Source organism: Cottoperca gobio, chromosome 3 (assembly GCF_900634415.1).
Source record: "Cottoperca gobio chromosome 3, fCotGob3.1, whole genome shotgun sequence".
NCBI classification, from domain to species: domain Eukaryota; kingdom Metazoa; phylum Chordata; class Actinopteri; order Perciformes; family Bovichtidae; genus Cottoperca; species Cottoperca gobio.
Window position 1 is genome coordinate 22,702,751 of NC_041357.1, and position 288,358 is coordinate 22,991,108.

A 288,358-nucleotide genomic window follows, 5' to 3' on the forward strand; every position below is an offset into this window, starting at 1 on the left:
CATCACATCCATAGTTAGTTTTCCCAGTCCTCATACTGTAAATATTGCACAGTGCAATTGCTACATGGCAAACTAGTGTAGCACAAAATAAAAAAGCAAAATTAAACAAAAATAAACAAAAGCCACAAAATAAAATCTACAGGTATTAAAACAGTAACAGTTCTGATTTCATAATCAAGTCTATCTGACGAGCAATCTAAATAGATGATTCTATAACTTGCAGTGTGAATTAACTCTGAAATTGATACAGATGACCAGAAAAGTAAGAGCTTGAGTAAAACAAACCTCATCAAATCAAAGAGTAACACAGTAGTACATTTAGACTTATACAGACCCTGAATTAAAATCTCTAAAAGGATTTGTTGTCTGATATCAAAGTCATACCTTTTTACAAATGACTTGTTTTATCAGTTAAATGTTACACGAATCCTCAAAAAAGAAAAGTTAAACCCAAGGTGTCAATCGTGTGGAAAATAAAACAGTTCTCTCCTCTTGCATCCATTCTTTTCCTAACAAGTATGGGAGAGTTTATGCAGGCGCATTGCTGGTGAATACCTTTGGAGGAATCAAAACACAGATTACATTTCACATGCTTATTACTGGGGAACTATTTCAAGCACTAATCTGCCAAGTTCATGCCTCGTCGTCATAAGCTTTCTTTCCCAAAGTGATACTCGAGTATGATCAGTAAAGCGTACAGGTAAGAAAACAAGCTATCAAAATACATACGACCACATCGATGTCAGTGTTTAAAATGTGGAGTATTACACTCATGACTGACTGTGCAGAGAAACCACAATAACCACCTGGACAGAGCAGTTTCCACACAGAATAAACATCCAGATTGAGACTGGATATAAAGTGCGGCTCCTCGGATTTTAACAGGCCAGTGTTGTCAACTGTGCTCCGGTTACTCCCGCTCTACCTTAACTTGCACGATGGACAAGCTGCTCTGAGCAGACTGCTTGGAGGCATACAAAGTGAAGCAACTTAGGTGTACATGCGAGCTAACGTTAAGCATGGAGATTATCTAAGAACACTTGGTGGCGCAATGACCGCACAATGTAAAGTATTGCATCTGCTGTTCAGCCAGAGTGACTATCCAAAGATGGTTGAGTGTCATATCATTCAAAGCGTATGTGTGTGTGTGTGTGTGTTTTATTGTGAGTGTGGTGTGTTATCACAGAGAGGCTTTGGTGGCGGCTATCTGAAACAAGAGCCCCACCATGTACATGTCCTCCGTCGTGTCTACAAGCTGATCAGAGGACGTGGATTGTGGTCGTTTTGTTTTATTCCTGGTCGTGTGACCATTAAAAGACTACTCTATATGGTAACGGACTGTTAGTGGATTCTATGCCTTCCTCCTCAAATAAGAGGAGAGGAATCACCATCTTGAATTCTCACTTTCTGAAGCTCAAGGCACATACACAGTGCTGCTCACACTGTCTCAATTTCGGTAAGGAACACATAACAATGGCCACAGTTTTGCGTTGACAAAACATCATTTTGATATGAGACACTCGTAAAGGGGAAAGCGATCCGAACACAAGGCAGTTTAGAATAACAAACTGTGAAACTGATATTCTAGCCATGTATAACATTGAAAAGGTTGCAATAAATATTTGTTCAAAACAATTTAACAGTAAAACCAGTTGTAAAACATTATTTCGGAACAGAAACATTGGGCTAAATTTATTGGACACAGTCTAATCACCCCAAACCCTTACACACCTTACTACTGCATGAGTGCTAAGTGGCGAGTGTGTTTGTTCGTGGACACATTACGTTTTGCTTTTTCAATGAACATAATGGATTTCTTTTCATACAGTGCTCCTGTAACACAACAAAAGGAGTACTGGTAGTATACCGTGTATATGCACAATGAAAAAGTTAAATCAATCCTGCAAGCTACAGCTTTAAATGTGTACAAAACGTCAATATGAAAACATACAAAAAATTAAGTTACATTGATACATCATTTATATGCAGTGATGAGCCCAAAAGGTTAATAAGGATAAAATACTGATGCAAAAAACACACACCCCGAGAAACAACAAATGCAACTAATGTTCATCATCAGCAATACAGTAGTTACAATGACACTCCAAATATGAACGCAAAAACACAAAAATCAAAACCACCTCTATTTCAGATAATTAGGGACCTATACAAAAAATAGCAACGCTAGGTTTAAACTCAGAGAAATCACCTAATTTCACAGCTATCGAAGTGGCAATCATCATATAGCAGCTTACCTATGATACATTCAAGAAAGAAATGATACGACTTATTAATTGCCCAACAAGCAAGACAAAACCTCGGCCGTTTTTTTTTTGTTTTTAAATACAATTTTTGTTTTAATTTAACCCCATTCTACGACTACAATATAACTGAGGTTTATGCAAACAGAATAGCTACCTTGCTCAGGAAATGAATTACAGTCTTTGGTGCTGCACAAGCAACTTCATTTGAAAATAAAAGACCAAAATAATTACACACATAACTAACAGATAAAATGCACACACAGCATATCTACATATATATCGACTGGTGCTCCCATCGATAGATATATATATATCTATATATCTATATAGATATATATATCTATATATATATATATATATATCGAGATAGAGCGAGAGAGAGAGCGAGAGAGAGAGAGCGAGAGAGAGAGAGGGAGAGAGAGAGAGAGAGAGCAGAGCGAGAGAGAGAGAGAGAGCGAGATATCGATGTAGAGAGATCTCGAGAGAGCGAGATAGAGCGAGAGATATATCTATATATCTATATATATATATCTATATATATATATCTATATATCTATATATATATATATCTATATATATATCTATATATATATATATCTATATATATATATATCTATATATATATATATCTATATATATATATCTATATATATCTATATATCTACTATATATATCTATCTATCTATCTATATATAGATATATATATCTATATCTATATCTATATCTATATCTATATCTATATATGTATATGCATATGTATATATCCTCCCTGACGGAATGTATAAAATAAGCAGTCGACACAGATAAGCCTTAAGCCTTTAACAAATGGTATAATGTAAAGGGGAAAAGTTAACTTTGTCACACATGCATAAATGAGCGAATTGCACACAATTAACTCACACCTTATCAAGCATCTGTACTAAATAGTCTAGCTCTATAATATATGTCCATATATGTGTGTATATCGAATACTGCATGGTTTGCTCGGGCTTAGAAAACTCCATACCGTGAATTCATTTGCATTTTCTTCCTTACCTAATCAAAGCCATGCCCACCACACTTCTAAACATCTAAGAAACAAAGTGAAAACACTCAAAATGAAAATACGAAGACGAAAAAGAAAACGAATCGACGACTATTTCAGATTGTATTGCAGTTTCATCAAACAGTACAAATACTGTTTGTAATAATAGTTTCACTAAATAGAAAGTGATTATCAAATATTAAGCTATACTCAGTACTTGCACTTTGTACACTAGTTCATTCGGGGAAAAGGGAGAACAAAAGAGATTTTTAATGAAACAGTAAGTATTCGCAACAGCAAAGCATGCTGTTCTTCTTGAAAGAACAGTAAAAAAAAAAAACTCACTACACACTGACTCCAAAAGATAAGCACCGCTATCCGCGATACATCACTTCCATGCAGGCTATGCATGGACATATACACGTGTGCATATGCATACTCACACATAGGATGCATCGACCGATTGGAATTTCAAGTGCTGCAGTCCAGTACATTAATATTCATGTATATAGTCATATATAAGTAGTAACATTAACAACCTCAAATATGTAAGGCACTATGGCTGGGGACAGTTATACAATGCAGCGAGTCTTGTGACACAAACAATAAGAGCAACGTCTATGTTTCTTTCCGTTTACATTTTTTGCTCATGCAAGACCACATGCAGCGTGAGGAACAACCCTATATAAAATCGGTTAATTGACTTGACATTGCTAACACCAAAAGACACCGAAAAGGTACAAATACTTCAAACGCAGTACAACATACACTGTGGACAACGTGTGCATCTGTCAATCTAGAGCTAGAGACTGGGATGGCTTTACAAATATGGATGTGTCTTGCACACGTAAGAAGGCAATATAGAAAAATAGCTGGGATCAGGGGTGCAAAGTCTAACTATTCAACACCACCCCAATTATTTTACCTGTTTTGAGGAGTATTCGTAGAAGATCCAATGCAAAGATATATATCAAATGTGCAAAACACATTAAGTGTGAGTTTAACTACTCATTCGTTCTTTCATTCAATCATTCATACATTATTTCCTTCTTAATTGTTGCCCAAATCATCTCCACCATTGGAACTCTTTTATTTATTTTTTTTAAAGCTTGAAGTTCAATTACACCCAAGTCTACATGTTTCAAAAAATAGCTTGCTTTCTCTGTGGTTGTGCCATGGTTTCGGAAATGAAAACCATGTTGTTTGTGGTTTAAGATAAATTTCTCCCCTTCTCCGTTAGCCCTCGGGTGGTATAAAGGGTACCTGGGCAGCCACGCTCAGATGTAAGGGTACTGGTTTATTTTGGTGGGGCTGAGAGGGAAACTGGCGTAGGCGGGCGAGGCAATGTAGGAGTGCGGGGGAAAGAGGGGCTTGAATTGGCCCTGGGGGTGCAAGGTGGGGGAGGGCAGCAGCCGGGGGTTGATGCCCACTGTGACCTGATGCACGATGCCTGCCGGGTGAGAGATGCTGTAGGTGGGCTGGAGGATGGGGCGGGAGGCTACAGGGGAAGCCAGGAGGTGGGCCACGGGTGCAGCCGTGACCAGAGGACCAGACGGTTGGTAGGACAGTAAGGTGGGCTGGGTGTGCGGGTGGCCCCCAAGGTGGGGGTGGGGGCCCGTAGTGTGGTTTGGGCTGCTGTGGGACAGGGTGAATGTGTGCCCATGCATGGTGGGAGGGATATAGGCCTGTGGTCTCCGGTGGGCATAGTTGCCGTTCCATTCCTGATGGCAGGAACCGAAATGCTGCACCTGAGGGAGAGAATATCTGGCTGGTCAGAGTCACGGTCGACACAAAGTATTGTTTGTTTTCTTTATGAACCACTAGATGCTGCTGTGTCCACATTTTTACACATCAACGTTGCGTCTCTAATAAGTCATTAACCCTCACCTCGTCTTACTTTGTTTGTATAACATTACAGTCTTCTATTCATTCTCTTTGTCTTACTGGCAAATCATTAAATAAGCAGCCGTACTGTAAATACCCTCAGCCCTTAAACACAGTTGGAAATGTTCCCCCCCACCAACTGTGAGTAAGTTTGAGCAGAGCTGGTGGATTTGTTAAAGCTAATGTGGCGGCTGAATCAAGTTCCAGTTATCGTATTAAAGTGTTCTCTTGGCTGCTGCTCTGCTATAAAAAGAAAATAGTTGCAATTCAAAATATTAGCTTATTTTATCCTGTGAATGTACAGAGTGTAGTCACAACCACTTTGGAAATTGCACTTTCTGGTACAGTTTGCCAACTTCTTCACATTCCAGAAAAGGGGCAGCTGCAGGACACAATGACTTGAATAAAATTGAACTTCCCACAGCCAGTGGGACACCCTGTCGGAAGCATTACCGCCGCCAGCGATTACACCGCGATCGTGCGTAAGCGCCAATAACCCCCCCGCTCTGACCTGTTTTTGCATGAAGATTAAATATATTTTGCATCTTCAATAAAACACAAATTCTCTTTGGCCATACAAGTACGCATATACACATACGTATATTCTGCTCGATCGATGTTCCCAATGTCTCTCTGCAGCCAACAACCCTCAACAAATGAAACGTATAAAGCGGTGCATGTTTAAGTGCTCTTGTGTATATCTTGTTTGTGACTGAAATACATGTATACATATGACTGCTTGTGCTCACCTGCCCAAAGCCTATAGGCTGCTGTTGCTGGGGCTGGAATGCAGGGGTGATCTTCTGCGGCCTGTTGAGGAGGGGAGTGGTGTGGTGATGTTGTCGCCCAGGAATGCCTCGCCCTTTGGACTGGCATGAAGACTCCAAGACTGGAGGTAGGAGGTCAAGTAAAGAAGGTGGGACGAAGAAACACACAGAGAGATGGAGATGACATGTGTTAATTCAGACAATTTGGTGTCCCACTATCAATATCACAGTGTAAATAAGGGCAGGCAAGAGGCACAAAAAAAAAAAGCAACCATGGATTTGATCCAACTACAACTGCAGAAATGGCAACATTTGTGGCAGGAGGCTTTGAAGGCTTATCAGTGATTTCAGCTGTGTTTGATCACGTCCAAATCTTTAAACATAGTGGCAAATGTCCTCCGAATATGATCCAGACCATTATAAATAGATATGTTTGTGGGGGTCTGGGAGTCGGTAACTAAGCTTGTTCATAGAGCTTATAGTGGGGTCAGACCATCAGCTATAAATACACCTGGTAGCACTAAAATAGCAAACTGTGCCCTTTTATGTGGGGCTTTCATTTTAATAGATTGAGGGTTGGGGGGTGCCTTTGAAAAATGATATGACGCTGTATGATTCTCACTGAGGATTTACATTTGAACCCTTTACTTTAAAATAACTATAGAGAGGCTTTTAAATATATTCAGTTGCTGAGAAAGACAGAGATGTCCCACTGACCACAGCTGTTAATAAAGCCTACATATAGCATGCGTAACTCCACTTTAACATCAGAATGAACCATTCATTAAACATTTGTTTATGACAGCCAGAAAATGTCTTCATGACCTCTGCTTGACATCCATGTTTTGAATATTTATATTGGGGGACATTCATCATTGTGGGGCAATTACGCATGTGTTATGTATCTTTCAAAAGTGCACATCCACACAGATACAGGGGAGCTCAGAGTCAGTCTGAAGCCAGAGTAAGGAGTGATGACAGCAAACAAATATACACTCCAGAGATCAGAGCAGATACTTCAGGGCAGGTCACCCATAATCACCTGTGAGAACCTCTGTGGTCTACAAAGACAGCGTAATCCCAGGCCATGTGACCTGTGGAGCAGACAGCAGCAGTGATGACTGGATGTTTGAGCTTGCATGACCTACTCATGCACTTGCAAGTCTTCTGAGACTGGATAACACCATCAGAATGTACTCCAGACACAACGCTGAGTGTGCCAAAGAAAAGGTGTCCTGTCACATTCTTTAATTATGCGATAATTTAGGTTTAGAAATAACATTTGTCTAATACACGGGCCACACTGCCACTTCCGCCATTTCTTAACTAACCCTAACCCAAATTTATATGGATTGGCTCGATCATTTTTACCTTATCGATTTATCGCCACACCTTCAGTGTGGGAACATTTTGCGTTTGAGTTTTGTTGTAACCTATATAACTTAAAGATAAGATGTTGTTACTTCACACTTGTTGTTAACAAAAGGTCCCAACCATTAAGAAACTGGATTGACAGTATTGCCCGTTAAGGAATCAATGACTATTGATACCCCTGTGCCAAATGTTACATATATATATTTATTTATTTAAGTGCCATTTATGTTAACAGAGCCCGAAAAGTCCAAATGGATTCATTGTTCTGGTTCCGTCGTTTTATTTTATTTAGGTTTTATATATTTAGGATGTTTATATTTCATGTTGTATATTTTCACATTCCAATTCCAGTGTCTGAATATTTTTTAAGAATGAACGGGTTCATCGCTCTTTGAAAAGGTGTACTTTCATTATTATGCTATTGTATTATTATCATTATTATTATTATTATTATTATTATTATAGCAGTGGCATAAAATGGTCTTAAAATGACAGTAATATTGTTTATCGCAATTATTTGTGGGAGAGCAAATCATCCAACTAAAGTCATCATGACAGGGGTAAGTCAGAATTAAATAAGGAACATACTGAATGTATTTGTGTTATAATCCATCATATGTCCAGTTTTACCTGTGTGGCCATATGTTTCACTGACAGCAGGGTAGTTGTTGTTGCTGTTCTGCACTCTCATTGGAGGCACCACAACAGTACGAGCTGTTGGCTTGCTGGGCTCGGTCTCTGGGGCAACGCACGCCACACGGGGCTCGCAGTTCTGGTTGCTGTCGGCGATGAAGCGTCGCTGTGTGAAGGGACTGTTGCTATGGCCAGAGGCGTCTGAGGCAGGCGAGCTGTCCACTGTGTCACAACCGCTCTCCTGTTCGTCGTCTGACATACTGCAAGAGGGCAACGAGGAAGGGGGTTACGGGTATCTCGTTTGTTGCGGTTTAGCAACTAATGTAGAACCAGGAAGAACATTTGTAGGAGCTTTGTTTGAATGAGTTGCATTGACCGTACCTGTTGGGGTGTTTGCAGGGTGAGGTGCTGGACTGGGCTGAGGCTGAAGAGCTGGTGCTGAGCGTGCTGTCTGGACTGCTGAGGGAACACACTCTCTCCATACTGACGGTGCTCTGACACGCCTCACAGGCTGCACTGCCCTTACACCTGTGTGCAGAGAGACGACAAAATAAATAAGATACAACATTTTCATTACGAATTTAGTAAATATCGTTAGAAGGAACATGGCGGTCAGTACTCACTCCCCCATTGAGTGTCTTTGTGCGCTCTCCTCTTCGTCGCTGCTAATACTGATCACACTAACAGTCGGGCTACCAAGGTCAGAGATCACCATGGCCTGCCGCTGCTCCTGCGAAACCGAAAGCTCCTCACAGTCTGGCTCTACCTTGCAGCAGTTCTCATCATCCTCTTCCACCTGCACTGTTCTTTGCTCCTCTGCAGCAGTGTGTCCTTCCTCTGGGCATCTGGCTTCTACCTGCTGCACATTCTTTGCTGTATCGGCCATCTTTGGGGACTGGCATGCAAAATTTTGGACGTTCGTGTTTTGGGAGTAGTTGCTGCCCCTGTTTAAGAAAACAATCCACTTTCAGAAAGGAAGGAGCCCCTATTAGTTCATGTACATGTGTGTTTTAGTTGCAAAACTTACGTGATATACCTGTTTACACAGGGCTTTGCTCTCTTGTTGGCAGCTGGCTGTGGCCACACCACATGTGCAATGCCTATGTTGATTGGCTGGTGGGTGGACATGGTCATTTGGTTGGTTAAGAACGGCTGAGGGTGTGCAATCATGGAGCTGTAATGGTTACCATGGGGACGCACTTTCCTGTATTAAGGAAACAGAACATTGCAAAAGCCTTTAGCACCATCACCGACAAAATGGTCTCAGTCACTGGTCCCAAGGGACATGTATGACTCATCGAGTCATCATTAATATTCAGGGGAGCAAGCGCAGAGCAGTAGACATTTACCATGGGTGTACATAGCAACTTAACGTAATAAAGCACGAACACATATTGCTTTAGATAATACTACATATTGAAACTATATGGCACATATAAAGAAAGGATAAGGATAATGTATCAAGAAGATATTGTGCCCAACAAACACACAAATTGCTTACCCCCAGTCACCCAATCTTTGTGAGCCCCCCACAGTGTCAGATGCCAAAGTAGTTGGTGGTGGGGGCACTGATGTCACCTGCTGCCAAGTGGGCACCAAGATCTGCTGTGCGCGGTTGGACCAGGCCTGTTGAAGTTTACAGAAGCAGAGCGATTACATCTAGTCATTTTCAATGATGCTTTCATCCGCTTACACATCAAAGATACACTTATCAACTTTATTACACACACACACACAACACACACGCACACACGTCTATGTTCTAAATGACTCTAAATATAAATAATGAAGTTATCGGTCAACAAGTTTTCCTGATCAACACTTAATAATGAAGCCAAGCTGTCCCTTCATGTCAGTCTATGTTCCTCTATTGCCATCATTCCTATCCTTGCTACCCCCTCACCTGTGTGATGACTCCAGGTCTGATTTGTATGGGCTGGATAGGGGGTGCTTGAGTGACCAGAGGCACAGAAGCTTCCATTCGAACAGAGTAGCCTGCTGGTTTAACTGCGTTGGTGGGAATTCCTGCAGGGAGAATGGACAGGTAATATTTGACTTTAAGATATTTAGTCTAACCACCACAACGGATAATAAACAAGTGAAATAAAGATTTAAACATCCTACCTTGAATGGTTGGGGGACAAAGAATGAGTGCCTGCTGAAATGAATCGTTGCATCCAAACTGACCACCTCCGGCCTGCAGTGGTATCCCAGGGTGCATTACTGAAGTGGCCGATGGGGCTAATCCCTTCAAAAAGGAAAAAGTGATATCACTAGACTTTTCTGAGGTATTACAATGATCAACAATGGCATTAAAGAGCCAGTAGATGGCGACATCTCTGCCATGAATAGTCTGTATTTCAGCCAGACGCAGCACAGCCTGTCTTGCACTAAAAGAGTTTAATGGGTTCGTCAATCACCACTAGGTATAACCCTGGCTTTTCAGCCAAAAAACGGTGGCTGACTTGGCTCACCTCTGGTAGATTATACTGTAACCTCGAACACATGGCTGATCTACTCCAGAAAGAGTTCAGGGTACTGAATCAAAAGGAATCTGAGGCATACTTCTGCAACTCCCTGGAAATTGGAGTCTCCATGCTTTAATTAGGCAAATCTTGATGAATACTTTCATCTCATAAAAATACTGCTATTGATACGTTGATATCGCATGTGATTGGACACATTTTTATATGAAACTGATAAACCAATTAACCAGGCTCACAAGGTTCGATAAAAAGATTAGACAAGACGGATAACTAAAAGGTTGCCTGACAATGTTGAACGTTCTTCTTGAGACCGGCCTAAGGGCTAAACAAAGAACAGTTAAGCATGTGCCTCTGCTTCACTACTCAGGCGTCTCTCGTGTCTGGCTATAATCACATTTATAGAATAATGAGAACTAGGCCCATATTGTTCTGCTACAGCTCCTGCATATGACCCAACCCCCATACACATGATAGTAAACACAAAGCAGCCTTTCAGAGGATAATACTAAAAAGGCCTCCACATTTTCATGTTAAATTCTCCTGAAAAATAAATGCTTACCGTTTACTATACTGCTCCATGGAAACAGAAATTGTAGCTGAGCAGTTTTATTGTGCAAAGAATGTGACCAGTTGTTCTTTTTTTCTTTATTAAGATGCATTGCCAAAAAAAAAAGGGTCAGCTCCTGTTTTTCCTCAGCAACAACAGTGATGTGCACCGTTGCCATGACCTCAGAAACATGACGTGATTTTGTTGCCATGACAGCACTGCTCGGACGTAATAAGATTGGTGAGTCGGCACACACGTAAGCAATAAAGGCCAGGAAATTGTCTACATGATCAGTCTTCACAGCAGCAGATGAACAGAACAACACACTGCATGTCAATGACCCACACCATCTGTGATTATTCCATTACTCAGATATTGTGACGTTTGATTTAATTCCCAGATCAGGAAACAAGAAATACATAATATAATTCATATATATATATATATATATATATATATATATATATATATATACACACACACCAAGTTATTGGTGTTATGCTTCCCTGATTTATGATATTCCCTGATCAAAAGATTGCTGAGCGTGTGTGTAATAACACTCCACCACACATAGAAATAGCAGATCGTGATGGAAAAACATCCTAATAGACTTACTTGTGCGTGGACACCGGTGATCTTGCTGTATGGGTGGTTGACAGAGGCAGCAGCGGTTGTGGTCACAGGTCTGATGAAAGGACCTTTATTTCTGTTGGCCGCCTCGTATGCACTGGGACGAGTCCAGCAAACATCCATGATGTGGAAACATGACTTGACGCTACAGGCAGAGGAGTCACACAGAGAGTTAAAGTTGTGTATGAAGGTCAAAACGACAACATGTCTAAAAGATCAGAGACAAAGCGAACTCACTGGTTGCTATGGGGAAAGTCGAGCAGGTGTTGCATTGTCACAAAGGGGTGACTGAGAGCCTCGGCAGGGGAGGTCCTCTGTTCTGCATCGATCAACAACATCTTCTTCAGCAGGCCCACAAACTCCCGACGGTCCGCCTTCTCCACCAACAAGTCACTACCTTCCAGATTCATCACCAAGTTCACCTTGAACACAAACATTTTACTGTTAAAACTACTGGTCTGAATAAGTGTTCATCAACAGAATAACATACTAAAAAGGTAAAGTAAAAAGGAGTATGATGAAGCAAAGAATTTGTAATATGATACTGATTACTTAAGAATGATAAACAATTCGTCACGAACATGAATTCTCAAGAATCTCCTCTGACGTACGAAAATAACAGACCTGAAGAAGCATCGATGTTTGCTCGGGAAATTTCCACATGTGGTGTGTTTCTACAGAGAGTAGTGAGTGAAACCTGAACCTTCACTTCTATTTTATTTTGGGTTTAGCTGAAGGGAAGTCTTTTCTTTCTAAGTAATAAGATGTGTAATGTGTTCACACAGGTGTGGGTGTACTTCCTGTGGTAAAAAACCCAGTAGCCTTTTAACAGTTGAACTTCCTCTGAGGGTACATTGTGGTCTGAACAGCTGAACATACGTGCGCTATGTCATCCAAACAGCCGAAGATGTACTTCCTGGCCTCCTTTGATTTCATTCCCGTCTCCGTCTCGTGCTCATCTGTTGACTACAGAAAAAGAATATGTTGAGTGAATTCAGCAAAGCAGTTGCTGTGCTCAGTTGTGTTACGATTTTAATGGTTTCATGTTGCTATAAAAAGGGGCTCATTTAATGTTGTGCTCCCAAAATGCATTTCCTCATTGTGGAACCTTAAGCTGATTCAAAGTACGTGTGACTAGATGACTGTATTTTTATTTCAACGATAAGTCCTTCTGTGCATGTTTCGGTTTGCTTCCGGAAAGCTACAATTGCTTCTTTATTGAAAACTGCAGTCTTTGTTTGCCCAGAGGGGAGGAAGAAAATATCTGTAAACAGTTAGTGCTGACGTATGATTTTCACCATTAGCTTTCAGTGAAGCAAAACAAGGGCAGAGGTTAGTTGTTTTCATTAAGTGGCAATAAGCCAAGTTGCCATATTTTGCAGGTGTGCAAATACTCCTCACCTTTAGTCTCCATGCTGCATACGTTGAGTCAGACTCTCTGCAAAAGAACCGTGTCGTCTTTGTCCCCGTATTCAATAAATGTTCCCCTGGAAAACCTTGTGTCTGTGAAATGTAGCGGATCTGTTGGACATAAGGAGGAAAGCAAGGAAGAAAAAATAATATGAAGAGAAGAAGAAATAAATCTTATAGCTAAAGAAAAAAGATAATTCTTATTGGTTTATGTAATACCATGTTACATTAAATAATCAACATTATCACTTAAATGCTGTTTTTTTCCCCCCCCGTTATTGTAGATTTCTCCATCATCCACACTCTCTCTGAAACCAACCTGTCACCGGAGGACTTTATACTGACGCACTCTTTTATGTTCTGATCATTTACAAGGTAATTCATACTGACATCACACTATCAAGTCCCTCAGAGTTGAAGTTACTGTTGACGTGTACATAGTGGGGACAGCTGCAAAGACCTTGAAGATGGCACATTCCAGACAAAGGGCTAAACCCAAATGAGACCTATGTACCGAGCGCAGCTTGTGTTTATGATCTCTGAAAGGTGTCATGGTCTTTTCATGTTAACTTTGATAACAAGGTTCCTACAGTCTCAATGCCAAATGCTTTGCTGAGTAATGACGCTCGTCAGTCAGATGCTGTTGGGCGAGAGTGTCGCACACAGGTTTATGAGAGGAGACCAGTGAGAAGCCTGGCTGACGTCAATCACACCCAAGTGTAAAGGACAACAACCGTTACAGATTCAGCGCCGCTAAGAAAACAAGAGCCACGTATATGGGGAGAACGGTGAGGATCATGAAGGAGTCACTGCACCAATAGATTACGATAATCAGGTCTATCTCTCCCTTTCTCTTTGAACAACACAAATCTAGATGCAAGGCAGACAAACACGTCTTCACCTCTGTAGTAAACTAATATAAAGCTTCCACCTTGCTGCCTGCTAATTGTGAATGAGTGAGTTTGTCCCAGTGAATTCCATGACGCACCTCACATCTAAAAAGTGAATTACAGACTGAAAAATGTTTCTGTTGGAAGCCTATAACGTGTTGAACCTCAAGAGCATTTGGCTTATATCTGTTGCTGAAGTGCAAATACGGCAATGTGTCTGTGTGGGTGGAACCCATGTCCATGTTAGTTGGCTACAGAGGAGTTTATGATCGAGCAATGCATTCCGACAGCATACATGATGAATGTTATCTCATCTGCTAAGAGATTTGGATGGGAAGACTGAGATCCCCTCGCTTATCTCAACGCACACAAGTATCATAAAACACATTGTGTCACTGTCCATTTCTCCCTTTTGGATTTGCCCTTGCCTTTAGTAATTTTCCCAGTACATGCTAATTCGGTTACGTCAACCAAAATCTCTCTCTCTCATTTTCTGTCTTTCACATTCACTATTCATTACATAGTCAAGGATTACAGACGCAGCCAAATCCAGCAAACTTTACCCTGAAAGTACACCGACTAAATTCCCCTCCTTTCATGTCCATAATGTAGCTGTAGCTCAGAAACATCACATAAACAGAAACAAGAAAACAACACAGCCAGTGTGTGTGTGGGTGGTGGGTAGAAAATTCTTGTGACGGGAAAACCCTTATTTTTCCTGGAAGGCGTGTCTCTGCAGAGATCTCACAAACCAGTGAGATCACTGGTGCAAAGCTACAGCTGCACATAACAACTATCTAGCGAGCCTGGGCCTGCTGCAAAGCAGAGAGGAAGCACAGGCAGCATTTACTTTATGGCAGTCCAGATAACAATACACTCCATAAAAGATGCTTTTCAATGATATTGCTCAGTCACTGCAATAAATGAAATTGCATCTCAGCTTGGAATAATGTTCCCGCACCTTCTTACCTACCCGGGTGCACAATCACTTCCACAATTTTGACATTGGGTTATAGTAGTTTGTACCAGCTTACAAACAGGAACATTCCTTCTGGAGCCTTGACCTTTCCAACCCCCACTAACCTAAATCCTCTTTGCTTCCACTGACCCTGCCTACATCCTCTTATTCTTGCAGATCCTTTAGGTTGCCAGCTAGGCAGAGCCCCAAAGAAGAAAGAAAAAAAGCAAGCACACTTTGGTGATCAATAGTGTGCACTGACCCCAATGGTGGCACAACTTGTACTGTGCCTAGAAGGCAATCGACAGTGAGTGTAAAGAGAGTCTAAAGAAAGAACAACAAGACAACAATATGGGGAATGGAGTCACACCGGCTTTGAGGTCTTGAAAAGCGCTATATAAATTACATTTATTATTATCATACCCAAGACTACAGCACCCAGGGCTAATCATAGCCACGAGACACTGGCTGAGACGTGAGGTTTGTCACATCAAAGAGGTGAGCAGCTTTGTGCTGTACAAGTGAAGTGAAAGATGGTGTGACTGGGGGGATGAGGTAAGAAGAGGGGAGAGCAAGAGGGGAGGAAGGGAAGAGGCGGAGCCAGAGTTATAAATACAGTATGCTGTGTGGCATGGAACAAGACCCCTTGCTGAAAGATAAGAACAAGAAAAGGGGGAAGAAGGGGGTGGCAGCAACTCAGTCAGCTCCAGCCAGATCACCCCGTGGCCCCTGGATGACACCTCACACCAGCAGTCACCTGCAGAGCTGTTTACTGACTATTTGGCTATTTATTGTAGGCGATAAAAATGTACAAGCTTTCTATTTTGAATGTGTCTAACTTTCTATTTTAGAATGTGCGTGTGTTTGTGTGTGTGTGTGTGTGTGTATATATAGCACACATGGAGTGCCAGTTTATGAAAACCCATGTCTTCAACCTTTCAAACTCAATGATTGTTGATGTACTGTGGACTCCTAGAGTAAAGCTTGTAAGTAAAATCACAAAACTTCTGGTTTGAATGCAAGAAAACCAAGTTAATCTATTTATATCAAGTGAAGTGGGAGCCGCTATTTTTAGTTTATCGTGGACACTATTAACATCAAACATGTTTGAATAGAAAGGATGGTGGTTGGCTTCTGCTAAATCATCATCACCATCATCAACTTCTAAAAGTAATTCCTCGTCATCCGATATCACGTTTTTCTGTCACTGATAGAGCTGTGGGTGACTGTGAGAGAGGGGATGGGCAGACAAGTAAGAGTTTGTGTTCTTCTTCTATTTTCTAAGAATCTAAGTACTGTGCATGAATACTTTGCTTCATTATGAGACTAAAGCCTCCAGAAAACACCAGAAACCAAAGTAAAACGAATCGGCCCACATTGTATTAGCTTTCTTTTCATTGGACAATTCCATGACCAAATTGAGAACCCTGCACATGCCAGTGGGCCGCATGACAGAGAGAGACAGTGTTTCCTATGTGGGGTGGTTTGCACAGGGGTAAAAACAAGGAAGCTCTAGGATGTGCTTCCAACTTTACTACATAACCATTCTGCTAAAACGGGCCAGGGTGGTAGTTCAGTCATCCCAGAGAACATCTAGAGCTTAAAATTCACTGCAGGTATTTTAATCAGCAGGCAACAATAGACAGTAACATGAGAGGTGCAAGATCCAACAAGCTAGAATCTAATGCGACAAACTCTTGCTTTCTTTATAGATTATTCATGCCCTCTAATGCAATCCACCCTCTGTTTACACTAATTTACAAATAGTACGTTGTGATCTCTATCTGGTACATATTTCATTCTACGGGTTCATTCTCGATTGTTCTTTTTCTTTTTTATTTCATTATCTCTAACACTCCTTATCTATGCCAACTGTATCCGATCCACCCTCGTCAACCCCATTAGCTCCAAGCAGTCCCTTACTAAATAGAGGAGGCTCCCCTAAGAAAGAAAAGTAGCTTTGCGACATGCTGACTGGTTCCTGCAACAACAGATTCATCATATTTAGACTGGTGGTGCAGCGCTCATTCAAATCTCTTTCGGAGATGTTGAGTTATCTCTCCTGTCTGTCCTGTGGAGAGTGAAAAACGATGCCGGGCAATAAAAAATACTTTGGTATGACTGCAGTGTGCAGCGGGGCTGAGTGCTGTAATGTAGGGTGATGCATGGGACACAGCAGAATCTGACCAAGGCTCTGTTGGATAGGATTGTAGATAGGGCTCCAGGGTAGGGTAAAGCAGCTCACCATAAGCATCAGTCTAGTCCTGGGAAGACACTGTCAGGGCTCCACTGGGAGGGGCAGACACCCGACAGATCCTAATAGACATACCATCAATCACAATAATATGCCTTTCTGCTCACTGTCACAGACGCCAGCTGATACATTCCTCAGGGTATGTACGTCACCAGGGAAGCCGTAAATACTGCACTAATTTGTTACTGTAAGTCACTTGGTCTCTTTCTTCATTCAAACAATCCATCACAGTCCTTCTTTCCATGGGTAATTATGCAAAAAACTTTTTCCTTTCCCTTAACCTCAAAAGTTTCCTCTCCATGTTATCCTCATGCAGAACATCTCTTCAACACCCTTAAAACGACATAATGCCTAAATCTCACACAGATTAAAATAACAGATTTGTCTTTCTGTACACACTGTGACAATGTTGCATTCTTGTCCTAGCTTCAGGCCATCCGTCCTTAACTCTGCTGCTGAACGTTCCCGTCTGCCTTTTTAAGGCTTTGTCAGCTTCTCGTCGAAACTGAATCTTTGCAACACGTCTTTTGGGGGATTTAGACTATAGTGGCCATGGATCACGTATCTCGCAAACAAACCATGTCTGAGTCAGTAATCTGAAGGCAAGTTTGTAATAAAAAAACTGGATTGAACGCAAACTCTGAAACAAAAGACACTGAACCCCCTCCTCTGTGGGTTGCCTTGATTGGAAAGTGTAGGGGATGAATGAAAAAAAAGAGGGACAGAGAAGAGAATAGGAAAATAACAGGTTGGGTGGAATCAGAGGATGTAACGCTACTTACACAGCCATTTGGCCAGTGTAAGGATGGGGGCTGACCTATAGGGGAACAGGATTAAGAAAGGGTAAGATCTATAAATGGAGGGAAGGCCCACTGTGCCTGTGCCTGAGAAAACCAGTTTCCATCTGGAGATGGTAGAGAGAGGAGAGACTGAGTCATATAAGTAGGAGATGCTGGGATAAATTGCATACAGAAGAGAAAAGAGAGGATAGCTGGAGGCCAACAGGAGGGGATAGAAAAGTGGGAAATACCCCCAAAACAGTATGAGCCAAGAGCCAAGAGCCAAGAGCCAAGAGCCAAGAGCCAAGAGCAGGTAAAAATTGAGTGTTGTTGATAAGAAGGTTGTTTACCTGGTCGTACTCCAGGGCCCCAGGGTAGAGGGGCCAGCCCAGAAAAAGTTCAGCTATCACACAGCCGAGGGACCACATGTCTATGGCTTCACAAAACGGCAATCCCAAAATAATCTCCGGAGCCCTGTGGAACAGACAAAACACACAACTGTTAGTCTAAGGTCACACAATAAAAACAGGTATATATATTAGTACGCAAAATTAGCCCCATTTACCAGCCAAATGCTAGTAAAATATGCAAGTGGCCAAAAAACAATGCTAATCTACAGCGTGGCTGGTATTATATGAACATTCACTCTTCATTTGGCCAGTGGACAAAACTGTTAATTGTGAACCCTGCTAGTAGAGATTGTTCCTACAAAAGGTATTTAAATAAAAATGTATTTGTGCCATATTTACAAAAATTCAAGCAAATCTTTGAAACAAAACAAATTCATGAACCACCTCACAGATAAGTACATAAACCTCTGTGATATAGCAAATTGTTTATATTTTTTTGTTTTCACATGTAATGCATTTCAGTGTTTAATTTTTGCACTTAAGATGCTGAAAAACAAATAAAAACATTTCTGTATTTCACTACTGATGCATGTAATGCTTTGGCTTTGTAGGCTGGTGCTGATGTCTTGAGCACATTGAATAAACTTCCATTATTAGTAATGTCATGGAATTCCTGTTGCTGGCCAGTCAGTCGGGAATTTGTGGTACATGTGTAAGCCAGTGTTGTTCATGAGAGTCGCCTAGCCAATCGTCAGTCAGTGGGTTAGCAGGTCAGCCAGGCCGGGATCAGGGCTTTGACAGTATGTTGTCTCTGCTCTAGGCTAACTGGAAATAAGCAACACAGTCACTACCTCTTCCCCTAGGTGGTGACTCAACATTATTTCAAGTAACTCTATAAAACCACTGTAATACCATGTCACAGGGATGGCTAGTGGTGATGCACTCAAACTGACAGTACATACCTATCAGATAATGGGAAGAAATAACAATGCTGTGAATTGGCTAAAATGATGAGGGCTGTATGTCGAGTTGACTAGAAATAGTTTCTTCCATCCTTAATTGTATGCAACAACAGGGCTGGGGGTAACTCATTCAATATAATAATAACAAAAATACAAATATAATAAGATCATTTTTAATAGTAATTATGCACTTATTGCCTATATTGACGACAGCATTGCTCAGAATAACTCAGCCCTAAAATTGATTTAGAGTGAAACTTGAGTGACAGATATCATTTCACTTCACTTCCGTTCGGCATATACACAAACTATTTAACAACATGAAGAGAATCCAGAGGATTGAAATAATCTAAAGAACGACAAGGATGAGATTTCAAGACAATTAGCTCAAGTGACCCCTGATTGCTATTTCAGAAAGCTCGACATACCAACTAAAGCAAAGCTGCGCTTCCATACGGCACGTATCTAAAATCCATATCCAGCCGACAACTACTCAATGACGTCTTTGGAGCCATAGGGGACTCATTGGTCTGGGACATATGGATAGCAACAGCACATTTAAGACCAGCTAAAATAGGTTTTAGACTTATTTATCACATGATCCAAACAAATGCACGCAACAGCTGGTGCAGTAAGGCAACATAGCAGTAGAAAACCAACCAGGCAGTTATGCCAACCATTTCAGCCTCACAGGCATGTCCTATTTATAAGGAACAGGTTTTCCCTGGAGGAGTGAAGAGAGAAAAGCTACATATAAACACACTGATGCATTCATCACACAGGGATATACAGTAAGGCTGATCAGCACAACTTGAGCAGCACAACAAGGCATCATCAGGTTGGTCTAGTACAGGGGTCGGCAACCCGCGGCTCCGGAGCCGCATGCGGCTCTTTCATCCCTCTGATGCGGCTCCCTGTGGCTTTTGAAAATAATTAATGAGTATTTAATTAAAATGTATTTTATTTTAGTTTGTTCGTTTTTAAAATGTAATTCTCAATTTGAAGATTATGGTGATCTTGTAACATCTAAATAAAACGTGTTAAAAAATGTTATGTCGCTGTTACACTGTTACTATGCGTCACGTCAGGTGACGGCATACAGCCCTGATGTGCAGACGCTGTGCGCTGAGGTTCAGGAGCAGAAATCACATTAACCAAGTATGATAAATATTTTAATTGCCTATTATTTTGCATATATTCATATTTTTTCATTGTTCAGTGAAATAGTCCTTTTATTTTTCAGGTTGACAGCTGACTGCACGCGCCAGTAAAAGGATGATGGCACACAGAGAGAGGACGGCATTTTTGGTTTGCTGACGGTGGATAATTTAAGTTCAGCGTTTTTTTTTCATAAATACAAGAAGGACTCAAATAGACATTGAGTATTTTACTTGAAAGTAACCTTCAACCCAACGTCAACGTCTTTTTTTCGGAGCGCAAAATGTTTTGTTGCATGCAGAAATGTAATTTTGTTTTCTCTGCAGTCGTTCATTGATTTCATAAATGCAACACATTATAGTTTGTTTATACATAGCATAAAGGCAAAAAAAACGTTATATGCAGTGTTATTTCATTTTAAATGTCAAAAGGGTTTTGTGGCTCCCAGTGTTTTCTTTACTGTGGGAAACGGGTCCAAATGGCTCTTTGAGTGGTAAAGGTTGCCGACCCCTGGTCTAGTAGTTAGAGACTACTCTGTAACCAAAACCTGACAGTCTTGCCCCCTGCAACAGTCAATGCATTAATACATCAACAGCTTCTATTCAACTCCTGAGTTTGACAGTCTATAGGCTCCGTCAGATCAAGAAGACCAGATAAGAGCTTTTATACTGGCCTCAATAATCTGCTTTTATTAACAACCCTTCTCCATCTCTTGAATTCAAAATAAGCTATGCAAATAATAGTTATTATGAAAAAATAAACAACCGTTTTAAGATTGCTCTGCGCTGTTTTCAAATATATATATATGTTTTAAATATGCTTTTGATCTTTCCCTTAACTTTTCCTGTTGAATACACAAAAGCAGTCCAACATGTAAAATCGCGAAATCAATAGAGCCAAACAGAAAGTCTCCCTCTCTTTGTTTTTTTTTTTTGGGGGGGGGGGGGGGGGGGGGGGGGGGATGGTGAGTCCATGTTGCCATGGTTGCGCATCCTAATGAACACAACTCAAGCCCTCCTATTAAACAAAATCCATTTTCCATCATGAGGATATGAAGTACAAGCTGAGGGGCCGCTGAATGCTACAGGAGCAGAAGCCTCGTGACTGTTCACCAACACTTGAAAGAGCTCCGGATGAAACGGGCAGGTCCAACAAAAAATGAGCAAGGAGATGGACTAATATTCTGCCATGCATGGATAGACTCCCGCTGCATGTAACACTCAACAGGAGTAAGTGGGTATAGACAACAAATTAATAGGTGTTCCTGAAGATGCACAAACTCCCAGACACATGATAGCGTAATGCACATGTACTTGAGCACCTTTTAGATAACTTGTGTACTAACATAATGGAGGTCAAATTTAACACAGACAAAACTGCAATTATCGTATTCAATGGCCTGATGCCTCATAGCTGCAACTAAACGGGCAGCAATTCATCGAAAACCAACTTCATTTTTACGACCACACAAAACACTAGCCCAGCATGTAGTGAAGTAATGGCAAGTAATACATACAGTACGATTGTTGGATCTAAAATAAAAATACTGATGAGAAGGGTTTATTTATGACCATGATGGATGTTGCCTGTGCATGCTAATCATCAGGTTTATTCCATACCTCTCTCAAATGTATGATTTATTATGCAATATCTTGTGCATCAACACAACATAGATACTTTAGCCATCCATTAAATGCAGTGAATTAGTTTTTAATGCTTTATTATCAAATAAGTTTGAAAGATGAACATGTTTTTTCACAAGAAAAGAAAGGTGCACATCAGGTCTGTTGACTGATACTACTTTGCTTTTAAAAGGTTGGAAATGAATGACTGAGTGAGACAAGAGTTGTCTACAATATCACGAGGTTCAACGGTTTCCATACAGCCTCATGTGTCTGTGTGGCGCTTTCTGTGCCTGCTGGCAGTGTTGTCAGACTTTTAAAACATTCCCCGGTTCACAGCTCACATTTAGAGTTTTAACCTTTCTATCCCCGTCGGCCTATATCATAGACTTTTCAAAGATGCTCATCAAGTTGAAAATGTCTCATGAATAGGGCTACATTTTTAAACAACTTGTGCTTTTAAAGATTTTATTTAATAGAGAAAGGGTGACCCGACAACAAACTTTGCATTAGCTGCTGGCTTGTCTTTAATGGAAGCCATCACGATCAAACCCTAATGCACAATGCTGAGCGCAGCAGTAACAGCAGGCCTAGCATGGGCACGCCACAGTGCCAAGTATAACCCGCCCACACTGCAGGTATGATATTCAGCAACAATCGCAAAATAAAACCGACACAATGGTACGATTTGGTTGCCATTTCTTCTCCTCGCAGCCTGAAGCTTCCACTGTATTTTACTGCTCCATTGTGGCTAGGCTCTGGCCAATGAAAAATTCTTTCCCTGGTCAACAAGTTCATCGGTTTGCTGCTTCACCTCAAACAGCTGCTTCCCTTCTTCAATCCATCGCTTCTTTTCCTCCCTCCTTGTTTGCGCCTCAAATCCACAAAGGGGATGAGGCACAAGGCGATGTTATGTTAGTAGAACGAACGCAAACATGACGCATGGAGACATTCCAAAACAAACAAGTGTACATGTGTACTAAATTTTTGACCCAGAGGTTCGAGAAAAACTCCTCAAACATTGGAAATAAGTTGAGTCCTCTATCCTGATGTCCTATATGACGGCACAGATAGTTATTCATGTGTATTAAACCTAGGCTGCATTAGGAAGTCTTCACTAATTATAAATTCAATTGAACATTTGTTAACTTTGAGTTCATTTAGTTCCGAGTTCTATTGTGTTTCCAGCGGCTTTGCAACAACCAAAATAGGCTTACATGAGAAAAGAATACAGCAGCAAGTATGTCAATAGTCCTGTCCTCATAGTAAGGATGTCTTAACTCTGACCAAAGTTCCCTGATGGCTCTATTGGTGCCTGGCTTGCTGGCTAACATTTAATACAACACTTTTGAAGTTGTTGGAAAGTGTATTTTAATTTTTGACAGCAGCTAACTGTTCCCTTTGCTTATAGTATTTGGGTCAAGCTAGGCTAAATATACCACAGACATCTCCATACTGTTCTCCGTACTGCACAGACACAACATTTATATTAATCTTCTTTTCTTACTGTGAAACAGTTTGCAGAATCAAATCATTAAATTATAGCCCGTCAATGTTCCTTTGATATGCAGGTCAAGTGTTTTTTTTTTTCTTCAGTTGCATCTTATTTTTATCTTGACGGAAGAAAGAAAAAAAAGAACAATGCAGACAAGTCTTATTCGTTACAATAAGGGCCATGGCAGAGCAGAGAAATTACCTCCATGTCTATTTCTTATTCATGGCCATTATCTCACACTCCAAAAATAGTTCTCTGATCCTCCTGCTCTGTCCTCACAGGGAGGATCCAAGTGCAAAGTGGCATCCTACCAGCGCACACAGAGAACAGCAAATAAGGGTAGCTCGACATAGGGAGGCGGTCATTGTCATTCAGGGGTGTAACGCTACACAAAAGTCTTGGTTCGGTACATAGCCCAGTTTAGTCACGGCTCGATGAGAGTTCGGTACAGCGGAAAAAAGATCCCAAATGCATAAGAATACATTTATTTTGACAAGACAGTAGTGTAAGGGTCAATGACAGACACAATCCTCTTGCTGGGGACTGGGGTAGAATTCTTCCCACTGGCCCCTTTGGTATAATATATTCATACATTTCAACATTTCTGCATTAAACTGTACAAACACTGAACAATCACTTTCCCTAAGGACAACGTTCACAAATGGCTATAAAACTGAACAACATCTCTGATGCTCCGAAATTGTAATTGCAAAATGCATAGAAAACATAAAATACAAATTGTGAATTATGGAGGAGAGTTACAATTAGTTCCACTTGGCTATATTTAAACAAGCATTCAAAGCATCCAACATTTATCACCACATTGATCGGCACATGTATGCGATGCCATGGATGTCGCAGGGGGGTCTTCCAGCTGCGGTCCTTCATTTGTGCTCGTCATAGGGTAACCCACTAGGACGCCGATCCGCTTGTTGTGCTAACCTCAGCATATGTTGCTAATGGAATACAGCTAAAACTTTCCGGACAGAACTCGCGCTCGTCAACTTTGGTTCCACATTACGTGCATGAAACTACTTGCTGTGTCTTCTGCGTGAACCCCTGTACCATTGTGACAAACAATTACAGCCCTTTGGTCATTGCATGATCACGCAGGCCTTTCAGTAAGCTTGGTCAGATAAATAATCTAATTTGGGCTACACTGCAGTTGGCATAACCTCAGCCACAAAGACAAACTGACTCATGTTGACTGCATGATGGAAGAATGGAGCTTTACCAAGCGTCTCTTCCAGGAACTGTAATTCCACACTCTCAGGGCATTCTGCATTATTCAGTGGAACACAGAGGCAGTGCAGCAAAGGCAGGGGTAGTACTTGCACTCTGCTCTGCCTAGACCTTAGATTAAGGATACAAGGCTTTAGACACATTTTACATATGTTACCCATTCAATGCGCCGACATGGAGCCAGTGTTAAAGAAATACTTTATTTTCCAGTTCAGGTGGACTGATCCCACTTCTCTACGGTTTCGCTGTTTGAATCAAGTATCAAGAATTCAGCAGGCTCTGGACAAGATAGCAAGAAACCTTGCCTGATGCTAATTAAAATAATTTAGGCGCGATTCTTTCTAAACAAAACAGATAAAAACATTTGTTTTCTTGCACATCTATATGATAATTCCTTGACCGGTGTCATATAAATGATTTAAAAGTAGCATGTCCAGTTAAAGAGCAACTACTTATATTTGATGTGCATTCTTTTGTAATTTTATGAGAGGGAAATAAATTATTACAATGATGTTCAGACAAAGCTGGCAGACAACCCACCGCTTATTAATCAACTGAAATCTCTTTTAAGCCTAACATTTAGCAGAATGCATGGCTAAAGGAGCAAGTTATCAGCAATTTACAACCATGACAACAACATAACTTTGCTTGTTGTTAACAACACAACTTTGCTTGTTGTTGCCAACTGCATGGCCTTAGTCATGAAGGATCCCATTTTCAAGATGGAGTCTCACAAGTACCTCATGGGAATTACACCCCAAAGCCATTCATTGATGAAATACTTGACAAGGCTTTATGCAGTTTTCATTTCCTCTGTTATTATGTTTGAATGGTTTGTTTAACTAACAACTCAAACAAGGCATGCCAGAAAGGCTAGCATTTATTGTGAAGCAGTAGTATCTATACTGAACTGCATCCCTGTTGTATTATCATTAATGCAGGATTATTCAAACACTATTTGTACCATAACAAACAAAACAAAAGACCACAATCGCGTCCTCACCGAGTTGACTTTGCACACATTTGATGTAATGAAACAACAAATGTGCAGCTTTGCAGGAGGATAGGCAAAATGCAGATTTCTTAGCTGCTTAGAGTTTGATATATTTCTGTAAAACCTTAACACCATCATGAGAACTAACCTTGATGCATAATTTAGGTTCTTGCCAACTGACAGATTGCAAGCTACTTTGGCACGCTACTAAGGCCATATACCTGGAAACAAACACTCACTGCCCACTAACCCAAAGAAGTACACAGTTTATAAAAGGGGAGACGCTTGTGTGCCCACAAGTTCCCCCACACACACACACGTTTTACATACTGTCAGACCTTTTCAGAGAAAAGTGAATCCAGTAGTCCAAATATTTCATGTGTGGTTAGAAGAATTAACTACAGATTGTGGTTTACAGAGGAGGTACTGGTCCACGGTGGACAATCCAGTAGACCTTTCCATTACGTCTATGCTAAATTGTTGCATAGGAAAAGAAATATTAAGTGTAATAATGCAATACGATCTTAACTTTAAATTACTGGCCAACAAATATCTAATGCTGTGCACATTACCAAACAGACACAAATGGACATATGAAAATCAAAACAGCTGACGTTAGCGATGGTTGACCTTGAGTGAGTAAGTGAGAGTATTTCAAGCTGTCCCCATTTCATTCTGGCTGCCTATGTGCTTCACCATCTATAGAAGTCAAAGCCCACTGGCCGGCATCCCAGGAGCTATTTTAAGCAACCCTTCACTCTTAGCCTCGGCAACGCTGTTCCCTCACAGTATGCTATGCATACTCCTTTATGCACAGGGAGTACAAGCTACAGAGGAAACACAATTTTACAAAGCATTTTTTATCTAAGTGTTTAGTAATCAAAACAACTTAGTCGTGAATCTAATGAGAAATAAATCAAAAATATTCTGTAGCCTATAATGAATCTAAGGAAACTGCCCCTCTGCTTATAGCATATGACAAGTGTAATTGAACAATAGAACATCAAAACCATACATTACATATTTATGTACATTGGCATAAACAAAGCCTAATGAAAATGCCACATAACCCGTAAGTCATTTGGTATATAAGGATAATATGGTGTGGATCATTTGTTTTTCTACTTTAGGAAAAGATGTGTTGACATATAAGTCATTTGTTTTATCGAACCATCTTCCATCTGTGAATCAGAATACATCACCATGCAACACCTGCGTGAAACTGCTGGTCACCAAAGTTTGAGGTTGACAGAACTGACAAACAAACAGAGTTGAAGCAGCTGCACTGTTCACTTCCTCCCCGGCGAAATTACAGCAAAGCTCCATAGTTCTATTTTTAGCAATTTCCTGAAACAAAGTGCATAAAAAAAAGCAATATTCACAAAAATGATGAATCGATTGTGTGGGATGAAAGGAGAATGGAATAATTTAGTAACACTGACACCTATCTTTTCGCTGTTTCCATAAAATGATGGGCAAGAAAGCATTGTCTTTTCTCATTTAGTCAGTGAGAAAATATACGGTAAAAGTAACTCGAGAGACATCAAATCATCCATTTGCATCAATTTTCATCAACAGTATTTTTATTCCCTGCGGAGCACTCACTGGCTCAGTTTGCAAGCAGTGAGAATTATTCAAATGCCTTTCACTAAAAAACAGCTAGCACTGAACTGAAAGTAGCTCATAAATCCTGCTCACTTGTTCCCAGTCTCAGAAACCAAGAACTAAGACAAAAAAGCTCGAAGAATCAGTACCACGAAATCCATTGACTTAATCTCGCCATCTGAGTAGATCTCAGATATTCCAATCTGTAGATAACTGTGACAAGGAGACTTAAAATGGAGACATTCCTGATTTATTTAGCTTAGAACAGGGACAGCACCATGTTAAAGGTTACAGGTAAGGCAATTGTACCTGCAGTTAGGCATCTACTACATTATGACTATTTCTCTCTATTGATCAAATATAAGAGGCTCACGGTTTTCTGATCTTAATAAACACGTTTTGTTAGAGCAACCCGTCTACTCCTCCATTACACAGGTTCATTAAATGTCCAAGTCTAGATCTGAATTGATCTTTTAAACTTTTGTTTATTTTAAAAACGTCATGCGATTCAGGTAGGTACAGTTGTCTTTCTCTTGACTTGATGATCACATCACAGCTTATGGAAATTAGATACCGACTTGAGGGTGAGGCGCTTGCCATGTGGCAGAGCGTGGAACAAAGAGTGTGTGAGAGTCGAGGAGGGGGAAATTGATCAGGCAGAGCAAAACAACAAACTACATCAATCACTCCACAGCATCAAGCTGCTGCAGAGTCAACATTTTACCTATTATAGGATATCAGAGAAGAAGGCCCACTGGCATTGTAGAAAGAGAACAAGAGCTGCTTTCCTCTTATGGTATATGTTGCCTGCTAGTATGACCCTACAGTATGCCACCAGTGTGAATCATAGCATGTTTTTAGTGGGCATTGTTTCTCCAAACAGCGGTTCAGTAAACTCAAACATGCTTGTCTTTCTTGCCAGAAATCGTTATGATCCGTCTTTTGCACCATATATTTATTATTACTTAAGCATTTCATTTGTTTAGGCCACATTTTAAAAGAGTATTTAGGCAATACGCATTTTACTTGGATCCTTATATTATATTTCCAGAAACGAATCTATTAGCTTGTGCAAATAGAGGCAAATGGATGTGTATCTATAGACTTGCGCAAGTGACGACACTTGAGATGAGACATTACAGGGCCAATGTAAACATGTGCATTGGTTAAAAAGGAAGCATCAGACGGGAGACTGAAATGCAGCTGGCGTAGACAGGGTGTCATTATGACCATTGCTAGATTTGGTTGAATATGTCCCTTTTCCATGAGTTCAATCTAACATGTATTTCCACTGTGTTCTCACAGCAGTGGGTCTAGAAGAAGGACAGCACAATACAGGTATACTAACTGTATGGATAGCAGGCAAATACTGAATGTCTTAGGAAAGGTCCAAGAAAAGGTATAATGATTGAATCGCTACCTCAAATGAATAGAGTGTACACCAGCTGCCAACGTTTGAATTCAAATCATTGATTATTAGTCATGCCACTACTAGTTTCTAGGATTAACTATGTCAATCTCTGCCCAAAACCTTATGTAAATTGCTGGTTAGCTTCTGAGAAAAATGGCTTAAGCTTATACCTTCTTATCACCTCAGAGTCTCTATGCAAAACAGGGAAAGCTACAAACCAAACAGTGAGCATTGTCACTCCTGCATCTTACCCAACATTCAAAAACATTTCAGGCCTGTTTCCTTATCAAGATGAAGCACTCATATCATATTGCCAAAGGTAATTTGTCCTGCTGGTTTTCAAGTGCACATCCAAGACCAGAAAAAACAGGTGTCCTTCTAACATAAACATTAGGTACAGTATCTACTGCCATGTCATTCTGTAATTTCTCGCTCAACCTTTCTTGATTTAAGTTGACTGTTCATGTATTAATATCAGTCTTCAAATATTGGCCTATCCATTATTTTTCTATTATAACATAATCTGTGTAATTACTTTAAACTCCTAAGGTTTTCACCCTGAATGTAAATAACACCCCAAATGTCCACAAAGTCAATTAAACCTTTTTCTTTTTCTTATTATTTTTAAAAGACTGGCAGAACAGTTTTCTTTCCCAGGCAGTAGGAGCATGAACAGTAAGTCTGTAGTCTAGGCTAGTAAACTCTGCAGGGTCACATTTCTTCAGAGTCTGTGGTATGTGGCTCCTAAACAGGCAGGATGTTGTGCAGTATGGGAGACATTTCCTTGTTTTGCTAGAGGAAGGACATTTTTTAACCCGACTACGGAGGTCTGGACACCAACAGAGACTGAAATTATAATTGCACTGAACTCTTACTTGCTTTATGAAAGAACATCTTTCTTGCTTTTTGTACTCACCTATAGTACCGAGACTGGAGGTACGTGGAGCACACTGCTTTGGATACATGACTGGCAGATCCGAAGTCTATCACCTTCACCCTGTAGGGTTGCCTCACTGGGTCCACCAGCATTATGTTCTCCGGCTTGAGGTCTGCATGAATCAGACCCATGCTCTTTAGCTTTTTCAGAGCTGTAGCCACCTGCTGTAGTACAGGTCTGATCACTTTCAGGGGCAGTGGGCTGAACTTATTCTGCTTCAGGAAATCATACAGGTTCTGCTCAAGCATCTCAAACACCAGGCAGGTGTGACTGCGGTGCTGGAAGCATTCAAAGGCTCGCACCAGGTTGTGCTCATCTGCATTCTCCCCACTCAGACGTGCAAGGATGCCAACTTCAATTTGACCCTGCCGTGCATATGAAGGGTGGTTCTTCAGGATCTTCACAGCCACTACCTCACCCGTTCCTCTCTTCCAGCACTTTACAACCTGGCCAAATGTGCCACGTCCCAAGAAATCCAGCACTTCATAAGTATTCTTCATGGAACACAGGACTTCATGCTGTACTACCTGATAGTCCCCGTCCCCTCCTCCTGCTGCACCACCGCCCTGTTTGGAAGGGCCCCCTCCAGCCCCCACGGCCGCAGGCGCATTCATGGTTGCGTGCCCCACATTCGTCGTTTGCATCATGGCAGGCAACATTGACATTTCCTCCACAATCTGCATGGTGCTCCCTCGATTATCCAGCTCCTCACTTTTACGTTTCAGCCCACATCGCAGCGAGCTGTCGGCCGAGTTCAAACCTCCACAGTTCTCTTCTCTGTCACCCTCCTCCTCCTCCTCCCCACCTCCCTCACGTCCTCTGCTGCAGCCCTCTCCCCTTCCCCCTCCGCCTGCCCCTGTTGCTCCACTGCTGCTCCCACTTGCTGTGTCTGTCTGCTGCCGCTGCTGCTGCCGCCGCCGCTGCTGCTGCTCCTTGCCCTGCGAGTGGACAATCCCTGTGTCCTGTCGCTGCTGGGGCGCAGCTGGGCCTTGTCGTCGTCGTCCTCCTCCTCCTTCTCTTTTACCGGGCTGTTGTCTCTGTACACCACGCACCAGCACCGTCTGAACCGGGTACTTTTGTCCTCCACGCACCTTCACGCCCACCGCCAAGTCTCGGTTCACAAACGAGTGGGCTTGTTTGGTTGGGTGCACAATGCCAAGGGTTCTGCTGTTCAGATAAGTCCACGGGTGTGCCCTCTCATGGTAAATACAGTTGCTGGGCTCAACTTTGAGTTTCTTCACACTGCTAAAGGCACTTGTCTGGGTTTGATAAATGTGTGGTGGGTAGACCAAGACTTGTGAGGCCATACCTGCAGAGAAAGAGAAGAAAGCAACAGGTGATTAGTCTGGATCCTCAAACAACCATTTCAGCATGTTACATAAAATGGTGGCATATTTAATAAACCATAGGACAGGAAAACACATGCCCTGCAATGATTGGAGCATGTGTGAATAAAGTCTGTAAGTGTCCTGAGCATTCACGGCGTGCGAGTGGGCATGTTGATGACGTTTCTATCGTAGCTGGCGCAAAAAGCGGAAGAAAACAACATGCAAGAGTGAAGAAAAGGGGTCACTTAAACGAAAACGACAGAAAATGTCTAAATGAGAGACGACATTCAGGAGTTTCTGTCTGTAAGGGCTGACGAAACTGTCACACACATTGAAGGAACTGCAAGAGACATTGTTGTCTACGACCAAATGTACAAGTCATGTCGTGCCTTCAGCACGCTCTACCCAGTTGCCACCCCTCGCCTAAACCAAACGGAGAATTTCCAGTAAGTGAAAAGGCGTCTGCCACGGACAATCTCCTGTTGTGTGCTACATGTGTGAAAGGGAAACCGTTCATGAGAGAACAGCTAGTGTTTTCCTGTCTTGGGTGAGTTTAAATTACAATGAGTCCAAAACAACTGACAGACACCACTAATCCCATTTGGTTGTTTTAATTACTCCTACTTGATGACATCACAAATAGGACTGCCCCCATTAACTTCCGTGACCCCAGCCACACACGTCACATGGATTAGGGCAAGATAAAATGTTTTAGTGGAGTGCTTGAGAACACCTTTAACATTCTGCCCAATCCACTGTAATCCCACTAACACCTCCACACAGTGGATGACTAACTTCTCAAAGGTTTGCCTGACCTTTTCCTGCCGTTTCCATGCATCCTACTGCAGGTCTCTAGGCAACCAATAGAGAAAGAGAGAAAATAAGAGACAGACAAAGAGAGAAAAATAAAGTCACAAAGCATCATCAGGCCCACGTGTCCAATTACTTAAGACATGGTTTATTTGTGCTTCTTCCCCCATCATGTGTGTGTGTTTGAGGCAGGATTAGGCACTTCCTGCTTAAGGAGACAATCACTTCTTGATGAAATATTATAAAACTCAATTATGTGTAACAGAAAAAGAGCAAAACAGGCACAGTGACCTTATCAGACACTGTCTGTGTGCCACACTGGAGCCTAGGAGCTTCTTACATTCCAGGGCAAATTTCACTGAGATACAAACAGCTCGTCCCCAAGGGTTTCCATATTTTAATCAAACAGTACATTTTCAGAACCATGTTAACCTACCTATAAAAAATTTAACTTAAAGAGTGTGGTGTAAAAACAAGCTAGTACCACTATCATTAATAATGCCACATTTCTCCAGCTCATTCAAAAATATGTTTATAAAAATTGATCTGAAAAAACACCACCAGCGTCAGGTTTGGGCCATTAGTGCCCCTGTAGTCTCCAAAAATAAATACCCCTGATGGAAAATGCACTTGTGTTGTGATAACATCAATGCTGAGAGCCACCCCTTTGACTCTATTCTGAGCAGGAAGATAAGGTCAACTTATTCCCTGGATAGCTCTTTGCCCAAAAACACCCTGTGTTACGGTTTGGTGACACCGTTTCCCATTTTCTCTCTTGGAAACAATTTCTTAAATTATCTCAAATAAGGCCTCAAAGGGGAAACCATTTTGGTTGTGAATGAAAACAAAATTAGATGTGCTCCATGGGGAAATTAACATCGGCCACACCCTAAAGTAATTGTCCTGTCTAGCCTAAAAGCCCACCGCAATGACACAAGCATTTTCATTCTATAGCGCATACAGCTAATATGCTTAGTAATGGTGTTCACTAGACGGGATGTTAGCAGGTTTTAATTACCATGTACTGGCAGCTGCTTTTCATTGTGGAGTTTGTATGTTCTTCCTGTGACAGCCTGGGTTTCCAAAGTCTTTCAGGTTTGCTGAATTGGACGGTCTAAATTACCTGTTTGTGTGTAAGTCAATATCTTGCCCGTCTTTGTCCGAGTTGTGTGAAACTGTCTATTTTAGAGGCTAACAAATACTTATTTGTCAGCCCTAAAATTAGACAGTTACACACAACTCGCCCAGGCTGGGATTTCCTCAATTGTTGTTGGGGCAGTTGCTAACGTACCTACGTTTATGATGTGTTGCCTGTAATTTAAGAACCTAGCCTCGATTATTCATTATAGCCACTGTGGCTACAATTTGAGAATTTCCTTTGTTTTTTCAACAAAAATAAATAAGTAATAATATCGCAATCTACAACCAAGTATTTTTGACAGTTCCTCCACATAATTTTCATGACTTGAGATTAAATACTACATTTACACTCCATTCTCCAGGCACTGAGAATAAATAGAGAGGTTTATTGGCTGGTCTGGAGATGGAGCACATGCTGTCTGGTGCCAGAGTCCCTACACGGAGGGAGCCTGCACTTAAGACTATTCTCACAAACTGATGTCCAGATTTAAATACCATTTTGGTGGAATAAAACCGTTCTTTCTTGTTCATTTCCCTGGTCACACAAATGCAATCACTAAATGGTCAGGGGAAGTCTGAAACAAGGAAGTGAAGTAGACATCCTTTATTGTTTCCAAAGTATGGCAGCTGCTGCTATTATTACCATCTGAAGCCAGATACTCCCTTGGTCAGCTGTGAGGCTCCTCCTGTGGCATCGCATTGCCTTCAAAGCTATAGAACCTTTCCAGCAACCTTGAGCTGCAAAGTAATTGCTCAGTTGAACTTTTGACCCTGGTCTTCTCAAGAAGTAAATTGAATAGAAAATAAACACTAGACATCTGTCCACAATGAGCAAATGCCACTGATTGACAACACAGAAATAACAACAGGTGATGACAGTCACACCATTGTTGTAGGAGGAAACGCAAACACAAAACAACTTTCCACCCCCTATTTCCTTCAAAATAAACTGTAAACAGCCATTTGTGTTACATACAGAGAAAAGGAAAAACTTGTGATTTAAATGTTATTCACCCAACGTTACCCAAAACATGTTAGGTTATTTATGAAATATTGCAATGAATGAATCTTTACTCCCTCTCCGCTTCCTGCTGCATCTATCCCTCGGTTGTTAAGCAGGAGCTGCTGACTTAACTCACAGTCCGACAACCTCACTGCACACTGGAGTTTTGCCTGTGTCTCGTGAACATGATCTTCTATGCTCATTAGATGTGACTACATGGCATTTCCATTGTGAAATTATGACTATCATTTAGAAGTATTCTCCTTGTTGGATTAGCTCCTGTATACAGGCAATATACTGATACACTGAAGGGATAGTAAATATTGTTTTAGACTACAAGAGTACCTCTATTTAAAATGCTAAATCATGAAATCATGGTTCATCTTTATTCAATAAATGGCCCATCAACTTTTTATACACTTTATAAATGTAGGTGAAAATGTAGATACCAAACTCAGAGGGCACAGATTAATTAGACAGAGGCCTCATCAGCCCTGATACCAGTCAGTCTTGCTATCCGTCAAAAAATATGAAAGATACTAGAATTTCAGATGCCCAAAATCTATGGAGATTAAGTTTCACTCATTTGAAAAATGTGTGAAGTAATGGATTCTGCATCCAAAGCCACCAGTCTCATCCCTCTATCAAACATGTATAAACAGCTGTCACCACGTTGCACACACTGAAATACTAGACGCCCCAACAAGCACTTATATTGATTTGCAAAGCATTGATCATAGAGCGGCACATACTATTACACTTTTCACTAAACCAGCCAGTAGCAGAGTGAGATGTTTTACCTTAAACCAGATATTTTTTCCTCACCAGTTTCCACAAAAAAAGCATCTACCATGTTATTACAAAATCCAGGGCTCTGACCAGACCGCTGGATACATATAGGTAATTATGTGCTGTGTACTGGAACAGATGTTTACTTCTTGGGATATTGGACATTTTCCATCCAACACTTTTGTTATTCATGCAAGTTACCGCACAACATCCTCTTGTCATGGTCCTCTCCCCATAAACTCTCAATTATTCTGTTTTGTTTACTGCCACATATTTGTACCCACATCTCAAGATGACATCAGTCGGAAACTAGTCTTTAAGATGGCCACAATGAAATACAGAAAACCAGCTGCCCCAAGTATAGCACATCAGTGAGGCATGACATCACATGACATGTTCCTATGGCCCCCATTAACAACCAACATCACCAACTAATACCAATTATTGTAGGGGGGAAACACTGTTTACACATCTATTTACTGGCCACACTGGGCCGACTGTCTTCTGGAATTACTGGCATTACCACAACCTTACATTTGCGGCTTTGCTACTGACCAGCAGAAGAATGTGTCACACGTACAGCAGACAGGAGTATCTATGCAAAGGTTAATCACACAAACATAGCTTAGCACTGTACTCATGGTGTTATCCAAAAGGTTCACAGTATTCACAGCTCATCCCGCCTCACAAGAATGGATATGTACTATTTGAATAAGAGTAATGTTCCATACAATCAAAGAACTTACAAGTGAAAACAGTGATCTTTGGTCCAGTAATAAAAACTGAAATTACAATAAAAAAAGGGCCGCCACAATGCATTATACTTTTTGGAACAAACTAAGCAGCCATGTCTGTTGCATAAGCCAAACCAACCAAAACGTCCATGGAGCATTTACTGAACCACTGGAATGTTTTATCTTAGCATAGGAAAGCAAAACAAATATCCACAATATGTTATTCCTTAGTTTCACCGCAACAAAATAAGAAGTACTACTATGATACAGGGAAAGTACAGGCCACAGTAAGAGTCCTTATTTTCTCTTTCTAGTTTTACCATTGTACAAAAAAACACAAGTGGGACCAGAAACGTGATGGTTCCTGCCACATAATAACTGGTAGCTCAAACAGTGTTGCCTACAATTATAAAATGGTACTTTTGTTTTGCTGGTGGTGTCCACACCCTCACAGGAGCTCAACTATAAACCTTGCACCTCCTCTTTGAACACAAAAACCACCACTTTAATTGTGGTAAAATCAAATTAATTAAATCCAATGCCTCGACTTTCGCTGTATGTTTATAACGTCATCTGCTAAGTTAGAGTGAGTTGGCAAGGGGGTGGAAAGGGACTATTTTGTTTTAGCTATGTTGGTCAAAAATGGAACTTGTGGTGCACTGTAACAACTTCTGTCTTCTATTATCTACACGTTAATGTCTATTAAAGGGCTAGTGACCAAAATACCTGACAACAACAACGAGCGCACACACCCTGAAAGAGGCTCACAAGATAACTAGCTAACCTAGAAACTAGATTCAGTACGCAGTTTCGACGTTAACAAGTTAAACACATGTAAAAGCGTCGCTGAGGTCCCTTAAATACTGCTTTACAATTGCACTTATTAGTTTAATAACTGTAGTTTATTAACAGGTGACATAACTAGACTTCTTGCACAAATTTAGACCATGTAGAATCAAGCACGTGTGGTTTTGAAAATATTTTTTAAAAAGAGTTTTTGTTAACTATGATTAGCGTTAACATTATCTTGCAATGTTTTGCTAGGTCAACGGAGTCACGTACGAAGCAGCCAGGTGTAAGGTAACACATATGAAGTAATACAGCACTCACAAGTTAAGTCACTCGGTCCATATTGTCCATATAGGGTACGCTACTGATAGAAGAATCTAGCGTTAGGTTGTTAGTTAAAACATAGCTAGCGTTAATGATGAAAGCAACATGTTAAAGAGAAATCAACGTGAGTCGCCGTGAGAACTCGGATATCAGAAAAAACAAGTGTCCAATGCACGTTAATAATTACCACCAACGTCATCGCTACCGTTGCTTGGCAGGAAAATACAAAGTACATTCATTAACCTTAACGTTACACAAAGTGCTGACAGAGGTAGCTACGTACGAAGCTTATGTTGAAAGGTTTGAAACCATATAACGTTACAGCCAAAAGCTCGCAAGCTAAGTTTGTAGCTAAGTTATACTTTGTATTACGTCACATTTAAACTATCGTTTCAAAGGTTAAACTACACAAATATCACCATAGACAGCCTTCTCTCCACCACTTACCTTCACATAGAGTCACTATAAATATAATCCAGGGCTTCTCTGAACATGTTATGGATTTATAAATCCATACCATGCACAGTTCGCCTGCATTGCTGCCATCTTGTCAGAGACGACAGGAAGGGAGAGCTCGCTCTCGGTAACGCCACCATCTCCCACATTTTAAACATTAAATAACTCTTGCATATGAGTGTCCAGAAACACCACACCGAGCCCAGGTTGTAGTTGCACAGTTCACATTCGTCTCCTTCCTCTTTGGGCGAAGTAGCCCATCTCTGAAAGGGTTCTCTGTTACCCAGTCTAGACGTGCTGTTCCGCGGCCCTGCCAGCCTCTAACATGTCCCTTTTCTCTAGCAACCGCAAGCAAATGTTTGTGAACTGACGGCATTGGTCAGACCAGAGTAATCGATCAACGAGCAGATTCATTTCACAAAGATTCAGGCTTCCGATGTGTAACGTTATATACAGTGTAAAACCAGCACAATACAATGCAATTGGAGATACATTGAGGAAAATATCTTAACAAAAACATTTGCTGAGGACCTATACATTGTGTAAATACTTTGTAAAATGTTAAGTGGCATATGTTTATGTAATCACATTTTCTAGATAGTCTCCTTAATAAACAAAACTTGAAAGTTCTTCATTAGACTGTAGAGTTGAACATGGTATATGGGCAATGACAGTGAGTTGTAAGCGGATCAACTGAATGAGGAAACTGCATATTTTATTTTACAGGCATATACATAAATGAAAAGTGACAAGTGTTGAGAGCTGATAGCTCAAAGGTAGCCTATACAAACATATAATTAAAAAAATAATGAGGCCATGTAAAATATCAGTAGGGTGAATCCATTGATTAGTTTCTGAAATGTGCTTTATATTGATATTTAAAAATACAATGGAAAAAACAACTCCTTTTCTTTCTTTTTTAGCTAAGTGTCAACAGCAGAGTGTTCTTAAGGCAAAGGGGGAGCACAAGCTGAAGTCTACTGCTCAGACAGTCATGAGGCACCCAGCTGACAAACAAAGCTGCTCATAAACCCCCTGTGTCTGAGAAGACCAGCTGTAATCTAATCCACCAAAATTCAATTATTTTTCCCAGTCCTCCCAGTCTTCCCCACCCCAGTTATAGACAACAAACCACCAGGCCTGGTCAGCTGGAAAGCAGGTGTGAACACATCTTATCATGAGCAAACACACTTGGAGTGGCAGTAGTGGAAGTTAAGAGTAGCCGACACATATAGAAGCACCCTTTAAGACCCTTTAGCTTCTCATAGAAAACATATGCATAATCCCTGAAGTGCTTCCTATGTGGTCCCTCCAAGGCTAATCCCAGTCAGTGCATGCTTCCATCCAATCTAGACAGACGCATTGTTTAATACTATGACGAAGAAGACCTCATTAACAGTGTACACTAACAATGCTACATCATCCATATCTTGTTAGGGCATGATTTCTCTAAATTTAAATCAAAACTTAATTTATTTTTATTTCCTTACAAATGTTGGGTCCATCAAGACCCAATAACAACCACGTTCATAAAAGTGTAAAAACACTATATTAGTACAAGAAAATAGTTTTTAAAAAGTACTACTCTATGATACGATGAATAATGAGAACAAAATAAATAAAGAGTAATCATAGACCTTGACTAGACTTGTTCTTCTTGAGAGAAAAAAAGAAGACACTTGGTGACAAAAAGACACTTGTTCACTTGGGATCAGGTAACTGCTCTGTTGTCTTTTGCTTTGGTCTGTTTCGGGCCAGATACACACAAGCGCGGGCTCTTGGTGACTATAATTTGTCTCCCCCTACTGGCCAGCAATGTGACCAGCATTTTGCAGTACAAAATTAGCTTTTGTTGTGTTACTGATTGCTGATAGATCTTTTGCTATTTTAGTCAACGTAACACAATTGTGTATATTCCTACATACAAAGTGGCTTCGGTTTCTAAACATAACCTTACGGAGTTATAGGGCAGTCCAAATATAAAGGTATGTACTTGTCTAATGGTCTGCGAGCCAAAATCGGCCAAAATTGGAGACTTGGTTTCCAGTTTCATGAGTCACCTGAATGCACGTGCTCGACATGCATAAACATATATACACATGTTTTGACAAAGTACAATATTTTTTTGTTAGACCTACATTTTAAGCTTTTTTAGGTAACTAATAACATTAACATAAATCATAAGACATAAAATAGAAAATAAAATATAGCGGGTACATCCTCCTCTAGGCCTATAGCTCCTAATTGAAAAATAAGGCTACCAAATGCATCATCTGATTTGTAACAGGCGAGCAAATACTTCAGTATAGGCCTCAACACCACTTCCTGACTCCCACAAAAAAAAATGTGAGGAGAATGTATTGTATTATAGTGCAACATATCATTTCCGCAAAAAATAAAATCCCCATGTCAGGCTCCCAAAATGCATTATCTGCTAGGCGAGAAAATGCTCCAGTATAGGCATCAACCCATACCAAATCCTAACTCCCATGAAAAGTGTGAGGATACATTTAATTACAGTGCAACATAATTTACGCAGTTACATTACTCATGTAGGTGTGTTAGCCAGATTATCTTTGTGGAGATGTGTAGACAATGTTTTATTTTTGAAGGTTCCGGAAGTACTATTGTTGACGCGACTGGCTGAGCTCAACACAAGTTTCACGCCATTTTAAAATATCGGCCAGCCGTATAGCAGCTAGTTGCTTGAGGGCAATGTGATCAACCTTTTTGAAGCTATGCCGATTATTTAGTCGTTTTTTTTTTATTACCACCACGTTATTATTTGATCGTTAATCCAATTGATATAACATTTATAACCTAGATTACTCTTCCAGCCATGTCCACCGAGGGAGCCGCCGACCAGGTAGCTAACGTTACATGCAGTTCTGCTGAAGGGCTAGCATAATTTACCTTGCGTGTTATTCATTAGCATGTACACTCTGCTGCATTATATGCAGTGTGTTAGGTTTATTCATCAGTATTGGCTAATATTACACAATTACGGAGATGCCTTGTCCGGGGGTGGGTTGTCGTAAAGCTCTAACTTTAGCCTGTCGTACGCCATATTGGCTGGCTAATATAGCATTGTTGCTAAGTTACCAACGTTAGTCGCCCAACGTTTACGCGTTAAGCTAACTTAACACTGCCTGCGTGTTAACATGATATACACGTTTAGCTACTTCCAGAAAGTCAATGTAACGGATTCACGGTACTGGATGCTTCCCAGTGGTGCCAGCTATAAAGAGCTAACGTTAGCTAGCTAGTGGGAGGGAAAACGGCATTCTGTGTTTGTAACTTGATTTTAGCTCCTTAAATAGCTGCAATGTTTATGTATCTTAATAGTTTTTCCACACACTTAACAGGCGTGGTCAATAATCATTCCTATATTATAAGCCTGTATTTAGCGTTATGTTGACCCTTCTAAGCCGAGAGCACCTAGAGACCACAAGCATCACAGTGCACCGCAAGTCTATTCAGCAGCATAACCCTTTCCCCCCCTGTGCCTTTGTGTTGTCTTTCAGGTAGCACCAGAGTATATTCCAGAGAAGGTGAAGAAGGCAGAGAAGAAGTTGGAAGAAAACCCATATGACCTTGACGCATGGAGCATTCTGATTCGAGAAGCACAGGTTTAGTGACACAGAGTTGTATTCCTGGGGTTAAGCAAACTGGGAATATGGGTGGGGGGGACAAAGGGCTTAGAGGTTGTTAAAATACAAAGCACTTAGTCTTTTTCTCCCATATGATTGCTTATAATATGTTGAATAGTGTGGAATGTAAATGCGTCCTTCTTCTTTAGAACCAACCCATAGATAAAGCAAGGAAGACATATGAGCGACTTGTCACACAGTTCCCAAGTTCTGGCAGATTCTGGAAACTATTCATTGAAGCAGAGGTTAATACTTTTTCTTTTCTTTAGTGTGCATGGCTGGGAATTTTTCTAACATGATCAACAATGTGATTTTCACACAAACAAAATGTCTCTTTCTTCAATGAAGTTTAAAGTCACAATTTGTCATTTGAGTCACTAGGCCTGACTACTTTGTTTGGGTGCATTTTTTTTTTTTTAGCTTGAATTTATTATTGATGGTCAAAAGTAATGAATAAATCGATTTTTACAGTTTACAGAATCTACTTGCCTAAGAATATTCTACACTTTGAAGGACCTGTAATGAACATGCACAAATGTAAAAGCCCTTTTAGTGTGTCAGGCTCTAGCTAGGCTCATTAAGAATTGTGCCTTTAAACAAAAACAAAGGGGAAATTAGATCTAACTATTTTCTTTTTCAGAAAATTCTTCTTATGTTCCCAGGATTTAAAAAGAAAAAAAAATATATATATATATTTTCTGCGTCATATTTAAATGGGGTAAAGTGCATTTGTTGCATGTTTGGTCTGCAACAGTATTAAAACTATTTTAATGGTATTGGAGTGCATTAGCCTTTTATTCACTTGTCGTGTCAATTTATTGCCTCCTGTGTCATTTCTTTCGGGTAATTTTTATAAACAAATATTTTGATTGTGTGGGCCATTCTTTCCTTGAGAAATTTCTCCCCAGTCCTCCTGAATATACGCCCAGTGATCCATTAGCCTTGATGCCATTAAAAGGCTTTGCTGTTATGCAATAAGCTACTGAAAGGATGATTAATGTTTCCTTGCACATAATAATTTTTGCTAACCCCGGTGAAGTGCATTCTCTGATGCCATCCACCTCTGCAGATAACTGCGGCAATTGGTGTTTAACACATTTGTTTACACAAAGTTTCACAGCATTATCAAGCATCAGAATGTAACCTTTAGTTCAAAGGTCAGTGTGTAGTTCTGGATAATGATTACCCCTATGCTGTGCGTTGAATGTTGCTGTATGTTGAGGTTGTTGTGGTTTGTTGTTGTGGGGTTGCTCCCCTCGGTGAAGCTACTCCTGCCCCCTGCTATACCCCCCCCCCCCATATCCTATATCGTCTTCACCGATGTACCCAGTGCATGAAAAGGCCTGGTGTGATATAGTTGATGAAATGGAAAAATAACTCATTGCTGCCTTTTTCTAATGGTCTAGGCATATTAAGAACAGTCCTTTTTTTTAATAATTTATTCTAACCTACAGATGGCACTAACTGTACTTGTACTGTACCAGTAAGTCATCCGTGTCACGCTCCACAAATGAATTCATCTTTCAGTTGCATACATTCGTATGGCACGGAAATAGGAGAATTCACTATGAGCATATTACCCGCTCTAACAAAGTTGACGGGCATCAACAGCAACAACATAAAGAGAGAGCAGAGCTGTCGCTACAGCTACTAGGGACGTTTATTTTCGAATCTTAAAGAATAGGCAGAAGATCAGAGAAATTAAAGTACTTTTAAACACCCCAACATTAACTTTGTCGGGTCAAGTATATTTTTTCTTATATGTGACGTGGAATATTTTTGATTGACTCAAAACAAGCCCATTGTTACCCTGATATTGTTTTAGTAAAACTCCAGACAGGGACATTATATTTTGAATTTAATAGAAAAACGTATTTGTTACAGACAGTTTAGGAGAAAGTGGGCAAAAAAAATGGAGGAGCCAATTACACTGCAAATAGGCCAGTGCTTTAAATTAAAAGAAAGAAATGTACCGTTAAAAATGTTTTTATTGTTACGTTATTACTTCTTTCCATTACTTAACCATCACCTCTCCCCACTTAACTCCAAACCACAATTCAGCCCGAAACGCAACCCAAGATTCTAGTTTGGCATATTTGCACAGAGGTTTCTGTTTACTACAATGAGAGACTGGACATTTGAACTGGCATGAAGTTATTTATTTGTTTCTGGCTGTAGATTTTAAATCAGAATTTTAAACCACGGCATGTGTTGGCAGTACATTTCAATAGGTTAGGACATTCCCTTATTTGGTAAGTATGTGGATTAGTTCTGACCCCCCCCCCCCCCCCCCCCCACATTAGAACTACATGTAAATTAGAACTATACATTTACTGACCCACGTTAGCCTACGAAACCCTCGTATTCTCAGGGAAAAAAACCCACTTGTGTGAAATTCTCCATACTCTGCATTTCCCTTCGAAGAGTGCAGGGTGTGAGTGTGAGAGAGAGAGAGAGAGTCCGGTTCCCGTGAGATTTTACATAAGTCCTCATTTGCATCAATTGTAAATTAGACAAATCATAGTCGAGTCTTGTTCATTGCTCATGTCTTTTAGGGAGTCCCGCTCAACCAGGATTATTTGCATTCACTGAAACACCCAGTGGAGACAAAGTGCCAGCACATGTTATCTGACACCAGGCTGGAGTTTGTTGAATTTATATATATATTTTTTTTATAACATTATGTTCGAGGCCAATTTATTTTCTCATAGAAAGAAAATATGACAATGTCATTGTATTTATTTGAGATATTGTACCGCATAAAGGATCTAAAAGCAGTAACCAAATGCAATCAGGTTTTTGTGTATTCACAGCTTTATTGTTGCGTCAGTGTGTAGTTGATAGTGTGCTTTAAAGATCATATAGGTGCCTTGTATATTTATTTTTTCTAGCTGTGATTTTTAGTAGTCTGCTTTATGAGGCCATTATGCAACCAGGTACTAACAACTCACCCTTAAAGCGTCCACTAGAGGTGTAGTAACGTTTCCTTCCAGAAGGAGCATCTAGAAGTATCTGTAACCATTTCACCAACATATTGTAACATTATTGCAGTCTTAACTCCTGCACGTTATGTAGCTGATGGAGACGCATCTCAGACTTTACACACTTCATTCATTGTAACCAAATGTTTTACATCTAAAAAAGCTCCGAAAATCTTGTATTTAGTCAGAAGAAAGCTAGAACTTCATATTCCAGATTGTAAATCTGAGGCATTACATGAGATTTTGCAGGTGAATTAACTGAATTCTTGGTTAAAAATAAACAATAAACCCAGTGGATGTGTGTCCTAAACACTCTCCTCTTATAGAGATCACATTTGCCTCGTCTGATCTTTAATGAAGGCGAGAGCTAAATGTGTCGGATGTGCCTTGAATGAGTAATGTAGGTCAGTCTTTTTTTGGGAATGTACCCTAAAGGCACTCCACACTGCAGTCAGGGTTTTACTGAATAGTGTGTACAAAGATTTCCTTAGAAAACACGTTTTGTACAGATCCAGTTTAGAGGTTGTCCCACATTTGAAAGTTTCCTTTTTTCTGTGTTGTAAGAGAGATCAAGTTGGCAATTTGCATAAAATGTGTGCAACACCTCAGCATTTTGCATTGCTTTGTTCATTAGTTGTATAATAACCAAAATGGACTTTTCATCTTCAATTGTTGAATTTTGCATTTCACTTTTGGATGTTTTGTACTGTATTTTTACTCCAATGTAGATACAGAAAGATTTATGTTTTTTAAAGTGTTTTTTTGGGCCAGTAATCAACAATTGACGGTTCAGAGTTGACAGGTTACAAGGGGATAGAGGGAGAGAGAGGTTGCTATCACAGTATCTGGGATGTGTCTCAATACTCATTGATAATGTGTGAATATTATCAACAGAATTCTGTAAACATCACTGTAGGCATCCTTTGAAAACCTCACCTGCAATGTTAATCATGTGACTGTTCCCTTTGTCTTCCAGACGGCTTTGATTCAGCTTCTTTACTTTGTAGAGCACATTAATTACATTTAGCTGACACTTTAGTCCAAAGAGACTTACAATAAGTGCAAACAGACGCGAGGACACAACTCAGAACAGCAGGAATCTTCCAAGTACATTAGCTTCAAATAGGAGAAATGTTTTTAAATGCAGTACAATAGCTTTAAATAAGCCAAACCAATATAAGTGCGACACACAGAAACACAATGGGATAGAATAGGTCGACCAACCTGGAGTGCTAATGCAGCTGCAACAACAGCCTCATCAACAGAAGACCATATAAAGTGCATCGCTGCAACAGTGTTTACCAAGGGAACAGGCCCACCTAAGGCTGTGAGAGCTAATCCGTTGTTTTTAATATCAAATACCAATATACAAATAGCACTTCTTCAGTTTGTTCTTTATTTACAATCTGCATTTTGTCAGTATTTTTTCTGTAACGTTTCTGGGTTATGTGGCGCAATGAAAATAAACCCCATTTTAAAAGTAATTTGTCCTTGTGTGAATTTCACTTTGTTGATCTTAAAAGTCTAGTGTGTGTGTGTGTGTATGTGTGTGTGGTTTCATTTGCATGAATGCATGTTTCCTGCAAGCCATAAAAGTAGAGGAGACTTTTGAATTAACATTGCATTTACACTCTTATTTGCAGATCAAGGCTAAAAACTATGACAAGGTAGAAAAGGTAAGTGTCCATCACAGTCCTGGAAGCTGACTCGTTTGTGACTTTAATAATCGGGAAGGGTCATCTGATTAGTCTAGCTGTTTAACGCTGCAATGATTTTTGGGATTTCCACTAAAATATACTTTCACACTATTATAGTGTCCAGTAATGACATTGTATTACAAGGCATCTGAGACGTGCATGTGGAAGGCATGTCATTTGTGACCCAACAAGCACGGAAGGTTTGCAGATGGGAGAACATTTATTTTTTGAAAATAAATAAATAAAAGTGTGAGTTGACTTCTCTGTATACTGACTTGCAACCATGGCTGTATTATCAGGTTTTAAAAAAAAAATCTCTTTGTTGGTAGCACATTTTTATATATATATATATATATATATATATATATATATATATATATATATATATAACCATGATTTTAATTTAAATGTAAATATATTTAACCGATGACACTATTAACCTGTGCGTTGGATGGAACTGGTTTTCTCACTGCGTTTCCACTTTAATAAATCATGTGATTGTATCCTGATCAGTTTTTTGCCTAAATGTTAATTCAACACACAAAGACAACACATCCCTCAGACCAGCTTCAAGCTCTGGTGTATTCATTCCAGTTTGAAGGGAGCTCACTGAAATGTAGGGCACATCTGAGGCCTGTCTAATGAAGCAGAATAACCTAAGTGCACTGCACAACTGCGCTCAGTGAAAGATGGCGCCTCCCCTCTAAATCTGGCATGAGGGCTGAAGTAAAAATACGCTTCTCTAGTAATCCTCCTACATGGGACATGCCGCTAACGATCGGCATGCTAGTTCAGAGCATGAGTTTATAAAGCCAAATGAACGACACACTGAAGATGAGTTGTCTAGTAGAAGATTGTTTGTGTCTATTCTAGTTATTTTATCTTGTATTGTTGCCCTTGTAGTTGTTTCAGAGATGCCTAATGAAAGTATTGCACATCGACCTGTGGAAATGTTACCTCTCATATGTTCGAGAGACCAAAGGAAAGCTGCCCACCTACAAGTAAGAGAACATGCTTCATAGTGGGGTTAAGTATAACATACTGCTGTACTGTAAGATGCACATACATCCCTTCATTTGATTACCCGCAGAGAGAAGATGGCGCAGGCGTATGACTTCGCCCTGGATAAAATTGGCATGGAAATTATGTCATATCAGGTACACGGATCCGTGCTATTTATTTGTACCCGTGTATATAAGTGTTCACTACTGTCGCCTAACAGCTATTCTTTCCTCCCCTCAGATTTGGGTGGACTACATTAACTTCCTCAAAGGAGTGTAAGTGTGTTCCCTGTAATATTTTGAGACTTCATAAACATTGTTAGCCAACTCTTAAATGTTGACATATTTGTTTTGTGTTTTATTAGGGAGGCCGTGGGCTCATACGCAGAGAACCAGCGAATCACCGCAGTGCGGCGGGTGTACCAGAGGGGCTGCGTTAACCCCATGATCAACATTGAGCAGCTCTGGAGAGATTATAGCAAATATGAGGAGGTGAGTGACCCACCCAGGACCTCTGTGTGCTTACACGTGTACAGTTTCAGCTGTTGAAATGTGAGCGATGAAGTGCAGGACTGACCCGCCTTTTTCATGAAACAGGGAATCAATGTACACTTGGCCAAAAAGATGATTGAGGACCGAAGTAGGGACTACATGAATGCCAGGAGAGTGGCAAAGGTGAGACAAAGTGTCACGCATATGCACAACCCTATTTTTGAATCCTTGTGCCGTCTTTGTAAACTGATACAGATTGTTGCACGGTCTGCGTAATTCAGGAGTATGAGACTGTGATGAAGGGGTTGGACAGGAATGCACCCTCAGTACCGCCACAGAACTCCCCTCAGGAAGCCCAGCAAGTGGACATGTGGAAGAAGTACATCCAGTGGGAAAAAAGCAACCCGCTGCGCACAGAAGACCAGACCCTCATCACAAAGAGAGGTGACTGCTTGTGATCAGGATGTGCTGTGTATATTCCCCAAAGGGCCTGTGATTCCAGTAATTACACTGGTTGGCAATTTTATTCATATTTTGAGTCAACGGAGATACATAACATATGAAGCTTTTCTACTGTAGGAATGCAGCCACTAGAGGGCAGTAAGTTGACTCATTCTTTTATGAATTGTAGTCAATTGTTGTGTTCTGTGTTGCAGTGATGTTTGCCTATGAGCAGTGCCTGCTGGTGCTGGGCCACCATCCTGACGTATGGTATGAGGCAGCACAGTACCTGGAGCAGTCCAGTAAACTGCTGGCAGAGAAAGGGGTAAGAGATTTACAAAAAACAAAACAAAAAAACCAGCAGATTAAAATTTTATGTGAAATTGTGAAAATAAAACTTTTGAGTTTCTTCTTCTTCTTCTTCTTTGTTTGTTTTTTTAAGTCAAGCTTTCAGCTCAAAACGCTTCTTTAAATGTTTTTCTTCTCAGGATATGAATAATTCCAAGCTGTTTAGTGACGAGGCAGCTAACATCTATGAACGTGCCATCGGGACTCTTCTGAAGAAGAACATGCTGCTGTACTTTTCATTCGCCGACTACTGAAGAAGTGAGCGTCCAGTCGCTTCCTCGGCACAGATTTGAGTCGCCACAGGAAGAAACGGGTCGACTTATCAGCGTGTGTCTTTTGCTTTCCTCGTAGAGTCGCATGAAGTACGAGAAGGTCCACGGCATCTATAACAAACTGCTGACCATTGAGGACATCGACCCCACGCTGGTCTACATACAGTACATGAAGTTTGCCAGGAGGGCCGAGGGGATCAAGTCGGGTCGCACCATCTTCAAAAAGGCCCGAGAGGATCTACGCACGCGACACCACGTGTATGTGACGGCAGCTCTGATGGAGTACTACTGCAGCAAGGTAACTGCACATAACCACATGTTTAGTATATGTACGGTGTGACTAAAATCAATCTTAAATGTCTTGTTTTGTGGGGGGGGGTAACCTCTTCATCTTTTCCCGCAGGATAAATCGGTGGCCTTCAAGATTTTTGAGCTTGGTTTGAAAAAATACGGTGACATTCCAGAGTACATACTGGCATACATTGATTACCTCTCACATCTTAATGGTAGGTTATGTGTAGGAAATGTGTTCTTGACTACTAATCCATTGATCTAAACGAGACAGCAGCGATGTCCTGCTATCAGCTCTTCATAATATGAAAGATTTCTCCTTTATTATCATAATAATGGAAGATAAATGTCTTAAACGGTTTTGTGTTTTTGTGTCTTCCTTTGCCGTTTCCTTCTCCAGAGGACAACAACACCAGGGTTCTGTTTGAACGTGTCCTCACCTCAGGAAGCTTGTCACCAGAGAAGTCAGGGTAACGTCAAGTATTGATTTAAGTCGTGCGCACGTATGTAAGTGCCGTAATGATGGATATCTCTAAAGGATGTCCGTCTGTTGATTTTTGTTTTAATTTCATCCTTTCAGTGAGATCTGGGCTCGGTTTTTGGGTTTTGAGAGCAACATAGGAGACCTGGCCAGTATCCTGAAAGTGGAGCGCAGGCGATTCACTGCCTTTAAGGACGAGTACGAGGGCAAAGAAACAGCCTTGCTTGTAGATAGATACAAGTTCATGGACCTGTATCCATGCTCCGGTAGTGAACTCAAGGCCCTTGGATACAAGGTGTGTTGTTGGCCTTTATAAATGACAGAGCAAGTATACACATCAGGCTTTTCTCTCAACTGATATTTAAACTGTTTGTAGGATGTGTCTCGTGCCAAACTGACAACAGCTGCTCCCGGAGACCGTGGTGACGCCCTCTACGCCGGCACTAAAGGATGACGCCGACCGTAAACCCGAGTACCCCAAACCTGACACCAATCAGATGATCCCCTTCCAGCCACGTCACCTCGCCCGTACGTCGTCCATGGATGTTGTAACAAATCAGTAAAACTCTGTTTAAGAATGATGTTGTTGCTGAGGCCTCTCCTACATTTACTTTAACTCATAAAAGAATCCATCTTTGATGTCTTCTTCTTGTGTTCCTCCCCACAGCTCCAGGTTTACACCCTGTCCCTGGTGGAGTTTTCCCAGTCCCCCCAGCTGCTGTTGTCCTAATGAAGCTGCTCCCTCCGCCTACGTGCTTCACTGTGAGTAGCAGCAGCTTAATACCATCAAGCTCTTATTTGCTGGTAATGAATAGAAGACGAAAGGAGCAGGGCTTTCTTTTAACGGCTAGAATGCAATAAGTTTGTGGTTTTTTCTCCCCCCCCCCCCCCCCCCGGCTGCAGGGACCCTTTGTTCAAGTGGATGAGATCATGGAAACATTCAGGAGATGCACACTTCCTGAGAGTAAGTTGCTTTTGCAAATCCAGACTCCACACTACCAACGTGGCTCTGGTGAAGGAAATGTCAGTCAGATGTTTGTGCAGTGATCAAAGCAACACCCAACCATCAAATCACCGCTGTTAAATGAATTGGCATAAATTGTGTTAGTGATGTATCTTCTGTCTCTATAGCTGTTGATGCTGCTGTAGAGCTGATCACCGGTAGACAGCCCGATGCAGGAGGGGAGGGCAACGGCTCCATGGAGAATCATGCTGTTGCCAAGTCACTCAAGAGGCCTAACGCAGACTCCGACGAGGAGGATGACAAAGGAGCTGTGGCTCCGCCCATACACGACATCTACCGTGCACGCCAACAGAAGAGGATTCGATAAACCAACTTAAACACACACTAAACCTTTTGGAGAATGTAATCTTAACAGGTGGTCACATGGGGTAAATGTACATGTCCACATGTTTGAGTGCGTCTGACAGATTATACATCCATTTATCTCTGTACAGAAGACAAGCATACACACATACACACACACTCACACAGACATACCTACAGTATGTATACCTGAGTGTTCTCGTGGCTTTTTTTTTGTCAACAGTTTTTATTTTTAAAGACTGCTCATTATACTGTACAAAATTTTTAATTCAACCATTGATTTTGGCACACAGTTCAGTTTTGGCCTTGTGATGTTCCAGTGATGGCGAAAGTGGAATCGAAGCTTTTTCTTTTTTTTAGATAACTGGAGAAAAACAAATTCCTTTAAATAAAAATGGAAAAGAATTAAACGAGATTTGCTTTTTTATTTGACTTTTGTTTGAACTGATGCTTCATGCTTTATTGCTGTCTTTGTAACTGACTGGACATTTTAACAAGACTTGTTTTTTAGTAAGCACATGCCAGGCCTTATCATTGCCACCAGGGGGCAGCATATGACACTTGAGGGGAAAAGATCATCCTCTGATTCCCTCTGATTCCCTCTGATCTCATAGGCTTAGATTTATCTTATCTACACGAGGGCAAGATGGCTTTGAAACGTCTTTATTTGGGGGAGACAAAAAAAAGATTTGCTTCTTTTTGCATTTTAGCCATGTGGACTTTAAGTGTGAAAACACAAACACAAATGTTTCCTTTCAGCTTGATAATTACGTGTTATATCCAGACAGTCCTTTAGTTGTGACATCGGCCGGATTACATCGTTATTTGTCTGCTGAGACCGGCCTTTGTTCTGAGCCTGTTCACAGGTAACACTGACATTAATCAGAACACCACTCTTCTGCCACATAATAAAGTCTGAAGGCTACTTTGAAATTTACACCTTTTGGAAAACTGTTAATTGCTCTAAAACAGCAAAAAAAAAGTAACGTCTTTACTTAGTGTGTTTGTATTTAATGCCTTCTGAATGATAAGAATTGTTTACCCCTAAAAGAGTTACTTATAGTAGAGCTCCCCACTAAGCATCTATCAAGCAAAGTGCTTATTGGCCCTTTCTCATTGATTACAGCTGGAGAACACCAAAAACTGTTAAGTGTTCGGTGATATTGCTTTCTAGCGTCGATGGCATATTTAATGTTAGCCACCTAAAGTCAAACTGAAGGTCTTGGAAAGGAAAGCACCTTTTATTTTTCTTAATTGATAAAGACACATGTTTGCATTTTAAACTGGACTCTTGATGTTGAGCTGAAAGCTTATGTTTTGAATGTAAACAATGACGGCGTATGAGAAGCAGTAAAGTGGACTCGTTTTTAGTTTTACAGAACATCGGTATATGTGGAACACAATTTTACAAGTTTGTTAGTTGACTGAGAACCTTAAATCGCATAAAACGGCCTTAGATTTCAGAATCATGCAACTCTTTACTAAAAAAGGAGGGTATATCTATATATACACTGTATATCTGTTTTCAACAGTAAAAGCCATATGTGAGGCTTGTGTGCGAGTCAAGTAAGAATGGATACGAAGTACTGCAAACTGTCTCAAATGTAAATATCATTTGTTAAATTGATAAAGTGCTTGATATACCAGATGTCATTTGTTCTCTTTCAACAGAATATACACATTGTGTGTTTGCAATGAAAAGGGGCAATATACATGAATGTTTGACAATTCCAGTTGTACTTTATTTTAAGATTTGAAGCGGTTTCCTCAGCTGATCAGAAGGAATACATAAACCTTATTCAAAACAGAAGCCTGAAGATACCACTAAAACGCAGCTACGCTTTCAGTTTTTCTTTTTTAAAACACACAAACATCTGTTTTGTCGATACTGTATGTTGCAACACAAAAACCCAGAGGGCTGATTCTCATGAATGCTTCTGACTGTTTACTACAGAACAACATCAGACTTTCAAATTTCCAGGTTCAATTTCCGTTTGAGACATAGCTCGACTGTGCATCACATTGTATATGAGAATCCACATGAGCAGACACATTTGTATTGCTAACACTGTTCCTATTGCATACGCACAAAGATCCAATTCAAAAGAGATATATGCAGACTTGTCTGAATGCCATCAAGAAGCGTTGCAGTGTTAAAACATAAGAAACATACTCTCAAGAACACTTGGTTCATTTTGTCACATATAGAACTGTCAGGGACATTTCATGTTAGTGTCCTGCACCAAAGAAAATATCTTAAGAAATTAAATACATTCTTAAATATCGCAGCTTATTACGAGTCCTCACAATTCAACATTCACATTCTTCTTCAGTAGTCTAAACTATTTACATACTAGCAAATCAAATCCACTTACTGCACGTCTTCACATCACATTAACGTCGTACACCTTTAAACATTACAATGCGTGAATTGTTAAACTAATAAATATCACTGTAGCAACACGTTGACAGGGGATAATCTATTTCCAAAGTACTGAACAAATATCTCTGGGTGGCCTTTATAGAACTGTCCCAGCAGCCGTTTCTTTTCTTTTACGGAGAGTTTTGGGTTCTCGTGGATTGTTCGGAGTAAGGACCAAAGTTCGTCTTTGGTGGTTTTTTGTGCATTTTCTGAGTAAGCCTTAGAAGCTCACTCTTGTGCAGTATGATGATGATGATGATCCTGCAGTAAAAAGAGATTAGAGAAGCAGAAATCAAATCTTCATCCATACCATGGGCTTCTAGCATGTATAAGATGAATATATATATATATATATATATATATATATATATATAAAATGAAAATATGCAAACCTGTTATCACATCTGGGTCATTTCCTTTCACAATACTTATTATTCTGTCACTGACCATCTTGTGCAATGAAACAGGAATCTGGTGGAAAAGAAAGCAACATAAGTGACACAGAGTTTCCATTTATCTTTACTTAAAGATACAATATTAATACGAATACAATTACGATCAGTAGACTTAGCTTGTGTGTCTGTCTGAGATCTTACACAGTCAGACATATTTGATTCATGAATTCTCTTTCAAGTGATATCTGATGTGAGGGTTGTAAACAGCATTTCATCGACCCCCGTGACTAGCAGAGAAGTTGATTGTTACATCCCTCCGACAACACCAGACACATGTACGCACACTGGCAACGGAATGAATTAGGAACACTCACTTTAAACAGATCGCAGTGGTTATCCATCATGAACAGAATCATCAAGTCCACCTTTCCTTTGGAGAGTCTTTTGCTGTAGACGATGGCACTTGAGAAAGACCTTTTCACCGCCATTCTGTTCTCAATCTGAACAGAGAGTCATTTCTGGTTAACAAAGATCAGACGTACGCATGTTCTGACGCATGCGAGACGCACACAAGCACTCACCTCTTTGTGCAGTTTGACCTCCTGTGGTTTGGCTGCGACAGCCATGAATCTCAGGAGCCTGCGGAGCTCCTCCCTGCTGCGAGAGTCCTGCAGCTTCAGGCTCAGCTGCAGAGACTCCAGAGCTTGCTCTTGCTTGCCGTTCACTGACAAAAGACAACAGAAAATACCAGGATGAAAATGCTGAGCTACATATACGAAACCTGCCTTTAAGCACCATAAAAGCCTCATCGACCCTCCTGAAAACAACAGCACACCAAAGAGGTCTGCTCTTACCCAGTAGCTCCGAGATGCCCGAGTGAATGTCGAAAACGTGGTTGCTGAGCAGAGGTGGCTGTTGCGTGTTTCCGTAATGCTGAGCCAGAACCTCATAGAGCAGACTCTTACAGCGCAGCAGGTCGTCAGCACAACCGGCCAAACCTCGACTGACCTCCACCACCATTTCATCAGGAAGAAACTCCAGACAGTCCACTGCCCCTGACATCCACTCATCAGCCCTGAGGGGAGAGCGGCATTATTTTAAACACAGCCTCCAGTGATTTAGAGAGAACTCGCCTGCTTCCAGTAAACATGTATTTGGTCATTTTGCAACAAAAACACAAGCAGGTAAAACATTTCATCATGATACTTAAGTAGAAGTAGCACTACCACACTATCAAAACACTAAATTACAACATTTGCATTCAAATGGTTACTACTGTAACTGTATAGCCATAAAAAGTATCAAAAGTAAAAGCACCAATTATGGAGAATGGCCCCCAGTCAGTATTATATTATTGGATCCTTATTATTGATGCACTAGCATGTAAGTGGTATGTATAATGTAACCATCTGATTGTAATCTATCCATCATATTGTATAAACTAATCATGTGTTTTGTATGTAAAAGTAACTGGAAGTTACCTGGAAGTAGTAACTTTAGCTTTTAAATGAATGTAGTGGAGTAAAAAGAGTACAACAAGCCACTTTGAAATGCACAATTAAGTGTAAAGTACAAGTAACTTACAATTGTACAGTAAAAGTACAGTATTAGAGAACAAACACTGTATATACCTTTTGTTTCAACAGCATTTCAGTGACTGGCCATAATTTAAATGGTTTTAACCTCGACACCTTTACATGATTTTCAGTTCAAATCAATAATCAGTGCCTAAAAAGCTCACATTTTCCTGTTAAAGAGCCTGAAAACACACAAAGAGAAAGTCCGTATGCACATGTCTTACTCAGGGTTGTATTAGCAGTTTGTCTGTAAAAATAAAATAAAAAACCTAGCAGATTACGACTGATAGATCATAAGCTTTCGAGGACTTACTGTGCTTCACTGAAGGCCTTGAGAACTTCTCTGTCTAGGTAGCTGGATGTGTACAACAGGTCCGGGTCACTGTCCATACCATGCAGGGGAGGCCGCGCTGCGTCTTTACCCTCTAACAGCTTATCCAACAGAGGGAGCTCTATCAACTGCAGCAGCCTGAGCACAGCCTGCTGGTGCCACACCTCATCCACAACTGTGAAAACACAGAGTTAAAAGCCATTAGGGTCATGCGTACACAGACACTTAGACACATAGTGCGACTAAACATGTGCTGCATGAAAACACGGGTTGCCAGCTCTTCTACGTTACTCTCCTCAGATAAAAGACGACTTACGCTCTTGTGAGAGGCCGAGGTTGATCATCTGAGGGGTGATGGTGGAGCTCAGGTTGAGGTTTCTCAGCACGTCTTCCAGTGATTTGTCTGATTTTACAGGGGAGTGGGTGGAGTAGCTCAGCACCCCTAGTCTGAAGAGTCACATAATAAGAGCAATCAGTCGAGATGATTGGAAAGAATCGGAACAGGAACAAATGTGGCAGCAAATGTTTTCTAGTAGCCGTGATTCAGATCATCAGTTAGTGCCGTTTTGATTCCGGTCATACGGGCTAAATAAATGCTCAATTTCCCAGCCGTGAACAGTTTCTAACATTAAATAAGATATTTACATTATTCCTTTGAAGACTTTAATGTTGCAGAAAACAAAAGTCTCATTTAAATTGTTAATGCACATAGCTCCTCTGAATCTTCCATCTCCCATTAGCGATGCCTGTTCTCTGGTGCAGTCTGGCGCTGTCACTCTCACAACATCACAAAGTGCCGAGGACTGTAATACACCCTGTCTGTGTTTGCTACGTGCTCAACAGCCTCCCCAGATATGAATTCTCTAGCCTCAAAGTAAATAAAATAATAGAATAAACTTTTTTTTTTTTTTGTTAAAAGGAATAGTTTGACATTTTGGTAAATACTTGTTCACCTTATTGCTGAGAGTTAGATGAGATGTCCGATACCATTGTCATGTCTGTACGGTAAATATGAAGCTACAGCCAGACAGTTAGCGTAGTTTAGCAGCACAGAGAATGGAAATAAGGGGAAACAGCTATAGTGGCTCTGTAACAAAATCTGCTTATCAATACCTCTAAAGCTCACTAATTAATAAATATATATATTATTTTATTTATTTTTTTATTGACTCATTTTGTCCGTACATGTACTTTGTTCAAAGTACAAACTTTTGTTTTCATACAGTATAAACAAAACGAAAATGAATTTTCTTTAAAAATAATTATACTAATAAGTAAAATTCATATAAATAATAATAATAATAATCATATTAAGTGGAGATAATGTTATAATAATTGTTTTCAAAGATTAAGAGTTAGATTAACGCTGATTGCGAGATGGTAATAAGTTATATTTCTATTTTAAATTAACGACACATTATGTTTTACATGGTTATGTATGTGCCAGACTATTTCCTGGCTGGTCTCAGTAACTTCTTGGAGTTTCGTCATCACCACCTGAAAAGCATTCCAGCACATAACCCTTGTAAATAGTTATTGTTACACTTACAGTTTCGGTATCATAAGCAAACAAGATATAACATGTTAATCAGTAAGCTTTAGAGGTGCTTGTAGGTGGAGTCCATCTAGCTCTTTCCCCTTATTTCTAGTCTTTGTGCTAAACTAAACTAGCCAGCTGCTGACAGTAGCTTCATATAAAACACATCTTCTCATTTAATTCTCAGCAAAAAAAGTGAATTTATGTCAGTTTCATCTTTTAAAATTACTTTTTGATTTTGCAGGTTAAGTTTGTATTTGAACTTGCAACCCATTGCCACACACTGGTAATGAGGTTTACTTGAATCTAAGAGCATCAAGACAGAACTGCATGATGGGACTTCAAGAGCCTCTGGTTATGCCTCACTAGTTCTCAGACGCACTCAGTTTAAGCTATACTGGATTTGGGATTAGCTCTGGAGAAAAGAGAACAAAGCAAATCAAAAATGAGATCTGAAGATGTTATGACACAAGTCTGTACCTTTCACGTGATGGACTGTAGCTGTTCTTGTTCCTGTTCATGCTCGGTGAGTCATAGCCGCTCTCGATGGTGCTGGTGGAGTGAGAGTTGGTGTTGGTCAGCGATGATGAGGACACGCTCGTCGGGCTAAGGAACCTGTACAAACTGCAACTACTGTCCTCAAATGTGGCTCGCTTTTTTTCCTTCCCAAATACTTTAACGCCGACCGGCTCAAACACCCTCGAGTCCATCAGGGCCTGACAGAGACGGACGGCCTTGTAGCGGGGCACCGCCTCGTCACCAAAGAAACGGTTCAGGGTGATGTGTGCCAGCACCACGTCCACGGACTCTGAGCCCAGGAAGCAGTCATGGTAGGATTTGAGGTTGTGGCGCCGGCGCTTGACCTCCACACGAGAGTGGAGATTGGAGATAATGCTGCTCCAGATGAAAGTGGCCCGGAAAGGTTTCCCAGCCATGCCTGGTTCTGATGGAGGACGAGAGGAGAGAGTCAGTGGATGGAGGGTGGGAAAGACAATCAGGGGCGTGGGAATGAAGTGGCAATAATGATCAAATGACAACAAATGTACACGCAGATGCACTTGTGAAGCAACTATAACCTACTCCTGGCTGAAAGAGTTAGTCGATTCATTAATTAGTCAATCAGCAGAAAATTCATCAACAACAATTTTCATATTAAGTTATTATTTAGATGGTTGGGAGCTTCTCAAATGTAAAAACTCTTCTCTGCTTTGTCTATTGTGTGAGCACTTTCTCACAAACTACAGGAAATTGTGCTTTGTGTCTTCACCAAACACTCCCTTCTTCTCCTCTGTGTATTTATCTCACTGCATGTGGGTGTAACAGCACCAGGTCCAGGATCAATGCATCTCACGGGAGTAGAAACAAACCCTAATCCTGTTTTGAGGCACGTTTGAGTACATTATGCTCAAAAGCTTCATTCTAACTCACTTAACAGATGTTTAACACCCAAGAACCAAATGCTGCAGTCAGCCAGTGTAGGTTAAAGACAAACAAAGAGCACCATCTATGCCTGATTTTCTTACCGTAACAGACATCCGATAAAATCTTTCTACACACGCACAAGGAAACGGAGACAATGATCATATTGTGATCCTTCTCTCACAAGAGATATGCGCGTATCTTTTCATTGCATTTCCCACTGGATGGGCTGCATTGCTAGTAACACATGCACACAAACCAGTGGATGATTCATGAATATCAAACACCGACACGCTCAACACTCCATCGTGCAATTTCTCAACATATCTCACTTGCCCGTGTTTGATGGATATTTGTTGCGGTAAAATTAATTGTGTCATCCATCGAAAGCCAGACGAATGTTAGAAAGCAGAGCTGGCCTCAGTGAGACGTTAGTGTGGCTTTCATCTCACAACAGGAAACATTTAAGGCCTGTTGAGCAAATGTTAGGGGAGGATCTGAGGCTCACTAAGGCCAGGAGCCATAAATCAAGCGCTGTCTGCAACATACCAGGCTCCATGTTATGATAACACAACATGACAAATACTATTACTGACCCATCTGTAAAACATGAAAACAAAAACACTTGGGAACAGTGCAGCAGAAAGCAGATGCTCGACCACTCAGCTCATAGAGAGCCGAGGTAAGTGTGTGGCAGGTATTATTTGCTGATCTGCTGATTAATGAGACACATCAACGTCAAACTGAGTCTCCCCCTGGGGGAGAAGAAACTGTCCTGAGATTTGCATATCAGGGAAAAACAACTGGGCTGCAGCAGTTGTTCAAGGAAGAGCACCTTCAAGGTAGGCATAATAGGAATCATGAGGCTGCTAATGCAATGAATTCAAATATGAATTTCATATGAGAAGTCCATATTATGCAAATATCAGTCAAGATAAACGCAATATAAAAAGCAGAATATCACAGGAATAATAATATATGGTGCTGGTGGAAACAAACTGCATTATCAGAAGGAGATCCTTGATTTAGGAGTTAGTGTAGGACCATCTGGAGAATCCCATCAGGGGTCCCTGGATTAGCAGGCACACAATATATCCGGATCTGATTAATATCCATTAATGCTTATTAAAAAGAAAAAAAAACTGTGGGTCAGGTGTGGGTCAGAACAATCCTGGGAACCCGGCTGTGCACTGTCACCTCTTGTTGCTTGAGCCAGGCTGAGTTTTGAGCTCAGTTTGCACAGCTGACGCCAGACTTCCTGTGACTTTGGTTCTCTTTATGAAGAGAGAGAGAAAAAACCGCAGATAGACTGTAGGAAGATGGAAAGCGGGTATGATCTGCAATTCACCATGGACAACAAGGCACCGTGTGTTTGCACACACCAGTGGAGGTAAATAATCGCGGAGGGAGCAGCGCATTAAACACACAGGGATGCTCCCCTTGGGAACAGTGTTTAACACCACACTCGAGACCCGAGCTAAATTATCACTGCAGCAGCAAAGCGAAGCGAAAGTAGGCTTATTGAGTTTATTTTTAAGCACTGTTGGCAGAAATGCCAGAAGTGTTTAGGACGAATCATTTCAGGGGATAACAATGCGCTGTGGCACCTTCTATATAGCAACAGGTTTTTAATAGTCTGTGGCAGATACCTTCATTCCTCCAACATGCTGAGACAGTGAGATGAACTGATCAGCCCTCAGGGCACAATATGAAAACGTTGAACCACAGAGGACTATTGGCCCGTATAATTGTGAACCCTCATATCCTGTGTTGTATGCCTATATGGTGGCCTATACACACGCGCGTAATAATTCTGTCCTGCCGGTGTTTGAACACAAACACGCAGTTTGCTGCGTCTGCAATGAGCACTAAATGTCCAATAACACACAGGTTGTTCTTATCCAAAGCCTGAAACTGATCTACAAAACATGATTTATTTGATCTATTGTTATATAATAAATAAATGTATTAAACTTAAATAAAGACAATAGCCTAATTACACATCTAATAGCCTATATTGTAAACCCTTGCTATATAGGTTTTCTCATATTTTTTAACTTTACAATGTGTATAAACATTTAAAAACATATCTTAGAACAATATCCAGTATATATTAGTGGAAACATTTCGATGAGCATTGGACCACATGTCCCATTAGAATGAACACTAATAGTCCCAAGCGCACGGTTTGTGTAAGTATAGCTAATTAAACTTCTACTTGGAGACTAATAGTTTTAGTCAAATCCTAATTAGCAGCAGGCGACACACTGTAATGTAAATGCAATTTCTTCCAACATCTTATCTCAACACAGCAGGTTACAGAACTAAATAAGACAAATGCTTAGGGATACATAAGAAGTTCAAACACGAGAGAACATTAACCTTTATTTTATCAGCTAAAAGTGATTTAAATAAATCAGTATTACCTGGTGATCGGTGCATGTTAAGTTCCTCCAGTGACGGTAAAAAACAGCCATTCAGACCATGTCCTTGGTCTTCAATTGACAACGTGACGCACGCAACTAACTACAGTCAACCCTCGAAACCGTCCCCTCCCACTGTGATCCATTATTCATGTCCCAATGCCCGCCCTGCCCGGGCATTAACGTGGTAATGAGGCTCTCACTGTTTCCTTTGAAGTTGAACAAAAAGCATTAACTCTCTTATTCTTACATTAGGGCATTTAATCCTGAGCTGTAAATAAAGTATACCACAGTTTTAACTTATCACGTGCTTTAATCATTATAATTGAAGAGTAGCCAAATGCAATGTACAGAAATATATATCCTACTAAACTCCCTTTAAAAAAAACATTCTTATTGGTCAAATCAAATACTTTTAATTTAAAGGAAATGCTAAGAAATCCAGGAAGTTTTCACACAACCTTTCACTCACAAAGTCACACCCTGAAAGCTTACACTGGAAGTAAATATGCTCTGATAAAGATCCAAAGTATTAAACAGCAGCCACAATGTGAGGCAGAAAAGAAGAGGCAGTTTTCATTCTTGGGAAGAGGATAGAGATGTTTTAGGATTCCTATGTCCTTCTGTCCAAACAATAGACGCCACCAGGGGCACAGTATTGAAAGACATGCCCGCAGTCCTCATCTGGAAACAACTATACATCTGACAATGGACAAGTAGTAAGCTGACACTGTAAACCCAATGTTGGTCACTAGCTGAAAGTTAGACAGCGTCTATCGTCACGAGACACAAGTGTAGTGCAATAGGGTGAGGCAGTGCAAACTGGTTTGATTACAATGCTCTTTCACACGGGTGAAGAGAGAATGTGTAAGCCGAGTTGAACATGTAATCCTCATTTACACACTGTTGAGCTGCTCTTGAGCAAGGCAGGGCGCTCTAGAAAAACTGCAGGTGTGCAGGTGTGTAACTTCCCACATGAAGTTGACCTTACCTGTCATGAGAAGCACTGACTTAGTCCATGGAAACAAGTTGTTTAATATTGTCTGTGGTTTTAGAGGAAGCTTTGAAAGGTTGAAAAATATCTTGGGTTTAACACTGTGTATCTGGTGAAGGTTTTAAAGACCCCAAATGCCCCCTTCTTTAGAGGTCTACTGAAAGATACTAGAGTTGCATTATTGAAATGTAGAATACAGTGTTTTTAGAGCTCGAGTCATAGCAGGTAATAAAAATATCTCAGCTACTTCACAGTCCACAAACGTTATTGAAGTGCAGTACTAAATTGCTTGAGTACCCCTTTAAGAACATAAAGTAGGGACGCTATCAAGGCTTTTAGGAGTTAAGATGCTGAACATGAATCACAACATTTGAGGTTTGAGTCTGGCTGGTGACCTTTGTTGCATCTCTCCTTATGCAATCATTATTCAGAACCATTTACCTGGATGGCTGAAGGCAGGATCAAAAACAGTTAAAATAACATACTACAAACATCCATCATAGGGACTATACAACTTTCAATGCCAGTTAAAAGCTAACCAAGTGAAACCCTTTTCCCTGATATAATAATGGCATATCACATCCGAATTTTATCTTGTTTGCATGCAGTCGCAAAAGTAAACTCAGCTCTTTACTCCTGAGAGAAGAAATCTGTTCAACAATAACGTTTGACATTGTCCCCACAATGAGGTATGAATCATTATGTCATTTTCAGGCATCAAACAATCTCTTTAATGTGCTGTACGTGTATGTGAACTCACCCTTTCTGTTGCTGTATATGATGTAGAGATGTGTTTTATGTTCATTCAGCAGTCATTTCCAAGCAAATGGAATTAAAGGAAATGCACACCTTAAATGAAAGGTAACCTCAGTGCGTTCTGCTAGAGCTGGTTTTACAAGTCTTCTGATGTGCTGGTATTTTGTAAACTTCCCACACTGCTGACTTCAGTGCTGTGGAGTAAAACTTGTTTTACACTTCCACAGAAAACAGAAATAGAAAGAAAGAGCGACACAGACAGACAGACACACAGACAGACAGAGAGCGGGAGACCGGGAGACAGACAGACAGACAGACAGCGAGAGAGCGAGAGAGAGAGAGAGAGACAGACAGACAGAGAGCGAGAGAGAGAGAGACAGACAGACAGAGCGAGAGAGAGACAGACAGACAGACAGAGAGCGAGAGAGAGAGAGAGAGAGAGAGAGAGAGACACATACAGACAGACAGAGAGCGAGAGAGAGAGAGACACAGACAGACAGACAGACAGAGCGGGAGAGAGAGAGACAGGACAGGAACAGACATGAGAGCGCGGAGAGGACAGACGACAGACAGCAGGACAGAGAGGAGAAGAGAGAGAGAGAAGAGGAGAGATAGAGACACAGACAGACAGACAGAGAGTGAGAGAGAGACACAGAGAGAGAGAGAGACACAGACAGACAGACCGGACGAGAGCGAGAGAGAAAGAGAGACAGGATAGACAGGAGAGCGAGAGCGAGAGAGGGAGAGAGAGACACATATGACAGACAGAGAGCGAGAGAGGAGACACCGAGAGAGATATAGAGAAACATACAAGACAGAGAGCGAGAGAGAGGAGCGAGAGAGGGACACAGACAGACAGAGAGAGGATAGAGACACATACAGACAGACAGAGAGAGAGATAGAGACACATACAGACAGACAGAGAGCGCGAGAGAGAGATAGAGAGATAGAGACACATACAGACAGACAGACAGAGAGCGAGAGAGAGATAGAGAGATAGAGACACATACAGACAGACAGGACAGAGAGAGAGAGAGATAGAGACACATACAGACAGACAGAGAGAGATAGAGAGATAGAGGACACATACAGACAGACAGACAGAGAGCGAGAGAGAGAGATAGAGAGATAGAGACACAGACAGACAGACAGAGAGAGAGATAGAGAAACATACAGACAGACAGAGAGCGAGAGAGAGACACCGAGAGAGAGATAGAGAAACATACAGACAGACAGAGAGAGACACATACAGACAGAGAGAGACACAGACAGAGAGAGAGATAGAGACACATACAGACAGACAGAGAGAGACACATACAGACAGAGAGACACAGACAGACAGAGAGAGACACAGACAGACAGAGAGAGAGAGAGAGAACACTCAGGTTGATACAATCAGAAATTCTGGTCCACAAGGTCAAAGTAATGTTGACTCTCCTGCTTCTCTCCACGTGCCTGCATATTTCCTTTTCTTTCCCCTTCATACTTATCGGCTGTGTAATGTTAGTCGAGTCATAGTTTGTTTACAGTTATGATGAGGACAAAGGAAAATACTAAATTTCTGTTTGGGTGGAAATAAAGGTTTGTAGCTAAATATACTTAAAGTATCAAAAGTTTAAGTACTTGTAAAGCATAAAATTGACCCATCTTACTGTTGAAGTGGAGCTAGTATTTACTACTTAATGTACAATGTATAAGTTAGTCCATTAATATCCAAACTAGGGTGAGGCCCCGTCCTAAGGGTCATGAGAAAACTTTAGGTAGGGAAGAAAAAAAGCTAAACAAAAGTTCTCAGAGACAAACCTGTATTCATTTTCTTTCAAATATTCTCAAATCTTCGCTTTTTTTCTTACCTCTTTTGGCCTTAAACTATTTGTTTAATGAAACCATGTGAGATGTTTAGAGGGGGAAATCATGGAACTTGTAGACATCTGAAGCATGACAAGAGGCTCCAACTAGATACTGCTCTTTTCTGCCAGAAATGTTGGTCGATTACATTTTTAGCTCATCATACAGTGTGTTTGTTTGTGTGAAAGTACTATTTGAAGAGTTGTAGTACGTAAACCTGATGTGCAGATGAAGAAGTGTGCATGTGACTGGTTAACAGTTTTAAAACCACATCATCACTCCAAAGTACGTCAGGTTTTACAACGGGGCATTCCCAAAACCAATAGACAGCGAGTGTTTCGCAGTCTTATCCAACACACAGCCGTCCATATACTGCGCCCTTCTGACATTCTCACGCTGCCTCAAGGGTCCTCTCAGTCTGTCTCCCACATATGGAACAATGCAGTGGATAAAAATTCATATGCGTTTCATCTGGAGAGCACACATTCAGTATCTGTCTCTACCAGTTGTGCCCGTACTGGAATCTCAAACGCTTGCCTGACTGGCCGTCCTCCGCAGCTCCAAAAGGACAGAGGACAGTGGCTTTCCTCACAGAGCCGTCGCTGCAGCACAGAGACACTTTTGTTGTTTGGGGGTTGCCAGTAATTCTGCATTGTGGCTGGGCTGGCGGGACAATCATATTTTATTCAACGAGCTCAAGACCCTCTCAGACAACAAAAAAACCAGCCACCCTTTCACAGTGAATAGTTTGGTCATGAGAGCATGGTGGGCAAGCATCACGACAATATCCTCCCCCCCATCAAGAATATGAGCCAATATTAACTGCACACTCTCAACATGCAGGTGACACTAACTGGCGTTTGAGTTGGGGCTGCATGGTTGAGAACATGCAGTAGCAAAGCTGTAATTAGTATTAGTCAGTATATGAGGAAAACCAGGAAAGCACAGATCTGATTGTGATGTTTATTGGACTTTCCTGGGATGCCAGGACTCACACTTTGAGGTGTTTCACACCTTAACAGAAGGATGATCATTTCAACCCTCACCCACCCTTGTTGACGTCTAACATCTAAGACAGTTGTCAACATATCCTATGAAAAAACACCAAGGACATTGGATCCTGTGATGGAGCGAATGCTATGTACCAAACAACCTTGGTACGCAGAACTGCAAACATCCAAAACTGTCTTTCAGGTAAAAGGTACTTCAGAGGAATCCATTGACACCCATAGACTGTAATCAGAACCTCCCGTTCAAAGAGAGTAACGTTTTGTAATGAGAGCATGGAAAAAAAAAAAAACCCTTTGAGCAAAAACTACATCATTTTCTCAATCTCTCGCATCACACACCCAAATCATTTGAAAGATGTTAACCGCCTCAGACAAAACATACCAAAGCAGACATCTAATACATGCGGCACTTTATTTACAAACTGCATCTGTGAAGAACAAGATTAATTTTGATAGCATAAAATTGATAACAGACTTATAAAAAGTCCATTTTTAAGAACTGTGAACAATGAAAAAGTGTCTCAGAAATTGAAAATGAGAAAATAATACTTACTTCTGTGAAAAATATATATCTATTTGTCATAAAATGTGGCCTATATCTGTAAAGGAGTATAAAGACAAGTCTTATTTATTAAATTTTACCCTCAGGTAAATCAAGGTCATAATATTTGATTAACAAAATTCAGAAAACACAGTACTGGAACAGCACTGACTTGCATCTTATAAGCAAATGGGAGTTTGACGCACAAAAGTTAAACCACAATATAGATACACTATATAGTTACTAAACTCCTCCTGAAGAGAATCGCTGCAGTTACCACGTCCCTGTTCTTTTATACAAAATGTACATTATATATAAGTTGGCGCTCCATTACAAAATGGATGTTTTACAAACGGTATATAACTACGGTTATAGATATAGATTTTTTTTTCCTCCTTTTTATTTTTTTTTTACAATAAATCAATTTCTCAGTATGCGAGCCTTCTTATCAAATGATCGATGAAGGCTTGTTAGAACTGTAGGCAATCAGATTTCTGCATTTTTATTTGCTGTGCTCTACTTCCTATGCCGATTGCTTTCTATCTAGTGAATACTCACTGGTTATAATCTGGCATTTAACTAAAAAAAAAAAAAAAGGATTTAAAATAAACATTATAAATCTATTAAAAGGCCCATAAAAAGTGGGCTTGTGACTACAAAAACCTACAAAGACTAGGAGAAGAAGCATTGTGTGGAAGTCTTCCAGAAATGCTCCCAAAACCGAAGTCCTTGTCCTCTGTTGATCAAGTCACTGCTTTCTGCTGGGACGCAGTGATGCAGACTATTATCTTTACTTTTGTCCCGCTGTTCACCTGCTGAAGGTTTTAGGCCAGAGGCCCCTCGAACGTCTTTCATGCAAGTCAGCTGACAGATCCCCGATTCAAATCTCTCTGTGGCTGGAAGGAGAGACTCACCCCATCCTTCTCTGCTGCCATTTATGAGCTGGGGACATCCTCATGATTTAAATGTTGGACTTTGATGTTTCAGGTTGTTGTTGTTGTTGTTTTTTCTTTTTAAAATCAAGCTCGTCAAGGCTGGATCATCGGCAGGCCTGCTGCACTTGACTGATTAACTCTCCGAAGCGATCGAAGAGCCCCTCTACCCAAGCTCCATTCTGCAGACACTTCTGTACAGTCTCCTCCTGCCCCAGGTCCCCCGTCTGCACCCGCATAGATGCGATCTGAGTGCACAACCACAAACAGATTTTATTTATTACAGTAAAGTTTACCAGAATAAGTAGCATTTGAAATGAAACTTACTAATACTAATCAGAGTAAAATCTACTGATTTAGCAACTACACAGAAAACAGCGTATTCAACACAAGCATACATGAACAATGTCTCACCTCGTCCTTACACATGAGGTACGTGTGGTACTTGTAATGCTGCAAAGAGTGGTACAGAGAGAACCACTGAGTTTTCTGCTGGTCCACTGTATACTCCTAAAAAAAGGGGAAAAACCAAAGCAAACGCTGTTGAAGGACATTTAAAAATTAATAATATTCAGATTGAGGTCAGGAAAGGGCACAGCGGCTTCAGTTATTAAGAGAATAAAGGGTTGAGTGAGGAACACAAAATGGTGACACTGTGCCCTCTGCTGGATATAGATTGAGAGCACAGTGAATTTTACCAAAACATCATCTTGTCTTACCTGTGGCACTTTGTTGGGCATCTTGTAGGGCATCTTGTAGGGCTTCAGGGTTTTCTTGTTGTAGGCCCGCCCACTGAGACGCACCTTAAAGGCCGGAGTTTCCCGGTCCTTCTTCAGTTCAGTCACCACTGAGATCTCTGGGAAGCTGTCTAGAGCCGTCTGCAGACACGGAACAGAAGAGTTACTTGGGTTCATGCACTGCAGTCAAAGTCCTGTGCAGTACCATTGCTTTTCTCTGTCATCAAAATAGATTATCCTACTAGTAGGATATGGAACTGAACTTCTCTTTGTAACCTTATCTTCTTGTTTTTTTTAGCATCTGGATCCTTTGAAAAACGTCATGTGCCGTCTTGCCTGTGTGTATTGTAAACTTAAATATAAAGAGGGATATTTTTCCATTTGTTTATTGCCGTTCTGACATTGTGTGAAATCTTTGATGTGTGGCTCCCTCTGCTGAACACGGTCTGTCATGTGACTTTACCTGTTCACACTAATTGTGTGACTTACTTGTTCGTACTGATCTTCTGAGTGCCAACATGTATAAAAACCAGCCTAAAGGCAACCATTTTGTACTTGCCCTGATGAAGTTTGGCTAAAACACATAAGCCTGTTTTCTTTTAACTCTTACTGTGACGAAATAGCAATGAGTTATTAAATGCTTTTTAAAATCACTTAATCTATCACTTAGTGCCTCAAATTTCTTCAACAACTCCAGATTCAGAGTTGTTTGTAAGCCTCCCTCTGAAGCCTTTTGGAGTTAAACTAATGCCCAAAATGAGACAATTACACCCACCTTTAGGACCTGCTCTATGTGCAGTTTGTGAAGCAGGCGTTTCCTGTTGTCACTGATCATCACATCCACTCTTTTCATATGTGGCAGCAGCAACTCATCTGAAACCAGACAAGTTAACAAGTCAACATAGCTTTACTAGCCGACTCACCGGAACCTTTTTTTCCATTCAGTTTTTGGTCAACTATTAAGCCCCTCGCAAGGCTGGGGGAAATGTGGCAACTGGAGTGACATGAACACAGGGAGCGAGTAACAGTCAAAAGTCAATTCACTCACCGTTTGCCCTCTCAAGTGCCGTCATCACATCTTCGTCTAAGGCAATGCTGATGAGCAGTTCCACAAAGCTCCTGAATGTCTCCTTCATTGTTCGCGTGTTGAGTAACCGTGAAGCAAACGGCACTGGAGGGTTTAACTCTAAGAGTGTGTGTGTGTATGCGTGTGTGTCAGAGGTCAAAGATCGTGAAGAGGCAGTGAGAGAGGGGGAAGAGATTTAGACTACAAATATATTAACTTACATCCAAACTAGATTTAATGAGAAAAGTCAAAAGGCTTCTTCACCGTCATCTTCACCACCCTCTTCTGCAGATGATCCCGAGGCCGTAGGTGAAAACTCCTCCTTCCATTTCCTCCTCTTCTTGGGTGGGGGCTCTGCTCTGGGCTTGAGTTGTTTGGGTCGAGGCTTTTGGCTTTGGGAGACTGAGGAAGGGGCTGATGTCAAGCCCAGCAAAGTTTTCACCTGAACACCCCTGGGTGGCAAAATAGAGAAGGTAACACCACTGAAGAGCAAAGTAAAACAACATTATATATATATATATATATAAAAATCAGTCAGTGCTCATAGCGTACCTTAGCGAGTTCATAGGCTTGCATCGTGGCTTCCGACTACACACTCGTACATACTCCCTTTTGTTTACTGTGTCCAAGAACTTCACATATACCCTCTGGTACATGGTCTTGGCGTCACCAAAGTATCCAAGATACTACACACATAAAGAAAAACAACATGTTACCTGTCGCAGAATAAAGAAGAATACTATTAGAATGATCGAATACTCCCACATGCATGCATGAATATTGGCGTGTCTGCTTGTACTTACACTGTTGGTGGCTGAGAACACTCTCTTTCCGTCCCTCAACTCAGGCACAAATTTCTGCAGCAGAGCCTTCTGGACTTTCCAGATGGCTGGAGGCTCACTGCCTGCTCTCATTGTCACCTGTGCACATGCACAAGACACCATGCAGAACAGGCTTTAGTATGTAGTAACAGTTAAGAGAAAATTAGATGTGACATGACGATCCTTAACATTCATTTTCTGTAAAACGTTTTCCAAGTCCGTACCTTCAAGTTTTCGATATCCTCGTTCCTGACGACAAATTCGTCTCTCTCCCTGTACATTCCCTCCCCTCCGCTGTCCGACAGCTCCTCGTCAGTCAGTCCCTCGATGGCCACACTCGTCAACTGTACAGCCAACTGGCCTGGTGGGGTCTCTTTAGACTCCTCTTTGGCCACAAACACAGTCCCTAATGAGACGGTGTTAGTTGTGTGTGTAGGAGTGGTTACCCGCGACAAAATGGTCTGGGGGATAGTGTGAGGCATGATGGGCACTTGATCTGGCTTCATCATCGGACCAGGGATGTGGTCATCTGGAGAAGGGTTGCAAATATATGAATGTGTTGAAGAAAAACAATTTCAAAAAGAAACATGGAAAACTCAACCATAATAAATAAATAAATATATAAATAAATATATATATATATATATATATATATATATATATATATATATATATATATATATATATATATATATATATATATATATATATATATATATATATATATATATATATATATATATATTGGATAAAAGAGGCAATTCAAAGACAGTCTGGACACAAGTAACATGTGGGGATTGATAGAATATAAAAATAGGTGGATGCTCAGATAACAATATTGGCAGCTCTTAACAAGCTTAAGCAGGGTATCATTACCTGTCCTGGTTTTCCGATCTGAAGACTCATCCAGAGCTGAAAGCGCTGAGCTGATGCTGTTCCTCAGGGCCTGGTTCTTCCCAGTGTTCTCCTCTTCATCTGAGCTGAAGGATGGCAGAGTCTCCAAATTCTTCTGCAAATCTTCATCCAGGCGTTTCTGTTGGGAGATCACTCCTTGGCTCTCTTGGTGAATCAAGGGCCCGGGCATAATCTGCAGTTTGGGAGGCAAAGAAGGCAAAGTACATAGTGGTGGTTTGGACAATGTGCAGGGCTTTCTCGGGCGACTAATAGTCCTGGTAGGACTTGGAGAGTATTGCTGTTTGGGGCCAGATTTGATGAAGTCGAGGAAGGAGCCAATGAAGCCTGTTTTGACCTCTGGCTGTTTCTCTTCCACTTCACGGATCTTCTGTCTGATTCTCTCCTGCTGCGGACAACCATCATATACACCATGTGAGGCAGATGGCGAGCCGACGTCACTACCCCTGGAGTTTTGTCGCTTTGCCTGCCCACTGCGCTTGGCTGGTCTGGCCTGTCCACTATCATCCTCAGGACCACCTGGTTTGGTCAAGGACCTCGAGCGAGCTTTCTTTTTGGGAAAGTCCTCACCGCCTGGGCTTTCCATGAGGCCATCTTCTGTTTTAATGCACTTTGCATTCCCTTTGACTCTGCTCTGGAAACCTGGGGGGTCATACACCTGCCCGGCTAAGTGATAGTCATTCTCAGAGCTCCCTCCATCTCCATTTGTGTCAAGCTCAGAACTGTTGTGGTGAACAGGCTGACTCTGGCAGTCTGTGGCCATCCGAGCTCCATTTAGTGTCATAGTCATGTTGTGGGAGTTAGAGTTGGTCATTATTGACTGTTGTGCCGAGGAGAAACTAGGTGACATGTGCCTTATATCCGCAGTCTGGAAGTGACCTTTAGAATCAACGGGGCTTGCCATCACTGCCATTTCAGCCTCAGCAGAGGATGTAGCTTTGACAAAGTCTTGGGGCGTGACAGCCACAGGCTGCCACCGTAGCGGCCAGGATGTCATCAACATTTGACAAAATATTTCTGTCATCTGCAAGGAGCATGGAGTCAGGGAAGCAAATGGAGTTGAGAGCAAAGTGGTTCTTAGCATCATTAGGTTGCTGATTTGTCGACTGGCTGTAGTGGTGTTTAGAGGAATCAGAGCATCCGGAGCTTTGTTCAGGCACTACTGTGCCCTGCTGTCTCTGGGTTTCAGTGACACCAGGACCCAGCAGTTCTCGGCCCATCTGTAGATACTGGACATGGAGAGGGCCCAAATCTTGGGCTTGTTGGATACCTTGCAGTGACACCACCTTTGAAGTGTTTTGACTGTGATGGAGAAGGGGCTGCTGGAGTAGAATCATCTGGTTGGGTTCAAGGAGAACCTGAGTGCTGGGGACGGTGATATATTGGGTGTGGGCTGCAGGGCTCTGGCTCTGGGACCGAGTAAGATTCTGGTGGTTTTGTTGATGTGGCTCAGGAGATTTGAGTTGGAGAGGGTGCTGCTTGAGCTGCTCTGAGCTAAGGGGTGCATGTGAAGATATAATACTCGAGTTTGTAGTTTTTGTGTTGGCAATTTCCTGACCATTGGCACTGCTTAGATGAAGCAGAGAACCCATCCTTTCATCCTTTCCCTGTGCTGCGTTTGTATGACCTAGTCCCATGAGCTGGTCATCAGAACGTGAATTGCTTCGGATAACGCTTTGTGTTTTGTGATTATCGTCCATTTTTGAAACAACATAGATGACATTGTTGTGAGCAGACATATTGCTTGCTGCAGCAGATGCCTCCATTGATGACTGCTGGAGAGCATCCATGTCCTGGATTGGAAGCTCTCCAAGTTTCTGTTTGCCATAAATTGGCTTTATGTCCTGTATTGAGGATCTGATGTTATTTTGTAAGGCTTGAGCAGTTAAAGAGTAGGTAGGCAATGGTGCAGACAAAACATATTTATGGGGCTGTGTCTGCTGCTGGGACAGTGCATCATGCATTTTAACTCCCACTGGGCTTTGCATGAGGGTGTAGTCGTCTTGTGAAGAATTTGTTGTGGGCAGACTCCGCACACATGTGGGTGGGTACGAGGAGTTAAGGTTAAGGGATTGTCCTCTGGCGTAGCTCTGAGTCACTGAAGCTTGCCCCTGTGAGAGAGATGTAAAAGTCACATTTGGGGCACCCTGAGAATGGGATGTAGAGTAGCTCTCAGAGAGATTCCCCTGACACAAGCCCTGAACCTGGGCTCCATAATGAATCTCCTGCTCCTGGCTCAGCCCGGGACTGGAGGAGTAAATAAGAGTCTGACCAACAGATACCACATTGTCAGACTGGCTCGAGAGGGAAGGCAGAGTCTTGTAAAGTGGGGAGTGTTTGTCTGAGGTGGAATGGGAGGGTTGTGACTGGGTGTGGGGGGTGATATAGGTTTGAGCCAGACTGCTGGACATTAGGCTGGATAGCTGAACTGACTGCTGATTAGCAATCACCGAGTTCTGCTTCTGTCCTGTGGAGGAGTAACGGTCAGGAGACCCTCCTGTCAGGTTCTGAGAGTGCTCGTGACTCTCTTCACCCCCAGCAAGGTGTGGCGCTAGTTTGGAAGAGCAGTCTTTAGCCTTCGGCACAGAAGTGGACGAGTAAGCTTGAGTTACCGATTCCGTTTTGGGTTGAGGAACACGATTGACTCCTTGAGAGGAATCTGCTCCTGTGGAAGGGCTGCAAGACACAGGGGTCTGACGGGATGGGTCCTGCTGGTAGGACACATCCGCTTCAGTGCCAGACACAAAATACCCCTGTAAGGAGTGCTCTGAATTGGGCAACTGCTCTGAGGCCGTATGGCTGCTGGAAGGCCTCTGGTGGTGTTTGATCACACTACATTCACGCTGAAGAGCTCTTTCAATAGAGCCTGAGAAAACCGCAGCCCCGTAGGCTTGTGAGGCACCATGAGGGGCAGGCAGGGCAGAGGGTAGCAGGCTGAACTGGGGTTGCAGGAGGTGGGGAGCTGACTCCTGGGCTGATCGGTAAGTGGAGGACTGGACAGGCAGAGTCGAGCCCAAAGTGGGGGAAGAGAGATGATTGAAGGCCAGTGCAGTGGGAAGCACAGTCTGGCCTGATTTGAGATGGAGGAGGGGGTCATGGTGAGAAAACAGGCCATTGGTGGAAGTGCTGAAGGCAGGATCCTGGAGAGCCAAAGATGGGTTGGTAGCATAACTCCTGGAAGGGTAGGCACCAGTGTGCTGATAGGACGACAGAGCAGCAGGAGAGGAGAAAGTGGCAGTAGAAGGCAGGGCACCAGTCAAATACAGCTCTGTGGTGGAGGAGTTGGTACCTGCATTGCACAGAATAGACAAATAAGAACAACATTAAAACTATGTACACAATAGGTAAAACTAAAATGTGGAAATACTGACATCACCAACCAATTTTTGTTCAGTAAAAGCCTTCTCTTAATACTTTTAAGAGCTATGACTTTTCTGCTTCAATAGTTTAAAATATTATAACAATATTTCAATGAGATGGTCTGGTACGAAATATTATTCTGGGCTAGACATAGACATAAAATCCATAAATAAACTTAACTCTCTCAACAAAATATGTGATAATGTCTTCCTCTCTGTGCCACATATAAAATATGTACCTTTTGCAGGTTATTAAAGTTACATTAAATAGAAGTAAGTAGCGCGTTGATAACCGAATGAGTGGATATGTTCTCACCAGCAGGCCATGATGGGGGTCGAAAAGGAGGAAGCAGAGAGGCACTAACAGGACCAGCCTGAAGGCTTCTGGATTCCATGGCTGACAGGAAGCTCATGATTGAGGTCTCAGAAGTATTACTGCTCGAGTCAAGAGCTCCTGATGTCAAGAGGAAAAGAAGGATAAGCACAGAAATGGGCAACCAAGTAAACACAACCCTATATGCCATGTCAATAAGAGCCATAAAATGATACTTCACCCAAATTGATTTTATTTTATTTTATAGCCATGATTGGTAGCATACACACAAGGTGATATCTCAAACTAAAGCATATAAACCAAAACGATCTGCATGATTAGATGCCACTAGGGGAGCGTGACAGAGAAAGTTCATAGTAATTTGTGTGAACTAATATGTGTATCATTCATAACTCACCTGCTGCCACAGGAAGGTGTGATGTAGTGTAGGTAGGAAGCTGGTGGGTGGAAGCGTAGCTTTGCCGCTGGAGGAGCTCTGCATCAAGGTGTGCTGCACCATAACTGGAACTGCATCAAGACAAAAAACAAAAATGCATAAAACAACTAGTAAATGACTTCTCTTGACACACAGCACGCTTGATTTCAAATATTCATTCTGTAAAGCATTGACTGTCTATACTGACTGACTAACACCCTATTTGCAGAAAATGCAATGATGGTAAAATGAAGCATGTTATTTATACAGAATATAGCACACATTAAGGCTACCACAAATAAGAAAAACCCTTCTAAAAACAGGACATCAATTTGTCCAGAAAGAAAATAAAAAACTTTTTTCCCCATTGCCGTTAGTACAATTATATATTATTATTATTATTATTATTATTATTATTATATAAGACATGTTTGCATTCTATATCAAACATAGCATGGCAAATGACCAACTATAGTTAAGAAATTCATAGGTCTAGCTTGTAAAATTCTGAATAGCTGTTAAAACTCTAAAAGTGGTTTGTTAATTGTAGAATTCAACTGTTATTGAGGTCCAAAAATAAAGATTCATTGCATGTACATGGGTTTATGTCTATTACATTACAATAACGAATTTATAAAAAGAAATCTGACACATGACTTAATATTCTCTTCAGAGGAAATTCATAGGAAAATCAGAGGGGATCAGATGCAGCCATACTGATCCAAAATGTTCCCTTTTTGCCAGAAGGTAAACATCTGTGGAAGAACGCAGAGCTGAAAGGAAGTAATCGGCCTCTTTTTCTGATCCCTTCAACAGACACACTCACACACACACACACCAGCAATCTTCCTGTTATATAACTCTTCTCTGCTATTTGGCTATAAAGTAAGATGCCCAATTAATGTAATTAAATACAACAGACCTGCAACGTAGTCTACATTGCTACAGATTAAAGTGTTTAGTTTTTGGTGACAGAGGTGTATGCTTCTTACAGAGTTTGTAGTTAGTGTTGTTGCTGTGCTGGACTGAATTATATTGAAATGTGTTTCTAATATCCCGACCAGTCATGTTTGTAAATTGGGTGGACAAAGCATTTGAAATCCCTCTCAATATAATGCAGTTTAGTTCATTACCAATGCAAACTACAACCTCAATAACGTCACATTATTATCTTTGTAAAGGTGGAATTTAAAGGTGCACTGTTGCATTGAAGTGCATTAGATTTTACAGGTGTACCTAATACATTGGCGGCCGAGTGTATATCAGTTAGTTTCCAGATGAAACACACTTGCTTCCTCCAATACCTCATCTGTACTGGCAAGTGGAGCATAACAATGTATTTCTCATTCAACAAATCGATTAAGTAATCATTTATGTAGTCTAATTTAGTGGATCATTTTACTTAATCTGCTCAGGCCTTTCTCTTTATGCTTTAGATAGGGTTTCATGCAAAATAACTGAAGTGCTATTTTTGTGCTGCTTGTGAGCAGAATCTGAATTATTTGTAGAAGATACCACAATTTTGACATTAGGTATGATATTTTTCATTATTACCATATATACCATAATACAAAAGTTGGACTAAGTTAGGGCTCTAGCTACAACTTTGGTTCGGTGGTTACATTTACTCTATTTTATCAAATATAAAGCAAGTTAAACTAACGTCAAAGATATCAAAGTACCTCTAACTTGTAACTAAAATAATGGCACAAATATACAGACGTCGACACGTCGCCTCTTAGCTCTTAGGTAACGACACCAGCAGCTTTATAACACGAATTTAAAAAAAGGTGCCATAACTGACGCGACTAGCACCGTTAGCTAGTTACCTATCTTGTTGTGGCTTAGGCGAGCACCTGTGGGTCACGAAAACAGGCCGATAAATGCTAGTCTAAGCAGTGTAGCTCGTCAACATATCACAGATATACAATGATGCCCTTCTCTAGTTAGTACTAACTCTGTAAACGGCCATGCTGAGGAGTCGGTGTGCTAGCGAAACTAGCAAGGTGGGAGGCAGAAACCAACGGCTAGTGAACCTCTGTCAAGTCAAAGGCTCTACAACTCCGAGCAAATTCCGATATTTCTCAAATTCCTCCAGAGTTCCTGATAACAACAACGACCTCTGCACTTTTCTCCCAACAGCAAAGCTAGGCCCTCCATCACCGATATTTCCTTCGGAAGGTGCCCTCTCTTTCATCTTTTACCTTGGCTTGACACTAGCTGTGCTGCGGTCATAGGCCCAAGAAGCTACGGTCTGTGCTGGTGGAGCCAGCGCGTCCGCAAAGCTGGAGGTCGGGTAGTTCCTGTCCATCATCCGGTGAAAGATTCACTTCCACGACGGAGCTTCGTGGAGCAGCGGACACACATCGTAGCAGCCCGGGGGTCCGACCCACCGACCGACCGAGCGACCAGGGTAGGCAGTGCCGTCTGAGCACAGCACAGTTCGCAAAGCCTCCGTGAAGTCGTGTTATATCCTGGATAAAAGTGTACCTTTAGCCTTCTGAGTGATTTCGTTTATTTTTTGTTCATCTCCCGTCATGGAGAGCCGTGCAAGCCCTGCATGGTTTCACGTACCCATGTTGGTTGATTTCCCAGGATGCACCGCAGACTTTGGCTGGAAGTTTTGTAGTTTTCCTTCCTTCCAGCCAAAAGTTCAGCTGCATGTATTTGACATGATTTGAAATACCAAAACTTTTTTCTATAATGTCCTAGAACCCCAAAATCCCCATATGAAGCAAATTGTTATCGCCTGCCTCTGCTTGGATAACGGGCTGACATTAGAATAATGCCAAGATAATTCCTATTGAACTGAATAATATCATACATTGAAGCACATGTACTTCAATGTATGATATTATTCAGTTACCTCCTGTTTTGGATGTCAATAGAGCCTGTTTGGATATATGAAATAACGTATGATATACTTGTTGTACATTTTTTGAATAATGTTTGTGCTTTTATCAACAGCTATTGATAACCAGTTTGTGTTATTTTGGAAACATAGGCCTACGATTGGGGTCCTTTAAGATAACATTTGAGTTCAGAGCTGTATGTTCCTAATCGTTTAATTTTATTGGCTAAATTTCATATAACAATACAACACATACAGGTAAAAAGCCAAACTTCTTGGTATTAGTTTTTAGTTGATTGGTTTTCTATAAATCCAAAGCCTGTGAATGAGTTAAAGAATATGCAATGTTCATTGAATATGGCAGACAAAGCCCCCAAAACAAATCGTATTCACTTTAAATTAAAATATTTGAATGAGTGCCGAGCCATGTTGGACACATACACAACCTCACACGCAGTTCAAAGATGAGACAAAAAAAATAATTAAAATATCAATTTTATTTAAAACAACCGTAAAAGATTTTAATTTCAAGTAGTAATTTCAAGTTCTGGTTCTGATAAGCTTCAACAAAGTTACTCCTCAAAAAATAGACACAATGTTATGATGAAACTTTTACAGGGACAATATAACTCCTTAAACCTTGTATTTCTGCATAATCTGATCAGAATGAGACACCCAACAGGCTTTTAAAATAATAATTCAAATTATTTGAAAAAAACTGTTGTTCTACATTCCAACTGTTGAAATATGTTTTAGTTGTCATATTAATAACAGCTATAATATATAATAATGTCCTGAGTAAATGTAAAATATTGCCTTTGAAGAGCTTCCACCTTCATTTATTTATAGTACAAGTAATAATTAACCACAATGTATATATTCAAAGTAAACATGACTTCACATATTAGAAGAGCATTCTTATTGGTTGGTGAAAAACATACAGTTCCTTACACAATAGAAGTGTATAAACTAGCAAGAAAATGATGACACAGCTTAAAGTACAAAGTGAATCTTAGCAAAGCAACCTGGTACATCAAAAACACTTGTATTATCCTTAAAAGTATTTTCTGCATGGCAAAATGATATATAATACCATCGTGCCATTAAAATCAGTTTAGTCTTACTATACTAGACAAGAAGCTGTATGACTGCAATTCAGTCAGTCTCTCTTCATTTGCAATTAATACCTATTGTGTAATGAAACATAATTCTAATCTTGCTCTCAGCCCTTCTATGCATGCTGTGTCTAAAGTAACTGCTCCTTAAAGGCTTTAGTACTCCAGCAACTTAAATCTCTCATGTCTACTACATTATTGATTCTTCATTTTCATTTAGATAAAACGCAGCAGAGTGGGTAAAATGTATTATAAAGCTTATTCAGCACAAGTTTAGAGTTACATTAGAAAGCATTATCAGGGCTGGGGAAAATAGTTAGTAGAGGCTACGCAAAACTAAGTTTTGGCACAAGCACACTAAGAAGGGGGATTATACTGCTAAAGAAAAGGTAATCTAGAGATTAGAAATGTATGAATGGAAAAAGATAATCAGAGCAATAAAGAGGATGAAGTGTTTTAAATATTGTGATGATAAACAATTGGTATACAATGCTAAGCAGAGCAGCACAGTGTAAATGTTAGTTAAATCTTCTTAATGTCGACAGACATTGGGGAGATATTGTCCTGAAGATACTACCGCCGAATACTTCCAGGTCGTGAGCTAAAACCAAAATAAGAGAAGAAGTTATAAAAATATGTTACATGAATGACCTTACTGTAACCGCATTATGGGTTGGGTATAACAAAAACTTGAAAATGAGTTATGGCATAACTGCAAATACAAATACCCAGGATATGGAGGAGGTGGGGCGTCATGTGGTCCAATTTTTGCAATTGCCTGCTCATAGGAAGGCAGTCCCGGGGGGTCTATTTCCTCCATAGAGAGTGGGGGTACAGGTGGGAGCACAGGCTGCAAGGAAACCTCCTCAAGCCGTCGCATTATTAAAGAAGCATTACTCCTCCTCGGTCGCGCTCGAATGGAGCTGTGAGAGGAGTGTAGACAAACATATCAAGTAATTCATATGTAACCTACTTAATGCCTTCAAATAGAAAGGTGGGATTTTATTCCTGTTATACAACTGACTTACAAATTGCATCTATGTTCTCTAGTGCTACATGTAGGCCTACAGTATGTGTGACAAGAAGCAGTAACATATTGTTAAAACAGGTATGGTAAATGGACTTTACTTTACGACCACTCAAAGCTTTTTACACACACACACACACACACACACACACACACACACACACACACACACACACACACACACACACACACACACACACACACACACACACACACACACACACACACACACACACACACACACACACACACACACACACACACACACACACACTGTCGTCGTCCCCCCCACCACCCCCACATGTTCTTGATTCAAACAGACAACCTCACAAACACTTGACCTCCATGCCAAATTTCAGCCTCCAAGGACAAACTGTGGGCACCAAAGGGTGGAACAGAGCTGGTATCAGCAGTTGTCTGCATATGAAAATGTCCAAACTCTGAAATATTATGCATTTCATTATATATGGGGCTGAAAAAGTGTTCAGGTTCATAGTTTGTTCAAGTACCTGGGTGCAACAGAGTTGTATTAGTGTCTAGTAGTCCTATAGTAAAGTGAAAGTGTGCAGGAATAATGTAGCAGCCATTAATAGTAATAAAGACCCTCTCACTTACTTTGCACGACTGAAGTTGTTCTTGCATTTGCCATGACAGAAATACCAGACCAGGAGGCCAACAATAACAAGAACCACTCCACCAGCAATCAGTCCCACCAAGAGAGATGTCACATCGAGCCGTGAGGGGCGCTTGTCCTTATCTGTGGATCATCACAGACCATAGTTAGTACATGGACAGTGTGAGTTGTACTACGTTATAAAAAGTAGCCAGCTAAATATCACAGGGTGGTTCCTCTTTTTCATTTGATATTTATTCTTAGGTTTGAAACTGGTTAAAACCTTTAGATTTCTACAGCAGCAGTCACACAATTATTAGATATATTCACAATTCAATCACCAATAAAATAAATGTGTTGTTATGACCCAAAATTGAAATTTTAGCAATCATTTTCAAAGCTGAACTCTTAAACATGTGGTGATACAGGTTTTGAAAGCAGCAGCAACATAATTGTACTTGCTACAGGAAAAACATGTACACAGCTCCAGTCATCCAAGTAGTGATGACATAACATTTTAAATGATCCATGAAACAAATGGAGGCATGCATCTCTTTCTCTTACCTGCAATGTATTTCTTCCAAAAAATCTCCTGAAAAACAGAGCATTATTAGTATGTTGAACTCTGCTGTGGCATCTCTCTTCATGCTCATGCAATGACCTCAGTGAGCAGCCCACTAAACAGCAGCACTTAACTGTCTCCGGGATGTTTTCAAAGACCTCCCTTGCTTCTTCGTAATTGCAGACTTCTTCAAAACACTCCCTCTCCAGATTCCCAGGAACGAAAAGCTCAAAGTCAAACCGGTTGAACAGCAGACGGCGACCCAGGAACGAATGTGCGCCCCCAGCTTCTACAAACACTAGGATGCGTGTCCAAACAGTTGACATGATTAATAGGAGAACTGATTGATTTGAGTGTTTAAAGTGAGTTAATTTGTCTTTCTTCAGTACAATAACTCACCTTCTTGGTCTTCATGTTTCGACAGTAACCCCCTCATACAGGCCAAATCTCCATATGACAGGAGTTGAAGGAGTAAGAACAGATGGAATAACATGGTCATGCGTGCACCTGTGCGAGGACAGCGGGTGGGGCATTAATTGGCAGTACAGAGGGCAGAGTACTATTAACAACGCACCAGCTTCTTCAAACTACTCTATGTAACACCTTTTTCCCCTCCACAAACTGGCACCAGATACCTATATTCTACTTTACCCGTGGTGACAAGTGACACATAATGTTGGGTAAAGGTCAACACCAACAAAATGAAACCCAGCAGTAGGTAGGTGTCCCAGCCTCGGCGCTGATAAGATGAATCAGGAAACGTTCGTCGATTGTGACAAACAACAACTGTGTTTAGAAATCTCCTTTTGAAATGTTTAGCGGCTCATATCGTTTAAAGATACAAAACAACAGTAAAGTAAAGCTGTGGTAGTCCCTGAGGAACTCAAGACAGTTCCGGTATGTTAAAAAAAAACTAAGGTTTTGTTTACTCCCAACAGATGTGGCTTCTCTGCTCCTCCTAAACTACCTGCGCAGACTCAACCAATCGATCACGTTTACCTGGATATAATGATCAGTTATGTAAGTGGACGCTAGATGGCAGCTCAAACCACAAAAGGGAAAGTACCGATAGGCCTACTTTCAGCAAGTCTTTTCACACCGAAGTATTACATAGGATTACAAATGCATCTGTATTAGTCAGACGCCACACATATACTCCTCCCAATGACAAATTATTGTTAAGCCTTCACTCTTGATCATAGGCTACTCAAGCAGCACTTAATGACTTGCTGTTGCTGTTTACGCTTATTTTGTTTTTGCAATTTCTTTTTGGAGCAACAGCTATACATTATCTAAAATGAAAAGGTAAGGCGGACATGTTACTTTGTCCTCAAAAGACAGACTAAAAGTCCTACACAAAAAAATGTATACTTGGTACTACTGAAGACTTTTTACACAAGATCTCAAAAACATTATGCATTGTATTGTATGCAGTGGTATTTCAATGGTACTAAACAATAGGCACATTATTACACTAACTTTAAAAGGGACTACCATGCAATATATATATATATATATATATATATATATATATATATATATACATATATATTGCATAGTAGTCCCTTTTAAAGTGAGTGTAGTATAGAATATTAGTAAGCATTTACCTTTGAAAAGGTACGTTTATTTCTCTGACATGATGGGTTTATGACTTGTGTTTTGTAATGTAAACTCTGGTTGATCTTCCCAACTAAGACTTATTAGGATTTACAGTCTTTAAAAAGCTATCTTGCTTAAATGACACTTAAAGAGTAATTTAGTCTCAGTGTCAATGCTGTATCTTCACTTCTAATGGGTGGGCACTAATTACTGTTGTAACACGATGCTATCGTTTGGGATCTTTGCATCGGGACTCTTTTAAAAGCACTAAACCTCCTCTTTCAAGATCTATCAGGAGCTCGGGAGCTGGTTATTACATCAGTATACACAGGCCTTGTATGGGGAAAGGTTTTGTAATGAACTCTGGAGTCATTCTGACAGAGAAGAGGCATCTGTGTTAAAAAACACTTAGTCTGGCATTTTCCACCACAAACAATGGTGACTATAGCAACTTTAGAGACACCACAAACAGCAACAAAATGAAGCAACAGTGTGAAGATAAAGTTTTCCTTTCTGCCTGGCAAACCATCCTGTAATAGTGTTTATGTTTTACACTCTCCATGTAAATACACATATCTGTCTCTGAGCCTGTGGGCCTCTTGGCCAGTGTTTATGTAAAGCAGAGATAGGATGCAATTGAACATTATCTGGTGGACTACTGGATGGTGCTAATTGAAGGGCAGTGAGAGCCCCTCTCTTGTATTTGGCTACATCTCTGGATACCGTCAGAGTCTTAGATTTTCCCAGAGGAATGTTGATACGAATAAAAGGGGTGAAGAAAATGAGAAATTCCAGACTTTATCTAGTGTGTGTGATGTCAGATGAGATTGCCAGTTTACACCACATACTGCCATATCAATGTTATAATGATTAATAGTGTCTTGCCGCTGTGAAATGTATGTGGTTCTGCATCAGCTCACATAGTGAGGTTCATGCTCTAATAGTAAATTGTGATCAGTAGTCAAGTATTTAGATCCATTACTTCAATTCCATCTTCAATGTATTTAGAGTATCACAAGTAAAGGTACTCGTTATGGAGAAAAAATGTCCCTTTACTGCTGGTTGAGGGGGAGCTCTTTTCTTTTCTCAACCAAGTGTTTAGAGTCTGTGAAAAGAGTCACAAAATAAACTGAGGGGTCGTGACATGATCCTTTTGAGTAAGAAAGATGAACAAAAGCAAGTTCTGTTGTTTCCCTAATATTTGCTTTTTTTGTGTGAAATATTGGATAATTTTACTTCTTTGATGAACAATTTATTTAGGTGAAAACATCTGAGAACAGCTCACAAGCATCTGAAATGTGACAAGGGGCCCCGTTTAGATCAGTTAAACTATTATCTCTAGCTGTAAAGTAAATGGAGTGCAGTTAAAAAGCACAACATATCCCTCCGAAATGTAGTGGAGTTAAAGTAAATCAAATCAGAACATTAAAACACTCAACTAACTCAAAATTGTAAGTACAGTACTGGAGTAAATGTACTTAGTTACTTTCCACATCTGCTTAAAACCTGAGCTGCATGTGCAAAAGAGGCCAGTTAAGCAGCTCAGGCTCCCAATGGAATATCAACTCATTTGCTTTTCATCACTGAACAATGCAGAACTACTTCTATCTGACTATGATAAGAAGGGGTCGTGAGGCTCGCACCAGATAAACCAACCACAGTGCACAGTATTTACATCTGGGACAGGCGGACCATCCACAGTTAAAGCCAGTGAGACAAATTAGAGACTAGAAGAGAGAGATCACTTTCACAGAATGATAAAAGTAGCTGAGAAGCAATTGCTTGCATAGTAAAGAAAGCATATGCTGAGCTATGGAAACCAAGATTTAAGGCTTTGCTACCATTGAGTTAAGCCTTGGTCACATTGGTTTCTATCTGCTCTACGCTCCACTCTTGCAATTGGCTGTGATAAGGTTATGCTCCTGAGAATGTGTTCTGTGATTTACACCCGCTGATAAGAGTCGGAGATGCTTGTTCCCTGTGGACAACCGGACAGAAGTGAGCGGTGAGGCTCTGCAGACCTCCGCTATGATAGGAAAAAGAACAACTGCAGCAATAAATGTGTACCTCTAATTCCCATTTCATCCGAGTGAACATTTTTTAGTGGCAGGGTTGAAATGATCAGATTACGACATTAATGGCTACAGAATGAGGAGTGCCACACCACTAAAAAAACAAAGTAAACTTGAGCTGTGGCTTTAGTCAAAGAAAAAAAAAAACCCACTGTATGTGTGGTGGGGGTGGGGATTTAAAGAGTGCAATGTCAGTAGTCTGCACTTTATCAGTTTGTGCTGATTTCATCACAGCCCCAGAGGGAGAGAACTCCAACAGACCCCTTTTACACCTAATGCCTCGGCTATATATCATAAGAGTTCACGTCCTAATGCTCTGGACAATGCCGGAGAGCAGATCCCTGTGCAGGATGAATGGCACTTTACATCAATGGGCAAACTAAAAACTGGAATTTATAAGTCTTTGTTTTTCCACTTCTCAGACACATGAAGACAGTGAAGCATGCCGACTACAGCTGAACATTATCTTTTAACCGGGTGGACAGTTTCAAATTTGCAGTGGCAGTGAATCAGCCTACGCCACAAGCTTTAAGTGTTGATGCTACAGTAATGCAGCTCTGACCCCAGCAGACAGGGTCATCTTAAGTTCACATTACTATTGTCACCTCTCATGTGTTCCTAGACAAGTGACCCTCTTGTTGCAGGCCATTTCTCACCCCGAGTCACACAGCTCATCCAATACAGCATGCCGTCCTTTAACTAAAACCAGATGTTAAGAGCCGCTAGAGGACGAGCCCCCATTAAAGTCAGTGTAAGGCTTTCTGAAGAAACTCATGAGGCAACTAGTGGGCTAGTAGTCTGAAAAGAATGACCATATATGCATTATCCATTCATGGAAAATTAAAGCTTTTGGCTGTTTCACAAATTCAAGTTCCTTGTGTGTTGCCGTGTTTATGACATTATTTAACTTGAAAATAACTCTTCAATTATTGAACAAGAAAGAAGCGACCGCAGGTGATCTCCACAGTTCTTTTATTGGATTAATATAAAAACTGATCAATTCAGTCTGGGGATTTGGAAAGAAGAAAAGGAGGGCCAGGCAGTCTAGACAGTTGGGTTAAGGTGGAATTAAGCAGAAGGTGACAGGGCTTGCAGACTGGTCTTGACGGCTGCTAGGTTGGCCTTCCAGGAGCTGAGGCTGTCGTGCAGCTGCTGCCACTGCTGCTTGCCAAAGGTGCGGTGTGTGCTGTGGCTGATTGAGTGGAAAAGAGGAGCAAGAATGTTAAAATGACAAAGAGAAGGTTAAGGTCACATCTCACAACTTTTAGGAAATACAGAACTATAGTAAATGTAACTATGGCAAAAGACAAGACAGTCTGTTTTATGTATAAAGACCTCAAATCAAAGCCATATGGACCCAGAATTGTGAGAAATAAAAAAAGGCAAATGTTTTCTTGAAGTAAATCTATGAACAATAGTACCTTTTATAGTTTCTACACAGATAACTCAGAGCATCCTTGAACTTGACCAGAGAGACTAAACAACTTTGTCCAGATTCAGGGATACAAAATGTATCCACATTCTAGTTAGTCAATCTTTGCAGCCTACTACTAGCCTATCATAAGCATGTATAGAAAGGTCAAATCATTTTAAATATAATACCCCACATAAATCAAATAAAACAAGCCTCTTGAATGTTAACCTGAACAAGTTTTTAAAACAGAATTTTCAACTGCACTGCAAAATACTATAATGTAGTAAGGGGAAATGTGTCAAAAATAATAATGTAACACAGTTCAGCCATGTTTGACGTTGTGTGATGAAAACACTTACCTCACAACAACTTTTCGCTGCGTCTGGTCTATTTTGCAGTAAATCATCTTGGTCCGAACAGCTAGAAGCAAAGAGCAGATAGGAGGGGAATAAAGAGGCAGCTAATAAACAGAAGCAACACTGATGAAAACCCTTTAATAAGGAACAAGGATACTTCATTGTCATTGCACAACACCGGGTTGTGCGAATTGCAGTTCTATTCTGCAGGGCGCAGGTGCCGTTTAACAACTGAAAACAACACAAGGCTGCAACAGTAGAACAATACAGACATCTACAAACAGCAGACTGGTTGGGTATAACGCAATATGTTTTCTTTACGAAGGCGATCATGGCCACATCATGGTCGCATCATGGCCGCATCATGGTCGCATCATGGTCGCATCATGGCCTCCCCCCCCCCCCAACTTCCTTTTAAGCTAAAGTAACATGTTTCATCCTTGAAAAACATTTGAGCGCAATCGCTGATGTGTAACATTACTGAACTATACAACCATGTACGAGGTGAGACACATTAGAATTATTCATTCAAAAGCGTTGGTGCTCTATAATCAATTTGAATAATTTTTTTTACTTCTATCGTTATTATAGGAACTACCTGATGGAAAATTGCACTCTGTGTGCAGACTTGTGGAGAAGTGTGTTCATGGTATGATGCTGAACCATCCAGACAGTAAAGCGTCATGTTCGCTGAGCTGTCGTTATCAACGGTGAGTGGCACATCTGTTTCAGATTTATTTTATAATCTCTACTCGTGTCCATATATACACACCCCTTCACCATATTGGCTCTCTGGCATGAGATACACTTGTATATGAATTTCAACAGGATTATGCAAACTGCGAATATTGTATTTTGTCACTTGGAGAAAAATTGTGATGGAGCATTTTTCTGGTGCGCTCTGGCAGCACTACACCTATGCCCTTACCTCCCCACCCCATCAGTCGCCTGTGAGAACCTAACAGCACACATAACAAGGGTAGACAGCAAGGATTCATTTGAGGCAAAGTGTTTGTACCGTCAATGACAAAAGCCTCAACGTCGTCAGCTCCAATCTGCAGCTCCTGTTGCATGGTGTCGAAGGAGATCTCCTTGAATTCCACAGCCATGCCCATGAGGGTCAGCAGACGCATCTTGGACATGTTTTGCTCGTGAGACAGGCCTGGAGAGCAACACGCAAGGCTCATTAAGCACAAAACAGTCACAGTCGATTACTCTCGACTCAGGGGAGTTTCCCTGTGATAATTGTTTCTACATTTAGGAGCATGCAGTCAGGGAATCTAGTCATTAACACAAACACCACTCCACATTGTCTGTTTTCAGAGTCCATCCTACACACACCCTTGTAATTACACCAAGGCCTTTAGTAGTGAGAAAGACGCACACTGCTGACACACACATTCCTGTACTATGTCAACAGAGCGCAGTATATTGGCTTAATATTTATAAAAACATTTTTACAGGGAAAGGTGGTTCAGGTGGTCTTTAAATGTACTTTAGTACTGCATAGAAGTATTTATACAGAATGACATGCTTAGAAATCAAATGTGTCATTTTATTCAACTCATTTTCCTTCTTAGAGATTTTGACATTTTTCACCAGCAGTATAAATCATAATAAGGCCGTCTTTAAAGAAACGGATGCAACACTAGTTCCTAAAGACAAATAAACACTGTAAACTACTTTAAAGATGGCACTCCCTTGTTACACTATTAAAGTGGCGGCAATGTATAACAAAACAGCTTTCTTATTAAGCATAAAGGTTAGACATAAATAAAAATACATACTATGTAAATACTGATTTACGAATACAGTAAGGAGCAGAGATACATCTGAAGACTCACCAACTACATGTACACCGAGTTTTTAGGGTAATCAAACCATTGCAGCACATGCAAACATTTCCTCATATATTAACTAGTGTATTGTATCTCTAAACATTTTCAGTATGTGTGTTAGTGCAGAATGGATGCAACTAAAATATAAATGTATGGCTACTTACCAAGAGAGTCAATGAAGTCTTTGTTACTCTGGTAAAACTTTACATACGCTGCTAGTTTTCCACTCACGAAGATGGTTAATAGCTGAAAATAGAATCAGGAAAGGGAGGAATTCCATCATAAGAAGAAACAGTCACATCATCTTTGTATTCATACAGGCTGAAGGTTGTAGTGATAAACATGTCCATATTAAGGATGAGACAGATTACTGCCTCCAATGCAAAAAATGTTGAGTTGATGTACTTTAATTCAATTCAATAGCTTTAGAAATACCAGTCTGTTGACCCATCTGAGACATTGTGCACACACATCCTACTAAGAAATATGTTTTCATTGTCTCAACCTGTTAATATTCAACCTTTACAACTGGTGAGCATTTAAATATTGGGTTGTGATGCTGCCACTGAGACTACTTGCAAAATGCAATTAATACCCATGTAAAACGAGAGGCATTCACATTGTGCGTTTACATGGACGTATGCGTTTGCATGTTAACATCACATGCGCCTGCGCAAATTAACTGCAGTACTTTAAAACTGCAATACTAGTATTTATTATGTACACAGGGATATGAATAACCTGCCTCTGTGTTGCAAGTAAACATCATATCCTGAATATGATCAAAACTGGAATAAATCTCATAACCTGGAATACTCATGTCTATGTTTACACACTCAGTGTACGTTATAATTATGATCGCATGAGCTTATTGGGCATTATACACAATACAAGATTGACAGGTTGTCACAATGACTGTTTTATGTTTTTAATGTGCTTTGTAGGCTATAAAAAGGAAATGAGAATGTTTCAATAACAAACTATGGTTTAAAAAAAAAATCAATGTGACTGTTTATTAGGGAAGATGTTTGTCGTTTATATATTTAACACCACAAAACATTGCACATCCTTCAGTACTCACGTCATGGATGAGTTCTCCCTCCAGGAAGCGAACAGGTTTCAGGGTGAGCAGGTGGTCAATCAGGAAGGTGTTGGGGTCTTTGAGAGCACGGACGATACATCTAAAAGATAAGGGACACCAATGGATGCATGCGTGTATCAGGGTTGTATTATGTATGCATTATATTGAGGCTTAGTGACAAATGTTAAACAAGGTCTGAACGTTTACCTGTGGGCATCAACGCGTGCTTGTGAAGCATTGTCTTCTGTGTAACTTCCCAGCAGCTCAACCATCACTTTCGCTGCAGCCTCGCTGTGAAATGAGTAGATACATTGATGACAATTCCTAGATGTAGGTAGGCCTAGAGGTATTTATATGCATAAAATAAACATATACTCTTTTATCATGCAGGAGTTTATAAGTCTCAAATTATGTGTATTCATATTTCTGTGCATACCAAATCATGACTTTTACTCATTGGACCCTATATGTAGTTACCCTTTTTTGCAGTCAACCAATGCTTCATACACCAGCCTCAAGAGTGTGTGCTTCTTCTCTGTGGTCAGGTTCCAGTCGATTATCCACTTGCGCACCTGAGCAGCAGCACAAACAGGTAACATAAATCAACTGCAGAGGAAAAAAATGCAGCCTGTGGAGATTTGAAAATGTGCCAGACACTCTGCAGCTCAAGGTAAATAAATACACAATATGTGACTGGCATATTATCTGGTCAGTTATCCCAGCTAATCATGGTGAACAGATGTACCTGATCAAGGTCAGTGGGGATGAAGGCAATGGCATTACAAGTTGCAGCCACCTTGATGAGGCCACAGAAGACAGTGTACCTCACTGTAGTGTTCTCATCCATGCCATGGAACAGGTTACTCAGTCTGTAACATCAAAACACGAAAGAGATAGTCATATGTTTGAACGGAGAGCTGATTTTCTTTTAACAGTTCCATGTTTTCTCAACACATGTGGTTTGATTTGAAAAGAAGATTTATATTAACCAACATTTACGGATGCATGTGGGATGTATACTTGGTCTAAGCGTTGAAAACAAAAAACATAATAAGCAATATTGTGAATAGATTTAAGGGGGGAAGAAAAAGCAGAAATTACTCACAGCTGCATCCTGAGGGAGGGTCTCTCTCCTTCCCTGAACTTCACCAGTTTCTCACATAGACTTTCAATGAGAGCCTCCTGCTTCTCCGTCTCCAGGATCAACAGCAGAGACACAATGCTGTTCATCACACTCTCTACCTCTGCAGAAAGATAGAGAAAGGACCATAAGTAATGAGAAATTGTTATCCATCCGGGAGCTAGTTCCAGGATCCTAGTATTGTGGAAGGATCACTGGAATAGCTTAACAAATGTTGTTTATTGATTACATCTGTGCATTTCCAGGTAACACAAGTCAAAAAGGTACAGTCACCATTATTGTACAGTATATAAATAACTGGCCGTGGGTAAGAAGCAGGGTTGTTCATCATCATCACATACCTTTATCATCGTCCTTGAGACATACATCACATGCCTCGATGATCTGAGCTAGATCCACATGAAGTCCACCTTCAGAGTTCTCCTCTGATATATCAGCTCCTTTCGCCTTAATGTAGGCTCTCAGCTCCAAGGCCTGTAACGTTACATAGTAAATTAACTTTTAGTATTCGTGGTGGCGACTATAAAACCTAATAGCACAAAGATACATGCATGTGTCGATAATGTAAAAATGAAGATACAACCGTTTAGCATAACGTGTTTTACCTAACAGCTATATCGTTAGCTAACTTACATACTGCCATGTTTTGTTTGTTGTTAATCACACAGAGGAAGGTAACACAAAACAGTTTAGATGTGTTATATCTAGTATATGTTATCAGCTATGGTTGTGTCTAACAAAGCAGGACGTTTTGGGTGGCTTGTTATATTATTTTACGTCTTTGTTTATTTAGATTCATTGATGTCTAAGTAGCTAACGTTAGCATTCTTAGCTAACCTAACGTAACAACTTTGAAGACATTTGTAAAAGAGTTAGCCATAAACACATTGAACTAAAAACGAAAAGAAATCCATTTACATACAAACCATGTAAACAGTTAGTTTAATGATATAACTACTGAGGACGTGCTTCCACATGTGTCAAATAATCAGCATGTAGCTCGCTAACAATCAGCATGTACCTGTCAGCAACAGTTAGCATTTTAGCTGGCTAGCATGCTAAATGATCTGATTAGATAGTTCCAATGTATCGACTAATCCGTAGACGGGACGATGCTAAATGAGTGTTTATAGACATGAATCGTACCTGGTCTTCTTCCGTAATATCGATAAATGCAGGGACGCTCATTGCTGGTGATTTTGTGAGCCTTGGCGATGAAATCCACGCTCTTTACACTGCTGAAACCTGAGCGGAAAAGAAAATGCAACAGTGCCGGTGAACCTCTTGCTCTTCCGGTTCATGCTATTAAAGCCACAGTAAGCCAACAACGGCCGTTCAACTGTCTTATAACTGTGTGCAGCTTTGTGTCCCTCTCTTTATGTTGTTACTTTTGCAACTAAAGGTAATTCTTAAAATATAAACCATCATGCACACAAATTATTGGACTTCCAGATGGTTTGAATCCCTGTCAGAGCTGCAACCTCTTCCTTCAGAGGTCAGCAAAAGTCCTACATTTTATTCGTCATCCAGACTTCCACCACCATATTTCAATTCAATGGTTCATATGGTCAATATTTCATTCGTTCTTATCCAGATATCAATCTCCACTCTGGGAGATTAACCCTGGATCTCTCGGATGAGAGTTACAGAGGTGAACCTGATCCCCAGGAGAGGTTATCTGATTGAGCTGCAGTCAATCTGTGTGGACCACCATGGCAGGCCTGGCCAAGAGCTTTTCAACCTGGAAATACTGTCAGTGTCAAAGGGCAACACTCTTCCACCGTACACCCACTGACCTATGGGTGCGCTTGATGGGACTCTGTCCCAAGTGCGATCCTGTGTATTGTTACCATGGCAGGTCACTTGGTGATCGAGTGAGGTGAAGAGGGTAAGTGGAGCAGGAGTTCACCCTAAAACTATGTAGTCAGGTTACTAACGTCTGACATGTTGAGCAGGCTGTGTCCCAGGGTGAAGACACAATGGAGTGTTTTCCATTTCGAAGCCGCACCAAAGCTCACACTTCACATAAATATGTGCATTATAGTAGTTTCATAGACTAGGAGACACATCATGTCATTTCAGAATTCCTTGAAAGTCTGCACGTCACATATTTCTTTTACCGGTTACAGTAAAGGGCCTTCTGAGTGGAAATTACCTTAAAATAGTGTGTTGAGGGGAAATGGCTGATGTGTGTTTCACCATAGTGCTGGTGTGATGCGTCATTCTATTGGGAAGGCAAGTGCCTGGTACCAAATCGCACCCTCACTCTCTCCCTGCCCTCGTATGCTGTCATGGCAAAGAATTTATAGCTGCTTCTCCACAAGTGTGCTTGTGTAACTGTGAGGCTTTCATTATCTGATTAACAGCTGTTGTCAAGTGCCTGGTGTATTTCACGTCCAGAATAAGAGTTGGGGAAGCTTTGAAGCCCCAGGTGCATGTGTGAGACTGTTTTTGTCTTCTCTAAAGGGTCTTTAAAATGCCACAGTGTGTTATGATGCTTGATAGCCTTTATAATATTCTGTGGGTATTGGACTACAGTTAACCTTTTAACTCCATGGAAACTGTACCTGGTACATGTATTTAACTACAATTTAGTCTGTTTTTTATCATTTTAAATCTAACCTGGTAATGTAGTCTTCACAAGATGTATACATAATCTGGCAGCAGACATTTCCCATGTTTTCAGTAGCTGGCTCCGATGTCTGATAGTGTGTTTAATGTTGGTGTATGTATACAGAATTCAGTGGAAGAGTATTGCTCATTCTGCTTCTGCCAGGCAGTGGGCTTTTTTAAGTATCAAGTTCCCTTGAGCTTGGGAAATCATTACAGATATTGACAAAGATAATTCATATAGCATCTGATCTTTGTTTCTTTGATTCTTAGTGTTCTATATTAAATCCCAATCCTCTAAAACTTAACTTCTTTTCTTAGAGTCTTATCTGATTCCACATAATACTGCACATTTGTTTTATGTGTGAAAGCTGTACCTCTAAATTGAGGAAGGAACAAGTTAAAAACCTAATTGTTTTCTTTGGTTACTTAAAGTGAAATGCTGATGCACCAAGCTTTATGTTTATAGGCACATATATTGCTACTTGGAGAGGTCCCAGTTCACCTCCTGCCCTGCCGTGGTGCCCTTGAGCAAGGCACCAGACATCCCCCCTTCCCCCCTCACTCCCATTGCTCCCCCGGGCGCTGTCCTATGAGCTCCTAGTACTAGACTCCTGGTACTAGGATGGGTTAAAAGCAGAGAACAAATTGCACTGTGTGTGCTGTGTGCTCTGCATGTGTGACCATTAAAAAGAAGGTTTCATCCCTTCAAATCTTAAATATTGTGTTTAGTGTGTTGGTGTATGATCCCACCCATATTTGCCAGAGCATATAACAAGATCTAGGAAATATCCAAACACAATAAGACAAAAGGCTACAACAGATATCCAAAATGAATGTGTAGGTCTGAAATACTTATGTTGCCAATATGTCTAAATTGACCTCATACATGTCTGTTTGATTGGAAATAGCACATGCTCTTCCTAAACTGCTGGCAAATTTCCTGCTCAGCCTCCTCAAAGATAAATGACTGTGTGTTTAGAGTTAGTTGAGCCCAGGTGTCTACTTTCTCCCTGTCAGCCAGCCAAGTGGTGAGTGTCCATGTAAGCCCGTCTCATGGTCAGCATCCAACATGGCGGCCTACCTTCCACCCACTAATTGTCTGGTTCCCACAGTTCTGCCTGCCTTCACAATCCTTGAAAAATCCCCTTGCTCAGGCTCATCTATCAGCCAGTGACCTTGTCAGGATACATCGCATGAGTAACTTCTCTGCTTCCCTAGGTGGAGCGAAATGCTTGTTAATTACTTATAAGATGACCCACCCTCCCCTCACACGTACACACAAATACCAGAAACAAATAAACAAACAAAGCCAATGTATTACTAAACAGAGGCGATTTCAGAATCCACAATGGTCTGAGGGATGTAAAGTCCCACTGGGCCTTCTGATTGATTTTATTGTCCACAACCTGCAGAGAGATATTATAAACCCCTTACATCCTTGTTGGTTTTGAATTTAGCTTTGGATATTTTAATATACATGGCTATCATCCAACAGTTGAATTATTTGTATTACAATATCTCAGCTCACTTCTCATATACATTTAAATTTGAGCCAGTGAGCCAATAAACACTTATTGATACTGGAGAGTTCATGCTAAGAACAGTGCTGACTTGTTAAAACTGTGTAGTTGCTGTATTATCATATAATATTATACTCTTTGATGTAAATGTACCATTGTTGTTGTAATGTCTCCCTCTTTTCCCTCTAGATCTTTCACTACCAAAATAATTACCCTGCAACTTAAACGATTTGTAAATTTATGGATTAGTAAAGCGACAGAAATAAATGATTAAAAACAATTTTAAAATCAAGCAACAGTTAGGCAAAATTGTTACAGAATTGAGCTAAATTAAAAAGAATAATCCAACTGTTTAATACGGGGGTCTTCAAGGTTTTTCAGGCAAAGGCCCCCTTAACTGAAAGAAAGACGGAGCAGAGACCCCCGACTACATTTGGATAAAATTAAGTTGCATATTAATCTGGGCCGACACCAATGTGTAGGTAGGCTGTCCTAAAGGGCCAGGTATAAACATACCTTTTTTATGGTGCATACAATACTAAGCTATCAAAATAATAATACAGAGCTGTAGCTAGTAGTTCGTAGTTATGGATAGGTGCCACAAAGTGATTAAGCACAGGTTAGCTCACGTGCTTGCACAAAGATTCACGGGTAACAGTTACACTAACAGCTGCTAATAATATGTTGGATTCTTATTACTGTAATTTGTATTTTCAGACATTTTTGGGCCCTACCTGCAGTAACTCTCTGTTGAATGGTCTAATTAATGAATCAAGAAAATAATTGACAGATCATTGTTAATGAAAGTTTTCCACAGTTGCTTACCTAATTAACTCTTCAACATTTTGCCTGTTAGAATCAGCTGCATACTTTAAAACAAACTTGCTCCAGTGAGCTTTTCTTCATTTAATTCTAATTCAATTTTTATTTCATCTGCCTCCTCAGATGTTACTGACTTGGCTGTTCTGTATGAACCATTGGAAGCAAAAACTCACCAAAAAAAAGACGTTTGGTACGTGAGCTGCCGCTGTTATCTAGCCATATCACCTAATGACCAACTTCATATCACACCAAAGACCACAGCAATCAATCAAAGCGAGTTTGCATTTGTGGTGTTGAGCTATCTGAGGTCGTTAATCCCCCCCTATGTGGAATGTGTGTGCTCTGTTTCAACCTAATGGCAGCAGCAACCAAAAAAAAGTTACAGTCTTCCAGGAATTCTGACGTTCCTGTCTGGAGAGATCAAGTCACTGCAGTGGAACTGGGGCTGCTCATGATGGAGTGGTCTTTTGTCATCGGAGTGTGTTTATATTACACACACTCAAAGGCTAGGAGGAGCAATACGACTTTAAAAGGCACAGTCAAACAAAGAATCAAATTTGTTTCAACTGCGGATACATTGCACAATATTTGTCTTGAAGCCAATCTCGCTTTGGAGATACCATTCAGACTGTTTCCTAGTGCTGATAAATACAGAACAGGCAACCATTAAAACTTTGATTTTCTAGACACAAAAAAATATATATGGTTGATGACATTTATTTTTATTTTAATCTACAAAATGAAAACTAGCCTAGCCTTTACAAATCAAGCAAATTGAGGTCAGCAAAACATTTCAAAACAAAAGCTAAATACATTGTCTTCCTGGGATTGTGAAAATTGCAGTAAATAGTCATTTCTCATCAGTCACATTCTGTACTGTTTGTGGTCATTTTTATATTTTCCCATCATTGTGCACATAAATAAGAGTCATCCTGTAAATCTTTGCTCATCTAGTTTCAGAATGAGGCTCAGGGGTATGACAACAGACACAAACCGCCAGAGATATCTGAAATGTTTTCTGATGACTGCTTACATCCCGTCCACAGCTGCTAGGGTGTGACAGCATGGAAGAGGCTGTGGTTTACTGTAAAGAACTGATAAAGGTCGGCCTTGCTCCTGACACACAGCCACCTGCTGTGATGAGACATAGGTTGTTCTGTAAAATTCAAAAAGACACTTTCAACATCACTGATGTGCAATGTGTTTCATTAATATGTTGTATATAATTGTATTGATATATAAACCATCTAAGTCCATGAGTGAGATAGCGGAATAATTGATAGCCTTAATTTTAATGTTAATATATGCAGCTTTACGCAGGTTTGTCTTCGATTTGGAAATAGTAAAACACCAACAGACACATATCCAGGTGACAGAATAGCTGACAAAAGTATTGATGGAAACACAAATAATGCCCAACATTTGTCTCTAAAATTATTTGATACTTAATGTTCTATATTTTTCTTATTGTTAACAAACCCTATTAAAAAAACAAAACCCGACATTGAGTTGATCCTACCAAGTATCGTCTGTGTAGCCAAAACCGTATATATCTTATTCCTATGTGCAACAGATCTCCATTGTTGCCCCAAAAACCATCGTTGAGCCACACCGTTGAGTCGGCGACATATTCCTTCTTCACAGTAAATATGGATACTGTAGTTTATTCTGATTCAATCCCACAAACACCATCCTGCTGCCATAATACTCACTATCGCACCAAATGTGTTTTAAAATGTGTTTTAATCTGCAACAAAAAATAATCCCCGACAAATACAATAAATACAGTACCCTGCAGTTTAAGCAAATGATCTTTCTGCTTTTATTTCCTGTTTTAAATAATTCCCTCTTGTTTTTGATCCAAGAGCATCCAGTTTTTTTTTATGTATATGAAAAAGGGAGAAGGGGGAATCCTGAGTTTAGTGATAGAAGGGAAATGTGATCATCAACAACAAGAAGAGAACGGGTGTGTGAAAGATCAGTGGACCAGTGTTGTGTCTGACATATGAACCATGGAGATGCCCGCTCTCCCACAGTTCTTTCTTCTCTGTTTCTTATCTCCAGTCTGATATGCAACACTTTGAAGAGCTGACTGAGAGGACATGGGAGAGAATTAAAAACTGACGACTGTTGATTTTCATGTGGGTCATAGGGAAGAGGAAGAATGTACATGCCGTTTTGAAGCAGAGTTTGATATTGTCTTCAAGAGAAGTTCGTTATGTATATTATGAATGTTTCCAAATGTGTGAAGCAATGAGTAATGATGGCCACGGCGTTTTACATTGTGTTATCTCAAGGAGCAGAAGCCTGGTTGTCACAAATGTCCAAATAGTGCGCTGAGAAAGTAGCAAGGGAAGACAGAGGAATTATTGTTCTGCCTGACTTTTGTTTTTAATAGTAACCATTTCCTAGAGGCCACAGGCAGATAGGAGGGAGATGAAACATTACAATACACTGCTGTTAGGTTTGTTATCTGTTTGTTTTCATGCCCACAAATAGAAGTAAAAGACTGGGCCTTTTGATGCCTCTATGAGCGCGTCAAAAGAACACCTGTTGCTCTTTGGCAGTCCTCTCTTCCATCATATCACACAAATAAATAAATCACGTCATTTTAAATCACTCGTGCTCTTGATTGAAAAAAAGAAGCAGATGCAACAGTAGGAATACAGAAGTTTATTAAAATGGAAAGTTTTTTTCAGGTGCTCTGCCAGGTCATCTTCGTAGTTTATCATGCGTGTCTGTGGCTGAAACAAACCCTTCTCAAATTCCCTCTTACTCATCACACTGTAGAAAGTTTAGGTCTTGTTTTATTTCTTGTTAAGGGTCAGAGGCAATATTGACCATTTCCCTTCCTGCGCACAGTGATGTTGTTTTAAACCCTGGGTAAACCAGAGATTGATCTCAAGAATGGGTGTATTTGGGGACTGCCATCCGTCATAGGGGCTGAAAGGGTTGTTTTCTCCCGGCCCCGTCACCTTTGATGAATCCCCGCTAAAGACTCCGCTGGGGAAGGCACGGCCAGCAGTTGCCTTGGCTCAGATGCACTGCATTTTCTTTCACTCTCTACAGATACTTTTAATTGTGCCACAACCTTTTGTACATGTAGCACATTACTTTAGTCTGCGTTTGTTTGTAGTGGGTGGATAACGGAACGTTTTTCCAAATTGTTTTGGGAGAAATTAATTTTCTTTGCTACTATTTTGAAGTCAGCTTCGTGGACATCCTCTGAATGTTCCTTAGGGATATGGGTCTGCCTTTGCACTAATTTATTTCCCAGAATAGAATAAGTCAGAGAGCACTTTATCTTCTCCATGACTACAAACCACCCAGACAAATCTGTGTTTAGCTTTTAGGAGCATTTGTAAGGTTATGACCGTTGTAATGGATATCATCAGATATGCTTGGACTGTAAGATTGTCTTATATTCCCTTGTTTTGCAAAAACTGGGAAAATAGACGGTGCTTTAGTGTAGTCCTAGAAGGGTTAAGCTGCCAGTGTGCCTCTTCTTTTAGGCCCATGTGTTGCTTTACAGGAATGTTTTTTTGACCTATTATTAAGCTGCTGTTGCTGTTTTGCAGCAGCATCCTAAATGTTCACTATCCAATAATCAATACACTTAACTCTGTAACCTGTAGGGCCGCAGCAAGAACCCCTTTCACTGAACTTAAAACAGGACAGTCACCAAAAATGAAATTGAAAGGGCATTGAAGGACAGATCAGTGACATTGTGCAATAATGAACACAACCGCAGCAGTTCGTAACTCATTTCATCACTCCTACAGTGACTTCAGACTGTTCTGTCTCCTTTTGTATGTAGATACCCTCCTCCCGTCCACCCACCACTTCTTTTTAAGTTGAATTCGGGGTCACTGACGTTCACTGGAATCCTAGACTAATATTCCAGATGGTGATGACAGGAACGGGCTAACACTCTTCACCTCACGGCATCGTCCCTGGTTTTCATGTCAGTGGATTTCTAATGCTATCCCGAAAATGAGTGCATGATATTGAATGAAGTCACTTTGTAAAACTAATTCACTGCTTGCTACTTTATCATTATCCCTCATGTTGTAGTTTGAATGGTAAAGGTGCCCAATGGGCCATTAGTCAGGGGTAAAGAAAGTCATTTGAATGGACAGACAGTTTGAGGCTTACTTTGGCTTTTGCTGTTTTTCCGACATAAAAGGGCTTTCTTGTTCATTTGCATTAAGTAATGTGACAGTTAGATAAATAGAACTTGATAAACACGATGAACATGGCCAACTGTTCAGTATTTCAAGATCTCCGATGTGATGTTATTGTCTATCAGTTCATAATCTGTAGTAATCCAATATGTAATCACTTTTTAAATTCTTATTCTATTGTAATGCTAACAGTGAAATGAGTTTCAAGAGTGCTCCTCAAAGCTCAACTACAACTGACTGTTATGCTAGACTGAATATAGCCTAGTATTTTTTTTTAAAAGCAACTTGTCACTGTTTCAAGCTTTCAAGGAAAGGAGGAACGCGGCTGCTGATTTGACACATATAATAATGTTAAAAGATCCTCAGCAGCTGTCCTGAATTTATATGAATATTCCAACTTACTGCATTCCTGTGTAGTTCCACATTGAAGTATGCTTGAGTTGAGGTCAAAACCTCTATCTCTTAAGCACACACACACACACACACACACACACACACACACACACACACACACACACACACACACACACACACACTCCCCCTCTTCTCGACCAATAAATAATTATCCTTTTGTGTGATGTGGCTTTGCTCCAAGGCCATGCAGTTTATGCGAGGTGCTTTTAGCAAACAGTACTGTTCCCAAAATGGATAAATTCAGAGCACAATTTCTGCATGTTTTACCATATTTCCATTTTGAATAATAATTCATTATTTTGTATATTAATTAATTGGGATTTAATCCCATTATTATTATTATTATTATTATTATTATTATTATTATTATTATTATTATTATTATTATTATTATTATTATTATTATTATTATTATCATTAAGCATGTCATTACCTCCGATTTATTGAAGAAATAAAACCCTCTCCTAACTTTGGATATGTAAACTATATGTCAATCTTTACCAAAACAAATGCTTTGGCATCTTCTGATTCTGACGCTTGTCTCGTCTCTTTCTTTTATATTGTTGCATCATGTAACTTGTTTTGAAAGTATGGTTCATATTTCATGAAACAGATTAGTCAGAAGAGTCAGAAGTGATGATGAATGTCTGAGACGGCTCGGGTCAATAGTGTACAGATAACAAAATATTTCAGATTAGTTGTTTTCGAAATTACATTGGTTTTTAAATCTTTTGTTAAGCTTTGAATATGTTCACTTCTTACTCACTGTTTTTGTACGGCAGTATTCTATTGACGCACCCACACTGAAAAATTCAATATTTAAATTTGACAAATATCTGAGCTGTAAAAACAATTAATTACAATTGTAATGTGTGCGAACATGGACATCGGCATTATATGGACTTTCACTCTTTTACTTACAGACTATTCATGTAGCTGTTTCATGCTTTTAGTCCGTCCGCACAGAGAAACTAAACTAAAACTCTCCTTCATTGCACACACTTATTCATACACGCTAACACAAACATTCAACATGAGCAACACTTGAACTTGAACAAAGAAGTAAGAGCAACAACCACTCATGTAAATGGTATGTTAGTCAGAATCTACTAAGAAGAGCAGTCTGTGATGGCCGGGGGTTAGGCAAGGGAGTCATCTTCTTCTCAGCCTCCCTCGCTCCTCCCCCTGTCCAATGAGTTATGCAGTATTTGAGCCTTCAGGAGAGTAAGGAAAGTCAGACATTATAGAGACAGAGGGACAAGGCACTGTTACCTTCACAGACTCCCACTCTTAACCCACCACAGATACCCAGGGAGCTTGAGATTTGACATCCGCATTTTGGTCAACGTCAATTCATTTATTTAAATGTTTCAGTTCATGACTTGTGGCAGAAAAGATGGCTCCTATAGCGTGTTGTGACCACTGATGTTTGTTTCTGCAGAAGAGTTTACTCCATGCTTCTTCAGGTCGTTGTTTTTCGCTGTTTTTGTTAAACTTTCAGGAGACTTTACAGTTTATTACTGTGTGACTTTTTAATCTCCCAGCTGTGTCTTCTACTGGAATACCATCGCTCCTTCTTTGGACTGTCTCGACCTGCCTTCACCAATGTTGACCGACCCGTGTGGAGCCATGTCGATGGGGTCAGATATTCGAGATCTGACCCTCTTACCTCCAGCACCTCCTGTGCCATCCTTACCAGGCGCCGGTGGTGGCTGTGGGATGTCTGTTGGTGGTGGCCAGTGGACCCAACTGCTGGACCTCCACCCTGGCTCTCCCTACAGCTCCCTGCCCTCCCACCACTCCCTCATCAAGCAGGAACCGAGTTGGGGGACCACTGATCCAATAGAGGACCCTCACTGTGGACTCGGCGCTTTCACAGTGCACTTCTCAGGCCAGTTTACAGGCTCGGGCCCCTGTCGAGTTGGTGCCTTCGGAGAGCCAACTGCAGGTCAACCGAGGATGTTTCCTAATGGAACCTACCTGCCCAGCTGTATGGACAGTCCTCCTGCAGCCAGGAACCAGGGTAAGCTTCTCTTATCAGCCTAATGTTATGTAGGGGCTGGGAAACATGAGCAGCAGTGGTTTACACACACTTATCAATAAAATCCAGTGTTTTCTACATTTCCTGCTGCATGTGTTTATGATGTAACTCCATGTTTAGGGGTTGTCAACAGTGTTGTGTCTGAGCAGGATGTTATGTGCTGTACTGGGTCATTCTGTCCCATGTCAGGAATAAGCTTGACAGCTTTCTGGTAATGCTCTGGCAGACAGCTATAACAGTTCTTTTGCAATGGGCTTTTCAGCAGAAATGCTTATTTTAAGTCACAAAAAAATAGGTTTGTGACAGTTTTATGGTAAATCGTGAGTTTGTGTAACATTAATATAAAAATATCACTAGCACAGGTATCAAAGCAACCCGTGGTAAAGGTAATCCAGTATCCCGTACATACTAACCAAGTTAAAAAATACAGAAATACAAAAAATATATAATGACCTGTTGAGCTGCAGTAGTTCTACACGCTGTTGTGAAGAAGCTTAATTCATCCTGTGAATTAAAATGAGTAAAGGACAGGAGGCTGAAATACTGCAACAGCATAAAGTGAATAAATAACCTTGATGTTTTGCATTTTAGAATTTTTATTTTATTTGTGTGAGTGTTTTTTTTTTTAAAGAAAATAAAAAAAGGTTCTTTGAGCGAAATACATTTCTCTGCTATAAAAAAAAGGATACATTAAAACATATTGGTTTTAATCTTTATTCAGAAGTATTTCTCCTAAAACAGAAATTAGATGCAAAAAGACATTGAATCATTAGCTTGATTTAGCGTTAAGGTTATGATGCCTCTGCCTTTACTGTAAACAATGCGTGTGAATGTCGTCCATTGGGCCTCACTACTCAGAGGTCAGGTTTCAAGCTGTATGTGTCTGCTGTAATGACTTTCATAGTCAGTATGCAGTGAGTCTTGTAATATAATAATAAAAACCCAGCGTAGTGCTCTGCTGGCTGTAGGGAACTAAGTAAGTGTTTGTGAGTCATTTTGTTCTCAGAAAGTTTTCAACATCCCTCTCTCGGGCGTAACTCAGGATATAGCAGCCTATCTGCGCTGAGTGTGTATGCAAGATAAATGTAGCACACACACGCTTGTATGAGCATTTTCACGTAGCTTTCTCAAATGCAACATTCTTCTTAAATGTATTACACTCTAATAATTGCAATAATAGAAAATACCATATATATATATATATATATATATATACTTACTGTTAAGTAAGACAATTATACCATTGTCTTCCTATAACTGTACTTAAATAAGCATACATATAATTCATTACTTCTCAACCTTGCTGAGCATTTTCTTCAGTAGCTCATCTTAGTCCGCCTGTGGTGTGTTTGCCAAATTTATTTTTCCACCTGCAATAAATAATGCAACCACAAGGCCAAAGATAGATGGGGGGAAAGAAAGAATATGTTACAAGGAAAGAGGATTTAGTAGTTTGATGAATGTCTCTCTGTGGTAACCCTGCCAGGGACTAAGAGCTACTACCGGGGGGGATTCAGATAACTGACCAGATACTGCAGACTTTGTGTGCTTCATTTGTAAGATGGTAATCTAATGACTGGACCAGGTGAATAAGATCATTTTAACTTTCCATTGCTTCTCTTTGTGTTTTCTCTTTGTAGGTTATGGAGCAGTGGGCTTAGACAGCAACCCCAGTTATGGTCACACTCCCTCTCATCACACCCCTCAGCTCTCCAGCCTGTCCTTCAAACACGAGGACACTCTGTCACCGCCAAACAACATAGGTAACTGTCTGCATCCTGACGCCTTTTCACTAAATTGACTCGCAGACCGAAAGACTGTCATGTCACATCAAGGTTATATAAGTAACCCGTCATTTTTCACATCACAACAGAATCGCTATTATCCATTTTTCCTTCATCTCTCTTCATCTCTCTCCGTCTCTGTCGGCACACACATTCATATACGCAGGCATACATAAACACAGCCTCCCTCTCGCTCTTTAAGCACACGTATGGTTAATGACTCTGGAAATGATAACTTGAGGAAACGGCTTTATGTGGCTGGAATGTCAAAAACTGTCTGGGGACTAATATACTATATGAACCTGAAAAGAACCACTGTTTCTGATTGACCTCTTGGAAAAGAAAGAGCAGACATGCATGTACAGAAGTGTACGTATGTTTTTATGTTCATTTTAAAAGTATATTTTTGTGTGCTTTCTGTCTCACGGATGAAGAGAACATGAAATATACAATCAAATACATTCCTATAGAGTATCGTTCTTAATACTTAATACTACTAGATAGTAAGCTGATGAAGGGCAAAGGAAACCTGAACTTTGACGACTAGCAACTTTATAAACTGAAGCTGAAACCTTTTTGCTGATTGGTAAATCGCAAGAAAATTAATTATCAACAATTTGAATAATTGATTAATCGTTGAAATATTTTTTGATAAAACATTTTTGAAGTGAATATTATATTTGTGTAAGTGTAGCTTGGACAAAACAAGCAATTCAAATATTTCAGCTCTATGGAGAATACATTTTATAGACCAAACAATTATTCAATTATGGAGAAAATAAGCAACCTTTGTATTTGTATTTTAATTTTCAGTTGACCAGCAGTACCCAGCTCCTACTCCCATGTTTGGTTGCCACAATCCTTCAGAATCCTGTCCGAGCAGCCAAGCTCTGCTGCTGAGAAACTACAACAGGTAATTATTTGTCCCTGCGTGCACTTATTTTTTTCTTTATTTGACTCCTGCTACCTTGAATCTTCTTTCGGAAACAATTCTGCTCTTCCCAAACGTTTTCAGACTCAGATTAATGTCAGATTCTTTCCACCAACACCACATGCAGCTCGCTCACTTGCTGGTAAAATTTAGAAGGGTGAACTCTCTTTGATCCTACGTTAAGCGCTGCGTCTACCTCTGCACTGTCTGGATCCTGAACCCTAATTTGTTCGGAGGTTAAGTGCTGCCCACTGGTGCTCAGCAGGCCAAAACAAACACTGAGTGATCTACTGCTGAAGTGTCTGAGTCCACCCTGGGGAAAAATGAGGGGAAAAGTAAAAGAGACAAGTTCAGTGAAAGTGAAAGTTAAGTGGGGGATGTTGGGTAGTTAAAGCTGGAAATCTGCAAGTTTCCAACTTGTTTTCGCGTTTGATGCAAAACATCTCAAGGGGTAAATTAGGATGAAATTCTTTGAATGCCGACCTGTAATGTTTTTGGAAAAAAGGAACATGTGCAACCCAAATACTGGAACAGAAGTTGATAAGAGGAAGGAAGACTTCGCTGTTGTTAGGGCTTATAGCAAGAACTGGAAACCCTCAAACAAACACAGAGACTTGCACACACACACACACACACACACACACACACACACACACACACACACACACACTCTCACATACACATCATGAGTATATGTCAGATATCAGTGAGTCTTTCCACAGTTTAACATAGCTCAGAGCTGATTAGCGAGCCATCACGATCCTTCCCTCAAGGACTTCTCAAGGAATGCTGTCCAAAATTCCCCCGAAACCGGTTCCCGCCTTTAATAATACTGAGGACAGAGTGATGTCATGCACTGGTCCATGGTGTACTAGGCACGGAGGCACTCACCCCCGCAGAGTGCACAACCGCATCTCCAAGTGTGTGTGTGTGTGTGCGCAGTGGTGTGATCTGCCAAGGTAAAGAATGGCTGGGAGCCCATGTTTTTTAATGAAGCCAGTGAGGAGTGTGGACAGGATGTATTAATAAGGGAGCAATTTGGAGTTCCCCCTAAATGAAATGTCTTTATTATTCCACCAAAGGGAGAGAAATGACAGGAAGAATGCGCACTAACATAATGTAAATATTGTCAGTGTTTTACTAATTTCAGGACTTTCAGGAATGACTAATTAAAATAAATAACATACCGTGTTTTCCTCTTCATCTGTCATAACCTCAGAACTAACCTTGTTCCATAACTTTATGATTTATATTTATGTAAAAAAGTATGATGTTGCATTGAAATTTCACAAATCAATTAAAGAGTAAAGAGTAAAATCTAGTCCAATAGAATAAAAAGCTAATACCTGTGCTGTGTGTTTCCCTCAGTGATAACTTGTACCAAATGGCATCTCAGCTGGACTGTGTAACCTGGAACCAAATGAACAACCTTGCATCTTCCATGAAGAGGTGAGCCTTTATTTATTTAAATAACACGCTGTATTCTTCAGTGTTGGCCAGTGTGTGTGTGTGTCTGGTGGTGCAGAGGGGGAGGAATATTAGGATTTGACCAGATGGCTGTTGGCCTACTGCCAAGTAAGATCAGGAAGGAAAGAAGAGCGTATTCATGTGTTTGGATGCGTTGGTTTTAGAGTTTAGTCCAGTTAAGGATAGCTATGTAGTTGTGATTAAAAAAGTGTGTCTGTGGAGTAGAAAAATACTTTTTTTCTCATATAGATTAAACTTTGTGGTTTTACCCTTGACTATATTGATCTGGACTGGATGAACACAATCTGGCAAATCTATCAAATGATTTGTTTTGCTTAAACTAAGTTTTTCACTCACTTTTCAAGTTTTTACTTAATTAATTACATTGTTCTCCTATCCGGCAGTGGCCATGTGCCCAGCTATGAAAGTGACCCCATTGTCCCGCCTCCACCCGTGCTCATGAGTGCCCAGTATCACATACACACACATGGTGTCTTCAGAGGACTTCAGGTCAGTCAGAGTTAACACACATGCAAGCACAAAATGTACACAGACACACATTCATACACAGACATACAATAAATAAATACTCAAAGCGAACTTCTTGAATACAGAGCCCTCTGACTTCTCTTTCTTAAAGGATGTTCGACGCGTAGCTGGTATTACTCCACCAGCTGTGAAGTCATCAGATGGCAACGAAAAGCGTCCATTTGTATGTGCTTATCCTGGCTGCAGCAAGAGATACTTCAAACTGTCACATCTGCAGCTGCACGGCCGCAAACACACAGGTGAGAGGTTTTGAACTCTTCCACTTTTTCCTGCCCAGATCTAAAACTGCTGCTTTTGATGAACTACAATGACAAATTCATACCAACTAAAGCTAAAATAGGGGTGGTGCAATCTAAGGGGAGAAGCAAGTGTTTTTATGCCCATGTTTGAATGTGTGTTTCTGTGTGAAAAGTAGATAAAGCTGTTGATATGGGTGTGCTTTGTTTTGCAGGAGAGAAGCCTTACCTGTGTGACTTCACAGACTGCGGCCGCGGATTCTCTCGCTCAGACCAGTTAAAGAGGCACCAGCGCAGACACACAGGTACATCGGTGTCAAGCTACTGTATGAGTTCCACTCCCACTGAGGACACTGACATCATGAACTTAGTATTTTGTTCTGGGAAATCTTTTTTTTTTTAATGTCTCAAAACTGCAGAAATATTACGTTTATTTCAGACACATAGGTCCTTATCAGTCTAACAATACTAATGTAGGAATACTACAAATTACAGCAAAACAAGTACATTGTAAAACATGTTAATTAATTAATTGATTTGATTGCATGAGGTCATTTATTTTTCTTCCAGTTGTAACTACATAAAAGGGATAATTAGTTATAATGCTCGATTTAAATTTAAAAAGTGAAACTATTCACAAACAAATGTTAAATCTCCCCAAACATCATTTTTAATGCTTTCAACCTCCACAGAAATTGCCATCTAATTGTATATTTAACATGTTAACCTTCTTCTCATCCTCTGTAGGAGTGAAGCCCTTTCAGTGTGAGACGTGTCAGAGAAAGTTTTCACGGTCAGATCATCTTAAGACGCACAATCGGACTCATACAGGTAAAACAAGTGCGTATACCTTTATTTTCTACCTCTCCATTCTGAGACTTTGACTTAACAAAACACAAGTTTGCACTCCAAGAGTTGAGTTCATTGTAAAACATTGATTTCTTCTGTTTTGCCTTGCTTGTCCCCTCCTTGTCAGGTGAGAAGCCCTTTACCTGCCGCTGGTCCAACTGTCAGAAGAAGTTTGCCCGCTCTGACGAGCTGGTGCGCCACCACAGCATGCACCAGAGGAACCTGACCAAGCTGCAGCCAGCCATCTGAGCAGCGAGACGAGGAGGACGAGGACGAAGAGGAAGGTGACAATATGTTGTGCCAGCTAGTGGAGGAAGCCGCTGGAGCCTGGTCAGCAGTTATGGTGCATTGCCAGACTCGCTGATTTGGTAAACACAGCTGATGCCATTCTCTGCCCGCCGACGTAAAGAGACTCTGATGATCCTCAAGAACTTCAAAATGCACCTCAACTAGCACTCGTTTTGGTTATTTGACATACAAACTCAGACTGAGTACAATACCACAGTAGACCTGAGCCAAGAAGAAGATTTTTTTAAGTGAGATGAGGAAGATGTAGATACACTATTTTGGATATTTTAGTACACTTGCACTTGCACTGGCTTCTTTTTTTATTTTGTTAAAATTTTGTCACCTTGAAAATGTGCTGGACAATGTAAACTGGATTTAAGAAATGGACAACGTGTCTTTATTTTGTCCATTAATTTGAGATTTCTTGCTCTGGAGAATGTGAACATCGTTATATTCTTACAGTTTATACTCTCACTAAGTTGCCTTGTATATATGTTGTGTATTTGCTTATCTTTACAGACATTCCTTTTGTATTTTCTATGTTTTTAAGTTTATAAAATGTTGATTCACATTGTTGTCAAGGGTGTGTGTGTGTGTGTGTGTGTGTGTGTTAGTGAGAGAGAGAGAGAGAAGAGGTGGTGGTGTTGTCAGGTTAAGAGGCCACCTATGAGTAGTGGTGGTGGGGGATGAGGGGGGTGACAGACAGTAAAACAGCACCCCACTGCGACTCTGACAGGGTGCAGGTCTCACCCTCCTAAATCTCTGACACACATCTTCATAACTCGAAACATCTGGAACCGAGTAAATCTCATTAGAAAAGACACATACCTCCGTGTCAACTGGCTGTACATCACTGACTGCACCCTTCTGCATATAGGCTGGGCTTCAACACACACACACACACACACACACACACACACACACACACACACACACACACACACACACACACACACACACTCCCCTGACCAATAAATAATTATCCTTTTGTGTGATGTGGCTTTTGTTCCCTATTGAAAATAAAAGCCTCCGGTTTAAAAAAGCCTTTAACACATTCGAGCCACATGATGGCAGTATTAGCCTTTTCAGTTCAGCTGATGGGACTTGAGCTGTGAGTGCTGTAGTGTGACTGAACCGTTGCTTATACTTTTAAACTTCAGTCTTCATAAAGTACATGTCCACTACAGCCTTACCCTGAGTGGCCACAACAAATATGTTAAAATGAACGAAAGTAAGAAACCGGAAGGCCTGCCCCGCCAATCAAATATACATGATGTGGATGGAGTTGTGTGTCAAGCCTATAAGAGATGAGATGATTCAGCTACAGCAGGTATGTTAATAAAATATGAGGGAAGAATAGAGCAGTTATATGGCTATGTGGGCTCATGATGTCATATAACTGAAAAAGCAATGTAAACACGCACATGGTATATTTAGCTGTTGGCTACATGTTCATACATGGAAACCACAGCGCACATTCACTGAAGGCATTCAGTCAGACTCAGTAACACATACACTATGCTCACACACAGTGCTGCTTTCATTTCCACAGCAGATCCCAACATTTGCCAAACTAACAGAAAGATTAAAATACCATTCTCCTATTTCAGGGTCACAGACCGCTCATTTGAAGTGGTGATTCAGGTTGTTTTCCAATCCACTTAATGGCTGCGAGGTAGTATCTCTGTGATGTACTGCTTTTTTTTTCTGCTTCTTAATCCAATGCACTTTGATTAAGAAGTGCTTCTCTTTGTTCGCTCTCCACAGGGGCCCTGGGAAGCGGAGGAAGATCAGAGGAACAGCAGAGTTGAACATTTTACTCACTCCAGTTCACTTTTAACTGGAGACAGCCAAGGCTGTGAGGAGCGTGAGGAACCCATGCTTTTAAACATCCTCAATTATTACTGCAATCATTATGACACACACTCAAAGAGACACTGATCTCAGCCCTTCATTGATCTACCTCATCTACATTCCTTTAATAGATTGTTTTTTTGTTGGACATAGTGGGAGGAAGTATCTGATACCACCACAAATGTCTGCGCTCTGTCCCATTTTGCCAAACGTTACCACCAATCTGAATGCATGAACACACACATATTAAAGCACACACACACTCGCATGCACACACGCCACCAGATGCCCCCTCAGCTGTACTGCTGGCTGTTTGCCTTTAAGGGGTGTCAGCGTGGGTAATCTCAGGTGACGTACACCTGGTAACGCACCGACCAAGACATCTGTAGGACAGCAGGCCTGCTAGCTTCACAGCCTCCATATCCACATGCAACCCCCCGAAAAGTGTGATTTAACCTCACCGTCACAATGAAAGACAAGAAACAAGCACAGTTAATTTCATATATGCAAGTTCCAACCTCATAATAATGAGTCTTTTCATTTACTTGGTCTGAATAAGTGTGATATTATTTGTCAATGTGTCATTCAGTGAAGTTCCAGGTGCATCCAACATCCCTATAAACCTCCGGCTGTGTTTCTTTGGGCCAAAAAGACATTATTTAACCTCCGGGAGCAGGAAAGGTCAATGAACATGTAGCACACAGAGGCCTCTATGAGCCCCGAGGGATTGTTAACAAGGTCAAGGCCCCAGAGAGGGGGTTACAAGGAGAGCCGCATGCAAAAACAATGGTACACCAACAGGAGGCGCTGTCGGGGAATGTTCAAATGTTAAGTGAAGCATGTTCTTAGTTGTATTCCCAGACAGCATCCCCCTCCCCTCGGGCTGTCTCTCTTGTGCAGAGCTGCTGCTCCACAGTCTGAGGGGCCTAGGGGTTCTTGGGGGTATTCCCTGTGGTAAAGCAGGGAGCCTGAGGGGCTCCGGTGTGTAGGAGCTTTGGGAATGCAGAGGCCTTGGGGGCCTGGAGCTCAGATGGGGCCTAGAGGGTAAACTTTCTCACTCAGGGAGCAGAGATGGAGCAGATACAAAAAGACAGCGAGGGGAAAACACCTTGAGATGAGTCTGTCAGATATGCAGGCAGCAGCCGGGAAGATCCCATGAGGGTACACAGACACAGAAACACAAACACACACATGAATGTATACTCTAAACCAAAACCAATATGTGGGCCAGCAAATAGAGGCAGAGCTTTTTGAATATTTCCCTCTCTCCTCAACCATCATGTCTTTGATCTTCTCCTCTTTTCTCCCTCCTGCTGTCTCCTCTATTCCGCTGGAAGATATTAACGCCTAACAGGATTAGATGTGTCTCTATCATGTAAGACACAAGATCACAAACCAACCCAAGACCCCTGGGGAACAGCAGGATGGGAGGGATGAAACAAGGCCTTGTCTCCCCTCTCCTCCCCTCCATCCCAAAGGTATCCAGATGCCGGGACATGGGGAGAGAGGACTAGAGAAAGGAAAGAGACAAATGTTGACAAATGGAGCGAGAGAGGCGTTTTGTCCAAATATATCAGTCTCACTGGGATAGCATTGTCTCCACCCTCACTGTCCAAAACAACTCCACTGTGGGCCACTTTTCCTGTCTTTTAATTAAAACTGGAAAAGTTTCTTTCTGCATATATCATTATAAGATATGCAGCAGCCTGTCAGACTGAGTGGGCGACCAAAGCGGCGAGGCAGCTGTGTAAAAGCTGTTTGAAACTGATTTTGAGTCATCCTGACCTCAGTCCAAAGGGCTCCCATTACTCCAGAGGCATTTACAATTAGTTACCAACTCACTAGGTTTATGGTTCCTAAATTGAAATGTATCGCTCTTTAAACCCTACTCTCTAATTGTGTAGTCATTAATGGCCGATTCCTTATCTACACTGCGTTGATGGGCACATAAAAACTCATGATGATAGACGAGCACAAGTGCAGTTGTTAAAAGGACGAGAGGACGTTGCCTCTTGTTCTGTGTCATCACCACTAGGAGGAGTAGAGTCCTGCGATGGGAGAGAGGAGGGATAAGCACTTTCTCTGAGATGACATGAAAGATTGATGGATTCCTTCAAGCTTCATTGTCCAGAAGTAGAAACATGTGAGGCGCCGAATTAGCCTACATTCACATGACACGCACATACAATCACACAACTTGCACAAACACAGAAGGAAAGGTCTGCGTAGCATCAGGGCTGTCGGCAGCATTTTAGAAAAGCTGAGGTCAAAGGTCCAAGTTCACCAAATGCAGCCCCCTCCACCACACATCAGAAAGAGGGTAAATATCATTTGGATTTTAATGCTGCAAATTCCACACGGCCAGGAATTCAATTCTGGTACAAAAATCCTGAATACTTCATTTAAAGTTGTCACATTTAATCATATAGAGCTTTAAAATACTCCAACAACTTTGTTTTTCATGTGGTTTAGGTGAGATTAAACATGAAGTCCGATTCGTGTTTTCTTGTTCATTATGTGATGATTTGAGAGTAGGGCTGGGCAATATATTGATATTATATCAATATTGTCATACGAGACTAGATATCGTCTTAGATTTTGGATTTAGTAATATCTTTAGTTTTATCTTTTCATGGTTTTCAAGGCTGCACGACGTTGATGTCATTTTCTGAATTTACCAGACTTATTTGCCGTTACCAGCTTGGTCATTATAGCCACATTCCTGATGATTATTTATCAAAATGCTCATTGTGTAAATATTTTATGGAAGCACCAATGGTCAAACCCTACAATATCTAAATTTTGGTCAAAAATATATGATATTTGATTTTCTCTATATCGCCCAGCCCTATTTAAAGCTACACTTTTGCTCTTCTGGATGGATGATAATAAAAAATACTTTTTTGTCGAGTAAAAATTACATAAAACTACTATCATACTTAGTAAGTAGTAGTAATACTACTAATAATAATGATGATCGCAATAAAAACACTAACATTTCTACCATAAAGAAAGAAAAAGGTTCCTCTGTGGGTGGTTATGTATTTGGCTCATTCACTGCAGTTTCAGCGATACAACTATAATCTGACCTCCAATGAGAAGACAAAGGGAAAGCCTGTCCCTCGAGCTGTCAAAGAATCATACTAAGTTCCCATTTAGCTTGGTAAATATCAAATGTTTGGTCTAAACAGCTCAATAATGAACGGACATCGTACTGATTTTTTTGTTGTTGCCACTATGCCTGTTATTATATAATGGGCAGAAATCCTGTTATGAAAGCCTCAGCACAGGATGGGTCAGATGTCCCAAAGATCATTACAAACAACACAGTGGGCTACAAATCCCCAGGGTACAAGGAACAAACACAACAGATAAAAGACAAAGATGAGGAAGCACGGATGTATTCCGATGAAAAATAGGGCATCGTGATGATAAGAGTCAGAAAGGAGTAAGGGAGTTGGGGGGGGGGGGGGGGGGGGATGCACTGCATAGTTTGTTATGCAAGCAGTTTAATTGTAGTAGTCATTTTGGGTTTGCTGCTGTTAATTGCTGATATGGAAATGGAAGTGTACTATGAAAAAAAGCTCTTTAAAAGGAGATTGTTGGTGGACAAGACTAAGTGAAAATTACACTGGATGGGGGGGTGTATAGTCTTAGACATTAATATTCTACAGTTTATGACCCTCTCCCACTGTCTCCACCCTGTTCTCACCCAGAGGGCTCATTATTATCAGTGGAGAGGGGTTGATCTACGCAGACACTCATATGAAAGCTGTCTGAAGGCATTACTGTACACACACTCCCCCAGTGTGAATGATTAGGAACCTATCATAAACAGGAGGGGCAGGCTGTTAAACATGGCCGCGAGGCAGGCTGCACAGATAGTCCATGTGCCCCCTTCTTGCTCAGGCAAACACACATTTGGTTCTTTTACATCTCCGTGCACTGCTAATACTCAACCTCACACACTGGCTCAGACACAAAGATGCACCCTGACACATGACAAACCTCATATGCTAGTTGGAGGAAGTGCATTGAGCTACTTAGTGGTTTAGGCCTCACAATTATTCAAATGCATGATGCAAGGCTGACCCCACACTCTTTAGCAAAGCAATAGAGCAACCATTGACCAAAAATAACTAAAAACTTCAAATGTCACCACGGGCAACACCTCCACTTTGAATTTTCCTCAGACCTGGAGCTTTTTGTCAGATGAACAAAGAAATCTGTATTCCTGGATGAAGCTGCACAAGTGGAGCCACGCCAGAGTTTGGTAAGCTATTTCTGCAAGTTTTTATGAAATAATCATTATTATCATGTTGCCTCCTTATAAAGTTGTTTAAACCTTGTAAATGTCAAATAGATTTATACAAAAGTCTGAATATCTAATAGCTTTCCAGATGTTTTTGGTTTCTTGCAGTCATAGTCTGAGAGTGTCTGAAGAAGGTCCTACATCACAACAGAATAACACAGCCCACACATACATCGCCCTGTCCCTTGTTCCTAATGAGCTTTATCGCATTGGTCCCGCTTGACTTGTCTTGCTAACTGGCACACATATATCCATATGTTCCACATGAGCAAGCAGAGGGGACAGGCTGGGTGGCAGAGCTGCTTTCTCAGTTACATCTGAGAGTTTTACTGCAACAGCCAGCAGCAACAGCAAGTCAGCATAACTCCATCTCTGCTGTGCGTGTGTGCACTCTGCAATTAGTCATGAGAAGTGTTAACAGCATCCGCTTGTTCCTGGTATTCAATGAGTCAAAAGTGTAATGCAGACTTGAACATTTGAAGGGCCTATGCCCGATGCCTACCTGACATACGGGATTCCCATGTGACACTTTAAGCACATGCATCACACATATACTCTGTACATAGCGAGTGCTAGGAAAACCAGAAGGGAAAATTACGACCAAATAACTACTCACGACAAAAGTGGTCTTTAAAAACTGTCCTTTGCCAGTGAGCAGAAGCAGAATGAGGGCGAGTGTTACCAGCAGGAGCTTAAAGGGAAAGTTCAATATTTGGGGAAAAATAATTATTGCCAGCAGCTGCTTAGTTTAGCAAAGCACAAAGACTGGAAACGGCGAGGCTGTAGTGTCTGCTGCACGTGTGGCAATGTCACGTTGACGACAAGACTCTAGGATGTTCCTGACCAAGAAAACTCCTAACACCTTGTAAAAAAAACTCTTAAAACAATACTGTAGCCCTAAATTCAGCTTTGTGTTATGTTATATCATAATTACAGAGTCCTCAGTCTTGACAGCTATGTCTTACAGATCCTACAGTGACATCAGAATGATCTAAATATTAATCATTTTAGATAACAGTTCAAATACTGGTCTTAAGCAGCGTCCTACTTTCTCTATTTCCCTACTATTAAAGAACATGGGAACAGGTGAACACTTATCTGTTCACTCCCGGTCTGCAGTAATCCCCCCTATAACACAAAACTTTTATCACCCTTTCTGTCCTCCAGACTGATTCACTGAGCTACTTTCTCACCATTCTTAAGCTGCCTATCATATTACTGCGGTGTCTGAACTCGATCCCTGAACAGCAAAAGTCAAGAGAAAATAAATGCAAATTCGATGATGATGATGATGCTTTGAAGATTAACACACAAAATACACAATACTTTTTAAAAATGTTTTATTGTGACACAATTAATGAGCATGTGCAATGTTGACTGATGTGTTTGTGCCCATGTGTGATGTGGACTATAAATGCGACTGAGGTTTTGGACAACAAATCACAACAGAAAAAGATGAAAAGGAGAAAAAGGGTTTGGAGTGAACTTAATTTTGACTACAATTCTGCTCATAGTTTGATCTTTTCACAAGTTGCATTGTTCTACACCTGTCATACAACCTATCCATTAAACAATATAGAAAATGTGATTTAAAAAAAAAGGTCAAAAGATGAATTTCTGATGTTCTAAAACACTAACCTTATATATTACATATACACAATGCCAAATGCAGTGGGGGGAAAAGTTGGTACATCAGATACAGAACGATGACCTTGGAGTGATGTAACAGGAAGCAAGGAGTCTTGTGGAGTTTTGTATCAAACCAATACAGTACTTCAAAACGACCTTAATTAAATTAGACAGTTAATAAACAGTAAAACTCAAATGTAACATCAGTAAAAGTCAATACAAATCTAACATGGAGCAAACTGTTGGCCTGAAGTATACAAATAAATACAATTCAAACTAAGTATATGAAGGAAATCTTTCACAGGCTACACTAAAACCAAACACGTGCAAAAACCATGCCATTAAACATTAGTTAATCAACAGTTCTTAAAGCACTTAACTAATAAAATTTTAAAAAATCATTAAACTCATATGGCCAGGAAAACTGTAAACAAAGAAACATAATTTGTGATCTCTAGTTCTCAAAGCTAAAGCTCAGAAGAGATTTCATCAATAAATAAAATCAGAATAAATTTTCTGCGCTGTAGTTTCACATTAACATTGCTATCAAAAATCTGTTCTTGTATCCGACAATTCACCTAAAGCTCCGCATTCAGCTTTGACAGATTTTATTAGAAACTATCTACACAGATCTCTGAGGCAGCGAAGCCGGCGATGCGGCTGGAAGGCACCGTCGATGGAAAGCGAGTCCACTGGATCTGGCTCTGCTCCTGAATGTCAGAAGCGTCGATATAAAACCGAGATGGACCCTTAGCGTTAGTGGTAGGACCGACCCTTGTCCCTCCTCTTGTTTGGTATCTATAGTGTTAGTTTATAAGCCAACACTCTAACATCTTTCCCACTATTACGTGGAAAGGATGGAGTGGTGGTTGTGGTCGTGGGAGGAGGTGCAAAAGTCTGTGATTCTGTCTTTAAAAGACTAAGCTTTTCACCGACCCTCCTCACGTCAGAAGCTGCACTGAGAGCTCAGAGCTCGTCATGGTTCTTGGTTAGGTCCTCTCCGTAGTTGGTGGCCTGGCTTCCCACAAACATGTTCCAGTTTTCGAGGATCTCCTGTTTGGTCAGCATCTGGTCCTGAGGAGGAAGGACAATGGAATGGCAAGATAAGTAAGCCTTATTCTAACAATATCCATAAAGTTGTATCTGTGTAGAATTCTAGGGTAAAGACCTTATATGCACAAGAGAAGAAGGAATATAGTTTAAGCATGTTGACGCACCTTGTCCTGGTCAGACTCATACACCAGATGTCTGGCCTCAGCTTGGGCATGGTCGTAGTCTTGTGGCATAATCCAGTGGCGGATTTCGTCCTGGTCCATTTTACCATCTTTGTTTAAGTCTCGGAAGTCAGAGAACTGTTCCCTCTCGGTCTTGACCCAGTCTGGCTCCGGACCCCCTTCCTCATGAGCAAACATGTCGGCTGAAACAGTCAAAGACAATAGAATTAAAAAAACGTCAATGTTTGCCGGTAAAAATAAATGTTTACACCTCAAATCTTATCTTCTGTGACCCCTACTTAAATGGAAAACACAGTGGGCAGACATATTTCCCTTCATCAGGGCGACACAAAACATCCAGAAAGTAGTCACCTGGAGTGAACAAAACTCTAATATAATATATCTAATATATAGAGATGTATCTATATATCTAATATATATATCTCACATATACGCTGCTTAAAAGTGGGGATAAATCAAATAAAGGTAAAACATGTTTTGCCATCATTGCTTTTCTGTGTAGAAGATGAATGTTCACCATATTAACAGTAATCTCATTTATCAGTTATTGCAACTCATTTTAACGTGGTTTCATTGCATTGGATAGCACATTGCTGAGCTTAATTCATTAATTTGACATATTTCATTTAAATGTATTGCTTAAACTTACCAATATACTCATCTTCGTCCACGTGTCCGTCACTGTTCTTGTCAATGTCCTCCAGGGTTTCCTGCATCCAGAATGAGTTTATGATGTTATTAAAAAGGGAGACACAGGGGTCAACAATAGTGGAACTTTCCCTTTGAGTAATAAAAGAGAAACATGTCACCCCAGGCAGGACGAGTGAAGGTATGAGGGTCCGCTTGCAGCTGATCTGACAGACTGACACTACAATAACAACCCTCCACATTAAAAGTTGATTTATACACTAAAGCCCTGGTAGATGCTTTTCTCTCTCCAATCCTGGAGTTGACAGTGTACATTTAGTTACATAAAGGCTTGCCGTGTGAGCTGATTATTAGTTAACAACCACACACACACACACACACACACACACACACACACACACACACACACACATACACACACGTAAACTAACTGCAATGCATCTGGGCATAACACATGCACGCCGCTACACAGATTTAAATCACTGTATGCATCCTTACCTGCAGGTGAAATACCCTCTCTGAAACCTGCTGAATGATTAATAGCCATGTAGCCTCTGTAGTCTAATAGCTGACTAATAATAAACAAGAACATCCATCCATTTGCTATATCTGCTTAACCTGTGAACGGTTGCATGTAAACAAGAAGGGTTATGTTTATTAAAAATATAAAACCTATAGACCACTATAGACCTCAGTAAGCACTGACAGTGTGATAGATGTCCCGTTGCTTGAGGAAAAAAGAGGCAGCTCAACGCTATAGATACAGAAAGAATGATGAAGAGTTAAATATCGAAATATAAGATTAAATAATGGTGCACAATGTACACACAATGTACGACCACTAGCTCATGAGTATTGAGAGATTTTGGCTAGAAGAAACTATGGTTCTTCATAATACCTAGGGGACATTGAGGAGGCTATACAAGGAAGAATGAAGCCAGCCAGTGTTTCTTTCAACATTTAAACAGAGTGCTCCTCCGTTATGTGAATGAGTGTGTAGGTGCACCCTCAGTGAGATGACTTCATGTTCCTGCCTGAACCCGCACTACAAGCTCCATTAGCGATCCACCCTGCTAGCATGCAATCATGTCCCGTGTCTAAATCTGTAAAGTGTCTCTTTCTTTTCTTTCCTCATATGACTACATAAACCATCAATTACTCATTTTTGCATGGTTGTGTGAAAGATCTGCGTTATAAAATAGGCGTCTAACCTCTTACTATTGTGAGAAACAGGCTGAGCTTCAGCCAGATTCACCACAATCAGTGACGACGCCACCGGCTGAACAGCTGGTTACATTCGATGATGTCATGAAAATGAGAGATTAATAATTAACTCTGTCAAATGGGTAGTACAATTTTTTTATGAACAGAGCAGCATAGTGCTCCACTGCTAACATTTCCCATGCAACTGTTCCATGAAGCCAAATTTATATTTAAAGATTGAGTCCTAAATGGGACAGTCGATCCATCCCACTGGACCTGTTCCAAAAAAATAAAGAAACTCAAATCATTTCCTGGCCCAGTTAAAATTTCATTAAGGAGTCATCCGAATGTAGCACATTCATCCATGAGCCCCATCAGATTAAAGACATGGAATAGAAACTCAAATCTGGCCCTGTAATTAAATAATATCTCTTAGTGGACAGACAAATTACAGAACTCTAAATTTAGGGAATTGTATTTTCCCCTACATGCAAATCTGAAAGTTTAACACTGTGCTCAGCCACAGCCAAACTAGTATTACTACCCTGCCCCTTTATAATCATATTTAATTACCATGTGGTTACAGAGGGCTTACCAGAACCACAGTATCCCTCATGTGTTCAAACTCCTCAGGGTGGAGAAAGGATGTGAACTCTTCTCTGTCTGCTGCCAGGTCCCCGTCCAGATCAGCTGTTTTAAACCTCCTCTCATCACGCGGGAGCATCTTCTTGAAGCTGAACTGGTCTGTTGCTTCCTCAAACTCCTCCGGGTTGGCTAAAGAGGGGGATTAAAAAAAAAATCAGGTTACTGTCACGCGTATAAATAGCTACTTTAATACCGTACCGTATGTCAAATATTAAATTACATAGCGTGCCATAACACACATACCGAGATAGTATCCGTAAGTGGCTTGCTTGTACTCATCCCATGAAATCTTGTTGTCTTTGTTCAGGTCATAGTCTGTCCACACCTTCGCCACGTTCTCATAAACGTAACGCTTCTGTACGCGTTTAATCCAAGCGTTGAGTTCTGCTGTGGTGATGTAGCCATCGACGTTGCCGTCTATCCGGTCCACTATTTTACTGTAAGGCAAGAGAATAAAGACAGGGAGCATTTGTTGTGAGTTATTATATCCTTTGAATGTTTAAACATGATGGTAAAGATCCAAGGATTGACAATCACAAAAGTGAAGTTTTTGGAGACAGGAGACAAAACAAATAGAGAAGTATTTGGAAGGACCACTTTTACTATAAAAAGGGAAGTGGCTTTGATGAAACTACTCTAGTAGGGAGGAGCAGGAAAACCCACTTTCGTAAAGAATGCAGTGTAGCTGAGTGTATTTCTAGACCTGGGTTGCCACGTTGTGATGTTACAGGGGTCCTCCCACTCCCAACACCACAGGAAAGAGCTTTCGTTTAGCCAACGTGTGTTACATGGTGCCAACTTGTCACCCAGGCAGTGGCGGAAAAAAAACCACGTAGCACATGAAGTGTATATACTGCAGTTAGTGACAGCATCTTAAATGAAGACTGCCTAGTGCCACACAACTTTACTCAAACTTCACCACCTACAAATGGTTCTTTAATGACGATGCATAATTAAGATTTCGCCTGAGCAATTAACTCTATATAGGAGTGTGTGCGAATAGAGCCGGTGGAGCAATAATGCACTGTTTAATCTGGCCTCGTAGATTTGCTAGCATGCACATCTTTCTCAGGCACATGTACTTATGTATGTATGTGTTGTTAAATATTTTATGTCCTTAGCCTGAACAGTTACACGCAACAGACTCCAGCAGGAGAGAAGTGCGTGTGCGTGATTTACAAAAACAAAGGCTCAGATGGGCCTGTGACAATAACACACAGACTGACATCAGAATCAGCTTATGTGTCAGAGTAATGATATGTCCTTACCCGAGCCTGTCCATGCTCTCCTCCGGGGTGAGCTGGTCAAATGTCTTGGCCTCGTCTTTCCCAAGAAAGGCCTCATGGTCGTATTGAAAGCTTTTATTGTCTTCGTGAGCTTTCCTGCTCAGTTCTGGGTCCTGATAAAGAACTCTCTCTTTCCTTAACGTCGGCTTACCGTGCACCACAACAGTGCACAGAAGCACAGCACACACGAAGCTGAGGACCTCCATCAGTCAGGGATGAAGCTGGAGGCTCTTTCTTAACAGGCCTGTGACACTACTATGCACAATAAGCAAGCGGCTGTGTAGCCACTTTCACTGCTTGTACCGACAAACACGAACCTTTTCTTCCTCTCTTCTGCAGCGGTGTGCAACAATGTTGCAGCTGCGCACTAACAAAACCTTCAGAGAGCACCTGAGCCTGCAGACAGGTCCACTGGAAATACCTACAGTCCTCACTCAAACGGTTTTGGTCAATCGTGTTCCCCTTTTCCTGAGGGAGGGAACACAACCAAACCGCCTTACGTACAGCCAATCACAGTGTCCGTTTCAGGCAAGCCCGAGCCTCCTCCGCTGACAGGAACCCTGCCATTGGTCCCCGAGATGTCGGTAACACTAGAAGGATTCAGGCGCCACGTTGCACGCTGACGTGCAAACTCAACTCACTATGGAGTCAGGATGGGTCAGTCTGAAACCAGAAAGGAGGGAAAATACGAAAGTGTTACAGCTCTGCTTCAGTATCATGGTTATGTTCCCACTCCTACCAACATGCACCCGCCATGACGGTGTGTCTGTGTGTAAATGTGTCAAGCATACAGGTATGTGCAGTATAAATGGGTTTTAAGCCCCCATTGATTTAATTACTCACTGTCAACCACAAACATGCAACCATGTAGAGTCTTGTCTCTGCTGTAGTTTTTAATGTAACAAACAAAGCAGGAAGCTGTTAAAAAAACATGAACACAAGAAAGGCCTGTGCACATGTTCAGTCATTTTGTTTGTGTGTTTGAGGGGCTGTTGTGAGTCTTTTACTACTAATACTGAGTACATACGTATGTTAAGGATATACTACAATACTAGTATGCACTCGTCAGCACATTGCACCATCTAAAGAATGATACAAATGTAGACTAATGTTTGGTTGCAGAACACAAACTCTTTCATCACTCTATCATCTGAGAGTTTTTCTCTTATAGAAAGTAATAACTTCTAAAGCTTTTGAGTTTTGAGACTTGCAGTCTGGTTAGTTGGTTTCATAGAAGTTGCCAACCTGTAGTATTTTAGTTTAGGAAATGATTAGGCGGGAAAGAGTCAGAAAAGTGGGCGATGTATTTTTTCTTTTTGATTTTGATTAAGGGATGCTAGTCTGTTTTTTTTTTTTGGGAAGAGCAGAGAAGGTTCGGTTAGATTTCTATTGTATTTTACTTTTTCATTGTGAAATGTGTCATGAAAAGCAGGGCCTGCACCTATTTCACTCTGTTTGAAAGTCACCTGGCCTGTAAAAGCCACGTCAGCTGTATAGAGGTTACTGGCACCGTGAGAGTCAACGCAGCTTTCGCTATTTCTTCTGCACGTCAACGAGCACTGTAATTTACAGACGGCAATAAACGTGTGTTTTGATATTTTTGTCTCCAACATGTCTGATCATGCAACTTGAACATCATACGATTTAATTATGACATACAGTAAGACATATGATCCCAAACATAACACATTACTACATCATCTGATCTAATTCATATTTATTTTATATTATTTGAAGTCAGGGAGTGAGGGCAAAAATAACATATTGTGAGTGATGTTTAAGACCAGAACCAACAGAGCTTGCTCAGTTCTGTCATTTAGTGGAAGTCATAATCATTTATTTAGCAAGAGTGGCTGAAGTCATCACCATTTTGTTATGTTTACCATATATCCTGTTTTAAAAGATACTGGGGGAAAGGTTTTGCAGTATTTCTAAGTAAAAGCAAGCATCCAAAGAAAATCTTTGCCTAATAATGGTCTTACAAAGCTCCTGAAGGGTCACAGTGGGATTGTGTTTTTTGGAAATACTTTTGTATTCCCTCACAATATGTTTTGCATCCATAGGAACTGTTATTGTTGTGGTCCAGTCCAGTTACAATATGCTACACGTTTATGGAAACACTCTGCAGATAATACACAAAGGAGAGATGTTGTGACACTTTACATGATGAATGTATTGCTTATTACTCCTTTGAAAAGGTAGCCTGCTGCTGCTCTGCCTGGGTGTGGTGGTTGGAGCTGTATTGTGACCACTTGTTAGTGCTGTTATTATCATTAACCAAGAAAACATTCTTAAGTCACACAGGATTTGATCCCACGGTGCTTCTATCAGATATGACAGATGTGTTACCAACACACCACAGGACAGGAGTTCAAGAAAACAGCAGCTTCATTAACGCTCAGCCAGCTCAACCATGTCAATTCACTGCACACAAACAACGCCTGCATCCCCTTAAAGACTCGCAGTCACAGCCATGTTACAGCCACAATATGTGACAACAATGGTCAAAGCTATGTCATCCCATCACTATTGTGATAATCACAGCTGTAGTCTGTCAGATCAGCCCACAGCTGAGAGCTATAGTTTAACTAGCTATGTTAGTTTTCTATCAACGCCGGAGGGTCTTGTTTTTTCTAAAATACAATATAAGATTCAGCTCCCCTCCTCACCTTCTACAATCCCTTAGTTTAGACACTCAACCACACACATCCTGTTCAATGTCAAAGATGGCACAATAAAGTCAATAACTCCTTTCCGCTGTGGTGTTTGATATGAAGAGAGCATAGATTTATACACACATGACATCTATTGCACGTCTGTCCGACCTGGGACAAGGATCCCTCCGCAGTCACTCTCCATGAGGTTTCCTTCCATTTTTTCCCTCCTTAATTGTGGGGTTTCTTTTGGGGAGTTTTTCCTTATCTGCTGCAAGGGTCTAAGGGCAGAGGGTGTCGTATGCTATGATATTGGGCTATATAAATCAAATTATATTTGGTTTGAAGTTACATGACTGAGCGAAATCACGTTACCAACAAACCAATACAACAAATACTAAAAAGAACAACAATTGCTTTCTTTGCTGTTGTATCCAACTCAGCCAGGATGATAAGCTTCCTCAGTCTCTATTAAGCCATCATTTAAAAACAATTGCAAGCAGTTTTTAATGTGCAAATCTAACTTATTCCACTTCCTGTCACCATGAAGTCTCTTTGTCAATGTCATTATGAAATTCAGTGTTTCTGTTATTACTTTCAGTCGCTGCCAACTTGTGTTGCAGGTGAGGTATAGAGGTTTTAAATTTGGGATAAGGAGAACATTGGTAGTGGATCATATTCAATATTTGTCGATACTATTGGGAGGTATTGGGAGAGAAAAGATGTTATCGGTTCATCCGGGTGTTAAACCTAGACAAGCACGAGTCAGCAACACTAGCTCTAGTCTGTTGCAGTTTGTATGTTAGTGTCACAGTGTGGAGGTGTCCTGCTTTTGTTAACTTCATGCTTGCGACATAATGTTTTGAGAAAGGGGGGTTGCGATCATATCTACATGAAGATGACTAGAAGAATCACATTACTCAGACGCATCTCAACATGCTGTAATGTGGAAGAGCAGACTCTGTACCCTGGAAACAACTTGCCGTGCCTAATCCTCTTCGTGGGCAGGAGAAACATGTACTTTGCCATTCATCAGTAGCATAATAAGCCAGCACATGGCACTTTGCTGTTTTGCATAAACAGTACACCCCAGTTTATGATTATAAAAGGACCCTGGGGCTAACTAGTCTCTTTATTCAATTAATGAATAGTTAATGTATTTAAATTAGTCCTGCCTGGTCAATTTGAATCAGTGTGTTGTGCAGACATGAAGAAATACAAATGTGTTTTTCCCAGTGAGATACATCTCTGAAATGTACTTTATAAAGTTTATGTTGATTTACACTTTTTTTTTTATATATATATTCGGGGCTATATTAAAAATAAAAATACTTATTGATATTAAACATGCATCTCACAAGCTTGATCTAAGACAAAAATACCTCTTATAAAACATTAGAAATGTTTAAAATTAAGCAATGGCGCTTAACTCGCTGTAATTAAAATATATACCATTTGATCGTCTTAATCCCAAATTATAGTGGATGCTTTTGAGGCTATGTGTTGAAGGTTACTGGGAAGTTAAGATTAATCTCAAACAGTAGTAGCGTGGCTGAACAAGTGCAGGCATTAACATGTTGGAGAGAGAAAGTAGTTGGGAAGAGTGGCTTTCAACATGAATATTTCACTGAGGAATAGAAAGGGGAGGGGGGGGGGGGGGTTGCAGCTACAGGGGTGTTCAGTTAACCATGAGATTACACACACTGCAGAAGGCATTTGGTTAATGTAATTAAGAAAACCCTATGGTGGGAGACACAGAGCATTAATGTCCGGGATATACTGCTCTGTTGTGGCCTTTTCCTGCCCCAACGCTCACAGCCACAAACTGTATTTATCTGATTCACAATTTTTTTTTTGTGCAATGAAAGCTTTGTAGTTTGTTTATGCGTGAAAAATTAATCTGAACATGTGAATATTTAAGTGCGTATGAATATCTGAGATCTTACACTAATTTATGGAAGTGAATTTGACTTCCCAAAAAAATTCAAAGCTTTAAAAAAAGTTTAAACCTTAGTAAGAAATGCGTCTCATGTGAGGATTGATGTAGGATATATATAAAGAAAAATAATCAGTCTCTTCTTAAATCTTTTTGAACAAATGTACCTTCTGGGTGATGATGATGCCAGAATGCCAGATGCCAGTTTGTTGCTCGGGCATCTGACCGATTGAGTGTGCTTTACAAGAGTCAGCTGCAACTCATGGCAAGAAAAGGCTAAGTTCATGGTCCTATTTGCTTCAAGGTTAGCCCTTTGCAGCTTTAAACCAGAGAGCAGAAAGGAACATTTATAACATGATTTTAATGTTAAATGAGAAAATGTATTGATTCACAATGTGAGGATTTGATGCTTTTCTTAATCATATATGATAGTGACCTGAATATCTTGTGGATTTGTCTGTATATAACAAGACATTTGAATACTTCTCCTTGGGCTATGGTCAATTATAACATCCATTTTTACCATTTTCTGATTTTTTATAAAGCAAACAATGAATCGATTCATTCAGAAAACACTTGACAGAATAATCTATAATGAAAGTAATTGTTAGCTTGCAGCCATAGAATAAAATATTCCTAAAATGTATCTTAGATGCTTCAATTCCCACAAGTTGTTGATTAAAATATGTAATATATAAGCATATTAGACTAAAACAATCACTGGCTGACCAACAAACAATGAAGCTTATCGTAACCATGTGCTGATTTACCCAGAGCCAGCCTACCTGCTGTGCATCATCCTTGTAGGTGAGAGAATGTTGCACATGTATTGTTGTTGTGAACTTTTGAAACTGCCATGTCATTATTTCTTAAATTACTCTTCTGCTTTATTTTCTTTAGGCAACTTAATTCTCTGAAATTAATTCCCTTTTTTTTTTTTTTTACAAATTGTTTGGTGTTGCGGTGTGTCCTTGGGATTTCCCGGTGTTGTTCATAATGAATATGAGTTGTGTGTCACCTTCTACAACAGTTTTGTGTCAGGTTTTAGGTCGGTGGAGAAGGTGAAGTAGAATATTGATTTGACCGAACAATAACAGGGAATATAGAGTCTCTCATCACACAATTACTCTCCACAATTTCCCTCTCCCTTGTGAATTTTCATAGTTATAATAACTCACCGCCCCTACTATTCTGGATAGATTAATAAACTTCTCATTGCTGCCACATAGGAGAAAAGAAACCTTTGCTCTGTTTAATGACAACTGTAAAGTGGAGGCAATCATGGGATGCCTCCCATGACATTTCCCCGTTCCTGTCCGCTCCACTTATCTTAGACAAATGGCCGTGCCAGGCCACTATCGAGATGAAGCGTTTTCCCCGAGTCATTACGTCTGTCACCGGGGCCATTTCCATATTGAAAAATCTGAAACAATAAACGACGCCTGAGCCTTTAATAACTGTGAAGGAATCATATTTGGAAAATTGCATTGAAGCAATAACCTTTTCTCCCTGTAATTAGATGACAGAGAGGTCCTGGTTTTAATTAAGTCAGCAATTTATAGTCGCACAGCCATACCTCAGCGTGCTGATTAGTATAGAAGGGATCACAGAACAACGTTGCCTCAATTTGAACAGATTTGATCTAGTAATTACTGTGTTATATGGCAAAGGCCACAGCAAGTCTCAGACTCAAGACTCTGTTGATGCAGTGCTCCGTGAAGCATGGCCCTTCCCATCGTTACTCGAGCTGCAAATATGTGGCGAGCAAGTGTCTGTCTGAATAGGTCTTCAAAGAGGTCATCAACAGAGGACATAATGTTTGAGGAGGCATATTAAGGTGGGATTGTGAATGTGAGGCCCTTTGTGTGTGTGTGTGTGTGTGTGTGTGTGTGTGTGTGTGTGTGTGTGTGTGTGTGTGTGTGTGTGTGTGTGTGTGTGTGTGTGTGTGTGTGTGTGTGTGTGTGTGTGTGTGTGTGTGTGTGTGAGGGGGGGGGGGATTTGTTTGGGAGCAGCATCATTTTATGCAGCATCTTAATTGATCCCATTGGTCACTGTTAAACATTAACATTTGCACGAGGGGGCAGAACAGTTAAGGATGCTGTTTTAGTGCAGTGTTAATAAACATGGCAATTTACTGTCAATTTATGTCCTGACAGGTCGTAATGAAGACCATGAAAAGAAGATTAGCTGGAGCTGTTACAGCAGACCGTCTGGGGACCGTCATCATGAGACTGTGGGATCAGCGCTTGTTGTGTGAGCTGGCACCCCTCTGGCTTCCTGTAGCCGTCCACATGATTGACATTAATGGTCCAATTTTCGGAAAGAATAGTAAATTTGTGTTCTCTCTTTTGAGAATATGACATTTATCACATTATACAGACATGCATCTATAGGCGATCAGAACAATAGCACATGGCAGCCCCCTTGACACATCATTAGTGACATCAAACAGATGCTTGTGATCAGTGCCGCTAAATTCATTAGCTTCTCCAGCTAACCACAACAGTGTGGTAAAGGCCTGTATTGCATTTAAGGAAGAAGTGCAAAAAAAATGTGTTTCCTTGTTTGATATTTGGTGCTCACTTGCAATTCTATATGTTGTTTTGTGTGGTTTACAGCATCTGCATGTAGCTACAGTCATCCTTAATGGGGAGTAGGGCATACAAAACCATGTCCTGCAAAAAACTCAAAGATTTCACACTACTATGACATGTTATGGGGGGTAGGATGTTTTTTAAAATGGAACAGGAAGTGCACACACCTGGTAGAGACCAGAAGCACAGTGCATGTAGGCTTCTCATGTAGACTTCTCCCAATCTAAGCATTGCAAATCCCAGAGGCCTAATGGGAGAATGGGGTTAATTAATCCCAGAGGACATCTCAGATTGAGGAGAGGGGCTCCTCAGCCCTCTAGATCTCCCCCCAATAAAGGTCATACTTCACAATAAGACAAATGCATGTACTTCTCATCCTCTCCCTCAAAACATCTAATTTGATCTCCTTCCTTCCATCAGCATAATTATATTGCCTGAGAACAAATCCTGGAACACACTGGGACATTAAGTGCTAATACTAAACGCCGTCCTCAGGCTTTGAATCATACATAGTTCTGTGACAAAGTGGCCTCAGAGGCGATGGAGTCTGGTGCTAAATGTCCGCCACTGGCTTAACATTTGTGTGCTGATGTTACATGCTGAAGACTGTCTCTAGGCTGACTGTGGCCTGTGATTTATGGGTCATCATTTGGGTGACATTTTCCTCTGGTCCAACATTCTAGTCAGTTGTCGTTACGATACTTTCTTTACACCTTCTCTGCACTGTGGCATGTTTGAGGGAAACTGTGCTCAAGTGTGCGCACGTGCAACAAACGCCGTTTCCAGCCTTTGTGCTGTCGCTGCAGGGTTGTTCTGTGACAGAGGACACTATGTAGCTAAGTGTAGCCACAAAGACCTTAATCATATGTGATGTGAAGAGGTTTTTGTCCATACTCTAATGACCCTAATTCTTCTCAGAGCAATGCATCAAGTAATCAAACTCGGATCAATGCAAAATTGGCACGATAATTAAAACGGTAATCGAGAAACTGAAAATCTGTACTTTCTCTGTAACACACCTTTTTCCACACTGTAGGTTATCGACAACACCTGCAAACTCTTTCTCCGTATTGTCGAACTTGATTCCCTACTCCTCCATGCAGCAGATAGGATGGTGGTGGAGCAGTTTTGGCTGCAGTAAGAGTGTCTCCCCTGGGCTGCAACGCAGCTCCTGTCCCCTTCTCTCCCTGCAGCTGGAGCTACCAGAGCCAGATGCTACGTAGCTCCACCACCCTCTGTCCCCCCTTTCTCTCTTCCAGGAGGATGGTGCCCAGAGAGGAGGATGACAAACGCCTCTGCCTCCTCTTACTGACGGATTTGGACGACCTGACTCCAGCCCCACACTGTTCCAACCGCCAGCACAAGATGTTGACTTAATGGAAGGGGGTTGGCTGTGGATTGGCCCATATGCGTTTGTATTGGGAAAATATGGCAGGGCAGTGTGTCTGTGTATCTGTGTATTCAATAGGATTGTGTTTGTGTGTGTGTGTGTGTGTGTGTGTCTGTGTGTGTCTTCACCTAGCCCAGACTGCCTACATCCATCATGCCATGGCGCTCTGGCAGAGAGTGGGACTCAGACAGCTTCACTAACACACGGTCAGTTAAATTGCCTGTTAAATTGTCCTGGTCCGCAGCTATCTTAGGTGTAGATAAAAACACTGCACTTAAAGCCTGCACTTAAAGGCAGGATTGTCAAGTAAATGCCAACCTCCCTCCATGCATAGAAAGAGACGGAGAGGGAGAGAGGGAGAGAGGGAGAGACAGATCCTCTAAGGGAAACACATTTCCATTACAAGACAAAATACTGCGAGACATACACACAGTGTGTCTATTGTAGATGCCACATCTGTTCGCTTATTTAAGTTATTTCCAAAGCTGAAATATATATATATGTACAGTATATAAATATTAAATCCTTAATATTGTCATCAAATGAATCAGTTCATACTCAGTAATTATTGTATATATGTCTAAAACACTTTTTTTCACTTTGAAAGATTCTCAAAATGATCCAAGGAAGAAGCCGATATGTTGTCCATATCGGCTTCAGGCTCACCTGATCAATCGGTTAGATTATGCATGAGCAGCTAAACTATAACACCTCTTCATCAAGCTTCACTGTGCCCCCTTTACGATTAAAACAACGGTCTCAATCCAATACCTTTGACATTTCTTTCCATGCAATCAGATGGAAAATTAAGCCTCATTCTTTTAACATTACTGTGATATTTTGGATAATTGCCTACATTCTGCTGGTATACCTGGAGCAGAGAGCTTTAGAGAACTGTTCTCCTGTAAACGTAAGAAAACGGTGGTTTGGTTAACGCCTCTGCGGGTTTGTCATGAAAAGAACTGCTACAAATAAAAGTGAAAATCTATTATACATTCACAGAAACATTGATTTGTATATCTCACATACATTTAGATTTGAAAGATTTGTCATCTTTTTTTTTTAGATTGGTCAAATCTAGATGTATAAAGTTTGTTATACTCTCCATCAGTGAATAAAAGTTAGCAGTGAATTAAAAATCACACTTAATGCTCTGAAATGTTTTTGCTTTGGTTCTTGATTTGGCCCAAAACTCAAAATGGCAACCTTTGTGTGTATTCAAATGAATTTTTAAAGTACTTTTAAAGTTAAATTAATTATTTACACTGGTTATATATTAATGCTTTCTAAAATTACTTTATTATTTAATGGATCATGAGATTTGTGATTCATGTACATAGCCAATGGGTGATAACATGACACTAGAATTTAAACAGTCACAGTCTATTGACACACATTTTCTCTATTACGCTCCAGATAATCATAATACATTCATAAATACTTACTGTAAATAGAGATACTCTTTTTATATCACTGGCATATAGAGCAGTATTAGAACTGTGATAAGTTGATGGATGGACGTAGTCTGCCAACATAAACTCTGTGATATGAGGTCATCTCTATTGACACACCAGGGAACTACATACATACATTAACTGCATCAATGAACAATGTGTGACAATGACTTTAAAAACATAAATATGCGTCAGCAGCCATTAAGATGTTAATGTTTGCATAAAACCATAAAAATATTTTTATTTAACAGCTCCAAAGTGTAACATACAGAAAACCTGATATACTTTTATATTCACATTTGTTCGTCATGATCTATGATGTGAAAACCACCTATTTGACAAAAATATATCGTTTATTTTTTATTAAATCAGGAAACTGAATTAAGTTAATGACTTGAGAAGATTACAGTAATGAATGCTTTATTAATACCAGCAGGACATTTCACTGTTACAGCATCTTGCAGCAAAAATATAGATTATAATTAGTAAAAAACACTTCAGACCCCCTGTCCCTCTTTCAAGTGATGTCAAACATAAATAAACATAACTTACAAATAAACAAACACATTTTAATTTCATTATATACTCTAATTAATGTAAAAACTCAGAGCATAAGAGGTAGTGGACTCAAACAGTGAAAGTAATCATTCAGCAAACCAGTTCACCTGAATACAAACAGTACCAGGTCACCTTTCTTCAGCAGAGCGCAAATGAACACAGCAGCATGTTTTGATATTTAACTCTTCAACATCGTCGCTCAGAGTATTTATGTGTAGATCTCCAGTTGGACGCTAGGGGGCAGAAAAGCTCCACAAGTGGCGACGATGGAGAGCAAAGTGTGGCGAAGAACTGCTGCAGCACACAGGCCAAGTTTTCTTCCATCTGTTATCATCTGAACATGGTTTTGTAAGATTTTGGTTTGCATTAAGAGCTGCAGATATACTCCATTTGAACTTGTTTTTATTGCTTTTATTGTTTTAAAATGACCAGTTAATTGAAAGCACAGCCCTCCCATTAAGTATACGATGTGTCACCTATGTGTGATATTCAGGTGAAATCTTAAATGTTAGTAGAATTGGCTACATAGGATTATCCTACAATAAAACTTAACAATATAACCATACATTAGGTTACTGTATGTCAAAGTTATAGTTGTTAGTGGCACCTCCTATATGTTATGAGTATAAGGAACATTTTGTCGCTGATTTTTCTTGCATGCGTGCTTATAGGAGAAAGCTAGAGTAATGATGAAGTCTTCCATTGTGTTTTTACTTTGGGTCTACCTGACATTATTCTCCCGCTGCTTCTCCCTGGTCTGAATCTTGACTCGTTTTCAAGTTTGCCATTTGTTAAGGGAGATGTGACGAGGTCGAGAAGCCAAAGTTCAGCCTTCTTGCAGGCCCTCTCCAGTGGTGGCTGAGCAGCCAGGGAACTTTGCGGGGGATTTTGGCTAAACGTCCGCCCATCTGCTGGCCCATCTGAAGAGGGGCAAATCTTTAACTTCCACAATGCAACTTATGGAGGAAGTCTCTTAGCGTGTGAGAGCGCGCGCGCGTGCGTGCGTGCATAGGAGAGACAGGAGATGAGTGGAGACTGATTGAAGCGAATGTGATGAATATTCATAACCACACATGACACAGTTTTATTGTATTTTTGTATAACGTGGTCTGCGTGATTGATTCCAGGTGCACTTTTACGCACAACATATGCAAAACAATCCCATAAATCCCCATTTTATTTCAGGTTTGGATTAGCAATTAAGATGATTTGCCGCTTTATTATTGTAGTACCTATACTGAAACCTGTCTTTTACCTTGGATCATTCATGTGCGATCAATTTATTATATCAGAATAAGTTCTTTTTAAGAGATCATTTCTGTAATTTGGAATCTAATTTAATTCTTAAATCGTCCTGATAGTTTGGGTTAAGAATCATAACCTCAGATAAATTCATTACTTTTTTTAATTTATTTTTTTAAAGTTCAAAATATTTTAATTTAAAATCCAAACGCGACTCCTTTTAAGTGGAATAATATGTGTGATACCAACTTTTACGCGCGTGTTCAACTGCACTCATGTATTTGATGATCATATATTGATGATAATGTTCAGCCCTCGTCCTGTTTGGATCCTCAGAAGACCGGCTAGAGTGCGAAGGCATTAAACTAAAGGAAGGTTACCGGAGGCTCTCACTTGCAACAAAAGCCCAGAGCTGTCCTCAAATCAATACATGTCAAAGAAATATTAAAACAAACCCCCAGACTCTTGTCAGTAAATGAAATAGAGTTTACTCCCCTTTTATAGTCTGACATATGTTTGATAGTATCCAAACCTGGTGCAAATTACATAAAAAATAATTGTTTTCCTGTTTATATTTCCGTGTTGTGATGCATTATGATGATCTGCAACCGCCAATCAGAGTTTAACCATCATTATTTATTGAATATTACATCTATGCATAAACGACTGTGCGCGTCATGGTTTGTGAGCTTCCCTTTTCTGCACCAACGCAGGAGGAGGGTTGCATCTGTTAGGGTCCAATGTTAGTCTTAATTACTGGCCTTCATGTTCTCCATGGCCCTCAACCGTCTTTAATTAAAACCTTGATTAGAGGGGAGGAGGTCTCGGGCAAGACTATTACCAGATGGGTTTCCAGCAATAATAATAAAGACTTTATCCGCTGCCGCTGCTGCTGTCTGTGTGCCATAAAGCGCAGAGCTCGCTGCCCGTCCATATCAAAGCACAGCGAGCAGAAAGAGGCTGTTAATTACGCCGGTAATTACTTGTCTAATTACGGTTCGTTTGTGATTAGATTTAGAAACGTTTCGTGGTCTATACAGAGGCTTTATGTTTCCAGTACGCAGGCTTAACACTGTATAGGCTGAAATGTGGTGTGTATCCACAGCGGGGTGCTGCTGAATAACCGGCCTATAAGAGATGGAGTGAATAAGATCAATAGTGAAGCACTGACCCGAAAGTTATCTTTATTTTTCTCACAGAAATCCTCAATAATCTATATGTTCAAGGTACAACAAAGTGCCTCCAGAGTGAGTCACAAACATATTCGCTTTCCTTTCTCGCCTTTTTGTCTGCATTATGTCTTGCACATTTTTTTCTAACCCTTCCCTTCAGAGTTTGGAAGCCTTTAGTGAGCTTTCTTAAAAGCAGTGACGAGGTCAGCTTATGTCACATTTTAACGACGAGCTTTTTCAGGTCCTTTGAGAGCCTCTGGATCTCCATCTAAGTCACATTTCCAGTGCTAAAAGAACATTTGATGGGGGAAAAAACTCAAAAATCAATGATGCATCCTGACGTATTCCGCAGAATTGCATATTAGCGATTTAAGATTCGCCACATTATGAATATATCTTGCCAATTGTCTGAAAGTCATTATGAGCGCGCAGAGTCACGCCGCCGCCTTTATATTCAAGACAGAGAAACTTGCAAATAACAATCAGTTCAATTATCCTCAAAATATTTACTCCAGGATAGCATTTGTCATCCAGACACAGAAGGAGGGAGGGGACAAGAAGTGATTTCTTGCTACACTATGTGCGTCCATTTTCCAGACGGTTTGTCGTCGTTATTGCCTGATTTAGTGTGTGTTGTTTTACATAGCCCAGTTATCTGTGTGAGTTCACGTACAGCGTTGTGCCGCTGCATCCATTTATACATATCACACAGATCTGTGTTGAGTTTGTCACATTTAGTGTTTTATGTTCTGTCTCCTCTCTTGCTTGGAGCTATAGGCTTGTTTGTAGAAGGTCCCACTGGCCTGTGCGCAATACAGGCATTACATGCGCATTTATTCGGACATTTTAACATTTCTTTTTTTTTGTTTGTACAATTTTAAGCAGAAAAATAGTGTCTATCCGATCCATCTATAAATTGTGCAGCTGGGTGCTTCAATATGTGACCATGTGTGCAGCGCTGCCGACAGTATAATTACCTCTCCTCCTCGGATCATCTCTCGCTGCTCCTCCTGCAGCAGGTGCTCCGGCCTCTCCGACCCTGCACAGAAAAGTGCCAGAGGCCAGGTGATGACATTAGTGAAATTATGTCTATTTTTACGCGCACATTCCGCCCCCTCAATCAGGAAAGAAAGGAACAGGGGCCGAATAAGATCTTTACAAATGCCATCCCATCACCTGTCACTCACCGTGCTTGTTGAATCGTGGGGAGGTGAGGCTCTATGCAAAGTAATGAGTTGTTACCTTCATTTGTTGGAGGAGAGATCCGGAATACTCCCTTTTTTTTAGGCTGATACATAACCTATATTATTTTTAATTAATCATCATACTGAATGAAGTATTGCAGGAAAAACAATCTGTGGGGAAACACACGTTTTTCTTTTTCTAATTTTTAATCTGTCATAATTTCGTGCTTAGTTTCCCCAGCTCATTTAAACGCAACGTTTGCCAGATTTATTTATTTATCCTCTAAAAAAACATGCTGATTCCAGTCATTCTGACAGAAAGCATCATAACACACATAGCAACATGAAAGTGAGCAGATCATCATGGGTGTTCATAAAATGGAACAGCTGTATATGATAGGAGTTTATTAAATAAATTAACGAATAGATATGATCAAATGGCTGGTAGAAAGTCTCTAATACAGCCCACAGCACTGCTAAATGGTCTAGTTATAGCCCAGCATCAGCCCTGCCCTTGGGATTATGTATCATGACCATAACTACCATACCGTGTGTTGGCTATATCGCACACCACGAATTACACAGGAGAATGCACAACCTCGGCGCTCAACGTTATTCGCAAAAATCAGTCAGATCACAGTCCTTACAGGAGTGATGGGGAAACAGTGCAGAGGTTGTGACAGGTGACAAGAGTTACATTTCATATACACATTTACACGTGATAATAAGTCATCAGAGTTGTGTTCCAGTTCCAGGATTTGAACACCAGAACTTGACATAATTTACTGAATGCATATATAAGTTTAGCTAAAGAGGTAAATAGGCTGCATACATGTTGGAGCAAGAACATATTATTTGTGTGTCTTATCACTGCTTAGAAGACACTAAGAATGATATTAAATCTTTAAGGTTCTTATTATGACATCTTTTGTGTCCTCCTAAAATGAAAATATAATGTGCTCATCAGGCTACATAACGTGCATACGTCAGCATAAAACAAACCTATTCATTCTGATATATGGCACATCTGATTTGTTTTGTTCTATTGACCAATTAACATGTTATTTTGAATGTAAATATGTTTTCAAGTTGTTGCTGTTGCTCTGAAAAATACCTTTTTTTAAAAGAAATTGTGACTAAACTGACCAGATGTTGGAAAGTCAATTTTGCTTTAATTACTTGTTCATCAACCTTAGTGTAATTGCTCGTTGAAAGTAACAGCACAAAGTCCAAGGTCGAGATGGCCTGTTAACTACAAATCATAGGTGTTATATAGATACAATCCTGTTTGGTGGTGCTGAATCCAGGCCAACACCCTTTAGCTGATGCGTAATTTACCTCGCCGTGCGTAATTAACTGCGTCGCCGCCAGACCCCGGTATGTGTAACACTTTATTTTGAACGGTGCAATACGTTTCCATTAAACGTTATTAAAGCAGAGGGAGTGACGAGCTCTCATTTGTCTTGTCAGGACATCTGACAACCTCGTTAGCTCCCATTTTCCCCTGTCAGCTCACAGCGCGACACGGACACTGACTTTAGCCACTCCTGGCAAGCGAGTGATAAATGCGCCTACTCAGCCCTGCGCAAAACAGCAGCATTATTGTTGCCAGCACGAAGCATCAGAATCAATCACAGGCAAGTCTGCGTGGCAGGTGTCAGTCTTCCGGTTTTCCTTTTTAGATCCAGCCCACTGTCAATCTTTAATCTAATTTAAAGGGTCATAGATTTGGGGCATAATATCCCCTCGTTTGGACTTTCTCTCTCCAGTCTGACTCGGACTGACCATGTGCACCACTGCCAACACAGTCCTCATTTAGTGATGCACACAGGCCTCACTAGCAGATTAGAGGTGTTGCAAATGGAATTGTTATGAATATTTGTGAGCAAATGAAGGATCTTGTTATTTTGTACAAAAAAAAGGGGGGAAAAAGGGGAGAAGAACACTTAATGGCATGGGATCTTTCCGCTCGCTGCACTTTCAGATGCAATTGTAGATCGAAGTCAGACTTGTCACGTTGAGCCAAAGTGAATTCCTAACATCCAGGACGTGCCTGTCTACTCCGGACAAATTGCATCCAATCACCCCGGGGGAATTCGGCTAATGTCTCGATCCAGGGCCGGGGAGCATGGAGAGAAAACAAATCAAACTCTGCACACAGAGCGTGTAGGGCTTATTAAAACATTTCACACAGGGGGAGAGAGAGAGAGACGAGGAGTATGTGTCTGTGCACGCGCGTGTGTGTGTGCGCGCGCGTGCGTGGGGTGTGTGTGGGGGTAATTAGGCTATATTATCTTTGGACACTGTATCTTAAATTGAAAATATCAGATGACCAATTTAAACATCTCTGCCCACTACATGCCTGCTGTTTGAGTGGCAGAGTCAGCAGGAACAGGCCTGACAATTGTACTTACTCCATGCCAGATCAGGTTCCAGTTTGACTCATTTTGGCCTTTCTTTACAACTTTTACTATAATAGTCCTATCAAGTTTCCTTTGACGCAAAATGACTGGAAATTGCAATTAAAAGCCTATATCTTTATATATTTACCAACGTTTCAATCAAATGTTTAGGGCCTATTTCACAGCCAGTTTAAACCTGAAGTTCAGATAAAACTTACCTCCTTGTCTCCATTGCAATTAATCCTAATTTAGGTGGATAAAATGCCCCCTTTGAACGCAGCATCAGCTCTGCCTGCACCCTCTGCGTTCTGGTAACGTGCTCGGTCCCCTGGACATTTTTCTCTGTCTGCTACAGCGGCAGTAAACAATAAGCTCATGAGGCGTAGGCTATGGCAGCATAATGTTCTGCATGGTTAGAGAGGGGAGGTCGATCATTACACAATTTGTTTCAAATTTGATCAGTGGGAGCGAGCAAGAGATTGGTATATTCCTGGAAAGCTCGTACAGGGCTCTCATAGGTTTAAGATATTCCCCATAAGTTGTATACATGTTGTTCATGCAGGCCTGTTCACATCCACATCAACATATAACTGGGAATAATTTCAGATATTTAACTTTTATTGAAATGTATGTGGTTTGCTGAATATGCATTAGTGGTGAAGATTGAGAGCACATGCAAATATAGGCTGATATTTATTATTATGAGTATTTGAGTTGCAAAATAGTTTCCATATATTCATTTTTTTTTAAAAATCTGAATCAACTGTCAGTGTGGTTTAGTGTGAGTGTGTGTGAGAGAGAGGGGGGGGCGTTGTGCAGCAGCGTGGTGACGGCAGAGGGAAAACCGGCTGGACAGATTTGCGTTTACGCCTGATCTGCTTCTGGAGAGCGGGGCTGTGTGGGAAGGGAAAGGGAGCACCTGGCTCGACCGCTGTATCCCATCTCGTTTTATTGACAGCCTGATAAGCAGGGATCAAGCCGTGCGGTTTCTAGCGCGGATGTCGAGCACCCTGCTGCGTTGCACAGTATCAAGGCCTCTTAATGGCTGTCCCTCCAAATAATGGCCCAAACACAGCCAGTCCTGACTGGCCCGTACCTGCGCTGCCCCGGTCTCTTCCTGAGAGACAGGCGACGGCGTGGTTGCCCATTTACTCACCGTCTTGTTCAAATTGACACAAACATCAGAGGCTGTGAAATAGGATTCGAGGCTTTTAGTCCGCCTTAGTAAAAGGGAAGCCAAAGCCCCATTATGACATCTTTATAGGGCTGTAGAAATAAAACGTTCTCAGCGCAGGCTGAAACATTGGAATTGTCTCCAACATAATTCATGTTTATGATCACACATTTGAGTCATTGAAACAGAGCTGTGTCAGGATAATACCAGAGCTTTGGAAATGAGTCTCGGCCTACTGCCCAAATACATCATGAGGAACAGTGAGAGACATTTTCATAGGTCCCACCCATTCTACTGAGTGAGACTTGCCTGCACCTGTTCTGCCCACACCTGTTGCACACTGAGCATGTTCAGATTTAAAAAACAACAACAAATATCTACTTGCTCATGTCTTATTCCCCTTAGTCAGTCCGCCCCTGTCTCCTCAGTAACTGTTACAAGCAGCAGGGGGAAATGCAGCTTTCAAAATCCATTGTGGTGAGTGTTAAGTTTTCATACATTTAAAGTTAAATGAACAATAATTAGCAAAAATTCTCCATGTAAAACTTTAAAACTCCAAATGAAAACCACTACCAGGCTACATCGTCCATGTTGAATGTTGTTTTCATAGAATGAAAAATGTATTTTACTAATGTATTTTCAGTTGCAGGTTAAATTCAGAGAACCTCTCTCCATGTATGTCTTTTATTCTCAAAATCACTGTAGAAACACCTTGTTTTGTTTCTTGCGAAACAATCTTTTAATCTGGCACAACAGGGGACAGTGTGGAATAAAGTAAAAAATAAAGTAAAATAAGATCAAATGAAGAAAAAATAGGACGTGGCCACTGCTGAGTTTGGTGTTAACTGTCAGTCCGTGTGCACAGCACACACTGGGACAGTAAACAGGCCGGTGTGCTGCACATGTATATGCTACCTTGTGCACTTCCCCATTCTGTGTCCTGTCCAAGGTATGACGTCGACCCGTCGCTCCAGCCAATCACTGCCAACTTGAGGCTGATGCTGAAGGGAAAGTTGCTAGTAAGAGCCGCAGATTTTTTTCCCACTCTCATTGACATTTCAACTCCACGACGGATCCAAAAGTAGATAGAGTTTAATCGGGACCTATAAGTTTCTGTCGCTGTGACACGGAGGAGAGATCCGGGGAGAGAAGAAGCGACTTTATACGCACAGGATACCGGTCAGACTCAGCTGCTGCCTTTCATCCGGTGAGTTTAAACGGACTATAATTTAATTTATTTTTAATATTTAAAGCTTTGATGCATTTACATTCTTATTTTGAGAAAATATAAACACTGAACATGTACTTTTCCTAACCTCCTCAAACGTTAAAAGATGTAGAGTAAATGTAAAGCAGAAACGTGCATGCAGATTGATTATAAACCTGATGCATGGGCAACATTAGGTAAAATTACGGGTTAAGGGCTTGCATGTTGCTCTGTGTAGCCCACAGGAGGGGTACACCCACACAAAGTTGAACACAGCGAGCTGACTTTGTTTCTGTTGTCATCTATCACACACACGTAGCTACAGCGTGTAATTAGCGATCTTCAATGAGGAATTAAGCGCACGTCACTCCTTTTAAAAAGCGCCTATTATTGTGAGCTTTACGCCGGGTGGAAATTAAAAGATTCGACCTGTACAGTAAATTGAAAGTGTATGATCTATTCAGCTCTGCTCGATCCATCAAGCGCGGTGGAAATGACGCTGTCCATCAGCGGAATATTTCACTTTGTTTGTTGGCTGCGCTTCTTCATTCGCGCTGCAATCCATGTGCGATTTTTTGCAGAAACAACTTAATATTTTGTCTTAAATGTTGAGTTAAATAAGTTATTGGTCGTGTTGTTACATATTTTTTTCCAAATGTTGACTGTAATTTGCACAAAAACAAACTTGTCAAATTTATAAGTACAACTAAGCATGCAAGCAAGCAAGCAGTAAAACTGACATGTGCGCCTCGAGGGTTTTCAGTTTGATTTTGGTTTATAAAAAAGTGCCTGGGCCTTATATTTATACTTGTAGTGATGTGTTTAAAAATATATATATATTTTAGTACCACCTCTAATGAAATGAGCTTTCATAGCCTATGCACTTTTTAAAACATTTTTTTTTATCTCTCACGTAAAATATAATGTTATAATCTGATTTTCAAAGAGTAGCTGGGAGACTGGACGTCTCAGGTCCAGGCTCTTGTATGTTTGGGTCCAGTGTTTCTTTCTGTCACGCTTGCCGAGCAGCGCTGTGACACCATTAGCCCCGGTGTTTATCCCAGCCTTCAGCCTTTTGCCAGGAGAGGGCTTCTGTGGACTGTAGCTACACCTTCTGTGGGCTGCACATGCAATCCACGATCCTCTCCTTGTCTCTGCACAAACTTCAAAGACCGTGCACTATGGATAAGTAAAAATAAAAACTATACATTTGCATGAGGAGGTGGGTGCACCCTAATTCAGTTGAAAATACAGTACATGTATATTGTACGTAGACATTTATTGTGATGGAACATGTTTAAAGGAAGATGCTAAATCAAAATAAGGACCATCTGCAAATATTTCCTTTTTTCCTGATGGAGTTATGTTTTCTTATATTTACTTAATAAGTCGACATTAATAAATTGATCTGTTCCGGGACGCGCTCCACGTGCAGCACGCTTTAAAAAGAAAAAGCAGATTAACGAAAGAACTGCACAAAAATCGTTTGTTTAGTTATTATTGATAAAAACAGAATTGCACATTGTAAAAGTGCAAATAATTTATGCAAATAAACCAGCGAAGTCCTAATGAATGTCTTTAGAGAGAATAAATCTGACAGTCCGAGGCTGTTTGATGGATGACAGGTCATCTCAACAAGAATACAGCTTACAAATTCAGGTCGACATTGTAGTGATAATTGAGATCACAAAATGAACATCAGAAAAAAAATTGTATGAATAAGATTATTAACAATAACAATAATAGTAACAATTGTAGGGTAGATCTATTTCCACTTTTTACTTTTCTTTTTTAATTTTAAATTGATTTATTTATACTAACCTTCATAGTCCATTATATTACTGCCAACAGTATTCACAAAGAAGTTAAATTAAAATGACCAACTAAATTATTATTATTATTATTATTATTATTATTATTATTATTATCCTCATCATCAACAATACAATAGTACAAATAATAATTTATGATAAATTGCATAATATTGGATTTTATTATTTGCTTAGTAGTGCAAAAAGCAGGTGCATTAAAATATAAGGCATTCACATTTTTAATTAGGCAGCAGGTAGAGTTGGGATTTGTAGGAGGTAAACAGTTACACAGGGTTTATAATGTGCACGCAGCGGTGTCCTGAAACAAAACAAAACAGTGTATTTAGTGTATACTTCCCAAAGAAATAACTAACTCGCAACTTCTCTTCTACAAAAAAAAATAAGGGGATATAGATCAAAGCTCCACTTTTTCTTTTTGCACATCTGAGGGATCTTTTATTTACTATAAACAATATTGTAACAATATTGTAACATTTTCTAATAGACCTCCCCAGATGTCCTGCTATATAAAAGGTGAATGAACTATGACCTCCAGTGGGGGATCATCACAAAGGCAAACAAGTATTCATGAATTTAAAAATAAAGGTTTAAAAAAAAAAAAATGGAAGCACTATTTCCACCAGGTTTACACGTGATGAATTTATTTCGTATAAATGTGCATCAGCCTGTAAAGAGTAAACTGTAATCCCAAATAAGAACTAAATTAGGGGGGTTTACCCTGCACTACACCCCTCTCCCTGTCCAAAAACAATGTCACTGTTTTTCACTCCAGATCCCTCCCCTTCTTTTTTTCTTTTTTTCTTTCTTCCTTTCTTTTTTTGCATTTAAAAGTTTCTAGATGGGCACAAATACCACATTGCCTCAGGGGGAAAATAGCGACCAGATTAGGCTTTCTTTTCAAGGCCTGTGGCATTAGTTGCTGCTAATCCGAATTGGGCTAATTGCTTTCCCAACATCAGCCTATCCCGTTTTTTTTTTTTTACAGGCTTCCACATAAATCTGGACCACCTTACAAAACATACAAATAATATATAGGAACTATTTCTCCCATTTTATTTTCTGATAAAGATGAAGGTCTACTTGAAATGCGAATGAAGAAAGAAAAACTGAAATCTCCCGAGAGTGGAGACAACGAATTAGCTCTTGGAGCGGATTTACAGCTTAACCAAAGAAATCAATAACCTACTGGAGGTATTGTTTCCAAAGAAAACTACTTGACACACTCATCAGGGAATCTGTCTTTTCAGGGAGGGCAGGTTAGTGGTGTGAATTTTTGACAGCTGCAGTCTGTGACAAGTGAGTGGCAATAACATTTGCACTACAAAGGTAGGCTATAACCACAAGTATTTTAAATACAGGGATGGAAGCTGTTTTTTCTTCTTCAAATGAGACCACATTTGTACACATCATTGGACGAGAGGTTACACGTTTATTAGCATCGTGTTACAGAATTGAGCCAGCAAGTGAAATTAAATAAACAATTCTTTCATGACTCAAAACAATAACTGTGGTTTAGGTGCCACAGCTCTGATTCAGCAGCCACCATGGTCTCACTATGGCTGGCCGACACGAGGACGCATAGTTTAGTAAACACTGCAGGAGTTCAGACTCCTCTTTGGTCCAGCAATCATATTATACGTTTCTAGATTTAATTAAACTACATTCTCTCACCAGAAATGAATATCCCTCCATTAACCTACAGAAAAAAAGAGTTCATTCTGAATAATAATGTCTGTTGTTTGAAAGTTGGGCTCCACCTTCAGCGTGTCCAGTCATTCAGTTTTACAGTAAATCATAACCAACACGAGGTCCCCTCATTGCACAAACTCCTATCGGGTGGGGGGGGGGGGGGGGGTGTTTGTGGTCTAATGCATGTCTAATAGGGGGGTCCTTGACGTGAAAATGTTGGGAACCCCCCCCTTAGCTGATATAAGCTGCGGCCATTCACGGTAGGCCTATAGGCTGAGCCACCAGTCTAAGTGAGTAGAAACAATGCAGGAAGGAGAAACAGATGAATGTGCTCGTTTAGTTTACGGGTTGTTTGATGAAGGAGTATTGGCCAAAGTGTTGTTCCTCACCGCGGGACCCTCGGTGACAGTTTGAGCCGGTCCTCTCAGCTCATTATCTCGCCGGCCCACTGAGGGCCCCATTCAAGCCGGGCAGTCCCTCTCTCTCTCTCTCTCCCCCTTCCTCCCTCCCTCTCCCTCTCTGCCTCTCACCCTCTCTCTCTGGCAGCGTCGTTTGTCTACTCATTGAACCCATAGTCAGGAATGCGATGGTTGTTAGGGAGCCCTCTTTCACCTCCGAAGTGTTTTATTGATGAGCACTGACTTCTACTTTTTCACATGTCAAAGAAAGTCAAGTGTAGGCCTCTATGACTTCATTTCATGGCCTCCCATCCAAAAAAAAGAAGAAGAAGCAATTTCTCTCCCCTCCCCCTGCTTATGCCTGTCTCTCTCCCCTCTCTCTCTCTCTTTGCCCTTTCATGCACCCCCTTTTCTGCCATAGTTTGGCTTCCACATCCATACAACCCTCATTCTCTTCCCTTCGGGTCTCCTCCTTTTGGAGTAAGCGACGGGGCTCCTCAGTGCTGAGACTGGTGCTGCCCAAAGCTCCGGGTGTATGCTCAAACACGGGCGCAGAGGGGTTGCTTTTGGGTGCGTTGAGGTGTGCGTTAATAGCCAGTCATTCAACCAGCGCAGTTTGGGAGCGTGTGGTCATGGCTACACAGTCATTTGCTTTACTTTATTTACGCGTGCTATTTGCTGTCAGGTCGCAGAAATGACGTCGCCGTGCCTCGCAAATGTGTCCATAAAAAGCACCGGAGCTTGCCTAAAGGCTGCGCTCTTTACGCATGGCGTTCTTGTTGACAGGAGGGGTAAGGCTATTCAGGGGAAGGTGATACCCAAAATAATCAACAAAAGCACGTGGTGGACATTTTTTTTAAATTGTTTTTAGTGAGGCAGGTCCGTGCCACTTTCAAATGCAAGAGATTATTAAAGTAAATATGCTCCCATTTGGAGCTTTTGCATTAAAATAAATAAATAAACACTCTCCAACTCATCTGCACTTTGTATGCAGTCTTATCTCAGGAATCATTTGAGATTTAAGTCTTTGTGTTCTAATGTGTTTTAATTCGCAAAGAGAGCAAAATTGGTGTAAATTATTTGCACATTTTGTATATTGTAAAAGTGAAAATTGTTATGTCAGTGATACCTCCTGCAGGTCCACATTTGACACTTGGAAGCAGAAACTACAAAAAAAACATAAACAAGGGTGACATTTTGCAACATGTTTCCAAACTTTTCAACATAACATCATAATTATGAAATGAAAAAACAATAACAAAATATGTCTATATAACATTACTAACATCTGTAAAGCATCGGCTGCTTGATAAAAAAAACACGCTGCAGCTCTTTGTAATTTTCATTTAGTGTTATAAGTGCCAACATTCACGTGTGCTGCTACTTCCCGTCCCCCTTGCAGCACTAGTTAGCCTCAGGTTGGAGCTGAAAATGCCTCAGATTCCCTGCGCAGACCCAATTCAGCCTGGAAGAATAGAGCCTTCCGACCAATGGACATTTCCGAGGCAGTTGCTTTGCAATAGGGCAATATTCAGCAAGTGAGCGCAGGGTATTTGCATGCGTGGGCTGATTAGTGGGATGGGAAGACGAGACTCTCTCTCTTTTTTCTCTCTCTCTCTCGCTGTGGCTCGGCCCCATTTCCCGCTTTCGCTGTGGTGCAGGGGGAAGTGTTTATATGGGGGATGATGACAGAGGTCGGGTCGCGCTAATGGGCCAGTGAAGAGCGGCGGAGGGAGGCGAGGCGAGGCGCACACAGCAGACCAGGAACACATACATTAATACACTTGTTCCATCACCAATCAGCATAGGTGTGTTCATTCTCTTACCCCCTCCTCCTTCAAACCACCACCACCACTCTCCCTCCCTCGTTTCCTCCTCCCCCCCCCCCCCCCTCTCTCTCTTTCTCTTCCCCACTCACTCTCTTTCCGACTCTCTCATTCGCTCTCTCACACGCCAGCGCACATCCTCGCCAAACTCCGTGCGTCCTGACATCTGAGTTCACTGTCAATCTCTGTCCCCTTCACAGGGATATCCCCTCCGTCTCCGCCGAAGACCACTGGAAACTAATTTTTCCTCTTCTAAACTTCCCGAGAGAGACTGATCCTGGTCAGCTTTTTTTGTGCTCTTTCTGTGGTGTGGAGAACTAGGCTGTAGCCTATAGTTTACCAAGGACTTTGACAACGACGCAGGATGCCCCAAAAAGGTGAGATCCTGACTTAAAGTTTGTCTGTGCTATTAAATTATGGAATTATTATTGTTATTATTCTGACTATATATTATTATTATTATTAATCATTATTATTGTTATATGTGTTATTGTTATTATTATTAATAATATTATTGATATTATTATTATTATTATTATTATAGGTCATTTATTCTAGGCTGTAGGTTGAGGTTCAGTGGTGAGGTTGTGGGTGTTTTATCGTTTGGACTGTGCAGCTTCTTCTGACTGGACTCTCTCCAAAGTGCGAACAGCCTTTAGCGCCTCTGTCTGTTTTATCTGCTCGATTTTGTTGGTGTGTTTAGGCCTACGGATAGCTTACCGCTTATTTATGACACCAAAGAGTAAAAAGTCACGTTGGGCCAGGACAGTGATCATCGTGGAGAATGGGACGCAATGACCCGTTGAGGAAAGGTGTCAGATTGATTCATGCAGGCGAGTCACCCAAGCGCCTTCTACAAAAAAAGCTCCATGAAGCACTTGGGGAGGAGGCCCGTTTTAGCGTGTTTGTGTGTCAGAGAAAATACAACTTTCTCCCTTTTTTAAAAGCTATTTCCCTTTATGACAGCAAGTTAAACTACTTTTACATTTCAGCACTTATAGGCTGTGTAGTATTTTAAAATAGTCAGCCACTATCTTGACAGGCCAATCAGCCTATGATAGTAAATCATATTTCAAATAATTGTAATAATTTAATAAAACACTGAAAATTGATACAAATTGCTGCTGCTTTTAAACTTTTTTGTCAACACAGTTAGACAAATTAGTAGAATAAAACAGATGTATTCCTTTCCTCTAATTTAGCGTTTTTGTTTTGTAATTTTGAAAATAATTAAACCTAAAATATAATACAATTAAAAAAGACTGATAGCAGAAACTGATAGCCTATGTTAACATTGGCTACACTAACATTGTTCATCCTTTGAGTTGAGATAAAACCTGTTGGCTACATGCATGCTAATAACTAATTCACTAAATGCATTCACTAAATATGTAAAAAAAAAAAAAAAAAATGAATTCATGCATTTATATGAAGGCATAAATATATATATATAAATAAATATATATTCTTTGTTAGCCTGTAACTTGCACCCGGGCCATTGTAGTCAAGGCCTACATGCACTATTTCTGCATATGAATGTTGTGAGCGCGGCCAGAATAAGCATGTTGAATTAAGACATTGTTGTTACGGATTACTAAAGGAAAAGAAATGCAGATTAGATCGTAGTTAACCTCGGGAACAACAACGTTTGAGCTTTCGACCTTAAATAAATGATTAACCACTTGGACCTTACAAGGCTAAAAAGCTACTGACTACAGTGTATTTTCAGGCTGGTCAGACTTATTATTTTTTTAAAGGCTGTTTTATATATTTATTAGTATTCCACCTAATCTTTGACCTCATAACAGTAGGCCAACAACAACAATACTTATATTTGAATTAGTTAGTGGTTGTTTTGGCAATTTTAGGTTATGCTAAACAGGCTAACTCAGGCTATGTGGGCCAATGTGATGGAATCTGAATTTGATTAATGCAGCCTATTTGTTAAACATGAAAGAAAGCTACAATCTAAATGCAATGGCGGCCCCTGCGTGCATCCCACAGACCAGCCTTGGACTAAACACAGTCTGTTATAGACGTCGCTATCAGGCCATTTTGCTCTGCACACAACACAACTTTGCATGGAGGGAGAAAACGAAAACTTCAGACTTCTCCCTCCCTGGCCCCCTTTTTATCTGTCTCCCAGTCAATAGCTTCTTTAATGCATTTGTCTTTTCCAATTGAGCGCCCTACTGCGCTGTTGTGTCTTTAAACCCGCTTTACAACCCGCACCAGCAGCACGAAATAACCACCAAATATTTGTAACAAGAAATTACTTTTTAAAATCTTCTTCTATAAAAGCAGGGCCAACAAAACCCACATTCACACACTAGCGGCACCGGGGTCACGGTCGTGTATGTGTGTGTGAGAGAGTGTGTGAATGGTCCCGGAGGGGGTGGATGCATGCCTCCGGCTCTTTGTATTAATCTGAACTTGTTGGTGTGTTTAGTGGGGAAGCTGTGTGTTTCTAGTCGCAGAGGCCGAGTTTTCGCCCCGGGTCTGAGGTATACGGAGGCAGAAAAGGGGGGTGCATTGTTGGGAGTCCAGCAGGCTTTGTACACCAGCTTTGTACCCCCTCCTGGTCTGGACTTTTGCAGAGCAGTGAGGCGAGATAGACAACGTGTGTCACTGTACAGTTTCTACGATAGACTCCACAAGAGGAGGGGTATCAAGTAAAAGAAAATACTTGCTGAGACGATGAGGGCTGATTACTTTATAAGCCTTGAAAGAAATAGTGCTGTAAAAGAGTTATAGGCCCAATATCACGGCTGGATGTTAGTTTGAATTTATTTTTGACAAGTGCTGTTGCAAACAGGCCTAACAGAGAATAATCTTATCTCGCTCATTTTTTCATGTATTTGCTTGTCAACAGCATTTAGGTTCATTGTAAATGTAGGGCACAAATGCAGAAAAAATAAGTGCATCAGTATAGCTGTGGCTGTGCTAATGTGTTGTTTTGCTTTGTCCTATAGGGAGACATTAAGTAGTGAAAACGGCAGATGATTGACTAAATTGTTATAAAGTGGACAGTCAACTCTGTTTCCAGGCAAGTTTAATTAAAATACATACATACACTGAGGATGTGAAAATTCATTATGCATCTATAATGTTTTAAGCACAAAGATCCCCAAGCATTATACTCGAACTATGAGATGAGAAACTTAATTTATATTTAAAAAAAAAACAATAGTAAAAAATAATAATTTCAAATAATAGTCAAATAATTTGACTGTGAAAAACTGAAGATGTGAAAATGATGCTAACCAGCTTTGTTTTTTCCTTGTGACGCTTAGAATACCACACCCAAGCCACGTGGGAGTCTGGCGTAGCCTCAATGATGCAGAACAGTAAGTTGTTTTCATTTTTATTTTCATTTTTACAACTTTTGATTACAACCGCAAGTTCTAATGCGGTTGTAAGGAAGCAACACCCACTGACATTATGCACGGGTTGTTATAATGCAACAACTTTAAGAACACTTTAAACGAAAGGAAATGTATAGGCATAAAATTTGCATGACTTTGAGGTGCAGGGGCGAAATATTCTCAGCTATTTGATGACCGTTTCATTGCTGTTAATTTATTTTTTGCAATGATAGGTAGAGAAGTTATTATTGAACAAGTTAATCACACGTCGTCCTGCTCCATAGAGAGAGAGAGAGAGGGAGAATAGATGGGGTTGGTTTGAGAGGGAGATTTTTGTTTCTGCTTGAGTTGGTATTAAATAATTGCACAGCCGTCTGCATTAGCGTTAGAGCTGGCTGCCAGGCTGCATACAAGATTAGCTGCATAGAGAAGAGCCTTGCATGAAACATGAGGAATAGCAATAATGTCTTATGTAGATTAGTCCATATTCTTCACAGACAGACAGCATGAACTAGAAAGAAAATGCTCATATTATAACCGCAAGCCTCACTTTTAGGTGCAGACTGAACTCACAGCGGAAGATAAATATTAACAAGCATATTGTCGTGGGTGCCAATAAAAAAACATCGTACATGAAGTTGCTTATAGGCCTCTGTGTTTTTAAAGTGGCCCACATATCTGTCTTATTCCTGGTGTGTGTTGAAACCAAAAAGGATAAACATGAAACATTTTCTCTCTTGCTGCTGGACAAGAGGTGTATGACATCTGTGATGAAGGTGTGTGGGTTGATTTTATTTTATTATTCTCCATATACCTTGATGACGTGTCTGTGCTGTATTCTGTGCGCATTACTGATAACCAAAAAATATGTTTGAATCCAATGTTGAACCACATGACAGTTGGATTGTTTGATGTGAAGAGGTGTGTTTCATAATTTGTGACCTGTGATAAAATATATATATATATTGTTTTTTTTTTTTTACGAACTGCTGGCATTATATTCTTATTTTATAGCAACAGCGCTGTGACTTCTTTCTTCTTCTTCTTCTTCTTCTTTTTTTTTTTTTTTTGCAAGCCAGTGTTCCATTATAGAAATGATGGGGCCTTATCAAAGCTGTGTACAATACCCAGTGCTCCTGCTTTGCAGCGGATTGATGATAATGGGATGCTCCCCTGGCTTGGCGTGTGATGTCTGGTGCGAATAGCCGAGGAGATATCATTGGGCCCGGCCCTTTGGGTTGTCTAAAGGTCGCGACGGCCTCGGTGGCTTTTGTGCTAATAACTCCTGGGTGTATATGGTGGGGAGCGTCCAAATTGACACCATATGTTTTCCTATTAGTCGACTTGTAATAGAATACAAGGCGCATAATCAGCGCCAGCGGGCGAGATCGACTCTGGGCACTTGAGGGAATTGTGCCATGATTAAGACTTAACCTTAGGAGAGTTTGATTTTTATGTGATGTCCTTATCTGACGGTTTTATCGATCCGGAGGATTTATATGATAGCTATAAATCAGAGGTGACGGAGCAGCTCTGGAGAACCCGCAGAACAGGACTGCTTAATGCGGGGAGGCCAATTTTAGCGTAAGAAGTCTATTAATTCCACTTAATCCTGGAATTACCAAAGAGCAGGAGGGATGATAATGGATTTACTATCAATCAGATCCACGCTGGAAGATTATTACACATAGCGGCCCAAATGGATATGTTACTCAGTTAAACCGGTTTGTTTTCACTCGGCTATACACAGGCCCCTTTTGATCATTTATATAAAATTAAACTGTAGTTTAAAGCAGAGTCCTGTGACATATTTCAGAGTAAAGACGCCTACACAACCCTGCACACAACAGGACTGCAGTGGCTGTGAGCATTTGTTGTCAAATACAAACAAGGGGGGGGGGGAAACTGCATGTCACTTTTAATATGTTAAGAATCCAGGCGCGCCCTTGTTTCTGTGACCGCGCGTAGCCCCTGGCCATCTTAAAACGAAGTCTCCCTCGGAGGGTAAACGAGTAGCGTCCAATTTTGTCTGAGTGATATCCAAATGCAGACAGAAAGGGTCGTTTTATCATGCTACTATTTGTCGTGACGATGCGATTTTCAAAAGCAGAGCGGTGTCATAAAGTGACATGCCTGCCACAAGTGCTCCAACTGATCTTTTCAATTAGCCTCCCATGCATGATCCGAGGCGACTTCCGCCTATTTCCAGAAATTAAGCTCAAACTTGACGTGCAGCTAGCTTTATTTTAAAGACAAATGTCAGGCAGGCTCATCATATTTTCCCCCTCTTCTATATTTGGAGCTTATTTATTGCTAAGGAGCCTCTGCTCCCGGAGTCAATGTACCGGGCGGCAGCGCAGGGGAAGGGAGCGGAGAAACAGAGAGCAGCTCAGGCACTCCGGGGAGTCAGCTCTCCCTTTTGGCTTCAGGTTTGCCGGTTTATTCTGTGCTTTAGAGGAATACAATAGAATATTTTAGGAATAATTTCCAAAAAGCAATCTTTTATAGACAATAACCAATCATAAAAAATGCTATTTTAGGGCTAGTATTCTCATTGGTGTCTGTCTTATTGATGCGTAATTACTGTTTGTTTTGAAGGACTATCTTAGAAAGAACTTGTCGATTTAAAGTCACTTTCTAAGAAGCGATGCTTTTGAATAGAAGCTCATTTTAAATGTTATTGCATGTTTAGTATTTTATGTGATTGTCGGTGCTGCTGGTTATTATTTTGAGGGTAGTTTATGAGTGAGTTGCTGGTGTTGGTGATGCGCAGCTGTACATAAAGGGATGGATAACGATGCGACTGTTTTAATACTGCACTTTGTCGGTTTAATAAAAGGTTGGTTGAGTTTCTTCGGGGTCAAATATCGACGGAGCTTTTAATTTATTATAGGAAAAACGCATATTGAAATGTTTTGTTTTAGATTATGTGAGGTTATTGTCTGCATGTGTTACTGAATAACTGCGCAATGCTTGTCTTCAAATGGGAATGTAGCGAGTGACAGTTTCTTAAAACTATTGTTTCATCCGTGCACTTGGATTTTAAACACTTTTTTTCAAACATATGACATTTAATCTTTTGAAGTGAACTGCAGTAAACCGTCTGTACTTCTGTATGCTGTCTTCATGTTTCATCTTTAACTCGATTATCCTGAGCGCTTATTACCATTCTCTTCTCCATTGAATTAAACTCATTTGCTTTAATACATATGTTTTAATTAAAGGTATAATACGTTGTGATGACTGCGATGCCTTTGTCTCCATGTAGGTCACAGTGGCGTAAACCAGCTTGGTGGTGTGTTTGTTAATGGTAGACCGCTGCCGGATTCCACCAGGCAGAAAATAGTTGAACTTGCTCACAGTGGTGCTCGACCCTGCGACATCTCCAGGATACTGCAGGTGACAGTAACACTCCATTTTAAACAGAAAACTACTTTAAACACACTTTTTTATTTTTTTATATGTATGCAATTAAAAAAAAATAGAATCATTAAGCAAACTATGAAATACTTTGCTTTTAAAAAGCACTCTATCCATCATAAAATGCAACATTAAGGCTGCAGGACAGTAACCTAAATATGGCTTTTTATGATTTTAAGTCAATAAAATTATTATTTATTAGTTACATCATTCCGTTTCTAGGAATGTAATAATCCCGACGAAAAGGAAAGTAAACTACCTGCTTTTATAAAAAAAATAACTTATTGTGGGAAACGCCTAATATACCATTCAAGGCATATGTTTTGTTTTTATAGACCCATGATGAAGTCCAAGTGCTGGACAGTGAAAAGGTGATAATTTTTTGACGCCATCTTAGAAATTCCATTAATAGTCGTAAATAATGTATGTGAATTGTGTCTTTTGTTTTCTATACAGGTATCCAACGGCTGTGTGAGCAAAATCCTGGGCCGGTATTATGAAACTGGCTCCATAAGACCGAGAGCAATAGGCGGCAGCAAGCCCAGGGTTGCCACTCCAGAGGTGGTCGCGAAAATCGCTCAGTACAAGCGGGAGTGTCCGTCTATCTTCGCGTGGGAGATCCGTGACAGACTTCTGTCGGAGGGGATCTGCACCAACGACAATATACCCAGTGTAAGTGTGCTGACTGTAAGTTATGTGGATGATTTAATTTGCCACGTGAAATGACTTTTTTTCTCATGCAGTGGAGGAAAAGGAGAAGGGCAACGAACCATTCAGTCTTATTAAATACAATGCGTTTCAAATTGCGGGGCGCGCATTACTGCATAGATGTGATCACCCAAACATGCAGTCAATTAGAAGGAGCTCACTGTCCATTTGTGCGCTTTGCAGGAACACCTTCCAGTGCACATTTATTATGATTATTAGGCCTGTGTGTGTGTGTGTGTGGGGGGCTGCTGTGAAACTGCTGCACCTTCACATTTTTGTATCCTGATACGGCGCTCCCTCTAATCTTTACGTTTATCATATGTAATTTGTCATTCAGGTGTCATCGATAAACAGAGTCCTCCGCAACCTGGCTAGCGAAAAGCAACAGATGGGCGCAGATGGCATGTATGACAAACTGAGAATGCTCAACGGTCAGACAGGAACTTGGGGGACCCGGCCCGGCTGGTACCCCGGAACATCAGTGCCAGGGCAGCCTAACCAAGGTGAGCCTCATTATCACACAGTGGCAATAAAGACACCTTGCACTATTGTATCAAAAAAGGATTCAGTCGGGTGGACTGCTTTTGAGCATCACAGGCTCAGTAACATTTATAGTCAGCCACAAAAAAACCCATTTAACTAGTCTATGTTTGAAGGTGGCTGCATTAGGAATAACGTGAACTCCAAAGAGGACATCATAAATGTTCATGTTTGAATATGAATAGTTTTACAGCGTACTATTCCAGTAGTTCCGGTACACGGCTCTGTTTGCAATAAGGTATTGTATTGGCATGCTTTGATGCCCTGAACAAGACCCCCAATTAGGACTAGTCGATTAGAGGAAGCCATAGGCCATGCATGCAGTCTGAATGCCTCCACTGTCCCAGACATGGATGTGCGTGACAGCGGCTTGTCCTTTCAGCAGAGGTGTCCACCCAGCAGCCTGCATTTTCCTTCCCTCCTGACGGGGAGGCAGAGCCGGGGAGCTGTGTGCGGGGATATTAGTACAAAGGAATGTTTTCCTTCACACGCAATGATTGGTTATGGGAACGGCCCGCACTACGTGTAATTGCTCATTAGAGAGGGCTTTGTCTCTCATTATGGCAACATGCAGGAGTGTGGAGATGGTAAGGCTGCTGTGGAAATGTTCCACTTCAGAGGGTTTTCTGTCGGCCTACTGCAGGCCAAACACTGAACACATTTTCTTATTAGAAACACCACCTTCTACGCTTAGGCTACTTTTGCTTCTTAAATATTCATCTATTAAACAAGTATTAAGATGAAGCATTGCGTCTGATTATTATGCATCAGAAATGCAAGTGCTGGAATTCAGTCAAATCAAATAATTTGCATTTGTTTGATGACCATTTGGACACGTGGGGCTGTTATCAACAAGCAGTAAAGTGGAAACTACCATATTAACATCAAAATTATTTTTTATTTTGGATTCATAACATTACTACATTATTATTATAATTGTTATTATTATTAGTATTGTTGTTGTTGCTATTATTTTACATAATAGTAATATCGTACTTTTTAAGTTTTTAACCTGGTTGCCGTTGCTAGCCTCGTAAGATTGATTAATTACTATCAATTCTTAATAAAGAAAATATTGTATAATTATTGTATCAAATTATATTTATGATGATAACATCATAAATAATAATGTATTAATGTGTGTTTGATTCAGACTATTTAAGTAAAGCAGTTGTCTCAGGGGAACGAAAATATGTTTTCCATCCGACAGCCGAGTAAGCAGATATAATGGCTACATGGAGAGTGACAGGGCCCCAAAAGAAGACAACTCTATCCAAAGAGGAACGAATAAAAACTCCTCACCGATTTTGTCTTTTATCTCTTTCTTATTCTCATTCGCTGGCTATATGGCTCTAAATCCCGTCTATAGGATTTAGTCTCTCACTTTCTCTTTCAGTTCTAAGCGGTTTCTCAAGAGTGTTTTGATCCGGTCTCAGCAGCTGAAAGGTGCCGCAATTGGTTCGGTATCTCTTTTTTTGCTGCTTTTCCGCCTCACTGGCTGAGACATCGTGATACTAAAGAATGAGTTTATTTCCCAGCGCTTTTATAAAGAAAACAAATCCCATCCTAGCGTCAGTGGGTCTGGCAGACGGATAATAGCTGCACATTCACTCCTTTTTATGGATTATCCTGAGTGAAGAAACAAATAGCATGGTTACAAACTATTGGCCTATAGAAGAATACTTTTGTCTATTTTGCAGCGAGGGAAATTGTCAAGAAACATGTAGCACCAGATTTTCCTCTAGAACTTTAACACTTAGACACAGTAAATATTATTTCAGGCCTACAGCAGTAAAAAATGTCTGTGAGCAAACGTGCAACTTGCTTGAACTCACATGATGGAAAAGCTATTTTTTAAAAATAATTTCTAACTGCTACATCTTTCACACAAGACAAAAGAAAGTTTTCACAAGCAAACTTGAATTTTTGGACGTGCATGTAACCCCTCATGTTTGCTTTTTAGAGGGCAACAGAAGCCTCGTGCAAGGCTATTTATAGGCCTTACTGCACCTGTTCCGATCTTGCAACAACCTAGTGTCCTTGAGCAAGGCACTACTCACTAAAACTATACCGATCAAAACAAAATCTGCATGCCAAAAGCTGAATTCCCCTTCATAAGTTCAACTCATTGGTCCAGACAAACATCCGTGAGATATTACATAAACCATCCTCTTATCAACGCACCCCTGCTTACTTTCGCATTAACTTCTCGGTGTGATAATGATGTCCAACAACAAGACAGACATTAGTCGATAAGCCTCGCCCTGCAACTGAAGGGGCAGTGAATAGATTGCCCTTATTTTGGTTGTTCAGGGGGTTGCATGCTCTCTCCTCACTCATTTGTTTCCAATTGAAGACAGAAATCCTGACTGGCGTGTAGCTGGCCGGGGGACGTGATTAATGATGGTAGTGGATAAGGGTTAACACACTGGACTCAAAGCTCTGTTGACTGGGATCCTCGTGCGCACAATGCCAAAGTACTATAGCCTGTGCGCCTCCAGAGAGAGAGGATCCTTTTGTCATCTCCTCCAATGGCCCCCCTCCCATATATTACACCCACCGAGGGCTCACTACTCGTCCTGGCTGTGTCCATAGTTTAATGGTTTCCCTTACTCCTGAAGGCATTGTATCATTCTGAAAAGCGTCTTCTCCTATTCAAAAGTTGGTGGTCACCTCAATGGCTATACCAACGCCCATATGGGAACGACCATTGAGGCATTGCTCTGCCCTAAAAAAAAAGGGGGCTAGAGAGTTTGGGGTTTTAATACATTTCATAGGCTCTGAAAAGAGGCTCGCCACATCTTGTCACATTTCTCTTAACCTTTTGAGAACACACGCCATTGTTGGGAAGCGATAAGTACGCGGAGCCTTTCCCTCTCCAGCCTGTTTTTCCCACAATATTTTATAAACAGTTTAACCGCAGAGCCTTTTTCATATTGTTCCTTTTCACGCAGGCAGTCGTCTGCAATCTGGCAACATTAGGAAGAAAGTGCAATAATTCATCTGATTTTGAATGTAATCAACCATGATAGGGGCTTTAATTAATGATGTTCTACCACGGTCTGTACAATTAGCTGTAGGCCGATACAACACGAGACCTGAGAATTAATTATTCAATTTGCTTAATTGAATGTATATTTCCATTATATATTTGTTGCAGATGGCTGCCAACCACAAGACGGAGCAGGAGAAAACACAAACTCCATCAGCTCGAACGGGGAGGATTCAGAGGAGACACAGATGCGACTGCAGCTCAAGAGGAAACTACAGAGAAACCGCACGTCCTTCACACAGGAGCAGATTGAAGCACTGGAAAAAGGTCGAGCAATCAGTGAATCATTTATACATTTACATCCGCCATTTTATTTTATTTTATTTGCAAAATGTTACTTATTATTTTAAAAATATATATACACACGTTCTTGATTATCTCATGTGAATTATGAGAGCTACATTTTAAAATGTGTTATAATAATAAACTATTACTTATTTATTAACACGTATGTTGTGCCATTTCTTGCGTTACAGAATTTGAAAGAACTCATTATCCAGATGTTTTCGCGCGAGAGAGACTAGCAGCGAAAATCGACCTGCCCGAAGCAAGAATACAAGTGAGTGATCAGAACTTTCATTTTGTTTTTACAACGGATGTAAGAAAAGTTGCAAAAAAAAAAGCTTTAAAAATAAATAAAATGCATGTAAGAAAACTAATAAGCACATTTCATTGCAGGTATGGTTCTCAAATAGAAGAGCAAAGTGGAGGCGAGAGGAGAAGCTGCGGAACCAGCGCCGGCAGGCCAACAACTCCTCCAGTCACATTCCCATCAGCAGCAGCTTTAGCACCAGCGTCTACCAGGCCATCCCACAGCCCACTACACCGGGTAGGTCCACAGCTGGGAGAATACTTACAGGTTACCCCCACTCCTTAAAATAATATTTACATTTGAAATTAAAATATAATATGTCCACTATTGTATTGCACAGATGTTGCACATATACATGTGTCACATTGCATTATTTGTGTAATAATATAAGTAAAAAGACATTTAAATGTCAATGGGTTCAAGTCATACAGGATCTATGTGAAATATTACTAAATATTATTATGTGACAGCCTGCGGATAAATATAAAAAGGGGAAAAGAGGCCTCGATGGCTGTGCGCTCCAGTTAACATGAAGAAGCACCGGTGGTTTCCCTTTGATGGATGATTGAGCAAAACTTCTCAGCTGACTATCTGCGTAATTACCGAATCAGGCACGAGGGCACACCGGCAGAGCTGAAGCTCATGCTCACAAGTCAATCACCTGAGACACACGCTGTACTGTACAGTATGTGTCCGGGCCTATCAGCTTGTCAAATAAGGCGTCACGTCACGCACGCACTAGGCTACTTAACGGCCTCTCAGACTGGAGGACTGTGTGTGTGTGTGTGTGTGTGTGTGTTTGTGTGTGTGTGATTTCAACGGGTTTTAAACACATTTGTATTTTTCCTTCACAGTGTCTTTCACCTCGGGGTCAATGCTGGGTAGACCTGACTCTGCACTCGCAAACACTTACAGTGCGCTGCCCCCCATGCCCAGCTTCACAATGGCAAACAATCTATCTATGCAAGTAAGTAAACGGCCATAATGCTCACTAGTCAATGATGTTTAAAGACTTTACATGTGATGTTTAATTATGATTGATATGATTGTAAGAGTGGATTCAAACACACCATGAGTAATTTAAATTGTGTTTCCTGGCCAAACAAAAAAAACTTAAAGGATAGCTTTCTCAGATAAATATATATATATATAAATTAAATTAAATCACAGTATTTCAGACTACAACTATGGTTGGCTAAGCTAATGTAACATTCTCTCCCCCATCTATAGCCCAGCCAGACCTCCTCTTATTCCTGCATGCTGCCTACCAGTCCGCCTGTGAACGGGCGGAGCTACGACACATACACGCCCCCTCATATGCAGGCACATATGAACAGCCAATCAATGACCGCTTCTGGTACCACCTCAACAGGTAGGCAGACAGTTCATTGTTTACCAACATGCTTGGGAATTAATCATAACAAACAGTGCACTCTTGGAAATATCTGCCACCTTTCCTGTAAATTAAGGGGTACTACATAGCCATCTTTGATTCATGATCTGTTGCAGCAACTTTCCTTTTCCTTTCCATCTATTTGAGAAACTTCATGGTTCAAAAGGATCAATATCTCTACATTCCATATCATTTTCCTTCTGCAGTTGCTTGAAGCTCATTTCATCGCCCCGCTGTACACCATCATGTCAATCCCACTTCTCCAGCCCATAGTTTAGTTCCACCCCATTAGGATGCTTTTACTGAGAGCCATATATACAGGTTATAGTCATGAAGAGTTAATCATGCATAACCACATTTCCTCTGTGCTAAATTGCTAATTAATTTGATTCATTTGCTGTTCTACTCTCTCTGTTTAAATGCCATTGCCAAAGCCTCAATTTATCGAGCTTGCAAGCCTTTTACTGTGCAACCATGTGCAGAGCATTGTGCCTCACTGCAGCTCCACTGCTCATCTACCTATTTGCAAGCATTTAAAGCACAATGCTCTATGCTTTAAGGCTAACTAGTGTTAGCTGTCACACTAACTGTGCACGGTGCATCCACTCATCTAATTTAGCATGTTGACTTCAGGGGCTTTTTATTCATTTATTTATTCGTTTTACTGACATCTTTTTCTTTTTGCCTCTGCAGGACTCATCTCTCCTGGAGTGTCTGTCCCTGTCCAAGTCCCAGGGAGCGAGCCTGACATGTCTCAGTACTGGTCAAGACTACAGTAGAGAGAAGAGCTACTTCACCCTGTAACCACCCACTCCACCATCGCCCTCCGGCAGTGCTCCTCACACATACACGGCACAGGAGAGTAGAGAAGGAGGGAGAGGGTTGTGAAGCGGCAAAGGACAGGAGAAGAGAGGAGGAAAGAAAGAAAGAATGAAAGAAAGAGACTCTGGAAGAGCCTTGGAACGTCTGGGCTTTGTTTTTCCAGTGGGACTGTGTGCTGTTCTGTAGCTCTAGGCACATTCAAAGGAGGACTTGGAAGAGAGAACAACAATGGATAGACGGAAAAAAATGGACCTCTGTAAAGTGCCCGGTGTTAAATTTTTATGGAACAAAAACTTATCTGTTTTTTCTTTTCTATTTCCAACTTCAGTCATTGTTTCCTTTTTTCTCTGGTGTGTTAGTAAATGGCCATTTGTATGTTAATATGAAAAACCAAGATCAAGTACTGATAGATGGACTGCTAGAAAACCATGTTGGTCTTGCGTTTGTTTGAGAGAGAGAAGAACCCGAGAGATTCTGCCATGACTATCTTTTGATCTGCTTATATCGAGACTTTCTACCAGCCTTTGCATGGTCTCTGGACGCTGTTGCATATCATTAAGATGAAAAGCTGGAGGGAAGACTCTTACTGTGTCAAAAAAAACAACTATTTATTGGTCTTATTTCTTACGAGTGGATTTTTAGCAGAGGAAACTCAAACTCGATCCATCCACTGAGGCTGTGGTCTTGACTCCTCTGACGTGGGCCTGCGTTTGCCGGCTTATTAAACACAGATCACTATCAACAGCTCAAAGTGTGCAAAGACTGAACAACGTGCGACACAACCTGGACCTCTTGCTTCGGTGGTTGGATTGACTCTAGATTACCACGAAGAACATTAAATGTGGGAAAACAGGTGTAAAAGAAAACCTGTAGTCTGTAAATGGTAGACTGCGTCTTCGATATAATCCAGTTTGTTTATGTCAAAATGTAAAGTACTTGTCTTCCCTAGAAATCTTCCAGAAAGATTTCTCCAATAAAAGTTGATTTCATTTATATCCCTGAGAATATTCTATAAATGTTCCATGCATCATGAAATACATTTCTTTAGGGTCAGGTACAATTTGTCTCTTAGGTATAGTTGTATTATAGTGTCCTATGGTCAAAAAAAAATTGTGCAACTAGAAATATTTAATTCCTATTATTATGATTAAACATTGCTTGACAGAGTTTTAAACTTAAGTGTTTGGCAGTTGTTTACAAGTACATATCAGATTTAATCATTGTTGATTGTAAAACAGACCAAAGCCTTTGTATTTCATCTAGTACACAATGTTTTTTTTAAAGATATTAGTCTTGTGTTGCAAAACTTTGTAAACACGTTCTGTTCCGATTACATTGGCTTCGAGTTCGTAAGACTGCAGTCGAACCACGCAGTCCTTATTTATAATTGAAGACCATGGGAGGGTTTTTCTAGCATCATCTGTCATGCTATTTTGAGTTTTGCATTTTTATTTCAGTGTGTACATAGAACATGGACACACACTGGGTTTACGTCTGAGCAATGCTTCTGAGATAAAACGTCTTCACGCTGTCTCTTAAATATTTCAATTTAATTTTTATTTAAAATGGAGCTTTCTAAATGTATTTTGTGAAAACTATAAAACATTTTGTACAGTAAAATTGTGTCTTAAAGAAAGCCTTTTTGCCTGTTCAATGTTGTGTCTTATAAAGTGTCAATCCTTACTGAGCAAGTAGAGACAGAACTGTTGACATAATGCATCATAGCTGCACATTTTAACAAATATAAATGCTGACAAATGCCAGTACAAGGGCCTGTAATACACACACAACACTTCCAATTCCCACCAAACAAAGGTGTCCAAAATAACAAACCTCTCTTGATGTATGGGCTGAACCAAGTCGACACAGACCACACAGCACAACACCGCCGCACAATGAGAAAGGTCAAGCAATTCACCATCACTGGCTCTTGTTGTAGTAGAGTTACGATGGTATGAAAAAAAAAAAAATACAGAACCAATGAGGAGGAGAAGGGAGCAGAGAAGAGAGGGAAAAAAGTCATGGAATAAAGCAGTCAGTGCCTAGAGCGAGGCAAAGGAGCGATTGTGTGGCAGAGTGAGTTATTTTGCTTCACTTGCTGCCTCAGCAGGGGGGTTGTGTCTGTGTGTATGTGTGTGTGGATTTGAGGGGGTGTGTTAGAGAGAAAGAGAGAGAGAGAGAAAGAGAGAGAGAGCATCTAAAGGAAAGGATGTCCAGGAGAGAGCGAGGTCAGGTAACATTCACACAGCATGTAACAGCACCAAATATCTTGCTAAGCTGATTAATTGAATTTATACGTCTCACTCAATATTTAATAGTCCAATCAGAAATTTTGAGGATTGGAGGTTAATCAGATTTTTAAGAGGATTCTTTTTTTCTGGGGCTAATGCTGTTTCTTTATTCATTTAATCCAGTTTACCACACAGATGGAGGAATACTGTTTTGAGAGCTCGGGGAGGGGAAGGGAGAACAGGCAGAAGAGGAACATTAATAATTACAGAGAGAGAATGAAAGATAAATTTGAAATGCAAAAAGGACTGCAATTAGTGGAAGTCTAAATAATACACAGCCTCGGGATAAAAAGGTTTAAATGTGTTTCTCGCTCGGCAACAAAGTCAGTCAGCCAATATAAGTTTCTGGAAAAGTTCCTGAGAACTTTGTGCTTTTTTGATCTGTTTTATTTAATGATAACAATTCTGACAGAAGCAGACTCTCTCCTGTTCAACGTCAGCAGTTAAGTTCTAGTAAGTGCTCCGTGTGTGAGTGTGTGCTTTAAGCAAACAAGACTTAACTTTCCCCGCATCATTGTAAATACAACACATAATAGTCTAGCTTTGTGTATTTTGTAAACTGTATTTGACAGAGATGGTAACCTCATGTTTGAAGATCGGCTTTATTAAATCAAAATGGGCAGACAAGAGATACAATGTGGTAAAATGTACTGTCCCACATTGTGCTACTTGAACAGTGCTGCGATGTGACGGCATTCGATAATAGAATCCATAAGACCTCAGCTAGAGCTACTGTAGAAAAACAACTATGGCTTTGGATAGGAATCAATAGGACAAGAGCGGCAGCTGCCAAAAGACACAATTATAAAAGCATATTCTCAACCCTCTGTCCCAAAGCTTCCCGTCTTTGCTGAAGGCTAAGTGAGGCTTTCAAGAAGTAGGTCCTCTGAAATGTGCCAACAGCACTGAGTGTTCATCTTATGTGTTGTTGTTGCAGATTTCATTAAGATCAAATGTAAACAAAAAAGGAAATGCCTTATATGTAACACTGACATATTTTTGCCTCCAGGTTAAAAGGCATACTGAGTTGTTATAAAACTCATAATACATGTTATTGATATTTGAGCGATAAGAAAAAAAGGGACATTTTAAATATAAAAACAACAATTACGTGATAAGTGTTTAAAGAGCCTCGTATGATGATGAAGATGTGATCACATGAGCTGGAGAGTTATTGTGTTATTGTGTTCAGAGGCTTAAATTAATTGAGATTTCCTGGTAACCTGAATTACTTATTCATTACTCATTACAGAAGCATGTGTGACTAATCATAACCCAGAGTAATATTGAACCACATGCAACCAACTTCATCTGAGGGCCGAACACTAACACATCCACCAATCAGGTAAAAGAAGTCATATCCTAAATGTTTATTTTGAATGTTGAACAGCTACATGTATAATGTATGTAAATGTGCATAATGTAACGAGACTAGCGTCAATGCACTACATTTTACATAGAAATCTGTGAACCCTCATTCCTTATAAAGTGCATAGAAGAAACTGACATTATAAGACTTTGATGGTTTTAAAACTTTAAAAATAATGCGCTTTCTGAACCTGATTGAAAAAAGTGAATCTGCAGCATGGTGACATGCAGGCATGCCACGTGTAAAAAAAACTGTAGTATCTCAACATAAACAAATGCCAAAATGAATTTTAATCGACCTTAAAAGTGCACCCTGAATATGTCAGCTCTTTGACAACAATAACTTGAAAACAGTTTTTTATCTTGACAACGTTCACCTGTATAAGTGACCTGTGTATGTCGTCTCTCTCTCTCTCATACACCCGATATAAGAGCAATCCATTCATGCATGAAACTGTCAAGCAACACTACCCTCTCCCAACACGTGTTGCAGATGGTTACCAATACTGCCAGTTTTCGCAGGCAAAATTATTCAAACTGGCATCAGAAGCAGACTGAGGAAAACAACAATGAAACATTTAATTTTTCCATGTTGTTATTTTTTTTTCTGTTTCTCCATGTCACCATTTGACCTAATTTGTTCTTTTGGGCTTGTCATGGCAAAGCAGCTCATCCAGCAAACATGCCTGATGAGGTGTGAAGCCTGCACCCAAATCCAGCTCTCCTACCCTCTGCCCACATTCCTACTCAGCTCTCCAGCTTACTGGAGGTAGACGTCAGTCACCGGCACAGTCTCAGGGTCAGATGGAGGCATCCCTACTCGAACCTGAAACCAGTGAGGCAGACCAGCGATCAGTCATTCATAACACGCTCACTCTACATCCTCTCACAGTTTCACAAGTAGTCAACTCTCCCTTCAGGGTAAATGTGTTGAGTCACGGTGAAGTAAAAAGTGAATAAAGAGCATATGTTGTGTACTGTGTATGTACTTTATTTTATTTAACGAAACAAAAGCACATTTTATTGCATTATCCAAGAAAATAAACTACTATTGTAATGGTGGATCTAGGCAGGAGTGGCCACTTGTGTTTGTACAGTACGCTTGGAGCCTGGGAGAATACACTTCAATTATTTAATGTTTACCAAGAGTGAGAGTCTGTGAAGACTACAAAATATTCCATGATTACTTGTAATCAAAATCCCCAGAGACAGAGAACAACACAAAAACAAACCAAATGTACCAAATCTTAAATAACCCCTCCATCTTGGATTGTAATTGGGTGTACCAGTCATTTACCTTTATATAACGTCTCAAAAATAAAACAATTTGGCAACTTAATGTGGAAACAGTGGGTATAAAACCTTGGCCACTAATATAAGCTAAATAAACTTCTCATTACAGCTTGGAATGTGCAAAACAATGAGTGTACTGTAAGTTGAATATAGAAAAAGGACTTGAAACATGGGATGAAATGTGTCCGTTATGAGACAAAGTACTGTGGATGTTTAGATCTTCACCCCTGGCAGGGACAGTTGGCAGGTGGTAATGGCTGGCAGGGTTATGGATGTTGACATTACGTGGGCGAGGGAACAAACCGGGTCACCACGGTAAAGAGGACAACGCCACGGCGTTCCAGGTGTTGGTTGCCCGTGGCGACTGTGTGGGAGCGCTAGAAGTCCAGGTGCTTGTTGCCGGAAGTGCCGGAGCCACAGGCTGAAGCCACCGTGGACGCTCCTGCCAGCTCCCCCCTGCTCACACGACTCACCGTCTCAGACAAGTCTGGAGGCAAATGCAGTCTCTACAGAAATCAGAGAGGGAGGGAGAGGGAAGGGGCAAAGTATTAGATCAGCTCGCATGGAGAAAAAAGAAAGCACTACAGTAGATCAACATACAGTAGACGGTACACTTCAGTGATGTTCATTCACAGAAAGCCATGTTGGGTTGAAATTGCATTAGATGCTTCAGCACTTCCCTCAGCCCTGGCATCGTAGAGTAAACCTGCTAGCGTGCTGCTAAATGCTTCAGAGAGCTTTAGGCCTGTAACAGCTCACAGAGAATATGTGTGTGTGTGTGTGTGTGTGAGGTAGGGCCGTTTTGAGAAGTTGTGTATGGAACACAACAGCGTGCATTTATAAGGGTGAGGTAAGAGAAAGTTCAGACGCAGGTTCATGCACAATCTGGATGTGTTTGCACTTGTTGATATGCTGCATTAGTAACACAGATGATTATGTTCAGCTAATACCAGAGTCATTAGAATAAAGTATTTTAGCTGTTTCATAAAGCTTATCTATGGAGCAGCCCTGTGCCAACTCAAAGCACAAAGACGCTAAGAGGTTAATGAGGGCCACTCATGTAAAGCCCCCTAACACCAACACGGTAACTACTATAAAGCTTAAGAGGGGCTGCACTGCTCTGCTCTCTCCACGGCCAGCAAGAAAGGCCGCCAATGGCACTCCACAAACAAAGTCTTGAAGAGGTGCTGAGAGCGTGAGAGGAGGTGAAGTATCTCCAGAGTCAAGTGTGCGCCCAACAATGGTGTTGAGTAGCGTGTTGCTCGAGTGTCTATCGAGGAAGTTGAATCAGAATACCGGCGTCCCGGGTACAAGAGAAGTTAAACCCTGTAATTTGCCCCTGAAAGAATCTGCCATGACATCTGACACCCATTGGTCAAAGCCTGCGCTCCCACCCCACCCCAGCCCTCTAAACCTTCCCTGCCCGCCACATCCTTACCCCCTCCAGACATGCAGCTTTAGGAGAGCCCTTCCACTCCCACAGATACTTATCTTTTTCTTAATGACTAGGTGTTTGGGTACAGGGTTTAACAGTGTCATTACTAAGAGATAATTCAGGACAACGCAACACTATTTGCCCCTCTAGGGTAGACTACTTCCTCCCTTTGCTTAATACTGTTTTTTAGGAGCATTGAAACACCTCAGTCTGAGTCGCAAAATGTTTTTATATCGCTGATGTTCATGTCAGATATAAAGCCTTGTGCTGTGGCTAACAGGTCAGAGGCGCGACTTGCTCAAGTGGTCTCTTTTCTGTTCAACACATTGCCTTTGTGTGAGTGTCAGAAGACCGTTTGTCAAGCAAGTAGAGGAAACAAGAGGAGTAGTCTTCAAGCGGCCCTGCAGATTATCTGGGGCAGGTGAGCTCTGAGACATTGTGAAGAACCTATAATTTAATGTAAGATGGTAAAGCTAAGGTTACAAAGGATTTATAGAGGCACGGCCGGAAAATCCCACTGCGAGAAAGAACAAGAGATACATAATGAGCATAAACTAAGTCTTGTGACACGAAGAATTATCAAGTTGGTAAGAACACACAAGATAAATTAGTTAAACTTCTCTCTGTATAACTTTCTCCGACTCCCTGTCTCTCTCTCTATCACACACACACACACACACACACACACACACACACACACACACACACACACACACACACACACATGCAAATTCATATATTGGCCTTGAGGGGGCCTCCAGAAGCTCCAGCTTCCACCTCTGCCAAACCTCACCTGTGTAACCTTTCGTGTCTTCAGCTCACTCGAGTGTGATTGAAAAAGAAAAACAATGCATTGATCAAGCCTGGACTCAGTCCTGCTTAGTGCACTGCAGCGGAAACATGGTAGAGAGAGGGGTAGGAGAAAAATCAATCACATATACATCACCCTCAGTGGGTTGAGGAAAAAAAAGACATCACACCGTTGTCTGGCTGTCACGCACCCACGGGCCTGGCTACACCGTGTCTGTTTGGCTCTGAGCTCTGTAAACCCACTGAGCATGTGCGAAGCGAAGGTCAAACCAATCCAGAAGTGCAGCTCAGCTCCTCTAACCTTTGAGTTCAGGGGCAGATGAGAACAATCAATGATAACATCAAAGTTGGAGGGAGGAGCAGACAAAACCAATTGATCGGTTTGACACAGAGGGAAAAGGGAGGCCAGTAACAGTCAGCAACCCTCCCGCACATCAGTGACAGCCAATATTAGAACTGTAATGGGTTATCAGGGCCGTGAAAAGTTACTTTATATTCAGTTCCACTCCAAATAAACTACTGTCATATTACTATCAGTACAAGTTAACTGGACGAGGACAATTCAAGAATTTATTTGAATAAATGTTCAACCCAATGTGTGATGGCAGCCAATTGCATGAACATCTGCATTGACACCAAATGAATGGAGGTCAGTGTAGGGCTTAGACAGACATAACCAGGGAGGCTCTGAGTCTGCTTCCCTACGACCTGCACACTCCATGATGTAAACAAGGACATCCGGAAAACCCTCAGAGGCATAGTGGGGTGTATGTGTGTGTGAAGTCTTTCTCTGATGCCTGGCAACCTTGACGAGGGTGGAGAAAGAGGGTGGAGAAAGAGGGGGAAAAAAAGAGGGGGGGTGTTGGATGGGAGTGGACGGCGGGAAAATAGACCATTGGCTGTGGTGCATTGGTGGAGATGGGGTGGGGGGGGGGGGGGGGGTTGTGAAAATGGATGTGTGCCACAACGTTAGTGCGAGTATGTGTGTGCGAGTGAGTGTGTGTTAGAGTTGGGATGTCAGTGTTCCCTCCCTGGTGGCGGACAGGGGTAAAGGTCTGTGGTTCAGCTCCGCTCCACAGCCAGAGGGGCTAGGGCCATGCTGGCAACAGGGTGAGGGGTGACAAAGCTCCAAACGAGCACTAAGCACTTGAAATGAGCCCTCAGGGCCGGCCCACAGACTAGCTTTGCCTAAGAGGGTTACTAATATCACCCCACAATGGACAATTCCCTTCAGCTTACTAAACACCCCAAAGACCTGGTTCTTAAGGAATATGGCGTTTCATGCTGCTTGTAACCGGTCGTTCACAGTCTTCACATACACATTTTTTGTAGATATCACAATAATGTTTAATGGCTCAAAAAAGGCACCAAATCACTGCTTTTAAGGTTTGTATTAATTTTTGGTTATAAGTATTACAATGTTATGTAAGTGCATCATATTCAACGGACCAATTCTTCCAACTGGAGCTTAAACAGGTCCTACTCACACAAAGCAGCACCATCAAAGGCATTCCACTGGTGGTAACGGCTTGCTAATGACTGGAGTATTAGGTGCTAATTTAACGAGTCATTTGTTCCATAGAGTTTGCCACACTTTCAAATGGCCCGTGTCACTGTACAGCTTAGAACTATGGGAAACCCAACACCGTGTTGGAACACATGACGACCGGTCGGGCTGTTCCAATCAGATTAGCCGATGTTGGAACATGCTCATGGAAGTGACACGATATTTACCATAAACACCTACTTAACACAATCATTGTAGTAATGTGGTCAGCATAGTATAAGCTCTATGAATTCATTGAAATGAGAGAAAATGAACATTGTATCACTAAGCTTAGCAATCACAGACGAAATGTTGATAAAGCAATCTGGCTATATTCTGTGAATGCATGAATAAGAAATTCCAGTTATTGTATTAAATCTAGAACACACTAATATATATATAAACACATATATATATATATATATATATATAAACACATATATATATATATATATATATATATATATAACATATATATATATATATATATATATATATATATATATATATATAACATATATATATATATAACATATATATATATATATATATATATATATACATATATATATATATATATATATATATACATATATATATATATATATATATATATATACTATATATATATAATATATATATATATATATATATATATATATATATATATATATATATATATTTAAATATAATGAATGGATATATATACCACAAGTCCAGTATTCATGGACAGTGGTCACATTAGAGGTGATACCTATTGCCAATTCTATTTCCCTGAGCAGTGCAGCCACTGTAAACTAATGTCTACGTCTGTCCATGACACCAGGTCAATGTCCTTCATTTCCAGTCCTATTTCTACAACCAGCCAAGGGTCAAAATGGTAGCAGAACGAAATTGGTAGAAATTTCCCAGACTTGCCTGTCTATCCATTCACTAAACCAAGCTAAATCACATCCCAGTGGCGTAATCCCTCACACCTCTAAAGTTACACTGCATTGTGTGGGAAATCATTTGCTGAACCTATAGGAACTAGTATTAACTTCAGCACACCAAAACCCACATAATGAGGTGATGTGCTTTCCTATTGGAGAAGCAAACTATCATCACATTTACGCTGGAAATTTCACAGAATACTTCCGCTACCTTACCAGAAGAAAATGCAGAAACAACCCAGAATAAATCCCATCACTTTGGTAATTCTAGCCCACCTACACCTAACAAAAGCTGATAAAGAAGCTCTTCCTTCCTCTTCTTTTGTGGTAACAAAGAGTGCAACACGATCCCTGACCTTGCCCTAAGAATAACCTGTTGACCAGGAAAGTTTTGTGTTCAGGTTTTGTCATTTTGAAAGTTTGAAAGACGTTATTTTCTTCATTGTTTCTCACATATGTTATTTTTCATTTGTGAAATTGTCAATACATTTATTTTTTGCTAGGGGATTTTGGACATTCTCCCTACATCACTTACTATAGTAGCTTGTAATGTTGGAGATGAAGGAATTTAAACCTATTCGACCAATTCAGCATCAGCTGAATTTGTCAAGTATAAAATCTGACAAAACATGTAAGGTTGTCTACTTTGTCCTGTTGACATGCAAATAATGTAAGTGCAAATGTTTAGTGAGTAAAAGATCGGCATGAATACATATAAGAGGGATAACAGAATAAAGAAAAAAAATATGAACGACAATGAAGCTCGTCTCGAGTTTCTTTTTGGTAATTGGGTGATGGTCACCTGCTCGCCATGTCACCTGCTGCCTGATCCAGGATAATCTGAGAGGCAGGCTTACAGACAGTCAGGTGGACTGACAGACACAGACAGATACAGACACAGGCTCCTCATCTCTTCTGCTTCATGGCTAATGCATCTGACAGAGTAGGCAGCAAGCAGGCAGAAAGATGAGTAAGCATTTCGAGTGTAATTATATTCCCAAACACTGGAAGAATGGGAAGGCACTAATAACTGAATGAATTTCATTAAAAGTGAGCGTGTCCAAACAGGAAATTGATTAGCTGACAATATTTCAAGGTTTTTTTTAATACCTAATGGAATGTTTTTTCCTGTTCTCTTGAACAGCTCGCTCCTCACTTACCCTTCACGCTCCACAGGCTGATGTAAAACAGCATTTGATAGTATCTGTCATGTTACTAAACATGACATGCATGGGAATCAGTTAGCTCTGCAATGCTTCTGAATAACCAAATGGACAAACAAGGGCCAAAGTGTAACTGCGCTGTAACACAACAACTTGACTTATTATCTCCGTCGTCATCATCTTCAACTGAACCCTCCTCTGGGGGCCTCTGCACGGGCCTGTCAAGAGCTTTGACAGGCGAAGCAGCGTGGGGCCATTTTGTCTCTTTTCAGTTCGGTTTTGTTTCTATTTGCAGGGCAGTGTTGGTATGGACCGTGGGCATTGTAGGGTTAGGGGGCGAGGGCACATTGACCCCAGTGGTGGTGGGTAGTGGGGGGGGAGGTTTAGTTGGTGTTATGGACTTGGGCACAGTCAGGGAGTGCTGGTCCGCCCCTGGAGTGACATGGTGCCTGGGGAGAAAGGGAGGGGGATGTAGGGCGTAGAGTACAAACATGTCTAAGTGCTGCCTTCACTACAGATAGGCCCATAGCAAAGAGCACGGCTGCATGGGTTATGACAGCATATCTGGGGGACCTCTTGTGCCCTCCACCCCTCAAACACACATTTTACGCCTCAAACCATGACTCTGATATAAACGTCCTCAGGTTAAAACACCACTGACACTTTTGGTAAAAGCAGATTTTTTAGCGCTATATAGAAGCCCTGCTATAAAAATCACACTTGGGAGAAAATGCACAAAGCTAGCTTGACTCACTATGAAACAGACTATAGTCAAGGTAACCCATTTATTTATTATTATAAAGTTTTTAAGCCACTTTCAGTGTTTAGGTTTTAAATAAAAATGACCATGCCACAGTACAGAACAGTATTAGAAATCAACTGACTTTAAATACTTGGTGTTGTCAGCAATGTTTTAAAGCGTTTATCACCAAATGGCGGAGTGCGGTCAAGACCTGCACAGAGTGAGTAATCTTCATGGAGCGCTTTGAGCACTGACAGATGTGCATGAGAATAGCACTACCTACAGCCAAGCCAAGATTCAAACTATTGGCAAGGCATCCTTTGAAAGAAAAGATGTTAACTTAGCTTAGCATAAACACAGTAAACAGGAGGAAAGCTGGCCTGGCTCCTTTTGGTTGGTAGTAGTGACTTCCTAAAGCAGTGTTACTCATTGCGCGGCTCGCCAAGCTTTAATTGGTGGCTCGCGTGGCAGTGGGCTAAATAAAGGGGTGATAGATATGATTATGGAGTCAATACAGATATTTCCTAAAAACAAGCAGGGCTATTACATATAACCCATTAAAACACAGTGTCTGCTCTATTAGCCTACAAATAATAATAAAATAATTGATAAAAGATGTAAATATAGACAGAAACAAGATATTTAAACTTGCTCGGTCGACACTGACTCACTGCGGAGTTGCCAGTTCTGGCGGTCTATCAGCGCTACATGGTGAATGTGCTCATTGGATGGGTAGATACATGGTGGGCTAGAATATAAATAAATAAACTTAAGGTCATTAAAAATATGTTAACATCAGCATGCTTATGAATATGGACATTTGCTAAAAAATAATTTATATCGCTAAATTTGAACATTTAAATTGGAGGATACTACGACCAACCTGGCACTTCATACTCGCGTTCGCGTTAGTAAAAACAAAATAAAAAACATAGGGCAGCTTTCTTCTCTTTCTGGGCAACAAAGGCTCGTACACAGGACAACTTACATCTGAACGATTTTGGCTCGGGCAAAAAAACCTTCTCAGACTCAAAAATTGTGAAAGACTGTTTTTTGGCTTCAGCAGAAATATTGTTTGCAGAGTTTGACAACATCATCCCAGTATTAAGGCAGGCTTTTTATGACTGGATGTAGCTTTTTATACTTTGCGGTAAAAGTGGCTCTCCTATTGACTTTGTCCTATCAATGTGGCTCTCACGTAAAAACTAGTGAAGACCACTGTCCTAAAGTCTCCGCTGGTTGCTGGGCAATCTCAACGTAACGTCAAGACAGAAAGTGAATAAGCGTATTTCCTAAAATCTTGAAATATTCCTTTAAGATCATTTTCCTTACTGGCTCTGTCACTGCTTTAGTCACCAAAAAATAAAAGCCAGAGCATTACCAAGGATATTTTGCCATGTATTATTCATTATTTTTTCCTGTGTTGCACTCAAGTCTACAAGTGCATACAGCGATGTACAAAAGCAGACAGACAGACACACACTGCCACTTGCCCATGCATGTGTCACACAGAGGTATTTACAACATGAGCGCACAAAGCCGGCCAGTAAAACTAGGGTTTCCTAAACCCAGCCTGCCGTCCAACAGAACACCTCCGTTTCTCCTGTTGTCTCCTCGTTTGCACTGTGATGGAGTTCAGCAGTTTACAGGCATGACATTTGGCAAAGCGAAAGGTCGTCTGGAGGTTACTGTGTCAGCCTGGGTAAGTGGCTGACCCCTTTTGAGGGGGTGTGGGGGGGGCGATCACACTCACTAAGGATTGGGAATGAGAAAAGACCAGGATGGAATAAGGCACACCAAAACTGGATATACTCGGACAGAAGGCAGAAGAGGACAACATATTTCTAGGATTAACATGATGATGTTAAAGCTCCCACCACAAGTCTGTGAACCTCCTCTCAAACCACCTGCCACTTGTAATGTTCCTGCACAGAGTTTTATGGCATTGTAAGGCAAAAGACCCCTACTGAGAGAAGTACATAGCAGAATAAAACACAAACTATTTTCTATCAGCTTGGTCCCACAAGCAGCACAAAATGGCATATATAAATATATAGATGTATATTCTCTGTTTACTCCTCAGTAAAGCATCAGAATGAGCAGACAAAAACTGGAAGAGAGGTGCAGTTGTGTTTAAGTGGCACTGGTTAATTCTTTCACATTCATGTACTCAAACTTAACAGCTTAACATCTTCAGGAACAACAACTTGGATGCAGATATGTACCAGCAAGCGAATGTCTCTGAGGAGTTCTACATCATCAATCATTTAAAGACAGGAAGAGAAAGTAAACAGAAATATTGAAGAAAAGTACCTACTCTGTATCTCATGACAGGAAGAGAAGAATGATTATTTATTATTTAATAAATGAACGGGGCGAAAACATTTCATATTGACCTGTTGCGAGTAAACCTAAGAAAGATGTGTGCATCTTCAAGTGTGCATCTTAACCATCTACGAAACACTTGCGTAAGATAATGTGCAGAAGTGTTTGTAATAATATTCATGTCTTTGTGGTTGCACGTATGCATGAGAGTGTGTGGATGTTTTCATGCATCCGTGTCTGTTAGTCTGCCCGGATGAATAAAGGGGGGTGGGTATAATCCATCACCAGTTGATAGTCCTCACAAAAAAGGAGCCCTTTTTGCTGAGAGGACAGCCCTTGTGTGGACAAAGACCACCATACTGGGGACTTCATAGGACCCAGCTGAAAAGGTGTTGCCCAGAGTAACCCCATTCACATTAACAGGCATGCTGGTCAAAGCCAGTCATTACTGCTGACTTGGACCAGCCGGGCCACACATAGACCAGCCTAGAGCCTCTCAGGCCATTCACTCCACATCAGCCCACAGGCACACAGCCTGAACTCTGCCACTGGGGAGCATCTAGAATTGTTACCATTCTATTGGACTGTCCGTCTTGAGCGGTTCAATATATGCAGCCTTTGAGTAAATGTATAAAAAGCATGAATATACAGTTTTAAAAGGCAAAGAGTCCTATTCATTAAAATGTGGCAATAATGTGGCAATATCAAAAAGAATATATTGAAAATGTATAATTGGTTTAGTATCTAGTCAATCTGGGCATTAAACTAAAACAGCTGTGATGATGATATCTTGGGTAATTCTAAACAATAGTAGCGAGGGAACTTCATTTAGTAAGACGAGACACATAAGAACTTCTGGTGTTACAGAATAATGGGCTTGACACTTTCCAACTTCTTGCATTTTGTAAAATGAAAATGTCCTGGACAAAAAAAAAAGAATCTCAACAACATAACATAAAGAAATGAGTTTGCTTAAGACAGAACAAATACAAAATTGCTGGAAAACATTAGACGACCTTTCTTTTCTTTCGGTTTTCTATTCAGTCTTGCAAAGGGCTCAGGTATTCACACCCACTCGTTGTCCCCCTACCAGTGTTATGTGTGACTCTGAAACCTCTTTCACAGTAAAACGATATGAGAAAACAGCTGATGTGCTCTGAGTGGACTTGTACAGAAATCGCTAGTGGCTGAAATGATTCGTTCCACTAATCCACTGAACTCCTAATGGCACTCTGGAAAACCCAAATCTGATCCATTCTCACTCTCTGTCTCCGATGCAAACTGCATGCAGTAGTTGCACTACTGATGCAGTACAACAGAACAAACACGCAGAAAGGAAAAGCTGAGTCATGACGGACAAAATACTAAACAGAAATGTTGAAACTTATTTTTAATATTCTTCATTCAAATAGCAAAATACGTTCAATGTAGCTACTTAAATTTGACCTTTAACAATCATACCCCGTCCTCCTCTCTTTCCCTATTTGTCCTCATTCCTTACCCCAACTCCACCTCTGCTCTCCTCTCCACTATGCTCCCTGTGGGCAGGTGGTTGTGTATATTTAGCCACAGCTAGGTGAGGTGCTTCCTGGGTAGACTGTTGGCAAAGCCACCTTTAGGGTGTTCAAGATGTCAGAGGGAATGAGACATCACCTCAGCTGCCCTGTCAAAAAATTCACCACCTTCCATTTCCCCCGTAACCTCTAGGTCCTACAAGCACTGTGGGTGACGGGGGATTCTTGTTTTGTGTTTTCTAATTTTGCCTGAAACACAGCAGCCATTACCTAACCCAGAGCGCTGGCTGAGTGTTAATTGTGAAGCATTACTAAAGCCATTAAAGCAGTGAGCCAGGGCCTGGGGAGGAAGCATGCTCAAGTTAAAAATGAGAGAGACAGTGCTAAAATGCATGCGATACCCTCTCTGCAAATGACCCCTATAAGAAGTGGCACGAGAGACAATGTCTGGATATTAAAACAATAACAAGCATAACACATTAAAAAATATGCATTATGATGAACAGCATTTACAGATACATTATTAAATGATGAATTTCCTAATTTCCCAAAGCTGCATCTGAAATAAAATACATGAATTTCAGTCCAAAATTCACTTTAAAAGATATGTCATTTCTGAGCCTTTCATTTTGTGATAGAGTTTCTAGCAACAGTTTTAAAAGAGAAGTGGAAGCATTTCTGTGGTTAGGTTTATTTGCCAAAAACCTTTGATCATAAAACCACAAAAGCTTGAGGAGACTAATGAGTAAGAATATCAGTTTGACGGTGTGTAATTAGTGCAATTATGTTCTATGAAGTAGTTTAAAATAAAAAAAGTAAGCGTAAGTACAGAGATGGCTGCAGCAGGGCTGTTGAGTTGAAAAGAATAACAAAATTGGAAAGCGTTCCAAATGTGACTATCAGCTTCTTCATTCTCCCCGATGGCGAGTTAGGCGTTTTGCTGGGAAATGGGCGGCCTGCCAGATTGGGGCCAAGTCAGAGTTGTCAGGGGATTACAGTTCTGCCTTGCTCACTGCAGGGGGTGCGGAGTGGGCCTCAATTACCCTGGAGCGGCGTGTTTGATTTGGCCCGGCACTTTTGGGGACAGACCAAAAGCTGAATAATGCACCATTAGCAACTCAAAATCCTGCCCTAAAATGAGTCCACTTATGCATCACATACAGTAATTGTGTGTCTATCAAAGGCTGGCAGGTCTACACCAATTACCCTGATAACAACAAAACAATCTATGCATAATATTATCTGCCGAGCACCTGTGGGCAGCCTCAAACATCCAAGCTTCCCAGTTTAAAACTTCTACATCTCATTCAAAGTCTGTCATCAACACACTGCGGTGCAATGAAGCGTCAACTATAAAGTGCTAAAACACGAAAATGCAACGTTGCACTGGGATAATATGGAAGTGTCATGGTAGAACTGTTTGTTTGTATTTACAAATATGGGAGATGGCAGAGAGAGAGATTGAGAGAGAGAGGGAGAGGCAGAGAGATTGAGAGAGAGAGAGAGAGAGAGAGAGAGAGAGAGAGAGATAGAGAGAGAGATAGAGAGAGAGAGAGGGAGAGAGAGAGAGAGATGATAGAGCGAGAGAGAGACAAGAGAGAGATAGAGAGGGAGAGAGCAGAGAGAGAGTATAGAGGGATAGATCGAGTAGCTAGGATATAGCTAGGAGCGAGATTAGGAGAGAGCGAGAGAGAGAGCGAGAGAGAGCTAGAGCCAGTCAGAGAGAGGGAGATCCCCCTACTCTGGCTACAGTTGGATCTGTGCAATTGAATTTCACAGGATATGAGGCAGCAAATGGCATGTAAAGGCTGAAGAGTCAGACGGTTGCTGCCACACGGGCCAGACAGATAAGGGAGGTGTAAGTGAAATCATTAGGTAACTCTGCAGGACATCAGGGGCAGTTTGAGGTTGGCAGGAGGGCTATGAGAGCCAGAGGTCCTTCTTGAGCTCCATTGAACACCCACTCAGCCTGATATACATGCACTTACAAACACACAGGGAAAATCACTTATACAAACACAAGCCGGAAGACAAACAAGGACTCAAGACATAGACAGGCCAACAACCAAGCGCTGTTTTTTTCCCTCTCCACCCACACATACGAGCACATGAACACACATAAGGACTCATAGACAAGGACTGTGTGTATGCGTACTCATGCACGCATAAACACACACACACACACACACACACACACACACACACACACACACACACACACACACACACATACCACTTCAAACTGCAGACGCCTCATTGAGGTATCAGCCCCAGTGATTGTGTTTATCCACCTGGGTATGAAAGAGCCATTCTGGCCTGTGTGGAGGAAACAGCAGTGTGGTACAGCTCAAGCCGGAGCCCAGCTAGGCTACGTCTGTCTCAGGCTCTCAGGGAGGGGAGCAGCCAAGTGTGGATGCACCTCATTACCTCACTCATCCACACACCAATTACCCCTAAATAAATACACCCAGCCCACAGGCAGCAACAATGACATCCAGCCTGAAAGGGAAGAAAGGATGCCGTTCAGAAAGCATTTGCACGCACAGAAAAGTGCTGTTGGATAATGATGAAAAAAAAGTACAGAGAAAAGAAGCAAAAAGAAGGACATGCAGGGGGCTCCAAGTCTTTTAAAGAGCTCAAAGACGAGACAGAGAAAGAGAAAGAATGAAACAAACACGCAGCAAGCAGAGTGAAGTGATTCAGAAAATGATAATTTCTTGCTAAATTTCACCCAACACATCCGCAAATGATTGTTGTGGCGGGGGAGGGGCAAAGTTTAATTGTTTTAATGCATGCAGCCATGAGATAGCTCTGCCGCGGACTAAAATGGTGATCGCTGTAGAGCCGACACATATTTGCATGCAAGACGGACCGCTTGGGGTAATGGTAACAGCAGTGTGTCCAAAGGCCAAAGAACATCGGCTAAAAAGAGAACAAACTCGCAGCCAAAGAGCTTGATCCCCAGAAAGTCAGACAAAAAATGGCAGGTGGCATGAAATGTGACAAGGCACACTCTGAAGGTTTACACTTTCTGGCCGGCAAAAATATGAGAAAACATTTTAAGCTGTTAGCAGTGAAAAGTCTCCGTTACTGGAGTGAGAAGGTGAGCGAAAGGATGCATAAAAGGTGTGTGGCAGAGAAAAGAAGACAGATGTGTTTTCAGGGAAGGGGGGGCACACACGAGGAGAGGAAGCCAAGAGCTCCTTAATGCCCCCTCCCTCACTCCCTCTCTCCCATCTCCCTCCATGTGGGATCTTTCTGCATGAGTGACTATGTCATACCTGGGGGACACAATAGTCGCTCTCTCCCTTCCTCTGTCTGCCTCTCTCCCCCAGTTCCTTCCTATCTCTCCCCTTGTATGTCTGTGTTGTGACTATGGCGAGCCATGCCTGGTTGGTCATGTGGCAATGTGTTGCAAAAGAGCCTGAGGACTAAACGAGCAAGTGATGTGCTGTATGCAAATATTATCATCATTAATAATATCTTTAATTTACCGGTAAGTCCTTAATATTTAAAATTACAAATCTTAACCGAGGAGCAACTTTCTCTTTGCGCCCACAGCCAAGAGAGATGATTCACTTCCTCTTCTGACACCTGAACGACCAGGTGATGGGCTGAACTGTAAGTCACTGAGGGTTGTGTGCAACGGGGATGATTCCTGAAAGACACCAGGATGTACGAGCCCATCCCAAAGTTGGAAATAACCCACATGAGAACCGGTTCACCTGACCAGAGGCAGATTTGTGGTTAAAAGGAAACAACGGCTGGCAACGTGTCTGTTTTCCGCTCTGTTGATTCGGTTTAATAAACAGAAAGGGATGGATGGTATGGAAATGAAAGGAGCAGGTTTATTAGGATTCCTTCCTGATGGACGGCTAATTGAGGAAGGGCACGCCGAGAACGTCACAGGTGCCACAGGTGGGTGGAGTAGTGTTGACATGTTAGGGCAGCATAGTCAGGATTCCTGGTATAGAGCTCAACTCTTTGAATCCGTCTACATGGGAATCCCAGGCTCTGTCACATAACAACACGAAAAGTAAGGCCTGTGAAAACCTACTGCCCTTTAACTAACCACTGTGACTTTTACGCAGGCTCAGCTAGTTTGACCTGCAGCTGGACCTAAAAATAGACCGGTCCCTTTACCCTTTCTGCCTTCTTCCTCCGTGCTTGACGTGGCCTGAAGATCCTCCTGGGAGCTCCAGTGATTTTAATTTCCTGCACCTTACAACACCTACACATGCTGTTGTCAAACCCTGCAGCACCCTTCACACATACTGATACACTGTGAACACATCATTGTCTTAAGGCTTATGTCTCCTGTTTTTATTTGATTAGGGTCTGTAGGCACACACACACACACACACATTACAACATTTCAGCACTAACGCTTTCTCATAGAGCGTGTGAAAAATGGAAGAAATGCTCCGACCACACCAGCATCTGAACTTCCTTCATATTTAGGTTTGCGTGATCTGTGAGATTTCACACGCTACCTGTGCCTGAGAGGAATGTACAGGAGATATGCAGGATCTTCGAGTACACACCCAGAGATGCTTGATGAACTGTGCAATCCACAAACACTCAAACAGGATATTGTGCTGCTTTTGTTTGTATTAATGATCAACATGACCTGTGGGCAGGATCTGGCACGCCAGACAGTTTTGGTGGAATGTAAATTATTTGTGTGTTTTGTAGATATAATGCTGCACATGCTGATCAGTTCAGGAGTATAGCCTGTTGAAACAGGTATTGGTAAAGCTTGTAGTGTGAAAATAGGATTAGTATCCTGTAGGAAGTCTTAAGTGTTTGAACAGATTGAAGCATTAGCGAGTATATTTAAAGATACAGGGCTGTAGGGCACACAATGACATCATCTAGTCTCACTGTAACATTTGAGTGGGGAGAATTTTGTATGTTGTCAATTAAAACAATTATTGGGTCTCAATGTGCCATATCACAATGTAATCTAACAATCCCACACAATGGCACAATCTCAAAATTAGCAGGACAAAAACGACACATCCCAGTTTTATGGGCCATATACATTGGCAAACACACTTACTTCATCTGCCAAATCCCTAAATTAACACCTTCTCGGTGAGAAAGCTCTATTTGGAACACGTCACACAAACACCACAGCTGGCATTCAAGGGTAAAATTAATTACTTCAGATACATGTGCTTCCTCTCAAAGTGGCAGACTTATTTGCATTGAGGAACATTCAGCAGAAGTAATCGATGCACACACAAAATACGGCCACCCAATGACCCCAGCCACGTCTGAAAGTCCCTCCCCGTCCCCGAAGACCTGGCGGCTCATCCATGCATGGAGGAACAAACACAGGTAGCGAGAGCAAATCAGACTGCAACAAAACACAGAAACATGAATGGGAAGCATTACAATGACGGGCTGGATGCAGGACAATGGGCCCAGCATTAAACAAACGGCAAATCCCAGGATGGGCTGCGGGAGTATGATAGAGATTACAGGCACCTAGTCCCTGCCTGGGGAACAGGGGAGAGGGAGAAAAAAGGACACAATATTGCAATCTGACAGCTGACGTCTTCATATAAATGTATGAATTTACATTCCAATTAGAGGAAATTTACATCTTAATCACAGCGAGCAGTGTGTCGGTCCCCTTGGTTAGTGTGTTGCTACGGTAATGAGGTAGGATGCTGCTGTGCTCTCTCATCCAGACAGTGATCTGTCAGCAGACGACACCTCCCTGTTATGAGGGAGCTGCACCCTTAAATGTAACTGCCACCACAATCCAGTAATATCCGTTGAAATCTGTCTTAAATACCAACAAGGTGTGAGCTGCCACCCAAGGATAATATGCCAAATATGGAGTTTGAAAAACATCAAACCTATCTTAAATACAGTGCACTGAACCAGGAGTGTCTTTAACTGTCACTCAAATGACAAGCTTTCAGTACTCTCTGGCGTTCCGTTTCTAATTTCCATACTAATAATGGGTATATTATCTTTAATAGTTTGACTTTGTTTTATGGCATTTGAAATGAAATGGTGAAGCAGTCTGTAGAAATACTCAAACCTATCATGTCACCAGATCACATGCTGCTCACAAAAGGCAAAATAAATGGGTGAGATGGAAGGATTGTGAATGTATCATCACTATCCGTCCCGGTCATCATTTACATCACTGTAAATCATAGCAGCCGAGCTCAACCTGAAGGAAAGCACACAATGAGTCGGTCAGAGGGCGTGTGTGTACGGAGAGAGGAAACAGTAAAAGTCTGAAGACAAACTTTTAGTAAGTTTGTAAAGTCTATTTGAGGACAAATGTGGTTTAGTTCAATTAGCGCACAAGAGCTGCTGGTTAGAGGTTGTTGATGTGAAACCGCAGCCTGGGCGGGGTCCTTGATAGACTCACAACGCAAAAAGAATCTATGTCACAATGCTCTACTAATATCAATTTATAATGAGTCCAGAAAATGAGCCATTTAATGAAAAACTTGTGCATTGAAACTTTGCTGAAAAAAAATTCCCATCCAGTGAAATCATTTACTTGTAGCGCAGCACTGATTGCTGACAATGCAATCAGGAGGAGCAGATTAGCTACCACCACATAGGAGAGCACATAAATCAGTTTAACACAGTCCCTTTGCCATCTTCTCGCTTGACTTTAATACAGGGATGTGTGAACAAAAAATTGGAGGTAAATGAGGCATGGCTTCTTTATCACCTACCTCGTAGCCAATCAGGCCTCTCCCGTCAGAGACACTGCTCTAATGGCTGATATCTATGGAAGCAGCCTATTACGGGATACTGCCTGTAATTAAGACAAGTCAGATTACACCAGACCAGTGCCTCCTCTCTGATATGTAGGCTGCCATTAAGGCCAGAAGTGGTGATGCACTTGAACACTGCATTGAGAAAAGATAGAAGGCTCATCTGTTTTTAAAATAAAATGTTGCGTGTCCAGAGTAGGTGTTGAATGTGTCCCCAAACATCACATTTGGTGATATGTGGGGCGTGGCTGGGATTCCACTTTAGCCTGCAGGGTGTTTGAAGAGGATGCTGGGAAGCTGCACACACACCCTTTGGCACTTATTTCTAAGCTTGCAGATTGATTCCCACAGCAGTGCTCCTGTGTCTGTGCACTTCTGTCCGACCATCCAAATGAGCTTGCCTATCTTTTTTTGGGGGGTTGGGGGCAAATTAGGTTCAGCAATTGAGTTTAGCTTGAATGCTCAACATGATTACAACATCTTAAAACAGGCACCAGCTTATAAGATGCCAGGCTGACTTTGTGTCTGGCAGCAAATGAGGTGAAAAGGGTGAATGTGAAGGTTGTTAAGTTGGAAAAAAGGCTCTGAATGAAGAGAGAGCAACACTCTTAAAAAGCTCACTATGATTAAAAAAAGAGGAGTAGAGGGAGGGAGCGTCCGACAAAAGAAACAGAGTGAGGGGGAGAGGGAAAGAGGGAGTGAGTTTGAGATGGGAAAGCACTTCTTTCTGTACACAGAGTGACCTTGCTAACACTCTGCCTACTCTAATATTCACCACTACACATGCTTCTGTGCGCTATTCCTCGCCCATCTAAGCACGCAAACCCTCCTCTCAATGAACACTACTCATTATACAATTTCACTAGCCGGTTATCCAAGACTTGCACAAGCATTAACACTCTTGCAAAGATTCAAAGACACAAACAAACTCCAAGATGTGTTATCTACTGAGGGGTGCAAGAAATTCTGTGTACTGATTTAATTATAATTTTGTGCATTACATCTCCTGTCTCCTTGCAAGACTTCTGTTGATGCAGAAAGCTCAAACGGTGACTGCTGAATGTCTGTGGAGTGTTTTTAAGGATGTGAATCAAAGGAGGCTGTTAACTCTCATATCCTATGAGATTTATCTGGAGAGGGACGATGATTGGGATCCTTCCTCTTGTTGAGGTAAGCAGGTTATTTATTTCTGATTACTCAAGAAGTGCAAACTTTAATATCTGCAACAGAGACATACAATATTCCCATCATACCTTTGAGCAAACAAACAATATTGAATTTCTTCAAACTTTTTTAAGCTGAGGTGTCTTGACTTTTTGTCTAATAAGGTAAAGTAATGAAACAATGCAGGAGACTTAAAACTAACGTTATACACTTGCAAAGGTATGTAAGGGTTCACTGTCATAATTAAATGCGTGCTAAACACAGGCGTACAAATACACACACATATGCATGCATTCACTGCGGTTGATGAAGCAAGCGTACATGAAGTCCCCATACAAACAGTCTGTGTAAGTGAGCGTACAACATCAGGCCATCAGATCACTTCCCTCTCCAAACATGAAGCCTTTAATAGATGTGAAACACCAGGCCCTGGATCTTTTCACACCACTGAGTCTCAACTCACACAGAAGAACAGGAGGCAGAGGATGACCGAGCAAATAAATTAAACAATGAAAGAGACCCCATACTGGGCCGATATATTTATGATGATGATCAAGCAGAAATATACCAGATTTGATTTGATGCATAAAAATCTTTCTAAACTTGACAGAAAATATACTTATCTGAGGAAAGAAAAAAAAAGATTCATAAGAATCCTCAGACTAACATATGGAGTAACCTTTGTGGCCTTCCGGGACTTGGGGGGTGGTGGTGGGGTTACGCGGGGGGGTCTAACGCTCCGAGGACCGTAGGCACGCTAGGGAGAGGTGAGCTGTCACCCACCATTATGATCACTGCATGAGTTCAGAAAGGGGGAGGGGAGGAGGAGAGCAGGCAAAAAAAAAAAACAGGTTCCTCGCTAACCGCCATCTAGAGCCATCCTCAGGCCTCAGAACCCTCCGTCTACAACTGCCTCATGGGAAACACTTGCACGCAAGTCCTCCTCATCCCTAGCTAGCGGTGGGGCATAGTGTGTGTGTGTGTGTGTGTGTGGGGGGGGGGGGGGGGGGGGTAAAGGGAGGGGTTTCTGTTTATAATGTTGGGCAGTGTAAGCAGAATGTATGGATTTTGCGTAACAAAAGGACAACTGTGCATGTTTTCCTACTTGCTTCAGAGCGAGGGGATATACTGATATGCAGTTTGGTTGCGGTGAGAAAAGGAAGAGATGCAGAACGAGAGCGAGAGAGAAAAAGTACCTCAAAGCAAACTCTGTTGTTATTAAAGTTCAAAATGAGGGCAAAGAAAAGGCCAGAGTTATCTCATGGGGTCAATGCGATATGACTCCCAGTGGAACTGCTTTTTATTATCAATAACTGACAGAATATGTATACTTCAAAATGACTGCAAAGTCCTTTTCAAAATCATCTACAGGATGGTAGTAAAAAATAAAAAATACTGGCACGTCAGCCGGAGCAAAGCAAAGAGACATGACATATTTTAACTTATTATGTGACACATAACATGGCGCAATATTATATGCCAGTGGATAAGAAGCTTGCCTCAGATTTGACCTTTTGCTGCCTTTTGTGTGAGTTTGGGTGAGCACTGCTTAGGCGCATTCTGTTTCCCAGATCCCACTCCTAACACCCCTGTCACTCATCATCACTCATCATTGTTAGGGACAAAAGGAAAGTTTGGTTAAGCCACACACTGGAGTATTCTCCCAACCAGTGCCTCCCCCACCTTCACACACACACACACACACACACACACACACACACACACACACACACACACACACACACACACACACACACACACACACACACACACACACACACACACACACACACACACACACACACACACACACACACACACACACACACCATTTCTTTTTCAGTTTAGCTGCATAAACACAAGACAACTGACTCAAACATGCACCTTAATTCATGGATGAGGGCCTTTTGATAAGGCGCCATCACCTTGCCCTCTAACTTGCCTTTTGGCTTGTCCTTCGAATGGCCCTGTGGCTCATCTGCTGAGTGTAATTAAAGTCTATTCAGGGCTCTATATGTGTCTTAACTATCCTCCATCCTCTGGTTGGTCCTTTCAATAGCCACCTGTGAACTCTGAAGGACAGGGACACTTGCCCTCATAAAATTCATGAGCACCGCTACATTCAGCTGCCGGCCAACTTCTCTCAATGGCCAACACCACTTTAAACAACTCTGTGTTGACTGTTGGGTGAATCCTTTTTAAATACAACCATATTCACAGTAGCAGGGGTTAAGTAGCTCCCGTGATTAGCTGAAACAAATGCCTTTATGGTGTGCTTGGAGATAATGAGAAGAAAAAGGATCAAGACCCCCAATTTGTTTTCGTCAAGCAAGGACTCATTGAGGGATTGCTGACAGAGAAAGCAGTTAAAAAAAGACTAAGGCCTCTCTCAGACAGAGCACAGAGCATGTTTTATGTAATTGTTTTCAATGAGAGTGCATTTTGCTCACTGCTTTTTGCGTTGCGTTTTGCCGCTGTACACGCATTGCAGGAGCGCCCTGAACACCTCAAGTTGAAAAACAGCTGACTTCATCTACGCTTTTTACCCATTATCTATTGGGATGAGTTAAAGCCTTCTGTAGGGACTTTTGCCGGATACCCAAGGAACCTATAAGAATTCATCAACCGTAGCCTGGAGACCAATTAGTGCAGTACTTGAGATGTTGTTTTCATTAATATAAACTGTACTATTAACTATTAGGTAGTGTACAATTTATGGTTTCTGTTAAGCTAACAATAACACTCAATCAGTGGTTGCATAGCAAACTTAAAAAAAAAAAAAAAAGAAGGTCCTTTTGATCCGGGCGTCTTCAACAAACGACGATGCCCCTCAACCAATCAAGAGTAACTGGTCAGATACACAGTATATATAAAAGTATGTGTCCATTCAACTCCTCTGTTGGTGACCAAATGATGGTAAGAAATAGTGTTTTTTCTGCCAAACTGTTGGAGAGGAAGAAGAGACTTAAATGTTTTAGTAAACTCATATTTAGTAAACCAATCAGAACATTGGTGTGGACAGCATCCTGTTAGACACATTGTTTGTGTTTTCAAACGTGTTCACTTTACAGCAGCATAACATACATAAACACTGAGCAGACACACAAAGAAATACATACACACACTCCTCCTCCTGACCCCCCAGGACACTGAGCAGTGAGAGTGTGGGAAAGTTATTTTTAGGACCCAAGCAGAGAGCCTTCCTGAGTTTGATGCTCCTGCTCCGGATCAACATTCCACCTTTGAACCACTCCGACCATGGAGCCGTTTGTGCCCATGGTGGCAATTTTAACTTTCTCTGTGGACAGCAGTGAGGGGACTGTTTCATTTTGGCTGCTTTAGAATTACACCCGGCAAAACAGGGCAACCTCTGCCTTCTGCCACTATTTATTCAAGTCTCAATAACAACGTTAACAGTGTTTCAGTAAAAGATTAAGACACAACACGCTCAATTCACAATTAGACTATAAAGACTGTGTTGGTGTGTTTCAGTGCAATTATAGAATGGAGATTGTTCAGAGCGCTGAATGTCTGGATTATGGAGCACTGAGTGTTTGGACTTTTAAATACCAATATGTAGCTTCCGACAAACGCCCTATTCTCTGTAGTCTAATATGCAGAAAGACTAATTATTTGAATGTCTATTAAATTAAACACTCAACAGATATATATTATATATATATATATATATATATATATATATATATATATATATATATATATATATAGTTGACGTATCATATGTTTACTAGTTTGTATTAACAACCAAGTCCAAGTATTAGGGTTACACGACCAGGGAATAAAAACAACACAATAAATCAAGCTTGACTGTGAGGAAACAGTAGAAGTTTTGCACATGATTAACAGTGAACACATTTAGCACTTTTGCAAATAAACAAACAATTTTTTTTATAAGACTTACAGAAAAGTGCATGGACAAAATTAGGAGATAACAATATATGATTTAGAAGCCAAGGATACAGTGAAGACCCAGTTTATAAGCACCAGGGGGCCTATGGTTCCCCAGTCACTCCCATTATGCTAATGACGAGCCCTTTCTGAACACACTCACACATACCCTATAGTACCGCTAGACCCCATGGATGTAGGGTGGCATGCAAGTTACAGCATCTTTCCCTTTCTCTCTCTAATGGGAGCTGAAGACAACTAGGGCTACTATAATCAGGTCTGAGTCCATGTGGCCAGTCTAGTCTGATGGGGTCTGAGTGGTGCATGGACCATGTTAAGGGTTCACTGCTTACTGATGAAACAGCTTCACATTCAGGGCGAGTTTGGGCAGACCACACTCTTACTCAGTCTGGCAGGAGGAGCCCATATGCCCTGTTTTGTTTTCCTTTAATACTCACTGTTTGCAAGAAACGTTGAAGCAATGTGTTGATATAATATAGAGGGCAGCACATTTGGCAAAGACTCAGATATTCTCTTACTACACTTTGACTCGACTACAGCAAACACAACTGTTGCTATGTTTTCTCCCTAGGCGTTTGACAATTTAATAAAAAAAACCTCATTGGTGCCTGTTATAGCCAGTGTCCTTAATGTTTTCTGAACCTTGACCTTGTCAGGACAAGCACATCCTCCATGCTCAGGATACTTTGACTTCACACGGATCACTTATGCCACGGTGTGAGGCCACATTCCCATTTCCAGCCAAAAAACTCTGTGGATTGTTTATGAGATTTGGCATGTGTTGGATCAGTATTTAAGACGTCTATGTACTTACCACAACACAGTGACACACAAACCAAAATAAAAATGCCCATGTTTGCACCCCCCACACACCTAAGACTCAGCACAGAGACCTTACAAGCGGGGCCTTTTTAAACACACATGCACATTTGCAGAATAGATAAAATCCCTGTTAAATAATAGATGTAAATCTGATGTATGTTGTGAATATTGTTCGTCTGAGGGGTCTGATCGCGTGCCACTAACTGGCCTTCACCGGGCTCTCTCTCTCTCTTTCTCATACACGCACAAACCATAAGCACACCTTATGCCAAAATGCGACAGAGGCTGGTGTGCACCAAGGGAGGAAGTATAAATTATTCAATTGAAATATTATTCCAAAAGGTCCATTCCCATCTGATCGTGATTCCCAAAGCAGGCGTAGGAATCACAGGCTGATGTATGAAGACCCTAAGGATTTTTTTGCATGCTACTAATAGGTTTAAGACATCAAGTAAGCCTATTGTTTGTATTTAGTTTACTCTCAGTCTGAGAATAGTCATTGTGATCCGCTAATGGAAGTAAACATTAAATGACCCAGTTCAGTTCTTCCCCCATATCAGTTCTTTTCAACATTGCTCTTCTCTGATCTTTAGTACCAAGCATTATTTCAGACATGGGGAAGCACATATACGACCAGGCATGGAATACAAACAAACATATAAGCAAATACACAAACAAGCCCTGAGGACTGGGTCTCTGTCTAACTCATTCTGCATTCTATAATTCTTTCTTTCCCTCCCTTTTTATTTCTCTCTCAATAAGACGGTTTGGTGCCTCTGAGGAAAAGCCCTCATTTTAATTAGACCTGACCTGAGAATCACTTAACTGCTCTTCTCTGCTTATGCCTCCCCCCTCCTCTCCAAGCCTTCGCTCTGTTCCTCACATAGGTCCATTAACACCCTTCCCTCGGCACCCACAGGCTTCAACAGGGGGCAGACACAAGCGTTGTCTTAAAGATGTTTTGAGGACATGCCAAGAAACATTAACCTACTCTATACACCTCCCTCGGACTCCTTCAGTTCAGCTTCCTCTTCCCCTAAGTCTTCTTCTACTCAGCACCATCATCCTCTTCATTCCCCTTTTCTGTTCCCTCTTTGCTTCCACTCAGCTCAAAAATAAATAAAACTCAGCTGATGTCAAGTTCATGTCATGTTAAATGGAAGGACACTAGACAACTTTAGATATTTGCAGAGTTGGTCATGTGAGGGTTATAAATACAGTGCATAGTCAATCTAGCACTATATCTATCAAATGAGCTTAAATTACCTTAAACGCCCAACTTTGGCTAAAATGAGACATCCGTGTCTGTTTGCTATTGTGGGCACTTATTTGTTGCCGTTCAGGCCAACAACAGCTTGCGTCAAACCAAGTGGCAACCTCCGGGGCTGGAAAACTAACCAAAAACTGAAGTTCCTCAAATGGCAACTTGAGGTTGGCTCCAAAAGCAAGTCAATCCCTGTAGACCCCCATGTTAAAATGCCCAAATTTAATTATACTAACAGACCGTCCTAGACGTCTGTGCTCCAGTTTTAAAATAGAGTGAAATTTAAGTATTATTTTATTTATATGTTGTTATCAGTAATTAGCAGGTATCTGGGTCTGCGCTCACCATACCTGATTGTTAGCTTTGCTTGTTGTACTAAAAGACACATTCTAAGTATTTGGCTGTTGGGCAGTGTGAATGACAATAACCTACATTAATCAATGTGGCATAAGACACAGCGAGATCTTGGCTATAAATCTGGCCCAGGACCTTTATCACATGTCATCCTCCTCACTACAATCTTTCCTTCACTGACTCTCTCCAATGATGACTTTAAAATGAAGAAAACATTCATATAACACTGAAAGTTCCCAAGACTACACAGTTTTCCTTAAAGCCAATACATTTGCTCAGGCTAAACAGTCATCCAAGTGACATAACTAGTCACTGACACCTCCAAACAGCCCCGTCTAGGAGAAGACTAATTTGACACAAATCCCCGTCTTATACTGTATTTGACCTTGTGACCTGCCTCTGGCACCCCAGTACCCCATAGGCACATTGCCTGTCAGTTTAAAGGGTCAAACAAAGGTAAGGAGAATATAATTGCGAACCATCTGCATTCTTCAGAGCTTCATCCTCAAAGCATCTTGCATTCTGAAAGTAGTGACAGAAGCCTGTGTCGGCTTAATGTGAGTGAGAGACAATTCTCGCACGCATTGCGTGTCACTTGTATGTGCTTGCGTTTCTCAAGAAGTATGTGTTTGTGTCGTTGCATGAATGTCAATTTCTCTATGTGTGGGAGTAAGCAATGTTTGTGTATGTGTGTCTATGAGTATGTGTTAATCTTGTCTTAACACCTAACACTCCCCTACCTGCTCAGACAGGGCCATGGGTTAATTCTTCCTTCAGGCGTAATGGCTAATAACTGCTCATCAACCGAAGTTTGAACTCTTGGAAACGTCAACCGTTGTTGTGGTAACCTTATCACGGAACCGACAGAACCTCGATGATGGTGCTAAGTATGGGGCTGGGAATTAATGTACTAAAACCTATCAAATTAGGAGTTCATTAGTACTAATAACTGAACACAAAAGCATGTCTTCATTGACAAAACCTGTACTTGGTGTGCTAGCCAACACATACTTTTTCGCATTCCTGAAGCGCTAGGTGATAAAAGCGTGAGTCAAACAGCAGTTAAAAAATTAGTTACTAGCATGACTCCATGCACAGTTGGGAGTGACATGTAGCTGCGTGACCTAACCCAACTGAGAAGCTAGCGCTGTCACTCACCTGTCATTCACCGCCACACAAATTAATCCAGATAGATGATACACAGAGTGAGGCTTGATTTGCTGCATTTAAAATATGAAAAATAAGTCAAAAGTTGAAAGAAGAGCATAGCAGCAGGAGAAATGATCTATCACTACCCCGATAGATATGTGGAAGAAGACAGATTGTGAGCATTTCAGAAAAACACTTGGTAAGAGAATGCTGTATTATGTTGCCCCAGGCAGAGGAGTCCTGTAGCTTGAGTAAATGAGGTGATTAGCAGGGATGGTGTGAGCTGTCACACACCAGACACTGGGCTTAAAATCCAATCATGTGTCAATCAGAGGCCCACCGAGGCAGTTGACCAACAGGTCAAACACAGTATGTGATGAGCAACATAGTCAGAGCACAACGATAGTCCTGCATGAAAAGTTATACACATGTATACTGTTATAAACCAACCTCCGCAACGAGGGACGCAGAGCCAACATGCACTCATACCTTTGTGACATCTCCATCTAAACTGATGTACAAATTAATGACAGTCAATCAAAGAGCCAGGAAACTTGACACGAGAAAATAATAGAGTATTACAATGTGTGTTTTGCTTGATTTGATGCATGACTGGTGATATGATACGATGCTCTCTGGGAAATTCCCTCACACATAAAAACGGCCAAGGATTGTGATTGACATTTCATATTATGTACTCTTCTGTGTCAACCATCTCAGCCATTTTAGATTTTTGAAAAGTCCTCTGGATATCACTCTTTTAATGCTATGTGTTTGAGGGCAAAACAAGAGTATGGTTACCATTCAACAAAAAACTCCAATAAAGCTCCTTAAACAAGGAAGGCAGACAAAGCTTAGTCTTAACAATGTGCTGCTGGGATATAAGACACAGTATCCAGGCCCCACAGAGCTACAGGGATGCTCTAGGCCTCTGCCCCCCGGCCTGCCCAATACAGAAGCCTAATTAAAAGACCATTGAGGATAACCACCTTGACTTTTACGGACCACATAAATCTATACTGGAGTGGCCTATTCAGGGGGTCAGAGAAAGGAGGGGGAGTGGGCCAATGCAGAAAGGGTTAGACGGATGGTGAAGGCTGGCAGAAAATGAGAAGGGGTTGACCGTAGGATGCGAAGAAGGTTTAGGTGGGTGGGCATTCCTCTCCTCCCCCTCACCTCCTGCCTGAGACAATAGGACTGACTAAGAGCCAAGGACCAGAGGGTGTGATAAGGTAATGATAATGTAATGAGGACCAATCATGAGCCTGAGCTAAGAGGAGGGCCCCTTAATTTGTCTCTCGAGTGGTAGTTCAGTGACAGATTGATTGCTCTGAGTGAGAGTGATGATGTGACACATGCAAAATGAATGTGTCTCTGACAGGAAGAGCATAAGAAATAATTAATCAAAATGAATGAAGAAATAGAAAGGCCATACAATCTGTCTGTGCTGTGTACATGCCGTGTACTCTGTACCAACAGAGTAAACATAGCTACCCAAATTAACAGGGAAATGTAAGGCCAGTTTTCAAAGGGTCCTCTAGCACGATTCAGAATGAGCTGTTGAACGACATGTGCCAGGTGTACAGGGAGGAAGTTGCTATGCAAGGGGATGAGGCTGTGTGTTGCTAAACGACTGATGTGTCCTGCAAATCCCAGCTGGTGCTTGTATTGAAATACATACTGTCAAACAACACAGTGAGAGAACGTTTTTTAGAGATTGTGAAAGTTAAGGATAAAACATGCTGTGGGCCTAACTCACACCATGATAAGTGTGGTGGATAAACTAATGTTAAGGGACAAGTTGATCGCACAAACATACGATGGTGCCACCTTGATGAGCGGGAATTTCCACAGCATACAGACCTTGAAGAAGTAAACCAAAATGCCCATTTTGTGGACTGATATACACACCAGCTCAATCTCACTTTGCAGCAGCTGTGCTCTGCCAGGGGTGTTGAGGGTGTCTTTTCAGACCTAACCGCCTTCGCCACCTTCTTCTCGGGGGTCTCCAAATGAGTCGCAGCCCACTCAGAAGCAACACAAAGGCCACCAACTGTCATTGATGCAGCTGGAGTCAGCAGTGCTCTTGTTCAGTTCAAAAGAAATAAATAAGGCAGCAAATTGAAAGATTCACTTCAACCCATGGATGAACTGGGTAGAAGAGTCCCCAACACAGCACCAGTCAGGAATGTGGCATGCAGCATCATTATCTCACAGGCGGAGAAGTGATTTTCCTTATTCCTGCTAAACTCTTTGACAGCTCTTTTTACTTTCACCGTTTGTAAGAGTGTGTAGTTTTCAGCAGCTACGGGATTCTTTCTCTTCAAGTGAGTTCATCTTGTTGTTATAGCATGGTATGCATTTGTGTTTGATTACATCAGGTTACTTTTTTAGTACTTATGGCTGGACGTTATGGTGAATCGAAGGCTTGGTGCATACAATACTCTCCCTCTTCCTCCAGGTATCTTCAGCTCTCCTCCCTCTCGCATTCTGTTCAAACATACATTACACCAAATGCCTATTGCAATCCTTCACTGTGCAAGCAGTGTTTGTTTGACTTTCTCATTGCCTGATGTTACCTAGCCTTGCAGTGTCTTGTAGTCCTGTGTTAGAGGAGTCAATATATGAATTACTATTTTTGGAGGGATATGAAGCATTATGTCATCTTGCATCTGTCCAAAGTAGTTGTAGTCCACCAAAGAAACACCATTCATCGCATTGCCACTATTCAGTTTGAGGTAAAGCGACTGTCTACTGCTTCATTTTCTAAACAGGTCACGGCTGTTGCCAGGTGGGGAGTGAATGAACAGCGACCTGCCAGATGAAGTGAGCAGCACCTACCGTACATAGTTTGTTCCCTTGAGAGCTACTGTGGCTTAAAATGTTTCTGATAGTGCAACCATGTTTGTTGCCGTTGCTTAACTTTTGTCTGATCGTAGATGACTGGGGACATGTCCATGCAATAATATCTTGACTGGTGATTAATTCATACTTCTTTAGATTTATCAAAAATGTAAAGGACAACTGCCACCAGTATGTCTTCATGCATTTCATGAGGTTTTTCTCACTCTGTTGCCTCTTGACACTACACTGGACTAAGTGTGGCAGCAACAGTGTATAATCAATAGCATCACCTTTTATTTTGACACCCAATAGTAAAAACAGTTTGGAAGAACTTGGCTAACGTGAGAGACTTCTCATTATAATCAGCACTTCATTTCAGCACTGCTATGAACATGGTGAATGAGATCAAATGTAATGGCTTTCTTAATAAATAATTACTTATCTACTTAATCAGCTCTTGTTTTAGGTTAATGGTTACATTAACCTAATGGTTACATGTTAACTTACAAAAAACACATTAGAGGAATACAATTGGCGCAACAAAATATAACGGAACAATCTGACTAAGAGACAGCGTTAAACTACAACAAGAGGTTAGAACCCTTAACTCTATGTTTTGTTTATGAATAAACCCTGGCTATGCTGAGTAATGTTGACAACTTACCTCAATGCTGAACTGTTTTCTTTTGAGCTTAAAGGCCAGGTCCTTGTGGTCGGGGAGTTTACTTGCCAGACAGTTCAGGTGAGGTACTTGGCGTACATGTAGCAGACCTGTGAAGTACAGGGAGAGCATATTAAAACTGGATGGGCTGAACCAGTGCATAAAAACTACAGTAAAAGAACAAGCACGACATTCCAGTCCTATCTACAATGTGCATGTTTTATGTGCTTCTGTTCCAATAAAACACAACCAAAACAAGCGTGTGCTTCCTTTCTAAAGTGTAAAATCTTAAAATTGTGCATCTTACAGAGGACCAGGGTCATTTTATTTTGCCTATCCAAAAATGTTCCCACTCTAATTTTACATATGGAAGATTGTTTATTTTTTTTTAGAAATAACAGCTAATTTCTAACTAAAAGGAAACTTTCAATAATCCACCTGCAGATTCCAAAATGCTGGATTTGTTTAGTTTTTAAAAAAGGTTGCACAAAAGTCAATGTTATATTTTTCCTTATTGTATTTGAAAGAAACGGCACTCGTCTATTTGAGTGATTGTAGTGAATGTAGTGGGACAGACATTCCTTCAGATATCTACAACTGTACTAAGCATCATGGTTACAAAGGTGAACTCCACTGACTAGAAATTATAAACATGGTGGTATTGCAGTGAAATAAAACGTATCACTGTTAGTGTAAGACAAAAGTACCATAGAAATGACTTGTTATCAGATATCTAAAAACATTGCTACATCCGCATTCCTACTCTCTTCTTTTTCCCTACAGACTGGAGCATGGGTGTACTGTAAAGGAAATTTGCAATTAAAGTACACATTAGAGAAATGCGGGACAGTAAGCGAACATACAAGCCAGGGATTCCTGCAAAGGACAGAAGGAAGCTTTGGAGTATTTTTCCTTTTCCTTTCACTTTTCCTGTCACCACAAAGTTACATTTTCATAAAACTGGAAAAGTACTGAAGAAGCGGGGTGGTATAAATGATCGTGAGAGAGAAAAGAAGAGATCGAGGGAGTAATGGAGAAAGGGAGACAGACAGAGAAAGTGGGGGATGGTGGGTTCTCTCCTCTGTGCACTTGGGTGATTTCCCCTTGCCTGATTTGCAGTGACAGGCTTCCCAGCATGCTTTGAGCAGCCCTGAACTGCTGCCGCAAACACGCACGCACGCGCATCCGCACGCACTCTCACACTCGTACCAGATGCGTTTGCACTCATGAACACACATCAAAACAATCATGCACATAAATGTATTTCATAACCCAACCAGAATTTCTCTGGCTGGTTAAACAAAGGGCAAATATATTCTTAAACAAGAAATTCAAATAGTATTAATTGCAAATCCCAAATAATTGTTTTGTACTACAAAATTATTTAAAAAATGATGCACTGCAACGCTCATATGTTTAAATGTGTTTACATGCCATCTGCCTTTACAATGCAGAGGAATGTGATCACTATGGGATGTGTTATCTAAATAAAACATGCTGTTGGATGAAACCAAAATCTGCCATTGAATTTTTTTACTCCTCATCCCTTCATCTGTCACAACCGAGGCCGTCTAACCCGAGGAGGGGAGGGAGGGGGGGAGAGGGGAGGGAAATGAGAGGAAAAGCGCAAGAGTGAGTCGGAGAGTTCGAGAGGGACGGCTAAAAATACCCCACTCGCTTAAGCTGACCTTTATTCGCGAAGAGTGTGATAGAAAAGACTGAAGCAAACGGGAGAAAGAGGGAATGGTAAAACTGCAAAGGAAAAGTGATGGTGAGGACCGAGGGAGCAGAGACAAACTATGTTGCCCCCCCTCCCTTTCTTCGTTTCCATCTCTCCAATGGTCCCTTATTGGTGTTCTCTTCCCCTCTTTGCCCTCCATTTATTAGCAGAGCATGCTGGCCATGGAGACATTGAGCGAGGGATGGTCAGATACAGGCGGAGAGGAAGAGAGAGTGATGGTGAGAATATCGATTCCCCAGTGTTGGTCTGCTCTGCTCCAGAGCCTCAGGGGTATGGGACTGGGGATGGAGAGAGGGCGAGGCGAGAGGGAGAGAGGCTCTGCTGGAGGGAGGGAGGGAGGCAGGGATGGAGGGGGTGAGGGTGCGAGGGAGAGGGGGTACAGCGTGGCAGCTGAATCCCCCCCGGCCTGTCTACTGAGGAGCACGTCTGATTGAGCAGCAGCACACTAACACGCACTGACAGCCTGGCCTGCAAGGGGGCTGCCCTGCCTCCATCCACAGCCCAGCCCCAGCCTTAATGCACTGCTTGTGTGTATGTGTGTGTATTTGAGGGAAAAGAGACACAGAAAGATAAGCGAGTGTGTGTGTTCTTACCATGGTAATCTTTGTAGAGTGGGTTGGTCTCTCTCTCAGAGCCTTTGAATGATTCCAGGGCTATTGCATTGTCACATAGCCTGGTTATGCTGCCCATTAGAGCTCTGTCCTGTAGGGTTGAGAGAGTGAGAGGGAGAGAGAGGGAGGGAGAGGGAGAGAGAGAGAGAGAGAGAGAGAGAAACATGAGCAGGTAATTAAAAGCCTCCTGACGGGCCATCAGTGTTGCAATTAAATTAGGTCATCATGTCCCGTGGCCAGGTCATTTCAACCCATGGCTTAGGTGAGAATGATGAGGTATAGAGGGGAAAGAGCCCTGATACGGGTTACACAGGTGATGTTGGAGCAGGCAAATGGACATACACCTTACATCAGACATATATCTCTAAAAGTGGCCAGTGAAAAGTCAATGGCAACACACTAAAATAGTTTTTCCTTCATCAAAAAAATGTTCTTATGAAAAGGCTCACAGTTGGTGCACACTCTCAAACAAGCACACAGCAGGGGAGGATGGAGGGGAAGTGGCAGAAAGCAGTGGAGGCTTGATGGGGAGAGCTCCCCCTACTGGTTAGGTCAGTGACTTGACAACAAAGAGGACACATCAGGAGCGAATACAGTAGATAGAAAGAATGAAGGTGAAATATACAAAAGGGTGGAGGCAGAGGGTAACGGGAGAGAGGGGGACACTGGGATGGAGGGAAAGAGGGAGCCCTGCATTATTAATCCTTTTGCCTCTTGAATCATTCACATCCTTCTCTCTGTGTTGGCTGCCACAGCCTAATGCAGTTTTCATGCCTTCATGTCTTTTCCCCACTCTTTCTTCTTCCTTTTCATTTTTGTCCTACTTTTAAAGTATGCATATCCCACCAGTCAGGACCGGCAGCACTTATAGGGTATCTGAGGTCACTCAAATGCAGCAATTAAAGCCAGTGTAAGAGTTTGGCTACAACAAATTATTAAAAACACAAATGGCACAGTATGGCCAATAGTGTCTATACAAGAGAGGGTCTTCTAAAACTTAATCAGAGCTAGTCCGCGTAGGCCATAATAAATATTCTGTGCTTACTTAAATACAAAGATGAGGAAGTTTCAAAGTCAGAGGAATCCAAAGTGTCCACACAGAGCAGCTCAGTACAGTGGCAGAAGGGCAGAGTGACGTCAGCAAGACATGCACGTGGTCCACATCTCCTTGAGTTTTAGGAGTTCTACATCTTTTTAAAAAATCGTATTTATAATTGATAAAGGGCACAAGAGTCTCCTCCGTTCTGCTATGAAAGTATATGCTGGCTCAATTAGCTCAGATTCCATCAGTGTAAATCCCCTGAACACCCAGAGCCTCAGCTGACCATCACTGACAGACAGGTCATAGGGAGATCCCAGCGTTCATTTACCCTGCAGCATCTTAACTTGACTGGGGAAACCACAGTGCCTTCATGTAACCAGTTACTGATGAACACCAATTGCATTACAGTTGTTTGGCTCATTGACTTTTGTTTAGCTGTATGGCTCTCTGTACTTGTCTTGACTTGTTTGAAAATGTGCGTACAACGTGTACAGAATCTACCCAAAATTCAATACATCACTCTGAGGGAGGCAGATGCTTTTCCTTCTGTCTAAAGTCTTTGGAGAGTAGAGTCTATGTACTGTATGAGAAGTAAGAAATGCACACGTCCAAGGCTGTGAGTGGAATCAGGAGTTTCTTTAAAAAAGATCATTTGAACTGGGAACACAGACACAGTTTCTCCACTAAAAACAATCTTACTGATATAGTAGTTATCATGACGATTAAATGGCTGCATGCCCTGGTTTAAAACTGCTGTTGGAAATTTGCAATTAACAGCCACTAAGTCACATTAGCTGATTGGCTAAAAAGGTCAGTTTAGTTTTTAGGAAGTTAATCTAACAAAATGCTGTTAGAGTTGTTATTTCAAAAATAATGAAAACTGTTCAGAGTATAACATTTTACGACAAATTAATCATTTTAGTCGTTCAAGCTTTACAAATGAGAGGATTTGATGCTTTTCTTTGTCATATGTGAAAGTATTGAAAAATCTTTACGTTTTTGACTGTCCATTGCTTACGGGGGAAGTTTTCATGGCCGCTTTTCATGACTATTTGATGTTTCATAAACAAAACGGATAAGTTAAGAAAATAATTAGCAGATTAATCGATGAAGTAAATAATCGTTGGTTGCAGCCCTACATTTAAATAACTATAGCTCAATTGAATATCGATGGTACATTTCTGTACGAGGATAGAAATGTGGAGGTTTTGTAGCACCACAACAACTCTGCCTGACCAGTCCAAACCCTGAGTCTAAATATTTGCATAGGTCAGGACACCACTTAGTCTGAGCAGCAGGTGAGGTGTATATAGATGCATTTTGTGTTTGTGTGTGTTTACTTGTGGGGATGGGGATGATGGCAGGAGATAGTATGATGGAGGAGGACCGGGTTAGGGCACGCCTAATTAATGTTTCAGATGGTCTGTGGCACTGGGCTGCTGTGAGGAGGCTTTCAGTGAGTTGCTTAACTTCCCAAGCTGCTCAATAATGGATAGAGAGTCCACTGCAGTCTTGGCCAGCTAGCCCACTGCTACTAGTCTAGACAGTCTTCCAAAGGCCACACTCCGTTAACTAAGCTAATCATACAAGCAAAGGTACTGGCAGAAAGACGGTCTGCTAACATGTCAATGCTTAAAATACCGGACACACTGTTGTCATTAAGTTAAAAATGAGCAGCCTTGGTGACCTCAGATGATCAATTAGAATCGTTTTTGACACCAAGTGTGATTAAACTAATCATAAGGTCAATTCATAGATGCCCATCCTAACAGCCTCTCATTACCTCCATGTTGGCTTAGTCACCCAACACCTGATTCAGTCCAAAATTTCCCCCTCTACTCTTCTTCACCCGCTCATTCAGTTCACTCCCCAGGGTGGAGAAGGGGGTGGGGACAGATTAAGGGTTTGGAGGGTAGGCCAGAGAGGGACAGGGGGACCGCTCCCACCACAGCTGACATCTGCTAGTTAGCCACTCTACCTTTTTGACTAGGCCAAGGCCACTGTGCACTGAGCATATAGGCTTGAAGCCAGAGCATGTTGTGACAACACAGCTGTTCTGAAAGTTAGCATCAACCTATATATTTGTAAAAAGGATCAGAGACAATGCAGCTTCCATGTTGTTGGGATTGAGGACTATAAGTTAGTAGGGTGTTTTAAGTGTAGGCAAGATAAAACATTTGAGTAGAAAGTCTCAGATGGCTTTTCTGGTGAGTGTATTTCTATGGTCTACTGTCTGGGGGAGGGCTGTGGTTTGCCATATGCCTCAGCAGATGACTCCACCTTCACACTGAGAGGCCAGACTGTACACAGACGCATGCACGCGGACTCATACCCCCACCCAAACACACACATATATATACACACACTAACACACACCCACAAACACAGCCAGAGACACACACAACTACAAGGAGGGATATTTGTAAGGGAATAAAATACATACACAGACACACACTCTCATTGTGTACAGTTTCAAGTAATTAAAAGCCCAAACAAACAAACATAGAGTTAGAGGCCTTTGAATGAAGTGTGCACTCGACTGGGTCTATTGGGGGAGCAATGCGTGTGGAAGGGGCCCCCGCGCAGGCATGAGTCATACCAGGTTGACACTGGATCACAGGGTCAAGAGGAGGCCCCACTACAAAAGACTTCAAACTTTTTTCCCCATTAATGAAAAAGACAAAGAAAAAGCACACGGGCCAAACATCAACCCACGCACAATAAATCCAAACTGTCTATTATCTGTAAATTCAAGTCAATTCAGCGTCCGTTATTATTTCCCCCTGGCGGCAATTTAAGGTAAGTGGTTTGTTGCTCCACAACAGAGGAGCGAAGACAAAGAGGTGAAGAAGAGAATAAAGCAGAACCCACTGAAGTTCTAAGTACATGCTGATGCTTATGAACTGTGCCCAGTTGTTTCTCGTGTGTCAAAACAAATGTCTTACCTGGATGAGATGTGAAGGCACAGTTAGTACTGCAACTGACAGCGATGACCTCAGCAAAGCACGCAGTCCATAGAGAAAGGTAGTGAGGGCGTGGCCATTTCTAGGGTTGTCATGGCAACACAGGTCATCACCCCACAGAGCCGAGCCAAGAGAGTGAAGCCCAATTCGCAGGATGTTACGCGAGTTTGACTATGAGAAAGAATAGGAAGGAAGAAGGGGTCAGGAACACTAAAAATGTGTCGTGCAAAATATTTAATTTTCTACAGAAGCGTGCACACACACACACACACACACACTAATGCAGTTATACAGTTTTACTTGATTTCAAATCTTCCCAGTACATCTGAAGATCACCAGATTGCTGCTTTTGGGATATTTTGGAAAGGTGCTGTTTTGGGTAGTAACTGGACAGTCTGCTCACCAGCACAGACGATCGGAACACAGTGCCCAAACGTGACTGGACACAACTGCCCAATCACAGAGGCCATCTGACACACGCACAATGGACCTGTCAGACAGGCTTCCAATATGGCCGCCACCCAGAAACCCCAGCACATTCTTGGCACAACAGCGAAGCTCTGCAGCCAAAGGGGGCCTGGGTAAGGGTGGAGTGCCTTCCCTTGGAACCCCCCACCCAACCACAAGAGATCAACAGTAACCCACTCTCAAGAAGATAGAGAAAAAGTGGCCAAACTGTGGTGGGATATATATCACTGAAGCTTAGAGAATGGAGGAGCCTGTCCAAACTGTGAGAGGTTTTTAACCTTTACTACAATTGCCTTTTATTTGGGGTTTCTTCAGGGTGGCTCCTGATTACTGAGGTGAGAGCCAAGAGTGATTAACAAAGCTCTGGCCCAGAATCTGCTCACTTTTTCCTTTTTTTCCAACCTCTCCTCTCTTTCATCCCTCCCCCTCTATTATCTCAACGCTCCCAAAAACTCCTCTGCCCCACTCCCCATCGCTTCCTCTCCCAACAGTATGACCTAAGCTTAGTTTGGATCTGGATCAGAATCACAGGCATCTAAGAAAAATAAACCCCATTGTTTCTGGGAGTTTTCCACAGTTGGCTCATAGTTTCCCAATGGAGGACTCTCACACCGGACACTACATTTATCCTCCTCTACACCATTCAACGTCAGAGCTACATCTCTATAACTTACTATACTTGAGTATTAGGGCTGTGTGTGTGCCTTTGTCATTATTAGATATGCCCTTTCTTTGTTTAACAAGCTTTGCCTATGCAGGTCTTGTGGGGCCACATAATTAGAATTATATTTCTATGCCTGCAGCCCAGCAGGGGGGGACTGTGGTAACACGACTGTTGCTGTGGCATCAAGAGGAGAAGCCAAACTTAACTCCTATAGTTTAGCCTATAGAAAAATCAGGGAACAGTGCCAGTTGAGTCCAGCCAAGGACCAGAGGCCAGCCATATAGACTACAGCCAGCCTGGGACCACAACATAATCACCAGCCAATCTCTGCGGAGACTCACAGTCCTGCTGCCACCCTTGTCCCATTCATCTCAAAAGACTCCAAACAAATATGCTCTGAGAGATTAACCCTTGATCTAATCTGTTATTTACACAACACAGTTTATATGAAATCTGCATCTTGTTACCAGTCCATAATGGCAGATTCACAAATAAACATAAATAAACCTATAAACACACACACACTGACTATCACCCATACTGGGCATTCTTGTGCCAGTGCCCATGTCGCTCTGTGCTGGTCTGCATTCCTGGACTGTGCCAACAGCATGTCAGGCGGCCACACTGCTTTAATGATGTCAGCAGTTAATCTGGCGTGTGAGTGACAGCGCTTGGGGAGGGAGGGTGGGGGGTACTGGATGTAAATCCTGTGTGTGAGTGACAGGGGGAGAGGTGGCTCCAGGTGACGAGCAGAGGGGTCATTGAAAGTAGGTGAATAAGGCGCGGGACACATTCATACTGTATATATATATATATATTTATATATATACCACCACATCACAGTGTTAAGAGGATTACACTTGGTCCTGTGGGAAACAGAAGGGGCCATGGATGATTCTGGCATTCAGTAGAGGACTGATGATTGTTAAAAAGATGTATGTCAAAGGTAAGACACACACAGCTGGGACACACAGGTGAGGCCTAACCCGAGCAGGTGACAGAGAGGTAAACAGACTCGAGAGAAGTGGTGGTTGGAATGTGACAGAAGAGCTGCGGGTCACAGACGAAGACCTAGTATCTCTCTTTTAAAATGGCTCCTCTAATGCATATCATACATAATAATTTAAATGCACAATAGTTTGACATGGCTCATGGTAATTAGCGGTGCAACAAGCTGACATTTGCAACACGAACATGTTAGCACCAGCAAGTCAAGTCAGTTCACCTTTAAAGACATTTTGGATGAAAAGAAAAAATGCACACTAGTATTTTGTGCCGCATCACTGTGAGCGGCAGCTTACTGCATGCCTACTGCATTTCAACAATGTCTTTTTGTCAGTAAGAGAGCCAAAACCAAAAAAAAACATGAATTCACAAACACTGGGAAGGGACCTGATTAAAACTTGTGGGGGTGCCCTGGTAGTTCACCTGTTAGAGCAGGCGAACCGTGTACTAAAGCAGAGTCCTTACCACAGCGGCCCTTGGCTGCATGTCGTCCCTTCCCTCTCCCCCCTCCCTGTCTACATAATGGGTTTGATCATGGGAATTGATATGTGTGATCAAATTGGACTGATAGGTGCTTTTTGTGAGTCAAATCAATAAACCTAACTGAAGCCATCTTTAACACTCCAGTCCAACTAAACTGTTTGAGGGTTGAAGCTGAGATAACATGAAGAGATTGGTGTGGCCAATTTTGCGGACATTTTTTCTTGCTCAGCTGCTTTGCCCGCCATTTTAGCTGCAAATGTATACACATAGAGTGACAGTGTAGATTGCTGTTTGGTTAAAGAATGTGTTGGTTTTTATTGGTGATAAACATTTCAGGAAGGTTGTAATTGCAGAAAATATGTGCTGAAACTCAGAATTCCGACTGAAAGAAGCAAATGCAAAGCAGTCATTCACTTCTGGTTCTTACCATGGGGGCTGCTACATCAAAGCCCTCCCTGTTTATGACCTCTTGAAGTGACTTCAGCAACGCAGAGTAGGACTCAAGCATGGTACTAAAAAGAGCACAGGACAAAGAAGAGAGTGGACATAGTGGAGGAGACAACCAGAAAGAGAAAACAAGAGGGTTACTTAGGACGTGTAAACTGTAATTGAAACCATTTTGATAAAACTGGGCCAAGCCTTTCACCGCAGTAGCTTAATCCTCTATGACTGCAGCATGTTCCTCCTGACTGTGCTTTTCTGGAGCCACTGAAGCAGACAGATGATCCATATCAAGAGATCCAATTAATTTATTTGGTTGATTAAATTACAACATGACTGGTTCTCTGTCAGCTCCCCGAGGATTTGATTGTGCCGAGACAGACAAACAGACAGATGAGACGTGCATATGCACAAACATACACACAACAAAGACAATAAGTGAGAAGGAGGGGGGAATTAATGGGCTGATATATAAAATTAACAAGGAACAGCATTTTGGTGTTTAATTAGGGGTAAGATTTGCACTACTGACAAAGGGCATACAGTACCATCGGAGCAACATTTAGCAACAGTCAAGGGAAGGATTACTGCTGAGCCCATCATGTGCCTATAGGATGGCCAATAGGAATGTTAACCCCATCTTTTTACACAGGTCCCTCCACTTAAGAATGCCCCACCATTGTAATGACCGCTCTGTAGTGAGTCACAGAGGGCTGCTATGTCAGTTGTCAATTTGACCTGCAGGCTAGAAAAGCTGATACACATAGATTGGTCACACGCCAATAGCCCTGCATAAAGTAATACACACTTGTGTTGATTACACTTGCGCCAAGTACATCCATGTACTCTATTTCAGTTATTCAGCCCAACAATGGTGCCTCCTGACCCCGCTGGGGCTAATGATAGAGCTGGTTTGGTGAAAGAGGGGACACCTACCCTCCTTGGCCTCTCTGCCCATGCCCCTGCTCTGAGGTAGGGGGCTGGGATGGTTTGACATGTAGTTAAGCAGGAGGTTGCCTCTGGTTGGCAGCCATTGTGTGGGATGGTATTGTGTTTTAGCTACCCCTACCGAGCACCCCTCATTCAGGTACCAAAAAGGTCTAGGTGCTTAGCTACAGGGGCTAGTGCTTCTGCTAATTAGGATCATACACAGGAAAGCGTCTTCATCTCGATGTTCCTCTTTCAGCGAGTAAAGAAAGGAGGAGAAAAGGGGGATGCTTGGTCTTAAACAACAGGATCTGTATCACCTAGAGAGCAATTTATGCCAATTATGCCTTCAAGTGAAACGGAGCAATTTAACAGCTAGGGTATCAACATGGGGCTGTGGACACGTGCAAGGGGGAGTAGCCTGCTTAGGAGTTTGTGTGGTACATGCGCGTGTGTAATATGCTGAGTGTGTGTGTGTGCGCGTGTATGTATGTGTGTCAGTATTGGGGCGGGGCTGCAGGCACAATGGTGCGGTGCAGGTGTAGTTTCCTGCTGTCAAAATGTCTGCAATATCTACAACCCATTCAGACGCCACAACGGCACCACCATGTCACTCTTACTCACTACACTGCCATATAGTCCTGAAAACATCAATGGAGAAATATTTTATTAGCTTCCTATTAATAGGCATTATTAAGAAAAAAGTGATGCTTAGTAAAATAGCGAATGACGTCCACTTCATGGTCCACACTTAAAAATCTATACTTTGAACTGAATATCCACAATATTTAATGTGTTTGCACTGGTGCTCTGTTAAACAGTCTCTATTTGCTGAAATAAAGGAAGAGGGATTCTATAAAGCCTCCTCCACATCCTCTGTGCTCCAGATTGCTATATTTACCCAGTGTGTGTGAGTGTGGCTTCGTGTGCCCTTGTGTGTTCAACAGCACTCTCTGAGTAAAGAGTCTGTATGACCTTTGAACCCTAAATACACTCAACGCAGGAGAAATCAAACAGACGCTGAGCAAACAAGACCGTTATTTGAATAGAAATACACAACCTTTCCAAGAGGCTGAACATCTTAAGCCAATGGCAAGATACTCAGAATAGAGGACGGACCAAGCAGGTTTTTAACTGATTTGTATCAGCTGTTAAAACGGTGAAAATACTGAGCGTATACATTTTTTTTTTTTACAAACTAAAACCAGACATTTAAATTTGATTAAAACTTTACAGATTTTTGTTGTAAAAAGATAAATTGATAATGAAAACAATCTTTAGTTGCAGCCCTACAGTTTCTAAAATTCTAATGAGTGAGTATCTCAAACAAAGGGCTGTGCATGATACTGGGGAGCGCTCAATCTAGAGTTTCTTCCTCTCAGGTTGACTTTTCTCCCACACATGCTGGTTGTAGGACTTATACAGTATACTCTCTTTAAATTATGTTGGTCTGTCTGCATTGGTGGTTCACCTGTATTCTGTGAACAATGCCATGTTTGCTTACCTGTGTTCTGTTAAAGATGTCTTTTTGTGTAACTGTGTTTTGTGGATGATGTCGTGTTTGTTTGCCTCTGTTATGCAGACAGTGTCTCATTGGTTTCATTGCTTTCTGTGGATGATGTCTTGTCGTTTTACCTGTGTGTGGGAGATGACTGGGCGGGATGTTCTGGAAGGTAGAAGCGGTGGCACTTGGCTGCCTGCCGAATTTCTGGCTCCATCGTCTTGGAGACGTCATAGTAGTGCCCGAATCGGGATGAGGATGCCAGGGCGCTCTGAGGAGGTCAACAAGTCAAACTCGTTTAAAAGCATATGAACACGAAACCTTTAATTAAAGAGCATTTCAAAGTATTTCCGATCTTCCCCGTCGGACACTACGGCTTGATTTAAACTCATTACAACAAATGGCGTGCACTTAAGAGATAGCATATAAGAATAAAGCAATTCATAAAATCATAATCTCAATTGTCTTTCTAATACGTTAAATGAGTGCGCTTCACAATGCCATGCGAATGCAATTGCATTGTTTATGGGTCATTCCTCAACATTCCTACACCAGAGAAGTTAAATAACCACTACGACCACGCTCTTAATCATTTCTTCACATAAATGTCCACTTCTGGCTGTGAAAGCAAACGTGTCAGGGACCCTGGGGAAGGCGGATGTTTTCCTGCAGCTGAAAGAGAGAGTTTTAGCTCTTCTCTCTCAGTGAAACCAGGGATTCCATTGTTGCAGGGGCCCTTAATCTACTCCTAATCTGGATTAGGGCCCCCGGTGTGTCCCTCTCCTGGCGGGACGAGGGGGTCAGCAGGGCAGGGGGGTCAGGGGCTCATCTTCTCTTTGTGAGCTAGGCAACCCGCTTAGCGTTCCATCCCCGCCCTGGCGGCCTCACCTTTGATCTGATGTCTTCATCAGGAGAGCGACACAGTGGGCTATGCCAGGAGAGGTGTGTGTAAGGGGAAAGTAAGCGTTGACTCTGGGGGTGAATTTAGGATGCAAATCCTCTGGTGGGGCTTACTAGTGGTTTGTAAAGACGATTTTACAGGGGAAGGGGGAGAGGTGAGGAAAGGACACAGATATAAAGAAGTTTCCAGGGAGAGAGAAAGAGGGAGAGGATCCCCAGGGATACACTGTGTGCTGTTAATCCACATAGCGATATGGATTATAGACTGAAGGGGGGAGACTGCAGAGAAGTAGAAGGGGAGGGTCACCTCTCCTCAAAGCGGAAGAAAGAGTGTAGGGCTGCCGACCCTAGCAGGGGGAAAGGCAGGGATTTGGGGGAAGACAGAGGCGCAGGTCTGGGTCATAGGGTTGAGCGAGCAGACATGTCAATGCACAGGCTGCAAAGTACTCTTGTTTCCCAGGCTAAGCAGGGGTGCAGGCGTGTGTGTATGTGTGTATATGTGAGTTGGGGACCAGTGAAAAGCCTACCTATTGCCAGCTAAGTGTGAGTAATCTGGTCCAGCTCTGAAAGGAGAGGCTGAGGCCTCATTCACTCCACAAAGGAGTTTAGAAGCTGATGGATTTAGTGGTAGAGACAATTGCCAAACCACTAAGACCGGAGAGCCAGTGCTGTTATTTCTCAAACAATCATTAACAGAGACACATGTTGAACTTTTAATAAAAGTAGCTTGATTACAAAGTTACCTATATTCCACCATATATTACAGTCCAAATATGACAGCAGACAATCTACAGTAAACTGTCATGTGATCACCTGATTACCTGTACTTTAGGCAGATGCTGATAGCGCCAGGCAATCTTCATGGCTTCCAAACTGTCCTGAGGTTCACAAGACAGCCTGGGCTGCTCCATTGGTTTGTGAATAGCAACATCGTCCAAGATGGGAGCCGGGAGTTCCTGCACAAAATAATAATACGTTTAAATATGTTGATTGTGAATGGTCAAGAGTCATTTTAATTAACCTTATTAATGTGTAATATCCTACGACATATAAGACAGTGCAGTTTTATCTATCAGTGCATACTGTACATGCACTTAAGTGTCAACTTTTGACAGTAACCTGATTTCTTAAATGTAGACAAAAAGATAATCTGGCTTCTTAAATTGTGTTAAAGCAATTGAGAAAACCCAGATACAACTGTGAGGTTTTTCCTGGAGAATCCTGATTTCTTGGCCACATATGAACTAAACTGGGTTTCTAATGGGTGTTTTTACAAGAGCACATGTGCATGACAAAGCCTTCACACAGGAAAAGAATCGCTGTGGAAGCAGAGCAGATGGATGAAGGATGCGTATAGCGGTTTGTCCTTGTATCGAACATTTAGATTCAAGGTCTAAAACTGGAACTGAAACAGGTCAAACAGTCAGTTTCTAAAGCTGAACGGTAGACTATTGGCAAAATTCAAAGTGATGCGTACAATAAGAAAAGAACTGTGAGCTCTCTCCTAAGAGAACCTGTTCTTTCACTGTGCCACCAGTAACACATCTTGCTCCTTGGTTTAGAGATATGGTTGGGTGGGTGGGAAATTTGACTGATTAGCTGATGCAAGTAAACGTGGAGGTGAACGCATCCTCAAATTTCCTTTAACTCGACGTCTTCCAATAAGCTTGTTTCTTGTGTGCATGTTAACGTAATGCATAAAGTACAACCGTAGCATCTGAAGATTAGCATACTGTGAATGTAGCTGTGAAAACACTAAATGATGTGATATATCCCCATTGGGAGTCCCCCTCTCTTAATAAGCCTTTGATATGTAAAGAGAGGGTGAGGCTGTGACCCCTCCCACTATCAATCAGTGGGAGAGAGGCCCTCCTCCTGTATGCTGGGTGGCAGTCAGCTTCTGGGGCTATGGTCCTCTTCACAGAGTGATGCATCGGGAAACATTTCAACAATGCCACAACCATACCACCCTCGACCTCTCAGATATCCCCCGCTGACCCTGACACATATTGGGGAAAGCTGTGCGCCTATAATATCTGCTGAATCATGGTCTGACCAGCGTGAACCAGGCTAAATACTGTACAGCGAGAACTGATTGATATATTGTGACAAAATACTTCTACAAGTAGGCAGGATATATCTAACATCTCCTGATCCTAAAAGGTAAACAAAAGTTTTTCAAAAATGACTTTTTGACAGCACAACAGTTGTACAGGAATGATGTTAAAGTAGACATATTAAGACCAATCCTTGATTCTTTGAGGATGGTTTGTCAAGACTTGTATCTCGAAAAAAGATCATACTTTGCAGGACAATACATTTCCTTCATAAGAGCTTACGGAATAGGCATCACCTCCTCTCATACCTGTAAGATGTCATCTGGGTTATCTTGAGCCGCTGCCACAAAAAGTTCATGTCGACACACCACTCCTTCTGCCAGGAAGTACTTTAAGATCATACGAGAGTAGCTATCATATCGGTCGTCCTCTAAAAAAAGAAACAAAAGACAACAATAAGAATTTGAGGGTGAGTGGAACGCTCAAATAAACACACACTCAGTCAATCAATGCCAAGCTGCTAACAGTGTCTGCAAAAATATCAACCTCAAGTCTATCATTGGATCTCGTCTTGTGCGAACCTTCATTCAGACACCACAGATCCAGAAGTTTATGAACACATCACAGTTGCTAACTGTAATTGATTTAAGGACCACATACGGGCTACCTTTAGTAGGGAACAGATGAAGTGGCAATTGACATGGCACAGAAACATAGGTGTTACTGTGTGACCTGACTATCAAAGTGGAGCTGACATCTTCAGCGTTCTTGTTAAGGTCTTCACAGTATTCCTGTCCACTTTCACCTATCATATCCCCAACCAGCAGCGGAGATGAGAGGGAGACATCTGTCTTAGGCATACACCTGACACCTCCCCCTGAACACAAAGGTACCCCAGCTGTCAGGACAACTGACAAGAGGAGGCAGAAGCAGGATAAGAGAGTGCCTCTCCTCAAAATGCTTCCCGACAACTGGTTCACTTGAATCTTTCTGCTTTTTGTGTGAACTCTGATGGCAATGGCATTCTTTCGTTCCGAAGCTTCTACTGGCATTCACATCAGGTGTATTTATTATCAGAACAGTAGGTTAAAAGGCATACGAAAGCTCCACGAGAGACTTCTAAATACAGGTGGAAAGGGTCATTCTCAGCATGGAGAGCTGACATTACAGTCTCATTTAGAGGAGTGTGTCATTAAAGCATCAAATGAACACGCAAGTGATTCTAAACACGGACATACTTTCCCAAAGGTAGCCTTTCTCCGTGCACACAAAGCGGCTACCCGGCCACTCCGCAACTAAAAACCACAAAAAATGCCTGCATCATCTCCATGAACTCCCCCACTAGCAGGGCACATAACTCTACCCAGCATGCTGCTGCTGCTTCCTGTCACAATCATCATTTTGTAAAGGTTTCATAGGCCTCTTCATACAATGACAAACAGTGGGCACAAGGACAAAGGCAGCAGTGACAGTTTAAGGTAATGGGCATACAACTGACAGCTTGGGAATGACATCCTGACGTGTCATCCTCAAACATCCGGAGAATTCCCCCCTCCCACGTTCCCGGTCTATGTCCTCACCTACGGACTTAGGATGGCACAGGAAATTCCATGGCTCTTCAATTTGTTGTCGGTGGGGCTCCCTGTTCTCTTATTGATGGGTTTCTAGGTCAGCAGGCCTTTGTGGCTTTCAGCAGGCCCCACAAAGACTCCCAGATGGGCCCTCTCAAGATGGGGCCTATTGTGGCTGTGTTTCTATGGGAGCCTTACAAATGGAACCTCCAGGAGTCATTAGGCTGTTGAGGCGGGGGGTAAGGGAGGGGGTGGGAGGTGGCGGGGTATACGAGCAACAGGGGGTGGGGGACGGTCATATCTTTGAGGTAGATCAGTCACTCTGGACAGTCATGGGATGTTTTTTTTCTTCTTTTTTTTGCAGATTCTGACTATGGTTTGGTAAAGGAGGGAAACGCCTCTGCTTCATTTGCCTTCAAACAGGAGAGTGCGAGTGCGAGAGTCCTGAATCATATCTGCTAACGCCGCAGGGGGAGGAGGAAAATATCTAGGTCAGGGTGGTTTCCCCCCCCTTGTATGAATTTCTATATCATTTGTACTGAGTAGCTCACATTAATTTAGGCCATACAGCAGGTAAATACAATATAAACACTTTAAAATAACTGAACCACCATACTGATAAAAAGGTGGGTTGTATTAGGTTACCGTTAAATAGCAATTAGCAGAATCTGTCGAGCCCTATGTACTGTATATGTCTGACAAATATCTATTGTTAAGCTTCAACATGTGATCGTTATTCCTCTTTATCAATTCAGTTTCTTGGTGTGAAGCACATGGCGTTATGATTTTTGAGATACTTGACACGTTAAAAACTGCAGTTGTTATACAGATGACTTGGTCTCTTAGGTCTAATGTTGCAAGTTAGGGTTGAACAATCCGGCTTATTATCTTATCTTATTCCTATTCTTATTGTTGTAGGTTGTAAGTGTCATTGCATGTTGCTATATACTCTCACATCATCTCCTGTAGTTATATAAATATGTTGTACTTTCTAACGAGGCCTACTAAGCTTGTCAGAGTAATAATTATGATGAACTACTTTCAAAATATTTTTTACAGTCTACAGAAATGCTCAAATCTAAGATCAATTCATTCATAGTCAAAGAGCACTTTAAAGCTTGAAATATTTAAACACGTAAAGGCCATATTTAACAGCAATGATTATGGGTACATTAAAGGGAAAACGCATTAACTTAAACTAATGGAATGAAACCGTACATGGTCAACATAATAAGAGCTGGGAAGCTTTGTTCCTTCTAATAGAAAAACACAAGAGATGAGAGATCTTCAGACAGCAGCCATACTGAGCCGATCCCCCTCCAGTTGACAAATCGGGATGGACAGCTCAAGACACTTCAAAGGCAGACAACGACCAGTCTGATAATTTTATGTCTTTGTCTCACAAACAGGCTATCACAGCTAAAGGGGCAGACTGTAGGAGACGACTGCCTGAAACAAACACAAACAAACACACACTCCAAACTCCCCCCACCCACCCACCAACACACCAAAACAGACGACACAGTGTGTACACACACACACACACACACACACACACACACACACCACTCTTTCAAAAACACAAACACAAGAGAGCTCACACACGCATTTCACCTTTACTGTGTCTCTCATTACCAGATGAAACCAACCGTACATTGATTCACAAAATGGAAGGGAAGAATGCATTAGTGTATAATCACTGACTCCTGCATCGATTGGGGGGGTGAATTAAAGGGCAAAGCAATATCATCAGTTGGTATAGGCCTTTGCTACACACAAATTACAGCTTCAAGGGGAAACAAGAATACCTTAACCTTACTGTCTACCAGTGCACATAGCCTTGCCTATGATGAATGATAATAACAATAATAATACAGTGGAAGACATTTATGTGTCTAGAAAACCCACTTGCTTTGAATGTACTTCCGAAAACTTCTACAACACATCTGCAGATGAGCATATCAATTAAGGATCACAGTGTACGTGTGAACACCTGGGATTCTAACTAGAGACCTTCAGGTCTATTTGCCGTTCTGCTAGACAGTGACACACTAACCACAAAGAGCCTGAGAACAGACAGACAGTATCATTAGCAGGGGCATGCTAAAAAGGGCTACTGAATTCAGTTTTTAGGATACATTAGATTTTTGGCTAGACATGAATATATAATATGCATAATTACAGCGATGGGTTAATGCAGTGTCATTTAAAATCTACACAACTTCTTGATTGCGAGAGTTGCCAAAAAGCTGAGGGCTATAATGCTTCAGGAAACATTAGCATATGTGCATCTTCCTGGCTTAAAGTATTAAATATTGTATATTAAGCATTGTTCTGAACGTCATTGTACTGATGTCAACATCAAATTGTAATAGCAGTCCATAACTCGCAACGTTTCTTCCACGGCTCCAGTCAGCAAATAAAAAGAACATTGCTTCAGGTATTAAAACATTTCTTTAGGGACTATGAATAACACATCAAACTTACTACTGAAGCCTCAGGATGAAAAAGACTAAATGTAGTTCAGGAAGAGTCAACTGCTGTTGTGTACTGTGTACTATGAAGTACTATCCACTCACAGGCTGTGTGAGCAAGCTAAAATACAAAATGAAATTATTGTATGGTTAACGTCACACCGCAGAGCTACGTAAAGAACAGGAGGTCGAAAAAAGCAAATGAACAGAACAACGTTAAGAAAACAAAATGTGCAATATTCACTGCCATGTGCATTATTCACTTTTACTACTTTTTATCAATGACTGTGTACTTATACTACTTTTACTCTATTTAATTATTGTGCACTCGCCACTTTACTTTCTTGTTCTTTTGCTGTAACAAGGTACATTTCCCTGTTGTGGGACTAATAAAGGATTTCTGGTGGAAGGATAAATGTGTGTTTATAGACTTTCAAACAACCGCAGGTCGATTAATATTGTTATTATTATGCTAGCTGCTAGTGTACGTTCCAGAGCAACCACCTCGTTAAGTGCACGCATTCAGCCCAGGAGGGCACATTTTATTGTGCACATAACTATTTATTAATAAAAACCTATTTAAATTGGAAGGTGTTTATAAGTTTCATATTACCTCTGCTTTGTGTCGGGCGGTACAACGACCCTTAGCTGTGATATAATCACAACATACCATGGCTTGTCGTGAGCTATTACTTAATTGAGAAAGTAATAATTCAATTTAATGTGACCTTTAAATCAGTGTTCAATTTGTCAAGTGAGCTCACCTATAAGAAGTACTGTTCCAACTGCTAACCCGCCACCTGTTAGTGAAGACAAAAGAAAAAGGTATTTTTTAATAATATCAGTCACATATTACAGACATTGTCTTACTCTAAATCTCTGTGAACCACTCGGAGCCTCCCTTTGGCCAACTGCTGCTTCCTTCACTCTCCCTTCCAGTCTCCACAGCTGTGTATTCATCTTTATAAGAAAAGAGGTCTTTTTCACAGCAGGCTTATTGACTTGTCATAGTAGGAAAAGCACAGATGTTACTAATAACAGTAATAAAGGCTGCATTCTATTAAGTGTCCCAGTAAGCCGTGACAATGAGCACAACAGACGGACAGGATCTTGAAACTGAAGCGGACATTATTCATTTTGTTATTTACACATATGTCTTACTGTGACATGTCAAAATGTCTTCTGCAGAAATGGCCTATTGGAGAACTGGATATCTGAAGAGACTCGCATGTTTGGTTTTCACACTGTTATGGCAAGAGTTTTATTAATCCTGCTAAAAATCTAAGAGCATTGGTAAACTAAGAGCATTTCAGGCCAGTCCTTGATTAATCTGACTGCTTAATTAAATTCAATCAAACCCACAATGTTAGCGGGTTCTGCTTGACATTATATATGGCCGTTAATCTCAGACTACAGTGGTTTTAATAGGTTTAGGCAAATAAACAATGTGACATCTCAGCTGTTGCTACACCTGCAAATGATTGCTTAAGTACAGCGCGATTATGTTAAAGAGAATATGCATGAAATAGATTAAATAGAAAGCAAGCATGACACAATGTTTCTATTAAAGCATTTTTACATTTCTGTCAGAACTCCTAACATATCAGCTATACAAAAAGTTTGCACCAGAAGAGAGTAGTGGCTGTTATCAGACACAAAGACACATACAAATTCAATATATTTTATGAGAATCTCTGGGCTCACAACTACCCAACAATGCAAGATTCATGTCTTTATTTAAGGGGGCAAATGTGCTAAAAAATGTTGTTTGAGACCTGCTATTTATTGCCTTTAAATATGGCCAAGAATACATAAAGACTATCCCCATCAAGGCTTTGACAATAAAGTATACATGGGATAGGAATAAAACATCTTTACGTTATTTTAAGTTAATGCAATGTCTTAATTTATTTTCATTTAGAAACAATCAAAGTGACAACCCTCATAAAATATTTGCAGACACCACACTACACCACCACCTGCTGCAATTACACAAACTCCTCATAATCACACTTAGGTTTATCAACTTTATCCCTTGTCCTGCGCTCATGACATAACAAGAGTGTCAAGTTGTGATTCCAAACTTTCGCTGTCTAATGTTATGTTATATGAAATGTTATGCTATCAATTAGAATTTGGGTAGAAATGTGGACAATTTAATGTCAAAAAACAACAACAACATCATAGATGTATGTGAATAGGTTCCAACAAAATATGCCTAAATGCTGCATAGTATCCATAATACTAACACTTTGTGTACAGGTTGTATTGTCCTGACAGGGACAACACCCCATGTTCTGTGTTACTCATACAATCCCTCTTTGAGAAAGAAATCACGCTATTATTCAGTACCTAACTTCAGTGGCTAGCTAACGTTACATTGAGAAACACAGTTAACGTTAGCCTGTGTAGCTAGCGCTAACGCTAACATCAGACTGACCCAGCAGATAGTCGAGTGACGTGACACCGGTCGAAACTAAGAGTTGTCCATTTTGAACCGAGGGTCTGGTACCAGGTATGGAAATTAACTTGCTCCTCGTTTTCTTCTGAAAACTCGTATTATTGAACGGTAATCGTTGAGCTGAGGGTTTACCCACACTGCTCACGGGGGCAGCCATACTGCTTTAAACGTGGTGACGCCTGCTAATGTTTTGGAGCGTGTTGTCCAATTAAAAAAGACTTTGTTGGTGCTCGACCAATGAGAACGAAGATTGTTACGGGGTCGAGTGTGGAAGCTGTCAAACGGAATTTTCAATTTGTTATGGTAAATGCATGCGCGGAGCATTGAACCAGTCAGTCAGTAGGTGAGTAAAGCTACAGTCGCTTGTTATATCTTTATCTTGTTTACATAAATGTGAGTTTATGTGCTCTTGGCAATGTCCAGCAGCTATTCCGTTCATAAAAAAGTCACCTAACTCATGGCTTTGCGCTGCTATGACCTTCTTGGTTCATTGCATAACATTACTGAATCCAAATATTGTTTAACAGCCCCATAGTTTACAGTCACAGCCCATCTCTTGTGCATCAGCCAGAGTAGAATTAACTTCAATTATGTTAAAGCATCACATATGAACAAGCTGGCACAATATTATTTTCTAGTGGCGAAGATACAGGGTACATCACGTCTTATCGTAGATGTAATTGAGGAGAATATAGCTCGACTACACATGTGAATGGGAAAATTATGTTCAATAAGCAGGACTCAGCCTAAATCAAATTGCTTCACTGCATAATAGATTGCCTTAAGTGTCACTCATTGAAGCTGCTGTGACAAGGAGCATAGCATATGAGTGTTTCAACACACACAGCCACATGTACATGTCTGGCATTACTCACACCTGTATGTAAAGCAAATGTACTATTTCAGATGAAGTATGCATTTATGGTATACAGTATGTGCAAATATCAAAACGATTTGATTTAACACAGCAAAGTACTACAGTATAGGCTAACATTACTTTTTTTAATTCCAAATGTTAAAAAAGAGCAGAAAGGTTTGGTGACAGTGTATTCATCGCAAATGACAACTGGGTATAATGTGATGTTAGCCACAGCGTATCAAGATAAGAGACTATATCACAATAGTTGCATTTATCATTTATCCCACCTATATTCTATTCTCTGTTGAGTCATGACCTTTGCTAAAAGAGGATACATTAATCTGTCAATCTACTTACACCTTCAGGTCATGGTAGGGCTTATGTCATGTAAATAGGTCATCGATTTGCAGTTGTTCAAGTGCATCCTAATACAGAGCAGCTTCATGTGCTTGTGCCTGGTAGCAGCTCTATGTAAATCAGAGCAATTTCCGGGGCACGATATTAGATTTTCACTCCATTTTCACTTTAATTATTTTGGCCATTATCGTGGCCAAAATAATTAAAGATAAAAATATATATATATATATATATATATATATATATATATATATATATATATATATATAATATATTCTTCTTTTTTGGCAAGTGAATTACACTCAAAATATGGGTGTAATGAACTGGAGAGAGAGTCTGTGACCATAACTGTACAGAAGTGAACAAAACTAAAAATTACACTAATAGATTGTGAAAAGGCAACCAGATGAACTAATAAACAAAACATCTGTAAGGCCTAACATCTGCCAACATGGTATTATCATATGTGTATTATATACATGATATCAATATTTCCTTTTTTAATATCATGCTTATTGTCAATACCAGTATATTGCAACATCCCTAATTCGGGGTTATACAGGCTGTCATTTTGACATTGAATATCAATGTGGATCCCTGTGCGTCACCCAATCACATTCAGTGTGGAGGGCTCAGTAGGTGTAAAGGTGAGAGGAGGAACACTCGGATCACTGCAAGCATACAGTAGGAAGCCACTGCAGCTCAAGGATAACTGTGGAGAGACATGGTGAGCACCAGCATCTTCTGAATGGCACTGTCAGTTCTAAAGTTGTAAGTAATGATCACTAGGCTTAAAGTTGATAATGATTGTGCTTATATCTGCTCTACACCAATTTGGCATATTCCTTTTTTATTACATTTAAAAACATTAATGTTACTGGTAAGTTTTTCTGAAACACAGTACTCAAATCAAATCAAAAGTATTTATACAGCCCAATATCACAAATTATACATTTGTCTCAGTGTGCTTTACAGACTGTACAGGTTACGACACCCTCTGTCCTTAGACCCTCGCATCGCACAAGGAAAAACATAATTAAAGGGGGAAAAATGGAAGAAACCTCGGGGAGAGCAACTGAGGAGGGATCCCTCTCCCAGGACGGACAGACGTGCAATAGATGTCGTGTGTACAGGATAAACAACATAGTACAAATACAACATTTTACAGAAATTATGTTGAAAAAGAGAAAGTATGGATGAATCCAGGAAAATGTCAAAAAGTACTAAAGAGGAGTACTTGAGATCTAATTGTAGTCTTCTTGGAACGGTAAAATAGGGTAAAATATGTACTATACATCTGTGCCATTCTGAGCTATTTCTATATCAAATTCACAAACTCAGATGTTGTAGATTTTACTACTTGTTTAAAAAGTTGTATTTAAGTGCAGTGGCCTAATTACATGTTATATATAATAGTGGTCCAGAATACACCCATATATCTATAATATATTATCAGTATTATTTAAATCATCAAATTGGCATTCAAATTTGAGCTTATTTTACAACACAAAAGTATTGCAACGGTAGAAGCTCAAGTCTAATGCTGAAGTCTACAAAATTGACAAAAATAAATCAAATGAATGATGGATATATTCCATTTAGATGTTTTGGTTAAAGGGTCACTTCACACTTTCATGGGACACTTGAATAGAACGGCGCCATCATTCATATCATAAGTACTTTCTGTGCCTTTCCTTATATGACAAGTCAAAATGTCCCCTGTGAGAAAGGTCTACTGACGATGAAAACCTCTTTCACATATTTCAAGAATTCAGATCAGGCAAACCGCTGACAGGCGAAAGAACCATTTCTTTTGTACTGTATTATGTCCACTATTAATACTGGCTGAGTGATGAGTGATCAGTGTAATCCTGAAGGCAGCTGTAAAAAAAAAAAAGCATTGTGTGGCAGAGAGAGGCCCAGAGGCAGCACAAGATCACAGGACACTGTAAGGCTCCAGAGGAGGCAATAGCCCAACTGCTCACTTTACAAATGCTCTCAGCAGAGTCAGTCCTGCTGTTTTGACAGCACTGTTGAGATTTATATGTGCTGACAGGAGACCAAGGGAATATATCATGACTGACAACACTGGGCATTGTGGAAAGCCTATACGAGACAAATAAGATGCGCTGACCGACCTGCATCTCAGACGGAGGAGAGCCGGCTTCAGCAGTGCAACGTGCAGGAGTACATTGCTGTGGAAACTTTCTCCACATCCTCTGCACAGTGCCAGTCATCTAATTTCCAATTGTTAAAATCCCAATTTAACCCTTGGACTTTGCAGCACAATTCAGTGTGAGGTAGTCTAAATACAGCTGCCTAATTGTACAAAAATAACATAATTTCCCCCTTTTTTCAATGTGTCATCTGTGCATGTTTGTGTTTTTCCGCAGTGTTTTTGTCCATTTTATCAGTCTCTGTATCTGATTGAGCCATATAATGGCAGCAGTCATAACATGTCAGACCTTTCCTGGTCAGTTTGTTTTGGTTTCTTCAGTGTAATTCTGCCATCAGTGTGGAAATGCGAGAAGCAGTACACTTCATGTGTCCGGGGGATGCAAGATTATCATCAACATGCACCATATTTGTTTTGTTAGTGTTGAAAGTAAAGTAATATTCTTAGGACAAAAGTACAATAAGCATAGGATGGGTTTTGTACGCAGCTAATTTTGTCAAAGGACTTTTCCATTTATTCAACATCCCTTATTTTCAATAGCTTTATTTAGATTTCCTGAGATTTCTTGCTGATATAGTATGAAATACAGCAAGACATATTTAGTTTGACTTAAAGCATAGAAAATAAATGACAGGAAAAATGCTATTATTTAGAATGAAAGGAAATCCCATTCTTAAAAATCATAGGTTCGCTTTAAAGTTGAGGTGTCCGTCATTGGCTGGTGTTAAAATATATCGGGCTTTGTCGTGAGCCGGCGAGTGCCAAACACAAACTCCTTTGTGAATCTGATACAACACCAGATAAGATCTCTCAATTCTCTCAGCACCAGGCCAGCACCATGCATTCGCTTGTGGTCAATACAATAAGGCTTAGTGGCTGATTTTTCCATTCTATGTAATTGGCTGGGGACTCTGTCAACCCACACTTCCTTTCAATTCATAGCAGTTGTATTCATATCACTTGGCTATTATTTGTTCTGGCTGACCCATTGATTGTAGGTTTAAACCCTCAGCTCCTCAAATAGTAACCCCGATCAGCTGTTTCACGGCTGTGTTGCCGTTAGCAACAATGAAAAGAGCAATATGGAGATCAGTTGCTTCAATTAAGCTTTTGATTGAAGGCAAACTGAGAAGAGATGGGGGCTAGACATAGTACTCTGTGACTGGGACTTCTACATCTGTCAGCCAGGTGTCTGAGTCTAAATCAGCAGGATTATCTCTGATTGGACTGATAGTTGAAACAGACCCCCCTGGTTGCCAAACCTCCTCCTTTTTATAGATCACATTAAGATCAAATCAAGATCTGCGCAACAGGACTAATGCCCCACCCTCCTCTGCCTTCTGCTGCCCAGAGGTAGACATCAGAGGTGGGATTCGTCCCCTCTCTGGTGCTGCCTGCTTCTCCAGACTCCCTTCCATCTGGGATCCTCAGGGAGAAAAAGAATATCTGACAAGGGGCTTGTAAGCCTCTTAGCCCCCCTGTTGCCCAGCTCTCTCTCAGCCCATGTTTTCCTAATTTAGTTGTGTAAGGAGTCCACTGCAAGGCCCTTATGTGCTGTTTGGATTGTGATTCTCTTTGTGGCTCTAATAGACTGGCCATGTTTATCAATTAACACTCCTCCGCCAGTGGCAGGTTCAAATCTCTTGAGACCAGTAGCAGTAATTCCTTTTTGAATATTTCCTTATGGCGTCAATAATGTGTGTTTTAATAAGGTATCAATTGAGAGATGCTGTTACTTCACCTTCACTATCTTTCTTTTGCTTGCTGTTCCTACATTAGCTGAGTTTCCGCTAAGGTATTTCAATGATATTTAGCAAAACGCAGTGGAACCTTTATTTATGCTGATCTGAGGCAGAACGTTTTTTTTCAACATTCAACATTTTATAGAAATATTATTGACATTAGCAATAGTATCTTTGAATCAAAACCTTTAAGAAATTACGTGTTGATGCATATAGATGCCACCAGTCTCGAATATATGACAGTTTACTTAAATATTGTAATATTGCCAAGGACATTTCATTGTTTTCATCCTGAGGAAGCATCGCATTTGATGATACGAAAGAACAACTTGCACAAAACTTATCAACTTTTGAGAGAGTATTTCCATTTTCTAGTGGATGTGTCTGTCAAAGCGACGTTCAGGAAGCCTCTTTATTCAAAGCGGATGGCAGAAATACACCTCGTTCATATTGTATTTTCGCAGTATCTCATATTGTACACTTAAAATGCTTTTGACAGCTCAGTGGACACGGTGATAGGCATCTCCATTATTGCTGCACTTTATGCTCATAGTTTGTATTGCAAAAATCAAAAGAATTCATCCACTCTGATCGCTGAGTGAACGGGGATCTCGCAGTAAGAGGATCACAGAGTTAAACACACAATGAGGTGTTTCCATCCACAGCTATTCATTTGGGATCCCCCTCTTTTCCCCACTGTAGGGCTGTGCTGTGACCACAGGAGGTCGGTGGCCACAGATGGTTCTGCAGAGAGGGCTGCGCTGACTTTCTTTGTTTTCCCATGAACATGTTTGGTGTGTAATCCTGGATTAACACAGAGACTTTGTGTTAATTTACAGCTGTAATACAGCATTCAATTAATGTTGGTGCTCCCCAGCACACACATGCGTTGGGTATTAGGGGCAACAGATAGTGTGGGTTGTCTGACTCTTTGCCCGGGGGAGTTAGAGGTAATAGAGATCTAATCAGAAGTCTCTGCGGATGTCCACCTCATTCTGAATCCCAAAGGAGTCAATGCAGCTCATATACACTTTCTATGAAACACATAGGTAATGCTTTTGTCTGTGCACAGTCACACCACATGCGCACACCCACAAGCACACACTATCAATGACACAGGGTGCCTCAGAAAACCAGGCGGCTGCGTATGGACTCTCTTGATATCAGTCACTGGCCGTGTGATCTTGTTATGCAAAGTCTCTTAATCCCTACCTATGATGAATGCAGGCTGGAATGGAGGGGGGAGCTGAAACAGAGATATGAGGGCAGCTGTAAGGGAGGCTGTCCACTGTGTTTTGCGAATGAGTGCTAGCAAAGATTCCTGATCCCCATCCTAGCAGAAGGTAGAGCACATGTGAGATCATGTCTGAGAGTGCATTACAGTACCTGCAATGACAAAGATGCTGGTGGTGGATGCTGAGTGCAAGACAAATAGAGCTGAACATGACGCCTTAGTGCAGACCTAGAGATTCACATTAACCTTTAGACCGCTTGCTTCCCAACAGAGGAATTATAGGGCCAGAGGTGTCATTGTACCAGCTGTGGGAGGACTGAGTTTGTAGTTCCTGTGGAACGGAACACGAGACCAGAGCAGAATGTGACCGGAAAGGGGCACTTCATTTGGGCCCTGTGCTGAGCGTGTATATGTCCCCCTTCACCTGCTCTAGCGCTGTTATTCACAGTGGCGGCAAAAAGCAGAGGGTTGCCAGGGGTGATCAGGGAACCGGGGGAAGAGTGGAGTAGCAGCACGCAGGGAGGTGAAAGGATGGAGTTGGTCTTTTTTGGATCAGAGAGGATGGTGAATGGGCCAAAGAGACAAACCATGCTAGGGATGAAAGAATAGATAGAGGGTTTAATAGGTGGAATATAGTTGGCATGAATGAGAGAGCATTGTGTGTGTGTGTGTGTGTGTGTGTGTCTGTGTGTCTGTGTGTTTGTATGTGTATGTGTGTGTGTGTGTGTGTGTGTGTGAGAAGAGCGGAGGGGGGTAATGGGATTAGGGGTAACACCTTTGGCAGGGCTAGGAGAGCCACCTGACACCCGGTCTGTTGGGGACCTGGGGAGAAAGGGGGATGGAGGTGGTGGGGCAAGGGAGAAATTGGGGGTCTAATCCGTGTCCATCTTTGGGAAGTCATTCCCAGAGCTCTGAGGATTTGGGGCTTTGGTTTCCGCTCTACTTGCTTTTGTTAATAATACCCTGGGAGGGAGAGAAGACATGGAGAGAGGACGAGGGAAAGAGACAGAAGGAATAAGGGAGACGGAGAAAAAGATTTCTTTACCCTGTGGCGGACTGGCAGGATAGCGGCCTGAGATAAAAATGTTTGAACTGCAGTACAACCTCTAAGCCAAGCTTTATCTATTCTTTTCAAAAACATACAGTTTCAATCTGTTTGTGTATTTGCGTGTGTGTGTGTGTGTGTGTGTGTGTGTGTGTGTGTGTGTGTGTGTGCAGGTGTGCCTGCGTACACACTGAGCATGACAGTGTGTAAAGATTGACTTACTTTCTTCTGTCCGTCCAACAGGTTGCAGCTTGAGTAAAAGTCAATAACCTGAGTGTGGCTGGGATGTTTGCTCAGAAGACACGCGGATAGTCCTTGCGTGTGTTTGTGTGGCAGAGTGTTTGCAGGGCGGGTGTAGGGGTGCCGCTGGGGCTGTCTTTTTGTTTCTATGGTGCTGACAGAAGTTGATAACTGCTCTAATGATTGTGGTGGTAGTGGAGGCAGCACAGTGTCACGGACTAGCTGCACACGGTTGCGGAGCTGCTTGACTGGATGTGTCACAGCCTCTGTGTTTGTCCATCACCTGAGCGCAAGGTGTTGATTGGTCCATACTACACGGGATCAAAGTTCAGGGCAGTTTTCTGGTGTGAACTGGCCGCTCAGCCTCTGGGAATGAAACACCAGAGAATGTGCCATCTTAGCAGTAGGCCAACTGTGACAACCTTGTCCACACCTTTTTTTAGAAATTAAACCCAAAACAGTGTTTGTTTTTAGAAATTCTATAAAGGACATAAGCCTACCATAAATGGATCAAACACTTAATCCTTTCCTCACCACTGTACGTATAGTAGGGCTGCACAATATTTCGTTCTTTTATTGTCATAGTAATGTCAATCTTGAGCGATAGACACATCGTGAAAGATTGCAATATTGATTTTGAGTTAGATGAGACTATCAGTAGAAAACGTAACATTCTTTTTGTTATTCGTGCCTTTTGTGATCAGTTCATGTGTGTGTGTGTGTGTGTGTGTGTGTGTGTGTGTGTGTGTGTGTGTGTGTGTGTGTGTGTGTGTGTGTGTGTGTGTGTGCAATGTTTGTATTTTCGCAGTATACAGAAACAGTATATAAAGTACACTTTAATATCTCTTTATTTATCGCAAGTAATACCACTACGTTACCACATATTTCCCTCATATCGTGCAGGCCTAATGTATAGAGCATGATAACTATGCTCACTGACATTGTGTCATAACTTCTGGTTGTGTTTTGCGCTGCAGGTGGAGATGTTCCGCAGTGTGCTGGGGAAGACCTTAGGGTTTGTGGGCTACACAGTCCAGTATGGCTGCATTGCACATTGTGCCTTTGAATACATTGGAGAATTTGTGGTGGTTCGTATTATCAAGATTACAAAATGAATTGCATAATAATTGTTTATATGTATCTATGAACAACACTTAATTCTGTTTATTCTGTGTTTTTGTGCTTCAGTGTTCTGGTCCATCCATGGAGCCCACCATTGTCAACTATGATATCGTCTTCTCTGAACGGATGAGTCGTCAGCTTTGCAAAATACAAAAGTGGGTTCCAGTCAGTCGATTCATATATAGAGGAAACAGTAACCATGTTGGAATATGTAGAGACATTTCACAATTTACATTTTTGATTTCCTGCATTTAAACCAATTTTCTTTCCTTTTGTTTGTGAGTGAAGGAAAATATGTCAGCATTTTCCTACAAATGTACATCATTTATAAAATAAGATATTTTTCATTTCCTTTGAACTACTGCAACCTGAATTATTACACATTAAGTGATTGTGTGTATGTGTTTTCTTTTCAGGGATGATATAGTAATTGCAAAAAGTCCATTTGACCCACATATGAACATTTGTAAAAGGGTAATTGGACTGGAGGGTGACAAGGTCTGCACAAGTTCCCCATCCGATCTGTTCAAGGCCCACACATATGTGAGTATGCAACACAAGGAAGGTTCCTGGTAGCAGTATTAGAGTCTCTTTGGAAGAAGAAATGTTCAAAAGATACAGTAAAATAGAAAATGACTGAAGAATGTGTTTACAATAAACTATTTGCTGGCTTGTTTTTATCCTGAAATGACAAACAGAATCTCTATGCATAATGCAAAACTGTCTCTCAGTTTGTCTTTGGTTTTCTTTGTGTGTGTTAGTGTGTGTTAGTGTGTACCGCAGTCTATAGAATATCATAGTTGCTCACATTTTAGACTGCACACATCCATTTTGTGTCATTGGTCAAAATATCAGCTTTTGACAACACCTATATTTCCTCAGAACAGTGATAAAACCAGAGAGTGAGCAGGGGTTCTGCTGCTGAAACCACTGTCATTGCTTTTCTATTACTACTCTCCCCAACGCCCACAGCTCAGGCCTGCAATCTCTCTGAAGCCTGTTAGAGTTAGTGCCAGCCGAATGGACAGACTGATGGGTGGGCGGAGGTGTGTGTGTGTGTGTGTGTGTGTGTGTGTGTGTGTGTGTGTGTGTGTGTGTGTGTGTGTGTGTGTGTGTGTGTGTGTGTGTGTGTGAAGGTGGCATGTTGCATGTTTTTGAATGTATTGTGTATTTTATAGACTATGTTCAGATTGTTGAATGAGTTCAGAAAAACATAGCATAAGGCCAAGCCTCTAAGTGTCATTCAACAGATGAAATAGGAAGTAAAGAGGTTTCCTCATACAGAGGACTGGACTTGTAATAGGTGACATCATTGCGTTGTGATTTGTGATCCCAGGATGTAGTGACGGATGTTTCAGTTTTGAGTCATTTTTAAAGCTTATCGACATTTTTGATGCTTCTTCACTTTCATTCACTTATCTCGCAACGATCTAAACCAATCAGTAGCTGACACTGGTGGCATGTATTATCTTTCTATTGTCAAATCATCCAAATCAAAACCATGGGGATCTGCTTCACGCTCATTAGAAATATGGTTTAGTGTATGTGTCAGGAATCCAAAAATCAGGGTTACTGACCGGAATTTGAAGGGATGATTTTGCTCATAAACTTCAGTTGCCGTCGTCAAACAGGACAATCTAATTGTTTAGCTTTGTCCAGTTTCAAATTGAACTTTTTAGTTCAAAAAAGAAAAGCCAGTGACATTCTAAACCAATCACATTTGGTTTACACTGGGCGGCTGTGGCTCAGGAGGTAGAGCGGTCGTCCACCAATCAGAAGGTCGGTGTTCGATGGATGTTGTAAAAGCGCTTTGAGTGGTCGTAAAGATTAGAAAAGCACTAAAGAAGTGCATTCCGTTTACCATTTACATTTATGCATTATTTCTTCAACTTTAGATCAGGATAAACATATCACTGTTTTTGTTTTTTTTGGATGTACTGTGACATCTTGACTCAGATCACTATGATTTACTACAGTTCACGCAAACAAGATGGTGTGACAATACACAACAATGTGTTGTATAATTTAATATAAGGGTCTTTTTAAAAATCAATGCATGGTGTAAATGTAACAGTTCAATATATACAGTATATATAACCTTTATCTAACTAAGAAATAGATTAAAACAATGTTTTTTTGTTTAGAATAGGGCTGCAATTAATAATTATTTTCATTATCAATTAATCTGTTGGGTTTATTTGTTGTTTTTTATTTATTGTTTAATGATTTAGTCAAACATAGTCGAAAATGCACGTCCCAACTTCTTGCTTCATTAGACATTTGAAACAATAAGTCGATTGTGGAAATTGCTGTTGATTTAATTAAAGAAATAATAGATTAATAAATAAATCACATTGTTTCTGCACCGGTTCGGTTTTATGTTATAAATGCTGCTCAAATACTAGTCATCTTCGAAGACGTAAAAGCGCTTCATTAAAAAGTAGTGATTCCTGACACGCAACAAGCAAGTAACATGGTGTCTTGTTTGGTGTCTTAGACATGTATCATGTGTATTTGTTATAGCTACTCTAAACTGTTACATTTGTCAGCTTCACAAACAAAGCAGGCGAGAAGCTTGAAACAACCACTAGGCTTCTTCCCAAAGCTGATTGACACTTAACATTTTTTATATGATGCAGCCTAATATGCTTTCCCATGCTAATTATTTTAACTCCCAGGAGCAAAATTCACCAGCTTTATGTGACAGCTTTTGAGGTTACTGAGAAAATACCCGCTGTTAGTATAAATGTTTGGGCTCCCTCAGGGAGTTTCCCCCCCAAAGGATGTATGTGTTTGTGTGTCACTATTGAGATGGTGTGAGGCATTAGGGGTGGATCTGTAAAGATGAATTTTGGAAGGCGGCGTTAGACCCTGTCATCACCTCCTTTTTTGTTCTGACACACCGGCAGGTCCTCTCCACCCTCAGAGATCCAACAGCAGACTAATTGCCCTGTCACCTTTTAGGAATCATTTCTATGTCTGAGCTATTGTGTCAAAACAATGACGCTTGATCCCTAATATTACAGCAAAGCGAGGGAGAGAGAGGGTGACAGAGAGAGAGATGAAATGTCCCATTACGTTCTGTTCTTTGCAGTAAAGATAGACAGAGTAATATAATGAAAGATGAACTCTAGAAACCTCTATGTATTTAAGCTGAACATAATTCACTACCTCAATCATGTTAACGTAATGGTGTGGCTGTTAAACAGCACACCTCCACAGCGAGGAGAGCTCCAGTTTCAGTGCCTCTCGACACGTCTCTGACAGGTACACAATACTCGCCTCGACCCAACCTGCAACCGCAGGACGGGTGCGATCTCTGCTGTTTGTCCATCACACCAGAGCCGCCGCCAGAGCTGAACAAAGTGACTCCACTTCTAAGTACTACAACTCTGGGTTGGTCCGACCTGGATCTTTGGAAATCTTTGTGGTTGGAAACATCTGTTGATGACAGTTTCATCTGTCCCACTGTTCAAATCCCATCTTTATACTGTTTCTGTGCTTAAACTGACAAATGACTTTGGTATTTCCACACCACCCTGTCTGCGAAGGAGCTTCTAAAACACAACCTTTTATGCAAATGCAAAAGAAATCAAGTGACGCTCATGGCTTTGTGGTTATTTACAGGTGCTTGAAACAGCAGTTGTCTTTGAAAAAGATTCAAGGATGGTGCATTATCTGGTTACACCGCTGCTTTGCATTAACCTAGCTTTAATTCAGAGCTTCGCCTTTGACTTACTCTTTATCCTTTTCCCTCGTTCACACACCTGCGACTTGCAAGGTGAGATGCCTGAGCTTTCCTCGTGCCGGCCACAGTGCAGCAGATCAAGTTTCAGACCTTTTCACTTTCTCACTTTTCTGAAATACTACTTGGTTGATCTTTAAAGAGCTTTTGTCTTTATTAAGGCTCGGGTTTCTCTATGAGGTCCTTGGTTTCACGGGACTCTAAACTAAAGTGCTTACTTTAGCTGTTGTCGATCAGATTGATCAACCGTTGTAGTGGCATTACTCACTACACTACTGCACTGCACTACACTACTCGGACTGGATCCTAATAGATGTGTGATGTCAAGAGCAGCTATGAAAAGCTTCCTCCTTTTCAGTTTGTGTGTGCAGTGGTTACACCAACTCAGCTTGAAATGTCTTAATCATGTCATGTCTTCAGGATGAGCACAACGTAGATGATGCTTCTTTTTTTAATAGAAGATAAGGAGAAACGGGAGGTTCTGGTTTGTCAGATGACAAACGGTGGTGTTTCTTTTTCCTGTGCTTGGGAGCCAGCATATGTTACCATGTTAATGAGGTGTAATGGTGGGAATCCAGCATGCTGACATATGGTTCTCAGATGACTCCTTTAATGATATTCATTTGTGTCGTCGTTATTCAGTGAGTTGTTTACCTCATGTTAGGTCAACATGTCACTGGCACGTGATTATGTCACATCATCTGTCTCAATTATTGAATATGAAATGAAACGCAGCATCCCACAGTAGGACTGAAGACTAATCAGAGAGCAGGGTGATGGGACTAAGAAATTGGAGCAGAGGCGTAGATGTGACGTCACCTCAGTGTGGATAATATTCCGTTCCTTTATTCATGTTATCCTCTTTCCTCCAGAAGACTTTTGCCGTTAAAAAGTTAGGCAACACAAAAATAGACTCGTGGATTGTGATGCCCATTATGACAATATAATGTGTTGTTGATCCTGTCTGCACATATAGGGGGGACAGCGCACTTAATTAGGGCCTTGACAAGCCTACTCTCCTAAAGTGATGAGATTAATCATAATTGGTGTCACTGTGAATTAGAGCCCGCTTGGATGAGCGCCCCACTGGCAGGTCGGACCGCGGTGGAGACCCTTGGACACTGCTGCTAGCCGCAGCTTAGCCCTCTCTGTCTCCCTCTTTCCTCTCTCTCTCTCTCTCTCTCTCTCTCTCTCTCTCTCTCTCTCTCTCTGTCTCCCTCTTTCCCTCTCTCTCTCTCTCTCTCTCTCTGTCTCTCTCTCTCTCTCTCTCTCTCTCTCTCTCTCTCTCTGGCTCTCTCTCTCTCTCTCTGCCCAGCTATCTCAGGCCCCTCTCCTGCTTTGCCCTCCCTGGGTAAGAGGGGCGCAGATCTCAGCCAACAGCCTAATGACCCCGTTTGAAGTTCTTCCAAATCCCCCCCGACCCTGCCCGTTACCCATGACCCCTCTCCTAAGACGGTTCGGGGTTAAAGAGGGACAGGCAGGTTGACGTTAAGATAGGCTGAGAAGGGAGGGATGGCTGAGGCGACTCGTTGGGGGTAGGGGGGTGGGGTTAAGATAGATTCTCCCTACATAATAGATCAACTGACTTTTACAGTTAAGTAGTTCTGCAGTTTCAGAGATTTGCCTTCTATTTGATTCCTTTTGTTGTGGGGTAAAACAGTGTTCATGTTAATCATGTTTTGCCCTCTTCCCGTGTGTGTGGGGATGTTTTTAGGTTCCAAAAGGCCATGTATGGCTAGAAGGGGATAACCTTAGGAATTCCACTGACTCAAGGAGCTATGGCCCAATTCCCTATGCCCTCATCCGAGGGCGCGTTTGCTTAAAGGTAACAACCGATGTGTACTGTATGTTATCATGTTTTTCTTTTTTTGAAATAATAATGTGTTCTTTTGCCAAATGAGGAAAATAGTTTTGATTAAATCCTGTGGGTCCTAACAGTGTTTTATCTTGATTATTTTTGTTTTCATTAGTCCAGTATGGACATTTTTAAGCACAATTCAGAGACTTGAGTCAGTTGGAAGTTCAAAGCAAGTGTGTCTGATTGACCAAAGCCTGGACAACATATTGTCTAGCTTTCCATTCTGCTGTGTTGTCATGTCACTGGATGTCATAGCAACCACGACCCTGGAAACAGGTCAGCCAACCTTCTGTCCATCTGATTGGACAGCGGCACTCCACTGGAGGCCCTATTACGACAGCTGATGAAATAACAAGATCTTCTACGAAGTCAAACGCATCATTAAAAGCCATATTAGCAAATGTGTCCAAGAAGTGAGATAAAGTGTTGTACATGTTGGTTGGGAGTCATTTATTGTGTTACTTTGTGAGTCTTAACTCTCTTTTAACCCATTGTTTCTCTGTAACCTTTGTCCTATACAGCTCTGGCCGCCGCATAGTTTTGGGACCCTCAGTGAAAGCCCAACCAGACGGATCATTAAAAGTCGGAGTGACTCAGACTGACTCAATCTGTACATTATTTAGTTTTCAATCATTTTTGAATAAAGCTGATATTTATTATAAATTTGTATTTCAAAACGTAGTTATTCTTTAACCCTGCAGACCCAGTGGAAAACACCATGCATTCATACATGCTTCATATCGAGATTCCTTTTTGTGTTTCCTAACTGACGAGGTCTTACAGTGTGCTGGCTGTAGCTGTGTGCAGCACTATAGGATCAGCGTTGCGTGAGCAGCAAGTAAAGCTGTGTTTCTGTGGAACTGCTATTGGCAGAGAGTGGGCAGTGGCAAAGATGAGATGCACAAGGTTTATGTTGGGGATCGTGCTCATTCAGTAATAAGTCACAAATAATTCAGTTTTAAATAAACACATTGAAGACCAAATCATAACTAACAGTACATATCCTGGGATGGGTACTTGTGGTTAAATTTAACTGTTTAATGTAATGGGCTCTGAAATGCACCCAAACAACATATTTGCAGGACAGTTGTACATTAAAACAAGGATATCTGTCTCAAGCTATAAACTATGTCCAAAAGAAAAGACATACTTTAAAAAAGATATTATTAATTTTATGTTTACCCTTTCATAGTATTATGGTAAAACAAAAGCTCTCTTATTGTTTAATATTTCATTGGCTGCCAAGGCAATTGAAAAAATGTTAACATTTCCCATTTAACCATACAATATTAATAAGCACTTAGTAAGGGCCTCGCTCACCACTGAAAACGTGTGTGTGTGTGTGTGTGTGTGTGTGTGTGTGTGTGTGTGTGGAACACCCAGTATGTTACATGCACATAAGACACAGCATTATTATCAGCTTCCTTGTAGCATCCAAACATCATGTAAACGTGGTTTCTCTTGTCGGGCTAAAGGACGAAGGTAAAATTGGTACTTTAGAGTTTTGCCTGAGAAACGTGACTTTTCGGTCGTAGGATTTTTATATGAGTGCATGTGCAGTAAAAAGAGAGCATTACTGTAGCTGCACGTCTTTCTTTTGTATCCAAAATAATTGTATCTAAATTCTGAATGAGCTGAAGCTAAAATAAATGGGTATAATAATACAGTTTCCACCTCTGAACAGCAGGTAACATTCAAACACATGCACACAGAAAATACTCTTCTCTCTGTCACTTGAGAGCCTCGCCCTAGAGCAAAGCATAGTGACTTAGTGAAAGCAACAACTTCTGACCAGAGGCAAAAGTTAAGCTGGTTGTGATATCATATTTTTCATCATCCTGCTGACTCTCACAAAAAAGGCTTGCACTGCTGCCCAATTTTAAGGCCTGCCCAGACCTTCCTGGACACAGGGACATAACAGCACATTCACATACTGAGCTGTGGAAGCTCAGCTGGTCATTCTCCGAGGCAGAGAGGGACTCTTCTCCTTAGCGCTCCCCAGGGGAAGTGAGTTCCAGGCAGCCGTGGGTCCCTGTCCAGCTGCTTCCTCTGTCTGGAGGGGGCCAGAGGGTCAGAGACAAGGCTCCCTGTGACACTGAATTATCTGCCTGAGTGTGATTGTGCCTGCTGGGAGGGACGCTGAAGATTATGTGAGTGTCTGTGTGTGTACATGTGTGTGCACATGAAAAATATTTATGTAGGGTTTTGCTTCAAGCACATCTTTGTTTCTCAAGGTTTAATATTCATCTGCTGCGTGTCAACACGGTGCCAGTATTCAGCTGAAATGCTGACACAAGTGATCTTAGCGTTCCGCTTTAAAGATACTGCCCTATAGAGGGAGCTCTGACTGTTTACTGTATCTCAAGCCCTGGTGGGTAAAAAGCTGATTAAAGTGACGTTAACAAGGTTGAAGCTGAAGATTTTTGATTCACAGCACCTCAAGTGTAGAACAAGTATCTCTGTCTGACCAGACTCTCCTCATATAGTGCCTACGTTTGTGTTGCATATTACTCAAAGTATACGGATACATCCTGTACGTTGCTTTTGTTGTCGTACTTTGTGTTGTGTAAGGAGACCAGAGTTTCAAAGAGATGACCGGGCAGAGGTGTATATCATTATCATGCTGAGTGGGCACAAAGCTGGGGAGTGAGGCAGGAAGAGATAGAGATCGGAAGAAACGGACAACAGACAGCTGTGCTGAGCTATGCAGCACCACAGAGTCAGGCTGTGGGCTGTCAGCAGGGCTGAACTGTGTCTGCTGCCTCTGTAAGAGAACATGGGGGACAGTACACACGTATATTGTCATAGTGTGAAGCTCTATATCTGAAATACCATGTCCAATATCTAATTACGTTGGTGTGGAGATTGATTTCATAATTATTTGATATGAGTTTTTAATGTGGCAAATGAAACTCAGATTTACTTTTTTTTTGTGTGACATTTAGTTAAATATTTTAGCATTTTCTATATATAATGTAAATAAATGGCAATGTGACAAGAAAACTCTCTATATATTTTTCATTCAACACGTTCTTCTTCCTTGTCAAAACCTGGCACCTTCATTACCCACAATGCAACGGAACCTCCAACAGTTCAGTTGGACATTCAGGTGAGTTTATTTGTTGTTGTTTATTTTAAACAATTGCTTTTGTTTTGTTTAAATAATCAATATCAGTTGCAAGCAGCCGTTTTGGGCCACAGTTTTCTCAGGTTTGGCTCCTCTTTTCTCTTTAATGTAATTTTGCATTTGGCTATAACTGATGTAATTCAATTAAATATAACTTACTTGGTGTCCAAATCCTCTGCAAACCAGTTATTACAAATGAATCCCTTTGTTGCTTCACAGTCAGCGTGTGTTTGAGCCTTTTAAGACAAGGCTTTCTCTAAACTACTGTAATCATCCTATTGCATAAAGTGACAAAATTAGCCGAGCAAATTACCCTGATAAAGTGCTCATTAAGTTAATGAACAGTAGCTGTAGGTTTATTGTCTCCGTCTTGTTTTCTTATGTTTACCAAGATCCACAGCAATGAGTCAAAAAGGCAAAGTTACCAGATTTGTGTGAAATCTAATATTTTCTAGGTAATTCAGGGAAGATTTGAGTCGTTATAACATCAGGTTTGGTAACTAATTTCATACAGTGCAACATAATTTCCTTTAAAATAAACATTTTGATCAGTCTATTGCATTGAGAGGATGATGATGTTTATTATTATGATCATAATTATGGTTATTATTATTATTATTATTTAGCTCAGCAGAGGGTCCTCATACTTGCCCTTACTACTGTGTTTCCTAAAACTGTTGCACAAACTAAATAAAGGAGGTAAGCAAGAGGAAGATGAGAAATAACTGGAGGGGGAAGAATGGACAAGAGGGAACTGGAGTAGAGAATAGTTGAATATGGGGCAGAGACGGAAAGACAGGCAGTATCTGTTTGCCTGATTCCTTAGTTCATTTCAGGTTAATTGAATCCTTTAAAAGCGCAGAGACACGTGAAAGAGAGAGCGGGAGGTATGGGTAAAGAGAGCAAAAGAACCGCCCGTCACTGGTAATGGCCTGGTTTGTTTGTTTTCATATCCATGGTAGAGAACGTGACCCAAAAGTAAACTTGGGTCAGACGCTGCAGCATTACTCTGACAGCCAAATGTCTCTTTTAGTGCTGTCGGCAAACACAAATATCTGTCCTAAAGACACGGTACCAGCACGAGGTCACTAATGAAAACTTATGTAGCCTTTATCGCACTAAACTTTTGCTTGTCAGTAACTAAGTCGATATCAATTACACTGCTGCGAAGTCAACCATGATTCAGTTCTCCTCCTTCTCTCTTTGCATATTTCTGTTCTGTTGATGCATCCTGTTTTCTGCCTTCACTTTTCCTTTACTCTCCCATCCACTCGTGTTGCTGTTAGCTGATCAGGGAATTGCTCCTTTCATTGATGGATCCTTTCATTCTCTCCTTTTAATCAAGCCTGTTAGTACTTCTTAATTAAGACATCACAGTCGCGTTTGATCACGCTTGCTTTTCTGTGTGTGCGTGAGAGAGAGAGAGCATGAAAAAGAGTGCGGATACTCCACCAGTCCCTATTCTGTGTGTGAAGATGACTGAACAGCTTCAAGTAGGGCAGATACACCTCCTCCAACTCTTTTCTGCCAGCCCTTGAGGCATGTGGTGTGTACATCTCCCAAGCCAACAGGCGTCAACCTCCAGAGATCCATACTAGACAGATGGTATTGGAGGTTGGGTAGGACGGCTATCGAGCTCCCTACTGTCAGTTTGTTGTGATGATCACACACACCAGGCTGTCAATACTCACAGTCCACTAATCAAAGAAGGGGGGAAAAACAACCAAACACAAAGACTATTAAGAAGGCAAAACTTAACTTTTGCTGGATTCCATTAAAGACGTGAGACTGTGAACGTCTAAACACTAAAAGTGTAAAAACATTTTTGCTTTTATTAACACATTGTGTGAATAAAGTCTGAAGGACAGTGGCGCAGAGGGTTTCGCACAAACAATAGCCTGCCTTTGGCCTTAGTGTTTTTCCCCCCTAAAGGCGGTCAACACTATTAGTGCTTCTTCCCTCTAATGGTGCGGGTGGGTTGGAATATGTGTAAGTACGTGGTGGGGGGGCCTCTGCTGTACATACAGTACACTCACTGAGGGTCCTAATGGAAAGCTATGGGACCTCTATCCTCAGGCAAGGAGTGATGCATAGAGGGGAGGGCGGGGAGGGGGGGGGGATGACAGAAGCCTTAGTCTGACAGGACTGACCTATATCCTTCTTTGCTTAATAAAGAGAGGGACAGAGTAATTGGCAGATACACATTTGCAGTTCCAAGCGCCTATTCTTTCTGGATAGTGTTTTCTGTGGTCGATATATAGAGCAGGAGGCGAGGGTGTGAAGTTTCCCTCGTTACTTCAGTCGCTTGTTTGTCACCTTTGGACCCAAGTCTTGTCTTGACACAAACAAATGGTCTGCGTCATTAGCATGATCATAAGTCCAATGGCCTGCTTTACTCAAGCAAAGTCTGTCTTTCTCTCTGATGGTCAGTCAATTAGTCAGTCAGTTGGTGTGTGTGTGTGTCTGTGAGTCAGAGATAAAGGTGTGCGTATGTGTGTCTGTTTGTGTGTGTCTGTATGTGGTCCCCCTGGCATGTCCTGGATCCCGTGGCGGGATACGCAGCCCTTTCTGCCTGGTTTACTGATGGGGGCCATTCGGCTTCCAGACAATTTAGCAAAGGAAACTCTGCACAACAAACATAAACAGACACAGAATGATCCAGGCAATAACAGAGAGAGCATGCACAAAGAAACACACACACACACTGACAGTGACACACACGTAGATATGCAAACAAAAGACAAAGTAATTATCATACATGAAGGTCATGGATGAGTACATACCACATGGAGCAGTCCGGTCTCTTATTCTTATACAATCCCTCTCTCTTTCTGCTCTTCCATTTTCTAACCAACAGTCTAAAGATTCTCCTCTCCGGATTAGAGCTTGCAGCTTCCCTTTCTCTCAACAAGGAGTCCATTTGCCCCTAAGGTAGATGAGGGAAGGGGCAAAGAAAGGGAGAAGAGAAAGAGTGAAAAAAGAGAGGTCAGGATGAAAAACAACTTAGATCCTTAGAGCAGGACGTGGGCCCGAGTGGTGACGGAGAACTGGCATGGAGAAGCAGAGCATTGCGTGCGTGTGTGTTTGTGTTCCTCTTTGGTCACTGTAGTTCAAAAGCTGAACCGCGTCCAAGCCTTGGTAATGATGCAGCCGGCCACAACAGACTACAATAACCAACAGTCTATGGCTGGCCAATTACTGTCCGCCACAATTATATTTCCAATTCAGAGGTAACAGGGGAAAGTGGCCCAACTCAACTAATCATTTCGAGCAATTACTTTTAAAACTAATTAGAATGTCAGGTTTGGCTGTGCGTGCCTGAGCTTGGGGGAGGTTTTTGTTTGTGTTTTTGTTGCTGTTTTCACTTTGTCAAATGGGTGGACTTGAAAGGAGAGAGCAGGAGGAGGGGGCAATATCAGCAACAGTGCAAGCCAAACATCAACCACAGCCATGGATTGAGAGACTTGGTCATTATGGAAGTTTGGTGAGTTCGGACGAATCCATTGTGCAAGAGATAATACTGTGTTCATTCTGTCGATGCCAGGCACTTTGCTAGACTGGTAAAAAGGAGTTCTTGGTGATGTCAGCTGAAATTCTGTGAGAGAGCAAACAGTCCGCAGATCAGTGGAGCCTCCGAACTGAAGAGAGACAGAGACAGAGAGACAGAGACAGAGAGAGAGAGACAGAGACAGAGAGAGAGACAGAGAGACAGAGACAGAGAGAGACAGAGAGAGAGAGAGAGAGACAGAGACAGAGAGACAGAGAGAGACAGAGAGAGAGACAGAGAGAGAGAGAGAGAGAGACAGAGACAGAGAGAGAGAGACAGAGACAGAGAGAGACAGAGAGAGAGACAGAGAGACAGAGAGACAGAGAGACAGAGACAGAGAGGGATGTGAAGGACACACTTTGTCCTAGAACATCATCAATATGTGTTGGTTCCAGTTTTAAAGAATGAAATACTTTGAATGAATTCTAGACAAACTGATGAAAAGGTTATACTGCATAAGTCCATTACAGAAGATCAGAAAATATACACTTGCATAATGAAGTATGCACTTTTGTGATAATTCAATGTAGTAGTTTACTGACTTTAGGTTGATTTGTATCATGATGATTTGATCAAATCGTGTTGTGTGTTTAATTTTCATTAAAACCTAATTATAACCTCATTTGTAGAATACGAAGAGTTTGCACTGATTAAATGGATAAAAGTGGACCACAGGTCTTTGTTTTAAGCATCAGTTAGATTATCTTATATGATTGTACACTTGCAAAGTCATTTGTGTGATTTCTTGGAAATATAATCATATATGTGGAAATACAGTCATACATTGAAACTAATATCGAGGTTTCAATTTGAACCACAATGTCCAGCCCTGTACAGAGAACTCCTGAGCAACTCATAGAGTTACTGAGAGAGTACAGTGAGACTGGACGTGCAATAATACTGTGTATCAAGTTTCTTTACAGTAACACTGGGAATGAACAAGGCACGTCCTGTCATAGAGAGAAAGAACAGACGTGCTGTACAACTGACTCAAACTCAGGTTAAAGGAGCATTTCCCAAAAAGCTGCTGCTTAAAAATATGACAGCACACCAGAGTGTGAGTGCTGTTGAATGTGTGTGTGCCAATGTTACCAATCGGAAAATCTGCAAGATGGGCTGTGTTATATATTTTATGAGTCTTGGGGGTTTCTTTTTATACCATACCACTCTCAAACACGCAAATACCTGCTATACATAAAGCTGGTTAAGACACGCACACAGCGACTTGTAAATGTAAAAAGCTTGCTTTAAAAAGAAGTGGATGGTCCACCTCAATGAGACTGATTCAGTAATGCACAGCAGGGTTACGGCGACTCACGCAAGTCTAGAAGAGGATGCGTGTAGGTATTTAATGTAGATAATCCCAACAAATAATTGTGATTTACGTAATAGATGCAATGCTAATACAATCAGTGGTCTCAGGCATGTGGACAGAGACTGTTGTTAAACTTAATTCTGCCATTGCATTCTTTGGATGATGATACATAGTACAGCATGTGCAATCTTCCTGGTGATTCTGTCGTCTGTCACAAAAAGAGTGTGATAATTATTCTTGTCTCTTTAATGATATTTTTCATGTCCATCATGACAAATGCATTGTAGGACTTTTGTAAAATCCTAAAAATGTGCATTATTCAGTGTTTGCTTTGGGCCGTAAATGTTCAAATATACACACATACACACGTGCTGTATACAAACAAACAAAAACACACAAATGCCTCTGGTAGTTGTCATAACAGACCAGCCCTGATGGAGTGATGTCTCATTAATAGACGGCTTGCAGCAAAAAGAATGGCGTTACCTCTCCTACTTTTACTGGGCCAATGGTGACAGCTTTGCTTTTATCAACAAGCAAGTGTTTTCCTTCCTGGTCCATCACTCAGACACATGTCACTGGAAGTGGAAAAAAAAGGCAGCAAGTTTCTGTTAAAACACAACCGAATGTATTGTTTTTAATTTCTGTTAAATGTATTATTGAATGCACTTTAAAGGTATGACAATATAGTTAGCAAGTTGTCATCAGTCATGGGAATTTTATCTATTACACTTTTGTGTAAAGAAGAGAACAGGTTCTCCCTGTTAGACCACAACCTGACAAGATGTTTCAGTAAACTCATTACTAAAGCATCCAGCACAATAAAGCTGTTTAGCCAGAATACTCTCACGTAGCAGGCTGTGAAGGTGTGCGACATAATGTTTAATCATTTCTTCTATACAAACCAATCATTCAAAAAGAACAAAGTTCAGCCCAATGTTTTATTACTTTATGATGGAGGATTCTACTTTGTGTAGAAAAACAACTATGTAGACACAAGGCAGCATAAAAACAAAAACATTATATGACAGTTTACAATAAAAGGTCTATGTAATAAAGGAAAAAAACATGCAACAATAAAGAACATGGATAAGACGTGCTTATTGCACATTGGAATAAATGGAGACTTGAACCTGTTGAATTAAATGTATTTTTGGCTTTGTGGCTACAAATGTTATTCCATTATTTCTTGCTACAGGAAACATTATTATAACTAAAGTCTTCCATCAATTTATTGTTTAGAACGTCAGTCAGCCACAGAGTTTTCAGTTAATTCCTTGTTCTTCTTTCTTACATGCAGCTTATTTTGTTTTTGTCCTTTACAATTGATGGGTGGATGATTTAGACTCAAAGTTACAAATTAAACAAATTGAGAGGGGAACGCACTTTATTCTCATAACAATTTGTTTCATGCCATTGCACAGTTGTGTAATTATCATTGTCGTAAATACTAATTAGGTAAAAGGGATCCACAATTGTTGATTGTTATTTGTTATCTAATGCACTAAGGGACGAGAGAAAGAATAGTTGGACAGAATGTTCTGTGTGTTTTCTACTTTTGTGTGTCAGTTGCTGATATGCAATTAGCTGACTCATTAAAATGCCTTATTATTTACAGTTTCACATCTGTAATTGAAGTTTGCCTTTATCAGTGCCCTGAACGATCCTTGTCGGAGCATCATGCTCATTATGTTCACTGCGAGGATCTCCAGGCAGGAGATTTGAAGCAGAGTTTTCTGGAGTGTGCACACTGTGAAGGAGAGATGGAAGAATAAGAGAGGATGGGGGCAGTAGCAACCCAAAAATGGAAAAGGAGGAGAGGTACTTTGATTGACAGTTGTCTGGCCTGTTGCCTGCTGAGGTTGTTCCCCCCGTCGATTGCTATTATCAGCAGAAGGACTTCCCCATCGCCTTGGCAGGGACTGTGTCACCCCTCTCCCCTGGAGGATGCTATCCCATTTGGGAGGAGATGAATAGGGGTCCCCTCGCCCTGTATGAGGTCTCTGTGTACAGAATCTTTACAGAGGGAGCACAGTGGAGTAAACAGGCTTTATGTCAATACATCTCCAACTTTATAGCAACTACTGCCCCTCCAATAGTTGGGTTTCAAACTGGTCCATTCGGGGATTTTGTCTGTGATGTGGCTGTGGAAGAAGGGCCCAAACTAAATTATTGTCTTCCACTTTTTAAAACACAGTTTTTGTTCTGATTTAAATATGACACATGTGGGATAGTATAAGACAAATGGACTTAATATACAATTTGGAATAATATATTACAAATGTACTTAATGAGTTTCTGTTTGCTGCTTTTTTGACTTGTAACTAGTGTTTATACTTTAACCACCTGTGGATTTACAACAACACCATTGTCAGCTGCGGTTCAGAAACAGAAATTACAACAGTTGTCTGTCACTATAAGGTTCAGCTAAACTCAAATGGTATGACATCTTGAAATGAATCTTGGAATTAAAGTGTGGTGAAGGTATGTGAGACTACACAGTAGCACAGCAGCTCTGTGTTCATTGGTGTACCCAATGAATCATTACGGTATGAATTTAATATCTTGGTCAGCATTAGTCATTCAGTTATGGTAATTAAAAACAATTTGAGTGATTTTGACGTGCAACTGATGGAACAGCTTGTCACGACATTTGTCCCCACTTTAGTATTTAAAGCTGCATGTCTGAGAGTATTTGAGGTGCACAGTTAATTTCTAAAGGAATGCAGACAGCTCACAGACAACACACAGACAGCTGCACTGTTGGGTGATTGGCATGTTCAATGTACTGTGTGTAACACAAGTAAATCCTTCACTTAGGCAGGTGTGTGTGTGTCTGCGTGTGTGTCTCTGTGTGTGTGTGTGTGTGTGTGTGTGAGTGTGTGTGTGTGTGTGTGTGTGTGTGTGTGTGTGTGTGTGTGTGTGTGTGTGTGTGTGTGTGTGTGTGTGTGTGTGTGTGATAGAGAGAAAGACAAAACACAAGAGACGCTGAGAAAAAGAAAGTGTGTGCGTGTGCAGGTGTCATGGACAGGTTTATTAAATTTTGTGCTTTTGACAACATCCCTGCAGCGGTGGGTGTGGAGAGCCTCTTGACTCACTCTTAAATTTACATGTGTTGTTCTGTCTTACTCATGGATCAGCGGTGAACAGGCCACCAGGAGGGAAGGTCTCAGGCAGGCCACATGAGTCCATGTCTAATATTATCACACATATGGTTTTCCCCCATTGAAGAGCCATCTGGGTAAATGGTTATGCTTTTATCTGCAGTATTGTGGTCTAATGTGGTTAGTGAGTGTGATAAACACAGAGGACAGTATCCCCGGTGAGAAACTATAGAGATGTATTGTACACTTGATGTATACCAGGACACCTGAACCCACTCACCTTTACTGTCATCCTCGCTTTCAACTTGAAGCAGCCAATAGTTGACCGTATTTGGATCATTCAGCAACACACACGCCTCCACACACACTAGCACACTTCACTTCTTCACTCTCAATTTAACCCTTGTGTGTGTGATGGGGCCCATGGTTAGGCTCCTTGCGGGTGTTAATGGCCAATGGAGCAGATATCGTAATGAGTGATCAATCTCGTTGCTTGCCGTCACAGCAACACATTAGCCATTCATACAGATTCAGTCCACTTGCCCAAGCAGAAGATCTGGATGCATATTTAATGTTTATCTTTTACAGATCTCATTTAAGCGGACCTGTTCGTAAGCAAAGTCTTTGAAAAGGTGGCAAAAGTCCATGTGAAGCCAACGCCTGCCCGATGGAATCAAACAAGTTTGCACTGGATCTCTTGGAAGTGATGCTCCTCTTTTTAATGAAGAAGCACAGCGATTCTGCCTCTGTGAATGATAATGAGGTGATTATTATGATCTTGCAATTAACACTAAAGCTTCCAAAAGGTGCATTACATCAATTAAACCGAGACCTTAGAAAAATGTGGTGGGAGATGAAAGAGAGCTGATGCATATAATGTCAGGATTGAAACGCATGAGGAGAATCACAGCAACCCTGGCAGATCAGGAGAGAGAAGAGTCGCTGAGTGTCTGCTTTTAAGTACCTCAATCATGCACCTGTCACTCCGTTTCCTCATGTAGACATCAGTGTTTACCAAAATGAGGGCTGACAGAAGACATCAGAGCTGGTTTGTGTGCAAACAGCTTGTGCGAGCAGCCTCATGGAGCCAGCCACTTCTTGCACTCTGATGCATTTTTTAGGTTTTAAGATCCCGTTTAAGGATATTTGAAGCAGGAGAAACTTACACTTGACATTTTTTGTCAGTTGGCTGAAACAGCATGGGCACAAGACATTGTGCACAGTTCGCCTACCAAGCCTTACTGGCAGACTAATTTCAATTATTATCTCAGGCCAGTGAAATACATCATGAAACACATGAAGGATCTCGGTATGTTAAAATAACCCTGAATTCATTTGCAATGGAACCCTCATTTCCGAAAGCTCAACAATTGCAGCATCATGCATCCCAAGTCACCCGAACAAAGTCTGAAAGCAGGTTTCAGGCAAGGCTGGTTCCAATTCAACTGTGATAAATGGGCAGATAAGACAATCAGTGCACACCGTGACATAGCGCAGCGTTAGCTGTCAGACCAGCACTCTGCTGGGGAGTCCAGGTGCACCCACAGTTCTAGCAGCCAAGAAAGGAGGGAAAAGAAAGGGCAGAAGGAGGCGTTTTACAGCCAGTGTGTGTATAAATACCCAAAGTAGAGTATAAAAGGTAACTCCACCGTCAACCATTTGCATGATATTGAGGCCTGCATGGAGAAATATAAAATGTTGAGATAATTAAAACCAGTGTATTAAGGATTTGTATCAACTGATGCGGGATATGCTGCTCATATCCCAAACCCAGGATGGAAAACAGGCCTGCAGTTGAGAAACCCATACCTGTGTGAAGTGGTGAGTTGGCCAGATATCTGAATACCACATGCCAATGACTGACAAATGTAGACTGTGTGCTTGGCTGGCTGAAGATTGTATGAATGGGGCCGGCTGTTTGAAGTGCTTCTGCTGTATTGTTGTGGGAAATGTCTACATGTGTATATGATTCACTGTCTCCAAAGGGTGCCAAGGCACAGCAGGGGAGTGCCCACGTTGCATTTCTCTCATCTCCAGGACACAATAATGAGTCTAATTGTGTGTTGCTCACTTGTACACACCATGCGGCTGTTATTGCCTCTGTTTCCAGCTCTCTCTCAGCGTCGGAACAAGCGTTGCTCTGCACGCAAAGCTCCCACCAACCTCAAACCAAAACACCATGATCCATATAACATAAGAGGGACACACACACACACACACACACACACACACACACACATACACACACACACACACACACACACACACACACACACACTGGAACCTGAAATACTTCAATGTAGATGACTTCATGGTTGTAATGATGATGCTTTTGTTGCCCTCAGCACGGTGATGACTTCACTTTTGTGCCATGTACAGTATACTGCGTCCTCTTGAACAACTGAAAAGCATTTTGTACATTGGACAGAGATTTAACAGAAAGATAAAACATTATCTTTAGCTGGAAGTTTCATCCAAACTAAATTAATTGGTAATACATTTCTATAACATTGGAAAGAAGATGTATAGTCCAATGGATGTCAAGTTGTGGGGTTTCTACGCCATACAGAATGGCCTGTGGCAACTTCTTGGGACATGGAATATTTTAAGTAGTCTTGAATATGTCTTTGCAGCATTGAGTGAGTGCAAGGTAGATGATCAGCTTTTAGCAGCAGGCATAGTATTCTACTGTGGATGAAGAATGTTGAGAGTTTTTGTGGAGTTGTGCAAGCTGAAGCACAGAGAGGCCGGTTTAAGAGGTTGATATGACAACACTGCCACCTAGAGGCATGGGGAGGACTGAGGCAGGAGCACAAGGCCGGCCAAAACCTCATTCAGTCCTGTTACGGTTGATGATAAAGGCCAGTTCTCAACTGAATACATGTGTAGCTACCATTTCACAGAATTAACACTGCATCATCAGAATGGATTTGAGGCTGTTTTTGTGCATGTGTGCATTAGTGTGCACCTGCATGTGTCCACCTCTCTGTTGTCTTTTTCAAAAGGATAGAAAAAAGGCATCTCTCGGTGCATTATAGTTACATCAGGTGGGTCATCCACCGAATGTCATCTCAACTAAATCCCATCTGGCCTGCAGGAGTAACCCGGCACATGCTGACCTGCTCTCATTTGAGATGCGGGACATGACTATAAAGAAAAGGAGGAGCAGAGGAAGAGAGAGGGCTCACCTGTGAACCAGAAATGCCCCATTCAGGTGGGACCTGTTTTGACCTGTTGCCACGGGGACCCTAATGAAATAGGTGAAGGGGGGGGGGGGGGGGGGGGAGTGGCCATCTGGTGTGTGTTTGTCAGCGTGCGTGTGTGTATGCTTTTGTTTATGTAGTTATCAAAAACGCGTTAATAGGCCAAAGGATTTTTTCAAGCAGCTGTGCCCATAAACAGCAAATATGATAAACAATCTGAAACTTTGTTGTGAAACAATGAGGAAATGTGCCATACAGATGAAACACAACTTGATGCATACATGAGAAAGTTGATACTTGATTTTTGTATGTATGTAATCCCCTGAATATGGGGACAGGACATACTGTATGTAATGTACGATACATAGAGCTTGTGATTTGAATCTAAAGAGTTGAACTGTTAAAACACAAAATATCTTACATTATCCTCTTACTCTGTGTATTTAGATAGATTAGATTGTATCTGAGTGATGGGAGCTAAAGGCTGAGAAGTGTTTCAGTGGGCAGAGTGTAAGTAAGGGAGTACGGACGGAAAGAAACGCTGATGAGTTTCTCCTTTTTACAATGTATTACTTTATTTAACCTACGTGACACTGTGTATCAAAGCAAACATGCTGTAGCTACTTATTCTGTATGTCATGTGCATTTAGGTAAGGATGTGGGGAGCTACAGTAGTTAACAACACAGACACTTAACGTGTGTGTGTGTGTGTGTGTGTGTTTGTGTGTGTGTGTGTGTGTGTGTGTGTGTGTGTGTGTGAGTGTGTATGTCTGTGCGTGTGTGTGTGTGTGTGTGTGTGTGTGTGTGTGTGCATAACTTTTGACCTATAGTTTTTCCTAGAACTAGATCTATAGTTGTTCCTTTTGTTTACCCATACTGATAATTGTTGATCATCAGTATTGAATTGCATGTATAGCATGTTAAGAATTTTTGAAAATCTTTTGACAATGACAATAATGTGATCCTCTATTTTTTACAGTCAAAGGTCAGATGCTTCTGCGATTGCAACAATAACAGTCAAAACAAAATCACACACACTAATCGGAACAATAACATGCACCGACTCAGACAGGGAATGACCTTTGTTGTTCATACGGAAGAGCTGGTTCTCTGACAATCCACAATACGCGCAAGCATGCACACACATTTACGGACACACACTTACCTCTTGAGAGTATCTGATAAATCTAATTGGGATTTAAATTGGTTAGAGGCCTGGGGGCCTTGTTTGGCTGCGCGGTTTGTCTGTCTCTTGTTTCTTTCTCTCTAAGGTCATTTAGAAAGTGCTTGTTTAGGGATGAGTGATTAGCCGAGATGTCCAGGGGCTTCCTACTCATCTGAGGCTTCCTGAAAAGGCAGGGTAGACCTGCTACAGTGGCAAAGCTGAACAGTGGAGGCTCCGGGGGCTTTGCCATCTAATACAGCAGGGATTCTGCTGTGGTTGTGTGCTCAGTGAATCAGTGTCATAAAGGCTCTTGTGTTTAAATGACATGTGTTGTGATATACACATTACAAAATGAAGTTTGGTTCGGGAATTTCTCAAGTTAAGGTATTTCAATAGTGTTTTATACTCTGATCCAGACCCTCTAATACCAAGAGACAACATGTTATCACATTTAAACGACGGCATTGAACACGCACACACGTTTATGCACACGCAGGTTCGCACATGCACACAAACAGACAAGCATTCGATGTAACAAAGTCCTCTGTTGACCCTGACATCCAATTTAACAAACACCAGTTTAAAGTCCTGTTGACAAGAAGCAGGAAGCGAGAAGAGAAAGAGGATATGACATGAGGAGAAATCGGCTCCTTCTGTTCCTTGTCACTCCATATTATTGAAGACTTACCCAACATGCACCTGGGGGAATCAGTGTCTGTCCACCCGAGTCTCTCCGTCTCATGTTGCTCTGCCTCTCTCTAACACACACACACACACGCACACACATGCACACACACACACACACACATGCACACACACACACACACACATGCACACACACACACACACACACACACACACACACACACACATTCCCTCTCTTTCTTTTTCCTCTCTCCTTCTTTTCCTCCTCGTCTTAATCAAACGTGCTCCTACTGTACACTCTCTTTTGCATTTGTTTTTCCTTTTTTTTGTCTAAGTGTTTGGGCTCCAATGGGTCCAGCGTGTGCATGTATGTCAGCCTGTGTATGTTTATACATTTGTGTACATGTGTGAGCAGATGTTTGCTCGGGGCAGTCTCACATGTCCGTCCCTGATAGCTCAATAGAAATGTGGGACAAACTTGAAATCACAAAAGAACTTTGCATTGAGATGTATTCAGCACACTTACGGAATAACTAATATGACTGCGATCAGCTCATCTCCATCAAAACGTACTGTCCCCATTTTTGGCCTGACTATTCATTACATGACAATTTATTATAATTTGCATTATTTCTATGTGTTCAAAGAGGAGGAAAAATACATCTGTTAATAGCGCAAATCCCTTGATAACGTCTCTGCAGAATAGGCTTCTCCTCTCCATCTCATATTAATAGGTCTTAGAAACACAGCTATAGTTATTACAATTATTTATATATTTTACTTCACAAAGCCAGCATACCTCAGTGAGCACCAAATATATTTTGTCAAACTCTTTAATGGTAATTTAATGAACCGTGACCTTTGGATGACAATTAATGCCAGATGTATTTCCACAATGTTCATTTATTACTGGCTAATTTTACCTTGGCTGCATTTTCTCCTGTGCAGATAGTCATGCAAGTCTTGTCTAAATGAACTCTTCATCATTAGTTAGCCTAACCAGGACAAAGACTCCCATGTCCACCTTCCTGGCACATGGGAAAATCCAGTTTTCAATTCTTAATGAATATGTTTATGAAACGCAGATGTATTAACTGCCCTTTTTATATCGTGAGTGATTTTGATAAAGACGCTAAAACCAGATGGATGCATTTATTACTGGGGCAAAAACAATTTATAACTAGACTTTGAGATGTGTATCACAAAGATTACCAACCTTGTTAGTGAACAAATGTGCTTCTATTGATTATTTCATTAAATTAATTGACCCAGAAGCAATCGATCCAAAATTGTGTGTTCTGGGCATCCTCATGAAGTGCTTTTGATTTCTAAGCCTTATCATAAGTCTGGAACAGTTGGTTTTGGATGAAGTGAGACAGTCATCACAAGATCTCAGAAATATCTAGTTTCCTCTCGTTCCTTTTTCTCCCCCCACCCCTTCTCGCTATGTTTCCAGTCTATCATACATCCCCCCCTTACTGGGATCAGTGGGGCCATCACGCGCGCACCTTTGATGTCTCCCAGAGTTAAGCTGGTTTTGAAGTCAGATTAGTGAATTGTAAACACCCTTTTAGACCTTCAGACTCTCTCTGCAGAATGAGGGAGAGGGAGAGAGGGAGAGAAGGTGAAAGAGTTGTGGGATTAACCCATACACTACAGCTCAAAGGTTAGCCGATCTAAAAACCACACTCCATATTGTCAAGTGCAAAATCATAAACTGAGGTGTTCAACTCGTTTATCATTTTGCTTTTCTCCCCTGTCTCCCCCTTTTTCATTTCATTTCATCTTATTTCAGGATGCTGTGGAAATGGCTGGAATTGAAGCAGACAGTAGATATGTGTGGGAGCAAGAGTGCCCTCTCAACTCACACACACACACACACACACACACACACACACACATGTAGACACACACATATATACACACGTGTACGGAGAGAGGGCAGTGTTTTTCAGACGAGAAGCCCGTCTGTCTCTTTCACATTCCATTAGTTCCTGGAGCTACATCAGAGGGCAGAGAGAGCACACAGACATTCCTGCAAGACGCAGATGTCAGGATCAAAAGTCAGACTGACTCCTGTACGCAGCAGGGGAGAAAGACAGAAAGGAAGAAAAGAGAGGGAGAGAGCAAAGGAAGGAAGGGAATGTATTCTGGCTATGCCGAGAAAGCGTGGCTGCATCTTTTTGAACAGCCTGTGTGTTGAAACCCATAAAGGCATTATACTCTCCTTCAACAAATTCTCCAATTTTCTGCAAACAAAGGCTGTATCTGCTGCCTTGTGTTTCCATCTACACCTGTAATGCTTTGAGTATTTACTGTTCTCAGGGCTATTGTTGCTATTGTTACTTACTGCTCTCTCGCTGCCAGGCTGATGGGAAACCATGCACCATGCTGCCTACATCTTGTGCCTTGTTTCAGTTATTAAAAGGCACGGGACCAGATGGTGTGCGTGCGTGTGTGCGTGTGTGTGAGTGTGTGTGTGTGCGTGTGTGTGTGTGTGTCTCCAGGTCTACACTTTGGCTCCAGGCTCCTCCAGAACTGGCACAAACCCAACTGGGTCATCCATGCAAAGACTCTCTCTCGCCTCCTCACCAAGAGCGCATCTGTGTAGGCCTTTACATGGGGAATGTGTGTGTGTGTGTGTGTGTGTGTGTGTGTGTGTGTGTGTGTGTGTGTGTGTGTGTGTGTGTGTGTGTGTGTGTGTGTGTGTGTGTGTGTTTGTGTGTGTTTGTGTGTGTGTGTGTGTGTGGTGTGTGTGTTTAGATATATGTATTATAGAGAGGCGGGGGGTGCTGGGCAAAGTACAACCGCTTCTCAACAAAAAATATATTCTGGTCTGCATATGTCCATCGCTCCTCCTGGGTCAGTCTCTCTCTCTTCTCTCTGTTTATTTTCCATCTCATTTGTTTTTTTTTCATCTCTTCTTTCCTCTCATCTCTAGCCAGCAGAGCAGCCAGGTGAACACTCAGTCAAGTGATCAAGTGATGCTATTTTTTCCAATTTTCACAAGAGAACTATAGGAAGTGGGAGAGACAGAGGAGAAAATAAAAGAGCACTGTGGGATTAGAAAGCGGGGGGGGGGGGGAGCAAGAGGGTGTCAAGGTGGGTAACAGTGAGCTGCAGACATATGTGCAGGGACACTGAAGGTAATGGTAGAGGATGGGAGGGTAAACACTTTCAGCATCGGGCTGAGAAAAAGATAAGAAGACAGAAGGAGTTAAGAAGAGCCATGGGCCTAGTAGAGCTGTCGAGACGGCCATGGAGCTGCAGGACTACAGACTGTCAGGAAACATTGTGTCCCTCCATGAACAACCAGGACTCAGCTCACAGCGTGGTTGTGATTTTACAGATATGTCTTTAAGTTGCAAATCACTATTTTACTATCTCCTCATTTCTACTTAAATATGTATGTGTCACTGTTGCATTAAACAGGCTTGAGCTAAAACATCAGAGATCAGGATTCAGCTCCGAGCTTCGCCGCAAATCCTTTATCTTTCATATCTTGTGTGTATTACTTCCATTTTATGCTACTTTCATTTATTTATTCTACTTCGGACAAATATTACACTTTTTCCTCCAATACATTTATTTAAAAGATTCAGATTATTAATACGAAATGTAATAAACAAATAAATTATGATGCATTATGATAGATTACGCTACCCGACAGTATGTAAAGCATGCACCAATAATTATAGCCAAACCTGCATAATCAGTACTTTTTACTTTTGGTAGTTTAAGTATATTATGTCTTACTGTGGTCTTTCTACTTTTACTTAAGTAAAAAGGTCTGAGCACTTCTTTCATCGCTGTACAAAGTTGTGTTTCTCTTTCCTTGTGATTGTTTGTGCAAGTTTTCACCTAACCCCAACATATATAAACTGTAAGTATACGTCATGTATAAGGGATCCTTGGTGCTCGACTCCTGCCTTTTCTCCCACCTGTCTCACTGCTAATCTCGCCCTCCACCACCTGCCTCTCGTCCCGCAGAGACACAGCGCACTGATTACATTTGTCCTCAGAGGGCTGACCAGATCGATACCGAGTGACTGTTCAATCCAATACAATCACAGCCACTCGCTAATGAGAGGGAGAAAAAGACAGACAGAGACAAGAGACACAAGAAAACTGGTAAAGCTCTGTTCTGTGTGTTTTTTGTCAAAGTGGAATTGTAGATGAAGTGGAAGATACTGAGAGCTCCATTTTTCCTTGATCAATACCGCATAATGATTTTGGCATTTACTGACTGTGCCAATCTCCTTCTTTCCTTTCATCTGATGAAGTGTCTGTCTTCCATTCTGCCTGTCTCCGACTATCCCATTGTCTAACACAGGCTCTCTCTTTTTTTGGCTCACTCTTTCTCTCCCTCGCACATCGCTGTTTAATGATGGTAATTTTCTACCCAGGTCCGAGTGTGAGCTGATGTGGCGAGGCTCTTGGCCCCCCGCTGTTCCTGATGAGGCATGATGGGAAATTACCCAGAGCTCTCTGTTGTCAGATTGTAACTCACTGTTTGGTTGTAATAAGCAGGCAAACCCCTGCATGTGTGTTCTCACACACACACACACACACGTATGCAGACACCTCTGATCGTGTGCATTAATTACACTGTGTGGGATCACCACGGTGACCACAGCTGTGTGGGCCACGCCTTGCTTTCCGGGTCACTTGGGTCATCAACTCCCTATAACAGCTACAGCACCGTCCCTGTCAGACAAAACAGCACATAATGAGAGTTCTCCTCGCTGTGCTCGCTGTTCAGATACCACTCAAACACTCCCCATCCATCCATCACTTCCTTTCTTTCACTTACTTTTCCTCTCCGTCCTGTCGTTCCCCTCAACATCAATCCAGGTTGTCAATGATGTGTGTGTGTGTGTGTGTGTGTGTGTGTGTGTGTGTGTGTGTGTGTGTGCGTGTGCGTGTGTGTGGCCGCCTGCGGTTTATTGACTGACGTGGCTGAGGTACAGGGCTCACTGGGGCACCACCGCTGGGTGAGTGGATGGTGGTGGAGAGGGTGGAGGAAGGAAGGGGGGGGGGGCTGCCCCTGTCACTGTGGTGTGTCACCTCTGCAGCAGCGCTGTCACCAACAAATGGAGCTGTAGTGGAACCCTGTAAAGAGAGTCCTGCTGAGGTACTGTTTGAATCAGCTTGGGGCCAGTGGGGGACTGCAGGTTCTGTTTGATCAACATCAGCGGATGTTGGGAGGATGTCCACTGTCAGCTTAACTACAAATGACCATCCACAGTCAACACAGACAGTGGGTATTTGTTGTGTAAGTGGCCGTATATTTAGGAAGGTTTAAGAGAATAGCATGTAACATTTGAATATAACGTTAAGATGAACTGCTCTTATTGTCAGTGGAGCTGTCGCTGTTCGCACCTTATGTTTACATCTGATCTTTCTGCTTTACTCATACTCTACTATATATCTAGTATTGGCCACTTTGTGCTTGTAATGTTCTCTATCATTACGTTGATTAATGTATGTGGTTTGTCTTTGTCTGTTGTCTGTCTGTCTGTTGCCGTACTGATAATTGTATTTCTATGTTTTATTTATATAATGTGTCACTACTCTGTTGTTATGTATTGATTATGATATATGTTGGTGCCTCCTCGAAAACGAGATGGTATATCTCAAGAGGTTTTATCCTAATAAATACATTTTCTTATCTATTACCTTTGTTTGTGCAAGGTTACAGAGAAGAACTACTCGACTCTAGTAGAACTGTTTTAAACTGTGTTTGATGCAAACGCAGCAGGGATGACTACTTGCCACAGTACTATTTAAACAGTCCATCTATGTTTAAAGATCCCCACTAGACATGCTTTAAAATGTATAAAAACACTCTCATTTAAAGTCCATTGTATATGTGTGCAGGTGCTTTTAAGTTGAATATAATGCTTAATATAATGATATGATAATATCAAGTGCTTTGTATTCAATGGCTTCAAAGCATATGAGGCACATTTCAAGAAAGGATTGTTCAAGAAGTCTAAATTATGATTGAATCTGAATCTGAAATATAAAATACGTCCACTTATGATTACAAAGCACCTTAGACTGACACTGATTTAAAAACATATTCGGCACATTTCAAGAAGTACAGTGAAGCGGTTGATAAGGACTTTTGACTAACAGATTTCCCTGTGGTTAAACTATGAAGGACAAATGATGACATGCATACAAAGAGTAGCCGATCTTTGGGTGTTTGATAATCAAAAACAATGTTTAGGTTGTTGCTAAATCAGCTGAATTATTCTGAATAATATTATTTAGAATATAAATACCTACTGTACATTTATTGAGTTATGATTAAAATATGATGTAATGATTACCCATTCTACTGTGATGCCTCACTCTGATGCACAGTGAATCTCCACATCAAATCTTTGATGTATCTGTGATATCTGTATCATATTGAGGGCATAGTAATTACATTTCTCCCCGCAGCGTTGGCTGTCCATGGCCAGCACCTCCCTGCATCGCTGTAGAGATACCCTTCTAAGAGAGGCTTTATCTAAAGGATAACGGTCAGCATCACCACTATCGTAGTGCCGCTGGCTGAATGTGGGTAAAATGGCAAGGCCCAACTAAACTGGTGTGACTGAGAATGGTCTCAAATAGGGCAAAATCAGTCCTGCTCTCTCACACACACACACACACACACACACACACACACACACACACACACACACACACACACACACACACACACACACACACACTCACACACACACACACACACACACACACCCAGGGGCCAGGAGCTGACAGTAAATAAAACCAGAGTCCCTCCTTAATTAGCTCTCTGCCTGAGGGTGAAAACACAGAAAGAAAGTGTGTCAGTCTCTTCCCATGTTGGACACTAAGCTGCCACGCCGTCTATCTGACCATGGAAGCCAAGCAACATATCAACACACTGATTTATGTGCATATGTAGCTAAATGGCCTTCATTTACTTGGTGATTGTTTTAAAGTCTGCATTCCTTCCCTCATGTTTATCTCTTCATTGTTATTTTTTAATTGTCACTGAGCAAACAACAATACTCGGCCTTATGCAGAGAAAGCAAAAATAGATGGTTAGACACGCAGTCTAATAGTATCTAATTAGACGTAGAAATAAAGTGAATTTAAATTTAGGCCAGAACGTCATGAGATATCTGAAATCACTGAAGTGAATATTATAAATGCTGATTAAATTGAACAATTACAAGGTAATGTCTGTCTCTACCTTTGTGCATCAGCGACGTCTCAGTCTGTCCTAAGTTCATTATGATTTAAAAAATGAGAGCACAAATTACTGACCCTCATCCACATTTTTAATACGAGCTGTATGCAATAAAATAATTATCTTGATAATATGTGTTTGACTTATTTTGTTATCCAAGTAATTTTACTGGATATTTTGTATCGCTATCCTCTATATAGAATACAGACAATTAAGTTATGTTGGAAATATATTTGATATATTTCAGATAATCAGTGTAACCTATGTGAAAGCGTGGTGCAGTTGGTTTGTGAGAAGAAGCCTGTGTAGCTGGTGAAAAGGAGCTCTGAGAGCAGTGCACTACTGACCCCTGCTGGTGGGACGTTGCCCAGAAAAACTGGAGTTCAGGAGCTATAAAGTCTACGAACATCTTTCTCTTAGACTTAAAATAATGTGCACGTTTGTTTTTAATCTATACTTTTTTTCTAACATGAATAAATTATGTTTTCTTCATGTACTGTACATTACACGACATGCAGTCTAAGTAAACATTAATACATACCACTCCATTATAATGCAGAAAGTTTGAAATATGAGCTTTTTGCAGGATTTATACATATATGTATGTTAATTTTCATTAATTCTATAATTTCTTTATACAACCCTTTTTGTTTGTGGACATTAGTTTTTCTCTGTACCATTTGTAATGTTTTGTTTTGTATTTTATTGTATGTGTGAAATTGACGCGTACTCAACATATAACTTTGCTTCCTTCTTGACCAGGTCACCATTGGAAAATACATTTTTATCTCAATTGGTTTTTACCTGGTGAAATAAAGGTTAAATAAATGTGGATTATTGCATTTATTAGATGATTGACCGTATGCTAAAGAGACATACATAGGATGAGAGAGTGAGGAGTATGACATAGCACAAAGGTCTCCAACTGAAATCAACCAAAGGATATTGCAATTATGCTTTTCCACTAGACAACCTCGATGCCCTCAGTTAACTGTATTTAATCTTTCAACATCTACAGCAGAAACATTAAAACATATCTCAGCGCAAGTGGATATACAATACATTTCCCCTGCCAAATAGGATTGTGTGTCACACCTGATTTAACTGTGGCAGGGGTCTCTACGAGCAGCGGATTTACACCTCACTGCCCATCCGATGTCACTAAGCCATGAGTCAGAGGGAGGAGGAGAGTGCTTAAGTAAGACCTCTGGGGGAGAGCAGGTTCAGGAGGTTAAACCCATCTTGTAGTGGACAAAGGTTGAATCAGAAGGGACGCAGAAAGGACTTGTTATGACTCAAAACATCAGTCAACAAACACTTGATCATCTTAAATTATGATGAGTAGTTAGAAAAACATGTTTGGTCTGAACCGAAGTAAACAGCTTGATGATGATTGAGGGTTAATCCCCTGCTCTGACCACAGTAAACAGCTGAGTGTTGTCTGAGACAGATTCTTGCTAGGAAAGGCCAGCAACTGTATGAGAACAGACAAGCACAGGACACATGTCATTAACAGCGCATGGCAGTGGCCTCGGAGCCATGGCGGGCTATGAGTGGACTATCAGTTGCCACTGTAAGGAAAGGCCCAATTAAGAACATTAATTATGCTTCCTTGGCACTAACTCTATCACTCTCTTTTTAGCCTGGAGACCATTTTAGTCTGAGGCCGTGGCTGCACGCTCGCTCTCGTGCTGTAATCCAATCTAGTTGAGGAAGTTTGTCATGTTTGGCAGAACTGGACTTTCTGGGATGAGCTGGGAGATCCAGATGGACAGGGTAGCAGTCGAGCTCATCCACAGGGTAAGGATGTGAAGTCGCACAGAAAATGCGGTGTGATCTCAAAGACTGATTCTACAAGGTTCTCCTAATGCACTGTGAAAAACCTGTGAGGGAGGCAGATGCAACATGCTTCACATCAGCACGCCTCACAGCTCTTTCCTGACACAGAAAAGGCTAAACTGATACAGACTTAAGGTCAATTACAATTTCTAAATACAGTGAAAGCGAGGAAACTGTGGTGAACTGCGTGCAATATTTCTCTGTATACACTGATGTTAATTATAGGGAGTGAAATGTGCTTTAACTGTTAACAGCCCCATGTTGCCTCAGGCAGGCTGCCTTAATACATAAAGAGCTTTATTTGTGAGGGTTGTTTCTTCCCTCAGACTTAGTTCCCCTACCCCTCTTTTCACTAATTAGTAACATAATCAGGTTCACAGATTAGCTTGAGTCTCATTAGACATTAGAAAAGTCTTCATTTTTATAGGCAAGAACTTTAGTGATTTTAGGAGGGTTCTTAACAAGTAACATATTTGCATTGGAATAAAGACATTTGACAGGTTCATAGAAATAAATCTTTATATGAAAGCAAATGGGTTTCCAATTAAGGACATCCCTTCAAAACATAGTAAAATAGCAGTCTAATGTCACAAAGCAAGATTCATTTATAGTCACATTAAACCAGTTCATATGGCACAGTCATAGATTTGAAGTGAAGAAGATCTCACAAATGTTGTGCATGTATTGCATGTGAAATGTTTATTTATTGGCCTAGACTATTGAGATGATACAGCTCAAATAAACATGTCCCATAGAGGGCCAAGAGTCTTCACTACACTACGTTAGCTGATTTCACTCATCACTTCCTCCTCTCAGCTTTAAGTTGTGCTAATCAGCAAATCAGCTGGTGTAGTGTTTAAAATGAAAACCTCAATACGCTCTGCCCTCCATGGATGTTCATTCCTGTAATACAGCACAGAGGAGAGCGAAATGCAAAAAGAGAGCATGCCTTTTCAACTGAATCTTTCATTAACTGAACTGGAACAGTGCAGCGTACCTGCAACCATGGCAGATCAAAGCGTTTTGAGTTTCAGAGAGCAAGTAAGCAAAGGTTAACAATGGTGGGAAAATAAGAGGATTTGTGATCACTTCCTGCATCTCCATTAATGCCTGTCCATTAAGTTTAAATTCACTCGATCTTTGCATCACACCATCCAATGCTAATCTGTTTTATGGTGGTCAGTTTACTGTGTCACTATATATAACAGATTTTGCCAAACCAAGAGCCAGTCTTTTAATGTTGAAAGGTCTGAACGTAATGAGATTTAGTGTAGAAAATGGCTTCAACAGGAGCACCTACTCTGGCAAGACGGTAACATATATCTTAAAAACATATTAGAGTGTTTTAACAGATCAATCAAAGATTAACCTGCTATATATATATATATATATATATATATATATATATATATATATATATATATATATATATATATATATAAATGCAAGTGTGAGTAAGTAATCTCCTTTAGTGACTGCAGAAACAGAGGTCTGCATCTGTGTTCAGTATCATCAGGTCGAAAATATAGTAGCCTATAAACTACACCACAGGAAATTACAAAAAAAGGTGGAAGGCCTATTGCACTAAAACCTAAAACAGTAACATTACCATTAGAAACTTGCTGGAAATAACGAGACATCTGTTCACTTTTCAATACTGTGTCCATTACTGTCCCAACCTACGGCTCCTACAACTCATGATCCTGCTTTTAAATATTCCCAGATTACCAGACCTCAGTTTTCATGGCCAACAGAACATCAGCATGCTTATTGCTCTCACCGATTATCCTCACTATGTACGGTACATTAGCGAACTGTACGATTGGCCAACCCCCTGCCTGCACAATCAACAGAGAGCGTGAATGAATGATCAGCCATTAGCAGGTCGGGTGTGAACTGTGAAAATGGGCTCTCACACCAATGACTGCAGGAGGCCTTGATTTGCTTTAGCATAGCCTAGCATCCTGCTAGCAAGGCCCTGCACTTGTGGCAGTGTATCAGCTACCATTAGCCTGCTCTGCCCAATGTAATGCAGTGGAATACAGACAAGTGTAGCGTACTGAAGCCCAGTCTAGTGAAGTGCTGTGTGCAAGATCATAGTAAGACTCCTTGCTAGCATATGCTTGTGTTTAATGCAGCGACCTGCTTCTGCATGGTGAGTTTACACATACCCTGCAGTGAAGGTGATGTGTGTGTTTGTGTATGTGTGTAATATCAGTAATCAGTGTACCTCAAACAGGCAGAGTATAACTAGGCCTGGTGTGATGAGAGTGCTGTAGACCAGCTCTCTGCCATCCCATGTTGACTGTTTCAGCTGCTGTGTGATTGTGGGTGGTCATGGATACTAAAATTGGAGTCTCCACCTTCAGATGCCACCAAAGCAGCGAAGGCCCAAAAGGTTAAGGTAACAGGGAGACTTGTCAGTGTGTGCGTTGTTTTGTTCCTTACAATATGTTGTTTTATTAGATCAAGAATAAGTTCCTTTGGTGGGGAAAAATGTATTTGTACATGTGTATTTTGTTCTAAAATACACCTATGACCTCTATGTGTGTGTGTGTGTGTGTGTGTGTGTGTTTTGTGTGTGTGTGTGTGTGTGTGTGTGTGTGTGTGTGTGTGTGTGTGTGTTTTGTGTGTTTTGTGTGTGTGTGTGTGTGTGTGTGTGTGCGTGTGTGTATGTGTGTGTGTGTGTGCGTGTGTGTGCTTGGATCGAGCAGTGTAAGTCAGGTCTCTGTGGATGGGATGCTATTAGAGTTGCCAGCATGAAGGAAGCAGCATGTCGAGGGTCAAAGAGGATTGCAGATGGACAGAAAGAAGTCGAATGGAATGTAACCAAGTGCTCCTCAGTTGCAATTTGTCAAAATAAAAATAAAAATGATACATAGAAATACACTTACGAGGAAGTTACAAAGTTACCTAGTCGTTCATTGTTTCATTAGTTGCAGTCTCTTGAGGTAAAATGGAAATGCTTAGAAAAGTGAGAAAAGTTCCACTCCGGTTTTCAAACTGCTTCTTTAATTTCTTTTGTTGGCTGAGAGATACGTGCACGGCTTAATAAATCAAGTTAGGGATAAAGGACACAGAATTTCAACAAGCTTGAGGCAAAGATGGCACATTAGTCACAACAGAGAAACCAAGAGACTTCTGATCGTGGACAATTTTCTTCTTTATCGAGTTTGACAGTGTTGAGGCGCAGGAATGAGACAGGCGAGAGAGCGTGATACGGTGTTTCAACCTCATGCTTATTTGGTTTTTCCACTTTCACACCCCAGTCTAATTTCACAGTACAAAATCCTGGCTGCATGATGGCTCATTGTACTCCCTCGAATCAGTGGACCAGATTGGACCCGGGGCCACTGACTGAGTCCACGGCTCACCGATATCCGCTCAACACGCCGACGCCTGCATGTGCATGGTTAATTTGGTTGTTATTGTCGCTTATGTGTGTCCCAATGGAGCCAAGGCGTGTTGGTTTTCACGGGCCAGGTTTTAGTTCCACTCACTAGTCTAAATGCACACATGAAGGCTGATGTGAGGTCCCACTGGGCTGCTCCCCTCTTCATGTGTGACAACCTGAAACTCTTATCTGACACTGAGTTCATTAGCTTGGTATTTTTTATTTCATTGTTAGAGATAACGAGGCTTCGAGTTGCAGATTTTTGGGTCGGATTGTTTGCATGCACTTATTTTAATTTTATTTACATTGTAGAAAACACACAAACACTCTGTAAATAATATATTTAGATCCACACTTTTTGACATATAATAATGAATCAACTTATTGCATGTAAAGTAAGTAAGCAAAGCTTGTCGATTTTATGTTAATATTCTGTTCATTTTAAAGTGCAATAAGAATAATGTATGAGTAGCTGATGCAAGACAATGAACACACATAAAACCTTGCATTTCACAGTCGAGTGGCTCTACTGTGTCTGTTCCAGCACTGATACTTAAACGATAACCTCTATGTTCTCTGCCACTGAACAGCCTGAGGACAATTAAAACCTTATCCCACTCTGTCATATTCACATCACAGCTCTCATCCAGGCTCCCCTATCCATCAACAGAAACAAACATTTCATTATCGCTCTAAATCACTGGCAGATCACTAATTCATCCTTCACACACTCAAATGCAGACTATTTGTTTTAATAATCGAACCCAAAGTTCTTCCATCTATTAACATCTCACTTTCTGCATCCTCAAGTCCCAACTGTCTCATCTCAGGGATGTGGTCAGTGGCTGTGTGATATGAACATTGTGTGTGTGTGTACTCACCAACTAATGAGTAAGCTTTGAAACAAATAATGGTTGAGCTTTACTATTAAACTCCAACACTAGGGATTTGTAAATTAGTGTCGCTTTTTGATCTCATATCCTCGACCCGTTGATGTGGCATCAAAGACGCCGTTGCCCTGATCTTCAGGAAGGCTTGATAACGAGCAACAGGATGGGTGCAACAAGGAACCGTGAGACAAATACTGGATGCAAGTGCTGTAAAGTGTAAACACTCTTAACTGGATTCACCTGATTTGTGCCGGTTTATGCATCAATGTGCTGAGCTGCATTAGATATTCAGCACCCAGGCTCATTATAAGGCCTAATTCAATTGACCTGGACATGTAAACACATGTGTATGGAGATATAAGAGCGCCAATTAGGTGTGCTGCGACACTGAACTGCAGTGATTTGTCGTACCGTGAGGGTAATTGCCACAGAGCCTTTAAAGTAAAAGTGAAAAGTAAGGCAAGAGCATATTTTCTAGTTCCTTGTGAAGGGGACAAAAAGAGCGAGAAGGAGAGGGGGGGGGGGGTCAGTGCAGACCCAGCTAGTGTCCCATGCTTACTTGGGTGTAATGACCCATCAATGGTGACATCTTGTTTCATCAACTTCTGCTTCCCTTCACTTGTCTGTCTGGGCCTAGTCTCTCCATTTCTCCTGCCCTTCTCCCCTCCTGCCTCCTGAAATCCATCTTCCTTTTCTCATGTTTTCCATGTTTGTGTTACTGCCTGAGAGCCTCTGCTAGATGTAAAGGATAACCCTGAACCATGTACTATACTACACGACATCCAGATTCAGAGCATGTGATTTTCTTTTGTGAGATAGTGTCCTGTTATGGTTGCGTGTAATGGTTCAAATCAGTATCCCATGTCAGCATATATCACAAATATCACAAATGTGAAGAATATAATCTGAAATACTCAAATTGATGTTCAATACAATAAACTGTTTCCAATGCTTCATTAGGCAATTGTATGATTATAATAATATAATTAGGCGGTCAGAAAAAACAAGCAATTTGAAGAAGCCACCGTGGAAGTGTGGATTTTGACCAAAAGCAATTAATCAATTGAGAAAATTGTTGTCTGATAAATCAATAATGAAAATAAGTGTTAACTGAAGCCCGAATTGAATTATTGTACGGCCTTATGTCGTGCCACCATCAATTGTTTATTCTTCATCTTTGTTTTCACATTTAGCATTTAAATACTCTGTATGCCTTTGTTTAATGACCAACAAGATTATTTTCAAAACTTGATTAGATTATGAAAAAAGAAAAAAGAAACATGACATATGAGAATTGTATTTTAGGGGCGTATAGTTATATCCCAAAGAAAGGTGAAATCGGTGTGAAACAAAAAAGCCATAATAGCATAAACTGCATTCTTATGTTCTCTGTCAGAAGTGTTTGTATGTGTGTGTGTGTGTGTGTACGTGCATGTGTATGCCTGTGTGAAGAGGCAGGGGGCCCAGCTGACGAGGCCTCTCACTGGGACACTGGCAGGCCTAACTCACCTCAGGCCCAGCCCTTAGCTCTACCTCTGACAGGCTTCATCCTTATTGCTCAATGACATTCGATGTTTTCCTTCAGTTTGCTGTAAGATTGATTTCCCAGATATGTTTGAAATATCTCCAGAGCCCTAGAGCATGGTGACTGGCACAGTGGTACCGAGGGAGAGAGAGAGAGAGAGAGGGAGAGGGAGAGGGAGAGGGAGAGAGAGAGAGGGAGAGGGAGAGAGAGAGAGAGAGAGAGAGAGAGAGAGAGAGAGAGAGAGAGAGAGAGAGAGAGTGGTGCAGAGGAGGAGATGTTGTGTACGGGGAAAGGAGAAGGAGATGAAGTAAATATCAAAAGAAAATGCAGACTTCAAAATCAACAGATAAACTGTCTGTTACCTGCAGAATAATCAAGATTACAATTATAGCTTTATTTGTTCACAAAAACGCATTTAGTACATCGTTGATGTCAAACCAATGGATTAAATGCATTTTCTTCCTCAAAACAATTACAAACGTGGAATTTTAAAAAGATAGTTAATGTTTACTTCCATGTTTAGTAGTTTGCAGTCTTCTCTACTGTCTTTGTTGGCGCATTGCTACACTTTGCTCCTCACCAGCACAAACTGTCAGTCAGTGAAAAGTGTGATACTGTGAGCAAGACTGTTTATTGCGTCTTAAGCATGCTCATACAGATGCATGTGCGTCGTCGTGTGTGCACAATACAAACAAAAACATTTAAAAACATTGCTCTGAAGCGCTCATGGTCATTTTTTTACACAAAGCAAATCTCATGTGAGAAGCTAAAACAGTTAAAGTTTATAATTGTTGCTTGATAAATGACTAATTGTTTCAAAGGTAATTGTTTTTTCTGGCTTACGTTGAACTTTCAGTGTTTTCAGAAGCCCCCTGCGCTTTAATCTGAGGATAATGTGAATACAGTAAATTCAAAATAAATTGTGACATATTGATGCGTGACCCAGAGAGGCCTGACAGCCCCTTTGGCGTGACTGAGGCATCAAGTTCATCGCCCTCTCATGAGTTGTTTATTATGATTAGTTAGAGCCTCAAATGTTCCCCTTTGTGAAAACGCACCCTCGGTGCATATTACATTATGTCAAGCCTCGTCACTGAGCATTTGAGCACATTTACTGCTTTGTTTTCTTGGGAGCGTGGAGGGGAGGAGGGGGGGTGGGTGCACATATCTACTGTTTTAAACTCTTTAATGCAATTTAACAATGCCACATATTCTTTTCACGTTTCATTGGGGTCCTTTACGTGTGAAATTGCAGAGGCTTGCCCAGCCTGAGTGACACGGCACAGCAGAGGCAGGGTCACACCGAAGCGCCAGATGTGGGAGGGAGAGCGAAATTAATTGCTACACATTGTTCAGTGGGTGTGTATGCACCTTCAGTGAATTAACCGCTCTCAGGGTGTGACTGTTTGAATAACGTGAATTAGGTATGAGGCCTCTCACTCACAGCTGAAGCCAACTGCAGGCATTGCATCCAATTAGCTTATCTGGCCCCAAATTCACATGCTTAACTTGTCGTTTGTTAGTGCATGAAGAAGGAAAACACTTTCATGAACAACACATCGTACATAGTTGTTGTTCTCTGGTTTTCAGTGCAGTTCTCACACATACAATACACATCTCTAAATTCTTACTTTTCAAGCCATTGTCGCATCTTTTAAGACAAGTAGCCATTTAATTTAAAGGTATAATATGTCATTAAAGTGTCTAAAAACGACTAGCCCTGTCATGTTATATCTTTTTTTGAGTTTTGTACTCACATTATCCACAATGTGATATGATATTTCAATGTCAATCAAGCTAACTAGGATGTGCTACTATGACAAGTGGCTAATGCCAACCACCAAGCTAATTAGTACCGTAACATTATAACCTCACAACGACTTAGTCTAATAAAATTAGATTTAGTATTATTGTATTGACCACGGACAACAGCGCTGGGCTAGCCCACGATTGAATTTGCCACATAACGTTAGCTACAGTAACGCTAGCAGTATGGGTAGTCGTCTCATCTAATAGTAAGTTAGCAAGTTAACGCTACATTAGCTAATGACGTAACGTGAATAAACATGACAAAATGTAACATGAATAAAACTGTAAGATATTTTGTTGAGTTGCTTTTAAACAAAATGCTCTGAGTGAATTTAGGTGGAGCGCTGACGATGTTGACAATATGGGAGCAATATAGAGTTTGCCGTCTTGGTAAGTACCTTCATAAGTACCTATAGGCGCAACTTATGACGCTCTGCTACAAAACGTCAATACATTACCTTGACCGTGAACATGTTTTCTGCCCGAGTGATGTCAGATAGATTTATATCTCTAATGTTGAATTTCATATTCAGATATGATAAGAATCATTAAGGACCAGCCACTTAATGCCAATTGACTTATTCAGATAGACAGTTTTAATAGAGATGACCTGAAAGCTATGCATTAGGTGAAAATGGCAAACCAATTAGAGGAACCATCAGTGTGAGCCCATTAATGTGAATCTTAATGTTGTCTGTTCAGTCTTGTACTGTATCAGATTAGACTTCACAACGAGGTTGAGTGCAGAGGTAATGCACATTAATGACAGTTGGATGGCAGACATCAGAAGCATATGGTGCTCTCCTATGGCCATTACCAAGTTCACCGCCCCTCACCCTTATGGAGGATGACAAGAAAATCTAATCCATTTTAAGACAGAATTCTTCCTATAATGTCCTGTAATCATGTATAAATAATATAACTTTTGTTAACACTCTCTATGACCTATAATGCATGTCTATAATGCAACATAAACATACTTACAATGCGTTATAATGTGCTTATAGCACTGTGTAATTTTAGTTATAAGAACTCATAAATGCTTTATAGCATTAATCACACGACAATATTTAGCATTTCATAATGACTTATAAGGTCAAGTAATTATAATTCCCATAGTTACAATGCATTACACTCTTCTATAATACATTGTAATCAATGCATTATAATGTGATTATAAGTTACTCTAAGTGGTTATTGTTTGTTAAGTTTTAACAATGACTGCTTAGAGTAACTTATAATCACATAATACATTATAACAGTGAATATAATGCATTATAAAAGATTAAAATGTGTTTCAACTATGGGAATTATAACACACTATGATCTTTGTAAAAAAGAAAGTCAGTTAACGATTTATGAAGTATGATGAAACTTTGCTTTGGAATGTGTTATTGTTATAAATCATTATGAATATTTATGAGTGCTTATAACTATAATTACACAGGGCCACAAAAACATTATAACGCACTATAAGTATGTTTATAATGCAATATAGACGTGGGCTTCATAGAATATGTTACCCAACTTTTTATGACATTTGATCTAATTTATTGTACAACATGATTGTATGACAATACGTTCCCCTCCATTACCTAAAGACCTACAGCATCAAAAGTGGCAGTACATCATCAGATTCCTCTGAGGTCTACAATTACCATCTAAGCAGCTCGCACTGACCCTAACCCACGCTGCCAGCATCATCTGTATCAGAGGAACTAGTCCGTGGCGTGCCCGCCCTAATCGTGACCCTGGCATAGTCTCCGGTGTGGAGAGCTTCTTGTAGCCTAGCTCAGCTCAATAGAGCACCTCTTCCCTCCACCTGCCCCCTCCTGTCTCTCTATTTTCCTGGGCAATAGGAGGTTGGAGGGATGGAGGGTTGGGGGGGATATGATGGAGAGGAGGTGGTGGGGGGGCACTCTGCTTCCCCTGGGGCTGCCTGCTGGAGCGAGGTGACCCAGCTTGTCGCTCGGTGACCTGTGAGAGGGACATTATGAAGTGTGAGTGGCTGTCACCCTAACCGCCTGTGACAGCACGGCTCCCGGCACAGCTGTGCCAGCCTGCCCCAGCCACCCAAGGCCCATGGAGAAGGGGGCGGGTGAAAGGCCGCTTTGGAGAAGGCTCGGGCTAGGGTGGGGTGTTCGGAGTGTGTCTGTGGTGGGGCAGAAGGGTAGGAGTAGAAGGAGAAAGGAGGTAAGGGTGTTCAGGGCCTTTGCGCTTGTGGTGTAATGACTTCTCCATTGATTCTGGTGCTTAAGGGACGGCCTTGCGGCTCGGCAAAGTCAAGGCCTCCACAGTTAGACTTTGAGCTACAGGATGACACAGGGATGTGATGGTAGAGGTGTAAGCAACCAGCTGTTATCCTTTCAGCCAGCAGGGTTACATATAGTATGTACTGTATTTGGCATCTATATGCTGTGCCAAAAATAACTTGCTATCTTGTTTTTTCCTTGTTGTCAGTTTCCCCTTTTCTGTCAGAAGTGTTTCTTCCTCATCAAGCATGGGTAAGACACTTTTACTCTATATTCAGAAATGCCAGGTCTGCTCAGATTAATGCTCTTGTAAAAGGGCCAGAGACCTTTGACATGCTTGTACTGTCACCTTGCTAAACTCATTAGTTTGTGCACTGAGCAGAGGGACAAGAGTCCAGATCAGGATCATTAAGGCACACACTTATTTTTTTCTCCTCCTTTGATATAGTTCATTGAAAACTTTACCATCTCTTCTTCCAATTTCTAAGTTCAGTTCAGTTCAGTTGACCCTTGAAACATCTTTTGGATGTGGGATGAATCTGATCCCAGTGGTATAATTAAAAAGGAGGAACGTTACTTTCACCAGACTTTATATCCTAAAATGCAAATAATGTGTATACGCAACTTTAAAAGTATTCTTCTGCGTATAGAGGACACGTGATTCAAAGAAGGAAGTTTGAAAAAGTTTATGTCACCGCAACATTAACCAAAGTTCTTATCTAAATGTAATAAAGGTGAAAATTGTCAGCGTGAGTTATTGTCTTGTTATATTCAAGTAATTCTGAGTGATTTGCTCATTTCACAAAGTTGTGTGTGACTGCATTGAATACATTTTCAGTGTGTGTCTCTAGGCAAACATTGCTTGGGGGAAACACACACGATTGGAGTCAGGCCGACTACACTGACTTTAAAAGACGTGCAGTTAAGAAGACCAGTTAATGAAATATTTAAGAATTGTGTTTGCGAAGTTATTTGCACAACACGAGATATGAGAATGAATTGCACAAAATGCTGGAAGTGGTTTCTGATTGGTGATTGTATTGCATCTGGAAGTGTTTGTTTAACTTTTTTAACACTCAGATTAAGCTTCGCTTGCTTGCTTTTACAAAGGAGCATATGCATTTTAAGACTTGACATCAAAGAAAATAATTAAAAGTTAGTTTAAATAACTACGTTAATGACTCTGTGATTAATTATGTGAAAATGTCACACAGTGTATATTGCAGCAACCCTACTTCCTGGTGGATGAGCACACACTGTGACTTTCTTAAGCAGGTCTCTTATTCCCCGAATCATTGTACATTGCAAAACGTATTATTTACACATGGATGAGCAAACCAAGAAACACAGAGCCTGACTCCTCTGGAGGTGTTCCCAAGCACCAACTGAGCTCAAGTGTCTTACATTACCTCCTTTTCTTATCATTGGAAAATGTCAGAACGGAGCAATAGGATGCATATTTCCTTATAGCTACAATTTTAATCATTTAAATCTTGACATATTTGGCAACCTCTTTGTGTCCTTTACATATAGCAGTTTACATCAGCTGTTACAAAGACTAAGCCTCATTTGTTTCACCTTGATGCAGACTGCAAGGAGGCGACAAATATGCATGAAAATGTGAAATTGGCCTAATTCAATAATAGAACTGGAACAAACCTGTTAAATGGAATGTGTGTGTGTGTGTGTGTGTGTGTGTGTGTGTGTGTGTGTGTGTGTGTGTGTGTGTGTGTGTGTGTGTGTGTGTGTATGTGTGTGTGTGTGTGTGTGTGTGTGTGTGTGTGCAGGTAAACTTTATATTAACTTAACTGATTTGGCAATCTACCACCGGATAGATGACATATGTTAATGTTTAAATAATGTTTTGTGTAAAGTCATTATTGAAATAATTTTCACACCTTAACTTTAAGAACAAATTATAAATTCAATGATGTGTGTATTACACCATGTTCACATGGGTCAGGCTTTTCTAAGTAATATGAGCTAATTCTCAGACATGTTTTGCCTGAACCTTGTATTTGTCATTACATATGTAAGTACATTCCTCAAGTAAGTTCCTACAAAAGTAAAGCAGATTTCTCTCAGCTGTAACTTAATTTTCAATTCAAACTGTAAGAGATGTAGTGTAGGTAAAGCATTTCAGAAGTAACAAGTAAAACCATGAATGTTTTAAATACCTCAGCTAGGATAACTAATCATGCACTTCTTTTGTTACATTTGAAGTGCAATGCTGTACAATAACAGTAGGTGTGTGTGTTCGAGGGGTTACCTATTAAAATATAGGTGCTATGTAAAAAATAAAAACACTTAAAAAGATCTAAGAGCTCATAGTGATGGGACAACCATTAATTGATAAAAATAAGGATTTATTTGTAGGTTGACTCTCAACTGCGGCCCTCCTTTTCCTCTCCCAGTATGTTTGTATCCACTGCTCTGTATCCAAACCTTGCCACTTTACTCCACACCTCTCTCTCATTCTGTGTATCCCGGCTGTGTCACGGCTGACCTGCGTCCTCTCTCTGCAGGGCCTCTCCTGGTAGCGCCCAGCTGGCGCACTGCAAGTTGGCTGGGCAGAGGCAGGAGGCAGTGCCAGCTCTACTGGTGCAGAAAGGGGCACACCAGGCAGACAGGCCCAGTGTCAGCAGCAGCGGCATGCTATCCCCCGGCTGCCACATTCACATCACACACATCTGCCCGCATATATATTGCTGCGACCCCAAACGCGTGCACACCGGCATCAGCGGACCAATGCCAAATAGGTTTGGTCCGACTGGGACCTAGTTAACTGGGACAAAACATTTGTTTACACACTAGACTAGTGCAAATAGGCACACATTGAGCCACACACACATTCACATGGCAGTAGAGATATTCACATGGAAAGAAGCATATAGCAGAGTATTTGAAGACTCCTAAGGGCCTGTTATCCCCTGAAGGAGTCTTAGCTGCACGAAGCATGTAATAGAGCACATATTGAACGGCACGCATGTTATTGGCTTGTATTTGTCCTCAGGGTCGACGCTTGACGCTCCTTGTAATTAAGAAGATGGAGAGCGGGCCTCCCGCCTGTAGTTACCCCTTCACGTCTTCAGCCCTGGGTATTGCTATCCGTTCTCTGCCTACCAATTCATCTTGACCTTCCTTTAGCAGCAACTTCATTAACCCAAGTAAAACCCTGATGTCCTGAGATCAGACCTACAGTGATTGAGATCAGGAGAGAGGAGAGAGCATGTTGCACCTTGACTTACGTTATTTAAAAACTAGTGAACTCAGGGGGCTTGCATTTAAATGTCAAGAAATACAAGAATAATTCAACAATATTGTTGTATTTATATTACATGAATTTTCAAAAGCATCCGTAATGTGAATTATTCTAACTCAGACATTCATATGGGAATTGTTTGTCTCTGATTTGATTTGAATACTGTTTGATTATCGGAGTCTTGAGTATTCAGCCAAACTTCCTTGTTTGTGTTTGTGCCCCTGTGTGTGTGTGTGTGTGTGTGTGTGTGTGTGTGTGTGTGTGTGTGTGTGTGTGTGTGTGTTTTGACCTCTTTCACACAGAGAGACCCCCAATTGTGCTCCAGTAGCCAGCCGAGCTCAGTGAAGCAGAGCCTATATGCTCACTGGCATTTCACACACCCAAACGCGTGCATGTAAACACACATGAATATCATTTATCCAGCTGGGGTCCCTTGCGACACACAGACAAACACACACGCACACGCACACACACACACACACAGATGCACACAGACATCGGCTTAGATATGGAAATAATGGTTGGGGTCTTATCCCCTAATGCACGCCTTGCATAGCAGCTCTCTGCGGCAGGAAACCCCTCAGCCATATCTCCACTGTTATCAGTCCAACTCTTGCTTGACTCCGCAGGTCAGCCCACCCTCATCCCCAGGATTTCAGGCACACTTCCGCCTTAAAAGTTGTACGCCACTACCTTTGATAATCAAGATAGAACTTAATTGAGCTCACCCATGCAGAAGATGCTCTCGCCTTTTCGCACACACACTTTTTGAGGAGACGGGGGCCTATACTGTTTCAGCTCATCCAACTGTGAGATTCTCCTTTCCCCTCTCTAGTCCTGCCATCATCTCACTAATGGTGTTTCTATCTCTTCTCCATAGGAGGTAAATGAAGCTTTTAAGCAGGGTGGAGGGAAGGGGGACCACTGCAAAGATTAATTGACTTTCTGCAGAGCTTCACTTATCCTCCGCCGGCACCTTTGACTTGTGAGTGTATTTGTGTTTGGATTACATGATTATATCACCATTATTGCCACAATTTGTGGTGTGTTGAGAACTGTGCCAGGAAATATCAAACTGTGTCCCATCAACCATTTCATCTACAGTGGCTGCTTGGTACCATTATGAAAGTGGAGCAAGTCCTGGTGGCAGTCTTGGTAAATTATTGTGTGATTATAAATGATTAATGTAATAAAGATAATTCTTTAGAGTTAGTTAGAATAAGAAAAGTCACAGTGAAACATATTACAGTTAGTGTAGACATTATGTATTTATAATCTCTTCTCTTTCTTGTTTTTATCCCTTGATTGTTTATGTTCCTTGTTAGTTACTACTTATTTATAATTCTGAGGAACAGACCGCAATAAAAAGGGACCACAAAAAGTGTGCAGTTATAGCTCTTGTACGGTGGCTGAGAGAGCTCAATGCACTGCAATTTAAGAAAATCATGCACATAAAGAAAACATATTTATCACTTGGACTATATTTAGAAAACAATGCAACTAAATAGACCACATATACATCGAGAAACACATTCACCGACTTGACAACACATACATGTGTCATACGATGCATGTCGAACACAACATGCGACTTGTTGAAGATGACCGTTCATAAATGATGCTGTATATGATGTATTTTCTCTCAGACACCTTCATCCACATGATGGACAATCCCTACATATCTTAGACTGAAGTAAGTTCGACTTTGACTCCGGACACTGGCGTGGTGAGAGAGAAGAGCCAAATGTGTGAATGCACAAAGAGTTCGCTCCCCACCCCCATCTCCCCGCTGTAAACTCCTCCACCCACAGCTGCACACACTTCTCCTGTCACGGTGATAATCTCTTTGTCAGGAGCCGTCTGTTAGAGATTTGTCCGTCTGATTCGGTGAACGTCCGAGTGGCAGGTCTAGCTGTAGTGCCACAGGGTGTCCGTGGGTCTGTGTGTGTGTGTGTGTGTGTGTGTGTGTGTGTGCGCGTGTGTGTGTGTGTGTTCACCCAGTAGGTGGTGGGATCTCCGTCCCTGTCAGAGTGTGTACGTCGCTTGTCTTTAGAGCTCTGTTTTGAGACAGAAGAGGAATGTTGAGCAGAGGAGGAACGGATACAGTTACACGAAGAAGAGTTTGCATTTTTACATTTAAAAGCTAATTCAACATCATCTGCTCTTCAAGGCTTATTTGTGTCCATCTTCATCTTTAGTTCTTTTGTAGCCAGTATGACTGGAGATACATCAGCACTCTGTGTCGTCCATATGTGAAGTATAAAGAAGCTGACAGCGTCTGTATGTTTCCAGATGGGAATGAGAGGAGTTGTCCCATCACAGAAAATGTTAAATTGGAGATGGCCTTTTTTACTAGATGGCTCTGCTTTCGCCATAGAACTTCATCATCTCTCTTTGCTCTTAGATTAACAAGCAGCACTGAAAACTATTTGTATCTGGCTATTTAAAACATAAAGTGATGTTTCAGTGGAAAAAAGAAAGAAACAAAGAGTAAGTTCAGATCATAGTCTGTATAGTTTTCAATAACTGACAGGACAGTATTTTCTTCTACCTGCTGTGATACATAGTACGCTTTTCTCTTGTGTGTTGGATGCAGTAATTAGTACTATAGTAATGTAGTACAGTATTCTACATATGCTATTCTTCAGTGAGGGCAGTATGGCTGTGTCTCCTGTAGTACTCACATTTAAATGTGTTGCAGATGATGAGTTGAAGCTTGTCAGTTGCAGAGTATACAGGTTTACATCAGCTAATCGCAGTGAATATTTTTTCACTGGATCTGATGGTGTTTTGTCTTCGTCTTGAATATTGAGCATCACTGTCACGTGCTCCGTAGAAGAGCACCTTCACTATGTTGTAGATCTAAATGTCTTTTTACTTTCCTATCTTTGCAGAAAGGTCAGAAGTTGAGTCATGCTACAAAACATCACTTGATTATTCACAGGTCATTCTTCACTTAGATGGATAAGAGAATGACTCGATTAGCCCCTGTTGTCCTTACTTGAATATATGTTTACTTCAACACAAATCTGATCAGAGTAGCTTTTGGCACAACGTGTGTGCATGGACAGAGATACACCAGAAACTTAAAGTAACATATGAGTCACCCAGCCTTATACAGTTTGTCCCTTGTCATACACAATCACATCATCACACTTGCAGGACACAACACAATGTTGTGTGTGTGTAACCTTTGTTTCAGACTATTGGAGTCAGGAATATCTACAAGATCCTAATCTTATTTTAAACTCGCAACACCCTCACATAAGGCACACCAAGTGATGAAGGACTCTGGAGGCCTGAAGGAGTATCAGACGGATGACAATGAAAAACTCTTCAGGTTTAATACAACTTGACTTTTTCCACAGTTTTAATTTTGTCATAGTTTTATTCAGTAACTTGCTCAAATAAACTTTGGCAGATTGGTATCACAAAGACGACGATGATGATGATGATGATGATGATGATGATGATGATGATGATGATGATGATGATGATGATGATGATGGTCATATGCAAACCAGGTCTCCTGCTCATTATTTTTAATTATTATCCTAAAGACCAAACCCTGATACTAGAACTATTTGATTGAATGCCAAAGTAAGATGAAATCATTTGTTGAAGCTACTATACACACGTGTGGCAATATTAACTTGCAATAGAATATATAAGTGACATTATACTGAGTTTTTATAAGGGGAGAAAATACATTTTGAAGTTCTTGCTCTATGAGAGATAATATGAATTCTGACGAAGCTGTAATTGTTGGGTTGAGTTATTGTTTCTCAAAGCTCTTTTTCTTTCTTTTGCCTTTCATCTCTCCCCTCCCGACACCTTCTCCTTCCTCTATCTGTTGTTTGGGCTCCTCTTGTCACTCCACTGCAATCATCTTCGCAGGGGGGCTTGTCATCTGTATCTACTCATATCCTACAATTCCTTTTGCTCTGAACACTACTGCACTTAAATGTCAGAGCTGATGAGCCTGCCACACCCACCTGACACATCAGCTCAGCGCCTGCTAAAAGCTTTTATGGAACAGTGTGAGCCTGGTGGTTGATATAAATTAAAGTGTTCTTTGCTTCTTTTTTTTGGGATTAGGCCTCTAAAGGGACAACTTCTGGTAAGAAATAGAAAAAGAGTGAGCACATAGGCTATGATTGGTTGCCATCTAGTGGCTTGCTGCCACATTATCATGGATAGAGAGAAAGATACAGCACCTGAACTCTCACCGTCTAAAACTATATTACATTTCACAACAATCAAAGAGAAAGCAAATAATATAAACGTATTTCACCTTTCATAGTTATTAGTCATCCTATTGTGTTGATTGTAATGCATACAATTACTCAAGTTTGGAAACAGTGTGGGTGAGAGCCTGTGTATTGAATATAAAACTACATTGACATCAACTGCACAGACTGGAGTGAGCAGTGACCTCTACATGACTTTCACAAACGTGATGTGAGTGTTTTATATTGCAGGATTTCATGTTATAGTACTTTTTTATTCTTCTTTTATTTTACATATATTTGTATAGTATGTATTACTATTTTTATGACATACTATACTACTGTTTGACTTTTTGAATTATTATTTTTATGTCATGCCATGACTTTATATGACATTTTTATGACATACTATACTATGACTTTTTTATGACATTTTAATGACGCACCTGTGGTCCCCGAACCTTTTCCGCAGAGCCTCCCTTTTGTAGATAAAAATATTTTCATGCCCTGGTTCATGTGCGGGTTCACTGTCACGCTACGACTTACTATCTTGCTTTTCATACGATGACAAGTCAACATGTCTGCTGCCATCTAGGAATGTAAGTGTATGCATTTTCTTTAATATCCAGGTAAGAACATTTACTCATGCCGGTACATAAATATGACTTAAAAAAAAACTCTTCGCTCATTTCACTGCCATTTCTGTTCTTTTCCTTTATTTGTAAAACTTTGGCATTCTAGCCAATAATTTCAGAGATTGGCCAGATATAGACAGTATGTACACTCTGAGCAATGGACGCACAACACAATATAATATGTACAATCTCTAAATATCTGCAAACACAATATATACAGTCTTACTGCTTGCAGATAGTTGAACAACAATATATGTACAATCTAAATTAGTAAACAATATTTACAGCTTTACCTCAAATTTGTAGTTGTACAACATAATATCTACAACCTTATCTGAATACGCATAGTTGCATAAGTGCCGGCTCCACCTCTCACAGTTACAGCCAACACATACGGCCTCTGTATCGGCCAACATAATATGTACAAAATTATTGTATCTCTGCTACAGTACTTATTGGTTACACGTCACAATATGCTTTGTTTTTGTTTTTTTTTACCTCTGACCAGAAAGAATGTGTGTCAATTGTGGAGCATCATGATCTACATTTCTACTGGTTAATTGTACAACACAAAGTGTGCTACTCATGTCTGCAAAACACCCTGTTCAGTCTTACCTCGTATTTGTGATTGTACAACTTATTAGACACAATCAGGGCAGCAGCAAAAGACAGTATATACAATCCTCTGACACAGTGGGTCTCAAACATGTTGGCTTTCAGAAACTAACAGCATACTTGACACACGCGAGCAGACACTGAATGATGATATGTATTACACTGAATGCTGAGTTAATAATTACAAAGTAATACAGGCTGCAGAGTTTTGCTATGAGTGGGACATTTACCAAAACGCCATATGATGCTCTCTGGGTCAACTCTTAAGCCAAATAACATACTTTATGCAACACAACAAACTACGTTCAACACACATATCTTCATATCTCTCCGTTTCCATCTGATCTGGGAAGTGCAGTAGTGATACATTGAACAATACATTTTACAATAGTCAAAGGCCGTAGTTCTGGAAGACAACGATACATACAGTAAAATGATTAAGCATATTATGAAGAATAAGACTTCAATGGCATTGCTAACTCAATGATTCCCTTTGGTAGGATATTTACATTTGTAACATGCATAACTCTGTGGAATTCAGAGGATTGATTGGTGGAGAAATGTTCTAATCACAGTGAGAGTACCTCATTTAAATACATGTTACTCTAACATCTATTGTTAGATATACTGTATGTTAGAGTAACGACTGTGGAGGACAGTGTTGATGTATGGCATGAACTCCTGGTGACATATATGCATGTGCTAAATATGAAAATTAAAGTAAACCGACGACTTGGCATGTTGTGCGTGGCACAAAATACGTCTTTTTCTCATTTTGGTGACCAGACTAATCCGTTCCACTTTCAGCTGCTGGAGCTTCTATAGATATGAATGTTGTGTCTGTGTATATTGCACTACTGCTCTAAGTGTATTCCGACATGTCTGACCAAAAAGAAGTCGACGTCCGAGTGTTCGCTTTAAATATCAGCCGCAGATCAGTTCACTTACTGGCAATCTTATAGCCAAGGCCGAACTATGAGAAACTGAGAGACAAGATCGATATTAAAGTGAGAATAAAATGTGGATGTTTTTTCGACCTATTGTTATGTTTTTGCTGTGAAGCACTTTGGGCTGCAATTCTTGTATGAAAGGTGCTATACAAATAAAGCTTATTATTATTATTATTATTATTATTATTATTATTGAAGTCAGCTTGTAATTCCCACAGGAGAACTGAGGGATTGGATAAGGCTTCTGCATTTTGAATGAAACCCTCTGTGTTTAGGATTAAAAAAGAATAATAATAGAAAACTTCTTCAAGCCTTTGAGTTTTGTTCAGATTTAGAGTCACATTGTATGTGCAGGTGCACAGTGTCACAGTATCAGATTAGTTTAAAATGTAAAAGATAAAAAATGTACACTTTAAATAGATTGATCTGAAGCTAGTCCTGAAGCCAGTGTTCGTTGACTTCTTTATTGTTATAGATAATTAGGCTTTTAGTCACTTTGTGATTTTCCGGCTACATTCAGTTTATAGCCGAGAAGCACTTAGTAACAAGGTTTGTGCTTTTAAAAAAGAGAAGGTCTTCTTCAATCAAGTGGCTCGATGTTTAATTTGGATTGTTGAGTCGACTACTTTTCTTTAAGTTCTGAATTAACTTTGGGACTCTCAAGGTTCTTCATTCCTCGCCGCTGAGCCAGGCTGGAGGACTGAACAGCCTCCAGGACTGGAGCAGGAGCACAGCGCTTCAGAGCGGAGTAGGTGGCAGACAGTGCCCCCTGGTGGTACAAAAGGAGATCATATTATATCTTATTATTACTGGTCAAATCTGTCCAACTACAAAACAAGCGGTAGACAGCGCCACCTGATGGATACACAGAGAGAACATTACAGTTGTCTGATGCCGACATGAACTCTGCTTTGAAACCAAAGACATACTAACTAAAGATTATTTTAGAGCTCAGTACTCATACTGACACATGCAAACACTCACTTACACACACTGAAGCCACACTAAAGAGCATTTGACAAATAAATCTTGATTTTTCCAGCTAAAACTACAGTTGTTGTTATAGACTGGGTATTTACCACTTAAACTAGCATTGTGTTACAATTAGGATGTAACATGGTTAAACACAGAAACACTGAATGTCAGTACTTGGTGTGATATTTACTGTATGCACACATGCACACAGTTCTGACCTTGACAGTAAGAGCATCTTGTCTGCTGAGAGCTTTGTCAGAGAGCTGGTCTCTGTCTACAATCCAGGGGTGACGAAGAACCTAATGGAAATCAGAGCGGAAATTATTTCCTGATTTTTCAAAAACTGCTCCTAACAGTGATATACAAAGAAAACACAGCAAGATAACATACATATGTACTGTTATCTGTAATATCCTTGATAATGTTTCATAATGGTCAATACTACAGTAAAGATGAAGCATACCAAGTCGTATTACAGACTAATAGTACCTGGGGAGCAGTGAGGCGCTGGTGAGGATCCACATGGAGCATCTTGATCACAATGTCCTGTTTAAAAGAAGCTGCCATTAGTATCTTAGGACAGTACCAGTACCATAATGTCAGGAACACAACCATTATATGTGTATCTATCTCCAATAAAATAAAATAAAATCGAACCTTGGCAGCGTCTGATACCAGCTCCCAGTTCCCCCCTGTGATAATGAATATCCCGCAGCCGATTTGAGCCAGAATTTCCTCTGCTGTGTCCTCAGAACTGCTGGCAAACGGACTGAAACTGGGAGATAAAAAATAAAATGTACAGAGAGTAATTCAAAGCTTGAGTGAATTACATAACGGAGATGGAGTCAGACCGAAGGGAGCCGTCTAAAATCTACAACTGGTGTGAAAAATCTCTATATGAAGTAAAAGCTCCGGCATTGTAACAGGTAGAGACTGTAAAAACTCACTGTGGAGAAGATAAAAAGCACCTTTTGTTTTAGTGAAATATTTTGTCTCGTATTGTCTTCACTTTTATTTTACCAGGGGAGTTTGTTTAGCACACATCATGTGCACAGCAGCAGGGGGAGTGATTGCAAAACATTGCAACATTACTTTTCGTTTTAAACTTTAACTGACCCAGCTATCATGGTGTAGAGCATGATCCCCATGCTCCAGATGTCACAGGCTGCATCATAACCCTGCTTCTTCAGAACCTGCACACACACAAACACACATCAGTGGTCATTTCAATAGAGAGCCTGGTAGGAATAGTTTCTCTGATACATTCTTGTTACATTTATTTTTGTCAGCCATTTCATGTTTTGTGTAAATGTTGGTGAGATATATTATTATGATTACTGATAAGCTGTACCTCAGGAGCCATGAACGTAGCCGTGTAACAGGGGGTCATCAACAAGCCATTCTCAGCCCTGAGCTGTTTGGCGAAACCAAAATCACTTATCCTGATGCATTCTGGGAGTCCACTGTCATCAGAGTAGCGAATATTACTGGGCTTCAGGTCTCGATGCACAACCTGAAAAAGTGAAAGACACACACAGACAATAACGCACACAGTAGCAAGTTCACTTATGATTCAATGGTTGCTCAAACTGCTACTGAAGCGTCAAAACCAAACACAGAAATACAGTTATCTTCAAGTAAGTGTGAACACGTAAAGAGATGTCAAGAAGTCATGTGTTTAACGTCACAACAAAAAATGTTTTACCCCCTGTGAGTGTAAATATTCCACAGTCTTGGTCAGCGTGCAGATGATGTCTGACGCATCTCTCTCTGTGAAATGTGGCACCGTCAGAGCTCTGTCCAGCACCTCGTCTCCTCTCAGTAAATCCTGAACTAGGGACACACACTGGCCATCGTCAAACACCTAATGGTAAAAGCACACACACACACACACACACACACACACACACACACACACACACACACACACACACATGCGCACACACAGCTTATTAAAAACAGTTTTAAAGAAGCTGAAGAGGCTCTTCTAACATGGCTTTTGTGTGGGTGTGCTGCACTTACATCCTTCAGGGTAATAATATTTGGATGCTGTCCGTATCTTAAAAGAATCTCAATCTCCTCTGATGGATCTTTCCTCGCCCTCTCAATGATCTGACACAAAAACAGAAACACACAAGGATATGTTAAAATAGACGCAAAATTGCAACTTCTAAACCTCTAAATAACCAGGATTACCGGGATGCATTTAATTATCCCAGCATTTCCCACAATGCATCACCAGCCCACCATATACATATGTAATCACTACATTTTGTTGATTGGATTCAGATCTGTGTTTGAGGTCAGACTGTGCTATGAAATGCTATAACAAAAACTGTAAATGCTTTTAATGTATATTACAATGTTAATATCATCAAGTTGTTTTATATCTAAATAAAATAAGTTCTAGTTTAGGTGTAGAGTCCACTACCTTCACTGAATACTCCACAGCAGTAACTCTGTGCAAACATCTTTTGCAGACAGAATTCGTTGTCTGTCCAACTTCCTCCTTAAGCTCATATACATCACTGAAGGCGACATCACCTTTGAGATGCTGCAGGGAACACACACAACACACACACACACACTCTTCTGTTATATTTCAAATATCTTTCATAGTCAAATGAGTCATAAATGAGGCTTTACTCTGGCAGTCAGTTGCTGTAATAATGTATTTGAATGGGATTTATGAGGGTAATATTTAGAAAGGTCCGCATAATAAAATAGCCAATCGCTTAATTACCCAGTCTATCTGTCAGTACATGATCAGCAATGATTTAATTAGATGTGGAGAAAGGACATGCGCTGCTTTCTTAATGACACGCACCTTTGTTATGGGGTTGATGTTGTTCACCTCCTGTCGAGAAGCTGCTACCGTAGCAACAATAGGCTCCTGACTTTGATTCGTTGCAACAAAGCTGAAGCCACGAAACAGCTGGTGTGTGTTTGCGCTCGGAGGGAGGCCGGGAGAATCTGGATGGGCAAAGATACACAGATACAAACGTGTGTTCACAAAACCGTACAATAATTGAGTTGTTGAGTGTTTATATATAAATATTTATGCATGTATTTTTTTTCCGTGTTTCAGTTACCGGTGGGCGTTCTGGAGGTGAACTCAGGGTCGAAATGAAAAGTGTCTTCAGGTCTTCCAACTGTCGGTTTGAACGGAGGCCGCATTTCTTTCCTGTACAGCTTCTACAGGAAACAACAACAATCGTCATTGTCAGCACTTATCAGTGACACATGATCTGGTGCAAATTTACAATATTGTAAATTTACAATTATGTAAAAGTGATGCTTTTAGTTAGCGAGGAATGTTATGTAAGCAAAACGTTGCTTTGTTTCCATCAAATTACTGCGTTTAATAGTCACTGGAAATATGGGTTAGGTTCCACAGCAAGTCAATGAAATGTTCATGTCCCGCCTGCATTAGTCTCACATCTCACACCAAACTAATCGTATAGTGATGCAAGGGTTGATGTAAACATGTACTGGGTCAGCAATGACATAGACTGATCTCGAGATGTAATGGGGAGGGAAAAGAAAGGAGCTAATTTGATAAAAAAGAGAATAAGTTTAAGAATATTGAATTGGAAAATAATGTTTAATGTATTATTTGTAAGTAATGGTGAAAACTCTTTAATGCCTATTATAAGAGTACACAGAGTATGAACATACTGTCATTTTGATTTAATTTCTTAAGTGCGTTACTGACTATGGCCTGCAGATGTCAGTAGTTGCCTGCTGTGAACAGTCTGGCAGGGTCTCTGTAAGCGTTGGTTATCATTAATACACACTCTTACTTGCTATTTGATTCACAATTTACATTCTTTGTGATGTTATCCTTTTTATCAGCTTAATGAGAGAAGCTCCTCAAAGATTGAGAAATAAATGAAAGACTGAATGATCGCAGGGAAAAACAAAAAAGAAGATTCTGATGGACGAGAGAGTAAAGCATTCTGTCTGATGCCGCACAGGGATTTAATTAGCATAGTACGGAGAATAACGTAATCCTCTTTTTGATAGCTTGTCACATCATGCCAGCAACACCATCTGTAAATGGGAAAATGTGGTGTTTGGAAGAGGCTAGTGGGGAGTAATTTAGCAAGGAGTACAGTTAGAGCTGGTGGTCAGGGCAGAGATTAGCGGGCATGCAAAGCAGATAATAGTGGATTTTGTTAAAAATGAGAGCATCACTACTCACAACAGCGGATAAACAGGAGTCAAAGCCTTCTGAACATCTCTGATAAAAAGAAACGGGTGCAACAGTGTGAACACGAGCAAGGCTCTCACATTCAGGGACACCCTGTATTTACAGTACATACTAATGATGTTCTTCTACAAAGTATTGTCTATTATCTTCATCATTTCTGTTTAAAATAATAAGTATGCTGAATAGGATATAGTTACATAAGTGCTTTGCTTTTCACCAACGTGTTGAGTTGCTTTTAACTGCTCTTGTTGGGGAATGCAACAAAAGGCTTCTGCAGCATGAATGCTACTTACATGGTACCAGTTACTATAAATAGAAGATGTAGGAAAGAGAGCTTATAGTTGAACACATTTTCCCTTTTAAGCAGCACACTTCCAAGGAGTGAATGTCAAGGTTAGATTGTAATAGCACAGGTGATGTTTGTAGCCAGAACATGTGAGCATTAGCAAACTTTCTGTGAGAAAGGCTATCATAGATAAGAGGATTAGTTACAGTAAAGTTGGGAAAGACAGGCAGATAGGAAAGTTAGGGATTTCGCCACTGAGCTAAATCTCATAGGGTTGTTAGATGAGTCATTATTGTGGGTAACTCTTGAGGAAGTGGATGAACAGCTGCGTGGTTGTGATGACAGCAAACAAAATACATAGATTCAGATGTCTTCTTAGAATAAAAGGTTTTACATTTAACCCAGGCCACTGAGCTAGTAGTACCACATTTGTGACATGATTAGAAAAACACTGATGGCTGCCTTACACGAATTAACTGTAAACATAAATATATATACAGTATGTGTAAGCAAACAGGTGTATTTGTTGGTAGTATGAGGGGGGTATTTACTTACAGGCCTAGATCTGTTCTCACTGTCTCTTTGTTTTGTTTGTTTGATTGAGTCTATGATCATTTTTTTCAGTATACTGTACACATCATGTGTATAATACCAATGAGTATACACGTGTATAATACAATACAGTAACAGTAACCTTGCAAATAGTGACCTTCATATCATGTAGATGAATGTTCTTCATGAATGGTACTTACAACCCAGTTTATCGATGCAAAGAAGCGGTGTCTTTTTATTTCCTCCACTCCATCTGGTCCTGCACCTATGAGTCACACAGATTCAGACACATATTAAGCAGACAGACAAGCATGGCAAATACACCTATAAATAAAAAATGCAGAGCATGAAAATAGTCAAGTGTTTTATATACACAGCCACATTTCTAATATCTTTTAATATCATTAGAATACTATAGGAAGACTTATGTGAAAATCATGCTGTGGCCTACATGTTGCTATAGTTAAAGTGACATTTTCACAGTGTTCCTGATTGTTATGAACACACGTGTAGAATATTATGTTACCACATCAGAATGAGGTTTAATAGCATTAGCTCCCCAGGTTTGTATATGTGAAGTGTCTCATGTTATACAAGTCAACTGTTTTGCAAATTGTTCAAAATGACTAATTTCATTTTTATTTGCTGCTAACATCTGCAGTCTTATTGTACCTCCAGGTAAGAATTTGTCTCAATAGTTGGTAATCCAAAGTGGCACAAAAATGCAGATTTACTACCATTATTTTCCAAGTTTTATTTATACAGTACCTAGTCGATTAGCAGGGTTCCTCTTGAAGAGCGCTCGTAATAAGCTCTGCACTTCAGGACTGAGGAACTGTGGCATTCCCAGCTTCGCCCTGTACAGAAAAGACACGGTTTGGAAAACAGGTTTGTGCACATGCACATGTTTTGTAGTGCTGCGATATATTAACATCGTTGTCAGTATTGGATCAGTTTAACTTTGCTTTTTTATTCAATGTATTTAAAAGATTCAACAGAATATAGAAATGCAGTTGCAAAGGGAAAGAGGAAGTATAATAACAGTATGACCAAAAATGCAATTACAGCCTACAAACCACTTTTACATAACTAGTAAACAGAAACTAAAAACAAGACATTTCACAATTTAAAATAGGAAATTAAAACATACCCAGAAAATAAGGATTTGGTCATTAATAAAAAAGCTTTAAGAAAAACAACAATAGATGACCTGGTCTTACTTTAGAATAAGTGCCATTGTTTCCTTCCGGTCTTTTCCTTGGAACGGTAATGATCCTGTCAACATCTCAAACTGTAAAACAGATGATAGCTGTCAGGACACAGCTGACCAGTGGAAAGTAATGTGGAGGTGGATTGTTCCTAACTTTTATGTTCAATACAAGTTTCAGTAGTTATTGGACTTCCCTAAATATGAACACTACTTTGGTTTAATTGATAAAGCTGGCAGTGGAAACTTTACCAAATGTTAAAGTTGTGCCTTAATATTTTTGTTAAAATGTTGTTAAACTATTGTATGAGCTCCATCACATCATTGGCCTGTTTTTGTAATAGAAATGTCGCTAGTGGAAATATGTAATTCATACTGACATGAAAATACAATACATAACACTGTGTTAGAAAAGGTTTGATGCACCTACATCTGTGCGACACCCCCACCCAGACCAATACTCATGAACAGTAAAGTCATATCTTCACAGAAATGATGATCAAAGAGAAAAATCTAGTAGAGATAATAGTAGATCTAGAAGTAGAACATAAAGCTTTTACAAATACAATAACAAATTGTTTGTACAAACTGTTTACGAATGTGTTAATGTTAACATTAATCTGTCAAACTATCTTAATGCAACATGTAATATACAGTACAATGACATATGTTGTGATAAGAAACAACATCATTAGTAATTGATTGGATACTTATATTATATAAGAAAAATATAATCAAAACACCAGAAAATTCAATAAAATCAAAATACAGTGGCAACAAATCTTCCACTGCTGCTGAACATGACCCTGCTTTCTGTGTGCATGTCTCCGAGACTATATTGCAAAGTTTAAAATTAAAATATAATCCTATTTATTGATTTCTTCAACAAATATTGTTTTATCATACAAAATAGACTTCTTCTACGACTGTCTCTTGGTTCAGCTTTTTGTTTTTCAGCTGTCAGTGAATGTTAACCTCATTTTCGGTATTAGTCAAATAAGCCACCAGGCAAACAAAACAAGCAAAATCCAACAGATGCACGATTACAGAAAGTGATGGGACCTAATCTGCCAGATATGGTAATTAAGCAGCTTTACTGCCAGAAGAAAGCCAAATTCAGAAACCAGTACACTGGCACATTATGTAAGAGCTGAGTATTTGGCTCATACAATAAAGTAAATTCATGCCTGCCGTTTTTGACAGCAGAATCAGGCAAAATTAGCAAAAAAATATGCTGCCATAATAAAATATTACATTAACAATTCTTACCATAAGTACCCCAAATGACCACCAGTCAGCACTTTGTGTATGCCCTCTCCTGTTCACAACCTCTGGTGCCATGTACTCGATTGTTCCACAGAAGGAATACGCTCTTTTATCATGGTCGATGGCCTCCTTACTCAATCCAAAGTCTGAAACACAGAGACAAAGAGAAGAAAGATTGACATTACAGGAAGTAAAAGATGAATGGAAAGACAGAAGATTGAACACGGAAGATTGTTTGCAGTTGGATGCACTGACCAGTTATCTTAATGTTTCCTTCTTCGTCCAGAAGTATACTGTTGGGGAAAAAAATGAACATTAAAAACTAAAGAAGAAAATTAACACAAAAAAAGGGGCTTTTATGAGCAAGTACTTTTCAGGTTTGAGGTCCCTGTAGATGATTCCCAGACTGTGTAGATGGTCCAAGGCCAGGGCCAACTCAGCAAGGTAGAACTTCACATCCTCTTCTGTAAACATTACCTAGAACAAATAAAGACATGTGGATGCTGGTATACAAAATCACATAATAAAACAGGAAAATAAACATTAGAAAATATTCAAAAAGGAGCAGGATGGCTCATGTTTGCAACTAACTCTCAATAATCATGAGGTAATTTTTCACTTTGCTTCAACAACTTAGACTTAACTTTTCAGAAATAGGTGCATATACCTCTTCCTTGCATATGTATACCCTTGTGGATGTTGTTAAGTGTGACTATAGGTCTCTTGGTGACACTAAGATGCACTTCACTAAAAATACTGTTTCTTTCTTTCATTAATTAGTTGATCATTAAATTAGTTTGTTGTTAGAAAAACAAAACTTTCTTTCTTCAAAAACTCACAACACTCTTGTGTGGTCTTTCTTCATTAATAATGCATCAGCATGACAGTAATAGAGGCCAGGATCACATCAACAGAGTTCACAAGGTGGCAAGTAAATTCACTCCTGGAGGTGATTAAGTGATTAGGTGATAAGATCCAAAAATAGACCTTCAAAAGTAATTCTTTAGTAATTCTTTAGTGGTGATGGGGAAAGAGTCAGGGAGCCTATCAAGATCAAACCTACCTCCTTTGACAGACGAGTGAAAAGGTCTCCCCCTCGTAGGAAGTCTAGGATCAGATAGAGCTTTCCTTCTGTCTGGAAGGCTACGCACACACACACACACACACACACACACACACACACACACACACACACACACACACACCCACACACACACGCACAAGATATACACAAGTTATATGAGGCTATGAGGTCATTTTTCAGGATGCCTTTAAAGTAGAAAATATGTATATGCAATGAAATAACAAATTCAACTAAGAACTTTCCAACACAAACGTCTCTTGTAACTAGTATACAAGTTATCTAAACCAATTTTCTCTTGTCAAAAAAGGATATTGTTATATATGGGAATACACTGTGATTTCAGAGAAAGAGATATTCAAATCCACACCTACTGTAAATAAAGACCATCAGACAGCCAGACTTACCATAGTGCAGTTTAACTATGAATGGATGATTCACTTCTGCCAGAATGTCTCTTTCCATCTTAGACCGCACGCGATCCCGAACTGAGAAGGAGATAGTTGGGCGAGAATAATTTGTTTAATAACATAATATTCAGTTACTTCTATCTGCATGCAAATAAATCATGTCAAGCCTCTAATACCATGAGATTGTGTTATGTAGGATGAAAGTGCATTTACTTGATTGAAACATGTAAATTGAATTAAACCCATCCCATGGTGCTGCTTGTCTATAGTCTATACCAGCAATAACAGTGTTATAGCATCTAACGGAATGAGACCATAACTATTTAAAGAAATACAGGTTGAGAGGATTAACGCTTCTACAAAGACCCTTTAATTTAGCACAAAGCTTTTACAGTAGATTGTTGTTTACAATAATCCCATTCAGTTTATCTGTATTAAATGTATAAACTAAACTCGTCCTGAATGTACAGCAGTTTGAGAACTCTGACAAACATATAATATTAATATTAACAATTTCCACTCAGAGCCCAAAAAAGCATAAAGTTGTTATTGCAGCGTAATGTGTCTCAGTCAAGATTAAATAATTGAATCCATTAGTAGATGCTATAGACACACACATGTACTTCCTGAAAATAATAACAAGCACAAACATGGCAAGAAAAACATTCACTACAGACTTTTATTGTATTGGAGTATTTTCAAAGCGTAAACTTTGCCTCACATTATAATATACAAGGGATTTGATCAACTTTGTTCTTTTTAAAAAATTCAAAAATGACTTCTCAGGTGCATCTATTAAATATCACAGAGTATTTTTTATATATTAGTTTTTATTTGTACCTTTCAGTGTGGCTTTCTTCAGGACCTTCATGGCATACAGCTGTCCTCTGTCCACTCCTCTGATCTTTCTCACCAGAAACACCTGGAATTATCACCACCATCACATTTCTGAGTTAGACTATTTTGAATAATTTGCAACAAGCTCGTTTAAAATGTCAAAACACTCTATGTAGCAGCCATATATTGTATATATTGTAGCAGCATTAGTTAAAATAAAATAAACTCAAATAGGGAGTACATTATTGGATGTCATTAAGGTGTTGCTAGAGGACCTTTTCAGTAATACGTTTAACACACTACAGCGCTATACACACGTGCGCGCACGCGAGGCACACACTTAATATCACGTTTTGCTGTTGCTGCCTTTTACTCACGTGCTACGTTACACCCTCACGTGCAATGTGGTGGCGACCGAGCTAAGGTAAGTGCAAGTTAGCTCCCATCACTTTTAATACAAGAGTGACATGAACACAGTGACACTGTGATAGAGAGAACAACTATGATTTGCACATGGTTGCCAAACACTAATTAAGCGCGCGTCTAAGCTAGCTGTGGTTAAAATGCTATCCTGGCCATCTGTGACTGTACAACCTGACCTCACGTGCCTCCTGCCTCCTGTGGCTGCGGAAAACACATCCACCCGCCAACATGAGCTGAGGATTTATGTCCGCCCCATGCAGGCATCTCAATTTAGTTGGTCCTTACTCATTTAAATACACTTGTTGAACTGTGGCATTAGTTGTCATATTGCTTATCTAGAAATGATTAAAAATGGATGGCTTATTATCAAATTATCAATTGGTGTCTGGTAAAGCACAGTCAGTAGTGACAATTTAGTGATGGCGATGAGCTTCACAAAGCATTAAAGCTTTCCAGCAAATTTGTTAGCAAAAAGGTTAATTTCTCCAGGTTTCACACAAAACTACCTGTAGGTGAAAGAGTGTAAAACAGGCTGATATCATCTCTCAACCATGTGATCTTTGATATACTGTATTTTGCACCAGAAAAGGCTTGGGAATAACAAACAAAAAAGTGTATAACATACCTGTACAATAAAACTGTAATTGCCTTTTGAATAATGTATTCAATATTTGTAAATTAATTATTTGGGCAATAATTGTATAATAACATAATGATAAGGCAATTATTATCATTTAACAAATGGCAGGGGTAATATTAGTGTTCTAAGAGTGGAAAGTGGCAGTGGTTCTGAACCACTATCTGAACCAGTCACGTGGTATCGACGGGTAACAAGGCTTCGGATGTCATCAATGACGTCATTGATCTAAAACGATACAAAACTTCCTGGATTACTCGACACACGCTCCGAAGCCTCGGCACAGCATGTAACATCACTACAATACATATACAAACTATAAGGTGGAAAGTGGAAATCTTTCCCACATGCGTTTGCCCTTTGTTCCAATTAAGAGAATTTCTATGCAACAGCATGCAATGATATTTCAGACAATAGTTCACTTCTGATTATGTGGCTGCAGTTTGGGGATCGCTCATCCCTGTTTCAGCTGACAATACCCTCGTGCACAAAGCAAGGCCCACAAAGAAATGTTTTTCCCAGTTTGGTGTGGAATATCTTGACTTGTCCCAGACAAAGCCCTGACCTCAACCCCATCCAACACTTTTGGGATGAATTACAAGTGACTGTGAGTCCTTATCGCCAAACATAAGTGTCCGACCTTGCTCTTGTGTCTGAATGGAAGCAGATCCGTGCAGTGTGGTTACACACTCTTCAAGGGAAAACTTCCCAGAAGACTGGAGGCTGTTATAGCAGCATAGTAATGCCCTTGGTTTTTAAATGAATGTATGTGTGAAGTCAAGGAATAAAATTAGCACCTGCCAAATACAGGGTAGCTGTTGGCTGTGGCAGGTAAAAATTGCAGGTGTGGTACCACTGACTCTGTTTACAATTCTAAAGCGTTCTACATAGATTTCAGAAGTGGCAGACAAAAACAATTGAGTTACCTGCAACAGTGGCAGGTGAGGAAAAAGCTTAATTTCAGACCTACAGACAATCCAAGTGGTGTTAATACTGTAAACATGCAGTACAGCTGAAGAAGTGCTGCCTCAACACAGCACCTAACCTAAGTAATGACCTGCTGGGTCAGACAGGCAAGTACAGAAAGCTTGCAGGTTGTAGTCAGCATTGGGCCTTTGGTGTCATGGATGTCAACACTGATATCCTGTCTTTCTTTAAGACAGAAGTCTGATCCAATGGATTTGAGAGAACCTTTACATGAGTTGTCGTTTGAGATATTGAGGTCTCAGTGGTTATGTTTAAAAGTAGTATCCTGTACCTTTCCATAGGAGCCCTGTCCAAGCACTTTAAGCAGCTGGAACTGAGAGGGGTCTGCTTTCTCACAGCCTTCCTTAACATGGTGGCTGATGTCAATCTCCTTCAGGATACTGTCATCCTGAGGAAAGAGACAGACATCACTATTATTTTGTTATTTACATCCTACAGAGACAGAAAAAAAACAAAAAGCTAAGAAAAACTGAGGATCTTTTTCTCAAAGGTGAAATATGAACAAGATGAGATGAATGACGGTTGAAACATTGTTCATGTAACATCTATATCGATAAAACAACAAGTAAATAACTCTTTCAAAAAAATACAGCGATGACAGATGGTTATTTATAAGCCATCATGATTCTGCTGGAGAGGTATGGGCTGAGGTCGCTGGCAGAGATTGATAGTATAAGCTGCTTTTTTCAGCCTATTATATCTACTCAGTGAAGCAAATGATCAACTTCAAACCTGAGGCGTGATTTAGATTGGTCAGTTTGACAATATACTGTAATTCTGTTATTTAGAAGTTAAGAGTTTTACAGAAATTCAAGTAGTTAGTAAATCTAGAAAGTTTATGGTTGTAAATTCAAACACATTAACTTAATGTTAGTAAATTGTTGTGGCCCTGCCTTCCCTGAGGGTTATGTCTCGGAGGAGGCACTGACACATTCAAGTGCATCTTGACACGGTTGGAAATTGTTTTTAATTGCAGTGAATTTGGGGTTAACACTGTTATTATATCCATGTGCACATATTCTGATTTGTTCTGGTAGTTTGAATAAACATGCACATGGTGAAACAAGGTACAGGGCTGGCAAATGTTTCCTGTGAGCAGTGAAATGGAGTTTCCTATTCTGTTTGTGTGTCTCCATTAATTCTTAACAAACACATCAGCATATTAGTTTTGCAAATATGGTTTGTAGTTCAGCTAAAGCTTTATTTACGTACAGGTAATATATACTGTGTGAATGACAAGATATTTTACAAGCTTATTTCTTTGAATTTACTCATTTATTTTGGTTTGTTGCCTGTCACACTCAGAACATGTTGAGGCCTTCATTAGGATTGATATGTACAATATACAATGTTTCTATTTGAAGTTAGAGTAAAACCTAAGACTCAGAGTCTATACAAAGCTAAAAATAATCAAATTGTCCGTTAGATCTGTTTCTGCTAAGACAGCAAGTTATTTTAGGCTATCTCTATATTGAGTCTTTGACTAACACAGCACATTTGTTTTTTCAATTACAGTTTACCCAAATCAACAGTGCGCAGCATAGCAAGTTATTAGCTTTCAAATTCAGCCCTCGAGATTTATTTTTATTACAACAAGACCAAAATCCAGAGGGAGAGATCATTTCAGTTGTTCCAGCCCTCCAACCTGCCTGGCAATTCCTTTTGCTTTTGACTATTGGAGATATAGAGGGGTTTTTGCAGTCTAGATCCTGAGGGAATCATCCTCAGTGAAACAAGGGAGGAAACAAACCTGACAGCATATTAACTGCTGACATGACAGCAACAGTGCAGATCGACACCCAACACAACACACAGTGATGTCAATGGATTTTCTATCACAGTATTTTACACTTTGACTCACACAATGTTACACTTCAAATCTAAAGCTCATATTCTAGTATGTGGAACTCTATCAAATTATAGGGGTTACCTTATATACATTATATAATACATATGCACAAAGTTTATTAGAGTAAACAGCTCTTGAGCACAATGTTATGGTTATATTCTAAACACTAAGCATGTGAGGGACTTTGAGTGAGTATATATCTGACTT

At 40.9% G+C, this 288,358-nt stretch overlaps 12 protein-coding genes across 20 annotated transcripts in view; 4 read left to right on the top strand and 8 right to left on the bottom strand.

Moving 5' to 3' along the window:
* Window positions 1-3,392: 3,392 nt before the first annotated feature.
* On the bottom strand, window positions 3,393-37,381 carry hipk3b (homeodomain interacting protein kinase 3b). Of its 3 annotated transcripts, none has more exons than XM_029457482.1 (17): window positions 37,041-37,381; window positions 29,656-30,985; window positions 18,251-18,374; window positions 13,011-13,130; window positions 12,489-12,575; window positions 11,847-12,031; window positions 11,595-11,754; window positions 10,071-10,194; window positions 9,850-9,971; window positions 9,448-9,572; window positions 8,974-9,150; window positions 8,570-8,890; window positions 8,328-8,474; window positions 7,944-8,206; window positions 6,982-7,033; window positions 5,922-6,061; window positions 3,393-5,036 (listed from the first exon to the last, which is right to left on the bottom strand). In XM_029457482.1, the coding sequence occupies exons 1-17, from the start codon at window positions 37,111-37,113 to the stop codon at window positions 4,525-4,527; spliced, it is 4,062 nt and encodes a 1,353-aa protein (XP_029313342.1). In that variant the 5' UTR covers window positions 37,114-37,381; the 3' UTR covers window positions 3,393-4,524. The 3 variants fall into 3 exon arrangements, with proteins under 3 accessions (XP_029313342.1, XP_029313352.1, XP_029313362.1); XM_029457492.1 differs by lacking the exon at window positions 37,041-37,381 and adding an exon at window positions 36,591-36,677; XM_029457502.1 differs by lacking the exon at window positions 6,982-7,033.
* A 2,358-nt stretch (window positions 37,382-39,739) lies between these two features.
* Window positions 39,740-50,967, top strand: cstf3 (cleavage stimulation factor, 3' pre-RNA, subunit 3). The gene is given in 21 exon segments (XM_029425428.1): window positions 39,740-39,915; window positions 40,574-40,678; window positions 40,849-40,944; window positions 45,324-45,356; window positions 46,281-46,378; window positions 46,468-46,534; window positions 46,620-46,654; window positions 46,744-46,870; window positions 46,976-47,053; window positions 47,152-47,314; window positions 47,527-47,636; window positions 47,800-47,928; window positions 48,011-48,229; window positions 48,335-48,437; window positions 48,623-48,692; window positions 48,803-48,998; window positions 49,080-49,106; window positions 49,108-49,231; window positions 49,371-49,465; window positions 49,607-49,667; window positions 49,835-50,967. Coding segments are annotated over 21 exon segments (2,163 nt in total). The 5' UTR covers window positions 39,740-39,888; the 3' UTR covers window positions 50,035-50,967.
* Window positions 50,968-51,748: 781 nt separating this feature from the next.
* depdc7a (DEP domain containing 7, paralog a) lies at window positions 51,749-60,212 on the bottom strand. Its single transcript, XM_029459244.1, is given in 10 exon segments — window positions 51,749-52,677; window positions 52,679-52,713; window positions 52,845-52,923; window positions 53,222-53,347; window positions 53,429-53,571; window positions 53,702-53,922; window positions 54,738-54,930; window positions 55,072-55,202; window positions 56,773-57,235; window positions 60,138-60,212. Coding segments are annotated over 10 exon segments (1,605 nt in total). The 5' UTR covers window positions 60,154-60,212; the 3' UTR covers window positions 51,749-52,479.
* Window positions 60,213-64,681: 4,469 nt separating this feature from the next.
* Window positions 64,682-76,173, bottom strand: qser1 (glutamine and serine rich 1). Its single transcript, XM_029459231.1, is given in 14 exon segments — window positions 64,682-66,463; window positions 66,630-66,725; window positions 66,935-67,093; window positions 67,728-67,825; window positions 68,001-68,138; window positions 68,283-68,470; window positions 68,571-68,704; window positions 68,822-68,938; window positions 69,064-69,368; window positions 69,716-70,712; window positions 70,714-73,040; window positions 73,427-73,564; window positions 73,842-73,951; window positions 76,064-76,173. Coding segments are annotated over 14 exon segments (5,058 nt in total). The 3' UTR covers window positions 64,682-66,322.
* A 1,014-nt stretch (window positions 76,174-77,187) lies between these two features.
* prrg4 (proline rich Gla (G-carboxyglutamic acid) 4 (transmembrane)) lies at window positions 77,188-81,013 on the bottom strand. Its single transcript, XM_029426070.1, has 7 exons — window positions 80,679-81,013; window positions 80,427-80,534; window positions 80,162-80,325; window positions 80,030-80,057; window positions 79,468-79,609; window positions 78,554-78,748; window positions 77,188-78,426 (listed from the first exon to the last, which is right to left on the bottom strand). The coding sequence occupies exons 2-7, from the start codon at window positions 80,524-80,526 to the stop codon at window positions 78,399-78,401; spliced, it is 657 nt and encodes a 218-aa protein (XP_029281930.1). The 5' UTR covers window positions 80,527-80,534; window positions 80,679-81,013; the 3' UTR covers window positions 77,188-78,398.
* A 3,640-nt stretch (window positions 81,014-84,653) lies between these two features.
* On the bottom strand, window positions 84,654-90,831 carry eif3m (eukaryotic translation initiation factor 3, subunit M). The gene is made up of 11 exons (XM_029461486.1): window positions 90,675-90,831; window positions 89,870-90,002; window positions 89,493-89,631; window positions 89,133-89,256; window positions 88,865-88,959; window positions 88,595-88,678; window positions 88,388-88,487; window positions 87,471-87,552; window positions 86,487-86,630; window positions 85,472-85,532; window positions 84,654-84,890 (listed from the first exon to the last, which is right to left on the bottom strand). Exons 1-11 carry the CDS (start codon window positions 90,714-90,716, stop codon window positions 84,767-84,769), a joined length of 1,128 nt encoding a protein of 375 aa, XP_029317346.1. The 5' UTR covers window positions 90,717-90,831; the 3' UTR covers window positions 84,654-84,766.
* Window positions 90,832-100,304: 9,473 nt separating this feature from the next.
* wt1b (WT1 transcription factor b) lies at window positions 100,305-107,797 on the top strand. Of its 2 annotated transcripts, none has more exons than XM_029459623.1 (9): window positions 100,305-101,104; window positions 102,763-102,885; window positions 103,720-103,819; window positions 105,206-105,286; window positions 105,709-105,814; window positions 105,945-106,092; window positions 106,305-106,394; window positions 106,837-106,929; window positions 107,066-107,797. In XM_029459623.1, the coding sequence occupies exons 1-9, from the start codon at window positions 100,687-100,689 to the stop codon at window positions 107,185-107,187; spliced, it is 1,281 nt and encodes a 426-aa protein (XP_029315483.1). In that variant the 5' UTR covers window positions 100,305-100,686; the 3' UTR covers window positions 107,188-107,797. The 2 variants fall into 2 exon arrangements, with proteins under 2 accessions (XP_029315483.1, XP_029315493.1); XM_029459633.1 differs by having other exon boundaries at window positions 106,837-106,920.
* Window positions 107,798-114,715: 6,918 nt separating this feature from the next.
* Window positions 114,716-120,501, bottom strand: rcn1 (reticulocalbin 1, EF-hand calcium binding domain). The gene is made up of 6 exons (XM_029428622.1): window positions 120,021-120,501; window positions 118,996-119,189; window positions 118,703-118,881; window positions 116,906-116,966; window positions 116,239-116,438; window positions 114,716-116,095 (listed from the first exon to the last, which is right to left on the bottom strand). The coding sequence occupies exons 1-6, from the start codon at window positions 120,242-120,244 to the stop codon at window positions 115,988-115,990; spliced, it is 966 nt and encodes a 321-aa protein (XP_029284482.1). The 5' UTR covers window positions 120,245-120,501; the 3' UTR covers window positions 114,716-115,987.
* Window positions 120,502-120,682: 181 nt separating this feature from the next.
* Window positions 120,683-160,267, top strand: pax6b (paired box 6b). 3 transcript variants are annotated; one of them, XM_029456105.1, is made up of 13 exons: window positions 120,683-120,831; window positions 144,951-145,127; window positions 148,044-148,097; window positions 151,384-151,514; window positions 151,871-151,906; window positions 151,992-152,207; window positions 152,581-152,746; window positions 155,944-156,102; window positions 156,312-156,394; window positions 156,514-156,664; window positions 157,282-157,394; window positions 157,658-157,799; window positions 158,514-160,267. In XM_029456105.1, the coding sequence occupies exons 2-13, from the start codon at window positions 145,115-145,117 to the stop codon at window positions 158,597-158,599; spliced, it is 1,350 nt and encodes a 449-aa protein (XP_029311965.1). In that variant the 5' UTR covers window positions 120,683-120,831; window positions 144,951-145,114; the 3' UTR covers window positions 158,600-160,267. The 3 variants fall into 3 exon arrangements, with proteins under 3 accessions (XP_029311965.1, XP_029311975.1, XP_029311957.1); XM_029456115.1 differs by lacking the exons at window positions 120,683-120,831; window positions 151,871-151,906 and adding an exon at window positions 138,895-139,005; XM_029456097.1 differs by lacking the exon at window positions 120,683-120,831 and having other exon boundaries at window positions 144,898-145,127.
* Window positions 160,268-163,271: 3,004 nt separating this feature from the next.
* On the bottom strand, window positions 163,272-214,482 carry elp4 (elongator acetyltransferase complex subunit 4). 2 transcript variants are annotated; one of them, XM_029456127.1, is made up of 10 exons: window positions 214,293-214,482; window positions 212,617-212,652; window positions 208,116-208,237; window positions 206,572-206,706; window positions 204,985-205,121; window positions 202,409-202,493; window positions 199,344-199,532; window positions 195,339-195,447; window positions 193,008-193,114; window positions 163,272-164,100 (listed from the first exon to the last, which is right to left on the bottom strand). In XM_029456127.1, exons 1-10 carry the CDS (start codon window positions 214,468-214,470, stop codon window positions 163,972-163,974), a joined length of 1,227 nt encoding a protein of 408 aa, XP_029311987.1. In that variant the 5' UTR covers window positions 214,471-214,482; the 3' UTR covers window positions 163,272-163,971. The 2 variants fall into 2 exon arrangements, with proteins under 2 accessions (XP_029311987.1, XP_029311997.1); XM_029456137.1 differs by lacking the exon at window positions 163,272-164,100 and adding an exon at window positions 192,031-192,102.
* On the top strand, window positions 214,323-229,354 carry immp1l (inner mitochondrial membrane peptidase subunit 1). Of its 3 annotated transcripts, XM_029456151.1 has the most exons (7): window positions 214,634-214,656; window positions 216,152-216,256; window positions 222,944-223,054; window positions 223,155-223,243; window positions 223,505-223,631; window positions 228,548-228,658; window positions 229,213-229,354. In XM_029456151.1, exons 2-7 carry the CDS (start codon window positions 216,254-216,256, stop codon window positions 229,291-229,293), a joined length of 522 nt encoding a protein of 173 aa, XP_029312011.1. In that variant the 5' UTR covers window positions 214,634-214,656; window positions 216,152-216,253; the 3' UTR covers window positions 229,294-229,354. The 3 variants fall into 3 exon arrangements, with proteins under 3 accessions (XP_029312029.1, XP_029312019.1, XP_029312011.1); XM_029456169.1 differs by lacking the exons at window positions 214,634-214,656; window positions 216,152-216,256 and adding an exon at window positions 214,323-214,367; XM_029456159.1 differs by lacking the exon at window positions 216,152-216,256 and having other exon boundaries at window positions 214,507-214,656.
* A 42,568-nt stretch (window positions 229,355-271,922) lies between these two features.
* LOC115004842 (ribosomal protein S6 kinase alpha-2-like) overlaps window positions 271,923-288,358 on the bottom strand; it is a 17,738-nt gene continuing 1,302 nt past the window's right edge. The window contains exons 2-22 of the mRNA XM_029426550.1: window positions 286,574-286,690; window positions 284,259-284,340; window positions 283,416-283,496; window positions 282,991-283,070; window positions 282,298-282,404; window positions 282,183-282,220; window positions 281,931-282,073; window positions 280,675-280,745; window positions 280,223-280,311; window positions 279,655-279,719; window positions 277,496-277,598; window positions 277,231-277,376; window positions 276,835-276,957; window positions 276,426-276,515; window positions 276,109-276,267; window positions 275,755-275,916; window positions 275,520-275,596; window positions 275,061-275,178; window positions 274,893-274,949; window positions 274,622-274,702; window positions 271,923-274,197 (exon numbers count right to left, since the gene is read on the bottom strand). Coding sequence (XP_029282410.1) covers window positions 274,051-274,197; window positions 274,622-274,702; window positions 274,893-274,949; window positions 275,061-275,178; window positions 275,520-275,596; window positions 275,755-275,916; window positions 276,109-276,267; window positions 276,426-276,515; window positions 276,835-276,957; window positions 277,231-277,376; window positions 277,496-277,598; window positions 279,655-279,719; window positions 280,223-280,311; window positions 280,675-280,745; window positions 281,931-282,073; window positions 282,183-282,220; window positions 282,298-282,404; window positions 282,991-283,070; window positions 283,416-283,496; window positions 284,259-284,340; window positions 286,574-286,690 — 2,136 coding nt within the window. The 3' untranslated portion in view covers window positions 271,923-274,050. The remainder of the gene's footprint in view (window positions 274,198-274,621; window positions 274,703-274,892; window positions 274,950-275,060; window positions 275,179-275,519; window positions 275,597-275,754; window positions 275,917-276,108; window positions 276,268-276,425; window positions 276,516-276,834; window positions 276,958-277,230; window positions 277,377-277,495; window positions 277,599-279,654; window positions 279,720-280,222; window positions 280,312-280,674; window positions 280,746-281,930; window positions 282,074-282,182; window positions 282,221-282,297; window positions 282,405-282,990; window positions 283,071-283,415; window positions 283,497-284,258; window positions 284,341-286,573; window positions 286,691-288,358) is intronic.

Excerpts from the sequence above, each read along its gene's own strand:
- hipk3b (XM_029457482.1), bottom strand. The coding sequence starts at position 37,113 with ATGGTATGGATTTATAAATCCATAACATGTTCAGAGAAGCCCTGGATT. Across the intron at positions 18,375-29,655 it reads CTCCAGTCTCGGTACTATAG|GGCTCCGGAGATTATTTTGG; the intron begins GTGAGTACAAAA and ends TCTGTTCCACAG. Across the intron at positions 12,576-13,010 it reads ATGCAGCATGGAGACTAAAG|TCAACAGATGAGCACGAGAC; the intron begins GTGAGGAGTATT and ends CTTTTTCTGTAG.
- prrg4 (XM_029426070.1), bottom strand. The coding sequence starts at position 80,526 with ATGACCATGTTATTCCATCTGTTCTTACTCCTTCAACTCCTGTCATAT. Across the intron at positions 79,610-80,029 it reads TTGGAAGAAATACATTGCAG|ATAAGGACAAGCGCCCCTCA; the intron begins GTAAGAGAAAGA and ends GATGATCCACAG. Across the intron at positions 78,749-79,467 it reads AACAACTTCAGTCGTGCAAA|CTCCATTCGAGCGCGACCGA; the intron begins GTAAGTGAGAGG and ends CTCCTCTCACAG.
- eif3m (XM_029461486.1), bottom strand. The coding sequence starts at position 90,716 with ATGAGCGTCCCTGCATTTATCGATATTACGGAAGAAGACCAG. Across the intron at positions 89,257-89,492 it reads CCCTCCCTCAGGATGCAGCT|ACTGAGTAACCTGTTCCATG; the intron begins GTGAGTAATTTC and ends TTGATGTTACAG. Across the intron at positions 85,533-86,486 it reads TGAGGCTTTTGTCATTGACG|CTGTTCGGACCAAGATGATT; the intron begins GTACAAACACTT and ends CTTTGCTTCTAG.
- wt1b (XM_029459623.1), top strand. The coding sequence starts at position 100,687 with ATGTTGACCGACCCGTGTGGAGCCATGTCGATGGGGTCAGATATTCGA. Across the intron at positions 102,886-103,719 it reads GTCACCGCCAAACAACATAG|TTGACCAGCAGTACCCAGCT; the intron begins GTAACTGTCTGC and ends TTTAATTTTCAG. Across the intron at positions 105,287-105,708 it reads CTTGCATCTTCCATGAAGAG|TGGCCATGTGCCCAGCTATG; the intron begins GTGAGCCTTTAT and ends CCTATCCGGCAG.
- rcn1 (XM_029428622.1), bottom strand. The coding sequence starts at position 120,244 with ATGGAGGTCCTCAGCTTCGTGTGTGCTGTGCTTCTGTGCACTGTTGTG. Across the intron at positions 118,882-118,995 it reads CACTTACGGATACTATCTCG|CCAACCCGGAGGAGTTTGAG; the intron begins GTATGTGTGTTA and ends CCCCCTCTTTAG. Across the intron at positions 116,439-116,905 it reads GGACGAAGATGAGTATATTG|CCGACATGTTTGCTCATGAG; the intron begins GTAAGTTTAAGC and ends TGACTGTTTCAG.
- pax6b (XM_029456105.1), top strand. Across the intron at positions 152,208-152,580 it reads CCAACGACAATATACCCAGT|GTGTCATCGATAAACAGAGT; the intron begins GTAAGTGTGCTG and ends TTTGTCATTCAG. Across the intron at positions 157,395-157,657 it reads CAAACAATCTATCTATGCAA|CCCAGCCAGACCTCCTCTTA; the intron begins GTAAGTAAACGG and ends CCCCATCTATAG.
- elp4 (XM_029456127.1), bottom strand. The coding sequence starts at position 214,470 with ATGGCTGCCCCCGTGAGCAGTGTGGGTAAACCCTCAGCTCAACGATTA. Across the intron at positions 199,533-202,408 it reads TTGATGTAGCAGCCCCCATG|TCAAACTCGCGTAACATCCT; the intron begins GTAAGAACCAGA and ends TCTTTCTCATAG. Across the intron at positions 164,101-193,007 it reads GAAAACAGTTCAGCATTGAG|AGACTGCATTTGCCTCCAGA; the intron begins GTAAGTTGTCAA and ends TGATTTCTGTAG.
- immp1l (XM_029456151.1), top strand. Across the intron at positions 223,055-223,154 it reads ACATTGGAGAATTTGTGGTG|TGTTCTGGTCCATCCATGGA; the intron begins GTTCGTATTATC and ends TTTGTGCTTCAG. Across the intron at positions 223,632-228,547 it reads TGTTCAAGGCCCACACATAT|GTTCCAAAAGGCCATGTATG; the intron begins GTGAGTATGCAA and ends GGATGTTTTTAG.